This window comes from Argiope bruennichi, chromosome X2, assembly GCF_947563725.1.
Source record: "Argiope bruennichi chromosome X2, qqArgBrue1.1, whole genome shotgun sequence".
Taxonomy (NCBI): Eukaryota; Metazoa; Arthropoda; class Arachnida; order Araneae; family Araneidae; genus Argiope; species Argiope bruennichi.
The window spans coordinates 130,811,921-131,100,278 of NC_079163.1; the positions used below are offsets into that span (position 1 = coordinate 130,811,921).

Genomic DNA, 288,358 nt, shown 5'->3' on the forward strand with positions numbered 1-288,358 from the left:
CATTATCCTCATGTTATAGGTTTCTGCCGCCAATTCTTTAAGCTAGATGTCGATTGCATTCAAACAAAAGACTTAGTGTATTCCAAAAGGCATTAGGATCAATGCAAATCTTTATTGTGAGGTTCTAAGCTCATGAAGGTCAGCCATACAAGAAACGAGGAAAGTTTTCTAAAGGAATTATACTTCGACACGACAATGCCCGCCTTCGCACTGCTGCTACAAATCAAGAATTTTTGGATCCGTTCTCTTCTGCAGTCTGGCTCGCTTTCCCTTAAGCTGAGTTTCCGAACGGTGGAAGTGATGAAGACATGGAGAATGAATGCATTGGCTTAATGAAATGGCGATAGATTCGAAAGCTCTTGATTAGATGTTACAAATGTTGAAATATTATGTAGAGAAATGAAAGAAGTTTCAATGACGGAACAGAATTGTCTTTTCCATTAAATATGATGTGTGTGTTTTTTATTTTGTATAACTAAACGGTCTTTATTTTCTAGATGACCTTCATAACTTTACAATCTAACAAGAAATGGCAACTCTTTCTTTCGTCATATGAATATTGTACGGATAACGAATAGTGGAAGGTTTCATAAAGAATTCTTAAGGCCCGAAGCTTTCTATTTTTCTTAAAAATGACTTATAAGAGACGTGCTCTGTAGTTTCTGGATTTGTGGTCGGACACAGATGTGTTAACCTGTTTCATCCTTAACAATAAAGCAAAACCTCGAAAATGAGTTGAAACGATAAAGAAATTATTTGCATAATTAGAGAAACGGCAGGGAAATGAAAATCATATGGAGCTCATCAAAAAGAAGCCGATTTTGGTGCATGGGAAGGTTCATTTGAAAATATTTCAGTATGTCAATTAGTAAAATATTTATGTTACATTCATTTATGCGCACAAAATTTGACGCTTTTAGTTACAAAATTTGGGAAGGTATATTTATTTCTAAATTTAGAGGGGCTTATACCAAATTTAGATGGGAACTTTTATTTTAGAAATTCAAATTTGTCCACTGCAAGAAAACTGTATTTCTCCATTCGTACATCATTCAATCATCATAAGTTGAAAGAAGTTTTCTTTCTATTGTTCATTTTGATTGGTTGATAGTTAAAATTTCAACTTATTAAAGTGAAACGTAAGATACTGAACATTTAAGGTATCACAAAGAAACACAATTTCGAAAAAGGAAATGCAATGCTTTGACCTGGAATTGTGCACGTGATATCAAGCTTCCTTTTTTTAAAAATGACGCATTTCAGTCAAGAGAAACGTTGTGAAATTCGGTTGATTTATGCTGTAATGCTGCGGCACTGTATACAAGTAGAAAAAGGTCAATTTGAATAAGTGTCGAAGGCACTCATTTTGAACAAATTTTATTATCACTTAAATTCATATAATATGTGATCATTTTTTTAAATTAATAAATGCATCATTTTTTTTATTCCGCCTTTTTAATAATTTATTGTGATATGTGCATTGTCCCTGAAATGTGCAACTAAAGACTCATTCAAACATCAGAGTGAAGCATGAAAAAATGGTTTAAGTCTATAAATTTACCTTCTAATATATTATCAAATGTTGCAGATAGAGGCGTGAAACGTAGTAGGTGTATAGTTGAATCTTAGATAAATATTTTATTTATTGATGCGTTTACCCAATAGAGGTCGTATAAAAATTCATTTTTTTTAATTTTTTATCATCATTTTCTGCAAAAACCATATTTATAGAAATGCCTATATTATTTTTAAGACAATTGTAATTAAAACTATACATCAAGGTAAAGATATCAAATCTTGTTCCACTTTTGGGAGCCTCTGGAATATGAATAATAAACGTATTTATATATTTCTCATTATAAACTATCTTATGTGACCCTCATTAATAATTCACTTTTGAAATTTCAGATGGATAAGCATTCTTGGTGATTATGCGTTTTGAAATGTTTTCATAACTTAATTATAAGTGAATCAATTGATTTGATTAAATTTTCACTTAAAATTAGTGGCGCACTTGGTTGTGAATTTTAAGAAAATTAATTTCAAGATTCAATGATATTCATAATAGTGGATTATAAAATAAATATTAAAAAGCAAAGAATTGTTAAAATGAACAAAAATATCTGCTGTTTCAGCTCAATAATAATAGTGTATTTTTAAAAATTATTTTATTGAAATTAGGCTGCTATTACCTATCAATAATAAGAGTGTATTTTTAAAAATTGTTTTATTCAATTTATTTTGCTATTACCTATTTCGCAACTTTTTTTGTCATATATTTGATTTATTTAATTTTTTATTATTTTTATGTTATTTTAAATTTTTTTCAAAACGAATAATTTTACCTTTTTTTAATTTTAACTGATTTATTACGTTATGAATTAATTATTTTGTTTATAATTAGAATTATCAGCAAGCAAAAAACAAAAAAAAAAACGATTATCAGCAAGCTCTTTTTTGGAATTTCTCCTAGCTGCCGTCTCCGGATAAAAGAGATTTGGTTCTGTCTCTGGAAAAGAATGAGTTCTTCGCCAAGCATCCCCATGTAAACTATCTGGTGTATGATATATATGTTAGGACCAAGCGAATTTCTGTTGTGACGGTTCCAACAACAATTAATTAATCCATTTCAGAATCTGAATATAAATTATTTTATTTCTGACTTGAATTTTGTTCATTAAAAATGATTAGAAAGTAATTTTTGTCTTTTAGCTTCTAGCCGCCTTCAATTGATAACAGAGATTCATTTATGGTTGTTCAGAGACATAAGTTACAATACAGATATCATGCAACAGCAAATAAACTGCCTAGTATTCTATGTATACGTTAGGACCAAGCGCATTTCTATTGGCATCGTTCCAAAAATAATTAGTTTATCTATTCTTGAATGTTAATATAAATTATTTTATTTTTGACTTGAATTTTGTGTATTAAAAAGGATTAGAACAGAAACAGAACTTCTATCCTGCAGCTTTTAACTGATTGCCACTCATAATAGAGACTCTGTTTTGACTCCGGAAGGTTAAAGATTCCACTAAGTATCCACAAGAAACAACCTACTGCGTATTATATCTGTTTGGATCGAATGTTTTCCTGTCAGTACGGTATAAAAGTTTAATGGGTACACTCGGGTTTGCTTTCGTTCCCCTAACTGCTTGGGAAGAACTGCCTGCATTTCATCTCTAAAATAGGTGTACTGTTTTGAAGCCTCGAATTTAGAGAAAAATAATTTGTCACTAAGAATATTAGTTTTCATGTCTTAATCAGCCGGAATAATCTCCGAAAAGTTCTCTCTAATAAAAGTGTTGTATCCTTTTCCCCCAGAAATTTGTGAACATTGGATGAAGGCGAAAATGCCTTGTATGACATTAGCGAACAATGGTTATGAAATATAGATATCTGGCATTTACACTGAATATCATGAATCTGGCATTTACACTGAATATCTTACGCTGTCTTTGGCGATATTTTTAGCTATTAATCCTGAAATGCGGTCAATACACAAGTACCCGAAAATCGAATGTTGGCGCCTTTTTTTTCTGACAGAATGAAATCAAAATTTGACATAGAACTGTAATTGTAATCACAAGAACGCATTCCAAATTTTATATATTTAAGTCATTGCCTTTTAGAGAAGCGTTGACATGCGTGAGAAACAGTTCTACAGGCGGTCAACCCTTTGACAGAACTTTGAAAAATCTACATAGCAAATGGTAAACCTGTGTATCAAATTTTATTTGTCTAGCTATTTATATTTTATAGTTGCCGAGTGTACTTGCAATCAAACAGCCGGAAAAACAGGTGTCCTTTGAATAGATTCCGTTCAAAAATTTGATGTAAAAACCCTACACCAAATTTTATCCATTTAGCTCAAATAATTTATAAGTTATCGTGTTCACAGAGAGACGGACAGACAGGCATAATAACAAAAATGTGTTTTTTAGGATTCAAGAAGTTTTGAAACGTGAAATCTTGAGTTCAAAATTTTTGACAATTACAGTGCTTCCTTTTTGTATACTTCGCATATAAGAAAGTAAAAATAGACCTATTCTCTATTTTTTCTGGCAAAAATGCTTGAGCAAAATTAGATTTACTTTTTGTTTTTGCTTAATTATTTGTCCTTTTTATATAGTCTGCCTAAACATTCCTGAATTAGGATTATTAAGCATATATTTAGATACACATTTATTTTTAATTAAGTCAATTGATCACATAGAAAATGGGCCTTTCCATGATGTATTTAGAAAGCCTTAGAATTAGAAAATTTGACATTTAGTGAATCATAATGACGCTCAATCTCGGCTTTAATGTTCTCTTTCGTTGTGTCACCACTTAATGTCTGTTTGAAATTCTATTCAAATATGCTCAGATCACTATGGTGTAAACGTAAGGTGTAAGAAAAATTCATCGTTGTTAACAAATGTTCAGTGTATGACTTTATTTTATTATTTCAACTCATAAAATTAGTGTTTAAAATTTAAACTTTACTTAGTGTTTAAATTCAGATCTAAGACCAGCATGCACATAAATAGAATATAAATGAAACTCGAAATTTTGAGTTTTTGTTGCTTGTTTGCTAGTAAAATAAAATACTTGAAATAATTCATGTGATTTCACATTTTTTAAAAAAATGAAAAGAAGCCCATAATGAAAAATATTGGTTTAATAAAAATGGATGGTGTGATGTATTTTAACACAATTTAACGAAGTAGGAGATTCCAGTATATATCTATAAGAAGTTTCTTTAATTGATCTACGAAGGTTTCCTTTAAGTCTGTAGTTTGTGGAAACTGGACTCCCGTATGATACAAAAAAAATGAAAAAAAAAGCGTGTTGAATTGTATAAATAATATAAAAAAAAATCCTTTTAACAATTGACAGTTTTGCTTATTACATTTATTATTATCTTATGTGCATCATTTTTAAATCCTTCCATTACAAACTCAGTTTTGCATTCCCTGTTTAAATCTTTTAAGTGATATATATTTGGCTAAAAATATATTTTATAATAATGAAGTAGTAATTTGCATTTCTACGGTAAAGACTGCTTAAAAATTATATCATAGTGCAAATGATATAAAAAGAATAGTAGCGCAAAATATATCCTCAAGGCTTGACGGTACTTCAGTGATATGAAGACAAGAAGATACAGATGTTCTGGGAATCATCCAATCATGATGGGAGAGCCATAAAGTCGAGACTCATTCATTACTTTCTCATATATTATGTATACAAAAAGAAAGTATTTTAATCAACAAAGAGTTGACAATTTTGACTGACCTCCACGTTTCAGACCCCCCCCCCCCGAGTCATAAAAACGCATTTGTGATATTATGGCTGCTTATAAACAGTATAACAAAAAAAAACCGTCTTGGAAACCGACAAATGAAATTTGGTATATGGACTTTAAAGCAAACTTGTTGATTCCTATCAAATTTTGATCGAAATCCACTCAGAGGAGACTGTCTATCAGGTTGTTGAAGTACTAATGGGAAAGGTAACTGTCAAACATGATAAATAAAATTTTGTGCACCTTCTCCGAATCAGATTTTAAAGCAAATCTGCAGAAGTAATTTTCAGTCAAATTTTTGGTTTCAATTGGTAGGGAAAAAAATGCACATTCAATGTTCTGATCCCAGCATTAATCGCACGGTAATTCATATAATTAATAATGCCCGAGTATATTTATTATACGAGAAATTTTCGGGGAGACAACTCTCACTGATTTATTTCACCGAAAAGTTGGAAGATTACGGTGTCTGTGGTTCCACTTTCTATTCCTTCACGATTCAAAAGAATTAATTAATTTTTAATAAAAAAATATATGATATTGATAAAAAAAAGTTCAGGTATTTTATATAAAAATTGAAATGAATCATTTATAATTGATCCTATATACAATACCATGATGTTAAACTTGCCTTTAATTTTAATACTCAAAGGACAATGATTTATAAGTGTATCCCAGAATCAGATATTAAGAACAAAATTAAAAAATAATACGATCTCAGCGATCGTTATTTCGGAAAGACAATGATGGAATTGCAAATCATTTGTCTTTGCAATGACGTCTAGTATGGTCTAAAAAATATCAGTCAATTGAAGCATTATTATTAGCTGATTGCTTTGATTAACGTCGCACTTTAAATATGTGTGAGAACTGCTTGGGATGGATCACCAAATTTGATCAGATGACGAATTATTATCATTGGTTAGAAATTTAAGAAATGTTGAGGATTGGAATTTTTAAAAAATATTTATACAGCAGAGAAATTTTAATTTCTCATTTAAAGAAACTTTTTCATTACAGATCGTTCAAGCGATTTAATAACCATGGAACAATAAATTAGGCATTAAAAGCTTCATTCCGGGAAATGGAATTTTGCGAAATTTCATTTCAAATATATATTTTATTTTTCAAAAATATCTTATTTATAATTTTTGAGTACCAAAATTTAAGTATTCAAAGTTATATAATCGCCGAAAATAATATTAGAAAAATTTCTAACACGGATCTGATTGGGAGATTCAGAGTTAATATCTAAGCCCTGGACCATAACCTATCAAAAAAAAAAAAAAAAAATTCGGTCGTAGAAATAAGTTTTCACGAGCTCATCATCGGAAAATAAATAAAACAAATGGAAAATTTAATAATAAATTTAAAAAATGAATGTCTTAAAAAAATTTTAATTCAATGTATTTGAGAGAATCTGCGGTATTTTTAAATCTGAAATATTACAGAAAAGAAAGAAGGGTTACACCGAGTTGATGCTGCTTGCTCCCCTAGCAGGACTTCCACAGCTACAGCCATCTTCCCTCTATGACTTGGAGCAACAATTTTCTTAAAATTTCATCCCTTCTATGATTTTTTTCATAAAATTGTCTGCCTACCGTTTCTTTTTCGCCACAGATTTAAATAAAAATTATAGATTCTTGAAGAAAACATTAATAAACTACATTGATGAAAAATACTGAACGCAACAAAGGAAATGCATAAATTCAATAAATAAATTGTACATTTCTGAAGGATTTATGATTTTTAATCAGCCACAGGATACCACAGATTTTTTTTAATTACAGAGCATATCTTGTCATTTTTATTCTTACGCTTTTTAATGTTCATTTTTCAGCCGCTGCTGTCGTTTGCACAGTTAGAAGGGGACAATTATGCTCCCCTCCCGTTGGTATAACTCTGTATAAGACATAAAAGTGCTATGACTTTTTTTTTTTTTTTAGATTTCTAAAACATGTTTCCAAATGTCTAGTCCTCGATACGGCAAGCAAATCCAACATTTCGTGGCGGCATCTGGTGAGCATCCATAAAAGATAAATAGAGGCCGCAATAAATCTTAATTAACTTTGGCTAAATTTAAAATAGAATTTGCGAAGTTTTTTATTCGTATAAATTTTTTATATGGACTATCGAGTATTTTCTTTTATTCCTATCACTTTTTTGCAATCAAATATTCGATTTTCATAACAGGATAGCAAGTAAAATCTTGTCATCAGTCTCAGGTATCTTTGCAAGACCAATCAACATTCTTTTGCTTATGACACTCAGCTATATGAGATGATAGAAAATTACCTTTTTACTTATAGGCAGGCAATGTTTCTGAACTGATAACTACGATGTTTTCATTCATTCTACAAAAGGGAATTCTTTCAGTCACTCTTTAATTTCTTGTAACATTTTAGTTTAATCAATATATATATATATATATATATATATATATATATATATATATATTATCAGTGTATAATCAAAGAAAATCCATTTAATTAATTTAAAATTTTGACCTTACTTCCCCACACGATTGGAATGCATACATATGCATACAAAGTTGAATTTAAAAATTACCAGAATTAGGAAATGTTTTGTTTCGAAAGCTATAGCAACTGATTTATTACTACTGTTATGGAAAACAAAATTTTACATATTCTTCAAACTGACATATAAAGAAAGCCAGTCTACATACATCAGTTAGACAAACTTTCAAAGGCACTTTAAAGTAGAAAATTATCTAACTTGCTGTTTATTTGGTCCTCCTTAATGAACAGTGATTCATATGACTGGTTATTAGAAATTCAGTTAAATAGCAACAAAATTAAATCGTTAGTTCATGTTTTTTGATATTTTGTTGTTACCAAAGAGGAGGAAAAGCGTCATAGTATTCATTATCAGTCTTGATAGAAAAATATTATAACACGTCCATCTTGAACATCTTTTTGTGCAACTGAAAGTGTATAGACAAAAGAAATTCAAACAGCAAATAAATAAAGCCTTAATTGTTTATTAATCATATAAAACTTATTGCTGACTGTGCATTCGCAACTTCTTAACACTGCCATTTTTTCAGATCGAATGTAATCTGCATTTTAAGGAAAAATGCCTGGTGTTTCATTAAGCTCCATAAACCTTATCTGCACGTTTGATACAGTAACAATACTTCCATTTTATTTAGCACCGAGTAACGTGACCTCCGAGAGACAAGGCCTACTGGCTCTACCAGTCGCTGCTGCATTAGTCATCGCTGCTAGTCAATCGAGAAACCGTTTAACAATCGTCACTCTGCACGTTTTCAGGGCGAAGTAAACAACGGCTGGCGTTTATAAGCCTTCATTTTTTTTTCTATTTTTATATTTATTTCGTGATCCAAGATGGTGTTATATTGAAATGGATGAGACACAAAAGCAAGTTTACGATACAAACTATTGAAGGTAAGTGTATTTCTTTTATAATCCTCAATATAAACTTTAAGTGTTATTGAATCTGTTACTGTTAAGCCTATTTGTTCATCACGTTCTGTTTTAACAGCAGATTATAATTACGATTTAGTTTTTCAATATTATTTGTTCTCTCAATGATGTAGCGTTGATTAAGAATGGATGAAATAAGAATAAATACCTGTAATCTATTTATACAAACTATCTATTTCTTTATGTCAAAAATCGAATCAATTTTTAGACTATCATTTGTTTATCTATGATAGTCCTGTCAGGGTTCTTACTTATTCTATTCTTATTCATAATTTTGGTATAAAAATTCTGTTTAAATAAGCTCTTTATTAAATTTTTTCATCGATTAATCTCAAGCTTACCTTTTATTTACGATTTAGTTACTTACAATTTATAAAGTTGCATCCATTATCTCTTAAGTATTTTTAATCATGACAGTGAATTTTATTTTTAAAGTTAAAATGTATATTAATATCATAACATATATTAATATCATAATGTACATAATATCATATCTATAACAAAGAAATTTATATTACTTTATTTGAACTTTTATTTTAATTAAATCATTTATTTTTTTGATAAATAAGCTTTACTTTTCCTTTAAAAAAAAGAGAGAGAGAATTGCTATATGAAATTCCAAAAAATTTTACCATTACAAAAAATTCTAAGGTTAGCAAAAATTAGCATTGATAATTAATACGTTTTAATATTTTGAAATAGTTGCAATTATTTTTAGGTGTAAAATATTATAATTTGTGTTAGTTACAGTCTTAATTTTTGTAAAAAAAATTAATGTCATTCTGATTTAATTAAAATTTATTTAAGATGCATTAATTTTAGTTCAATCCTTTTGTTAATGTAAAATATAGGCCACTCAGATTTATTTTTTTAAAAAATAAATCATGAAAATAACTGATTTTTAAGCAGTAGTTTAAAACATTTATAGAACTTAAAAAAAAATTCTATTGATTTGTAGGTTTATAAATATAAAAAGTTATTCTACATGATAGCGATTTTTTTTTTCTTTTTCTTTCAGGTATGTGAAAGACATTTTAAAGATGGTGAAGTGCTTTACAGAACTACTTTCTACAATGAAAGTACTGGGAAAACATTATCTACTCCTCTGAAGAAGCCCAGGCTGAAAGAAAATGATGTGCCAAGTATTTTTCCTGACTGCGCAACATATTTGTCATCATCAACATCTCAATTCGAGAGAGTCCTTCAAAAAAGAGGCAACGATTAGAATAGGTAAAAATTGAATGTTCCATTATTGAAAACTTAAATTCCAAACAGAACTATGACAGCAAGACTGCATTTACTAATTTTAATGAATTAAAAAATGTATTAAAGACCATACCTTTTCTTCCTTTTGGACTATTATTGAAAAGAATGAAAATATGTTATTCATCCACCTATCTGTTAATGATGGCATTCCTACCATAACTATGCTGTAAGTATTAACAATGATCTATTTTTCATGCATTATGCATCATTTATGGGAGAAAGGATTTTGAAACATGAGCAATTCCCATTACCAATTAAAGTTCATAATATAAATCAAATATTTGATATTCTTGATTATTATGAAAAGGATCCCTGTGATAGATTATCAAGTTCATTGAATGTCAAAATTAATATTATTGAATCTATTATCAAAAATTCAGAAGATGTATTTACTGAATAATGTAAATTTTTCTTTGAATTTTTTTCTTGAGTAATTCATCTGCTGAAGTGTAAACCTGAACTCCTTTTTTATATAGTGTCTTTAATGAACCTTTTTTATATAGTACCTATTTCATATAGTAATGAACCTTTTTTATATAGTAACTATTTCATATAGTAATGAACCTTTTTTATATAGTACCTATTTCATATAGTAATGAACTTTTTTTTATATAGTACTTATTTCATATAGTAATGAACCTTTTTTATATAGTACATAAAAATAATTGTTTATTAATCACATTTTAATAGTATTTCTATTTTGCATATGTATGAGTTCTGAATAATTGTATTTTTTTCTTGTTATTATGTTGAAATAAATAAATGTTTACTGATATATTTCTATTTTGTATGTATGTATTTTAAATAATTGTATTTTTTTATATAGTTCATAAAAATAATGGTTTATTAATCACATTTTAATAGTATTTCTATTTTGTATATATACGAGTTCTGAATAATTGTATTTTTTTCCTAGCTATTATGTTGAAATAAATATTTACAAATATGTGTCTTCATCTGGTTCCTATTTTATAATTTCCTAATTCATTCATATTTATTAACTAAAATATGTTATTTCTTTATGCAAGTACAGATCATAGATTTGCTATATTTTTTTAAACAAACGTTTCTAGTAAAAAATTTAAAATCCAATATTTATATAAAGCATTAAAAAATGAATGAATAATCTCATTATGTTACTAATCAAATTTTTTGTTTACAGAAATTTTATTTCCTACATATAAATCTTTTACTAGTTAATTAGCTTCCTTTTTTAAAAAATAAAATTCCTGAGATCTAAAGAGTTTCCATTTCAAAGAAAATTTAATGTAAACATCTATTTTACACAAACACATGATAAATAATTCGCAAATAAGCAATTATTATACACCTATTTAATAATTCGGTGAATGTGTTTTTAATAACGAAAGTTGTCAAGAAAATGTGATATTCAATATCGGAAATTCTCAAACCGCGATTGTAATTATTTAAATGTCAATTTTTTTTAATACAAAGTAATATTTTTTCATTAGTATCTATGCAATTATTTGATAATTTAGAGATTTGACGAAAACTGTCGAGGAAGCATAACGCTATACATCGCAAGTTACGCGTTATGTTAATCTCCGTCCTTCTCGGAGGATCCGCCTAGCCGTGATGACTCGTTATAACAGCCAGCAAGCCTTGTCTCTCGGAGGTCACGTGAGTAGTCGGCAATTTTCAATACAAACCGTTTGGGTTGGGCTCTAAAGAGCCATCAATACGACAGGTATGGTTAGCTGAACAAAATTAAGCCCCATTTAGCAGGAGGATGGAACGAGCTTCTTATGTCTGAATTTTGATCAAATAACGAGGATGATATATAAGCCTGTACCTCCAAATTTCGAACTTCCGGGTCTTTACCAATGTGGAGATATTGGAGCTAACAGGTAGATTTAATGGGAATCAAATCATTCCGTAATGATATATCTACACGAGATTCGCGATATTCCTACTCGATATATCTACACTTCTGTGTCAGCTCTAATACCGAGCCTGGACTTTATTTGTACGGCTTATTAAGCAGTCATCAATAAATTTGACACGTAAATAATGGGATATTTATAAACGAATTTATGATTGGGATTATTCTTAAACAGTCAAACCTCGCGTAAGAGAGCATCGTATAACGAACAAAACAAAATTCAAAAAGTGACTCCCTTAATGAGCGATATTTCACAGAACCAATGATGAGGAGACACTCACATACTGTGCCAGTTTATATTAAAAACTTATTCGAAGAGAACACGGAAGAAGATTTGACCAGATAGGGTTGTCGAACATGATTCTGAGGTTTTGAGCCAGTGTCTGGGAAGCTTTAATCGACGAGATAGCCATGATTATGAAGCTAGAGGTGGATGGTAAAGACGTCGATAAATTGGAGAAAGAACTACCGAAAAAAAAACAAAAAATTGCAGATGAGATTTTTTTAGTACAGAAGGAAATAATAGACTCAACAGAGCATCAACTTTCTAGTGAAATAAGGGAAACATAGGAAATTTTGCCATCTAAGTTGAGAAGCATCGCTCTAATAAAGCGTATGGGAGTTAAAATTCATTTAATGAATTTATAATAATACTGCTGTGCCTCATTTTAGGAAAATTTTGAACTGCAGTCAAAGGCATATGTCTTAATATTTTTTGTAAAAAAGCATATATGATAAATAATAAATTAAATCATTATCAATTTGCTCTTTTTTTTCCGGAATGGGTCCACGTAGGAAAAATTGTTTCACATTATGAGTAAGACTGGGGAACGAAATATGCTCGTTAAGTGATTGTTCATTGTATTTTATTTCAAGTCGGTATCTCCTTCAGATGCTTCTTTCCGAGGCAGAAAGGAGTCACTGTGGCTTGATAATCTATTCTCTAGATAGTCTAGACTTTGAGCAAGGAGCATCCCAGACGAAGACTTGCTAATATACATAAGGCTGGTATATGCTTAATCGGACGTTATGAAACAAATGTCCTCATGGAGAAAAAGGACGATCTCGTCATCGTGCAGCGATTCAAAACTACGCGATCTTCATAAATTGCTCTCATATAGTTTCAAAAAGAAATGCCAATTAATGTCACACTTTTCACTTGTAAGGAATTTTAACCACAGATTTCGAAGAAATTTCAGCTCATATTAAGCTGCCAGTAAAACTTCTATTAAGATTTCTTCTTATTCAAACAAAACAACGCAAAGTTAGACAACGTCATTAAATTCAGGTGATCACGGCATGGAGATAAGTGTCAAAACTTCATTCATTCTTGTTATCTGAATGGTTTGCGACTGGAATAGGCTTGTTACAGCTTCACGCCGATAGATGGCGTATCTGTCGAGTACAAAGTTCCTGTTAATTCTTTTTTGTATCAGAACGTAGAGTGTGTAAGAACGATGCTAGCACCTGGACGGGGCACCGATTGTGAAAGGTGTCCTAATCTGTAATAGTCTATATGAAGTGGCACAAAAATGTGTCCGAAAATAAAATGGTGTTCACCAGAAAGAAATGAGTAATTATTTGTAGAGAATTACATGAAGTGGTCCGTCGACTACGCAGTATTGAACCATCGAGAGTTTTGAGAAGTCGGCAAGTGTTTCTGTTTTGCCGCGTGTGTTTATTTGATATTGTTCTCAATGATTTCTGAATCCTTAGAGTGATATCCAATGGATATAAAATGTAAATTCCTATGATTGGACTATCCGATGATTGGATTATTATGTCCGTTTTGGTTTCAGGGTAACTGTGAGTACACTTTTGTTTTCCAAATTTGTGTATTAGTTTCGTTTTTATGAGTTGCATATATTCAGAGTTCTCTTTTCAAAATGATTTCAAAACTTAAAAAGAGTGAATTAATTGAAGTTGCCGAGGAACTAGAAATTGATATTCCTTCGGGTGCCAAAGTAATTACTATTAAAGATTTAATTGAAAAGAGCGAGATTTATAAAGATAATTATGAATTCGTAAAAACTGTAGTTGAGTCAATAATTGATAGGAAAAAAGATTACGAGAAAAATGAAGCACAGAAAGTACAATTGGAAAAACTTAAACTCGCGCAATTAGAAAAACAACTTGAGCTTGCGAATTTACAAAAAGATGTAACACAAAAGGTTAATGTAACAAATAGCGATTCTGATTCTAATTTTAGCTTAGAAAGTTTGATAAAAAGTGTCAAAACTTTAACTATTCCTGTTCCTACACGAGCAGAGTCGTATAATTTATTTTTCCAATCGCTTGAAAGAGCTTTCAAAACCAAAAATGTCCCAGAACAATTCAAATCAGAGATCCTATTAAATATTTTAGGCGAAAAAGTTACCAATTTAATGATATATTTAAATGAAGATGAATTGTGTATGTATGACAAATTAAAAGAATTAGTGTTAAAAGAATTTCAATCCACCCCACAAGAAGTGTTAAATAATTTCCGTAAAGCGAAAAAACGTCCAAACGAAAGCTATATCCAGTTTGCATCGCGACTTAGTGCAGCCTTTGATTATTATTGTCAGTTAAGAAAGGTAAATGATTTTAAGGGAGTTTGTGAACTCATGGTTTCCGAAAAAATATTTGATTCATTAGATCGTGAACTACAAATTCATATTGGCGTGAAACAAGGAGAATCTTGGTATGTGACATCAGATTTGGCCAGGCATTGCGATATTTATGTATCGTCAAAATTCAAAAATGATAGTAATGTGTTTTCACGACCGCAAATTGTAAACCATTCTCAAAAATATCGTAAAGAATACAGTCCACAAAAAGCATTTGTATCGGAAGTTAAAACTCCGAAATGTGTAATTTGTAAATCTAATGAAAATCATTCCCTGAATGTATGTCCTGTGTTCAAAAATATGCTTGTTAATGAGAGAATAGAAGTCTATAAAATAAGCAATTATGTTTTAATTGTTTAAATCACCATAAAATTGCTAACTGTTATTCAAAATCCAATTGTTCCATTTGCAAAAAACGACATAACACTCTTTTGCACTTGGGAAATATTCAAAGTGAAACTCGCTCGCAAAATGCTAACGCGGGATTAAATCCAAGGTCAAATGTATTCGTTCCGAGAATTGAAAATCCTAGTCATAATTCTTCACAGCTGACGAATGAGTCACCTGCGAACAGTACGTATTCATTCACTGCTACCAACATAAATCTAAACAAAATGGTTTTATTAAGTACTGCAAATGTGATGATTCAAAATAATGTAGGAATGTTTATGAGTGCACGTGCGTTACTAGATGTTGGTAGTATGAGTCATTTCATCTCAAAATGGTTAGCCGATAAACTGAATTTGAAAAAAGAAAGACGAAACATTTTGGTTTCTGGACTAAATCAATCTTCTTCTGTTATTAACTGGATCGTTAAAACAAAAATTTAGAACGTTAGTGGAAGCTTTGAGAAGGGAATTGAGTTATTGGTAGTGCCGCATATAACAGATTGTATCCCCTCCAAACAATTTGACATTGATACGCTAGAATTAGATAGTTTCAATTTAGCGGATGTGAGTTTCAATGAACCTGGAGATGTGGATATTTTATTAGGTGCCCAAATATTCTATGAACTTTTAAGATCAGGTCAAATTAGGTTTCCGGGAACAGACATTGTTTTTCAAAATACTGTGTTTGGGTTTGTTGCTACCGGAAGTGTTCCAATAGAAAACGAAACTACTGTTCATTGTGGGTTGGTAATAGAAGATTTGGATGCAAATTTAAGGAAATTTTGGGAAATTGAAGATGTTGCGGGGGATAAATTACAAAATGATGAGAGTTTAATATGTGAAGTCATTTCATGAAAACACATTTCAGAAATGACGATGGAAGCTATGTTGTTAAAATGCCGTTTAAAATAGACCCCCCATGTTTAGGCGAATCAAAACACATTGCTACTAAAAGATTTAATTCACTTTGGCAACGTTTGAAGAGAGAACCAGAGTATAGGCAACTATACAGCGAATTTTTAACCGAGTATGAGAATTTGGGGCATATGCAGGCAACTTGCGAAACTCCAAGGAACATTATGCCTCATCATGGCGTTTTTAGGCCAGAAAGTAGTACTACAAAATTACGCGTTGTTTTTAACGCATCAGAGGCAACGTCATCTGGACAATCACTTAATGATAATTTGTATTCAGGATCCGTTGTCCAAGATGATTTGTTCGCTATTTTGTTGAGATTTCGAAAACATTCTATAGTTTTCACCGCCGATATAAAAAAGATGTATCGTCAAATTTGGATACATCCAGATCAGTGTAATTTACAATGTATTTTATGGAAGGATTTAGAGGAAGATAATTTACGTGTATTTAAGTTGCTCACTGTTACCTACGGAACCAAATGCGCTCCTTATTTGGCGACCAGAGTACTAAAACAAATATGCTGTGATGAGCGGAACAACTATCCTTTAGCCGCTGCTGCTGGCAAAGATTTTTACGTCGATGATATACTCAGTGGTACCGAGGATTTATCTTCTGCCATTGAACTACAAGACCAGTTAATACATTTGTTAAAATCAGCTGGTATGGAGCTTCACAAATGGAGCTCAAATAATCCTGTTTTGTTACAAAATGTACCAACGTCGGACCGAGAATACAATTTCGATAACCCCAACTCAGCAACTTTAAAAACTTTGGGATTACTATTCAATCCTGAAAAGGATACATTTAGTTTTAGTGTTCAAAAAATTGTGAGACCTGCAACAAAAAGAATAATGCTATCGGACATATCCAGATTGTTTGATCCTTTAGGCCTCTTAGGACCTTTGATAATCACGGCGAAGATGTTCTTGCAGAAGTTGTGGATTTTGAGAATTGATTGGGACGATGAAGTTCCCTTACACTTAAATAGAGAGTGGGAAAAATTTAGTTCTGAACTGAGTCAATTGAAAAATTTAAACATAGATCGTCATGTGTTATGTTCTGAAGTTCTGAAAGTAGACCTGATAGGCTTCGGAGATGCTTCGAAAAATGCATACGGTTGTGCCATCTACACCCGGTCTTTGTCAAGGTCTGGTGAGAGAAAGGTGTCACTCTTATGCAGCAAATCTCGAGTGGCTCCCATCAAAGAAATTAGTATCCCACGTTTGGAGCTGTGTGCAGCGGATCTGCTTTCCAAGCTTACCGTTAAGGTTCTGTCATCCTTGCAACTAGACATTGATGGAGTACATTTGTACTCAAACTCCACTGTGGTGCTTGCTTGGATCAAAACTCCACCTACATCGTTAAAAACTTTTGTGGCTAATCGAGTCGCTAGGATTCAAGAGTATACTAAGAACTTCCAATGGCATTATGTAAATACTGCTGAGAATCCTGCGGACTTGATATCACGAGGAGTTTTCCCTTCAAAGATCCAACAGTTGGACATTTGGTGGAATGGACCGTCTTTTCTTTCATCTAGTAGCTGTCCAAACTTCAATGACGATCCTGGTGTCTCAGATGATGAATATCTTCTTGAGGTGAAAAGAACTGCAAAGAACTCTGAACTGAATAATGATCCTATGATTAATCTTTCCATTTGTAATAGTCCTAGTTTTTACAGTGCATATTAGATATAAGTAATAATTATAGTAAAATTGTTCGTATTTTAAGTTATGTTTTCAGGTTTGCCAAGAACCTAAAAGAAGCAGTGAAGACAACAGGTCCACTGAATGCTGAGGAATTGAACTATGCAGAGACATTTTTAATTAAAAATGTCCAAATTCAAGAGTTTGCCAAAGACTTCAGTAGTCTTCAAAAACACCACTGTGTGCCTCCTGGTAGTAAATTAAAAACTTTGAATCCTTTCTTGGATTCTAAAGGATTGTTAAGAGTCGGAGGACGGTTGGGTAATAGTAATTTTAATTTTAATAAAAAGCATCAAATAATTTTGCCAAAAAGCCATAGATTAACTTTAATTATAATAGAACATTTTCATAATAAATATTTACATGTTGGTGCTTCTTCCTTGCTATATCTTGTTAGAGAAAAATTTTGGCCTCTAAATGGACGTAATAGCTGCAGAAAAATCGTTTATCAATGTATCATTTGTTTCAAAGCCCAACCAATTGCACCTTCTCAAATCATGGGCAATTTGCCCAAGGAAAGAGTGTCTCCAGATTTTGCTTTTAATTGTGCTGGTGCCGATTTCTGTGGGCCGTTTTATATTAAGAATAAGGCTCAGCGTAAAAGTGCTTTACAAAAAATTTATATTTGTATTTTTGTATGTTTTTGTTTTAAAGCTGTTTATATAGTAACGGTTTCTGATTTGTCAAATTTAAAAGAAAGTCATCTCAAGAAATGGAAAAAGGTAAATAGACTTGTACAATATATGTGGAAATTTTGGCATCGTAATTATTTAAGTCAGTTACAACAGAGATCTAAATGGATGTTTGACAAAAATGATGTAAAATTAGGAGATTTAGTGTTAGTAATTGAAGATAATTTGCCTTGTTATAAATGGGCTATGGGTAGGATAATTAAAATTTATTATGGTGATGATAAGAAAATTCGTGTTGTTAAGATTAAAACGCAGTCTAGTACTTGTAAAAGAGCCATTTCTAAAATCTGTGTATTGCCTATGGAACATAATTAATTTGTAATATTTAATGTTGAAATTTGTAAGTTTTGATTGTTATTTCTTAAAGATGTTGATTATTATGTATATTGTGTGTTTTTTACTAGCTTTGTGTAAAAGTTGTAATATTGTTTATGTTATTGAACATTGTAATGTCTTGAAACCCTGGGGTTTCAAGGTGGGGAGTATGTTACAGCTTCACGCCGATAGATGGCGTATCTGTCGAGTACAAAGTTCCTGTTAATTCTTTTTTGTATCAGAACGTAGAGTGTGTAAGAACGATGCTAGCACCTGGACGAGGCACCGATTGTGAAAGGTGTCCTAATCTGTAATAGTCTATATGAAGTGGCACAAAAATGTGTCCGAAAATAAAATGGTGTTCACCAGAAAGAAATGAGTAATTATTTGTAGAGAATTACAAGGCTATTCCCAGAATGTATGTATGGGAAACTTCTCCCAGAAGGATTTCCAAAAAAATATCATGGCACATTCGTGAAAAAGCAGAACATATATAAAAACTTTTTCCCATCAACTCCACAAATACTTTCAGGATAACAAATTACCACTTAAAATTCAAATTATAAATTGCAAGAAATCTTCCGAAATATTTTTTTTCTATTTTGGATTAAGTGAAGGATTTGCACCAATTTAATTAAAATGATGAACCGTTAATTGTCCATGAATTGCAACAGGACAGTAATCAAGAAAATCTTTATATAACTCGCTAATGGCCTGTGCAGTTTTATTTAGTTTTTCTTTTGACATGAATGTTGATGAATACATTTTTCCCCAATTGAAAAAGTTCTAGCTAAGACTAATACATCCGATCAATTAAAAGACTTAAAAGAAGGCGATCCAAACATTCATAGAAGATTTCAAATACGAAGTTTTTCTGCGACTTATATTTAAAAATTATAAGAAGCGTAGTGTCATTTTATCCAGCAAGTTTTAGTTTTCTTAAGCCATTCGCTCCACCTTCCTTCTCTATATAGTAGTAAAAATTCATCCGAAATAATGAATGCTTAGAGCTACTATAATTCAAATAATAATTTTTTTGAATGGTTGCAAAAAACCATTAAAATGAACCACTTTAATGAAAGTGGTTGGTGGTAAAATGAATGATCGATTGATCAGAACACATGCGAAATTTATCTTTTTTAGATGAAAGACAACTATTTAGAGAATCGTGTTGCAAAGTAGTAGTAAACAAATATGCTAGACAACGATCCCTTTCTCCCTGAAAAAAATCAGTAAGAATAGTTGGATGAAAATTTCTTTCGGAACCTACCCGAGGATTACTTCGTATGAACCCGGAATGTTGACTTCTCTCAGAAGGTCTGAGGCAGTATCCTATACACTAAATTCAGGCCAGAGTGAAGATGCGACGAGATGTCAGATTTATTGCGCCTGGTGATTCGAAGTGAGCAGTGGACTGTACTTTTGCTTGACTTCTTTATTTACACTATATACACTCCTTTTACGGTGAGTAGATCATATAATACATGGCTGATTGCGGTATTGCATTGCGGTTGGCTTTGTTAAGCCTTACAAACTGAAGTTGTTTACAGCTTCTGCGGGGGCTGGGGAGCCGATGCGGGTCAACGTTCTAATGAACTCCTGAAAGACTCGACCGGAAGGGCGGGTAAAGGGGTTGCCATAATCTTAACATTGCCAAGTTTGGCGTTAAGCGACATTCGCGTGAACATACCGCCCGACCGTGCAATGTCTCCCAAAAGTACAAAGACGTTGCACACAATACATATAGAAATACAGTAAATTTTAAATTGAAAGTTAAATTAACAAATGCAAAATTCAGTATGAAAGAATATATACATAAAGTTCAAATACACAGTAAAATACAATGAAGACACTAAATACTACAGAATAACTAAATTCAAACTACTAGATATATAAGTATGCAAAGACAATACAATAAACAAAAAATAAATGAACATTTAGGTTTCAATTGGCAATATGGCTAATTTCGTAATTGGGCGTTTATAAGTCCCTTTGGCTGTTTTAACAAGGCACACTCGAATAATATTATCTTTACCATAAAAAACCTTAACAACACGTCCTAACAACCAAGAATTAAGAGGGACATTGTCGTCTTTGACTACTACCATGGTACCGACACTAATGTTGTCCTTTTGAAAGTACCATTTTGACTTTTGCTGTAAATGATTAAGGTAATCTCTATGCCATCTAAACCAAATATATTGGGTTATTTTAGTTACCCTTTGCCAACGTTTCAAGGCATTATCAGAAAAATCTGTTAAATTTGGTTCAACAATTGCGGAAATAGGTCTACCAACTAAAAAATGTGCGGGGGTTAAAGCTTGCAAGTCATTTGGATCTGAGGAAAGCGGTGTTAATGGTCGAGAATTTAGAATTCCTTCTATTTGATTTGCTACAGTTAGGAATTCTTCATAAGTCAATTTTAGGTTGCCTACTGCTCTTAAGAAATGAAATTTAAAGGACTTAACTCCTCCCTCCCAAATTCCACCGAAGTGCGCCGATAAGGGGGGAATGAAATTCCAATTAATTTTTTCTGAGCTTAGATAATCTGCTAACACATTATCTGGATTACTAACTATCTTGTATAGTCTTTTCAACTCATTATTGGCACCTACGAAATTACGACCATTGTCTGTAAAAATAGTAGAAATTCTGCCTCTTCGTGACATAAATCTTTTTAGGGCAGCTATGAAAGAATCTGATGTTAAGTCTGAAACAATTTCAAAATGTACTGCTCTCGTTACAAAACATACAAAAATTGAGACATAAATTTTTTGAAGAGGTCCTTTTCTTTGAAACTTATTTTTAATAAAAAACGGACCACAGAAATCTACTCCAGTAATATTGAATGGTAACGAAGGATTACAACGTTCTGCGGGTAAATCACCCATTTTTTGAATAGACAGGTGAGGATTATATCGGGAACAAGTAATACAGTTATGAACAATGCTGCGAGCTATATCTCTGCCCCCAATGGGCCAATACATCTGTCTAGTTAAATGAAGTAAAGTTTGGGCTCCAATATGACAATTTTTAAGATGAATACTTTGCATAATTAATTTGGTAAGGATATGAGTTTTAGGTAAAATAATAGGAAATTTTACCTGAAATGGTATGTCGGCATTTCTAAGTCTGCCTCCTACTCTAATTACATTAGAACCTTTTTCTAAAAAAGGGGATAAACTTTTTAATTTGCTAGAAGGGTTTACCTGTTTACCACTTGCTAAGTTTTTGAAGTCATCAGCAAGAACATTTTGTTGTACAAGGGAAATTAATTTAAATTCTGCTTCCTCGATTTCCTTTGAGGAGAGTGAACCCTTCATCTTCTTGTTTCTGCAGTTTCCTAGAAATCTGAGGAGAAAATTGAAAACACGTATTAATTTGTTATACTTATTACTAATTTTCAAAAAGTTAGTAAGGAAATCTGAATTTAAAGTCACTAAGGTGTGAGTGGTATTGTCCTTGAGTTCCAATAAAAATTGAGAATCCTGAGATGCATCAATCATTTGTTGGTCAGCACAGTTCACAGAAACAGGTAGTTCTTGAAGGAAAGTTGGTCCATTCCACCATAAATAGTTGTCAATCAGTTGTTCTGGAACTAGTCCTCTTGATATCACATCTGCGGGGTTTAAAGTGGAGGAAACATGCTGCCATTTGTTGTTCTGCGTCAGTTGTTGTATTTTTCCCACTCTATTTGCAACAAATGTCTTGAGACGATGTGGTGGTGTTTGAATCCAGGCTAGGGAAATAGTAGAATCTGTGTACATCACTGCGCTATCAATTTGTAGATGTAAAGCTTTTTCAACCTTGGCCTTTAGTTGAGAGGCGAGAAGACATCCACAAAGTTCCAATCTCGGAATGGAGACAGTCTTTAATGGGGAGACTCGAGATTTGCTGCATACAAGTCTAGATGTGACTATATCATTGGCACTGATGCACTGTAGATAAATAACTGCTCCATATGCGGCTTTACTGGCGTCTGAGAAACAATGAAGAATTAATTTTACAGGATTTTCATTTAAAATCCATCTTGGGATTTTTACCAGCTCAAGAGCCCTAAGGGATTGAACTAAATGACTCCACTCTTTACCAATGGCTGGTGGAAGGGGGTCGTCAAATGTAAGTTTTTGCAACCACAATTTTTGGAGAAAAATCTTCATTTTAGATATAACTGGTCCCAGCAGACCCAAGGGGTCGTAGAGTCTGGCAATGACTGACAGAACTGTTCGTTTCGTGAGTATAGATTCATTCTCATACTTGACTGTGAATATGAATAAATCCTCGAAAGGCTTCCAATGCATGCCAAGAGCCTTTGAGACCTGCTCATCTATGGGAAAAGTGTTTTCAGGATTAGAAGTTGGAAAACTATTTAAAAGTTCCTGTGAGTTTGAAGTCCATTTATGTAAATACATTCCTGCTCTTGCGAACATTTTTATCAGCTGTTGTTGTAGAATTTGAGCAGTTTGGATATCCGGGGCACCTGTAATCCCATCATCCATGTAAAGGTCGCGTAAAACCATTTCCGATGCTAACGGAAAGTCCGACGCTTCATCTAAAGCTAATTGTTTAATGGTGCGTATGGCAAGATGAGGTGCACATGAAGTGCCATATGTCACAGTTTTTAATCTAAATGTTACTTCTTGATGAGAGTTTTCATCAAACCATAAAATTCGTAAATAGTCTCTTTGATGTGGCACAACTAAAATCTGACGAAACATCTTTTGAATGTCAAATGTAAAGGCAAACTTGTGTGTCCTGAACCTTAATATTAATTCAAAAATGTCCTCAACAACATCACCTTTACACAATAAATCATTTAATGAAACTCCATTGGATTTAGGGGAGCTAGCATTGAAGACTACTCTTAGAGGGGTGCTTGTAGATCCTTCCCGGTAGACTCCGTGATGAGGTAAAAAATAATTAGTTTCTGGTAATTCATCTTCCATTACTCTTTCCATGTGACCAAGAGCGGCATATTCCTCAATGAATTCAGAATAGAGCTTTTTCATTTGCGGGTTTTTGTTTAGCCTTTTAATTAAACTGTCTAGACGATTTCGCGCTATTTGTTTTGATTCACCTAACACAGGGGGATTCTCCTTTATTGGCATTTCCACAATATATCTACCTTCCTCATTGCGTTTGTATGTTTGCTTGAAATGTTTCTCACAATAAATTGAATCTTCACTTAAAGAAAATTGATTTTTCATGTAATGTTTCGACTTGCCAAAATCGTTCCATTATTTTTTCTAAATTATCATTCTGTGTAACAAGACCACAGAATTTATGATTAAATTCTGACTCTCCTTCTTTTGCAGAGCTAGCAATAAATCCGAAACGCGAATTCAGTAAAATCAGATTATCTGAAATATATTTCCCTGGCATTAATATATCAAAAAAGAAAGAAGCTGAAAGTAATATATCAATTGCCCTTTGACCTTGCATAGGATCAGCCAAATTGAATCCATCCGGTAAACTTTGTTTTTCTAATTTTTTATTTATTGAAGGAATGCATTCAGTAATTTTTGGAATGACGAGCAACTGAGCTATTGTAACGTATGATTCATCGCTATTTGAAATCTCTGCTAACACTTTTGAATGTAACTGACTTGTTTTTCCATTGATACCGGAAATCGTTACATTATTTTTATATTTTTTAAGAGCTAATTTATTCGCGACTTCCGTGGTGATAAAGGAATTCTGAGACCCAGTGTCACAGATACCTCGCAAAGGTATTTTCTGACCAGCAGCGTTTTTAATATAAACAATAATAGTTGGCAAAATAGATGAATTTGCATTTTTTGTTTTTCGTTGATCTTGCGAACAGAGAGAAGGAGATATTTCTGTTTGAACTAAAGCTTTTGAGTTAGAGTCTGAAGTATTTTGATGATCACTAGATTTATTGATTGAGGTTTGTTGCTGTTGTTTTTTATTTCTTATATAAGAATCAATGTGAAGAAGGCTATTATGAAAGCCAGAACAGATCTTACAACGGTTATTGCTGCGGCAATGATTCGTTTTATGAGAATCCGATAAACAATTAGTACAATGCATATTTTTGATCATATTCAATCTAGACACAGGATTTAATTTTAAAAATGCTTCACATTTAAATAAAGGGTGTAAAGGCTTATTACATGTGATACACACTTTCTTTGAATCATTTCCTACAAAAAATGAATGTGATTTTTTATATGATTCTTGTTGCGGTTTTGATTTTGCGGTAATACTTCCTTGAATGTTTTCAAGGACAAGACACCTTTTCTCTAAAAATTCATTGAATTCGCACCATGTAGGTAAATTAGATGATACCACAGAAAGTTCAAATTGTCTTCTTGATTCTCTATCTAGTTTTTTCATCAAAATATTAATCAATAATGCTTCAGAAAAAGAGTTTAGTTCTAAACCCATAATTTTAAGAGCTCGAACATGTTTAATACAATTGTCCAAAAAAGCTCGTAAACCCTTTGCCGAATCGGATGCATGGATTTCTAAAGCTAAAATGTCATTGAAATGACTTTGAACGCATAAGCGTTTATTATCAAAACGTTCTTTCAGAGCATTTTTCAAACTGGCATAGGTCTCTTCTATTGTCACTATTTCTGCGGCTGCACCGCTAAGAGTTGATTTTAAATAATATAATTTTTGATTTTCAGTTAATTTATCATTATTGTCAATGATATTTTCAAATTGAATTTTAAAATTCTGCCAGTCTTGGTAATGACCAGAAAACTTAGGCAGCGGAATTTCAGGCAGTCTGAAACTAATGCTTTCTGTTTTGCTTGATGCTTCATTAGAACGAGAATTACAGTTCGAAGCAGATAAAACTTCATTATTAGAGGCTAATATTTTCTTAAGGCTTACCTCTAGTCTTTCGCACTGTTCTTCTAATTCTTCTACCGAATCTTCCAATTCTTGTAATTCGGAATCCTCGGCTGTGACGAAGTACTCTTCTTTAATCTGTTCTAGGTTTTGTTTAATCTTGAGAAGATTATCCAGTTTGGTTTGATACACTATTGAGTCCTTTGAATCATCCGTTTCGATAAAAGAGTTCAGCTTTGTTAAAGAGGATTTTATACTACCTCTTTTTCTGTTAAGAGATATGATTTTTGCTCGTTGATCATCAGCCATGATTACTTTTACTAGTAATTACTCCGGTTGCACGGACCATAAATATGGTGATTCGAAGTGAGCAGTGGACTGTACTTTTGCTTGACTTCTTTATTTACACTATATACACTCCTTTTACGGTGAGTAGATCATATAATACATGGCTGATTGCGGTATTGCATTGCGGTTGGCTTTGTTAAGCCTTACAAACTGAAGTTGTTTACAGCTTCTGCGGGGGCTGGGGAGCCGATGCGGGTCAACGTTCTAATGAACTCCTGAAAGACTCGACCGGAAGGGCGGGTAAAGGGGTTGCCATAATCTTAACATTGCCAAGTTTGGCGTTAAGCGACATTCGCGTGAACAGCGCCTTTAATAGATTTTAGTATCTCTAGTTTGCGAATTCCTTATTCCTTGATGTTATGACAGATAAAACTATAACATAAGTAAAATAATTGATTCTTAGCACAAGAATTTTAAAAATTAAATTTCTCAAATGATTGCGAATATGTTGTTTGATTGTAGTGCTAAGAGCATATTTTAGAGTCCATACTGATGATAAGTAATTTTAGTAAATATTATCAATTTCTTTAAAAAGACCGTATTATTTAAAAATGTAAGTGACGGAATACGTAAATAAATCAACACTTGACTAGTATGAGGCAAGATTTCTGGTACAAAGGGTACAACTGCACATGAATTTTATTATGTCACCAAAATGCTAACAAAAAATAGTATCAACTTAGATTTTCTTACACGCAGAGAAAAGATAGGATGAAAATCTTACATTAATGAGAATATTAAAATGAAGTTAACAGAAGGAGGTCAGAATCAAAGAGCTCCAGATCAGAGATTCCTGTTAAGGATAGTTAGAATTAGAATCTCAGTTCATTCAACGGTCTGTTGGGAAAAAACAGTGATCATACCATCGCTAAATCTCAATGTATATCGAGCATTGTCGATAGCATTTCAAAACATAAAAAAAAAACAATTAAAAAAATATCGTACAGTTATATTTATTTTTCACTTTAAGGCTCTTAGTTAATGCATATAAAAGTTGATTTTATCTGCCTTCATTTAATTGGCATTTGGAAATTATTGCCCCATAGGAGCATCCCCTTTTAGATCATGCTATAAATTTGAAATTGATCATAAATAAGCATCAAAACTATAAATGAATTATTTTAGGAACATGATTGATCATTTTTCGAAATTTTTGATGACATTCGTTTTCCCGTGATGTGAAAGGCTCTTCTAACCTCTAGTTTATCTCCTCAGTGACATTGTTTTCTCTACAAACAAGAATGATGTCATTTTAAATTCCTTGTACATTAAAATGAAAGGTAGAAGTAAGCAATCTCATAACTGGATAAGATCCTACCACAAAACGCCGAAACGTTTTATACATATTTCGAAAGAGAAGATTTTAATTAAAATCAATTTTGAGAAGTGACGCATTTATTGAGTGCCGACTACGAAAAACCTTTTTAAAAAATCTAAGAAAGTTATTTTCGACAAAAATAATAAGAGCTGTTTTAACTGTATATCTTAAATGAGGGGAACAGAAATCACTGGTGCGTGCTATTTTTATTTCTATTTTTTTTTAAAGTACCGGTACCAAAGAAAGTTCTTGTCATCTTTAAAATTGTGAATACACAACTCTTCGAGACCAAAAATGTTTTAATTATATATATCAAACAGATGGGCAATCAATCAGAAAAGGAAGGGGGGAAATGGTCGGTTTATGAGTACACAAAAAAAGCACGTCGTTAGTTATTCTTTCTTAAAGGTAATAGGAAAAAATATACATTGATATTATTCAAGGAAGGAAGAATCCATAGATTTTTCTGAGACTTGGACCCGAATAAATATTTTCAGAGGATAGTTTAAGAGATATATATGTTTATCGAATGCAGTTTGAATAATATAATTAAGCCAAGATGGAATTTGGACACGAACACAAAATTATATCATGTCAGAAAGCCCGATATTTTCAGCCAAAAATATTGGTCATTTATTATATATATGTTATTTAAATAATGATTGCATCTGAAGCTAAACCATTAGCTCGCATAATTTAATACAATAAGTATGCTTTGTATAATTATTAAAATTTGGTTGAATTAGTTGGCAATTCAATTATTCTGATTCAAATGAATAAAGGGATATTTATGCTGTATTTTTATTGACGGTCATATAAACAACTGCAGCCTCTACGCAATGTAATAAATAATACTTCTTGTAAGCAAGTTCCAAAAAATTAGAAAACCAAAAAATAAAAATGTATATTTTATTGCGAATGAGGTTTTTATGCATTATTATAGAAGAGAGTAAACACCACTGGAAAATATTACAAGTTGATAGGCACCACGTTTCTAATAAATACATTTCAATTGTGTTTAAATATCAAGAAGCGTTTTTAATTTCAGTAAAAATTACCAATAGAATTTCATCCCATCGATTAATTGAAAAGGAACCGTTTATTATTCGGGAGTAATACAATTTTAAAAAATTTTCCGTTTTTAAAAAATTTGTCCGTCACTTTTGTTCAAATTCAATTTGCTTTATTCAAACTATTATCCGAGACTTTTCAAAGTTTTGTTCTATTTTAAGCATATGAGATAGGTACTTATAAAGGATAATTCAAGCATATGAGAGAGGTACTTCTAAAGGCTAATTCATAAAAGTGATCTGGCTCCACCATCTTTGTTGTATTAGAATATCATTTTTAAAAAATAATAATAGAAATGATTCGATTTTGGTTTCACTAGTCGCTTTGAAAGTACTCTGAGAAACGGCTTTTAGAAATACTTTCTTCTCATGTATGTATTGATAACAATAAAGACGTTTGAAAAGTTTCAAAAAAAACGGAGAGGCAAAATAGTGGATAACAGTCCCTAGTATTTCCAGACAATATTAAAGAGGAAAAATTTAAAAATATATAGATTATTTTGGTATGGATAATTTATAAGTTCCACATTTATTAATTTTATAACTAACACTCTATTATCTTTCAATGCTTGAAGTTAATTCTCTTTTTGATATTTATGAATCATTGAATGTAGTACAAAAAATATGTTTTTTTTTAAATAATATTGCATGACAAAATATATAAATTTATTTATATGTTATGTTTTTAGAAGGCCTTCAATAATTTCAGATCCAGCGCCTCTAACAAGCTTATTTCGACCTGGTTTAAAAGGATCTGAATTTTAAAATAAGATACTAACCTCCTTCTGACACCAACTGATTAACCAAGGACATTTCTTATCTTTAATTCAAATAAATCTCTTACGCATTATTTGATGTTCCTGACGCCACCAGAAAATATTAAACTGTGTTATTTCAATAATTTTACATCTGTTGTGTTTACTGTGCATATCAGCCATCCTAATTAATCCCATGACATCACAATGTCATTAAAAACTTAAATTTCTGGATAATCGATTTCAAATTTCACATAATCTTTTCTAGAAGTGTCATTTCACTTTCTGGTTTAAACAGCCCTGATAATTAGCAGAAACTTCTTCTTGGACTTCAACAAATGAAGAAAATCACGCAATTCAATATTTAATTAAACTATGAAAAATGTTTGAATTTCATTCCAACAACCAAATCTATTTTTAAAAATTATGCAATATTAATTAAACTATGAAAAATGTTTGAATTTCATTCCAACAACCAAATCTATTTTTAAAAATTATGCAAAAAATATTTTAATAAATTGTCTAAATTCCGTAAAAGAATTGCATGACAGTTAAATTGGTATCTTTAAAATGAAAATTTTTCAACTTTCAAAATTACTTTCATTCAATACTATTTTCGGAATCATTGGCATCATTGGATGAAAATTGCCCAAATTCTCGCTCCATTTTTAATAATTTCATTTTTTTTTAAATGCAGCCTTGCTAAATTTGTAGCTCTACTTGAGTTGGTTTTTCTTATCGAGTTTCACAAATGCACATCCTTCTTTATTATTTGTAGAAGCAGTAGGAAGAGAAAAATGCATTTGATACAATTACGGTCTACAAAAGAACAATTCAATTGGTATCTTTAAAATGAAATTTTTTCAACTTTTAGAATGATGTAAAAATTATTTTTGTACAATAATATTTTCGGGATTTTTTGATCAAAAACGTCAAAATCTTTCATTCATTAACATTTTTTTAAACTCCCTGCTATGTGTACATTCCTTACCTTTAAGTATATATGTGCTGAATTTAGTAGCTTTAGATTGATTGGTTTGTCATAGCACATTATTTATTATATGTTCAATTTATATAAATACACATTATTAATACAAATGAACATTATTTCTTATTTATTAGAGTGCATTTACTATTTGTAGAGATATAGTAGAAAGAAATAGTACATATTTTATACGAATATAAAAATAATGAATGATCTAAAAAGCATGAATTTCAAAAAGAAAAACAATTTTCTCTCTATGAAGTACAAGTATATAAAGAAAAGAAATACATTCTAAAAGCACAATGAGTTGGAAAAAATCGAAATCATTAATATTTATGAAACAAAATTGGTTTTTTATGAAATTCTTTTGCTTCTTCTACAGTTGAGAAATTTCAAAATGTAGATAAATTACTTTGATAATTAAATACTGTTTCTTTGAAAAGCAATTAGCAATTACTCTGTAACAGTTCCCCCCTCCCCGTCATTTTGTTATATTTCAGCTAGCTATATTATTTCGAGATTTTGAGTTACTCAATTTTTAAATGCAGGATAATTTTTTTGTAAATCAAGAGCATTTCTGGTTCTTCTAACAATTTTCTTAATCAAAAAGTGTGAAAAGAGAACACACCTAGTTGTTTCTAAAATTGAACTTGCTTTAAAAGTTGCTTTATCAGAAAGAGATCTAATTTACTCTCAATTTTAACTATAGAGAAACGAGATTTACTTATTCAACTGCTCTTGAAAAAACCAAGTTTTTTCTCATCAGTTTTTATATTAATTTCTTTTGTCCTCAATGAAATTCCAAAGGGAATTTTTTTTAAAAAAACTTGCAATTAATTGAACAATATAAATGTTAGCGTTAATTTTGATAGATCTATAAATGAGATGTTGCCCTTATCAATACAATTGTTTTTTATTGTTTTTAAAATGGTAAGGTATAAAAAAATTGAACTTCTGAATTTTTAATTTCACTGAGTACTGAAAGCTTACTTATTTTCAGAATCCATTTTAATGTCAGTCATATAACAGGGAAAATTACTTTTTTATAGTCCTCCATAAAGGTCAATCAAGTAACAAACAGGAAATGAAAACAAAAACATAACTGAAAATTTCGAAAAGGATGCATTTTTTTATTTCTTTTTCGCAGCGTTGCTGTATGAAAAAGCGAAGTTAAAAAAGGAAATTTATGATCCATTGTATTTTTTTAAGTAATGAGAAAGAAGATATTTAAAGCACTTTATAGAAAAAAGGCACTGCTTAGATGTAAAGTAATGATCCTCTGTAGCAATTTCATTCAGACTTTTTATGATGTTAAAAGGAAAAAAAAGAAGAAGAAATAAATGAATCCTTTTTTAAATGCATCAGGAAAAAGAAATTAAGCTGAAATCGATTAAAAAAATCCCTTGTACTATTTATATGAATATAACTTTATTATTTTAAAAATAACAAATCCACTTGAGGATAAATATACTGATAATGATGCACTAAAATTTCGAAATGCAGTTGTGGCTCTATTCATGCAAATTATCTGTTACAAAAAACGTAAATAAACGACAAGCAAAAATAATCCCAAAGACCATTTCTTATCTAAAATCACTGTTATAAAAAACTATAATCCTCATTCTTTTAAATTATTATTTTGCTCTTTATATCAGAATATTAATATTTTGTTAGCGTTTAACAGAAAAATTTATCAAAGCTATAAATCTGCCATAGCCTGGTGGTTTCCGTGTTTCAACGATTGATAATTCGCAGGCTCCAAATTGCTTCCACCTGAGATCCATAGTTAATGAAAACCTCGTGCATCTTAACCTTGATTGTGTTCTGACTGGAGAGTACATTTTTAGAGAGGGATCGTCCTCTACATCTGATCGCGTTTCAAAATTACGAGATTTATATCATCAAGTAGCTTTTAAAAGGGAGATTAATCAAACAAATCATCATTACAGCTACATCATCACAAGGGCCGAACAAATCGTGTTGTGCACGCGTGCATTTATTATAAAATAAATATACTTTACGGGATAATGCATAACTTTTATAAAATTAATTCTGTGGAAATAATTCTGTAACTCAATCAAGCAAATATAATAAAAGAACCAGGTTTAAGATTAATGTTCATTCGCCAAAGTTAAATTTGTTGGGACGTTTTTTCGCCAGATGTTCGAACATTTTTTATTGCAACACTAAAGTGCATTGTAACCATATTTTGTAGCCATTAAAATGCCGGACATTTGGCGAGTTTGGGAAAAACTGGTACGATTTTGGCGATAAGACCGGACACTAATTCTATCTTACCTAATCAATGAGACCTGAATATTCATTAAAACCCATATTCCGCATCTCTTTAAATATGAATAGTTTATAAGATAACTTCAATGAAAGGTTCATCAAACAGCAAATTTACAGTATTAGGCTACCTGATCTCTAGAAGCCCAGATTTTTTTTAACTCTCGATAAATGAATAAAAATACTTTTAAGAAAATTTCTCAAAGTTTATTTCTTTAAAAATTTTACGAATGAAGTAGCTTAGTTGGTATAATAAAACCGCAGTTTGAAATCTGTTTTTTTTTCAAGCATGCTATGAAGATAAATTTTTTTCAAATATGTGTCGATAAGAGCTGTTTACTTCAAAGAGGGAGAGAGTTAGTGATAGTCAATATTTTATTTGGACTTTATTTCCATTGCGCTAAATAACTACAAAACAAATAGATTCAGTTTTACTGCAAAATCTTTCCTTTATCAGCAGCAGTAAATTTTACTACTTACCTTGAGTAGTTATTTATCTGTGATCTTTATGTCATATACGAAAACTGTATGTACAAGGTTATTCAAAACAATTGAACCGCTTACAATTGGCTTTCATTTTATTGTAAGCGGCGTTAGAAGGAAAAATTCAAGCATAATACTGGAAGAAGTTTCTGTTTGCGTTCGTAATCATTGTTCTGCATGTCTTCCCTTGGACATCCATGCAATAGCATGTTCGTAATGGATAGCCACATATATATTCTGTATATAGCTCTCAGAATCTTCTGAAATTACTTTTTGTTTCTTTATTTCATTGGGATTGCCTTACTCTGTATCTTAATGTCTTTTTGGCGTGCAACAATAAACCAACTGAAAGTATGCATAGAAAATGCCGCACACGGTAGTAAAAGAGACTGTCACATAAATGTTGCCCATGAGACCTGGAGAAGTGATATAGGGAAATGATTAGGTATGTAGGCATTTCAATTTTCTTTTCGTTATTCTTATTGGCGTAATTGTTTTAAATAATTTTCGTAATAAAATATTCGAACAGTTCCATAATAATGAGTTGTAATGAACTCGTGAATGCGTATGGTATCTTTGCTAATGATACTTATATGATTGAAAAAAGAATAATATTACTATTTTTTTTCCTTTCAATATATTTACGCATTTCGTTCAAGTATAAAGACGCACTGACTTTTATTATTTGTCAATGCACATAAGACACCTCGCGTTCTTAATGCAAATTCTCTGATTGAAAAAACCACCTGTGTCAGTTTCTTTCAAAGTTGTATTCAGGTTGTCTTAACGATCTTAAGAAGCCCCAGAATTAATTTCATATAAAATATATTCTCGACTCGAATAAACTCTCATTATAGTTGTATAAAATATATCAAACAAAAAAATGAATGATTTATTAATCATTTCTTTTAAAGCTCTTAACCTGTTGATATTATTGAATTGCATTCAGTAATAACTTTTAATATTTTTTTTAAGATTTGGAATCAGACCAGTGATATTCGATACGTTTCGTCTCTTTAAAAAGTATTCCTTTTAGAAATAGCTCTTCAAGAGGCAATTCATTTTTTAATTACTGACTACCTTATTTTATTCATTCTGTTAGAAGAGTAAGCTGATGAAGCTGAAATTGAAACAACGGCAGCCTTAACGACATTTTGTGACCTGAACATCTGCGAAAGACCTGTATCAATGCACTAGATTCTTTATGGTGGTGTGAAATCCCTGCATAATCTCCAACTGTGCCTCGTTCTACTTCTCAGGTAAAACGATCCCTTACAACAATTCCTCCTTTGTTTATGACCCACCTGTCCCAAGATTATATTTGGTTCAACCGGGTCAGCGCCATTTTCAAACACCTTCTAGTACATGCGGTAACTAGCATCTGTTGAGCTTAAAATTTCTGTAGGGTTTCAAACAATTAAATGGATTGTATGCGTCATTGCAGGTGTCATTGCGGTGTTTTCAAAAAGTTCGAAACATGTAGAGGCGGTTTGTTTTTTAAAGAAAAAAGTGAGGTGAAAGTTGTAAATCTCCACGGTTGTGGATTGATTTGTCTAAAGAGAAAATAAAGCAGTGAAGGTTAAAGATAAATTCCAATGAGACAAATCAAAGAATATATGATCCACCAAAGAGGAAACATTTGAATTGGGTTTCGCTTTCTTTTCACTGCTATAAATATAAAACTGCTTCAAACCCTATCTGCTATTCTTTATCTTTTTATTATACTCTTTACAACAGACAGAGTTGAAAGAAAGAAATGTTTGCCCAAATCATACTTGATGGAATTAAAAATCAATACCGAATAAAAAATATCATTGAGTCGTATTATGATTTATTGAATCAATGAATATTTGTTATGATAATATTAAAGAACAGTATGGTTTATTGCAGTTAAAACTAATGAATGAAATAAAACCAAATTCATATACGGACTGTCGAAGACATAGTGAGACGAATTTGAAAAAAGATTTTAAAGTAAACCCGCAAAACAAAATTGGCAACAAAAAATAGTAACAAAAAGTACCGATAAGTGAGATTTTGACGCAATCAGAATGAAAACATCGAAATCAATATTTACAAAGAACGCGTGGATCATTAATTATGCAATCGTTGATGTTCGGGGATTCAAAACGCATACACAACAATAAATGAAAGAAAAGATTAATTTATTAATCAACTTTGGGTTATATTGAAATAGCAAAAGTTATTTTTTGAACGCCATGCATTAGATTGGGATATGAAAATAAAAAGTATTTCTCAGTACATGTGAGCTAATAATGAGCCCCAATTACGTTCAGCAATATTTATTTATCAAGAAATGATTGTACAAAACGGTCATGCTTCCTCAAATATTTCCGCGTTTTTAATATTAGATCCAGGCTAAATATTAAAAGGCTTGAAAGAAAGTTCCACTTTTTCCTATCTCGAAGCGAGAGTAAGTGTCAAAAAATTCTGTCCTGTGATATTAATCTCCTTGTTTTATACCATTTGAATTTACAAAAAATTTTTTTTTTGAAATTAAGTCTATCTATCTGTTAACACAATAGCTTCATACAACCAAAAGTTCTTTGAATGAAATTTGGTATTTACTTGACACGGAGATTTTTGCAGAATTTTTTTATTTAATATTTTTTTTTTTTTCAAATTTGGACTCTGGAAAGTATGTGTGTGTGTGTGTGTGTGTGTGTGTGTGTGTGTGTGTGTGTGTGTGTGTGTGTGTGTGTGTGTGTGTGTGTGTGTGTGTGTGTGTGTGTGTGTGTGTGTGTGTTACGTAATCTTTATTCAAATCATTTTTTGGCTTTGCATTGACACTACTTTCAAACAATTTCTATCGTGTTTTCCTTTTATTGGCAAAATCCCACGCATTCGACTTGCCATATTTTAAAAGTTTATTAAATTCCATTCATATTGATATCATTTTGGACCTTAAATCAGGGTTTCAAACTAACTAATTTTTTGACTAACCTTACTTAATCACTTTTAAAATTTCTTTTAAACCTGAATTATCTTTGTTCTGGAAGAACATAAAAGAGCCTCCACGAGTTATTAATTTTTTTTTCCATTTTATTCGGAAAGAAACAATTAACAATGCAAAACTCACAGATACTTAGATTAAAAACTAAGGTAAGAATGGGAAATTAATCACAGCAAAACATTTCATGTGCATCCATCTTTATAGCAACTGCCACCTCCATCAATGACAACAACAATAAAAAAAAACGTCAGCCATGCTTATTGTTTTGTTTCTTCGCTTCACTCGATCATAGCTGTCTAGAAAAACTAAACAGCTATGATCGCAGATAGCACAATTGTCACAAACCTTTCAAACTGCCTATGTTTCTAAGAATATTGACTTTATTTGATTTCAAAGAAATGAAACTTTTATAATGAGATTATCAGAGTATATCCCAAATATTATCTGTAGGGCCGCAAAAGAACTCAAATTTATTTCAAATCATTGCAAGATTGAATGCAGTGATTCACAGTTAAAATGTAATAGAGCATATAAATCAAAATGTATAACTGTTAACTGAAGGCTTTTGTGTGCATCGCTATTTGAAAGATATCCTTAGATAATAACTTTCATGGCTTTCCTCTAACATACCAGTGTTTAAGAAAATGAAACCACAGAAGATATGAAAAAAAATCTCATTAATGAAATAATTTGTCTTTCCGTCTTTAATAGTTGAATTCTAAAGAAGTAACTGCAATTAATCAGACTATTTTTTTTGTTCGATGCTACATGTGAAAATTTTATTCCACCTCGTTTTTATTCACAATACATTTTTAAATTATTTCGAAGAAAATTAATTTTTAAAAATTAGGCACTTAATTATTAAGCATAAATTTTATCTAAACAGATATCAAAATTTGAGTTGATACTGGCCAATCTCAAATAATATTCGCGAACTTTATTGAAAATTAAATAATTATATTATTAGAAATGATGTGTCAGTCAAGTATGACGTTTTTAGTTGAGTCAGCCTAACATACAACAAAAAAGAAATTTATTTTTTTAAATAAAGTAGATAGAAAATAATCATATGGTAAACATATAGTAATCAGTTCTCCTAAATATAAACACAAGCTAGCCGGACTGAATGAAATCCTGCAAGGGCATATTTCAGAACCCTTTCTCTTCCTACCATCCAAAATCAAATATTTGTTGTTGATTTCAATTTAATATCAGTAGAAACTGTTTTTGAATAACAAGTCTTAATACAAACGGAGATAACAAAATATTTTATTACAGATCATCTTTAATAGAGTTCTCATAACAAAATTTTAAATTCAAATTTAAAAATAAACCTTTAACCCCTCTCTCCTCCTCTTAAGCAGTTGCTTCATTTGCATAGTTGATAATCCGATGTGAGAATCTGATGTCTTCCAGAACCAGACACTACTTTTTTTAACATTCAAGATCATTTTCTATAGTAGGTTTAACTACATATTATCTGTTTTGTTTTTCCAATACTGTATAGTCTTTACCAGTTACAATTTTTCAAAAATAAATGAAGCTTTAATTTAAAGTGAAAAAATTTCAAAAATTAACTTTAATTAACTGTATACCTACAAATCCTTTTTCCATATTCTAAAATAAGCAATATGCACTGAAGCAGAATATCCCTTCAGTAGATATTGCTTCAGTAGAAGCAAAGTATTCCTTTACTCATACCACTGACCCAAACTTATAATAAATTCACTATCCTACTAAACTGGTAAATCACTTCGAACTCAATTGAATCATTCTGGATATTATAATTTGTCTGCTTCTAAGAATAAATCTTACTTTAAATAGTTAAATCTGAGGATTAGAAGCGACGTGATTCATTGCGAACGAAAACTAAGACACCATTCCATCGACGCCAACTGGAATTGCACGCGGATTAGAGAGACTAAGACAAAGACCTTATTAGAGTGGAAGTGGGGCGTTTATAGAAGCATCAATTTAGTAAGATCTTTCCGTTCAGTATCAGAAACACGGAACCAAACTCCAATCGTAAGGACTTTTTTTTTAATTATTGAACGAGGTTAATTAATTTCTTTTGCATGACACTTTTTCTTATTTGCTTTCTTTCGAAACACGGAATAAGTTCCGTTACTTTTTTTTTCTTTTCGATTCTTTCCTTTCTATTTGAATGAAACAATCCCATTTCTTTCTTTCTTTCTTTCTTTCTTTATTTATTTATTTATTTTTGACTAACAAAAGCAATGCCGTAATAAGGGAAGAAACAGGATCTAAATGCCACAAGTATCGATTAGAAGAAGTACAACGATAAAAAAAATAGCATTTATTCTTTTTGTTTCACTTAATAAAAACACATGAAACGAAGGGGAAAGAAAGCTATTCCCCGGACGCCACTTAAGTTTGCTAAACTGCTGATCAAAAATAATTCGTTTGCTTTTTTCCTTTCGATTTGAAAGAAGTTGTCCCATTTCTTCCGTATTTTAAGACTGACAAAAGCAATACCATAACAACGAGGAATGACTGCAGGTCATATACTACAAATACAAATATGAACAAGAACCACAATTACAGAATGGTAGATATTTATTTTACTTAATAACGACAAATACAGAGTGGGCGTCAGAAATCTGTTTCACTTTTCCTTGTTGCGTCATTGAACAAAAATGGTTTGGTTACAATTTTTTTCTTTGTGTCCTTTCCTTTTGATTTGAAGGGAAAAGTCCCATTTCTTTCCTTTTTTTAAACTAACAAAAGCAGTGGTGTAGCGATTAGTAAAGTAAGGGGGAGTATGGATGTCCAAGCACAATTTGAAGAAGTACCACGATAACAGAATAGAAGTGCATTTAGTTTGCTTAATAACTTCTCATAGGATGATGGGGTACTTTTTCTTTTGTATTTGAATGAAACAACGCTTTTTTTTCAATTAGAAAAAGCATTGGCGTAGTGATTGAAGAACCAAGGAAGAGACTAGGTGCAAAAGCACTAGACTGAAAAGTTAATTACCGTTTACATAGTAATGACAATATGAGGAGATCAGAAAGTGCCAGAAAACTATTTTTCAAACGTCACTTATCCTTGCTACGCCACTGAACAAAAATAATTACTAAATTTTATTTTACTTATTGTAATCCATTTTCAAAGAAGTTATCGACTGAAGCTTTCAATAAAACCATGAAAAAATTATAATTATTAGTAAAATTAAGTTTGTAATAGATTCGGATCCATTATTATGATTGAAATTTTTCATTTTAAAAGTTCGTTTAATTACTTAAAAGTTTGTATTTTCATGTCGTCTTTAAATAATTGCTTAGAAATTGTAGACTAACTTCTATTTCATATGGCTGAACAACTAGGCCTATTGATGAAAACAGCATAAAAAAAACTTACTTGTAAAAATTATAAATTAGGAAATTTTCTAGTATTTTTTTAGGGTAAAAAAAAATCTTACGTTCATTCTTAGGAAGAAAATGAATCTAAAAATTTTTAATTCATTTTCTTATTCAAACTTTTAATAGAAAGCTTGTTCAAATATCGAATATAAACGAATAAAATCATCGCCAGAAAATGGGAAAAATCGAAAACTCTTTTGAAACAATCTCAAAACAATTTTTCTTTAAATTCTTAAAATTAATAAGTAATGATGCAGAAAAAAATGACTCTTACTTCAAAATGCTGTATTTTTCATATAGATCAAAATAACTTTCTACGAAGCAATTGCTCCATTTCGAACGACTGTACAAAGAGAGATAACCAAAGACTTTTATGTTGTTGTTGTTTTATTTTTTTGATAAATCATGTTAGCATGTTGCATAATATTATAAATTCGTAAGACTATTATCTTGTTTACTTTCATTGATTTAGTTTAAATATGCGTAATCCGATTTTTAAAATAACGCATTGAACATACTGAATTTAAATAGCTGAATCCTAAGTAAAATCCTTTTTTAAGTGGAACATTCAATTACTTTTTTTATTTAAACTTTTTTAAATTCCCAATAATGTTACTTGTTAAATCTTAATTTTGAAGACTTATTAATACTTATAATTTTTCAAAACACGAAAAACGAATCATTTTTTCATTTGTTTTACGTTCTCCTAAAAGTAATTTAAACTAAAATGATACAGTTTTTAATATATCATCCATTTGAATTTTTTGAATCATTTAATAAAAAGGATTTTTTAATCTTAATAATGCTATTCTTCGTATATAATGTAATTATACCTATTTATCGTCATTAATTTCGAAGATATATGATTATTTTTAACGATACTGGATCTTAAGAAAAAATGATCAATCTCATAATAAAATTAGATAATGTTTCAATATGGTTTACAATATTAAGAGTGTTGTTATCAATTTTTTTTGAAATTTCCGTTTTTCAGTTATGTGAATATTCTAGAATTCTTTTCAAATGAATTTCGATTGAGCAGATATGTATTCCATTAACTGAAATCAGTGTAGGAATTTTATGTCAGTAACTTCTTGATAAAGATTAATAACATTATTCAAACATTATTATGTGTTTTTAATTCAGTAATGATGCCATTTGAGATACATAGTAACTAAGTTCCTGAGTTAACTCAGGAGGGCGTCAACAGTTGCATAGGACTGGCATTGCAACAATAATGATCTGCCATTTTAATAAGACATTTTAACAAGTGACATTTCTGTGTTAATATCGGAATTAGCAATAGATTTGTGTGTAGTTGTCAGCTGTTTCCAAATCACACTTTTCTTATGAATTTGGAGATAGACAGAAAACACCGATGGGAGCAGAGAACTATCACCTGGCATACTGCCTTATTGAGATTACAGATCACTATCTCTACCAGATTAGTGAGATTACAGATCACTATCGCTACCAGATTAGTGAGATTACAGATCACTATCGCTACCAGATTAGTGAGATTACAAATCACTATCGCTTCTATATTACCGAGATAACAAATCATTACTGTTACCAGATTTCTGAGATTACAAATCATTGTCACGAATCTTTGAAGCTCAACGGAGTTAATCATGGACATTTTTTATATACATAATTTCAGAATCAATCATTAGCCATTTTAATAATTTAATTGCACTATCTTTGATTTTGTAAAATGCATTTATTGCTGCTTTATTCTGCAGATTTTAATAGATTAAAAAAAAACGTATCTGTTCCTTTTTTTAATTAGAATTCTGAGTTATTTCTTTTCTCGAAGCTCAATTAACTCTCGGTTATCCGTACCTGAGATTCAAGGTGGAATTTTCCCATATTCGCCTTGCAGTCAATTCTGGAGCATATTAACCCCTTAACGGCTTTATTTTCTTCCTTATTTGACTAACTCATACCTTATTTTGAGGACAGGTGCTTTCTTATTGATTCAATAAAATTTCTATACAATATATGAGATGTTTATGGATTATATGAACTCTTTGTATAAAAATATAGAGTTTCGAAATTATTCAAAGTTACTTACTTGTTAATGAATTTTAAAAACCACATGGACGCAGCGATTAAGCGTTAAGTTTGATGTTCCCGGTAATGAGGTGTGGATGTAGGCAGAAATTGTGCTTGTTCTAGATTGTTCTAGGTTTATTTCAAAATAGTTTTGGTGGGATTTCTTAATAGAAACAAATGAGAAATTTTCGTCAGCTTGCATATTCAAAATCTCAAAACAAACAGTGCGATACTACATCCATCAAAATAAAAAAAAAACAGCTGCAGCTAAATCAAAAAAGATAAATTTAATAAAAGTAGTTTTTAACACAGACTTTTATTGATGTATTGCCAAGCAGATATTATTTTAAATATTCCTTTAGATATTTAATTTTTAATTCATTATTATAAATGTCGTTTCTCAAATTCTCTATTAAATGGCACTCGTCGTGCTGAATGAAAATTTAATTAAATTAATTGAATAACCAATAATCAAATTCTGAAAAGAATTAAAATAGTGCATTGTCGGTAAAAACACTTAAGGTTTCAAGACTCTAACGCATCAGGAATTGAGTAAAAACTCGTTCACAAATTCCATCTTTACAATATGAAACTAATTAAACCTGCAAAAAACTCTACAAAAATCCATTTTTGTCATACTGTAGGAAATGCTTATCGGAGCAAGATTCAGATCTGTGATCCCCTTATCAACATTTGGAATCTTAATTCTTAATGAGCCCTTTAGTAATAACATTCCAAAATATTTCCTTCAATTATCGCTCCTACATTGGCAACACTTTTTTTCCAGCTAGATCCGTTTCGGAAAAACTTAAAAGGAAAGGGAAAATATATTTTTTAAAGAAACATAGCTACCGTCAAATATATAATTTGAGATTTTTTTTAACAGGACGCAACAGTGATAAGTACAGAATTCTCATTTGTTAACGAAACTACACAAAATAAAAGAGGTCAAACGGAAAACAGAAAGTCTTCATGCTTTAGGGGAAAAAAGCTCATTTAAAAATACCAAATTGCATGAAAACGGTAATAAAATCGTCCCCTACTATAAAAACTAGATAAAAGACTGTTTGATTTCTTTTTTTATTGCAAAATTCATTTAGAAAATGTGGGACACAGTCTGAAAATGAATGCTGTTTCACAAATCATGTCCTTGAAACTCTTACCTATTACTCCTGCCAAGTGGATTACTTTCGGACGGAACTTCACTTATTCTTCTTTTCCTGTGACCCACATAGTTTGTAAAGAATGAATCTCATACCATTCCTCCCCCATCCTTAAAAAACATAAGTCTTCTGTATAAATTTATGTCCCAAACCGAAATGGAATGTGCACTAAGAAAAAAGTGAAGTCAGCCTATAACTGGCAACTATTTGTCAGTAACATATATCCTGTCTGTTGACGTGTTGCTAAAGATTTGGAGTATGCCAGGCACGCAGGTTATCAAAGGATCACCTGTTCTTCTACCTCCCTTTCCCCTTTTCGATCATTATTCATGACGAAAATGTGAAGTGGTAATGCAGGACTTGATCTTTGACCAGTATCACACTCTTGAAGCATAAAGCAATACTTCTTGGAGATTAGCGACTGTTGCAATCGGAGATTTCCTCATTTAGATAACGCGGATGTTGGTAGTCATTTGACATCAGTCTCTGCAATGTAGTTCTCCGCCCAACGAAAAGGAATTCCAAAAAAATTCAAAACAAATTTGAAATGTATGGAAGGTCTCGATCCTTGCTCTTCAAGAATCGTGCGGTTATGCATGAAAAATTGAAAAAAAAAAAATGCTGTATGAAAAAATATCTCATTTTTATTTAGTTTCTAAAGGAGCAAAATGATGCGAGTGATATTTCTATTTATACTTGAATTCTTTATTTGATTTGGTTAACTGAGACTGGTATTTCCATTTCAGTTACATATTTTACTGATTTTTTTAAAGAAATTTCTTATTTCTATTCTTCTATTTAAAAAACACTACATGAAACACTCTGGTTGCAGAGTGCAGAAACAAGTGAGCATCAAACATACAAAGAACAAAAAGCGTAATCCTTCAAACTTTAAGGTATTAAAAAATCAAAAACTGTATATACTCGACATAAAAACATCAAAAAAGTAGTACGAATATGAAAGATGGGATCACTAAATTATAAATTGCATATATGTGAATAAATTATTATAAAACATTGCGCACACGCACGCTTATAATTACAGGAACACCAAAACACACACCTTGAATTTAAAAATTGTGCAGTTGCTTCAATTAAAAAAAATTAAAAGATTTAAGAAATAAAGAATCTGCAATTAAAAAAACATTAAGGACTTAAAAAACTAAATACATTAGATCACAAAATTGCTAAAAATAGATTAAAAATTTAAAAATTGTAGTAATTTAATATTAAAAACTGTAAATGATAAATATGTTTTTATTTTGTTAATAAAGGAGTCCTTTTTACCTATAAAAATTTTTAAGATTATTTAAATTTATATTTGTATTTTAAGAAAGAAAAGTTCCATTCGTAATTAAAGTTGATGAATTAAGATTGACACCAGATATTTTCCATGGTACCAATGTGCCGTACTATTTCTTATAAAAATATTATATCATATTTTATGATATTATCATTGAAATTATATTGTTACAAAATTTTTCTTCTGCTACAAATACAGTCAATTAGTCTTAATGACGCAGCTCATTTAATTGCTGTAGTTCAGCAGCTTTCTTGCTGTCTAATCCTCCAGTTTCTCTACGTGTCGGCGACTCCGACTCCTCTCACACCACTTGTGACGATACACACAACGACTCGGACGATCCACACAACAACAACAACTTCGTAGCTTCTGAGTGCCCGTCTTTTATAGTTCCGGGAGGCGGGGCTAGAATCTTCTGACCAATCAGGGCGTACCTGGCTGCATCTCGGTTGTTAGTGGATGGATCTTGAAAGTTCTCGAACTTTCCGGTACTATCCATTTAGTCGCCAAACTCGCCAAATTTATCGCCAAGCCGCCAAATGCTCGCCAAGCTCTAAGTTCATTGATCTAAGCACGTACAGGACCGATCGTACAACGGTCTTTCTTACGATGACTCTATTCGTGCCGGGTAGCAATATTATAGGTTCGTAACAATATTATCATTTCAATGATAATATCATTTGATAAAAAATGAAAATGATATTATCATTTTCATTTTCATTTTTTTTTTTCTGTTCTATTCTGTTTCGCTTTTCGAAAATAAAATGAAATTTCAACGTATTAAAGAAATGTATTTAATAGGCATTCCCTTTTTGATTTGATCCACTTTCCCATTGAATACCTTACAGATTCTCCCAAAGAATCCATAACTTTGAATGTTAATTTCCATATTTGAGAGTTCACTTTCCAGCCAAACCATGTATAGAGCTGCAGGATTCCATGCACATTCCGTTTACCATTGTTATTTTGAAATTAAAAATTGTAAATTTGCTTGGGATTTCGATGGGCATAATTGTAAAGATGTGTGATTTTATTAATTTTACTATCTTAAGATCATTTGTGGTAAAGTTTAAAAATCTCTTTTTGAAAGAGTTACCTATTTTTATTTTATCCCATAAAAAACAAAATCTTATACATGGAAATCCTTTGGGTTATTTAAATTTATACTTATTATGTAAGCTGGCATTTACTAATTGATTTCATAAACTAAGATTAATGAAAGAAAATATTCATACTTTTTCAATTTTGAATGAAAACTCGCTCTTAAATTTGTTTTTTTATTATTATTTAAAAGTTTATTAATAATTTTAAAAAAATTCTCAGAAGTTGTATTCAGATAAAAATACAGTTGCATAATTTTTGAAGAACTTAAAAAAAAATACCTCTGAAATTAAAAACTAAACATTTTACTGAAAATAAATTACATCAGTAATTTAAAAGTATTTTACTCAGGTAATGTGTTTTCAAGAATGAAATACATAAATATTTTTAATAATATTACTCGTAAATAAATAAAATTGAAGGGTGAAACACTCTTTAGGTACAATAGAACTGTTAATCATTTTAGCATAAGCTTTCAGATTTCAAAAAAAAAAAAATTCAAACTTTTTTACCACTCCATGCGGAATCATGGAAATGTTATTTTGAACTGAAGAAAAATTTAAAAATTAACAATAAATCTTTTTAAAATGGAAAAATTTTAAATTAACATTAAAGTGGTTTTCGGGCATAAAATGCAAATGAAATTAAGAAAAAAAATTATTCTGAAATACTTTGAAGTGTCCCAAATCTATCAAGAAAATTTGAATATTTACAACGGGAGTTTCAAACTCCCCTTGATTTTTTTGTTCGTTTATGATAAGAAAGTAGTATTAATTCAGATTTCAAATCCTAAAAAGGTCAGTTTTTATTATGAAATTTTATTTAATAAAAAACTTTTTGTCTATAATTCCTCTAAAAACGTTTATTAGAATTTAAAAGGCTAACGCCTAGAATGAGACCTGGGATTGAAGTACCAACCGGCGAACTCATTATTAATAATTGCTTAACTGAATACCTAGAAGGAAGCCACACCTATAAGTGCATAGATTTCATTCATGTGACGTCGCATGAAAAACGCAACAACATGTCAATTATATGCCATACCAAGAACCATTGTATAACAATAGTCATCCGCTTCCACTGAGCTTGGAATATTGTTATACTTTGCTTAACGTTAATGTTTGTTACTTGGCTTGATTATTGATAAATTGTATTTCTAAAGCAAGTAAAAAATAAATATTTAGATAATGTAATCACGATAAGTTAATTAAAATCTTAATACCTAAATATCCGTCTTATTTGATGAATCTTTCCGCAATAGCATAAATTATTTAAGAATTTCTAAAAAGTTTGAAACATACAGTTCACGAGTTTCGAGAAAGCGAATCAACAAAAAGTAATCCCTTTAGGTATCTCACTTAAATAAAAACAATATTCATATTCAACTTTTTAAAAAATCTCGGGTTAGCCAGACTGATTAAATGTTATGTGAATTATTTATCGATATTCTACAATATCAGCCAAGGCTTTAGCCATCCAAATATTTCCTCAGAGACAATGATTTTGAACACTTGTGAGGGAATTTCGCTTTGTAATGAAAGCGCAGAAAGATATCAAAGCAAGTAAATCAAGAAAAAATATCAAGCCGAGGACTGTTATAAAAATATACTTGAAACTTTTCTTAATCCAATATTTTTAGACGATTGACATATATAAAGCCATTAGATGATTACATAAAACGTAATTGAATATCTTTTATATAAATTTATTCGGAATTGTTTCTTATTATAGTCTTTAATTAAATTCATTCTATGACATATAAGTTAATATGCTCTTTTAATAGGAAAACCAGATTTCCTTTTCGTCTCCATTATACAGCTTGAAACCTAGTTTTTGAAGTGACCTTTTCTGAACCATAAACCACAACTTCAGCAGTTTCTTATGAAATTGCTCTTTTCTCTGAAACAGTTTTAACAAATAGTTAAAAAAAATGTTTCCTCCAAAATGGATAGATCTACTCGAAAAAAATCTATAGAGATCATCGAAATCCATAAAGATCGTTTGAAAAGAAATGCCATTTTGGAGAAATGGAAAGGAAAATAATAGACTTACGTAATATGTTCAAGGGATTGGGCAGCTTGATATATCTAAGGATTTTTATTGTTAGAAATTTTATTTTTTAAAGAGCAACTTAAAAATAACTATTTTTTTCAGAAGCATAGTTTACGCATGGCTTGATTAAAAGAAAAAGTATAGAATTGCTTCTTTTGATATGAATGCCTTAGTGGTGTGCATTCGGTTCGAACTTTCTTAAGATTAAGGTTCTTTATCTTCTTGTGAATCATCATTCAAAAATTATTTATTTCTCCTAATCATATTTAAGTTAACTTTCTAATGAGAAAATACTCGTTTCTAATTCGTTTTCCAAATCCTTTCAGGCAAAGTTACTGTTATTTTAAATTAACTAATGGGAATTTTAATTCTAGTCGATGTATACCCACATTCTTCTTGGCAATTTAAAAAAAAAAAAAAAAAAAAAAAAAACGCTTATTATCTTAAAAAACTTTCATTGTAACTATAACCGTTCTCATGGTGCTTCACAAACCTATGTCAGTTTCCAAAAATGAATTTCCGTATATTAACCCCTTAACCTATTTGGCCGTTTGCCCTGCATGCATCGATTTTATATTTTTAAGCAACAGCCAAGCCATTCATAAATATTATAATTCGACACAAAAATTACGTGAAATTTACAAATGTCTCAAGTATTCGAATTTCATTTGAATCAAACGACCAAAAATTCCGAGAAGAGAAAATGTCATCTAATTAGATAGCATAGAAAATAAACGTTAAGGCGTTAAATTAAATTAGAGAATAAACTAAAAATAATCTCATTTCATGGATTATTTTAGCTAATTTTGAATTAAAATTGCAATGTAAACGGTCTCTTTTATTTGTTACAAAAAATTCAAAGTAGTATAATGAGTTTTAAACAAACTAAATCCTTCTTACAGAATTCTTTATACATGCAAAATGTATTGATTATTTTCATTTATCTATTAGTAGTTTCGGACATATTTTTATTTGCGAATTTTATATTGATTGTTTTTATCGATGCATAAAATATTCCTCCATTCAAGTAAAATAAATGCATCAAATAACATTATTTTATTGATTTTCCTGTAAAGAACATTATATAAACCTTCTATTCTTTTAATTGCATCAATTCTTTCTGCACATACTAATATAATTGTCAATTATCATAACTTGTAAGTAATTGCTATTCATTGTCCGATTTTAATTCCGAACTCAATAATGGATTTCTGAGAATTAACGCGAGAGCATACAGATGGGAACTAGAATAAAATTTTAGATAGATAAGATATACCGGGTGCGGCATAAATTCGTGCAAACTTCAAAAAATCATAATAAAAAAAGTAATGCTCGAAAAAAATTGCGGTTTGCGAGAATATGTTCAGAGAGTTTGTGGATTTTGTTATTTCCATTAAAAAAAGTGCATTCAGAAAATGACCGATAGATGGCGCTCACACGTCATACCGAGATGGTTTATGCAAATCAGCATAGCTGATCAGCATATAAAACACAAGGATGGAAATGTATCTGTCATTCGACGCCAGTAGCATGCTATCGCTACCGGATCGAGCATTAGTGGTTAAACTGTTCTATAAGAACGGTGAATCCGCGACTAAAGCATTGCGGTTGTAACGGACGGTGAAAGGAATTAAGGCGAAGAAAAACCCAATTTCATTGAATGGGATATTGAATTCAGTTCGTCGTTTTGAGAAAACGGGATCGTCCACGAAGTGGCAGACCATCCGTCAGCGCTGAGCGCGTCCCTGTTATCCAAAGGGTCATGAGAAATGTGGCAGCCGAGACTTCAGCGGGGAGTTGCAGTGCACGTGAAGCAGGTAAAGTAACAGGAATTCCAGAAAGGTCGATCCGACGCATTCTGTACGAAATTTTGAAACAGCATCCGTACAAGATAGAGGCATTTCACCAGTTGTTGCCAGCAGATTGCGAGAAAAGACAAGCCTTTGCAACATGGGTGCTCGCACAAATGGAACGTGACCTAGAATGTTTACTGAACATCATGTGAAAAGATGAATGTCCATGATAATACATAACGCTCGTCCATGATAATACAAAAGCGTCACATAGCTAAATGAAATTTGGTTCACAGTTTGGGAGTCGAAATCTATTAAACGCTTGACCGTCTGCCTGTTTGTTTATACTTTCTCATACATGGAAACGCTATCATTCAAAAACGAACTGGCTTAAATAAATGAAATTTGGCATGTCATCTTGTGACTACATTTGTTATATCAACATTTGTTTTCAACTGGACAGAAAAAGGGCACTCAAAATGCATATTCGTCTTTCTAGTATCTACGAATGAACAGCATTTCAGAGATGAGTCGCCAAAGATCACGCGATACATTCAGTGAAAATGCTAGATTCGCCCCCAAAGATCTATATTTCTTAAACATGGCTCGGCAAAGACATGCAGTGAATACACAAGTACCTGTTTTTTCTACTCTAAGCACACAACTCTCAAGAGTGAAGCTAAAATTTTGAGCCCCCATGACATTGACAGACTTGCCCCATTTTAATGCTGGAGAAGAGAGGATATCTCCTTTATTTAAAATGAGTGATCCCCTTTATTTAAATGAAGTTTCAGGAAGGCCTCTTGCTCTGGTTTGAATTCCCTAAACATAAGAATGGACTCAATCCTTTGACGTTTAATAGTTATGACACTTTCAATATTAAAACTATATACTAAATTTCATCCCTCCAACTCGTATTATTTTTCCCATTAACTCGGAAGACCAGGCTCAGTTTGGCTAGAAATATATCATTCTTTTTGTAATGACCCCTTTTTTTAGCTTTCTGAGATATCATATTCAGTTTGAAAGCGTCACAATTTGAAACAAATCTATTTCTTTTCGGGCTCCAGGTGGAGATGGATCAAAATCGAATGTTTTTGACGACTACAATCATTTCCTTTTGTATTCAAAAAGGGACAAATAAAAAATTGCAATATCTTCAACGTGGATCTCAGTGTTTATCAAGCAGATACTTGGATTTTTTATCTACATTTGCTCTAACTTTTTAAAGTGGAGTATATAATAAAAAGTAGTAATAATAATAGAACATCAAAAAAACCTAAAATGAAAATGGTTACATTCGGTTCCCACCTTTAACTTAACATTTTATATTCCGTTATATTTTTGAAACAGCAAAATGGGAGGGAAAAGATTGTATTGCCTTTTTAAGAGTTTCTGATAAATGAAAACAAGGGTATAGGTGTCGGAAACAAGGACTTAACTGGAACCAGTTTTGACTGAAAAGAACTTTCCCTCCCCGCCACCAAGGGTTTGTTTACTTCCTTTCGTTTTGGCGGCAAACCAACGAACGCGTTTCTGTATTCTCTTCTAATTTGTAAATATATTCATAATGTAACACGTCATCAAGTAGCTATTAAATAACCTTCTTCTTAAAGATAAGTTCCCCGCATGAATGAAATCATAATCACTGAATCTGCCACTCGTTAGAAATTTGAGATTTTCAGCTGCAACCAGATGGAGATAGCAACATCAATATGTAAACAAAGAGATTCCAACAAAACAATAAAGATAAGCGATTTTACTTGCCTATAATTTAGAGATTGTTCGTGTTGGAATAATAGGTTTAGTTTAATTATATATTAATACCCCGTTTAAAAGGAACACTAAAACCATTTTGGAGCGGCCCTCGTCATTTCAAACTCAAGTCAAATAAAGAGGACAATACCTGAAGTGGTACCCTCTCTCCATACTTTAATCCACGCCAACGAGAGAAATTTGGTTCATAACGTGAGATTTAACGTGCGCCCGGCTCACATGCACTTTTATGATCATTCTTCCGTTATGTTTCAATCAATTTCATTTCTAAATAAAATCCCAACTAAAATTTTTATTGCTCATTGACAGGGGTCGGCAACGTATTCAAACGTAAGAGCCAAAAGCAACAATTTACAAAATTTCCCAGTTTTTAAAGAGCCACTAAAAATTTTCGATTTAATATTATAGTATTTGCTTATACATATTTGATTTAAAATAAGCGGATTTAAATACTGAATAATCTCTATTCATATAAAAACACAAATATACATCAATGGAAGCATTGGCTTTGCGTGCCTTTTGAAAGTTGGATTATAGCTTGTTGTTTTAAGTTTCAAACATGACTCTAGATTTTCATTTGTTAGACTTCTAAATTTACTTTTTATTATATTCATGCAAGAGAGCGCTTGCTCACACGACCCGAAGATCGTCAGCACTCCAGATGCCAACTACATCACCTCACTGTAGCATTCTGGAAGTCTATTCCGTGCGTCGAATATGAGAGCCTCAACTCGCTGAATTTCTTTTTAGAGCTGTCCACTTGTGCTGCGCGATGTGCATGAATTTCTGGACCTCCAACTTGCTCTTGAGTTCTGCGAACTTGCCAGTCCACAAGTCTTTGGTTGTCAAATCTAGCAATGGCATTTGAAGCGATCCAGCATTAATTTCAAATGGCTCAATGCTGATCTCATTTGTATTTGTATTGAGAGGATTTACTATGAACGTGAGAATACATGTTTTTTTTAATTGTTCGTATCTCTCAGCGAATCGATCCTTCAGGTTTTTTTAAAGTTATGCTGAAGTAATTCGTGTCAGTAGTTGCATTGGTCTCATCCCGATATTGCTTCAGACTTTGAAAATGAACTAATTTACCGCTCTCCATGTCTTTAACAAAAAGAAGTAATTTTTTTAAACAAACTACTTTTTCAAGCAAGGCATAGGTTGGGTTACCCTTTCCTTGCAGTTTTAGATTTAGTTCATTTAGTTTCATTGTGGTATCTACCATGAAGTTGAATTTTTGCAGCCATTTGTCTTCTTCCAATTCGTGATGTTCAATGTTTTTTTTTCATTGAAGAATGTTTTTATTTCACTCAAACACAAATCAAAACGTTGCAATACATTAACTCTGGAAAGCCATCGCACTTTATTATGCAGAAGTAGGCCAGAAAATTGGCTATCTATTTCTTCAAGGAAATCTTTAAACTAGCGACGGTAGAGCGCTTTTGCCAAGATGCTGTTAATAATCTTAATTACAAAGTTCGTGACCTCAACTATTTCAGCCAGAAATGTTTGTTCACAAAGCGCTTCTTAATGAATTATGCAGTGAAACGTTTGAATTTCATGGTTTATTTTTTTCTGAAGAATTGATATTACCCCTCTATGTATTCCTGTCATACTTCCGACTCCATCAGTTTCTGTAGAAAAGATTTTATTTATATTGATTCCATTGTCTTCTAGGCATTTTTGCACAGTATTTGCTACATCATCTCCACGAGTTTGCCCTGAGAGCGGTAGCAATCCTTGCAATTCTTCTTTTGGACCTTGAGACGACCTGACGAAAAGGGTAATTTCTGCCGTGTCTTTTATGTCGCAAGACTCATTTATAGCAAGTGATCAGGCAGAAGCCAGTTGAAAGTCTCCCACTTGCATATGTGTTACATTTGAAGACATTTTAGTAGTTCTATCTAGTACTATTTTAGCAAATAATGGCAAATCTTTGACTTCATTCATAATTTCTGCTTTGTTTTTTAAATCACGAAACAATTCTTCAGATGCACATATAAAACAATCTTTGACGTGCTCACCGCCTATGAATGGTTTTCCTTTTTTTGCAATTTCTAATGATACTGCAAAACTTGCAAGATTTACGTTATTGGATAATTGCGCCCAGTTACTTAGTATGGAACTTGACAGTTTTTAGTTTTTCAACAGCTTTTTCTTTCGTGTGTCACTGGTTGGATATTTACCAGAAAACTGAGTAAGCTTTGTAGTGAAGTGTCTCTCCAAATTAGACTTTGAATTGTGTGCGAGTTTTTCATGGCAAATGAGACAAGTCAGAAGGCCATCTGTGTTGTATATGAATACAAACGACTCCGTCCAATCCTCATTGAATTCTCGGTTTTCTTCTTCAGTTCTTCTCTTTTTTTGTACCAGATACCATGCTGGGGAGGAGCTGAAAAAAATATTTTTTTAAATTTTACTTAGCTATCTAAAACGGCAAACAATTTATTTACCATTATTACTTCGTTGACACGATCCTCGGATAATATGTAATCCAATTCTGTTACTGATTTTATTATATTATACACATACATACCTTTGAGAAGATAATTCGCTTCTAAATCGTATTCTTCTTGAATCAACAAGCGAATAGACATGCAAAAGTCGCAAGCGATTAAATTAAAACACATGCAATGTAAGGTCGACTGCATTATCCGAGGATAGCTGACTGACAACACTTCTAGAGTCTATACATGCTTTCTAGACTCTAGACGGTGACTGTTTGAGTGAGACAGAAATGAAATGCAATTGGCTGAAAAATGAACAGGGTCACGGAGTCTCATCTCTAAGAACAAAACAATACTTCAAATTTATGTCATTAACATGTTAAACATAGTCATCATGTTAAACATAGCGATTTGTAATTAACGATTATGTTAATAGAAGCTGTTGAAAGATTAGGTACTTAAAATATATTTTCTAAGGGTTTTGATAATAAATTATTAATTTTTCGTATTTAACTAGAGAGCCGCAACTTTACATCAAAAGAGCCGCATGAGGCTCTCGAGCCACAGGTTGCCGACCCCTGGTCATTGATAAACTAAAATTCGCTTCTATTTCATTTTTATATTAATCATAAATGCATTTTATTTGTATATCTTTCTTAAGAATCTCACAAGTTTGTTTATGTTGAAAAGATAAAAGCCTACTTGCTAAAAATTTTTTTGGTTTGAAAATTCCTGCTTAAAATGATTTATATCTTAAAGTGTGTGCCATTTACAGGTATATTATATATTCTTCATTACTGTGGAATCTTCTATTTTGAGTCGTAAAAGAATAATCTTTGAAAAGTATAGAAGCGATATTTTTATATCTTTCGAAGAATGCTAAGAATAATCGAAATATGGTATTTAAAAATTCATCAGCTATTTTTGATCGTCGAATTCAATTCAATGGAAAGTTTGCGTTTGCTCCTGGCTCAATAATCTTCTTTTTTATCTCACTCTTACAAGATTATAACATATAAGGGCATCAGAGAAATGAGGAAGTGAAATTTTTTAGTTCTATCAAAAGTTACAGAAACAAGATACTTTTACACAATTTTATTTAACTTGACTTGTTTCATGTTTGGAAAGATGGAATTTTCTAATCGATTTTTCATTCACTTCCTGGGTGCCAAACTTTATTTTATACGCTTTCATGTTCTCGATTCCAATATATTACTTTAATACTTTCAGAACTGAATTTCAATTAACAGTCTAACATCATTCATTTGGATTCCATAAATGCGAGATTGGCTTAATCTGAGGAAAAAAAGGATTTAAAAGTATGTCTAATGATGAGTTATAAAATAAAGGCTAAAAAAAGTATTTACCATAAGAAACAAAATCTATTTTTATTTTATATATGCATATCATTGGTACACAGGAAAAAGTGAACAAATCAAAAAGAAAAGAAAAATTAATTATTGAATTCTTGCTGTTTCAAAATGTCATTTCTTTATCAGAAATATATATATCAGTATATCATCATATCTTTAGATGCGCATCAAATATGGATGTACACAATTTTTTGTTTTACAGTGATAACATTTTCAAACAAAAACGTATGAACTTTTTTTTTTTTTTTTTTTTTTTTTTTTTGACTAAATAGCTTTTACCCAAAAATCTAGAAAAAAACTTAATTTTTTTCTCTTTATTGTAATTTGGAAAGCTGTGTACTTTCACTGCACGCGCTTTTTATTGCACACTATATGGTTATACAATTTTTACAGGTGAATTATGCTAAGAGCTGCACTTTAGAAATAAAGTATTTTAAGCTTTGTATAGTACGGCAATTAATTATTTTTAGATGAACTGGGCAAACTATATAAATAAACAAATTAATATATAAATAAGGTAAATAAAAAAATTGAAGCCCGTTTTTTTATCGTACTAAATTGTAAAACATATATATATATATATATATATTCAAAATTCTAGAAATTAAAACAAAAAAATGATAAAAGCATGAGATGCTCATATAAATACTTTCAGCCAATTGCAGTTTTAAAGCATTCAAAACACATTTTAATTTTTAAAGTTAAAAAACAACTTAACCTTTTAAAATCAATAAAGGTTTTTTTTAATGGAATCAATTTTTTCCTGCTTATAGGAGTTTTGTTTAGCCTCTTTATTTTTGATTTCAAAAAAATTATTTTCTGCTTTTTTAAACATCATGAAAGCGTGCCAGCTTTTGTTATTTTATTATATTTTCTACCTTTAAATCGTTAACACATTTCATAATTCATTGTTATAATCATTATGGAATCCTTTGCTGTTTATCTCAAATTCATTATCAGATGCTGCATTCAGCATTGAATTAAAATTAAATTAAATTAAACGATTAATTTTAATAAAACTGTGAAAATATAGAAATATTGTTTTATCATTTGAAATGCGCATCTCCAGAAGTGAGAGAAAAATTATTACAAAATTCAGTCTTCATAATTTATGAAATATATCAAGCTAAGTAAAAACGTGTAAAATGTAGCAATTGTTGCGTGAGAATAAGCATATAATAAAATTTATGTCATTTCAATTTGCGAAAAAATTTAGGGTTTCAAAAAGCTGCATAGGAAATATTATTATATGAAATAACATTTGTAAAAACCCTTTCTTTGGCGAGGGGTTTCTTTTGTATGAGCGGTAGAGACAGTGATCACACCTTTTTAGTCCCAAAATTTTTATTCACAGGTTCATAAGGGACACAGCACAGATTACGACACAAAATTATGAAAATATTACAAGAAACAACATCACGATCTAGCAGAGCGACCTTCCTCTGCTGCCTCTCAGCCAGTTCTCCCTCTCTCTCTCTCTTTCTCCTCCCCCACTTCCGTTAGGGAAGCGGGGTTACTCTCAGGGGTGAGAAGGGTTGCCCCACCTAAGCATAAAATTAGCCCACAGTGGCTGATTTTATTACATTCATGAATAATATATAAATATACAAAAACACTATAACCTACTTACAAAATCAAAAACAAATAAATTCAAAATGATAAAAACTAATATAACATGTATACTGGTTTCATACATATGCAAATATCAAAAATACAGACATAACTCTTTTTTTTTTTTTTTTTTTTTTTTTTTTGTACAAGTGATGAATTATTTCAGTCGTGATAGAGCGTCCGCACCTCGATGCTGTACACCAGGTCTATGTGTGATGGAATGATTCCACCTTTGTAGAGCTAGAGCCCAACGGGTTAGCTTTGGACTTTTAGGAGTGGTTTGGTTCAGATATTTAAGAGGATTGTGATCAGATATGATCTCCACCTTAGCACCATAAATCCACTTATCGAATTTATTCAGACCATATAGCACTGCCCAAGCCTCTTTCTCAATGCTTGCCCAGTTCTTTTGTGCAGCGTTGAATTTTTGGCTGGCAAAAGCTATTGGTTTGTAAGACCCGTCAGCATCTTGCTGAGTTAAACAGCATCCTACACCATGATCAGATGCATCACAGTGTATCTGGAATGGCAAGTTGGCATCAGGGGTAGCAAGACTAGTAACCTCACAGAGTAATTCTTTCAGTTTCTCAAACGAGTTTTGTTCTTGTTCCCCCCAACTTACCTTGTTTGGCTTATTCTTCTTGGTTAATTCCGTGAGTGGAGTGGATATTTCCGCAAATTTTGGTATATATGTGCGGTAAAATCCCATTAATCCTAATACGGACCTGACCTCTTTTTTAGTGGTAGGTCTAGCTAATTTCTGTATTGCTAGAATTTTGTCTTTATCTGGACCATGTCTACCTCCACCTATAATATGGCCTAAATATTTTATTTGTTTGGTGGCGAAAGTACATTTATCCAGCCGTACAGAAAATCCTAATTCATCTAATTCTGTCAGTATAAGTTTTAAATGAAACAGATGCTCTTTAAAAGATCTAGAATAAATGACTACATCATCCATGTACGCCTGCGCATACTCTGAATGAGATTTCAAGGCACGGTTCATTTCACGTTGAAAAGTACCAGATGCTCCCGCCAGACCGAAAGGCATGGTCTTCCACTGGTACACAGCATTATGCGTAGCAAACGCCGTCAACCGTTTACTTTCCTCGTCCATTTTTATTTGCCAATATCCCTTTAAAAGATCTAAGCTACTTAACCAATGGCCTGACCCTGCAGTGAATATCAGTTCTTGCAAATCTTTCATGGGAAAGACTGGAACTTTGGTGACTGCATTTAATGCTCTAAAATCAATGCACATTCTCATTGAAGAATCCTTTTTAGCAACGCAAACAATCGGATGAGCAATTTCGGATACCAAAGGTTCTATCAAGTCTAATTCTAAAAGTTCTTGAACTTGACGTTCAACTTCCTTTCTGTATGCAATAGGAACACTATAACAATGAGGCTTTTTCTGTACCGTATTGGGCAATAGTTCAATTTTATGAGTGCCAACCGCAGCTGGTTGCACGGGTTTAGTAAAGACGCGTTTAAATTTCACGATTAAATTTTTAAGAGTTTCTGATTGAGAATTGTCTAAATGTTTAATTTCAAGATTATCAAGAATTTCGAAAAATTTAGATTCTTTGGTAGCGGTTGGTAAAGTTTCAACATGCCCGAATTCTTTTTCTTCCTCAAAAATGACATTTATAGAGTTAGCACTAGCTATGTAATGTTTTAACTTATTTTGATGAATGTGCTTGGTAGAACCATCCGACATTTTAACTGAAAAAGAATGGGGATTACGTTTCTCAACGATAGTTGCAGGACCTTGCCATCTGGCAAATAATTTATTAGTCGAATCAGGTATTAATACTATCACCTGATCTCCGACTTTGTACACTCGGTTAGACGATCTTAAATTGTGATAATACGCCGCATTTTCCTGTTGTACTGCTGAAACAAGCTTAGCCTGCTCTGCAGCCTTCTCTAGTTTTGATTTTAAATTTTCCAGGTATTTGGAAACGGAAGTACTATTTAATTGTATATTATTAAATTTTCCTGTCCAAGTAGATTTTAGGATAGACAAAGGACCTTGTGGTGGTCTACCATAGAGTAACTGAAATGGCGACACACCTGTAGTTGAATGAGGTATTTCTCTGTACGCCCACAGCACATAAGGAATTTGTAAATGCCATCCCCTACCTTCTTCCCTGACTACATTATGCAACATGTTTTTTAAAGTTCTATTAAACCTCTCCACCAACCCATTTGATTGTGGATATCCAGGGGTAGAGAATCTTGGACTGCTCCCTATGCGTTTTTCAAACTCTTTAGTCAGTTCTGCCTTGAAATTGGTCCCGTTATCAGACGCGATAACATTAGGAATACCTGTCCTTGAAAATATACTTAACAAAGCTTCACATGTTGCCTTAGCATTCAGACTAGTCAACGGTATGGCTTCGCCCCACCTAGTATGTTGATCAACCAGACAAAATATGTATTTATGTCTGTTGACGCCAGTAAGTCAGCAGAACGCTCCGCCTACTAATTTTGTAGCGCCACCAAGTGGTGAGATCATATAACCGGAGAGTGTGTGTGTAAACCCCCGAGAGAGAGGGTGTGTCAGGAGTGTTGAGAATAAACAAAGAGAGATACAGTCCACGAGTTTGTGTTTCATTTATATGTGATTGAGTTTTCTAAAAACTGAGCTATCGACGGCCAAAACATGGTCCAGTTAGCCGGAGACGTCTATGCATCTATTGTATAGTGATTCATCATTTGAAATGTGTGATTTATTAGTGGAGATATCGTCGATGATGACGGAATTGGTGCGAAAATACCAAGAATGAGAATTCTATTGTGGATAACTGGTCTCGAGTGACAGCAGTCCCAGCAAAGAGGTATGGGCAGTATTATCCTTTGAGTTATTAACTAATTAATTTCCCGAGTTGAAGTTAATTTTATTTTTAATGAGTCATAATTAATTTCCCGAGATGATGTTAATTTTGTTTTTGATGAGTTATAATTAATTTCCCGAGTTGAAGTTAATTTTATTTTTAATGAGTCATAATTAATTTCCCGAGATGAAGTTAATTTTGTTTTTGATGAGTTACAATTAATTTTCCGAGACGAAGTTAATTTTGTTTTAATGAGTTTAGAATAAAATTGTGATAATATTATTCTCGTGAATTGTTTTGAAATATATATTTAAAATGGCGGGTTCAGCAAAATTAAAGAAAGATGAATTAAAACTCGTTGCCGAGGAGATAGGTTTGGTTGTTGCGGAAGGCATGAAAAAGAGTGAAATAATACGTTTAATTGAGGAGAGTGATGTGTACAAAAATGACAACGAAGTTGTTAAAGATGCTGTAGATCAAATAATAGGGAATAAAAACCAAAAATCCGATCAGGATAGTGAAATAGAACTGGAGCGTCTTAGATTAGAGAGAGCTAAAATAGAATTACAATTAGCGCAATTAAGGGCTACTGAAAATAGTACTCAGACTTCCGTTAATGTAGAGAGTAAAACCGAACCAGAAGAGTCTCTGGATAGCTTATTAAAGTCTGTGAGAATATTGTGTATTAAACCACCTAGCAAAGCTCAGGATTGGGGTTTCTTTTTTACTTCGTTAGAGAGAGCACTTAATACTAAAAAGGTTCCTGAGAAATATAAAGCGGAGATTTTATTAAATTTATTGGGAGAAAGAGCTTCGAATATCCTAACTTATATTGCTGAGAAAGACTTAAATATTTATGAAGAAATTAAATCAATTGTACTAAGAGAATTCGAGCCAACAGCGCAAGCAGTTTTAGAGAATTTTAGATACGCTACTAGAGATAATGAAACTCATGTGCAATTCGCGTCACGCTTAATGACGAGTTTTGAATATTATTTAAAATTAAGGGATGTTAAAGATTTGGAGACCCTAAAACAATTGATAGTTTCGGATAAATTATTCCAAACGCTGGATAAAGAAACAGCAACTCATATTAATATTAGGCAAAATCAAAAGTGGTTTACACCTCTCGAGTTAGGAAAAGAATGTGATCTTTATTTTGCTTCCAAAGGCAAAACCATTAATGAGATGAGAAGAGGGCAAAATTATAGCAATAAATTTAAACCAGCATCAAAAGTATTTTTCAATGAGATGAAAAATAAAAATTGCGATTTATGTCTAAAAAGCGAGAATCATCCTTTGTATGCTTGTCCTCAATTTAAAAGACTTTCGGTTCTTGAACGCGTAGAGGTAGTAAAAAATAAAAACGTCTGCTTCAAATGTTTATCGCCTAATTGCAGCTTTAAAAAGTGTTCGTTTAGAAATTGTTTCTGTGGCAAAGCTCACAACAAGTTAATACACTTTTCGAAAGAAACAAAAAATGTTTCGTCTACGAATGTAAAAACCGCCGAAGTCATAAATAAGTCGCAATCGGAGGGGAGAAATTCGGAACAGGGTCCGGTTTCCCCCAGTGAGTGGGGTCCGACCTTTGTCGCAACAAATCTAACCGTAAACAAGAATGTTGTTTTGTCGACTGTAAGATGTTTGATAAAAGACAGATGTTCGCAATGGCAGGAAGTAAGGTGTCTTTTGGATAACGGCTCACAGTGCTGCCTCATGAGTCAGAATTGCATGCAGAGGCTAGGACTCCAAAGTGAAAAAATAAATCAATCTATTTCTTGTATTAATAATGCCTCGCTTGTAGTTAATCGCAGAGTAACAGCAATTGTGGCTAGTAAAAATAAAAGTTTCGAAAGAAATATTTCAATGTTAGTGGTATCAAAAATAACGGATTTAATACCGAATAAGATGATAGATATGCGTGTAAATATACCAGAATCAATTGACCTTGCGGACCCTAATTTTAATATTCCGGGCAAAATAGATATTTTAATTGGCGCTGAATACTTTTATGAAATAATAAAGCCGGGAAAATTAAATGCTAAAAATGAGAATTTGACGTTACATGACTCTGTATTTGGGCATATTGTAGGAGGTAGCGTTTCGAGTTCAGTTAAATTAAATTCTAACTATTGCGGTTTAATATGTGGAGCAGAAGAATTAAATTCAAACTTGAGAAAATTTTGGGAGATTGAGGAAATGGGTAATGAATTACCTAAAAGTAAAGAGAATGCTATTTGTGAGGAGCATTATGCGCGAACACATAGAAGAGATGAGACAGGAAAATATACTGTGGCGATGCCATTTAAAGAGCATTGGTCATGTCTAGGGAATTCAAGGGATATTGCTCTAAAACGACTCGAATCGCTGTGGACTCGCCTGTCTAGAGACCAAAAATATCTGAAACTGTATTCTGATTTTCTGAAGGAGTATGAGGAGTTAGGCCACATGAGCGAGATACAAGATAAAAGTGTTGAACCTGAAGTGACATATTATATGCCTCATCATGGCATCTATAGGCCTCAAAAAACGACGACTAAACTACGTACTGTGTTTAATGCGTCCACCTTGACTAGTAGTGGAAAATCGCTCAACTCAATTCAGTATAACGGCGGAGTGATTCAAGACGATCTATTTACATTGCTAATTAGATTCAGAAAACATATATTTGCATTTACTGCAGATATTCGTCAGATGTATCGTATGATCAATATAGATGAGAGTCAAAGGAATCTACAAAGAATTTTATGGAAAGAGGGAGCTAATGAGTCCGTTAAAACGTATCAGCTAAATACGGTTACCTACGGAACGGTTAGTGCTCCATATCTAGCCATGAGAACACTTAAGCAAATTTCCATTGACGAGGGAAAAAACTTTCTAAGTGCTGCATCAGTCTTGTGTCATGATTTTTATATGGACGATGTTTTAAGTGGAGCGAGTACATTGGAAGAGACAAAAACTTTGCAACATGAACTTGTTGGCATTCTAAAAACTGGCCAGATGTCATTACACAAGTGGTGTGGAAATACTTCCGAGCTTATTCCTGCTACTGAGAAAGAGTATGAGTTCTCATCTACAGATGAAATTAAGACTTTAGGGATTGCCTGGAAGGCTAAAACTGACTGCTTTACCTTTAAAGTAGATTTACAGCATAATGCCCATCCTACCAAAAGGTCGGTCTTATCCATTATCGCCCGACTTTTTGATCCACTTATGTTACTTGGGCCAGTGATCACGAAGGCAAAAATATTCATGCAACAATTGTGGTTGCTCAAGATCGATTGGGGTGAAATGCTTCCCGAGAAAGAAGCTAGTGAATGGCAAGAGTTTGTAACATCTTTAAGAAACTTAAATGACATTAACATAGAAAGATGTATTGTCATTCCAAACGCGGAAGTGAATGAGCTTCATGGATTCTGTGACGCGTCTGAAAAGGCATATGGCGCTGCAATCTACGCCAGAACTGTCGATTCAGCGGGTGAAGTGAAAGTGAAGCTAATCGCGAGTAAATCTCGTGTGTCACCAATCAAGCAGGTAACTATACCTCGTTTAGAATTATGCAGTGCCGTTCTGCTCACCAAATTGATGCAGAAGGTAAAAAATGCCTTAAAAATGGATATTACGTCAGTATCGTATTATTCGGACTCTACAATCGTGCTTTCGTGGATGAGAAAAGAGTCACGAGACTTAAAAACATTTGTTGCGAACAGAGTGGCTACTATTCAAGAATCCACAGAAATGAATCAGTGGCATCACGTTCCTTCCGAACAAAATCCCGCTGACGTCATTTCAAGAGGACTTGATCCAACTAGAATGCAACAAAGTGACTTATGGTGGTTTGGTCCAACCTTTCTCCAAGAACTAGTTGTGAACTTTCCTGGTGATTGCGACGACATCCACGATTCATTGGACAGTTCTGTGCAGAACAGGGACGTTTCTTCTGAGAAACTTTATTTAGCAGAACTCAAAAATCCGACTAATTTCTGTTTAATTTCAGCTGTGGACTCATCATTTTTAGATAATATCCTTAGTGTATCAAATAAGTTTTATAAAATAATTAAAATTTTAGCCTTTCTTTTCAGATTTATTAATAATTTGAGAAACTCGAGCAAAATGTCAGGTCCTTTAACCACCAAGGAACTGCAGTTGGCCAAGTTAACTTTAGTCAAACTTGTTCAGGTAGCTGCCTTTAATTGTGAAATAAAAGCCCTCAAAAAAGGTGAAAATGTTAATAAGAGTGAGGTAAGTTGCTTGAACCCATTTCTAGACCCAAACGGTGTGTTACGTGTTGGAGGAAGACTAAGGAATTCTGATTTATCATATGATAAAAAGTTTCCCATATTACTTCCAAAGAACCACAAATTCACGTTGTTAATTATGCAATATTTTCATCTTAAATATTTGCATGTTGGTGCACAAACATTGTTGTATTTGGTAAGACAGGAATATTGGCCATTATCTGGCAGAAATACAGCCAGAAAAATTATTCATGATTGTGTTATTTGTGCTAAAACTAAACCAAGAACGGTAACCAAAATTATGGGAAATCTCCCAACCAATAGAGTTAAACCTAGTTATCCTTTTACTCATGTTGGGATAGACTTTTGTGGACCTTTCTATATTAAATACAAGGGTCAGAGGAAAGGCAATTATCAAAAATGTTATGTGGCTGTTTTCATTTGCTTTGCTACTAAGGCAATCCACTTGGAAATAGTCACTGACTTAACTGCAGAGGCAATGATTGCCACTTTAAAGCGCTTTTTTAGCAGAAGAGGTGTTAGTTCCTCTATCTGTTCTGATAATGCAACTAATTTCAAAGGGGCCAATTCAGATTTGAAACGTTTGCAAAATATGATTGGTAGACCCCCAGAGCCATTAGCTAATTACTTAACAACTGAACAAGTGACATGGAAATTTATTCCACCAAGGTCACCTAACTTCGGTGGCTTATGGGAGGCGGGTGTTAAATCTTTCAAACACCATTTAAAGAGAGTTGTTGGTAATGCGCGTTTAACAATGGAACAGTTTTTGACTATTGTTATTCAAATTGAAGGTATTCTAAACAGTCGCCCACTGACACCTTTGTCATCAGATCCAAACAATTTTGAAATTTTGACCCCAGGCCATTTTTTAATCGGCCGTCCCATAAATAGTATTCCTGATCCAGATTATTCAGAGAGAAAAGATAATCTTTTATCTCAATGGCAAAGATTGAGCAAAATGGTCCAAACAATTTGGAAAAAATGGAAATTAGATTACTTAAATAATTTGCAAGCCAGACACAAATGGCAGTTTGAGAAACAAAACATTTCAAAGGATTCTATGGTTCTTTTAAAAGATGATAATCTTCCCCCTTGCCAGTGGACAATGGGAAGAATACAAGATTTAATTTATGGATCAGACGGCAAAGTCAGAGTAGTACTTATAAAAACTCCACAAGGAGTCACGAAAAGAGCAATTTCAAAAATTTGTTTGTTACCATGTGAATAAAATCAATGTATATCTAGTGTAATTATTATATTTAGTATTTAAAATGATATAATGTATATTTAAGTTGTTCCTTGTACATATTGAAATATCGCATATATTTTCTTTTCAAAAATGTTTTGTATATAATATTCAATTTTTTTTTTTAAAGTGTAATTTTTTTGTATCTTGTGCAAGATAATTGCTGAAATTTGCATTGTCTAATTAAGTAATGTGTTAAATTTTTATTTCTGTATTGTTGAGATTTTGAAATGATATTTCAAGGGGGGCGGAATGTTGACGCCAGTAAGTCAGCAGAACGCTCCGCCTACTAATTTTGTAGCGCCACCAAGTGGTGAGATCATATAACCGGAGAGTGTGTGTGTAAACCCCCGAGAGAGAGGGTGTGTCAGGAGTGTTGAGAATAAACAAAGAGAGATACAGTCCACGAGTTTGTGTTTCATTTATATGTGATTGAGTTTTCTAAAAACTGAGCTATCGACGGCCAAAACAATGTCCTTTCGCACTAGGAGGATCAATTGGACCTATCAGGTCTACATTCACTACCTGAAATGGTAATTCAGGCCTCACAATAGGCGTAATTGGCGTTCTGTCACTAGTTTTAACAATCTGAGTGAGTTGACACTCTTTACATGAGTCACAAAATTTTTTGACATCCGTCCGCATACCTTCCCAGAAGAAAGAGTACTTGATTCGTTCTAGAATCTTTTTAGAACCCATATGACAACTAAACACTGAGGTTTGAGCAAGTCTGAGTACCTCACCGCGTCTACACTTTGGAATTACCAGTTGCCCAATACTCTCCCCGAGTATTTTGTCTCTGTGAAACAGATAACCGTCTACCTCATAGTAGTTACTTTTGCCTTCTTTAGCATGCTTCCAAGCCGTTGCTAATTCGACACACTGTTCCTGCTCAGAGCGAAAAGTATCAGCGACCATGCTTCCCTTAACCGTCTCAGTGGTTACTTTCTCATCCTTATTATTAACCGTTCCCACTTCATTCCCACATGAAGTAATTTCACTTTGAGTTTTCTCAAAGATAATGCTATCCTGTGCTTTCTCCTGCAGATCACCGCTCAATTCCTGAGAGTTCTGAGCCAGTGAATTTCCTTCACTCCGGGCCCCTCCCAACATGTTTAGAATATCCGGTGGAAGCAACACATCCTCCACCAAAACATCTGCTAAAGCACATAAAACTTGCTGATGCACCACATTAACTTGGCCACCAGTAGCAAGACTTAACGGAACGTACACTAAAGGACATTTAACCGCCGGACCAAAAATACCCTTCAAATATATTGTAGAAGCACCTTCGACTGAAACTTCAGGAACTAAGTCCCTTTTGACAACTGTAATTTCCGTGCCAGAATCCACTACTGCTTCGGCTAGTTTCCCAGCTACACTGACAGATACCTTTGTCAATTTACAAAGTTTGTTTTCAATAGCATGCCTAGGAATTACTTTACCGAGTAAATCCACCCTAGCAGCTACTGTTTCCCCTTTTGATTCTGCTTCTGCACCCTCAGCGGAAACCTTGTTTACCTTAATCTTTTTATAGTCTGCTCCCTTAATTTTCGGACAATCTCGTCTAAAATGTTTATCGGAGCCACAAGTGTAACAAGTTAGCTTTCTAACTTCTGTGATTTTTGATTTTTCAAAATTTTTCTTAGGGCAAAAATTACTATTATCGGTCTTCTTCTCATTGAACTGTTGTTTTCCCCAATTACCCTGAAAACCTCTTTCATCATAATCATTTCTTTTGGCTCTCACTGACCCCTCATAGGATTTACCCTTGGATACATAGAATACATCACAACGTTTACCCATTTCCTTTGGCTTAAACCAACTTTCCCCCTGTAGCACCCCTATATGGGTTGCCGTTTCGGAATCCAATGTTTGGAACATTTTATCTGCTACAATGAGTTGATTTATAGTCTCAAAATCACTAGCACCCCTTGATTTGCAATAATACACCCACATGGATGTTAACCGAGATGCAAATTGAGAAAATGTTTCATCGTTGTTACGTTTAGCTTTGCGAAAATTTTCTAAACACAATTTCGGTGAAGGTTCGTATTCCTGTAATACTATTTTCTTCAAAGATTCATAATTTTTTAATTCGCTTTCTTCTATATTAACTAACAAATTAGACACTTTGTCTCCTAATAAACAAAGCAACACTTTTGGTTTAAATTCATCACTAACATTTTCATTTACAAATGCCTTTTCTAAGCTTGAAAAGAAATAGTCCCATCCGTCTGACTTACTAGGAACTTTAACTGTTAAGAGCCTAACCATCCTAACTATTTCATCTAATGATTTTGCACGCACGACTTGATCACTATTTTGAACCAAATTTTGATTGATCCTGGATAATTCCACTTCTAGACGAAGTTTTTCGAGTGCGAACTTTTCCTTTTCCCTCTCTTGTTTTAGTTTATTTTCATTTTCAAGTTTTTGTTCCTGTTCTAACCTTCCAGCTACGATAACTTCTAAATATTCTTTTGCCTCTTCCTCGTTATAATGTTTACTAGCTAAAATTAATTCTTTCAGAATTACTTTAGACATGGTTTCGTCTGGCGACTCACCTAAATCTTCTGCTAGACAGATTAGGTCTGTCTTTTTACTTTTATTTAAGAAAGACATTTTTCAAGCTAAACCTAATGCCAAATTGCCTTACAATAATTCAAATCGAAATTAGATACTAACTAAAAAAAATGAACTAAAATAAAAAAAAATCTTACAGTGAAATTTCTGGAAGATATGTTCTATAGATACTGTTATTAAGAGTTTAGATTTTAAATACTTGAAGAAATTATATGTTTGCAAATAGAAATAACAATATACATAATTTACATACATAAATATATATATCAAAACTAAAAAAAAATACCCCTAAACTATGTATAAACAGGCTTAACAAAATTTCATTTACTTTATTTTTAACAAAATACAAAGGTTTGCATCACACAATTTATCTTTAATACCCACTTAAGTATTTTTATACCTAAAGAGAGCAATTTATTACTTCTAACCGGAAATAATAGATCCTTAATATAAAATATCATACTCTTAATCTCATAGAGAACAAGTACAAAGATTAAACGTATCACCGGAAACAAAATAGCACTATACTGATGTTTTCAAAATCACCTCGTACAAACATCTGCAAAGCAATAAACATATCAACGGAAACAGAGTGCATCCGTTTCTCCCCTACACGAAATGAAATTTAAAAAAAATGCATCCGCGCCAGCTCAGGGCAGACAGAAACCAGATGTTGTTTGGGCGGGGTGGTCTTCTGACCCCCACAACAAAATGTCGCACTGGCCGTCAGCTCAAGACAGGAAGAATCCAAATTTGTCAGGCTTTGCTTTAGTTTTCATTAAAATACATGCATATTACAAATACACAAAATATTTCCAAACCATCAGTATACTATGAAAATTTATATTTCAATACAACGTTTAATTATTTTTTTAGCATTAAAAAAAACATGCATATTACAAATACACAAAATATTTCCAAACTATCAGTGTACTATGAAAATTTATATTTCAATACAACGTTTAATTATTTTTTAGCATTAAAAAATCGAAGCAATAGGGTCTTCTTCAGCACTTGAGATATAATTGCACAAAGGTTTACAGTACTCACGGTTTGTTGTCATTAGAGGTAATAAAATTACTTTCCACACGGATGAACCCAAATAGAACCATTCAGTAGGCCTGATCTTTTTCTGGAGCCAGGTTCTGAACTCTTGAGCACTGAATTCCTGAGCACCAAAACTTGAAAACTCAACAACTCCGCACTGGTGACGATGACCAAGATGAGAAAGAACTCCATTGCAGATCAAGAATTCCACTGGTTACGACGACCAGGAATTCCATTGATTACGATGGGTATTGAGGGTCACTGTACCGGTCACCTATTCTGTGATTTGTCTCTGCTCACATCCCATGTAGCTGCCACCAATGTAAAAACCCTTTCTTTGGCGAGGGGTTTCTTTTGTATGAGCGGTAGAGACAGTGATCACACCTTTTTAGTCCCAAAATTTTTATTCACAGGTTCATAAGGGACACAGCACAGATTACGACACAAAATTATGAAAATATTACAAGAAACAACATCACGATCTAGCAGAGCGACCTTCCTCTGCTGCCTCTCAGCCAGTTCTCCCTCTCTCTCTCTTTCTCCTCCCCCACTTCCGTTAGGCAAGCGGGGTTACTCTCAGGGGTGAGAAGGGTTGCCAAAATTGGCATGTCTTACAACATTAATCTTCTTTGCAACCAAATTTGATGAGATATGTGCACATTTCCAGGGCGCTACATTTCATGAATAGGCTGATGCTGTTACATTGGTTTGAACACTAAAAATATCAGTTTAGATTCAGCAAGAAAATATTTTTCCTTTAAAATAATATCTATCAGCGCTGAAATCAATTTTGAGCAGACTTTCAGTTTTGGACTTCTAGTTAGTTTCTGCCATTTCATGGAACCCTTTTTTATAAATGAGTTGAAACAGTTAACTAGGCAGCTCATAAGTTGGCACACTGAAAGAAAAAGTATCAGTTTAGTGTGACTTCGAAAATAGATTTTCTTGTGGAATAATTTCCTACTTGCATTCGGATAAGTTTTGTGCATCTAATGACGAAAACCATTCATTTTTTTGTTTCATTTCATTTCATTTTTTTGTTAAGGAAGTGATAAAAAACTGCATATTTTAATACTCTGTATGAAGAAAGTGTGTCATCTCGACTTTTGTTTTCAAAACTGCGAAAGTTACTTCATCCGAAATTGCATAAACTTGAAATTTGGGTAAACTGCATTGTAAAGAGTCACAGGAATTTTCAGCGATGTTTCTGAGAAATCATTTTGGTTCAGATACTTCTAACAACAAGTAGACTTCTACTGTAGCTTTCATTTCCATTCACAAAAAGTGAAGCATTTTTCTTAAATTTACTTTAGAATTAAAAAAGAATAAAAATCCCGTGGTTAAATGCATCTCCAACCAAAGATTTAAAGGATAGGATTTGGGTCGTATTAGAGATATTTTTTTTTTTTTTCCTTCTAATATGCAGTTTTAAAACGTTTTTGTTTCTAGTATTATATAAATGTTTTATTTATTACATTTACATTATTTCAAGTGAAATATCTGATTTTAAATATTGTTTATTTCAAAATTCATAGAATTAACGAGCTTCAAATTTCAAGGGCAACCCTTTATCCAAATTAACACATTAACTGTTAAGTAAAAGGGCTGTTAAATTTCTTCAAATAGGTTTGATGATTAAACGTGTTAATCAACTAAAAAGAGAGTCTTCTGTTTCGCCCTAAAAGCTCCAATTATTCTGCGTATTTACCTGAATGTTTCCTAAGGTATTTTGATGATACAGCAAAGTACGCCATGCGTTTAATCTCCAATATAAAAAAAACTACAGCACTTTATTTTGCATTCATTGCCGTTACTGCAATAACTGTCAGATGAATTCACAGAAACAAATCACTTTTTATAGATTTACATTTTCACAGAATATCTTTCCAAAAGGTTTCTGAAATATATTTTAGAGATGAATGGAATAAAGTTGTCCAACCAAGAAAACGCCCTGACTCATAACTGGCAACTGTTGTCATTTGAATCTAAATATGCAACTGACAATAATATGATTTTTTATTTATTTTGGATTTTTCGACAATTTTGGCAGCAGCTGTCTATTAAATTTACACAAACAAATCATTTTTTATTGCTTTATCTTTTTACAGAATATCTTCAATCTTTGAATTTATATTTAAGATATTATTTTACAGATACGTAAAAAATACGTATTAGAAATTTATTCTACGAAAAAACCAACCAGACTGACATTGCAAGCAATTGCTGTCATTTGAAATTGAAATTGAATTTCATAAAACGGTACCTTTCAAATAGCTTTTTTTTTCTAAATACCTATCAATTTGTTCAGCCAGTATTTAAAATAATATTTTAATAACTCGTGAAATGTATAATGGCAATTTTTAAACAAAACAGAAAAAGTAGGACTTATTATCCGGCATTAATTGATATTACTGGAAATAGCTTCCTTTTGAATTCACGAAAATATACAATTTGCAGTAAAATTTTAAATAAAATAACATTCTTAAATTTTCAGTAAATATCTAAAAGGTCGTGATCACAGCAATATGAAACCGTGATTTACCGTGCAACCAAAACACTTTCTACTCAGTTATTTGTATTATATATTTATGTTCCCAACACCAGGTATCATTCGCCTAAGTCATACCTTGCAATAAAATTTCAAAACTCTTAATTCCTACTTTGTTACTGGTATTCACACTGAAATATCAATATTTCAAAATATATTTTATAGCCCATGTGGCAATAGACTTTTTTTAAAAAAGAAAATTATATGGCTGTTATCTTGTATTCATTCATATATATAACGGCAGATCCTATTCAAAATCACAGAAAGTAGTCATTTAAAATGAAATTTTAAGAGGTTTCTCTTTTAAATTTGTCACAGCCTATTCTTCAAAAATTCTTCTTTCTAATATTTTTGCAGTACTTATCTAAAATCTCAATTTTAAGATCACTATTTAAAATAATATGTGTGAAAGACGCATCAAAGCATGAGAAAATCCTTTTTTTTTTCAAACATAGAAATTTTTCTAATTTATATCTATTCATTCTTATTCACAAGAGTTTATTTTACTCAAATTTCTATGAAGTCGTCCTTCAAAGTAAAATTTCGAGCAGTTTCTTCTTTGAACTCCTCATCTAACTTATTCCTACAAATCCTTATATTATAGCAGTAGAACAATTTAGAAATCAGTATTTAACATATATCCTAAAGACTCATCAAAACATATGAAAACATTTTTCCTACTAAGAAAAATTCTGAGGTTCGTTTTCATTCAACCGATGCCACCCAACTTCTTGACTTTCACGCGCAACTACTCCATTCTTCGCTTTTGTACGGAAAACAGATTTTATTGATTTATTTGATTATTATATGTAAATGATGTGGAGTGCGTTCACAAAAGGCCTAGTTTATTTCACTTCATCCGAAGTACCCTCAATTGGTGTACTTTTCCTGCGGCGTGTTTTCGTTACTTTATTTTTCCTTGCCCAAAAAAAACCTCCAAGTCTTGTGAGTGGGTTACTTTCGAGTGTGATGCCGGTAATCAGGTCTTGAAGAAACTGGACATGCGCACTGGGGCATGGATCTGGAGCGGGGCGTGAGTATCGGTCGTCAGATGAAGTGAAGAAATTGCGCGCATTTCGGTTTGTTCCTGGAGGAAAACAAGTTGTGGGTGTTGTTGAATCACCATTTCGTAACCGGACCTCTCTCCTTAAAATCCCCAAGGATTTGGCATTTCACTTTTCCTCCAGTGAGTCGGATTTCATTTTTTTTTTTTTTTTTTTTTTTTTTTGAAATTTTGGAGATATTTTTTGAAAGATGCCGGACAGTGAAATTGCGAAATGGAAGTGTGAGGCAGAAATTTCTAGAGAAATCCCTTTTATATTTTCATAATAATTTCCCTCATAACTCATCCATTTCATAAATGCATTAAGCTGAAATATCAAAAAGAAATTCTAGAATCTTTTTTTATTTTAGAGAGACCTCATCCATATAATGTCTATAGTAACCTAAAATTGTATTAAAAAGTTCTTCGAGCCTCTTTTATTGTTAAAAGATCTCGTCCATTTAGTGTCTGAAGAAAAATTTAGATGACATGAAGAATTTGGATCTTCCGGGTTAAGGAATTTCGGTTGAATTTCATTAGGATTTCATTCATAAAAGCCTGGAAAAACTATATAAAAAAATGGCTCTTTCCTGAGCGTTTCTAGATTTTAAAATATCTGTGATAATATCCCAAATGATATTGTAATAATCATCTTATCAGCTTTTCATGTTTACAGAAAATATTTCCAAAATTCAGACAATAGGTGGTTTTTATTAATATAATTAATATCAACTAGTCAACTTAAAATTATTATTTTCTGAAACTTTGTGTCTTCCATTTTCGAGCCAAACTTTTTTGAAATCTCCTATCATTCGTGATAATTTATCTTCAAATCAAAATTCATCTGTAGAGAAGTAGTTTAAATAATCTTCAGTGCTTTGAGAAAACTGTTGGATGAGTGCACTACAACTAGTTAAGTCTCATATGAATGATGCTTCATTTTGTTGCTGTGGAAACAAGATGAAATAATAGACAGAAATCCTTGGAACCAGTACAAATATCAAGAATAAACTGATTTCTGATTCCTTCAGAAACTCAATACTTCCATTGTAAAGTAATTGAAGCTACATATATAATTTAAAATTATCATATGTCCGTTGAGATTTTATGCAAATTGTTAAACTTTGTACTGATCATCTGAAAAAAGTAAGATTGAAGAGAAAACCAGTTTCTAGGAACTTTTTAATTCAAAACATTTCGATATTATGTTATAAGCAGTTTGCATGCATTCAAAAAATTATACAAAGAAGCCGAAGAAAATCTCGATACTCTAAACATTTTTTTTTCCAAATAAGAAAAGCAAATATCCGAAGATAAAAAAAAATTTATCCAAAGAAAAATAGAAATTTATATCAAAAGTTAAAAAAATTATTGAAGTTTTTTTCAACAGTCATGTTATAGACCGTTGGATCCTTAATTAGGTAACATTCAATTCCCTTATCAATGATGATAAAATGGGTTGAAATGATCTTTCATCAAGTCATATCTTCTGAATTTCGAAGGTGATATTAACTGAATAAAAACTAGTTACTCTATTGAAATTACTTCCATTTTTACCCTTTATAATGATGGGGTGAAGAAAACGAAACTTCAGTTCAGAGGAATCAATGCGATGCTTGGATTTACGGGATGATCCAGAGGCTATGGAGAATAAAAGATACACGCCCTCTGAATCTTGGAGTTTTTTGCTGCCTTATATGTCTCAGTTCTGGTAAGTGTATTTCTATAATATTTTTAATAATATTTTCACAAAAAAATTATTTATTTACAGATTTTATGTGAAAATATATCATTAGTTTTTTGTAAGAGTCATTTAATGCAATTTTCTCTGCTGATTCATTAGACAGAAGCTGTTTTTGGGATGTGTTGTCATTTTGATTCAATTGAAAGTACATTGAAAATAGGAGATAGTCAGGTATTCCTCTGAAAGTTCAGTTTTCTCTATTGCCTAATTAGACAGCTCGAGCTATTTCGAAAATGTTTTTATCTTGATTCAACTGTCAGTATCCCTTATAAGCTCAGTTTTCGCCACTCCTGAATAAGACAGCACATGCTATTTTGATAATGTGCTGTTGTTTTGAACAACCAAGAATACGTACAATATTAGAGATGGTTGTGGATTTCCCTGGAAGTTCAGTTTTCAGTCTGATGTCCAATTATACAAATGGGTACTCGGGCAATTCTGAGCAATGGGTAACGTGTGATTGCTCTTCATTTTGATTTCCATAATCCTCACTCGTTTCTTTGTTGTTGTTGGCACTTTACAAGCCCGCTGACAGTTATCTCTCGGCGATTTAAGCCGAGTGTGCGTCTTTTCAGTAGCGCCAACAAAGGGCCAAGAGTACGACTTAGTTACTTCATGCGTCACATTCACTTGCATAACCCCTTTCTACACAAGGGGCACATTCACACAACTCACAGATAGAACACAGAAGAACAACCATACCCGAACCGGGACGCCCAGATCACGGGAAGACGCGCTACCCCTATGCCAGGACGCCGGCTTTCGTTTCGGTTATAGATGGAACTGGTATTCTGTTAAAGCAATAATATGTTGAACCAAACTTCTAAACTGAGCTTTACCCAAATGCAAAGCACTGCCAATTATAGAGGAATTTCTATTCCATCTTGTGGGAAAACTAACATTTAGTAACATTAGCATATCCCCGTTATAAACTTAAGCCTTCAAAATATTATTTTATTTATTTCTATTTTTTTCCTTATTCTACTCGCTCGAATGAGCCGTCTTTTACTAATCTAAAAATATATATTAATCCCATAACCTGCACAAAATGTGGTCAATTTTACATTCCATCTTGAAGAATTTACTAATATTAGCATAATATAATAATCCAAATCAATACTACTTCTTTTAAGAACTCGGGACTTGATAACAGGGAAATTAAAGCACAAGTCACTTTGTGTTTTTCAAACTTATCAAAGCAAGGGATTGTAAACAAATCTCAACGGCATAATCAGGAATATTGTTTCATCCTGAACTCTTTTTAAGTTATTTTAGAATCAAAATAAAATAAAATTTTCTCAAATTAAATAACCGTTTAATGATCATCTGTTCATAATATAACTACTAAAATATTTTCCAGTCACAAGAGGAAAGCCTTTTAGATCTAATTTATTTAACAGCACGTCTTTTAATAGCTTTTTAACACAAAAATTATGTTAAATATGCACATTATTGTCAAAACTTCAGCACGAATTTATTCTTTCTATTGTGATTAAAAAATAATTCCATGCTCTTGGTTTATATGTGTGAAAAATGAATTTCCAAAAAATGTATACCTTCAAATCATTGGTGAAGTTATTTTCAGTTGCGATTTTTGATTCCTCAAGTTCATTTCTCAGCACCGATTTGTATCAGTTGCGTCCATGAACTGAAATTTCAGATTTGCATTAATTATTTAAAATAGTTTGAAACTAATGTTTTGTATCAGGGGAAAATAATTTTATAAATGGCTGAGATTTTTTCAAATGCCAGAAAACAGAAACCCCTTTTCGATTTACTTTTCTTTTTACAAAATAGAGTCATTTATTTTTTTTATCAAAAATTAATTTTAATTCCACCCATTCTGTGTGGAATTGAGGAAGTTGTGGAAATGATTTTTTATATTGTTCAATCATTAAAAAATATTGTATTTTTTTAAATGCGGTATAAATTTTATAATGCAAGGGGAAACAAAATAAAGCAGTTATTAACTATGTGATCATTGTTATAAAAAGGATTTTTATAAATATATTCTTTATAAAAGGATATTAAAGAACGTGAGTAAGATTTAACTCTTCAACCGAAAAATATCTTCAATAATTGTATATATGAAAAGCTTTCAAGAAAGTCCAAATACTTTTGCAATTTGCCATTTCTATGCAATTCCTTGACAGTACAGTATAATTCATCACTAAAGTAGCATACTAAAATTTATTTAAATCATTTCATGTTATGGCTGCCCACGATAATGCATGGAATAAACGAGACGCGCGCCTTGCCCGAGAGAAGAGGGTTAAATATTTATGTATGAGATAAATTGAATAAGCTACTTAAACTCTAATTATATTATGCAGCATATCTGCATCATCACCTTTTAAGCATTTAGAGACATCCATCAACTTTTTAACTGTAAACAATAGAATATTGTCTTTTTTCGTTGTTTTTCATTTTTTTAAAAATATTAATGCTGAATATTTTATATTTTTTCTGCTGTCATTAAAATACTTCCTGTCTATCTGGAAGAATGTAGATATGAAGAGCTGTCGGAGAAAAAATGAGACAAATGCATCAGTGTTTCCCATCTTACGATAAGAAGGAGGATTATCATTTGAAGAATGATGCACCAAAACTGAAACTTTCGAACTGGTTTTTCAAAACCGCATGCAACACAAATAAAGATGATTCATTCTATTCAGTGGTGACGGGTTTATTAGAACTCTAAAGAAATAAGGTTTGGAATATTCTGAATAACTTTTTATCTATTTCAAAAAATAAAGTTAGGATTAGACAAACAAGCTGGATTTCTTAGGTTTTCCACATTAGGAGAAATAATTGATAATTATCGAGGTACGCAAATTTTCTTCATCTTTATATCTCCGAAACGAAGTATAGACATTCTGTTCTTCAAGTGTTTCGATAAATGTTAGACTGACATTGTATCTTTTAAAAACTTTATACATCACTTAATCGAATCTCTAGTTGATGATTTGAACTGCTTCAAATCATTTTTTTTTTCAGTTTGTAAATTTATTCTATGGAAAGAGTTCATTTAATCACTCGTTTTGAATTTCAGTATTATAGGTTTCTGAGAAAAAGGATCAATGATACATGTTTAAACTAATAATGAATTTCTAAAATTTCGTTCTGCTAATTATTTATATGATCTTTTTTTAATAAATAATTCATCTTCAGTTTAGATTTGCTCAGTAGAGAAGTAATTCTAATCTTGCTACCCATCATGATTTCCTCTTTGAACCTTTTATTTCAAAAATACTTCATTACATTATCCCTTCTATACATTGTAAAATACTTCTGAAATCTATTCACTTTGCCTCATGATTATTACTACATGCCTTATGATACTATACATTCTCTTTCTCGTCATGTTTGCTTCCTAAAAGATGCTTATATTTGACGTCATTCCAATCGTCACTAATCATTTGCCATTATGCAAATCTTTCATTCAAGTAGAAATCGTATTTTAATGTGAGGCGGATTGAAGCTCCGTTGTTAATATCGATTGCTTTTTAGTACCAAAAAACAGAGTAATTGTACTTGCCTTATTTTAAACAAGAATCATTGAAGAATATCCATTGGGACGCATGAATCGATTCCAATCCACTAATCATTTACTATTATGCAAATATTTAATTGAAGTAGAACTCTCATTTCAATATGTAGCTTAATGAAGTCCCGTTGTTGTTGTTGTTAATATAGGTTACATTTTGGTACATTGTGAAGAAATTAGCAACAGTATTTTTGTGAACAGTGCCTTCGCTTCATCCTTCGGACAAGAATTGTTCAATAACAAGGATTGATTTGATTTGTTGGATAAATGTTCTGCTTTGAAACAAGATGAGAGATGATAGGAAATGGATCTGATAATTTTAAGCTGTAACCTTAAGATGAATAGGACATCTTAGTTAGCAACCCCTCCAAAATTTTATATTACTAAAATAATAGACGTTTCATCCCAATGGTTTTTATCGAGCAGTGGTCCAACATATACTGTAGATTTCCAACCTAAAACTATGCCCCTGACAACCTCGGCTATGTTATTCACTTATAGACAGTATATTTTTGAAACCATTTATCAAATATCTTCCATTAATTGTTTGGAAAAAAAAGAAAAATCTGTGATTACTATATAAGAAAGGATACCACATAACAACAAATAATCCTCCTGAGAAATTTCATTTTAAAACTAAGATTATGGTCATTTGTGCATCAAAAAAACTTTTTACAGAAAAAACACAAATTAACATTTTCTGAAAATTTCTCCGAGAACTTTCCAAGTTAGATTTGAATATCTCTGAGTATCTGGTTGCATAATGAAATCGAATCTGTATCTTTATTAAAATCTTCTGGTGACATTTTTAAACATTTGAAAGCTCACAGAACGAGGAATTTAATTTGAGGTTAAAAAAAGTGACATACAAAAAGATCGGAACCTTATATTATTTTAAAATATCAAATATCTAAAAAAAACTCTGAAAAGAAATTTGAAATTAAGGTATAAAAATTGGTTTTATTCCATTGAAGCTATCATCCTAGGTTTTATAATTGTGAGTTAAAATTAAATGATGAATATACCAACCAGCAAGACGACATTTGATGACCTTTAGATTAAGCATTCCGAGGACCAGACTCGTGATACATTTTGCGTAGAAAGGAACTGAAATTCATGACACTTCAATTCATCACTTCTTTCATACAGATTTTATGCATCACGAATGTTTGAATGCTGCTAATGTCTCTTGAAAATAAATAATTGCATCATGTATTATTTATTCAACAAAAATAGGTCTAAAAAACATCTGAAACATGATGAATGTCTGAAATAAACGGAAAAAGGCTTCCTTTTACATTAGTAAATACATGTTTGTTTGTTTTTCAAAAGTGGCAATCTGTTAATCAAACATGTTCATGTTATTCTCTTCTATGCATAATAGCGGAAATAGTGCCTCAAAATGTGACTAACAATAGGTTTTTGAGAATGCGAAAAAAATGTAAAAAAATACTTTTAAGTATTGAAGTACTTTTTAAATTTTTAAATAGTGAAGATGTTTATAATATTTTTAGAAGTTAAAAAGAACTTTTGAAAGTTCTTCTTCCTTTTATCGGAAAAATCTATGCCTGACTTTGTAAGAGATTTTTTCCAAAAATAAAAATAAATTCGTTATTATATCCCGGCTCCTTACAGTGTATTTAAGTATATATGCTTATGACTAATGTTTACTCATACGAGACCGAAATACGCTCTAAGATAAATGAATGATAAAATGAAAGAACATTTTCCCATTAAGGAAACTAGCTCACACTCGATTTATACGAAGCGAAATGAAAACAAAAATTCTATACCCAATAGATACCGATCAATTCAACCAAAACCCTAATTATGAATATTATCACTTCCAGTCTTGCTTTTCTTCACTAAATATATTTGAGTTCTTGTTTTCTAGCCAGTGACTTGATTTTAGTTCAAATTTGGGTAAGGGAAAAAAATTGCATGTATAATTTTGATAATTTTTCTCTGTACATAATAATTGAGTCAAAAAAATATTTTATTGTATCTCATCAACAGAAGAGATCAACAGATACACAAGTGAAATTGTAGAATATCGACCTCCATTGAGTGCTCTATCAAAAGTGACACTGATGAAAATATAATGCATTGATCATTCTAATGAATTTTTTAAAAATGAATGACATATTTTAAAATGCTAAATCTAGCTATTACAGAATGCTAAAGTATTCTGTAATAGCTTAAAACTTTATCATTAAAAAAAGGCTGCATTTTTTCTCTCGGTGAATCTGCTTTTAATTTCAAATTTTTTCGTGGGATTTGCACTAAGAAATTTTTGACATCACACATCAGCAATGACTTTGTATTCTGAAATAAATATCTTCACATAATCTTAGAAAAGTTGGCTTTCAATTTCTACTTTTCTCTTTGAAAATTACATCGGCTCGTATATAAAACAAAATTACATTAAATATAAGATGTTGCCGAATAATATACAGTTAGATTTGCATCATGTTTCAACGCTAAATGAATATAATTTCCTACTTTTGAACCGAAATTAAATGAACCAGCATTTTCCTCTCCAAACTTCGCCAACTCGTTAACAAGAAGACCCGAACGGATTTCATAAGCAGCCAACTTTTGGTGGAATGGGATTCCAAATGGGAGTTTGAACGCCAAGATTCAGACATATGGTCACTGCATTCGAATGTAATCATCAGAATGAATCATATATAGATTTTTGATCAAGATCTAATTTTGGATATTACACTTCAAATAAACTAAGAAAAAAAATTTCATAAAATTCCGAGAAAAGATTCATGAAATAACTAATCATGCTTTATCATTTATTTCATCAAATAATTATTCGTAATTTATCAGTTATTTCATACCTTCATGATTTAGCAATTATTTGATGAAATAAATTATCATGATTTGTTTCATAGAATGTGACATGTTTCCATGAAGCTACAGATTCCATACTTTAACCCTAACAATTATACTTTAAGAAAGTCAGAGCAGTTATAAGGACTTGATTCCGATTTTATCAAATTCCCGTTGTGTACGCATGCTATCAATGTCGAATATCCTGCATGGAAATTTAAAGAAGTGATATTAGTCTTCTTCATCATTTGAGAACTCTTAAAATTACTAAGTTCATTCCAAAATAGCCCTCTCTCGAATGCTATATATATCATATGACCTCACCGATCAACAATCCTAACACCATAATAGACATCTGTATTTCGAGTTAACTTCAAAATTATGATAAAATAAAGTTATGAATGTTTCTTATGCTTGCTAAGCTTGTATTGAACACAAATAAAACATTGACAAGAATTTAGAAGACGTTCTCGGAATTGTATTTAACTATTAATTTTATAATTAGAACTGCTTATATTAAATCTGTATTATCGTCGGTGATAATGTGCAGTTTAAATAATTATCGATTAATTCCCTTTTATCGTAACATCCACTTATAATTATCACTGAATGATATGTACGGTTTAGGATATGTCATATGCATTCGACTTATGCAAGCTATCAATAATAAATGTAACTTTAATTTTTGTGGTCAGGTAACACAAATTATATTTACCTTTCATTATTTTGTACTCGTGACGAATACGTTTCAGATATGACTATTTAATCTGAAACTGGTAATTAGCCATAAATAAAAATGATGGTTGACTTCATTGATAAATAAGTTAATAAAAACTTTATTTCGCTGTCAAAAGTGAATGTTTATAAACATTAAAATAGAAAAGCAACAATTTTTAGGAAGTATTATTTCACTTTTGAAGAATACCTTTTACCATAGGTTACCTTTTTCCTTCCATTTTATTTCATTTGTCTATTCGACATTATAAGCCTTTTATTTGATATAATAAAGATAAGCTGTACAAAAACAGATTCTGCCAATTCGATCAATTTTTTTTTTCTTGTAACCACGACTTGGGTTTCACAGCAATGGGGCATAATTTTACCTTTGGAGAATATTTTTTGAAAGTAGCATACATTTATAAAACATATATGGCCGGAAAGATAATCACAGTAGAAGATTCATCACCATATTAAAACAACAAAATGAAGTAAAAGGAAAAATCTTCATAAAATGCATTTTAATTGTTTGACTTTCCGGTTTTCATTAGTAACTAGCCGGTACCCGGTACGTTGCTGCCACAGAAGAAATAATTTTGGAAATATCATTTGAAATTTAAAATAGTCGTCTTGTTTAATTAGGAATGGTAGAAAGAATGATATTTACGTTCTTATTGGCAACGAATACAATCATTGAAATTTAATAATATATAAAGGAGAAGTACAAATAATATTTATTCTATTTTTTGTCTTTATTGTTCAAATGCTTTAGGGTAGACAATATTTTTTTGTTTTTCCGTATTCAGCAAAAACAAATAAATTTCTTGGCTGTTCGACTCGTAAGCATCCAGCATACAACTGGCCATGTGAAAAACATGAATTTTCAAGGTTCACTTGAAGTGAATGACCTTGCACCTTGTTGATGGTCATCGAGAATGCAAATCGAATGGGGAACTGCAGTCGTTTGAAATCAAAAGGCATGCCGGTGGGAATAATGGGAATGCGTGGAATGAGCATATCTTCTCCAATCGACTTTTCGTTCCGTTAAGAATAGTTGCCTTGCTTCTTGCCACATATTGGTCTTTTGATTCTGATACGCATGATCAGGTCGCCTATAAACATTGCCTTTCGATTTTTGCTGCATGTTGATCTTGAGATTCTGAAGCACGTGAATTTGATCTGCTTTATTGCTCGCTTGTCGTTCCCTGTTTGTTTGAGAAGCTCGAATTGGCTTATTTCTACGTGCTGCGCTGGCAGATCTGTTAAGTGACGAAAGCTTAGGGACATATTTTTTGTCCAAGCATTCAATGCAATCAAGTCGTAGCAATCAACCACGATATATGCTTGTATAACCGAAGTATCGTTTGTCGATTCACTGAATAAATAGAAAAATTATTGTTTGCAATGGAAAATTTCCATTATACATAACTTAATTAAATCGGCATCGATAATAATAATTCTATTCTGTATGCGTGAGATAAACTCTGAATAATAGACAAAATATTGTGCACGCTGAATGACAACATCCTGTGTAGATGACTATTCATTAATGAGAAGGAAAATATTAGCTCTTGCACTAATTCTTTTCAATTTCATTTCGCTTACATGGATTAATAATTTTGTTTGATATATGTGCGATTTAAAACATAACCTTCGCGCAATAAGTTGACAAAATTTCAGCGCATAAGATATGAGCAAACAAAAATTCATTTTTATATATTAGATATGATAAATGTAACCTTCGCGCAGGTGCAAGCAATAATTTGACTAAGTTTCATCGCAAACAGTTGAACAGTAAGGCAGCGCATAAATTACGATCAAACAAAAATTCATTTAATTCTCTCAATTCATGCAATTATGTCCCTTTCGAGCAACCCTCTGATAACTCATCATCAAGATGAAATCATAGCTGTGTGAACCTTATAATTATAAAGGCAGGATCATTTGTCACCATTTCTGTCGCATTTTTTTCCCCTTCTTCTCAAATATTGCATTTTCTAGCAAAAAGTTTCTTCACTAAAAATTCTAAATAGAAACTTATTGATTAATTCTATTTTGCATACGAAAATACTCTTAAAAATTTTAAACGGCATGTGGTGCTGTTAGAATGGATTAGAGACAGTTATTCAAAATTAACCGCAGAAGCCTATTTTGTTAATTTTTTCCTCATTTCTCTTTGCTTTCTATGTAATTGCATACATATGGTAGTACAGCAAAAAATGCTTCAAGCAAAAGTAGGATTCGATAGGATATTTTCAATTGAAAGGGATCACGAAAGGAAAAAGTTTAACTCTTTAACTAGAATATCGGTCATTATGACCACTAAGGTTCAAATTTACATTAACAGAGAAGGAGTGTCAATTTATTTCGCTCTTAAGCACATCTTCATAAAATTTCGCTTTGAAGCATATTGAGATAAACAATTTTTAGTGCTGTGAATTATTCCATTAATTCGAACTGAATAATTCGATCCTTCTCCAAATGTAAAACATCGTGTTTTTCTGAGTACCGCTAATTGCTAAGGATGTTCCAAGTACTCTGTCTAATGTTGTTCTAGGTAGAGGGTTAACAATCCCATTTTTAATGTATGGTGTTTTCTTTTGAATGTATTTGGTGGCATGGTGACTAAGAAGGTATAGATGTTCTGAAACCAGTCTTAGAAGCAGCCTTGAAGACAGAATATTTGTGCTTATATATATATATATATATATAAAGATAATCTCATATTTATAACATAGTAATCACATAGGAAATCTAATTGTAAAGGAGGTTCAAAGCAATTGTATCTAATGATGCTCCAGACAGAGGGTCAACAATCCCATCTTTAATGTATGGGTTTTCACTTGAATGTATTTAGTGGTATAGTGACTATGGAGGTATGGATGTTCTGATAACCACTCTTGGAAGTAGCTGTGAAAACAGAATATTTTTGTGTTTATTTTACGTATTCAAAGAATTTCATGTTTATCACATTGTAATCACACAGAATAGCGAAAAAAAGTAAAACAATTATTACGCCACTGAATGTGAATGATTTTTATGTCTTTTGCTTCGATACTTCTAAAACCAAAAATTTCTCTATTTTACTTTTTCAATGCTAGTGTTATTTTTTTAACCTTAGCAATAGCAAAAGAAGGTAATAATTTTTGGGTGTCCTGTTTCCATCAAATTTCGGTCATATAATTTTCAGCAACGATAGTTATGAGAAAATATACTTGACTTGTAAATAATTAGAAAATTTTTTTCTCCGTTACCTCAAAACCCTTTTTTTAAAACAAGATCAATTCAATTGGTGCAAAGCCTTTTATTCTAGGTGCTAGTGTTACGAGCAGGTTAGTCACTCTTTAATCTGATAAGATTTTACTGTTTTCAATTGTATTTAAATAACTTTCCCTTCAGGTTATTCATGCATGAATAACCTGAAGAACAAAACCAATGAAAGATTCACTTCAAACGTTACATTTGAACAAAAAAAAGAAAATGCGTTACATCCTATAATTATATGTTCTTAACCTTAATAACCATGATGTCTCATTAATGGTCAAAGCAAAAGACCGTGAGTTTCTACTTTAAAGAGTCAGAGAAAAGAGTAGAAAAAATAATAATAATAAATCTCTAAAAAGAGTGAGATTTGTGGTATTTAAAGGAAAGTCGGCTCATTTCTCAATAATTACTCTGTTTATTTCCATTCTTTTTGTTCTTTTTTACCACCACCATGCTTTAAAGTCTTCCTTCACTAGATCCGGTCTGTTTCCCGTGTCATCATTCCTTCTCACTTTTGAAATGCATCGCGCTGAAAAAAAAATAACGATTAACCATCTGACGTCTTTCAGAATGTTTTGTTTCTTCAGTGATCAAGTGATATGATGTTGCTAAAGTAGACCTTGAATGAATTTTGTTTACTGAAACTTGGTTTATATATATAGATCAAACTTTTTCCATCCCTTGCAAAAGCAATGTTTATTAATGCCTTTACTTAAGAATTTATTTAACCCTCTGTTGGATTACGCATCCTATTTGGGATATTTTTTGTTATTTTAATGCATGTTAGTCGATACCTGATATTCCTCAGCTTTCAGAACAATGAACGCACCAGATGAATCTATTTTGATAATATATGGAACATCAGCATAATCATATTTCAAGCCTGTTCTTTTCCCTTCCTTGTAATACGTTTTGTATTCGAAACCCATAAGAATTTCAACATCCTATAAATTAATATCTACTTTGATTTAATCCGAACTTTAAGCATCAAAGATACGCGAGTTAATCTCATCAAAGTGTGCTAAGTGGTAAAAATTTTTTATATGTTTTCAATTTGGATTTTTTTATTCGTCATATTTTTCAATATATTTGAAATCGGAATTAAAATGACGAGTAACCATTCCAGTTGCTAAATTATATCGAGCGGTTATCCCCATTCTCGAGCAATAATAAAGTAAACTGGGAGATGAAATTTGAAATTCATTTTATACAGATACAGAACATTTTTTTAATTATAGTTTTGTTTAATTCTCTGTTAAAAGTTATGGCAAATTCTGAAATTTTTACTTATCTTAATCTATTTTGATGATACATCTGAATGCCACTCAAGGAAAGTCCATAAATACTTTTTCTTGAAATTAAGTTTTATTATATGAAGACGTTTATCAACCATATTAAATCAATTTTAAAATGAATCTTTTCAAGTTAAGTTTTTGTACAATCAAATGAATGTAAGAATTCTTACAATTCTGCATTACGTTTTTACCACCTACATGAAATTACTCCCATGAATTCAATATATTTAATAATAAAACAAGGATGTGCAGCATAACTCAATGTCAAAAATTCGGATAACTCAATGTCAAAAATTAGCAGCAACTGCATGCTTCATCGATTAGTTTAATTAAGATTTCAAAGTAGTCAATTCATGCTCACATCATATACATGTAATGCATCCTTTCAATATAATTTGTAATTAATTACACATCTTGCCGAAGGAAAAAGGACGTGATCCCACAGCATGGCGTAAGACAATGTGCAGATAGATGGTATGCTCAGTTATATTTTCCATGTACCTAATATAGCTTCAATTGACTACGTTTCATATTGAGCAAGATATCTGAAAAGGATCGTTATACAAAATACTAGCCGACCAATAATCTAATAGGTCAAGAAGAGACATGGCTGAAGATCATTAATCAGAGAAAGAAAGTAATGTGCTCGCAACCACATTATTCAAAATATGATAGACCGATATGTGCTTTAGCAACGAATTCGTGGCTTTCCCCAAATGAAAGGCAAATGTAGACCAATTTCTACTGAAATCCTCCAAGAATGCTAAACGACCAGACTTCCCTTCCGAAGCTCCTTCTCTATGGCAATCACTGATAAATTATACATTCCCGGTCAGAGAAACTGCAACTCATATTCACTTTGAAACCTTATAGAAATCTACCTCTAGATAGATTACCAAAAGTTAGGGTTCTCAGGAACAAAATATACTAAAAGATTTTTGATTAAAAAAAAACATCCAAGAAATCTTTCCCAGAGGTGGAAAAAACAATTCTTACGTGTAATGGACAGTAACCAGAATGAGGGCAATAAAAGGATACCACTATACTGCTCTAAAAAGAATAAGAATATACAAACACAGAATATTAATAAGAAAAGACAGGGAAATAATGCTTTGATAACTATGATGTAAAATGCCTTTTTTCATACTTTTCCCCATATTTAGACAAATAAGATCAGTAGAAAACTAAATAGGCTAACAAGCACTGTGACACACCATTATTATAGTCGAGTCATTTTTTATCTGCTATTATCCTTTTATGACAAAAGGCAATTACAGTAATGTAATTATAAATGAAAATTGAAATTAAAAAACTTAATCAAATTCTACTTAAAAAATTTAAGTGAAAAGGATTTTTATATCTCTAACCACTCAAATTTAGCTAGAATCAGGAAATAAATGACCTCGAATCCAAGTGTTCTCAAAAGGCTCCCTCCCTTAAATTAGCTTTGCCCCCCACCCCTAAGTCCTTAGATGGTTTTAAAAGTCAATAAATTTTGTCGTATTTAGCTACATTTTCTTATTCTTTCAAATTCAAAAACTAGAAATTTCGTAGATTCCCTACCAACAAAGAGCAAAACTAAAAATGAATATTTAAAAATGAGTGACCGATTAATATGATTGAAAAACAAACATATCAGACACATTTTAAAACAAGAAATGCATTCTCAGTGAAGACTATACGCAACTTAATTATGTATATGTTTGGGCAAATCTTTCCTGTAGACTATTCTTTCATTACAGAATGGAATATTCAGCTCGTAATGGGAATTGTTGATGGAAATGAATGCTTGTCAAAATATCTCCATTATAATCTTTGAGCCAAAACTTTTAGCCGTTCATTTTCTGAATGAAGTTTCATCAATTTGATTCATTGTGTATGGTAAATCTAACAACTTTTTAGCTCCTAAATATGGGGTGGAAGGCGGTAAAGAAAATTATAACAAATATTATTTATTTTTAAAATAACCTAGGGGCTTCTGAATCACTGATCACTACGCAAATAATAGCGCAAAAACAGAAAAAAAAATAAACAAAGAAGTTCGTTATATCGAAGTAAATTGATCATATACCATACAGAGAGTGCTGAGAAACACGGTTTTTAAAAAGTAATCTTTCTTTGGAAACGGGTAACAGTAATAAAGAAAAATATTATTGACCTTTAAAATCATTTAAATTCTTAAGAGCCATCTTACTTAGATAATAAAATTTCTCCTTAAATAGATTTATGGCAAAATGAAACTAAGATTTTGATTTAAAAATGAGCCTCAAACTGATAGTAAATTGAGTTTGTAAAATAGTAAAAAAAATTAAAAATTAAGCTCTAATGAAAAGATATTGCGTACAACTTTTGAAATATTTTTGATAATATCGTTTTGTAATGAGCTTTTCTTTAATGAAATATGGCATTTATTCATAATTAAAAGAATGGCATTATGGCATTATTAAAAGAAATGCATAGTTTAAAGTACCTTCTTTTCCTTTGATGATCATTTTTAAAGTTGCAGCTTAAAAGATTGATATTTATATATTATTTTATATGCAACTTAATACCTTTTTGGTTTCCACTGTCTGCATTCAGATACGTAAACATTCCGCGCGTTTAATCATGCTTCACCAAAACGGGAGTGATATGAAGGCTAGTGGAGCAGATGTTTATTTTTTTATTTGACAAACTTCGAATCAATACATACAGATATCAAATCAAAGTATATTTGAAAGTTATATCTAGAATAAAAATTAATTTTGCAAAATCTGAGTTGTGTGAAAAATATGGCTACAAGAAGAGGTTAAAGAAAACGAAGAGAAAAGGTCTTTGGAAAAACATTATTTGTCTTTAGTTTATCAAGCCATCTTCTTTATAATTTCCTTTAAGTTCAAGTCAATCACATATTTCCTTTACAATAAAGAGTCATGTCGGAGAATGGATAGGGAATAAATATTTATTTTGTAAAAGGAAAAAAAATCGTCAATGGATTATTTATTATGTTTGATAGAAATTTATTTAATTAAAAAGATCAAATATTAATCCCCAAACTGTAGAATTTTTGAAACCACTGTTTAGAAGCAACGTTTGCAAATAAGTCTTTTTGAATGGTTATTTCTAAATATAACTGTATGCAATGACTCTGTGATAGTAGACTGAAATTGATTTGAATGAGTCAATAACAATATAGCATGCGAAATGCCAGTGATAAATGAAGATAGGATTTCAGATTCAAAAGAATTAAACCATTTCTATACTTTTAGACAAACACGCAATGATTGATAATTTAAATTATCATTAACAAGATTATCATTGCGTGATAATAACAATACATTTTTATCAATGCCGAAAACAAATCAATTCATTTCCTTGTATTTGATAAATATCTCAGAAAAATGTCATCCTTAATCAAATCAATTCATGTTGTAAATGAATTGATTTCACTGCTAATATTGAAAGATATATCATTTTTATTTCAAAAATAACCTGTAAAAAATGTTCTTTTAACAATCAAAATAAAGGATTCTTTATTCAGACTATCTTTCTTTATTTTTCCTTGTATTCCACATCCCTTCGGGCATGTGAAAGCTTCAACTCGTCTTTAAAAAACGTTTTCTCTTTCCAAATTTTTTTAGGGAAAATACCATCCCTTTTTCTTTATATTTCCTTTTCATTCTTTCACTTTATTGGAAAACACCTTTGTGTTCATTTTCCCGAGTCTTTTCTTCGCAAAAATAAAGAAACGGTGAAACATACTTAAAACTATATCTGATTCAAAGTTTTTTTAAAAAGGGATGAAATTTATTCATTTTTTAGCAATTCAGAACGTTATAAGTATCATTCTAGATGTTTGGAAAACATTTAGAATTTATAAATATAAACTGAAAATTAGTTTATACATACTCAGAAAATATTTAGCAGAATAATATCTGTTCGTTTTTATCGCTCTAATTTTCTGGGTTTTTTAATTTTAATATTTAAAATCTAAATTTATAATTTCAAAACAATTTCTAATTTGCAAAGAAAGTGTTTATTCATTTCCAAAACTGTAATAATTTTAAATAAAATAATTTATTTTCCGTTAAAATTTTTCCCAAATCTTGCATTTAAATTTTTTTCGAAATGATTATTTTTTTTAATTTTTATCTTATCATCTTTAAAGGATTCATTTTTACATAATTTTTTCAAATAATTAAGTATATAAGGTATGTAAGCTTTAAAAATGCATTTTGGTTTTAAAATACAAATTTAATACAAGAGTTTTTTGTATAGTATAATATTATATATTTTAGAAATATTGTATGAATGCACATTATAAAAATGGATTCAAATATATTATATCTATTCACACTGCGAATCAATAAGAATGCAATATTTTTTCAAATTTTTAATACACAATTTATAATGTAAATGAGTCTCTATAAATTGCAAATAATTCTCAGACAAAATAAATGTTTTTTCAGATAATTCCTTTATAAAACATTCTATTTAAAAGTAAAGTATTCTGCTCAATGTACTGCGTATTAAATACAAGAAGAAAAGTAAAAATTCGTTTTTCTTCTTTTTCTTTGTAGGTTTCATTTTACCAACATGTTTGGGTTTTTTTTTTTTCATTAAAATAAAAAATACACACTCTCCTTTTACAGATTATGATTTCGAAATAATAATCCTTGAATAATACTGAATTCATGAATGGCATAATACCTTCACTGTAGCATTAACACTTAAAAAATATTACGCCGAAACGAATAATTGATGATTTCACAATAAGCAATGAAAATTTATTGCTTTATTAATTATCAACAGTATTTCTTTGTAACCCCCACCATCCAGATTATTATTTGTTTGTTAAAAAAAATACTGGAAAAATTAATTCATATTTAGACTTATTCATTTACTCTAGATAAAGTAATAAATTAATCTCATCTTTTAAAATAAATAAATTAATTAATTTCATTTTAATTAATTGATTAAAATTATCTATTCATTATTCGTTTGTATCAGGATCAGGTTGCCAATTAAAAACATGTAATCTAAGTACAATTGACGATATTTGTTATTTAAGGTAGATTACTCCGATAATGCCAGATGTCATCACCATATTAGAAAGGGTTAAATACAAGCATACTTTTTAACTTTTTCTTTGCAAGCTGATGTAGATTTCAAACCACTAAGCTATCAGGATTTCTTCATTTCTGATCATCTGAGAGGGATTCTAATCACTCTACTGATAATCTTACTTCCTCTAATTTAGCATAATAACATGTGTGATGATTAGATCTATTGCTAATTAAGGAAAAAAAGAATAGGTAACTCTAATAAGGAAAGTCGAAAACGATTAGTCATTTTTCCTTCATTAATTAAAAATGAGTGTAAATCAGTTTCTTGTTTTCATCACAAGAAGTCACATTTAACAATTTAAACGATTTTTTTGATCTACAAAATCGTTTAAATTGTTAAACGTTTTTTTTTTAATTTGATAAGTTTTTTTAATTCAAAAAATATTTATATTTTAATGAATGCATGATGATATGCAATAAAATATTTTCTTATAAAAACTGACACATTGAAAAGGCGCTCTAGAAAAATAAAATCACTTACACTTGAATAACAATCAACAAACTTATATTCGCGAACCACATGCATATTTTGAAGTACATGCAAGTAACTAAAATAAAACTGAAGAAAACAAAAGGATTATTGTTCCATTTCTAAAATTTTAAAGAATATTGATCGAATAATGTGGTTTCATTCATATTAAACCTTATGAACGGCAAATTGTTCTTTGGCCCATTCTTCAGAAGATGCCTTAAATATACATCATTTTACAAGTGAGAGATATCCAGCAATTGAAACAGTCCCTGATTAAATACACTCTCTTGGCAAAACATACATGCTCCATTTGTTTTCTTCCGATCAACAAACTTCAACTAATATATCAAACTTTACCTAATATATATTTATTAGATTATTTTGTTATATTATTTATTTTTGTATTAATAATTTATTTTTTATATTTTAGATTCCTAAAATGTAACGGAAAAAAGTCCTATCACGGATATGAACAAAGAATTGCCCCATAAATCGGTATGGGTCGAGTGCAAAACGAAATGTTATTTCCCGGGAATGCAGTTTGATTGCTCACACCAATAAAACCCAGTCAGAAGGATTTTTGGAACCCTTTTTTTAAAATTTTATTATTTGAAGTATTTCCAAATCTTTCCAGTTAAGATCGATGCTTGAAATTTAAATTCTGAGCAAGATCGATGCTTCAAATTGAAATTCTGAGAGGGATATTGTTGACACTTTTGTCACAAATGTTTACTAATTCATAGGCCAAAGTAAAAACACAAATCACAATTACTAACATGTAATGTTATCGTAAAAGAAAAATTGTAAATCAGTCATTTAGAAATAGTCCTAGGAAATGCATCCTGATTGCTTTGACTGAATAAAACCGATGAAATCGATTTTTTGTAAATTAATTCATATCTTTGTTATCACTTCCCATACATTAATAGCTCTCGCCTGATTTTTAAATTGCTAAGAGTAATATACTTGACAATTTTATCAAAAATGCTTGTTGATAGAAAATATTTCATAAATTTAATTTAAATCTACAGATCTATAATAAAGGGTTTCCCTATGATTCAAACAGAATTAAACAAATGAGACTGATTTTCTATAGGCTTTTTAATTTTAATACATATATAATTAATACTAATAACACATAAATTTAATTTTTTTTATAACTACGCATTTACGAGACTCCAATTATTTTTAAATTGCAATGATACATTGGTTCAAATTTTTGTTGACTCTTCTAAGTTAAGAAACTATTTCAGAGAATATGCTCAGCTTTTTTATGCGGTTTTTCTAATATTCATGAATTGAGAGTTCAAATGTTTTTATATGGCTTTAAATTTTCCTGAATGGTAATTAAATTTCCTTTACATTTGTGACTTTCGAATGTTTCAGATCGTATAAAGAATAGATTTTATTCTTCCATCTCAAAATTTAGTTGATCTGCAATCTAGAAGAGAGCATTTCAGAAAATCTTGGTTAAATCTTCAGATATTGAACAAACGAGAACCTTGCACAGATCTCACAACCCATACTCACAGCAAATGAAATGCGAAATCCCTCTACAAAGTGCACAGAATCTATAAAATTTTGTATTAAAGTCAGTTGATTCTTTACTTTTGTTTGAAGACAGACACAAAAATACAGTCAGCAGTCCTATTCAGCTCACATAAACCACTCAATCATAGCAACTACGAAATTCGGAATGGCGTGTGTTGAATTTGAAATTTGAAAATACAAATATTTCTTCAATACGCTGATTATTTCTTAACATCCACCATCGTTAACCATTTTATGACATTCGTTTCTGCTAAAACCTTCAATTTACCAAACTGCCCTAACGAGTTTTGAAATGATTAATAGCTTTACAGCAAGTTCGATGTATTTTTATGTGAGTGTTTTTAAAATCCTTTACAACACGGGGATGGGATCATTACCTTTTATAAAATCTTCATAATCAATAGATAATTATACAATAGAAGACATTAAAAAGGTATTGTCATTACTAAAGCAACGTAAACAGTATGAAATATTTTAAGTAACCAAAATATCTAAAAACTTTTTTGTGATCAAACATATTAAATAAAACCTTTTTTCGGTAATATAATTAACTATAGAACATAAATTTTTCTCTTTTGGCGAACGTTTTTAGAAAAATATATGGCATATTTGAAAGATCCGTTACATTCTCATGCACTAGGGAATTTTTTATATGTATTAATTGTTATTCAGCAGCCCATATTCAAGTTTCTTGCCATTTATCCCTCTGATCGGAATATAGATAGATAGGATTGCTAAAATACTCATTAAGTGTATTTATACTTAAAGGAGGCTCCTGTTAGATGATTAAACATGCAAAGGCTGCTACAGAAGAGATGAACTATTGTTGAGGATGGCTTTGCATTCTTGGTGAACTTTTTGGTTGTCTGGCTTTCCTTTTCTTTCTTTCTTTCTTTCTTTCTTTTTTTCTTTTTTTTTTTTTTTTGGTTGAATTTTTATAATAACCATAATTAGTAATAATAATTTATAATAAGTAGCAAATTAGGTTAAATTTAGATACTTGACAATAGCATTCACAGAATGATTCTAGTCAATTTGAGAAACATTTCATTTCATTTGAATTATTAGGATAACTTTTGCGTTGAAAATTACTTCTAGGAACGAACTGCAAAATTTTTCGAAATGGTCTGATGCTGAGAAATTTTCCAGAATTCCACTCTGCACCATCCGAATAATTTAAGATAATCAACTGATTTAGCATGGACTAAGCAAATATAAATAATGGGACTTCTTTAAAATCGAAAAGCAACCTGCTGATCTTCCGCTCCCAAATCCGGTACATCTTTACTAAGACTGTCTAAGCCGAGAATGAGCTGGCCAGAATTGGCCACTTACAAAGATTTGCTATCTATCTTCAAACGACAGTTTTAATTCATTGGGCTTAAACACGCCTAGAATAGAATGAAACATATCACTGGATTCAATCTGTACTCATGTAATATACGTGAAATTCTAAGTGTTAACTTAATTTTACAATCAATTGCACATGCTACAGGAGGAAAAGGCACAGGATGCTACAGTAAAACTTAGGATGACTTACATTTAAGCTTTAGATGCCACGCCAGTATAGGTTTGTCATTGACTGATGTTTCATGAAATCCCTTTCTCGAAATAAAATTATAGTAAAATATTTTTAACTGTCTAAATTGAAAAACTTAGAAATATATCTTGAGATGTTCATGTCAGCTTTTACGTCCAATTCATCTTATTTTCATATCTTATGCAGCTTTCACAAACGAAATAAAGTGAAAAATGGCATGGATCAAAACTATGCTGGTATCATTAAGTTGAAAACATTTCAAGTTCGGAGAGGATTTCAAAAATCAGTCCCATATAGAACTTATGATCGTAAAAATAGATGATAAAAACTTCACAATCAGAGAGCTAATTATTTTTTAAAAAAATTATCAAAAAGTATTTCCAAACAGAATTTGTCAACCAGGAAACTAAAATGCAAAAAATTCTGCATAAATAAAAATAAAACCGTCTTTACTTGAAATAACGCTCTAATAGTTTTCGATTGCTCATGAACTACTTGTTTATCACAGCCATAACTGTTCCTGACAGAAAGGTAGTTTCTTCTTGGTTGTTTGTCACAGGGTTCCTGATGAGATTTATTTTCACGCAGTGTGATTGGCCACTTGTCCGTGAATCTTCACTGAAGCATTCTTTTTTTGCTCCAGATTACGGCGAGCAAGCCTCTTTAACTGCTCTTTAGTAAATAAATCACAGGTAGAGTTGCAGAAGTTAACTGGCTTCAGATTGCAGATGACAATTATTTCCAATTCACTTTTAAGTGGCACCCACTAAAATTAGGTGATGCAGAATTTGCTCTTCCTATTTCAATAGTATTTTCTGTAACCATTTTAATGACAAATTATTGCTTTTTTCTCATGAAAGAAGATAAATGTTTGGGATATCAGATTAAAAGAAAGGATGGAAATTGCTCTTTCATTTTTAGACTGCAATTTAATTTTTTTGATATCTATGTATTCAAGAAGACAATATTTTTTTTCTTTTCTTTTCCAATAAATAAAGTATGAAATTTACTTTAATTGCAAGACAAAATCGGCATGTATTACTAGATAGCATCTAATCGAAATAAAAATCAGGCTTATTTTTCGGATGTCTAAGTTATTCCTTCCTTTTCTTTTTCTTCATATTCAGAACTTAATTTCATACATTTATTAAATGACAAAACAATAATAATTAGCTAAGGATTGATTAATAATTCATTAAACATTATTTATTTTGTATATAATATATATATTAAAAATACTGCCTTAATGTAAATTTCTTATATTAAAAAGGATTGAGACGAATTTCCTGTTTATTTCTTTATGATGCTCTTTATGAATAGATTCTTAATTTTTAAGAAATAAATATATATACGAACTAACCACAAAACTCACATAGAATGCTTCTGCAAAACACTCATTTAAAAAAGGAGAATTCTAAATGTTATTTTCTCAATTTTTACATTTTATTTTGACTTTATTAAATTTACGAAGAGGAAAGCCATTTTCCCATACAAAAAAATGTGCTCTTTTAAGGTGAGAAGATGAATCCCTCAGTTGGTTATCCAGAAGTTTGGTATAAAATTATTCTTTCATGCGCTTAAGAATAATCAGTTCTGGATAGCTTCTAAAGACGTATAACCAATCTTATCGTCAACTGTCAACTACGCTTTTTTTTCTTTTTAGCAATTTTATTGCAAAATTTTAAATTTTCCATTCAAATGTAATCTTTATAACTAAATGCTTTTAGAGGGAGAGGGGATTTGTTGTCTGACATTTAAGTAGTTTTCCAAATGAGAAGAAAATAGAAATAAATTCATAACTTAAAATTCACTCTTTTTTTTTTTTTTTCTACTTATGGCACCAATAGATTATTTAAGTCCTCGAAGAAAACTAATAATTCTTTTGTACTAATTGATCTCTACACAAATACTATTACAAGCATTTGCTTTATGTCGCAGAAATAAACAAAAAAAGTAGTGAAAATTACTGAATGACTGCATCTGATTTTTTTTTTTTTTAGTTGTTTCCTCTCAAGAGAATTCGGTTCTGATTGATGATTTGCATAATATATATTTGCGTGGCATCGTGTCAGCCGAGGATAAAACTAAAGTCGACAAATATAAATTCATGCCCTTCCTGTATCGTGACCGATACAATTCTTTTTCTTCCCCTGATATTTAAAAAAACTGAATTAACATTAAAATATTAAAATTATATTTAAAAAATTAGCTTTTTGAGAAAAAAACCATCGCTTTGATAAATATTGCATATAAAGTAAGTAATTGTTAAATATATAAATCAATCGTTTGCACTTTTTGAATATATTCTTTTCTATTCGTTTTAAAAATCAGGTTTTTCAAGCGATTTACGTTTAAGTATGCGTTTATCATTTAATAACTGACAATTACCGATAAATTTTTACGTCATGCACCACTTTTCTTCAAAGTAAGTCAAATCTTCTGGTCGTGATATCTTTGCGTGAGTAATCATTGGCATTTTAGTCGTAATAATAGAAATCGTGAAATCATGAAAGGAAATTCCAGTCTAACAATAGTTGCTTCACGCCTTCAAGATTGCGTGATATATTCTAATTTTTAAAAAGTCGGCTTATTTTTATTCGATTCTTTTAATAATTCGTTTCTTTTTACTTCTTAAAGTATGTTCCTTTACTTTTTAAAGCGACTCTTGGAATTACGTTTATTGCAAATTAATAATATTGTTGATAAAAAACCTGGATATATACAAAGAAAGAAATTCAAAGCTTTTTTAAAGGATTTATTCTGATATTTTTGACAGGCAAATTTATAAAATACTAGTTGATATATCGGCTAGGCTTGGTATTAAAACCCTTTCATGTATGATATTTTTAACTCAAAAATTACTTTTGTAATATATTTTATAAAACACAAAGTCCTTTTATAATCTGCATCTAACTGAAATTAGAATTTGAATTAAACCAGATGAATTTTAAAAAACCACCAATAGCTCATTTTCCCCGAAAGTTATTAATATTTATAGTTTTAGTATAGCAAAATTTGTACTAAATGCTGAAGTAAAAGAACGTTTGTCTTCCTTTGGGTGATTGACTGAAGCTAAATTTTAAGCACAGCTAAAGTACTACTTAAAAAAAATAAAAACACAGGGTCAAAAAATGTATTAATATAAAAGAGAAATTTTAAATATAATAATAAAATAGTTCCAAATGTAGAAAAGACAAAATTTTTGTTTTTCCAATTTTATTAATATTGATCTAATTTTTGTATTTTATAAAGTTTGACCGTATTCTTTGTATATATAAATGTGAAAAATTTGGTTGAATGTTGTTGAGGAGGAAATGTTTCAACAATGACTTTTGTTTATAATAAGATTAAACATTCTGTACATGGTAAATACAATCGATGTTATTGAGCCAAATACTTTTAAGGATCCCTTCTATTTCTGATAATTTGAGTTGAATAATTATTGCATGTGTCATAATAGGTGGATTCACTCATAAAAGGCTTATCAATATGTTCCTATCGAGGGGCATCTCAGATACAAGGATGCTTTGGGGACGTATGAATTGAGTGATCATCATTCCGATGTTGGGTTGTACATATGGGTGCAATTACCTTTTTAATTTTCGGGGCAATTTTTCTACAAAATACAATTAAAACGTATGTTGCTCATAGCAAAAATCCTCAATATCTATAGATTACTGCAATAAAACATCTATCAAAGACGTGTTCTTCTACTACGCTTACATGCCGCATTTCATTTTGAATAGGTTGTTTAATGCGATTTTACCAGCAATTTGTGAATTCATTCTTTGTACATATGTGTATTTGCAATGTGAATTGGCTTCTTCACATAATTCAATTTCTGTTCCTTCTCATTTTTCTTGCATTAAATCCATTCTCTGCGTAGGAGCATCTCATATATGGGGGTTGATATGCTTCCGATAAAGTGGTTGATTCTTGCTTTTTGGCTGAGCATCGGCTGTGGGATCAAGTTACCCCACTTCCATAAAGAAAAGTACTTCCTATGGGAAGAGTTGTACTGCGGCCTATAAGAGCCGTTAGGAGTCAACTTTAGTACTCCATTGCGTCGCGACGATGATCATTTAGTTCACCTTTGACAGCAGAGCAGAGGTAACTCCCACGTGATTACATGAAATGCAACTTACATTTTTATTTTTATATTTTTAGAAAAGTTGATGAATTGAATTCATGCTTATTATAAATGAACCGTGCTCATTTCATTTTGAAGCCCAGTGTGCATATTGTAGGAGTAAGAAGAATATTAGACTGCAAGCACAATTACGTTTCGCTTATGAGCGCCACATGACTAGAACTCATGTTATTAATTCTTATTGGATCTTTTTGAAGCGCCTTATGCTATATCGCTTTTCAAACTCAGATTTAAAAGCATAAAATTAGAAATACGGAATATATCTGTTTGAAAATTGTTTTCGGGAAATTCTTGATTTTCGTAATAAAATATATTGCGGTTACTCGTGAAATAAATATTAGTATTTTTTTTATGTACCACGTGATTGTAAAAAATTATTAAAAATAGGTGTATGAAAAAGATAATAATTTCTTATTGTGTAAAAGGGCAGAATATTTTTATAAAATCATTTTTCTAATTATAATTGTGAAAAAATAAAAGAAACCATGAAATAAAGAAGTTTTTCTGAAGGGATTAAACTGATAATTTGATGGCATGAGTCAAATAAAATAATAAAAATGGACTAAAAATATTTTCAAAATCTGACGATGCCTAAATATAGAATCATTTGATTAATTAATTATTTTCTTAGATCTTAGAAGTAAGCACGCTTATTTAACCTCAGTTATTTCGGAAGAAGATAAATTCGTTGATAACCAGCAATTTCACGATAGAAATATTCAATTTAAAAACAAAAATTCCGAACTGCACATCATTCAGTGTTTAGTTTAATATTCTAAAAGAAATAGAGAAAATTACAATATGATTTCTTTGTTAAATTATTTCTCTGCCACCCACCAAGTTGAAATGACATAGGGAAAAGAGGGGTAAGGACGTTTTGTAAGTAATATTTAATAAAGAACGGCAGTTATAATGACATGAAATTTCATTTATTTCCCATGTGATTTTGAATTACCTTGTTCAATATTTCCTTTTGTTCATGATTTCCTTTTAGTTCAAAAGTACAAAGGAATTTTGGTATAAAAAGCAGAGTCATTCATTTTTGAGAAGCGATTACTCACGTATACAGACAGAAAGTCCATTGAAGGATTTGCTCCAATAAAAAAATTACAATTCTGGCAAAAAAAAAAAAAAACCGTTGTATTTTTGTGATTGCATGCACACAGACGAATTTCATATAAAATTCGATATAAATGTGTATTATTTTGCAAAGACTGCCGGTTAAAATTCACTTTTCTAGCTTGTTCAATTTTTGAGTCTTTTCACTTACATACATATTCCCCTAAAGATTTGAAGAAAGTCTAGAAAAATGTATCAAAATCTTGAGGTTAGTAATTTTTGAAGATTTTTCTTTTGGTAGTTCAGATATCTGTCTTTGTGTTTTCCGATAAATGTTGTTGCAAACTTCTTTTCGCTTGTTTGTCTCGGCTTTGGTTGAAAAGGAGTAGATTTACTTCGTTAAACTGTTTATATTTTTGGAAAAAAAATTAATCAAAATGTTGGACTTCTCCTTCATATAGTTTTTCTCTCATGTAAATCCTATAATTACCTTTCCTACTTGAAAATGAAACACTGGCTAAATTTTCCTTTTTTATTTACAGGTCTTATCCTTACTCCTCTAAGAAATGGAACAATCACAACAAAAAATTATGAAACGTCAGATATTCGACGCAACATAATATTGGCGACCAAAGACAGAGAAACTGAATTCCATTCCAAGCCACAAACAAAGAAGTTTCGTATTCGACGTAACGTAATGCAGATGGCGAGGATGTTGAAATGCATGTCAGGATGTAATCCTTTAAGCTACAGAGGCTATGGATGCTATTGTGGATATATGGGATCGGGTCAACCTGTGGACGATATTGACAGGTAAATATACGCTAATTATTGCATAGAGTCGATTTTAGATTGGTGGTAGGAACTTACAATTCTTAAGATATTGTAAATTAAAGATTCTGTTTGAATACTGAAGAGCCCGAAGCGCTTGTTAAGTAAAGAATGCAAAGTAAAGAACGAATCTTCCTTTCTTTCAGTTGCGAGTTTGCTTGTATCTCTCAAAGGAAGTAGTAATAGATATTTACATTTTTTATTTTTTATACATATATTACATACTTTTGATGAAATCATACTTTTGAAACAGATATGTACATATTTTTGTGTATCAACTATTAAAATACGAACTTTATTGCGATTTTTAAAGTGGGAGCAGGAAGCGGGAGATCGGGAATATATTATTTTTGAAATAGAAATTGTGCGTTTCAGTATTCAGTATTCCTGCTCTAAGAATCTCAGGAATCAGAAGTGAAGTTTTTCATACGGCCCAACAAACATAACAGTTCTTAAGAAAATTCTTTATAAAAATTTCGCAGTTTAATTTTCTTAACTAAGCATGATTATTAATCTCGAAAATTGGCTCATGAAATTATTTCCATGTTTAAATGAAGGAATTACATTGTTTACAAGACAGCCTTTGAAGAAAAAAGATGGAAACTTAGAAGAGGTACCAAATATCAGAAAAAACAGCAATAACTTTATTGTTGTTCCCATTCTTTTTTATACTGCATTTTGGAAATACAATAAAAATGCATTTCTGTAAAAAATAAAGTTTTTTTTTTTCGACTTACATAAACTTAGATGTAGTTTTTATTGGCCCATGCCAGTATTTGTGTTCGGCGCCTTTGCTTTAAAAAATCCTTTTCGCCTAATAACTATATACCAAATGATTTCTTAAGTTAATTTAAGAAAACTAGTTGAAGGTATGCTTCTCATGTACCATTATATGCCATTGGACAATAAGAAATAAACTTCTCATTATTAATAGGTATTACAATGTATTTCGAGTGATAAGGTATTGTCTAATGTAGCCAAATTTATATACTCCTCTGAGATCATATTCTTTTGCTTTCTGAATTACGTCTATTTTTTTTAAATTTGGCAGTACTCAAAGAGATTGTGGAAGTAAAAATATTAAAATTCTCAGATATATTTCAAAATTTTACTTCTCGCAAATCTTCCTCATCTTCTACAATTATACTTAATCAATGAGACACAAGTGAACTTTATAAAATGCAGCAGAGCAAAAATTTCTGAGCCAACTGGCGTGAGTTTTTCTACGCCAGTTGGGGTAACGCTATGCAGATTAGAAATTTTTAATTTCCTTTATTCTGTTTTATTTTAATTCAAAAGTTCTTCAGAATGAATCTGAAAGATCGATTAATTAACAATGTTTAATTTTAAATGCATCAAACATTACGAAAATAAACAGAATCGTTTGAAATAATCAGCCGAAAAATCTTAAGCCTAGCCTCATTGCTGTTGGGGGAAAAAACTGAACTCTTACTCATTTGGAGGTGGGGAAAATGAATATTTTTTTGTCGGGAAAGGTAGCTTTTAATTAATAATTAAAATTCTAATTAAAAATTCAAAAAAGGGACCACAGGTGCACATTCCCGACCTCTCAGGTATACATGTACCAAATTTGGTAGCTGTAGGTCAAATGGTCTTTTCTGTAGAGCGCCAACACACACACACACATTGAGCTTTATATATAAGTATAGATGTTTTTTTAAAGCAAGCGAAGAAGGGAAAAAAATTATTCTAAAAAATTGGGTAAAGCAGGTGTTCTGTCTTAGAGACGACTTTTCCCTTTCTAGCTCTGTTCCCATGGAGACAGGCGCATGCGCAGTTTGTCTAGAATTTTGATACGTTTCTTTTTTATGTTTAGTTGTTTTTTTTAAAGCAAGCGAAAAAAGGAAAAAATTATTCTAAAAAATTGAGTAAAGCAGGTGTTCTTATTAAATATGTTATTTTTTTTAAAAAAATGAAACGAAAAAAGGGAAAAGTTATTCTATAAAATTGGATAAAGCAGATGTTTTGTCTTAGAAACTTCTTTTCCCTTTCCAGCAGTGTTGCCATAGAAACCGGCGCACAGCTGTTTACACGTTTATGTTTAGCCATTCAGATTTTATAATGTATAATCAGAGTAACGGTGAATATCAGTGTGTTCGTGTTCGTCAATAAATGTTAATTTTTTTAATAACATGATTAATGAAAACAGAGCCACTGAGCATTTAAACCTTATGGGTACTAAAAAATATCTTTCTTAATTTATGTAATATCTCAAGAATTTGTCGACCAACCGGTTCGCCAATCTTAATGTTCGTTAAAATTTTTATAATTAAATATTGTATGCAATTCCTACTTTAATAGCTTCTTCATCAAAATATTTTAAAACTTCAAATTTTGATTGGCATATAATTTATTCATAATATTATAAAGGCCTTCAGTCATAACGTAATATGTATCTCTCTAATTTTCTGTTAGCACCCGCAGAATTTATGGTTTAAATTAAAGTGGAAAGAATTAATCTGCAATTAATATAATAATATTTTTTACTGAAACAAAGCATTTTTTTATAATCTGATTACTGAAAATAGAGTCACTCAGCGTTTAAATTTTATGGGCACTAAAGAATATCTTTTTTAATTTATGTAATATCTCAAGAATTTGTCAACAAAATTTTCTTAGATTCATCATGAGCAGATCGATTAATTAACAATGTTTAATTTTAAATGCATCAAACACTAAGAAAATAAAACGAATCGTTTAAAATAAATGGTTGAAAACAGGCTTAAAAAAAACTACTTAAAAAACGATGTACTTAAAATTATAAGCATATACAAAAAATATATAACTAACATTAATACATTTTAATTACAAAAGCATACAACGAACCTAAAAATAATTTAAATCCAGTCCGCATCCGTTGATAATAATTGTCAACACAATGCGGAATTCAGAACACAATGCACATGCGTGAATTTTCAACGCCAGTTACGTAACGCAAATACGTGATTTTTTCTACGCCAGTTGGGGTAACGCTATGCGGATTAGACATTTTTAATTTCCTTTATTCTGTGTTATTTTAATTCAAAAGTACTTCAGAATGAATCTGAAAGATCGATTAATTAACAATGTTTAATTTTAAATGCATCAAACATTAAGAAAATAAACAGAATCGTTTGAAATAATCAGCCGAAAAATCTTAAGCCTAGCCTCATTGCTGTTGGGGGAAAAAACTGAACTCTTACTCATTTGGAGGTGGGGAAAATGAATATTTTTTTGTCGGGAAAGGTAGCTTTAAATTAATAATTAAAATTCTAATTAAAAATTCAAAAAAGGGACCACAGGTGCACATTCCCGACCTCTCAGGTATACATGTACCAAATTTGGTAGCTGTAGGTCAAACGGTCTGGCCTGTACAGCGCCAACACACACACACACACACACACACACATTGAGCTTTATTATAAGTATATAGATTGGAATCAGTCCATTAACCCCTCAGCTCGTTCTCGATCAGCAAATTCAGAAAATTTAGTCGTATTACTTTCAAAATAGTAATTCAATTATAATTTTTAAAAGTTACACTAAATATTAAAAACCAATATTTGACATTTATAGTTTGTCTACAGAATACATTAGTGTTTCATGTTACTAAGAATAATCAATGGACGGATTGTAAAATATATATATAAGGTATGTAATTCTAAATTACATTCATAATACGCCCTCCATACAATTTATTTTCATAAGTAGCAGCTGTTTCATAAGTAGCATAAGTAGCAGCTTATAGGTTCAGCATGAGAAACTTTTTAAATGCAATATTTTGATTCAAACCAAATTATTGTAATTTTTTTTTTTTTTTTTGCTTTGTATTTATTAAATTGGAGTTCATCACGTTTATTTATTTATCAATATTTAAAAAATTATAAATAAGTAGGTGTGATGCGTTGATAAACAACAATGGGATTCTGAATTTCCATTTCTCCAATAGATTGTTTTTGCATCAGGCAATTTATAACGCAAATAGATTTCAACCAATCGATATTTTCTGTTATTGAAATGTAAATCAATAAAACATAAGTTGACTATAACAACAGCAGGTCATAAAAAGAATATTTATACCAATTCGCTATCACTAATGAAGGTCACTGTAAACTAGATTTTGACCAGTATAAACTAGATTTTTCCCGAGTCCTGCTGTCGCATCAACTTAACAATAAACGTGCGTTTCCTACGATTACCCCCGCAATGCATTGGAAAATTGCTGCTATCTAAACCATGAGGCATTGAAAGAAATACGCGTTTACATCAGCATGACGAATAACTGCTGCTGCTTAAGTCATATATAAATGAGCGCATTGAAAAAGCTGGTTGAAGAAAGAAAGTGTGTCAATGGCCTTGGCCTTCACCAAAGGTGTGTCGTGTGAAGGCCGCCATTCTGCCGCCAAGTCCGAGAAACGTCCTTGCCCTTTCCAGCGAAAAGAGAACAAGAGAAAAGAGCTGAGAGAAAGGGCGGTACGAATTTCTCATTTTGACAACTCACGACCTAACTTCGCCACTCTTTTAAGATTTTGGGAACACCAAACCCCTTCTTGGGAATGTAGCAAGGCTATGAAAGCGGAACTTGGGTGACCCTCCCACAAGGAAATAGCCCTCAAAAAAATCTTTCTTTGCTACACATTTCTACTTCAAAACACATTTCTTTTCAAACTCGTCTTTCAACACTGATGATGACTCACGCTTGTCCGATGAAACTGGTCGGAAAGGTAACCCCAGTGTAACATCGTTGGTAGATTCCTCAAAAACGGCGCTTTGTTCAAATCCAAAGTAAACGAAACAATTTTTTTTAAAAAGGGGGTCAAGCTCTAAAAATTGGAAATATATATTATTATATTTTTAATGATTAGAATAAATATATTTACTATAAATGTTTATCATGAAAATAACAAATTCAAGCACATTAAATAATGTTTGTTTCAACAGATCTAATATATATTGTAGAATACTAAATCGACTGTATGCATCACTTTTGCTATAAACTTTCGACGAGCGCCGGTTCGTTTTCTGAATGATCAAGCTAATTTCTATTCAACAATATTTAATTAACAATTCCATACTCTTCATTGCAGAACGCTCACCATAGAACGCCACCCACGAAACGAGACACGAACAAGAAATAATAAAGCACAAAAATTAGAATTTATAGAAGAACGATTGCCACAATTGGCGAACTATCATCTGACATGGCGATAATAACAATATATATATATTTTTTTTTATTTAACATAGTATATAACAACAGACAGTTTTTTTTTATTTTGCATATATTTGAATTTTGGCAAGATGCGGCATCTTGCTGAATGTTATTTAAAATTACTTGCTTTTACTGTAGGAATCATAGATTTCGTTATTTGCTTTAAAGATCTGTGAGGTTCTCTCTTGAAATTTGTGCTTGTTTCAGTGAGAAGATCATTATTTCTGTTCATTACTTATCATATATGTGAGGTTTTTTTTTTTTTTCTTACTTTAAAAGTCTTATTATGTTTTGTATTTTTCAATAATTCCCAAATTTTGAATAAGATATCTTTTTCTCTCGAAATGTTTCATTACATCAAATATTATTCTGCAAAATGAAATGTTATCAGGGTTTAAAATAGTGAAATTTAGAGCAGTGGTTCTCAGTCGTTTAGCACCTGAAATTCAGCTTTCCTCGTCTCTAATCGAGTTTTCTACCAATAATTTTTGAAGGATTTTTGTTTCCTATCCATTCGATCTTGGGATTTTAAATAACATCATAATGCTATTTGTTGGTTATTCACTTATATTTATTTATTCTAAGAATGAAATTTTATTTTTGCTTTAACAACAATGAGTCTTTAATTATCTTGATTTCAATAATTATTTTATCAGATTTTCCTCACGTCTTCACATGTTCAGCTCTCTTTTTTTTATATCCAGAGTGCGTTAAGTCTACCGGCGTTGGTCAATTATCCTCTTGTTGGTGTTAAAGTTTAGACAATGGTATACAGGTATTGGTAGAATGTATCATTCTTGTCGTCCGACTGCTGTTCCGAATGGCAAAGTCCGTTCCAAAACAGCAGTCTTTTAGCTTCAAAACAAAATATTGATTTATCAACTCAATGAATGTTTTAATGAAGTTTCTTTCGTTTTCATTGATTTCTGTCATTTTCTCTCTTTCGGTTCAAAAAAAAATTAGAAAACCCAAATAAATCTTGGATTGAAAGCCTGAAGCATTATCTTTCAAACGTTTACAAACCATTTTCTTCCGTGTGAAATGAAACTTAATTCTTACTCAAAGGGATTTGTTAGACCATACACGTTTCAGCCAGTTCCTTCTATATGGAAAAAGTCTAAATCTATGTAGGAATGTATTATGAAAGAAACTCAGTTAATATTAAATAATATTTAAAAATGCAAACTCGCGAAGGTAAGTCATGTCCCGCTGAAATTGATTTTGCCTGCACTCACTATTGTTTGATTTGATTATGTATCATTACATTTCGTTTCTGTTCTGATTTTTTGTTCAGTATTGTTAGACAGATGCAGAATCAAGTCGCTTTATTATGACCACAAGTTAGCATCCAGAGCTAACACAGTGTGTCGGTTTAACAGCAGTTAGAGGAACTAAAAGTGACTCAACAAGGTACTGAAAATATTCACAGACTGCAGCTGGAAGGTAGTAAAGAGTTTACGGTGGATAAGTCTAGAGGCCGAGGTGATTTCACAAATTTTAGAATATGTATAAATTTGAGGAATTTGGGAATTGATCCTTGTACATTTCAGCCTCTGACATAGAATTTTACTTGCGTGTTAAGTGGCATTGCCGTCCGTCTCAAAGAAAATCATCTGCATGTAGAGGTGAACATATTCTGAGAATCCGTAACATACTCAAATTGTTCTGTAGTGCCTTCACAGTGTTCAGTGGACGCAATAATTAAATAAAAGTCCCAAACATAAAGCTGCTACTGCCAGCTTGGAATCATTCATAAATGATTGCGAGATATTTATTTTTTGAAGTGTATACCATCATTTATCCAAAAATCAAAACGAAAATGGTAATATTTTGTCAGCCACTAGATATCCACACTGATACTACTATTCAAATATCAGCCTTTTTCGTCGATGAACAGTCATTAACATAGATTTTGGGATCATTCGAATGTTTTAGAGCTTTAAATGCTGCAAGTTTCTAAGTACTAACATTTTCAACACACATCTGTCTTTAGTTCATTTGAATTGTCAATTTCTCAACTATAGGCCCGAACGCATCACCTCAACTACTTCTCACCGCTCTTATTTATGGCTAGTGGTGTTTATCAATTTCTTCGCAGTTTATATGTAATGATGTCAGTCTCGATACATTGCAACAATGTAGTACAAAAAATTACAAAAACTGTTTCAAAAATTCTACCAGTTATGGACAGAAGATAATAATCCTCTCTTTTTCAATTCCAACAAACTATTATTCTTATTCATTACAGCGACCCGCACAATGTTCCCAAATGCCCAGAAATATACTTAATGCACCCACCAAACTTCTGATTATGTATAACTTCGGACATTGGATTTATCGAGCTAATATCAAAACTACCATTTACTCGTACATGTTGTTCCTGTACGGAAAAAAATAATTCCAGCTTAGCTCTCACCATCTTATCTGACCAAGGTTCAGAGTTATGAAGTCCATTCCCAAATAATCTTCGTCTAGTTTCAAAAGCGGGACGTTCATCTACTATATCAACCAACATTTTTCAAATCTTTCCACTTCGCATACGGCTTTGAAACTCAAATGCATTTTTACTTTACATTGAACTATCTGCGGAGGCAATAAATCACAAGTGTATGTGCCAAAACAATCCCCTATAACTCGCAGCGGGGCCACACAAAGTATCCGATACCTTATAGAAATTGGGAAAAGATTTATATCTTCTAAATGAATTAATTTTCGACTGTCTTCCTGTAAAATGGGTACCGACAAACAATCTCAAACGACGGATTGTGAGCATCATTTATACTTATCCTTGACTTATCCACATCCTTGGTGGTGGCTTCAAGTGGTCAAATAGGTATATATGAAACTCATTGTGCACGCATGCATTTGTATTTTCATTTCAGCATCTCTTCCGAACAGCTCGGATGATTAGGGTGAAACTTGCGGCATTAATAGATAACAATTTAAAGATACGAAAAGGCGAATGGGCCAAAAAAAATCAACCACCACCCATACACTTGTATGTAGCATAGGATCGAGTTTTTTAAATACCGTAACAAACAAAACGATCCACATTAAATTTCATTCCCATGCTTCAATCTGTTAAACTAAAAATATATTGAAATTGAATCCTTTTTAATGAATCTCTTCTGATAATTACTACGCCAAAGACATAAAGAGATATTTGCTAAGATCTGTTCGAAAACTTTGAATAAAATTCATGTTTCAATCAACCTAATCTAATGGGAAATGAATCCTCACTCTTTGCAATAGACGTTGAGAGTCATTTGAGATGAAATTTTCCTAAAAAGGAAAAATGGGATTGACGACAGAATAAAAATATGAAATGGAAAAAGATTTTTATGTTTTTAATTTGTAAACTATTTTATTAGAATTTCAACAAGACTCCATCAATAAAATAATAGTAATAAATATTATTTAGCATTGTTCTGTTTCCTATCTTCCTTGAGGTTTTGATGAGAAAAAAAAAATCGTACAAAGAGTGGGAGATTCAGCTAATAATTAAAATAAAATTTAAATACAGAAAGGGAATAAAACATATTTTTTCTCGTTATCTTCAATCTGCGTTGTTGACGGTAAATAAATAAAGTTAATCTAATAAATATATTATATAAAGTAGATTTTGTAACTCATCCATGGGCAAAACACTACATTTCCAGAGATAAACATCTTCGAACTTTTTTAATGAAATATAAAATCTCACAATAATTACAACTCGTTTGCCATAACATGTAGCAAAATTAAAATTCAATTGTACTATTAAAATTTACCGGGTTTAATTTTGAATTAAAACACAGAAATTAGCTTTTGAGAACTGATTTTACTATCGACACAGACAGTGAAAAACCAAGATCACAATATTTTTTTTCCAAACATTGAAACGCTTTGATAATTCTTACTGTTCAAGAGCTGTTTGTAGAAATATCTGTATTAAGAAGTAATAACAGATTGCATGTGATTTTTTTTCATTACAAGAGGTTCAATAAAGACAACACGAATACATTTCATTCAGTTTAAGTATTTATATGAGGATTTACTTTATATTTGTGTACATCACACGGATATGTGATTGTTATTATCTACATCGGACCACACAAACACAAAATAAATAATTATGGCACATTATTTGATGCAATACTCATGACAAATTTTTGTATTCTTTACAAATACAACGAAGCAATTTCTTGACAATTTTATCTAATATCACTAATAAACACATTTATGTATACAAAACGCTAATGTATGTGGCACAGAAATTGTCGTTATTATTGTGGAGTGGCAACTGTGGAATGTAAACAAACGTCGTGCGCGAACGTTTCAGACTAATTTATTGAACGTTTTTACAGCTTAGCTAATAATGGGGATACAAAATATTATAAGAAAAGATCTCGACTCAATGAGAGAAAAGATGTAAAGGATGACGAAAACAGATCGAGCATGAAACTGCTCAACTGTGGTTCACATCTGCTGTGTAATTGTACCAAACCATCTATCTATTTAAATAGCCTTTTTTTAATCATCTAATTAGATAGATGGCCCGAATATCAGGTATAGGTCGTGGCAGCGAATTCCTTTCCTTGGACGTTTATTCGACAATAGATTTTCATTCCCGCTTTTATTTTGCATTATATGCATTTTTTAATTTACTTTTTAATTTGTCAATAGATTGATTCAATTAAATTCATGCTTTCATCCTCATCAAACAACAACATTAAGTTTCCTTTTAAAAAATGCAAAATAATAGTTTAAAATCGCAAAAAGTCAATGGACCGAGTGAATAAGCTGGTAGCCAAATACGGCTAGTTTATATTAAAACTGTAGAAAAACTAATTAAAACATTTCACTTTAGTTAAGGAACCTTGAAATCTTGACACGATCATTAAGCTAGTTTAGTTACATTAGGGTTCCATTTAGAAGCAACACAGGAACTCACTTAGGACGGCCCCTTTTATATCTAACTGATTATGAGGATGGTATCTGAGGTGACATCTTCTTCTCCAAATCATATCAGCAGGGCAACAGATTTAACATGAACCAGACACATATATATGCCAGATTCTTTATGGAATCAAATCTCCAGTAACGAAGTCGAGATTGCCACCACCACTCTTGATAATTATGAAATAATTTATTACTAAATGATAGTCCATATTAGTAATTTCGATTGCGTTACTATTCAAAATTTGGGGATTATTCAAACAATACAGAGCATGATAAGACTTTAAAGCAAAAAAATATATCTTTTGAGATAAGAAATGAACAGAAATACTTAAAGAAACACAAATTTTAAGAGAGAACCTGACAGATCTTTAAAGATATCATTTCTACAGTAAATGCAATAATTTGAAATCTGATTTTTTTTCAAAATAAAAACACTGTCGTCTATTATGTGTTAAATCCGGGCGAGGATCAAATATTGCGATATTGGTGTGATCTGGAAGTTTGGCGGATGAAACTTTTGTTAATGGAAAATTATCTAATGAACACCCATCAACTCTGATGGATCTAAAAGAGACCGATCTTAATCTAACAAGACAAATAAAATTATTGGCAAACAGTGCCGACCCCAAACAAGAATCGCACGAATTTGCTTTGTGGAGCATTCAAACAAATTTTATACAACAAAATAATAATGTATTGCATTTTACTGCTTATTACATTGCATAGCTTGATATAACAAGGACTTAAGGGATACACAAAAATGATGAATAATTAATTCGTATTTATAAAGTTAACACTTCAGTTGCAGAAAAATAATCGGAAATAAATAAAAAAAAAATTGATTCCTCATAAACTCACTCTGATTTGAGAATATGTGATGTGTGTTCCATTTTCTTACATATTTTATGACAAATGTGTTGATAATATCATCCGGAGGAGTATGTATAATTCGAAGAGAATATCTGTAAAGGTAAATCGTACCAAACTAACGCTGGATTTCAAGTATTTTTTTTATTATTATTTTAATCTTGTAATGAAATTCAAAGCAGATTTGCCTTGAATTTATTGAAAAATGTTTCAAAATCGCGTGTATATTTGGATTAAATAACCCTAATCTAGCTACTTCCAACTCGCCCTTAGCATAAGGAAAAAACTGAATGCGCCACAACAGCACTAGCGGAAACTATGATTGAGTCCTAAGGGCCACGGTACAGCCCCTCCTACAGCAGGCACCTGGGGGTAGCTAACCCCAAACCGTTATTATACTCATCAAGATATCGTAATCGAAATATTATCATCCCTATTTCTCAGGTGGGATATTCACTTTTTTAAAAATGAAGACATTTTCCGTTTGAAGAAAAATCAGTCTGGCTTTCAAACATGCGCGCTCGTACCTTTCGCAATTCTCTAGGACCGTCCCTGTTACTTCCAAGACAGACAATTACGAACGAACAATGTACAACGAACAAATATACTCTTCCCTTAAAAGTTGAAAAAAAATCTTATTCGGCATGAAATTTTAGTTTATATTAAAATCAAACTGATTTAACTGTTTATTTTATCTAGATTTTAATAAAAATTACTGAATATTTTGCTATGGTTTATTTTTTGGGGGGGATAGTATTTAAAATGATCAAGAAAATAAAATTTTTTCAAGACAAAATTTTAAAAATATTAGATGGATTAATTTCTTCACGATTTCTTATTTTATCAAAGGATTAAGTTTCTTAAAATAATTTCTTCAGAGTAAAGTTATTGATTTCTCAATTTTATATGTTTTTTTTTCTTGTTTCTTTGTTTGTTCTTTACTTAAGTGTAAATATTTTATAGGCTTTATTACTATAAAAAAGAAACAACACTCATAAAAAACATAACTAAAACCTTCTAATTATTCATTTCTTGAATAATGCAAATACGTTTATATCATTTTTCTGCCATTGTTTATATACATGCAAAAATAAAATATCTTCATTATCCGTACACTTTATTTTTTCATTTCTGTGCATTAATTCCTCTTCTTTAAATCCTTGTAGATGCTGCTTACAACATGACTGGTGTTACGCTTTCATATCATGCCCACAAACATTAATATATTTCGTGCCTTACACATGGCAATGCATGAATCCAGGAGCAGCTCATTGTGGTATGTGTAATTTTCATTGTATCTTTACAATATGAATATAAAAGATATTTTTTAATTCAATATTAACATTATATTTCCTAAGTGAATCACTTAATAGTTATTGATAATTTGAATAATTTTCTTAATTTTTATTCAGAAGGACACTTACTGAAAAAACAAAAGAATATTTTTATAATTTGGGAAATATATTATTACACTTAATGCTAAGTGCTTCATCTTTTGAATAATATCAGCTTCTAAAATGGGATTATTAAGCATTTTTTATTATCTGTTAAATTATGGAAGTAAAGAATCATCTGTATGAAATGACAAATACGCAAGGATTCGAGTCAATTCGTAACTGAAGAATTATCTATATAAAATAGTAAATGCATACTGATACTACTCAAATTTCTTTATAAATATACCGTAAGGAATTATCTATATAAAGTAGTAAATGCACACTAATGCTAGTTAAATTTGTACAAATATCCAGTTTTGTATCTATGGTCATATGCAGCAAGCATTTGGCAAAGACTTTATATTTAAATTTTGTAATGTTTCTATGACTTACCTTGGAGCTGCAATTTTACAGTTTCTTTCAGTGAACATTTTGTCACTATCCATAGTTATCATTTGAAACATTGCATGATTTATTATATAAATTCAAAATACGAAAAGACTTACCAATTTCTTTTCAATAAAACAAAAAATAATTTCAATTCAACGGTCGAAAATTTATTGTCATCCATAGCCATTATTTTCCGATATTTTAGTGCGTAAAATATTAATGCAATACCCGAAAAGTCATAGGTTTCATTTTTAAAGAACCGAAAATGAGTTTCATTGATTAAAACCATTCATGATTTGGAATACAGATGAGAAATTTCAATTTTTCTTTAGTAATTAATTTTCCATCCTTGGGCGGATAATTTCCAGTTATTACTAAAAAGGGTTCTTATTTACATCTTATATTCTAAATGAATGTATAAATTTTGCTCCTTTCTATTCATTATTTCTGTTTTAAGACCTGAAATTCTGTTAAAACAACTGAAAACAAATTTTCAGGATTGCAATTAGTTTCTCTGAAACGAAGCCTATTCTTCACCACAAAAGTAAAATATTCAACCAGCAAAGGGTTTCGCATTATCAGCCAAGCAATGCTAACTCGCTTGCCGACAGCACACACGCTGTTTGAAAGGGCGTGAATTTCTTTTAAGATTACATGGCGTGGCTGAGGTTATTATGTGTAATTTCCTTACTTCTCTGTGATAACTAAACCTTCTGTGACATCCAAAGGACTCACTATACAATGACTTACTAGACCTTGACAATTTCAAAGCCCAACAACAGAAATAAGCGCTATTCGTTTTGCGCATAATCAAAATCAAAGATAACGATTACTATTTATTGCGATGTGTTCACTCCAAGTTCCCTTTGGCTCCCTTCTGAAGTTAGAAATAAACCACACTTCCTTATGTTTCCTAGACTTCAAATCGGGCCAAGAATGGCAGTGACTTACCAGATTTTGACAACTTCAAAAATCTCAGACAGATAGACTATTCTTATGCATATTTAAAATCAAGACAGAGACTAAATTGGGTTTCATGGCATCTGAAGTATGGATTCTTTTGGGCATTCTACCGAAATTGCAATTTACAAGAGGTGTTTAGTAAAAAAATTATAATTTTTTTAAACTGATTCAAAAAAAATTAATTTAATATTACGGTAGCTGTATAAGTAGGGATTACAATATCGGACCAAAATTTCAATACCGCTATTCGGTATTTTTTAGGTCTTAATACCGGGATACCGATTTTAATACCGGTATTAGAAATTTTAGAAAAAGAAAGAAAACACAGGTGTTTCTTTGTTTTATTTGCCAGTTTTATTAGTGAGTGTAAATATCACAAAAAATAATTTGTAGCTTATAAATTATAAGATTATATAAGGAATCACAAAAAAAGTAAAGGAACTTATTTATTTATTCACAAAAAAGTGTAAATATCACTATTCAGTCTGTGGTACTATTACAAATATTTGAAATGTGATCTTAAAAAAACATAAAGCATCAATTGTACTGTCATTACGCCTGAAAAGTAATTTTGTGTTAAAATTACCAGCTGTCGAAAACGCTCTTTCGGCATCTACGCTAATTGATGGTACTGTTAGCAATGCGCGATATACTTTTTCCAAGTATTTACCTCTAAATCCCTCATCTTCAAATAAATCGATTTCTCGTCGGATGGTTTTGGATAAAGCTGATTTCTGTATTGTATTTTGGTTCGTTGATTTTTTTTTTTTTTTTTTTTCATTTATCGCTAATTCCAATTTTTGTTCAGGAGACAATTCTTTTTCACTATCGACATTAGTGTCATCATAATCTTTGATAACTGAACCGAATTCTTCTGAATGTGGATAGATTTGTGGGTAAAAAATTTTAAGAAAATTTACTCTAAACTTAATCAGATTTGAATTGGTTATTTTCTTTTCTTCTTTTTCATTTTCAGTTTTAAAATCATTATAATTATGTAAATACCATAAGACATTTTCTATTTCGGTATGCCTATCTTCTGTGCGATTTTTCAATGTAATATAAAATCCTTCAGATAGTGATGTGTGCTGTTCTTTCAGTGACTGCAACATGAAATTTATTGTTGCCTTAGTTGTTAATAAATTAGAATCACTCCGACATAATGCCTCAATAGTCAGTTTTATTGGAAGTAGAGTTGATACAGTTCTGGATATTAAATCGAGTTCACTATCTGAAAAATTAATTTACAGATTTAAGTCGATTATTGATTTTTGGATTGGATTTCTTAGTTTCAAAAATCGTTCCATCATTAGGAGTAAACTGTTTAAACGTGTTTTAGAATCTAATATTAACATATATTCTGTTTTATTTTCAGTTAGTATATATTTTAGTAATATGTCATTTTTCATAGGGAATCGTTTAAATATCTTAGAAATTTTTCGAACTTTATAAATTATATGAAGCAATTCTTGATGGGTTAATATTTCATCCTCATTAGCAATATCTTCTTCAAAAATTACATTGTCTTTATCTTCATTGTCAATATCACTCTCACTCTTACTCTCTTCAAAGTTGGAATCCGAAGTTTCTATATCCACAGTATTTGGATTCTTCTGTTCTTTTTTTTTTTTTTTTTGGTATAATACTCCTATAATCTCCAATAATCTATTACTCCTAACTGAATTCCATGAGCATAGCACAATTGCTGATTTGCACCAATCAACTTTCCAAATTTTTTCATAACTGTTGCTCCATCGTTATGGATACAATATCTTCTTTCAGGGATAATCCATGTTTCGCTCATTTAGATTTAAGCAATTAATTAGGCCATTAATTAGCTAATTAATTTCGCCCGTTAGGGAGACGTAAAAACTAAAACGTATACTATTTTGTTATGTTGGCGATCCCTGAACATATAGTGGAGACAATTTTAAAAATTTCTAGTAAATACCGAAAAAACGGTATTTAAACTTGTGAATACCGGTATTACAAAATTGTACATATGGCTAAAAATGCTGGTATTCGATATCCCGGTTACCGGTATTGCAATCCCTAGGTATAAGTGAAGAACAGGTGACGCATGTTTCACTATTATAACGCCCCTACTGTGATCATGGCAATCAGCCAAATACGCATTGTTTCACATTCACTTCAACAAAAACAGATATGACACATTGAAACTTTATTTTTGCAATAAAAAAAGTCATCTGAAGCCTACTTAATGCTACTGGAAGTTTATGGGGAGCCTATCCTTTCCTATAGTTCAACTAGAAAAGTTTATCCTATAGTACAGCTAGAAGAAGTTTATCCTATAGTACAGCTAGAAGAAATTTTTTCCTATAGTACAGCTAGAAGAAATTTTCCTATAGTACAGCTAGAAGAAATTGATCCTATAGTACAGCTAGAAGAAGTTTAAAGAAGAAAGACAAAGGAAAGTGGACATCAGCACTGATAGTGATAGATGATGCTCAAATTGCATTAAAAGGCCTATCAAAAAGGGATGAAAGCGGTAACTACGGAGGCGATTTTGAAAGATCTGTCAAAAAATGGCTCCCAATTTGTATTTGAAGAAAGGTGGGATAAAAACATTACATATAATCGAAAGTACTTTGAGAAGGCCATAAATATTTGAAGGATAAGTACCGGTATTTATTTTTTCTTAATTTATGATCATTCTTTATTGAACAGCCTACGTAATATAAAATATACCTTGTTTGACACTTTATTCACCCACATTGACGTCACAAAAAAATGTTTTATAGCTTTGCTCCTGACTGCAGTAGAACACTGGTTGAACTCATATAAGCATCTGCAATACTGATATATATTTTAAAATTGTGCATTTTACTTGCTTATAAAAAATATTATTCAAGAATTCACGAGTGCTGTTCAGGGACTAAATTATAAAATTTGTAAGAAATGGATTAGTGCTAATGCTCAGTTAATACTTTAATGGTTGAGTACTCGCTGATTTGGGCTACTCACACACAGTCATAAATTCGGATTTTTCTAAAAACGAAGACCAGTCTTTTGTTTCAAATAAATAATGCTTGGAAAAACAGTTATAAATAACATACTACGTTAACAAATTGAAAATTTCTGCGTTCTTTTTTTCAGCGTTCGGTCTTCTTTTTTCTCTTCAGTAATTTATGGAAATGAGCAATTATGCTCATTTTTACAAAAGATTCGCTCTATTTTACATTTTTAATGAATACTCTTCTTTTTGGTTTCTTCTAAGTGAAGTGAATAAAAAAAATTACATCCAGTTGAAACCATTTATAAAAAGCTCCCGATTAACGAAAATACCTGATGTCAACAAGGTCAAAAGATAAGATTTTCTTTTCGAAACGAAAAGCTGCTGGTAGCTAGTTTTAGCCATATCTTTAAAAAAAATGCTTACTTCTTCTGAGAAACTTTTTTTTTAGATACTTGTATGTTCTGTCATACTTTATTATTTCCTGCGCTCATTTTATTCGCAATGAGTTTAATCTTTATCTTTCTTGATGCAAGAGATTTCATCATATATAGAGAGCTCAATGAATGCATTTTTATGATTCGTTTAACTATATTGATTGTCATCTCTTTTACGTTTATTGACTCGCTTGAATATTTAATTTCTATTTACTATAAAAAATAATAATGATTGATATTCATTATGATCTTTACAAAATGGAACGCGAAATAAGTCTTACGTTCATTGACATTTTTTTTTTTACAACAAAAGATTGGAGGACATCGGACATAATCTTTTGATCTCATCTTTACCAACAATTTTTTTTTTCAAGACTGTAACGAAGATTGGAATATCGAAAGGTTATATACTAATTTTATGGTTTTAACTCGGAAGGTGATTATATTTTTTGCCCATGAAGTACTTCCTCGCATTTTCACTTTCACGTGCAAAATATTACAGTGTATCTCAAAATTGTATGGGTAGGTGATATTTTGAAATCACAATTAAAGAAAAAAAGCGCAATAATCTTGGAAAAATAATTCACAGATAGAATTATAACATAAATTTATAACATTGCAGAAATATCATGACTTTATTGCAGATTTTTTGTAAAATAAATAAAATAAAAAATAAATAACATTTAAACAAAGCTGACTCAAAAAATATGGGCAATGAAAAAATTCGCTTTTATAATCCTCTTATCAAAAAAGTTTGCATATTCTGCGTTCTGTAGATGTGGCGTAACCACTTCTAAATATAAAGTTAATGCTCGTTCTTCTATTTGCTAATAGCTGGAAAAAGTCTCCGAACATTCGATTCTCTGCAACTGATATAGCTAAAGTTTGGCACTTGAAGGCTCAAAGCGTTCTTCTGACATTGCTAAACAAATGAAGCGTATCAGATCTGGTATTTATGACATTCTATGGAAAGGTGCCACTTTTTTGGGACCTCTCTATATGTTGGGCATTTGATATTATTTCTATTCATATAAGAGACTAAATGACTCCTGAAATATATTCAGGCTTATCCACATGCTTGTTGACTTTTAAATTAATTGCAACTTTTTCCTTAAATGCGGTTTTAAATATCACATTCTGTAATTCTATGCACCAGTCAGTGTAGGAAGACACATTATAAATTAGAAAATAATTATCAAGAAAAGTTTTAATTAATCTTGTTTCATTTTTAAATAAGCATTTTATATACTGGTTATAAGTCATATATTCTCAATTGTACAAATTATGTCATAAATTTTAATTAGCATCTCATTGAAGTCATACTTTGATTAACCGATTGTAGTGAGTCAACTGAAACTCACATTACAAACAGAAAATGCTAAGCGGCAATCTAATATTACATTCCATACTTGATTTTTCATTTGCTGCATGTAGTATTAAATCACATAAGATAACATGCATATAACATTTGCATTAAATATTATATAAGATGTGCTGTTTCATTTGTTATGAAATTGTGATAAAACAATTTATTCAGATTAAATTAAAGCTATTAAAGCTACATAAAGAATTACCGACTCCATATAGCATTATAGCTGATATAGACATCAAAGAGTAATAATATACACAATCTGTAATACTTAATAATTCTGAGGGCGATAGCTATAATTTTAGCTCTGAAGGAAAATTTGAAAACAAATTGATTAATTGTTGCTATTCATGATTTTAATGAATTGATAGGAAAAATTGTGGTGATTTGTTTCTTGAATTTGAATGAACACAAAACTATTTTCCGATAAAGAAACTAATGAAAATTTCATCTGAAATATATTTATTAATTTTTATGCCAAAGAGATCACACATTGTCGTCCATATTAAATTCAGATGCACTAAAGAACAAGAGGAAAGCAAATCACTTAATTCTCGCTCTTTCTTTTTTTTTTCTTTTTTTTATAAGTTAAAACATACAATATAAAAAAATATATTATTGAAATATATATATTATTGAAATAAGTATAATAAGCAAAAAAAATGCCTGTGGTCTTTGTAGTGTTCAAGGATTCGTTCAACAATGAAGTATCCAAATAATAAGATGTATTTTTTTTTATTTTGGATTTCTTCCCTTTTGCAGTTATATCAGCATTTGAACTCTTATATAAAGCTATCTTCTTCATATAGGATACAATAAGCACAGGAAGGATAAATGGCGCCAGAAGTATAATATAATTTTTCCGCTCCCTCGCCGTCGTCATTAGCGACTAAAAAAAGTGCAAATGGTGCAAAAGTTCATTAGCACGAGATATTATACGATATCTCCACGATGTTCTGAAAGTCGGACAACATCATGAAAATATCGCAACAATTTTAGTGAGCGTTCTCTGATTATAGAGTGAGATTTTTTTTTTTTTTTCCTGCCTTCATTATATTTGACATCAAAATGTGGCATACATGCATTAATGTTTCGTCGCCATGGCCCTTCTAATACTGACATCAGGGGCATCTTTACCTTCCCTGTCACCAAGCCACTAGTTGTTTCTCACCAAGAATAGAATAAAAGGCAGCTATCACCCCCCTGTCAACAGCGTCTTGCCTACCCGTCGGCTAGAGATTCAGAGTTTCGTCGGTAAAAGTGTTTACCACTTCAGGATGGTTGTAGAGAGCTGCGCATCTATCGAATATGATTATTTAAAAACAGTCGATATATCCAAGTAAAGATTAAAGTGTTTCTACTGTATTTGGCGAAATAATCGATAGAGTGGTAGGTCAATAATATGACGTATTTTGCGGACAATTTTTGATAGATCAACTAAGAACTGGATGCAGTAGATGTCGAAGATGTTTAATTTGTACTACTTTTGACTTATAACTGACAAGTTAACAAGTGAATAAGATATCGACAAGGAGATAGGCTCATTTTGTTGGCAATTTTTGATCGGCCGACTATGAACTTAATGCGGTGAGTGTCGAAGACGTTAAGTCAGCAGATTTTCAGACATTTGATTGAAATGTCGTTCATTTAACTTATAATTTGCATTAGTTTTGGCAATATATCCGATTGAATAAGATATCATATTCTGCCGACAATTTTAAGGCGGCCGACTGTTAACTAAATGTGATGAATGTCGAGACTATACCTGTGGATTTTCAGACATTTGATTCAAATGTCGTTCAGCAAGCTTTTAATTTTAGCTATTTTAGGCAATATATAACCGACAAGGTGACATGTGAATAAGACATAAAATATGTCGCATTCAAGATCTAATTGTTTCTTAGTAAAATTCCATGGTTTTTTAAGCTTAAATATATATTGAAAAATGAATACATAGGGAATCTAATGTTTAAGCAGTCCATTTTTCATAAGAATATTTTTCATATCTTACATAAAATAGAAAGTTTGTACATATATTTACAAAATATTTTCTCCAGTATTCTTAAGAAACAATATCATTGTATCTTTTGCGCATTCTATATTGATCGTCTCCGAACTATAGTACATTTTTTGTTGTATAATTTGTTATATTTTTGTTGCGCACTTATTATCCTCGGATTCAAAACACATCTGAATTCCTGCTCGTTGCTGCAATCCTGATTTAACAAATCTTTTAGGTAGGGGGAATTACGCTAAAAAATTGATTTTTGGTGAAAACATCGAATATTTTTTATTCATTACTTTAGATTTCTGAAAAATTTTCTTTTATAAAACTTTTTCTTTGAACATTTTTTAAAAATAGCTTCTGATATAAAATAAGAGCATGCATTTGTTCATTTAGCACGACACGTCATTCTGGCGCAATCTGTGTTTCTATCTATATTCAGCAATCTAGAAAGGAATACAACATATTTTTTTCTAATTTTAGACCTCAGAGAAATTAGATCTCAACAATCTTATAAAGAAATAGAATCAAATATTGATAATTTTTTGATGGCCATTAAAAGAAACTGAGAACTTTTTTTTTTTTTTTTTTTTTTTTTTTTTTACAAATTCCTTTGTAAAGTTTTAACACTGAAAGAAAAGATCAGCATCTGAATAAAAAAAAGCTAAATAATATTTGATTTTCTTTAATTAAATGTAAAATTAATTATTATGAGTTATTTGAAGGCAAATGAGAGATATTGTGCTTGCCCCCTTGTCGGCTTTCTCTTGCCTCCACGTCGGCAAATCTCTGCCGCCGCCTCTGGCTATCGCACAGAACACGCTAAAATTTCACTCAACTCCACGTCCTAAACCTATGCACCCTCCCATATCGCTCGCGATTTCGCTACCCTCAAGTCTGCCATCTATCGGGATCAAGAGATATGTCGCCATGCACTGTGCTTCAACTGCAGATCTAGATTTCCGAAATACTACCGCCCTAGCCATAAAATTTGTTCTGATTAACATAAATCTGAAGAATGTTCAGATCACTTCATATTTCAAAACAGAACAATAAGAAACGATGTATATTAGGACATAATAAAGACTGGATATCACTAAATAGGCACTCAAAACAATCATTCCTCTCAACGGAGAAAATTGATAAAACTGAAATATATTTGGCATAAATTTCCAGAGTCTATAATTGTGAATAAACTATAGCAAGAAAAAAAAAGAAGAGGCTTCAAACAAGATTTTTAAAAAAAATATTAATTCCAAAAAAATCCACTTTATTAACCTAAATAAGCAATACAATTAATTCAGTTGCACAAGATTTACTGTTCAATTTCAAATTCAGTACGTTATTATACCAATATTTCTATGTATAACTACATCACAATGCACAAAATAATGTTCATCTTTCAAAATTCTAAATGTTAGTAAGTTTATTCTACTCATATGGGCTGGATATCAGTCTGAGCATTTTGATTCCAAGGCATTATCTTACTTATGATACTCCTAAGGAGTAAACGCCCATCATTGTAGTTGCAAACTGTCAAACACATTTTGGGAAATAAGAAAAGGAATTATGATCAGTATATCAGAGCCTAAAGCCAAGATTTCAAATTTCTTTAAGCTCTCCATCATGTCATCCGTTTTCCTTTCAATTATATACCAAGTCTGTTAGGACTTGTTGAATTTCTGGCTATCATTAGCAAAGGATCTTAAAAATCCTTGTATCTTCTGAAATAAATATGCCTTACCGGGATGCATCTGTAGAGTATTATAAATGGCACACTCATAACTGGATAATGTACGACGGGATATCTCATTAGAACCTTTTTTAGAGTATTAGAGACTGTCTGGTTCCGAACAAGTTTTCTGATATTTTCTTTTTCATCAGCTTCATAAAAGGCAACGCAATTTCTACGTAATGTGATATGTAATATAGATAATAATTACACAGTCCAAGCACATTTTTCAGCTATTTCTTAATTGTGAGTGTTAGCATTTCGGTTCGTTTCAATTTTATCTGGATCAATTTGATGTTTACCGGATCCATCAATGCGACTTAAATACTTGATATCATGTCTGACAGATGAGCATTTCTGTAGATTAACAGTAAACTGCAACTCTTCTAATATGGAGAGAATTTATCTAAATCAAATAAATGATCACTCATATTATTTGAAAATATAGAAATAATATGTTCAACCAAATTATTAGATTTTATTCATTTCTCCTTAAAATGTGGCTTCTGCATTTTGCAAACCAAATAGCATCGATGTCACGTTCATGCTCTACTTGATTATTATCCTTGTTTTTTTTAATATTTTGTAAGTTCCGAATGGCAACTGTAATAAAAATGGAATAATGTTATGGTATTTTGAGAATGGCTTTTGAGTAGAGTTTCTTACTTTGATGAAATTAATAAGCATGATTTACGCCATAAATATATATTTCTGAGTGAAAATTTGGGAAGTTAAACAAAGAGAGTATATATTTGAACTATAAAAAACGTTTGTGTTAATGTGGAAGAAGAGAAGTTTCATCCATTTTATGAGTACACAAAACATCGAGTTTTAATATACTTCTGGTTCGTAAAGTACAAAGTACGAAAACGGAACATCTGGCGTCCGCGACAGGACTCATCTGCTCATTACTGAGTAAGTTTTATTTCGTTTATTTGTTTATATTATTTTGAGCTGAGCATTTACGGTCTTTGCATTTGAATATTTATGAGCTGAAATAGAAACCGCAAAAAAAAAAAAAAAAAAAAAAAAAAAAATAGAACTCAGCAGAGGAGATTGTTTACTAAAGCATGTAATGAGTTCGATGCTGAAGAAACAAATTTAGAAACTTCTGATAAAATAATCAAATTAAAAATTATCGAGGAGAAAGCTATGTTAATGATAAATTCTGAAGACAATGTTAAAGAGTTTCTTTTTTCTGAAAACGTTGAAGATGATGTTATAAATAAAGAGATAGATGAATCTGAAAGCTATATAGACCGTTGGCGGTTGTTACAGTTGAAACTGCAACAACTTTCAGTTGCAGGAATGGAAGAAGTTTCGCCGAATTGTGGTGTTCCTCAGCAGAATACATTATTACGTTACCCTAAAATTCAGTTACCTACGTTTAATGGAGATATAAGAAGCTGGGTAAGTTTTTGGGGTCAATTTGAGAAAGTCGATAAAGACCAAAATTTAGATTTACATGATAAATTTGCATACCTATCCCAATGTATGGAAAAAGGAAGTGTCGCTGAAGAATTAATTAAAAGTTTTCCACCAGGAGGAAACAGTTATGAGAAAGCTATAGAACAATTGAAATTACATTACGGCCGAGAAGAATTACTTATACAAGTGTATGTTAGAGATCTTTTATCATTGGTTCTTCAAAAGCAGAATATGCCGAAAAAATCTCTGAGAAATCTTTATGATTTATTGGAAACAAAGCTCCATGCGCTTGAGATATTAGGAGTAACAAGGGATAAATATGCGGCGATGCTTTTCCCACTTGTTGAGTCTGCTTTACCTGAGGAAACACTTCTAGCCTGGGAACGGTATAGATCTACAAATCGTAAATCACATGATGAGGAAAATCAAAATAGTAAAACTACTACAAAAACTGATCTAGATTCAATTCTTGAGTTTCTTCAAGATGAAGTACAAGCAGAGGAACGTATAATCTTAGCCTCACAAAACTTTGGATTTGATACCAAGCCTAATTTTAAATCATTCAAGGAGAAAAAGGCTGCAAATAATAAACACAAATATGGGGATACTCGTCAAATAGCTAGTGCAGCTGATCTTTTAACTTCGTCGAAAGAACAAAGACAGTGTATATTTTGCCACAATTTACATAATTCCACTGACTGTTTGAAGGTACGGAAAATGCCGATGAAGGACAGAGAGAATCTTGTTGAGAAATCAGGTTGTTGTTTCCTGTGCTTAAAACCGGGTCACCAAGTTCGTAAATGTTATTCAAAAGTAACTTGTTTAGGCTGTGGAAAAAGACGTCACATTATACTCTGTCACAACGTAAACCAACGAACATCTTTCTCTACTGGAAAAGAAACTGCAGAAGTAGATAGTCTTCCGAATGGTGATCAAGCGCTTGCAAATGTATCCAAAAGTCCTAGTGTTATGCTACTAACCTTAACAGTTTTCATCAGAGGTGATGGGAGAAAACGGAAGGCAAGAGCCATCATAGACACTGCTTCGCAGCGCTCTTACGTTTTAAAAAATACTGCTAGAGAGATGAAATATAAAAGGGAAAGCTGGGAATATCTTCAACATTCTCTGTTTGGTGGAGAAAATACAGGAGTGTGCAAGCAAGATGTGTTTACATTGTATTTGACAGGTTGTGATGAATCTTATAACTGTCATTTCAAAGTACTGAGTCAACCTGTTATCTGTGAAAGTGTCCCACCGACAATTCCTGCAATTCATTTAAATGAACTTAATGACTGTGGTATTCATGTGAACGATAATTATGACGGTCCTATCGAAATATTAATAGGAGCTGATGTAGCTGGAAAACTCATTACCGGTGGTTGCAAATCTTTATCTTGTGGCTTTACAGCAATGGAAACACGTTTAGGATGGACCCTTATGGGACGAATACCCCAGATTTCTTCAAAAGAAAATGGAATCTCAGTTGCTAATTCTATGCTTTCTACTACTAGAACAATAACAGAATTGTGGACTCTTGACTCCCTTGGAATTACTGGCCCATCGGATAGGAAAACTAAAGAAGACTTGCATGAATCCGCCAGAGAGCATTTTCTTAAAACAGTTCAGGTTGACAAAGACAATCATTTTGTGGTACATTTACCATGGCTAGAAGATCATCCTCCACTGCCTGACAATTTTAATTTGGCTTTAAAGAGACTGGGCAATACTGTACGAAAGTTAGAAGAAGAAAATCTGTATGACGATTATAATCAAATATTTGAAGAATGGGCAAGAGAGGGTATAATTGAGGAAGTTCCTAAGCACGAGATTCATTTGCTGGCTCATTATTTACCCCATAGACATGTCGTGAAAGAAAATAGCACGATGAGAATCAGACCTGTGTTCGATGCTTCGGCGAAAGTAAAAGCCTTCCCCAGCTTCAATGATTGTCTTGAGAAAGGAATAAATCTTGTAGAATTGATTCCTACTCTATTAACGCGGTTTCGGATGAACAAGTTTTTAGTCACAGCAGACATCCGTAAAGCTTTTTTACAAATTCGCCTTAAAGAAAATGGTAAAGATTTTTTAAGATTTCTTTGGTATAACGAAAAAAAATGAGCTGAAATACTTTAGACACTGCCGTGTCGTCTTCGGAATTTGTAGTAGTCCGTTCTTGCTTAATTCCGTAATCCAGCACTATCTAGAAATAATTTTGGAGGAAGCATAAATGGGTAACTCAAAATATCCTGCTGGTGTTGTAGAGAAGCTGAAAAATAGTTTCTATGTGGACAACTGTCTAACTAGTTTACAAACTGAGACTGAGTTACATGAGTTCATTCAAGTGGCTAAAGATGTTATGCAAGAAAGGAAGTTCGACCTAAGAGGGTGGGGGCATAATTATTTCCACTCCTCAACAGAAGAGGCTTTCTGTGTGACAAATAAAATTGTCCCAGTATTAGGCCTGCAATGGTCTTTAAACACGGATACACTTTCTGTAAATTTAAAAGAAGATTGTGAAGATAATGGACCTGTTACTAAAAGGAAAATACTATCAGAAGTCCATAAAATTTTCGACCCTATTGGGTATACTTGTCCAGTTACCTTATACCCGAAATTGTTGTTACAAAAACTATGGCAAATGAAAACAAAATGGGATTCCGAATTGCCAACAGAAATCTCTAAGAAGTTCAAAAGGTGGAGAAATCAGTTGAGTCTACTTAGGAAAATTGCTATCCCTAGATGTTTAATAAAAGATCCTGATAATGCTGGCAGTTTAAGTATACACGTCTTTTGTGACGCAAGCAAAACAGCTTATGCTACCTGCATATATTTAAGAAGTGAAAGTAAGAACTTGACTTCATGTCAATTGGTTCAAGCACGGAGTAAGGTAGCTCCGCTGAAAGCTATTACAATTCCTAGGCTAGAGCTGTTAGCTTGCTCTATTGGTACCAGACTGGTGCAAAGAGTTATTGAAGATTTAAAATTAGGAAGTATTCAAATTTTCTTTTGGACTGACTCCAGTACCGCCTTGTGTTGGATTAAAGGTAGCGAAAACTGAACACCATTTGTATATAACAGGATACGAGAAATTAGATTGGTGAATAAACCCGAAAATTGGCATTATATACCTGGATCGATCAATCCGGCGGATCTACCATCCAGAGGTTGTTCCGTTCGACAGCTCTCGAAGACAGAGTGGTGGCATGGTCCTCCTTGGCTCTATTACCCATCTAATAAATGGCCTAGATCTGAATTCTCCGTAAATGAAGAAGAAGTGTTGAAGGAAAAGAGAAGGGAAATAGTATCATTTATGGTGAGCCTTCAAAAAAACTGACAATTCCTTTGTTTACAAGTTTTCGAACTATCACAAGACTGTAAGAATCGTTGCCTAGATACTTCGATTTATTAATAACAGTCGTATTTCTAGGGATGATCGAAAATATGGAATCCTTGATTCTGAGGAAATTTCTGTAGCTGAATATGCAGTTATCAGAATAATACAGAAGGAAAGCTTCGTTAATGAAGAAGATGAAAAGTTGAAAACTCTGAGAGCTTTCAAAGATGGAAACGACATCATACGGTTGAAAACAAAGATTTTATATCGACCAGATAGCGAGGACTTTAAGACGCCTGCAATTTTACCATCAAAAAATGAGCTTGTAAAGCGTATAGTGATATACTATCACGTAAAAAACGCTCATGCCGGTACTCAAATGTTGCTTAACATTTTGAGAGAGCGATTTTGGATTCTACATGGTAGAAAGACAGTGAGATCCATCTTATCAAAATGTGTTGTCTGTAAGAGACACTCTGCGAAGAAGCTTGATATTCTTACTGCATCTCTTCCGGAGGACCGAATCCGAGGAGCTGCTGTGTTTGAGATCTGTGGCATTGACCTGGCTGGGCCACTATCTCTCAGAGATAATAAGAAGTCTTGGGCATGTCTCTTCACCTGCGCTGTCTATAGGGCTGTACACATCGAATTAGTGACTTCCTTTACCTACGCAATCATTTTTACTGGCTTTGCGCAGATTCATAGCCCGTAGGGGACGATGCAGCATTATCTATTGTGACAATGGCTCTAATTTTGAAGGTGCTTCTAATCAGCTGAGTAAGCTGGATTGGGGCCTTATTGTAAGTGACACTGCTCTTCATCTTATTAAGTGGTAGTTTAACCCACCGACTGCCTCTTGGTGGGGTGGATGGTGGGAGCGACTGATCGGTATTCTTAAAAGATTATTAAGAAGAGTCTTAGGTCGATCTTCTTTAACATATGAACAGATGACGACGGTGTTATGTGACAGCGAAGCCGTAATCAATTCACGACCGATGACGTATGTCACGGATAATGATGCAGAGTTGGTTCCATTGACTCCGTCAATGTTCCTGCAGGATATCAAAGTGAGTGGTGTTCCTGATTGTGATAAAGCTGATCACCAGAGTCTTAATCAACGTGTCAAGTATCGACAAAATTTACAGAAAGCCTTAAGAAACAGATTTCGGTCAGAATATTTGGGAGCTCTGCTTCAAAGACCAGAACGTAAAACAGCTTCTGCCGTAGCAATGGGTGATGTTGTATTAATTGGAAATGACAATACGAAACGCATCAGTTGGCCACTTGGCAAAATAATAGAGGTAATGCCAGGGAAAGATGGTATTACAAGACTTGTAAAACTGAAAACTTCAAGAGGGGAATTGCTTCGACCGGTAAAACGCCTATACCCTTTGGAAGTGTCAGCAACAGAGTCAGTTCTAATTCGAGAGAAATTGCCAAGTGCAAAATTAAGTGAGCAACCAATAGTTAGTCATTCAGTGGACTGCAATATTGAACCTTCGGAGGAGGAAAGGAAAACGAGAAGTGGTCGTATCATTAAAATACATCATAAACTGGACTTGTGAACTCTTTATATAATTTTGTTATTGTAATAGTTACTATAATTTGTCGTAAGTTAAATTTTAAGATAAAAATTAACTTAGGTGGGAGGATGTCACGTTCATGCTCTACTTGATTATTATCCTTTTTTTTTTAATATTTTGTAAGATCCGAATGGCAACTGTAATAAAAATGGAATAATGTTATGGTATTTTGAGAATGGCTTTTGAGTAGAGTTTCTTACTTTGATGAAATTAATAAGCATGATTTACGCCATAAATATATATTTCTGAGTGAAAATTTGGGAAGTTAAACAAAGAGAGTATATATTTGAACTATAAAAAACGTTTGTGTTAATGTGGAAGAAGAGAAGTTTCATCCATTTTATGAGTACACAAAACATCGAGTTTTAATATACTTCTGGTTCGTAAAGTACAAAGTACGAAAACGGAACATCATCTATATTATGCTCGATGAATGGTGAGTTGGTTTTTTCCCTCTCATTTGCCTGCCTTGATTTTCTTAATGTGTTATGCATGAAAATTGTATGAACAGCTTTGTTAATCATCATTTTATTAACCCTTTCGCTACGGACGTGTCATATATGCATCCCCAACGAACATCTCTCACAGCCGGACATACCACGCATGCATTTCTGGAAATCGAACTTATGGGACGGTGATGCATATGTGCATTTTAAACTGGAACAATTTTTAAACGCCATTAGATGGCTTCCTGTGCCCATTACTTTTGAAATAAATATAGTTTTAGTATCCTGACCTACACTTTGCTCATATTAAGCCTTTGGTATTTTACTCATCAGCCATTGCGGGTGAAGGAGGGAAGAGTAATGTAAATGAACAGAGCTGGGCTGTGTAACTTTCCACTTGATAGAATCATTCGTGTTTCTGATATCTCTCCAAATTCTTTTCTTCTTTTTTATTACTGTATAACCGTAACTAGTCTTTTTGGGTTTTACCGTCAGTTCTGTTGAATTTGGCGTAGCTTTCGAATACATTTTGCGCACTTCTCTTTTTATTACGGAAAACCTTGGTTTCGATTTATTATGACAAAAAAAAAAAAAAAAAAAAAAAAAAACGTGATTTTTTAGAGGAAGAATGTACGCGTATTATGAATGAACTAATAATCTAAAAAGGTGGAAAAAACGACGACATTAGGACTTAAACTTTATTTTCGTGATTTTTTTTTTTTTTTCAAATTTCGGTTTAGCGACTCAAAACTCCAGTCTTGTGGGATGATTCCTCTTCGTACGCTCCATATAGGAGGAGGATGGAGGCCCTCCGTCCCGAAAGGGTTAAGACACGTATACCTCAGGTCTTTTAAAATCTTAGGAGTATTTGGAATTATATAGTTTTTGTCTTGGAAAAAAATTACATTCCCTGGCTACAAAGTTATAACACCGAATGTAAAATCTGTAAAAATTTAAATGTTAATTTATTTAATCAGTCTAGTGCGTACTTGAATAAAATCTTCTAGTGTAGTTAAAAGTTTACCGTATTACATTTATTTTCTGTCGTCAGACTGAGGTTCGATAGTATTTCGTTAGTGAAATAATTGTAGCTTAATTAATTAGAATTCATAAAATAGATAGATATTTTGCAGTTAAATAAACCTGGTTTACAATTACGCAGTTTACTTACGCCTAAGATTTATAATACACTATCCGTTGTAGCCACAGCTTTATTTGTTCTATATGTATGTAAAGAAAGGCGAAACATATTATATTTAGTATATTTCTAAGTCGTAGAGTTTTTATATTCAATCCATAAGAATTTTTAATCTCAACCTTCATTAATTATTACTCACAAAAATCCGGATAAAAACAATTTTATTGTCAGCGTTATGCGTATATATGTAAAAATTTCTTTGAATCCTCCACTTCTAGAGTTACATATAAGTGAAACGTAGAGTTTCTAGGCCTATAGCAGTGTTTTTAAGAGATTAAATTTTAACTCAAAAGATTCATAATAACAGTGGAAGGCAACTCAAAGAATCTTTGGTTCAAATACTTAACAGTTTCTTTTTTTAAAAAAAATTATTGATTGGGATCTTTAGCAAAAATTCCATGTCCTAATGCCAAGAAATCAAAATTAATGTCAATTAATAATGTCATTAATATATGTCATGTAATCAATGATCGAAGAAGAATTTGCAGATGGAGCTTATTAAAACTGTTTTTTGGAGAAAGATTTTGACAAACAATATAAATTTTTTTAGCTATCTATGAATAACTCTCGGCAATTTCAAAGATAAACTTCTTAAGGCTTGAAGGACAGAGAAACTGCCTATCAGCAACATTATTATTATTATTATGGAACTGACAGGTCATCAATGGCTTGACGGATCGCTAAAGATTCGGATAAAGATGTATTAATGGATTAATTCCATAAGAAAAGGATTGTAAAAATAAAATATTTAATTGTAGTAATTAATATCAACTGTTTCTAAAACAGAATTTCAGCAATTATAAAATTTTAATAACCCACAAGTAAATAAATGTCACTGATTAAAATGAAATGCTAGCGTTGGAAATGTCAACGCCCATATAATCATATATTTTGAAAATATTTTAATTTTTAATTTATAAATAGAATTCTATTCAATTATCTTAAATTGAAACCCATTAAAAAAAGACGCATGGGTACCTAACTGGGCACATTAAAATGCTAAAAAAAGAGATTTTTATAAAATATTCCTAAATTAATTTTAAAAATCGATTAAAGTTAGAGAAATAGCGGGATCTTTTGCCTCTCAGCCATATAGTCTGAAAGGGGGTGCGCCTGCTATGCAGTTAGTGACTTCTCGATGTACAAATAATAAGTACAAAATGTACTTGTCCCATTTCCTCGACTCAGCACGAGCCCACGGTGGCCTGGTGGTAAGGTCTCGGAACCGGAGGGTTTCAGGTTCGAGACCCGATTCCACCGAAGAACCGCCTGGTACACGCTAAATCTGTCGGTGCCAAAAGCCCTCCCAATGGCGGGGTGCGGAGGCTTGAAGAGAGGGGGTATCAGCTTGGGTACCGTTCTTGTCATCTAACCGTGGTTCAAAATTAAGAGGTCCATCTCAAAATAACCTTAGTGTTGCTTCAAAACTGGACGTTAGTATAATGAACTCAACTGATTCTTCTACACACATTTCTGCGGCAACGACATACAGGTCGGTTTTTTTTTTCCCCGGTTTTTGTAGAAAGGCTATGATAAAACTTTGTTCCCATGGCCCGTGGTGTGTTTTGCCCAAAGTTATTCTTGGAAAGTTGTGGTCAATCGGAAACCGATCCTTTGTACATTTCCCATGATATGTACACTTTCGGAGCCTCGAGTGAGCAGTTTCTCACCAACACCCAGAGATATGACATATAGTACAATAAAAATGCCGACTTAAAAACAAATATCTTCATAGTATCATTTTCGATTGTCTTTATTTTCAGTTGAAAGTGCCTCATGTATGATTAAAAGCTTAAAAAGTATTGTGGAGCAGAGAGACGAAAAGCTTGAAAAGTATTCAAAATAATATTAATGTAAAATTTTAAAAAGCATAAATTATTTCTGTAAACAATAATATGTATGGAATTTAAAATAAAATTTCGCTTATAGCTTAATTTCATAGGTCTTCTATATATTTACAACATCGCAAACGTCCAATCTGTCATTATGACTTTCATAAAAACAACAACATTCTTTGATTCAGGCATTGACTACATATATTCGCTTGAATGTGGTTGCAAACCAATTACAAGCTAGACAGAGGCTTCAACAGAGCTAGATGGATCAAATTTGGTTTTCCTGACAATACAATACACAAAATGAAAAAAAAAGCATCGATTTTAGTAACATTAAAAAAAAACATAACATATTATTGTAAATCAAAGATCAATTCGAAAATGTCTTATTGTGTCAAATGCAAAATTTTGTATCAGCAAGAATCAATTTAATGATACAAATATTTAATAGAAAAGCATCTTTTAAGTAAACTTAGACACACCTTACCTTCACTTTTGAACATTCACAAAAAGTCAACTTTAGGAGTAAATTTGCATTTCAAACCGAAACTTTCCAAATCAAATTCATCCTATTTCCGTTTAACGCTGCTGAAGTTAATTCATTGTATAATATTTTCGCTAACACTGCATAATAGTATAACAGTATATTATTAATATGGCGTCTATGCAAAAGTTAAACAAGAACGTCTCGAAAACTATATGTAAATGTTATTAGTTATTTAAGCAATAATTATTTAATAAGTTTTTGTAACTAAATTAATAAATGCAACTGTAAAATCTTGTCATCTACAGAAAGATTCCTGATTATAATTATATATTGACTGTCAAGCTTATTTTGAAAACTACAAGCACAAGTTATCTCGTAGTTGGCGATAAATGAAAAATGTCTTAATCTTTACAATTACATATTTGTTTCATTAAAACTATACTTTGTCATAAAATATAATTGTCATAAAACCAACTCACAATAATTAAGCTATTCAAAAATTGAGAATCCCAGCAGGGGGGGGGGGATTTGTATGCGAATTGATTAAATGAATACTTCTTTGAGAATACCGTGATTAGTAACATTTTCCTGAACTTACGTTAGGAAAGCGTTAAGCAGTGCATTCAAGAGACTTTTGAGAAAAATTGGTCCAACAGCATGAAGTACTTCCATATTACTTTAACGGACAAATAAACTGATTGTTGGTAATCATGATTTTAATGATCGAGAGAGGAAATTTGTAATTACAGGAATATATAAAAAAATACTTTAGGATATAAATAAGGATGATGGAAATCGGATATAAAATACTTTATGTAAAAAAATGAAAGAAAATTTCTTCTAAAATGTATTTTTATATCAAAAAGATCCCGCGTTTCTGATTACAAAAATCTGGTGAAAACATATGTAGGACGATGTAATACAAAACCCAACCACAATCATCAGGTCTCCACTGGAGATTACAGCTTAAAATCAGCTAAAAAAATTTAAAAAAACTAAGAGTATCTGATAAATATGTTCAGCGCTGTTTACCATTCTATCGGCGGTCTCCCTACCCATCAAGCAAAGCCTTCGACAATAACGGACAACAATTCTACATTTGTATAAATTAATCTTTTTGCGAGTTTGATATATGTTATTAATTATTTATGTAAGAGCCATGTATATATTTTCAGAGTATCTTGTAGAACTGCAAATATCAAAAAAAGATTTGGTGATCATTGGTCACAATCACAGGATACATTTTTAGCTGAAATATAGTACAAAAAAGTACATAACTGTTCAATGACTGATTCATATATTGCTATGGAAAACCGCCAGTTCAGAGTACGACGCATCAGTTAAGAGTAAGAAGTCCTACACATTGGATAATAGAAAACAACGCTTTGTTCCACAAGAAAGCTTGAATAAGTAGCAAAAACATAGTCAAGGCATACACAAAGAACAGCATTTCGAAAAACTCATACTACAAGCAAACAAAAAACAGTAATATCGCTCAGAGTGCAATTAAGAGAGTTCGCTTCTTCCCAAGAATTAGTCCTCGTATGAGCGCGTCACATTTCATAGCCTCTCAACAGAACATGAAATTTTCTAAAATAATCTCCAGCTTTTGACTCTTAGTAGAGATAGCGACATAATCTTCGCATTTTCCAGAACCTTCATTTTTGCCATCAAATTCGAGGGTCATTGACCTGGCATTTACTTAAAATCATTGTAAATCTCTCTTTTCATCTATGATACTAACATTGCAGTAAAGCAATGTTACAGACTCGCAACACTAACTAGATGCTTCAATAACTAAATCTTGTTCGGAAAATGCATATTAAATAATGAACAAAACAATATTATATACAATCTTTTTTTTTTTTTTTTTTTTCTTTTTCGAATTGTTAAACATTCAGGTAATTTCGACAATTAACAAAGATGTAAAATTAAAGAACAATTTCTGGGTGTTCAAAAAAAGCATAGATTTTGAAAACCAATAAAAAAAATTATATAAAAAAGACGAAATGGGGTAGATTTATATCGTTTGCGGCCTTACGCTTGCAAAATCGGGGAATTTTATCCCAGCAAGTTGTAAATTTAGTTAACATTTCAACCGGTAAGTGGCGTTGCAGGTAATCTGAAACAGATGTACTTAAAACGTAATACATAAGAACTGGAAATTGTTGCCTTTGACTGCGCCATGTTGTTGCTGCATATAGGGGTTACTGTGGAAACATCGTTGTTTAATTTTTCGCAACAGTCCTTGAAGCATTTTCATACCGGTTTTTATTTTCCCTGTTTTGCAGTGCCAACTGTCAGTGGCAATTTTAAATAAATTTGCAATTTGGTAGGATAAAATTCCCTGATTTTCCAAGCGTAAAGCTACAAAAAATACATTTTTATCGCCTTCTGTTTTTTTTTTTTTTTTTTTTTTTATTGATTTACAAAATTCATCAGTCATTTTTGGAACACCCGGTAAATGGCAAGCTTCTTTACAAAAACTAGAAAACTGAAGAAGCGAAATGAAAGAACCGAAAAAAATAAATTCAAAGTACATATATTTTATTATTATTATCACACCGAAAATCCGTACTTTAGCAACCATCAACTTTGAATCCATTAATTTCTATAAGATCAATATACAATTTTTATAATTGTTTTATCAAAAGAAATATCTAAATAAATTACTGATTGAACGAGCAAACAAATCTTAAAAACCAAATTTCTTAGACAGATAACATATTTTTTGTCAATAGTGGCCACTTTTTGCATATTCACAGACGTGAATGCTATAGGATTCATTCCCATTGTGATGTAAAATTATAAGAATGCTATAATTTTCAAATTCATAAGCCACATTATAAAGTATTCATTTCTTGTTTAAATTTCTATACAGTCTAAATTTTTGGAAATTATTATGCCCTTTAAATTAATAGTTAACTGTTTCATTGAGTATTTTCATCTTTGTCTAGTCTTCCCCCCCCACACACACACACTGTCCGGGAAACCTTTTAAAGATAAATTCTGAACAATCAATATTACCCATCTTAAAATTCTATTACTCTATTTTTATCTCATTTGGATTAGAATTATAGAAAGTGTCCTATAATTATCACATAAATTGAGCATAGTACGATTCCTCATACTCAGAGGATGAAAAGTATCCATAAAACTATACCCCTACAAACACTTATTTTTGAAAAAAAATCTCATTTAAAAAAACATATTCAGTCTGATTCAATTAAAAGCAGCCTTTTTTAAAACGTAAATATTAAAACTCATCCTCATAGCTAAAATTTCCATAAAAGAACATTTCGTTATGGAGCCATTTACAAAATTTGATGCATTGCAGCCTTATCAGAACAAAAACAGAGTTGGTTGCTCGTCTTCAAGCTGTTTGCGCCTATGTTAAAACCATATTGCCAGACCAGATTCAGTCCATCATTTTAAGTAATAAATTTTTATAAGCAAGGTTGTCATTTTGAACTGTTGTACTTGTAAGTGCAAATCTCATGAATGTTCCACATATCACATTTTAAAGTTTCTTCAGAACTAGATGTGATGCCATCGCTTTTTGAGTGCGATTTTTGTAAAAATTAGGGATTGTAGAGATATGTGCCTTTGAGTACTTTTCATTCTCTGACACATAATAATACTGCATTTACTCAATAAATCCTGTAATCACTCTTTTAGTATGATTAATTGCTTCCGAAAACAAAAGAATTTTAAATAGTAACAAACAAGCAGGTGTTTCATTATATAATTTTATCTGTTTCTAATAATTTTTGGTATCTTCCTTTTTTTTTAACAAACATTATTTATATTTTTCTTAGGTGTTGCATCTATGCCAGGAGTCTCACAAAAATGTGCAACACAGCTTTGTGAATGCGACAGGGAATTTGCTCGCTGCGTCAGCAATTACCCATGTCCGAGAAAAAAGCCAGGATGCAAAGCAAGCAACTATATTATGCTACAAACAATAAGTAACAATGACATTTAGTAGCATTTATCTTTAAAAAACTGGAGTATAATGTAGTAAAATGAACTGAATACGCATGTGTGAAAATATTTATATCATTAACAGGTCATTTTGAAGTGATCAATTATGAATGCATTGTATAATTGTCAAAGTGAATAAGTCCCTGTCATTTGTCTTAATCAAAATAAAATTTTAATTCCACTTCATTTTTGTAAATGTACATGACAATGTGAATTTTTCTCATCTGCCATAAAATAAATAAATAAAATTTCATGGTGAAAGCTGATGTTTCCTTTTTGAAAATTTATAATTGAAAGATTAAATATATTTTTACTCAGTTTCAAAAATTACATGGTTTCATTAAAACACTGTTTTTAAAAATCGTATTTCTACTATACTAATCACACTTCTTTTGTACTATAAAATTTTCATAAATATCAATTACTTTGCAGGCTTACATCAGAAAAAAACATTCTCTGAATAAACTGTGTCGAATTTAACTTATCAAATTGCATATTAAATGAGAATTACAAAAGCTTTTAGACATACAAGGATTATATTGTTTATTTACAACAAAATTAATTGCCAGAATATTTAAGTAACATTATATAACAATAAATATAGTTAAGATTTCTTATACATTATAAATGATACAACTTAAGTTTTTCTTCTTCTGGGACTATGATATCCTCACTCAAAATAACATTGGTTTGCACATACAAAAGAATTAAAGTAATGGACTAGTAGTGTACGGAAAGAAATGTATAACAAAACTGGAAAAAAAAAGAAAGTTGTATATGTCTTATAAACCCACAGAAAAGTTTTAATGTATATAAAAACTGCATCTAGGTAACATGGGAAGAAATAAACATATTTCATAAGGGCAGAATGAACAATGAGAGCATCTATATGAAATCAAATATATGTGACTATGCATGATTATTAAATTCAGTTGAAAACGGAATCATTCCCTTTAGCACCCGAGTTCTTATCATAATATTTAGTGTAGAAGGTGTGAAAATATTCGTGTATTATTCCCATTTAAACCTAGAAATAAAAATTGTAATAAAAATTGCACAATCGTTTAACTAAGCATATTAGACAGCTCTTGTTCGTGAAATCACTAGCATTTCGTGTGTTGAAATATCAACAAATTCCACTTTATGAAATGCTACCATTAAGAAATTTCAAAATCCGTACCCATATAACTTTTCACTTAAAAGGCCAAAATAGACTCAAATTAGATTTTTTCCAGTTTGAGAAGTGTGTAAGTTTGAGCGTGCAAAACTTCACAAATCTGTTTGCTAGGTAGAAATATTTGCAAACAAACTCACACACAAGTCAATTTTTATTAAAACATTCATTACAAAAGAAAAATGGAAGCACCAATAAAACTCCCATTGAAAATATGCATTTCAAAATCGAAATTTATGCAGCAACTTCATTCTTATACTGTGCTCCAATACATGGACAATGCATTTCTTAAAGATTTTTCCACAAGTCCTACTTTTGACAGTTCTAGTCGCTTCTACAACGTTCTATAAACGAGGTAAGAAAATCACTGGTTACCCCAAATGATATCATTCATATATGAGATCGCATAAAAGATCCCAAAGGAAAAATCAGGCCGCAGTTTTCTTTTGTGTACAGAAAATATTTTTAGAAACAAGATTAATTGCATTGCAGCCATTTGAAATGTCAATCATGATGCTAGTCTTCATATTTGCATTCAACTCTTATGGAATAAAATGATTTTCTATTTATTATCTACATTTATAAGAGGGAAAGTAATCTCTACGTCTTTCAAAATTTTGAACTGAAATCTAAAAGCAGGGGATTTTTCTTAGAAAGCGTATCAGCAAATGTATTTTATACATATATGAGCAAAACTGAAAACGTTCTAAAACTGCTTTAAAGACAATTTTATTTGTCTGAATAAATACATTTGTAAAATCCACCCATATTTTAGGATACACATATAACTCTGTAAGTCTAAATGTAGACATCAACAACATACATACATACATACATAGTAACCACAAACCTTGTTACACAAAAAATGAGTATTAAGACCAAAATCAAAACATATTCTTTTCATAAGAACAGCGAAAATATGGACTTTTCCAAACATTAAATGGTTACATTAATTTTTTTCGTATAAAACAAATCTCATGCTCATACAATTTGTATATAAAAATTTTAAAATCCGTTTATAACACTGATATAAAAAATTGCGCTCAAAAGAATAATTCCGATTCGTTTAAATTTTTAAATAAAATTAGGGAGAAATGTCCTCAACGAACTTATTTCAATGTTCACACATACTAAAATAATAGCAAACATTAATTAAATCTTTTAATTAATTACTGCATTTCAAAATACAATCAGGCAAAGATTTAACAAAACCCTATTTACTAAATTGCATGATTTAATGAATTTTTCTTTTTCCCTGATTGAAATAGAGGCAAAAACCCCTATTTAACGAAAATTAAATCCTGAATTAACGAATTACTTCTATAGCCTAAAAAAACTTTGTTCTTGTTTGGGTTAGAAAAATACTGGATTATTTTTCAACTGACTACAGTTTTCATCTTGTCCGTAACAAATGAGTATTGAACGAATCCTTACTTTAAGTCAGCGATTCTCAACCTGTGGGGCGCGCCGCCCTAGGGGGGCGCGAGCACACTAGAAGGGGGGCGCGAGAATATCCAAGAGAAAATATTATTTAAAAAAATTGATTAACTGACTGAAAGGAAAGCACACATACACATAGAAAACAAAATACATTTCGACATATAACTTATTAAAGTAAAACAACTTACTAAATCAAAACATACTAAATTAAGACAAATTTAATAATTATTAGTGACTTCCTGGGGCTTGTCTTGCAGAGCAAAGTTTTTTAAAGGAAGGCTTAATATTAGAAATAGCCACTCTCATTTCTGCAGAGATCTATATTTTGTCTTCAAAGTAGCCACAGCAGAAAATCCAGTTTCACAAAGGTAGGATGTTGAAAATGGTAATAAAATGCGAAATGCCCTTGTTTTTAGCGCAATTAAAATCATTCTCTACTCCTGCCCAAAATTCAAATAGTGATTTATTACTAAATTGTCTTCTAGTTTCGCCACTTGTCGTGAAGTCGATGAATTTTTCTTCATCAATTGAGAGTCCTTCAAGAGTCTTACAAGATGGATCCCTAACTCACTCGTAACCTGCTATCAGTTTGTCGTCAGCAAAAAAATACTTTTTAAAATTCTTTGCCAGCATGGCTAAATGATTTTCAGTGGTTACAAAAACAACTTTTACATGTTCTTCTTCAGCCTTGTAAGTTTTAGTACAATCATCCACATTTGCAAACATTGTTAGATTTCTTTGCTTTAAATTTCTGCTCCACAATTCCAATTTTCCCCAAAAAGCATTAACTTTATCACTCATATCCAACATATGTGTATTTGTTCCTTGGAGTTGAAGATTCAAGTTATTTAATTTCTAGAATATGTCGACTCAATTTCATCACAAATAAACCATCGCGAAAATTCTCGGCCTCCGGTCTGTTTTCTTCTTCTGGGAAAATAGCGATTTTTTCTCTTAATTCATAAACACGTTGCAAAAATTTCCCACGTGATAAGCATCTTGCTTCGCAATAAAATAGTAAAGCTGAATGTACTGAACCCATGTCTTTACAAAGTGCGGAAAAGATACTCAATAAAAATAGCAAATAGCACTCATTTAAAATAGCAAATAATGCGAGAGCCGTTGTTTTGAGTTCTATTGGTTTGCAGAAAAGAAGTTCTTCTATTACTGACATATTATCTCAAAGTCGAACAATTAAATGAGCAACTTTATTACTGTCTGTTGCTTTATCAAGCTGTACTGAAAACAATATGTCACGCAACTTTGAGAAAAGCTGACACCGTACATCTTCAGCTATATCACCAATTCGACGAGCAACAGTATTATTTGAAACGGGTACGGACTGCAATTGTTTTGAAAAATTATCTCCAAACATAGTTTCTACAATCTCAATTGTTGCTGGCAAAATAAGCTCTTCACTAATGGCGTGAGGTTTTTTTTACATCTGGCTATTTTATATGAAACTTTGTAAGATGCAATTAAAGCTTTTTTTTATTCATACACAAAATTTCTTTAAAAAATGATTTTTGCTTTTTTATATGATTTTAATTTTAATTCGAAGAATTCTCTGGGTTTGTTGACGTACTCACTATGAAGCGTTTCCAAATGTCGTTTAAGTTTATTAAATTTCATATACTGCCTGCGGCTAACATTTTTGAGCAAATGATACACAGGGCCTTTCTTTTTCACTTACTTCAGTACTGGTATACCCAAAATTTAAGCATTCTTGAGAATATTTTCTTGATTTTATTTTCGGAACCACGCTCGTCTGTGTACTTTTTGATGCTTGACTGTCGTCTAATGCTCGCTTACTTCCGCTTAAAAATTTATCCATGAGTCTGCATAAATCTGCTGCCGTGAATATTTAATATGGTGAATTGCAATTAACACGAAAACATATATAACATACACATTCACGATAGATTCGATAGCGACAGAAGGACCGACTCGAATGAGACTGGCTGGAATTGAAACTTGCGTTATCAAACATTTTCCTTCTTCCTATGAGAAAACATCTGCGCATGCTCGAGACGACATCATTCGTGTGGATTCTCTTCCACAAACATTGCTTATTTTTTTCTCTTTTGTTTAATCGTGCTTCTGTTTTATTTCTTTTATTATTAGAAAAAATATATTCCCAGTTTCTAATTTTAGCTCACCCCGTCTAGGTTAACTGTCATTAACGAATTTTTCTACTTTCGTATTCTTTTAACGTTATCTCCCTGTTTGGCTTTTATTTCAAATATAATATTTAAATTTTCCCCGCTTTCATTCGCTTCATCTGTTCATTGCCCGCTTTGCAAAATGCCAATGTTGGCTCGCTTTTATTCTTTTTTTTTTTTGGCAGTTAAAAATAATTTAAAAAGAGAATACAAAATACTCAATATACAATATTGTTGTATACTTTTTATTGTAAGCGTGGGGGGGGGGCGAGATGAAAATTATGATTGAAAACTGGGCCGCGAATACTGAAAGGTTGAGAAACGCTGCTTTAAGTAATGAGTTTAACCTGTCAGGTGAGTTTCATGTGGATAGAATAGGAAATTCCTTTCTTATATCTTCCCATTCCACAATGCAAAGAAGTTAGGTGTATTGAATGCTTGGTATTGCAGAATTAAAACATTGAGAAGCATGGCAGATTGTCTGAAACGAAAACGTTTTTCGTTGCAAGGAAAGTTTAAAATGTCGCGCAAATTTGACAAGAACATGGACCAAAAAAATACGCTAGAAAGCCTTAAAATCTCCAGGTCGACACCAACAACAATTGCCAAACAACGAGCAGAAATTGGAAAAGCAACAGAAAGTGACGAAAAATCACCCAAAGTCAGTCATTGAAAGCCACTCCTCCTTCTGCTCTTGAATTTGACCAAGTGTAATGCTTCAACATCGTTCGTGCCAAGAAAATAGCCATTAGCCAGCGGGTCTCTATTCAAAGAAAAGTCGCAGCAATTTTCCTGGAAGAATAATGTGAAAGACTTTTCTGCATAAAATGGTAATTTGATGAAAAATAATACATAATCTAAAAGAAAATATGCGGAAAAAAGGCAGGTGTAAATGAAAATGAAATGAAATATTGGGATGAGAAGTTGCTCAATTTGACTGACAGGTATTCACCATCTATAATTTACAATGCAGATGAAACAGGATTGTTTTATGACTTTCAACCCGACCGAAAGCCTTGTTATAGAAATAAAAAATGCTTTGACAGGGAAAAAATGTAGAACAGGGATTATGATTTTGTTTGTCATTAATGCTAATGGAACTGACAACTTGCAGCCATTTGTGATAGGAAAGCCAGTAAAGTCGATGTTTTAAAAACAAAGAGCTTTCCGAACAAAATACGAAACAAACAGAAACGCTCGAATGACTTCTTGCCTATTTATAGAATGTTTGATGCTTTTAGATAAATCTGTGACAATACAAATGTGAAAAATTCTTTTGCTTATTGATCAATCTCCCACATATCCTCCAATTTGCAATTTAAAAACGTCAAAGTCGTATTTTTTCCCTGCAGATTGTACAAGTGTGCTTCCGTCACTAAACCTAAGTATCATCCGTTCTATAAAAGTTAATAACAGAAAGTTGCTTGAGAGAAAAATTATAGCACTGTTGGACGAAAATGCGGAAAAAAGATACAAAGCCAATATTTTAGATGCTGTATATTTTGTGAGACAATCTTGGAACCACATTTCTAAAAATACAAATGAAAAATGCTTTCAAAAAGCAAGGTTTCCACACCCATATAAGGAAAGTGATGAAAATGTCATTTTTCCCATTTGACCCTTCAGAAGAAGTTATATGGAAAGAAGTAACTCATGAGATAGACCTTAACTATTTTGTCACATGTAATGATAGATTGTCTATTTGTGCAGGTGAAGTTAATGAAATTGTTGATTTATCGGAACCAATGAGTAGAGAGTCTGATGCAGACATCGGTATTGAAATTCACATTAAAACTGTTATTTTTTTTTAATGCTTTGCGTAGTTTGGAAATTGTGAAAGCATACATAATACAGCATTATGAAAATGACGCATTATTTTCTTCTCTCCATTAAGTCGAAAAAGAACTTCTTCACGTCAAGAATTAAGCGAATAGTCAAACATTACTAAGCACACGATTTAAATGAACAAGTGCATAATTATTTACCGTATTTTTTGCTGCTGAATAAAAAGCGTACAATATCTAATTATGCATATTTTTGTGTAGTTGCTTATTAGGGCTGTTCCATCAGGTAAGTGCTTTTTTTTTTTTTAATTTTGGATCTCGATATTAAGAATAACCCCGATTTAAAGAATACAATTTTCTGTCCTCATGAATTCATTAAATCGGAGTTTAATCGTAAATTAAAAACTTATTTTGAAGAGGGAATGTATCAAAATCATTATTTAACATTTACAATTCACATATCATTGTAAGAAAAACAATCTTTAAAATTCTCAATTCTCATCACTTGACCAGTTGTCAGAAACCTCAGAATTTGAAACACCGCCTCCATGGCATGGGGAATGTGGATATTCTTCTTCCAACTCCCTCTCAACATCAGGTGTCCACAATAATATATTCATATCATTTCCACTGCTATATAGTTCCTGTGTTCTGGATCTATAAACACAACTTGTGACTACACCAAGATGACCCGACAATATTTTTAACTTACAACCGGTAAACAGATCATGCACAATAATACAATTTTTGCTAGGAACAAAAAGAACTGGGAGGCTAGAATCACAGCACATATCAATGGATACTTGAAAATGTGCATTTGCAGATGGTATTACGCCGAAATTGACTAAAGTATTTTTGCATAAAGCAACATCCCACAGTCTTATGCGATTGTCTGCTCCATGTGATACCAGAAAAAGTCCATCATCAGTAAACCTTAAAGAGTTAACATGTCCGTCATGGGCAGTAATGAAATCTTTCTTATTTCCAATTGCTTCACCATTATGTTGGTCAAGAATTCGTAAATAACCTTTGGCAGATCGAATGTCCCAGAAAAAAATTTTGTTATCAACACCACCACTTGCAAGCAGATTTTCCGATATGGGCGACCATCTCACAGAAGCAACTCCAGTTTGGTGACCTCGTAACTCATGGGAATGTGAACCAGTTTTGGGATCTATCAGTTTTATATGAGGATACTTCATGGCAACTGTAAAGAAACAAAAGGTTTGAAAACTTAAAGGGTTACTTATCATTGCTAATGAAATAATACTTACTGAAACCTGCAAACATATAAAATAAAATTTTATAAGTTTACAAAAAGCATAACATACTTTAAATTGACTTTCTTCAAAAATATCAAAAAGAACGCCACATTTAAATATACTAGTAAGATGATTCCTTTTTAAAAGAAGGAGGTGTATACAGAGTGTTCTAAAAAGGTTGAAACGCACGTTAATATTCTCTCTGTTGGAGCCAAGACGGTAAAGTTGTTCAAAATAAGATAAGAAATAGGTTTATGTTAGCCGTGCTATTAGTATACAAAAAATTGTATTCTTTTGATTTTTATACCATTTCCCCTTGACAAAAACAATCAATTATAAAAGCTTTCCTTTTCTAGCAACAGGAGTACTATATAAAAATTACAAACCAGTATCTTTGAAATTGACTGAATCATAAAGAAGTTACTTATACCATTTTCATTTACCATTTATAAAAGTGAAAATAATCTGTTGTGATGCCAACGCCATCTTGTGAGTCTTTGTAGCTATCGGCAGAGAGAGAGTAATTTAATAAAGATAAAGTGTGTGTTGTGATAGTTGTGCAGTGAGAAAACATGGCCACTCCGAGCCGGAGCGAAAAAAGCGTTTGTGTACTATGTGCGTAAGAACGATGGTTCTTTCCAAATGTAAAAAGTGCGAGTGTAATCTAAACCGGAGGTTTATTTGGTGAAGAATTGTGTTTTTGAGTGATTACGAGTACTAATCAAGAGTGCAGTGTCCAATTCCAGGTGAGAGCAGTTCCCTTGGTTCGTAGTTTCGTTTTCAAACTAATATACTAGTAAAATGGCTTTGCTTAAAAATCTTTAAAAAGGCGAGCTTGTGCTTGTCGCTGAAGAGTTAGAATTAGAGGTACCAGTGAATCAAAAATTTTAGATTTAAGAACGATAATTGAGAGTAGTGACGTTTTCAAAACAGATAAAGAATTTATTTAATTAATTTTGTTTTAGAAGAAAAGAAATCTAAAAAAGATGATGAAAAATCTCAAATTGAACAAGAAAAACTTAAATTAGAATTAGAAAAAGTTAAACTAGAGCAGCTTAATAAAGAGCTTAAGCTAACATATGCTTAGAGTAAAATGGCTCCAGAACAAGTAAAAAAGATAGATATCGTGTCTTTTAGTATAGAAAACGTAATTAAAAGTGTAAAAACTTTAACGATTCCTGCCCCTTCTAAAACAGAAGCATTCAATTTGTTCTTTCAGTCAATAGAAAAGGCTTTCAAAACTAAAAATGTCGCAGAATTTAAAGCCGAAATTTTATTAAATATTTTGGGAGAAAGGGTAGGAAATTTAATGGTTTATGTCAAGGAGGAGGAACTGGAAAATTATGAAAAGATTAAAGAGTTAGTATTAAAACAATTTCAGCCTACCCCTAAAGAGTGTCTATATCAATTTCGAAAAGCTTAAAAATTAGCGACAGAAAACCATGTTCAATTTGCATCTAGAGTTGCCTCTATGTTCGAATACTATTGTCAATTGAGAAACGTAAGTGAATTTAATGATTTGTGCCAATTAATAGTATCAGATCAAATATTTAATTCCTTTGATCAGGAATTAATGAGGTATATCAGCATTAAACAAGGGGAAGATTGGTACAAACCACAAAATTTAGGTCGTGAGTTGGATTTGTTTGTATCCTCAAAAGGTTCGAATAAAAATGAGTCGAATTCAGCTTTTAAACAAAAACAAAACAAATTCATTAAAAACAGATTCGAAAAAAAGAGTCATAAAAATGTTACCAAGGGTTTTTTTTTTTTTTTTTTTGTCCGATGTTAATGAGTCAAAGTGTTCATTCTGTTTTGAAAGTCACACAATGCCTTTTTGCACAAAATTTAAACAACTTTTTGTCGAAGAGAGAGTTGAGATAGTTAAAAAACAGCGCCTTTGCTTTCTTTGTTTAAAAGAAAAATTCTCAGCTATAAGATGTAAGGCAAAAACTTGTAAAGTATGCAACCGGAAGCATCATACTCTTCTCCATTTCCCGAGACATAAAATAAATCATCAAAATGAAAGTGATTCTATTACTGCGCCTCAAATAGAGACAGCCAATAGTTCAGGGTCGTCGCTTAATGAAAATGCGAAAGTATTTCACCCCTCTTGCCCCCCTGTCTCCTCAACTTTATAGACGCCAGGCAGTTCGGGATATGCTCATAAATCGATATTCGCCATAAACAAAAATGAAAAAAGTAAAACAGTCTTTTTGAGCACTGTTAAATGTTTCATTCGAGATGCGTTTGGTTTTTGGCAGGATGTCAGACGTTATTAGATGTCGGGTCGATGACTCATCTTATGAGCAGGCAATGTGCAGACAAATTGGGATTGAAAAAGGAAATATTCTAGTAACGTGTTTAAATTATTCTTCCATGTGTGTTAAAAATTGCGTAAAAGCGGTCATTTCAAATTCCGATAACAGTTTCAAAAGAGAAATAAATATGTTAGTAGAGAAAATTACCGATTTAACTCCAGTTAAATTTTCAAATGTGGAAGGACAAATTTCTGAGAACACTAATTTAGCAGATGATACTTTTAATGTTCCGGGTCCCATTGATTGTTTATTGGGTGCGGAAATTTTCTATGAATTATTACGAAGCGGGCAAATTTATTTTCAAAATTCTAATCTTATTTTCCAAAATACAGTGTTTAGGCTCGTGGCATCAGGTAGTAGTAGTTGTGTAAATAGTGATTTAAAAGTACATTGTGGATTAATTAAGGAAGGGGATTTAAATGATACCTTAAGAAAATTTTGGGAATTAGAAAATGTTGATTTAGAGCGAACCAAAAATAAAGAGGCAGTTTTGTGTGAGAAACATTTCGTGAAAACGCATTCAAGGGATGTTGAGGGCCGGTATATAGTTAAAATGCCCCTTAAAGATGATCCGAAATGTTTAGGTAAATCAAGGGATATAGCTCTCAAACGATTGGATACACTGTGGATTAGGTTAGAGAGAGATCCTCAATACCTAAAGTTATATAAAGATTTCATACACGAATATGAACATTTAGGACACATGAAAGAGATAATCACTGAGGAGGACAATTCAGAGATAAGTTATTATATGCCACGCCACGGCGTATATCGGCCACAAAAAAAGTACCACTAAATTGAGGTGGTCTTTAATGCGCCGAATCCGACAAGTAATGGATTGTCCCTCAATTCGTTGCAATATAACGGAGGACTTGCGCAAGATGACTTATTTGCAATCATGATAAAATTCAGAGAACATCCCTATGCCTTTACGGCCGATGTGAAAATGATGTATCGTATGATACTCATGCACGAGAGCCAGCAACCATTGCTCAGAATTTTATGGGAAGAAAATCTTGATGATCGAGTAAAAACTTTTGAGCTTAAAATAGTGACTAATGGGACAGTGAGTGCTCCCTTTTTAGCAACAAGAGTACTTTTGCAACTGTCTAAAGATTAAGAGAAGAGCTTTCCCTTAGCTGCACCAATTCTTAGACAGAACTTTTACATGGATGACGTTCTTTACGGCGCATCTTCTTTAGAGGAAACTAAGGAACTGAAAAGTATTGTTCTGGTATACTGGCGAAAGGAGGAATGCAGCTTCATAAGTGGTCTAGCAGCCACTTAGAATTGGCTTCAAATATTGATGGAAGATATGACTTTGAAAATCTCATCGAGACAAAGACGTCAGGAATGTCCTGGAAGTCACTACAGGATTGTTTTGTTTTCCGAGTTGCAGTTGATTTAAAGAATTCTTACAACAAGAGATGTGTTCTTTCAACTATTGCTAGACTTTTCGACCCACTGGGACTACTTGGTCCAGTAGTATCTTCATGCAGAGCCTTTGGAGTCTTAAAATTGACTGGATGGATGAGTTGCCATCTGAAAGAATGGCATCAGTTCCTTGAGGATTTCAAGAGTATAAACAGTATCTGTATTGAAAGGTGTATTGTGTATCCGCATGCGACAAGGATTGAATTACACGGTTTTGCCGACGCTTCAGAAAAGTGTTGCGGGGTAGTGATATACTGTCGTTCTTATTCGTCAAACGGCATACAAACAGTGAAACTTGTGACGAGCAAAAGCAGTATTGTTACACTTTCCACCGTGAAAAGTGTAACAATACCGCGGCTTGAGCTGTGTGCCGCCGTCCTCTTGTCAAAGCTGATGAACCGAGTTGTGATTGCTTTACAAGTGTTTTCACCTGCAACGTACCTGCGGAGTGATTCAACAATCGTTTTAGCATGGATGCAAAAAGATCCTAACATGCTAAAGACCTTAGTGGGAAATCGAGTTTCCACCATTCAACAGCTGACATCTGCAGAACAGTGGCATCATGTTCCTTCGTCTCAGAACCTGGCTGACCTCATTTCCAGAGGTCTCGACCCATCAAGCCAGCACCACAGTTCATTATGGTGGACTGGACCTCCATTCTTGTCCACTGAGAACATGTCTTGCAGTGAGCCACAACCAGCGACTTCCATGGAATATTTCCAATCCGAGTTTAAGACCAACCAGAGAGTGATACAACATGAACTAGAACGTTTTAAATTTAGTGACTCTAATAACTTTGTTTATCTTAATGCTAAAGTGAACAATTTTGTGCATGATATAATTGGTTTAAGTAATAATTATTTTCGTTTAATTAGGATATTAAGTTATATTTACAGGTTCTTGAACAATTGTAGGGCTAATTTTCCTAAGAATTTAGGAATCTTAAAAGCTATTGAATTAAAGGAATCTGAAGTGAAGCTCCTTAAAATTGTTCAAGAGGAAGACTTTCACAAAGAAATTAAGTGTCGCAAGGTATCAGATTTTGTCAATACTGATAGTCAGGTAAAAAAATTATTTCCCTTTTTGGATGAAAATCGCATTTTGAGAATTGGTAGAAGACTTACCCACAGTGATTTAGATTTTGATAGTAAATTTCCAATTCTTTAATCTAAAAATCATAGACTGCCTTATTTAATTGTAGAACATTTTCATCTAAAAAATTTGCATGCTTCACCACAATTATTGTTATATCTCATACGTCAAAAATATTGGATTATAAGTGGTCGCGATTTGTGTAAAAAAATAGTTCATTCATGTATTGTGTGTTTTAAGGCTAAACCTGATACATTAGACCAGATAATGGGAGATTTGCCGAGAGATCGAGTAACACCTAACTATCCATTCAATGCGAGTGGTGTTGATTTTTGTGGACCATTCTTCATAAAATATCGCAATCAGAATAAAGGTATTTTAAACAAAGTCTATGTGTGTATTTTTATATGCATTGTAACCAAAACAATTCATCTAGAGATTGTGAGTGACTTAACGAGTGAAGCTTTTATTGCTACACTAAAAAGATTTTTTGCAAGGAGTGGCAAATCATCCAAAATTTATTCGGATAATGCTCAAACTTTTATTGGAGCGAATAGGGAAATTAAGAGATTACTTGAGATTGTAATGGATCAAGATAAAATTTTTGCTGAGTATTTATTCTCAGAGGGAGTTGAATAGAAATTTATTCCACCCCATTCACCCAATTTTGGAAGCCTTTGGGTGGCCGGAGTGAAGTCCTTTAAGTACCATCTGAAACGTGTAGTAGGTAACGCTAGATTAACTTATGAGGAATTTTTGACAGTTACAAATCAAATAGAAGGAATTCTAAATTCCAGACCATTATCACCATTGTCCTCAGATATAGATGATTTAAAGGTCTTGACCCCGGCACATTTTTTAATAGGAAGGCCTATCAATGCAATAATTGAACCAGATATTACGAGTATAGACACTAATAGGTTAAAATTGTGGCAAAAACTAACGAAAACTGTCCAACTTATTTGGAAACGTTGGCATATTACCTATTTAGACCACTTACAAAATCGCACGAAATGGCAAATAATTAAAACCAATGATAGGTGATTTGGTACTGTTGAAAGAGGAAAATTTACCAAGTACCAAATGGACTATTGGTCGTATTTTGAATATTTACCACGGTAAGGATGGTAACGTAAGAGTTTGCGATGTGAAAACACAGAATGGAGTTTACAAAAGAGCCATTTCGAAATTGTGTAAATTACCTATGGATAATAGAATTTAATCAATGTAATATTGTATAGTGATTCAGTGTAATTTGTATTATATTATAATTATTTTTTTGGTGTGATATATTTTGTATTGGCGTTCAATGTTATTATTTTGAAATGTAATATTTCAAGGCGGGCGGTATGTTGCGACGCCAACGCCATCTTGTGAGTCTTTGTAGCTATCGGCAGAGAGAGAGAGAGAGAGAGAGAGAGAGTAATTTAATAAAGTGTGTGTGTGAGCGGTGTGTAATGAGAAAACATAATCTAAGTGGGTCTTTATGAATGAGTGGACGAAGAAATTTTTCATTTCAAGCTTCATACAATAAGAAACATTTCCTTATGTTTTTTTCTCAATGATAAAAAAACATTTTTGACATCCCACTGAAGAGCATTCAGAGTTCTGATTGCTCTATTCTACATAAATAGGAATCCATAAGCCCAAAAAACGTTTAAAATAAAATTTGAATATTTGCCAAACCCTATACTGTGTTACATGACTTATTTCTTATTTGTTCATGGATCCATGATATAATACACACACATACTGACAGTTTCTCTGAATGATAAATTTTTCCCCCATATTAGAAAAGTATATTTCGATAGAATTTACAGATATGAATAAGGAATATAAAAAGTAAAATATTGGCAATTTATTACTTTTTTTATAAAATAATAATTTGCTATAAATTACTAAAATAAATTTAAATAGAATTATCTATTGTGACTTCACAGTCACATGGCAAAGTAGTAGCGCATGTTCTTAACAAATATATCTATGTCACTTAGTCTGAACACACCTGTTCTAAACATCTTACATTTCGTTAACATTTTCAAACAATCTTCTTTAGTAGAAAAACTGTCTCATCTTTTCGGATTTTAACTTCAATACTGAGAAAGAGAAAAATTGCCACCCAGAAAACTGCAATCCTGAGTTAACATGGACGGTGAAGATTTGGAAAAAGAAATTTATACCTAAATTAAACGGTGAAATGTTTTAGAACTTATTCTAATAACGCTGAATAACACACTGGTAATCATAATTATTCGTTAACCAGCAAAAATAAGAATAAGTATTTTCAAAATTTAATCATAAATAATAAATTTATCAAATATATTAATAATTATTACAACGTCAATAAATTTAAACTATGCACACAGTAATAACGCGAACGAAACGAATAGTTTCTAAATAAACAGAAAACTATATAAAAAATTAGACAAAATTTGAAAATCAATATACAATCAAAAGCTAAAAATTACCCAAGATAACAAAAAGCAACTAACACTTTCATCTAGGAAAATCGTCTTATTATCAATACAAGAATTTTGCACGATGTCCAGTAGATTCAAACTTGTAATCGCCGGTTATTTTACATTTATCATGCGGGTATGAATCGACTCCATTACATTTACTCCATTACAAAGAAGAAATCCTCTTTGAGCAAATTCACAAAAATTTTCGTTTAAATGCAAACACTTCTCTCTCCCCCCCCCCGCCCCTCTTCCTTTCAATAAAAAATAACACATCTCAGTGTGACAGTACAGAGAATTCGTAAATGCATTGCCAGTCTAGACAGAATTTCCAAGACTTTTTCTTATCTCACTGACCTTGTTCCTTTCTTTTTGAAGCACCATTTTTTATTCAATACTAGCCGCCTTTGGCGACCAGCCGGTATCGCCAATCTTAATGCTCGTTAAAATTTTAATAATTAAATATTTTATGTAATTCCTATTTTAATAGCTTCTTCATCAAAATATTTTAAAACTTCACATTTTGATAGTCATATAATTCACTCATAATATTATAAAGGCCTTCAGCTATAACGTATAATATCTCTAATTTCTTGTTAGCTCCTGTAGAATTTATGCTTTAAATTAAAGTGGAAATGATTAAACTGCAATTCATATAATAATATTTTTTACTGAAACCTAGCAGTTTTTTTAATAATATGATTACTGAAAACAGAGTCACTGCGCATTTAAACTTTATGGGCACTAAAGAATATCTTTCTTTAATTTATGTAATATATCAAGAATTTATCAACAAATTTTTCTCAGATTCATCAGCAGCAGATCGATTAATTAACAATGCTTAATTTTAAATGCATCAAACACTAAGAAAATAAATAGAATCGTTTAAAATAATCGGTCAAAAAGAGGTTAAAAAAACTACTTAAAAAAAGCGATGTACTTAAAACTATAAGCATATACAAAAAAATATATAATTAACATAAATACAATTTAATTACAAAAGCACACAACTAATCTAAAAATAATTTAAATCAAGTCCGAATCCGTTGAAAATAATTATCAACAATCAGAACACAATGCGCATGAGTGAATTTTCTACGCCAGTTGGGGTAACGCTATGCAGATTAGAAATTTTTAACTTCCTTTATTCTGTTTTATTTTAATTCAATCTTTAATTTTAAATGCACCAAACACAAATAAAACAAACAGAATAGTTTGAAACAATCGGCCGAAAATATGTTAAGCCTATCCTCATTAGCGTGGGGAAAAAAACTGAAGCCTTACTCATTTGGCGGTGAGGAAGTAAAAATATTGTTGGCGGGAAAGTTAGTTTTTAATTAATAATTAAAATTCTAATTCAAAATTCAAAAAACGGGAACCCAGGTGCACATTCCCGACCTCCAAGGTATGCATGTGCCAAATTTGGTAGCTGTAAGTCAAACGATCTGGCCTGTAGAGCGCCAACACACACACACACACATATATTGAGCTTTATATAAGTATAGATGTTCCTATAATTTTCAATTAAGCATAACAAAGTATGATGATAAATAGACAGATATGCAGTAATTAATGATATATGTATGTAATTTTTAGAATGATGTAGTTGGAGGGGGGGGGGAATCCTAATGGATCATTTTTGTCAAGGAGGAAATGCAAAAAAAAAAAAATTTTAATAACCTTTATACATTTAATAGCGAGACTATTTCATTAAAATAAACAAATTTTTTAATTCATTCTGAAAACTTTTATAATTTACGAAACCTGCTGATCTCCAATTGGTAAAAGTGCATTTCCACCTCTTTCAAACACCCCATATATGTTATAAATTATTCTGTTCTCTAATAAAAATAGAATGAGAAAGAAAATCGTTATTCTCCAATTATGAAACGAAAATGATATTAAGAAAGGATGGAGATATATTCTATTTTTATATTCCAAATGAATTAGTTTATTACAGTTTTTCAATTTAAATTTGGCTATCTACATGGTTAATAAATTCAAGTTTTGATATAAAAACAATGACAGAAGATCATGATAGTTAAATTATCATTTTTTTTTCAATACTAAAACAACAAATGTATAAGAATCCTTAAAGTATTAAGAGTAACTCTTCTCCCTTTTTTCTTATATTAGTAAAGAATGCTGACAGTTGAAAGCATATGGTTTTTAAGAAACGTTTTGTAATTGAATGCATAAGAACTTAAATTCTTATAACTTAAATAGTTCTTAAATTCTTATAAAAGTTTTTCATGGTGATATCGAATCACAGTTACTGACTGTCTGGAATCTAATAGCAGTTGAATAATTGAATTTTCACTAAATAACAAAAAATAAGAAACATTAGTTATGCGTTTATCTAAAATTAGCCGTCAACAACAAATATATCTCAGCATTCCTACAAACATCAGACAATAGAACTTTCGCATTAACGAATACGCCGGATCAGTTTATTTTAAACGCATTTTAACAGTAAAGAATCCTTATTGTTCTTAAAATATTACAAAATAAAATTAAAAAATTATACTGTATGTAATAAATATCACAAAATCTGATCAGCAGTTTAATGTTTACAAAATGGCAAGGCCACTGTCATCGACATGCAATGACTGACGTTTTCAATGCTCCCTACTCGCCCATCAGAAACATTGAGGTTACAGACACCACTGTACACCGAATTTTATTTCTGAGGATTAAAGAGAAAGTTTTAATTAATCGCAAAGTTTTAATATATTATTACATATACAGAGACAATAAAAATGTAGAAACAATATTTTAAAGTTCAATATTGTTTCTACATTTTTGAAAATTAATTCGAAATGAAAAAAAAATTATAACATCAATTTAGAAGTTTCTGGATATCTTTTTAAATTTGAAACCTCATATTTCTTGCTGGAAGAACAATGACATAAAACTATCGAAATAGTAACTCTAGAGTTATATTATTGTTCATATTTCAATTCCAGCTCAAAAACTCTAGAGAGCAAAAATTCCTCTCAAATTCTGCAGATTTTAAAAACTTTTCAGAAAAAAAGTTAATAACTTGGTGAGAATATATTACATTCCGGCAGAATCTATTAAACAAAGTAAATGTAAAATATCTGTAGATGTAAGATCACAAACAAGATGAAATTGCATACATTGGACATCTGCAGTTGTTGAAGTACAGTATATGAAATTACATAACAGTTATGTAATAAATTAAAAAATAAAAATTATTGATGGTAAAAAAAAGACCTGGAATACATTTAACCAATAATAAATCTAAACAAAATTTTACAGAATTATTCAAAACTACTTACACGTGTACAAAATATTTGTAACAAAGGGATATTACTTATCCGATTTCGCAGTCAAAACAGATGTTTTCTTTTAATATAATAGGTAATGCGTATCGTTCAGTTATTATATAACAATGCATTAAAAGTACTTTAAAAAGTTATTTTAAAATATGGTGTTTTAAGGCATCACCATTTTGGAACTTTTCATGAGACCTAGAAAAAGGCTCTAACAATTTTAGTCGTCTTCATAGGTTAGATTTACAATTATGGCATGGATCATAAGGCTCGTGAAACGTTAGCCAACATTCAAAGATTTACCCAAATGGCCTATGTCATGAAAAATAACAGGTCTGGGATTGATACATAATAATATTTTCATTGCTTTAAGTTATTATATTAGCCATTCAAAACAAACCAATATATTTGCACCCGCATATTTGATTGGATATGTCGGCTTTTAACGTTTTACTAAATTAATCTGAGAGGGAAATTCTTAAATATGAAGTTATAGGCATAACAAATATTCATAAAATGTGTTGTTAAGAATTAAAAACGATTAATTAGATCAGAAATAAATTAGAAAAAAATGTAAATTCTCAAATATATATATTTTTTAAATTGCGAACTATTTTTGCAATTTCTCTCAAGTACATTTGTTAAAAACTTCAGATGGATAAATGCATCATTTATTTGTAAAATTCAACGCGAGCGAAAAAAATTGTCGAGAAAAAAAAAATCAAGGTCGTTGAAAAACGCTAAGAACTTTTCTATCAATCCGAATTAACGAAGCGAATAAAAATCCTATTTTAAACTTGCTGCTCTGCAATTGCAAAGGTTTTTATATAACCGTTATTTAGAAAATAGTGGATGAAAATAAAATTTGAAATAACTCTTTTGTCTCAAAATAGTATACCTGAAGTATCAGGCAAATATATCAACTGAATTTCTACAAGAAATATTTATAAATGAAAACTTATTTTATAGAAACTAATTAAGATTTGTAAACAAAAAAGTTATTTAAAATAAATTTACATCTTAAAGGATTTAAATTTATTTTATTTATTTATTTTAAATGCATTTCTATGCACAGAAACTACTCTATGATTAAATCATGCATGTATTCATAAAAGATATTTAGACAAATAAGAAATGTGTTATTTTATGCTACACATTCATTAAAATTTTTCTTTTGTTTTGGTAAGATTACCTTCAACTAATTCAATCAAGAGCAACCATTATACAATTACTTATTAAAAATATCCAAACGATAGCAATAATGTCTGCGTATTCTTTTCGACTAGATATTTTACAATATTTTCGATCTGATACTGATATTACTATTCTCTTAACTTACTAATTTTATATTTAACAAACTAGTGTGCACAACTAACTACATCATTACAAAATCTTCATCAAAACACAACAAAGAGTAAAATAACCTTCTTTTCAACCGAAAATAGTAAAAGAGTAAACACGTGATAAGCAAGAACTCTTAATAAGGAGAAAAAGAACTAGTAAAAATTATTTGTAACTAATGTTATTGATAAAGCATAAATAAGAATTGTCCAAAATTAATTAAACATTAAAAAATAATCCAAACTTTATACTTAATTAAAAGCGAGGTTTAATTACCTGCAATAAGGGAATGTTTGCTAGACACAGAGGACATATGATGTCCAGAAATATTGTGCTCAACAGAAATAGTATCTGCAGGTTTTAAAATATTTGTGTCCCATATCTTTAATTTTTGGTCCATAGCACTAGTAATAAATAAGCCAGTGTCAAATGGATACCACTGAGCTGTTTTAATGCAAAATTTATGAGCATATAAAGAGTCCCTGAAAATAAAAAACATGAAAAGATTAAATGAAAATATTAGAAGAAAATGCAGTATTCGCATTTGAAACAAAAGACTGCCCCTTTTCAATGGAAGAAAAAATATTTACCAACATGTATTAATTTTGATTTAGTACCTTTAATATAATAAAATAAATTAATCATTAGATCTACTATACAGCGAACATTTTGAATGTCCAAGGCAAGCAAGTCAAGAAGTAAAACATTGTTACAAAGTACATAGCAAAATTTCATTGCATTTTTGTCATTATGAATTTTGAAGACTAATACCTTCTAATCCTGCAAACAACTTCAGCAGCATATGATGGATGCCCAGATGTATTCAACAAATCATGAATAGCAATGTCGCCATTTTTGGCTCCAGAGAGTAAACTGAAAATATTTCACCGATATTAAAAAATTATTTTTTTTAAATAATAAAAAGATTTTTTAAAATACAGTTAAATACAGCAAAAAGAGTGTTACAAGATAATCAAACAAATAAACACACGATTACAAAATGAATGATTTATAAGCATAGAGTACTTAAAAATTAATTAATGATCCGAAGTTGAACAAGTTAAGAGACTTATTTTAATAGCTGATTTCAAAGCTGTTAGGATAGGTATATACTTGTAAGTCAAGCTCAACGATGACCAAACTTCATCATCACGACATGTCGTCATACACACATCGATATTTTTCGATATATCGTGATATCACTATTTATTTAAAGCTATTTTAAATAATAAATATATTCTAATCATAACGACTAATCAAAACGATTCTAAATAAAGGAAGTTTCATTTTATGTCATAAAAATGTTCGTGTTCTTTTCAATAAAAACAGTTTGAAAATAATTGCGTTAAAAGTGTGTCAGTGCCAAAGCAATGTCTGCATGTTACAATTTATTTTATTGCATTTTTTCACTAATATAATATTTTTTAAAAATTTACCTTTTTTACAGCTGATTTAAAAAAAAAAAAAAGAAAAAAAAGAAGAGAAACTTCAGTTTCTTTTATTCTTCCTTTAAAAAATAAGAAGAAAATGACAATGCCTTTAACAAGTAAAATTAAGTACTTTCAACAAAACCCGAATTCGAAACTTGATGTCTTGAAAAATTAATTTTGTATATAAAATGCATAAATCTTTATTCGTATTTTAACAGTATTATTGACATATTTAATTTAAATATGCACTAGAATTTTATCACTAGGTATATTAGATAATTAAAATTAATAATTCAATTTAATACTTCAAAATTCAAAAAGACAAAAAATAGTAATCCCGAAATCAGTAAAACATTAATAACATATTATGGAGGGTAAATTTATTTACGGACGAATGATGTAATGCATTAAAAATTATAGAAAAGTCTTAATCATGATCAAATAAAAGAAAAATATACCATTATATATCATCAATATAAACTCCATGAAAAAAATAAACAAAACTCAAGTACAACAGTATGATTCTGAATATTAAAATTCTAACTAATTATTTAAAATTATTCTATCAAGATTTTGGCATATTTTGAAATTCGAATAATAGTCTATCTTAGAAATTCTATTATATTTTAGCGAAAAATTACCACAAAAAATATCTTTACATTAAAAACAGAGAAATAATAATTTCACACACTAAAAAAAAAAAAAAATTCTTAAGTCAGCTGAATGCAGGAATTTCCAAATGAATTCAAAATACTGAATATTTGGGGGGGGGGGGGGAGAACATGAATGAAAAAGGGAAAGAAAAGAAAACTCTTTTAAACTGCTTCAAAATTTGAAAAAAAGGGCAACATATAATCCAATCACATAAAGTGAAATAAATCGGAGAAATAAAATTTATTCATTAAAAATAAACTTTTAAATTTTAAAAAAATAAAACATTGTAATAAAAAATATATTATGAAATCGGAAAAGAGCATTTCTTAAAGATATAAAATTAGGAAAATAATTTGTTTTTGAAAATATAAAAGCACATACTACAGAAAAATATGGGACTGAAATTTTTTTTAAAACACTATCATACTTTCTAGTAATATTAAATATAGTGCTTTGAACTCCAATAATAAAATACTATCACGACTGATTCTCAATATCTATGCAAATTCGACCAATACTGAAAACTCGAAATTATCAAAAATGCGGTTGTATCGGCTGTTCGATGTGCATCGAAAATTCGATAATTATTTCAAGTTCGATCAGTTTCTAATTCTAAGAGTCCTAATGAGCATCGTTCTAAGAGGTGTTGATTTATTTTCCATTGTCCATTCTTGTGCCCTTTAAGTGGAGGGAAAGGGATTACCATTCATAATAGGACATTTATACAAAGTTTCATTTCACATGCGTTGTTACTATTTATGCAAAGATCCCATGTTAGGACAAGTGCATACCATATGTGTGTAGAAAGCATTCTATGGCAGATAATTAAGCTTTCGCGTTGTAATTTAGTTTTGTATTAAAAACGCTGATACCAATCCCACTTATATGTACTGCTGTAGGGAAATCTGAAAGTCTTCAAAGGCTGATGCATATTTTACACCAAATTGAGATCACATAAAGCTTCATACTTATACTAAAGTACTTCAATGCGCAACTGAAAATTTTAATTTCGCGGAGCTGCTTTTATATTGGTTTTTATCTGGAACATTTGGACATTTATCTGGAATTTGAAAATTATCTGTTATACTAATTTTGAGCAAAGCTTTTTTTTTTCTCCTGGAACAAACACTTTATATATCTTGGTTATATTCAGTTGTTAAGAGTGTATTATCTTGTAATAACATATAATATTTGTATGTTTTACTAAAAACGAGTTTCACTTTAAATTCAAGTTTATTTAATAAGAATATCTATATAAAAAAGTTGCAACCTCCATGTCCTTGGCTGCCTCGAACAGCAATACAAAGAGCAAAAAAATGACAATTTTGTCAGTAGAAGTGTATTCAAAAAAATTATTAAATTAAAATCAGATTTCAAAAAATCATTAGAGCAAAAACTTTCAAAAACAGGACTTTCATATAAATCGAATTCATAAAAAATTTAGTATTTTGCTTTACAAATTATATACATACGTACATTTTTGAAATGCACAACAAAATTCAGACTTATAAAAACTTGTATTAAAAGAATTAAACAAAAAAAAAGTCCTTAGGAAATCATGGCAACATTCAAATTGCACATGTTTACTTTGAATTTCAATGTATTTTTAAATGAAATAATATCTTATTTAATTTTAATTGGACCATAATTTCTTAACTGGATAAATGTTATAAGTTATTTTAATGAAATAATTTTTAGCATCTCTTGCTGAACAGATACATTTAGAGTTCAATTATTTGTATGATTTTTAAATTTAATTCATAAATGTATTAAGAATTATTACAGAACCGTTTTACAATTATTTCTGGAAGATATTGTGCATGATCAGAATGAATAAAGCATAAAAAGTTACTTGAATTATAAATATAAATAAAAATAAAAGATACATAATTCTTTTAAAATATTTAAATATAAATTTGTTGATGATATCATTCAGTTAGTGAACAGAAAACAGTTTATTCCAAAATGGCATGCTTAAAACAAGTATTTTCAGAAATTAAAATATGACAGTATTATATTAATGGAAATTAAGTAAGAAGGTGGAAAACAATGAAGAGCAACAAAAATAAACAATAACCAGAAACCAAAACGAAAACGCAAATAGTGAATATCGATTTATTGTATAGCGATTCATCATAAATCATGATACTGACAAATCGATATTTTTCAAAAACTGATATCAAAAAATCGATTTTTTTTCGATAAATCGAAAATTGGCACAATTGGTAAGTTTACCAGTTGGAAAATGCTTTAAATGACGTAAAGAATTATATTTTATATTATTTGAGTCAATCAACATATTTTTGAAAAAATTATAAAATCTTAATTTTTAAACAGACTCTGTCCTATTAGTTATATTTGATAAAAAAATTCTTGATATTCTAACAAACATTAAAGAAAGGTTTTACTATTTTATGATTAAAACTATCTGCATAATAATCATTTAAAGTAGCATCATTAATGCTACTTTAAATGATTCTTACGTAGTAAAGTAGCAATAGAAAAAGTAAAATGTTTAGAATGAATTTAAAATGTGCTGCAGAAATTATTTTTATAGGTTTAAATATTCAATAGAAAAGAGTAGGCATTCATCTTATAGGCAAAAATAGAAAAATAGCACAACTCAAAGTAAAAAAAAATATGATTAAAAGAATTAAATCAAATGAATTATTTAAAATATGGTTAGAATAACCAAGTTTATAAATTTGAAATAAAATTATTTTACAGCAGAATTTCCTCAAAATAACTTTCTTCAACAGAAACATAGAAATGCATCCACAAAACAAATTTTTCATCGAAATTATGCAACTGTGTTGATACAATTCATTTGGCTTACATGTCATAATAATATGCTCATCAAATCTCCTTTCAAATACTTTATTTTCAAATAACTTCAAGATATATAATTAAATGAACTTAATTCAGATGATGGGAAATACTTACATGAAAACCAGAATCCAAAGACATTATTTTAGAATGTATTAGTTAAGAAAGTACATAGCTAAAATGATATGTGATTTAATCTGACACCCTCATCACAATAGATATATTCATGACCAATCCCATACAATAACAGACCCCTCCAAATGATCAGAAATCTCATAGCTAATTCCTTAAGTTTTAAGAATGCACTTTGAATTAATCAAGACTGACAATACTCTGGAATCAAAAATTTTATTTTTCACTTCTATAATTAATTTAAATTTGGATTTTTGCTTCAGATTAAATTTGGATTTAACACTTTTTAATATTCCTGCGAAATTCAAACTGTTCACAAACATTTTAAACAAACTATGCAAACTATGCCTTCTAGAGGGATAACAAATTGAAGTTACTTTTCAGCTACTCATTTGCAAAATTATATTACATACACACACAAGGGAAAAATTATTCCACAAGATATCTTTAAAAAGTAGGCAGCAGATTAATCGAAAGTTTACATTAGAGCCTTTTTGATCAAATATGAAGAAAAAAAAAATTCAGTAAAGTTGGCACAGAAGGATAAAACATTTATCAACCAAATATATTGACACAAAGTATAAAATTAATACACAAGAGTTAAAAATCATGTCAGAAAAATGCAACTAATTAAAAATAACTGCATTACACTTAAAATTTATGGAACAGATATAAATTTAATTTTTGTGATCATTCTTTAAAAGTTTTAAACTCTTTCACAAGGATGCAAGAATAGTGATTTAATTCGTAAATGGATTATTTGACAAATAACTATCATTCAATTAAGGCCAAATAAAAATTAATCATGAAGATTTTAAAGTTACTTCTAACCTTTTTTTTCTCTCCAATCTTTTGAGAACTACTATATTATAATCTTCTTTTCTAGCTTTAAAAATTGCATGCTTGAAGTTCTATTCTCTGACAAAATATTTTACATTTAAACAACTTTTCCTGCCCTTAATTCTCTCACAAGGAGGTGGAATGATGTATGTCCCATCCTCCCCTTGAATTACTCTACAAGACCTGATACAACTCAAGCTGTTTGTTATTTATCATTTAGATGGAGAACATAAAATTAGTTATTTAGCACAGTTTCAACAAAGGTTTTGAGAATATATGTATCTGTGGTTGTCACAGAAATATTTTCTTGTTATCAGCATTCTATAAGTAAACAAGTAAAAATTCTAACTCACCATGCAAGCGGAAACTCTATGCTAAATTTAAAAGCAGCAAGTTTTAATAAAATATTAAGACACAAGAAATATATATATATATATATATTATTTTACTTTGATTTGACACTTTTTTTTGTCAACATGGAATTTTTTTTTAAATGTATATTTACATCAAAACATGGGAAATAATATTTGATGCAAGAAAGTACTGATGAATATGCATTTAAATGCCAAATAAGAAAAATTGTAGACATTTTGAAATTGGTCAAAGCAAAGTTATAGAGGAAATACACAAAATATAATGAGAAAACTACTTATCGGAATGAGCTGAAATTTTGCATGGCCACATAAAATGACCTTATTCATTGGTTTATGCCAAGATTTATGTGAGTTGCCACTTCACTAACACTGACTACAATAAATCACATAGCATGTTAAAAATTACTTTTAAAGGATAAATATGGGTGCAAAATACTTTACTATCTCCATAAAAAATTTCGTGTCAATAATCATAATTTTGAAACGAATTAACCGAGAGTAGATAAATTTGATTTTGAGGATAAGTTTTGATACAATTTTAAATTTTATGCAGAAAACAGGTATCATTTTGAACTTACAGGTCTGAAACTTTCAGATCTAATATCTTTAGAAGTATATTAATTCCTCTCAAATGATTACTTTTATTTGATTTTTTTTTTTTTTTAGCTGGAACAATAGGGAATTTTTTTCAGTGTCTACACATAATCTAAAACTTCTCCATAAATAGAAAACTGGATAAAAATTCAAGACATTTTTGCAAGTAGAAATATTTTCTACAGAGTGCACTAATTATAAAAAAAATAATAATAATTGCCAAAATACTAAAAACAAATAGATGGACAATAATTTAAAAATTTGCATAAATAAAACACAAAAAAATTGATAGAATATACATATGTATGGTAGGTTGAGATGTAGTTTTTGACACAAGAACCATACTTCACCATGCTGTCCCAAACATATAATATATAGTTGTTTCATATTTTAAGTTGTCAGTCATCAGTTCTTTAAAACTTAACAAATTTCAAGAGATTTTCAATAAAAATTAAGGGGTTGAAAGTGTACTCCAATACCTACATTTTTTCAAAGAAATGGAAAAATTGTTGAATGAAATTTTTTCCCCTATCAATTTTATTATGACAATCAAACTAAATTCCTTAAGTAGATAGAGGTTATAATTTGAACATTCAATCAAAATGTTTCAGAAATGTTTGCATGCAAGTCTAGTACAACCATTTCTGAGGCAAGATATACATATATGAAACTGCAAATTAATATGTTGATGCCTAGTATAAACTTGTTTTTTTTTTTGCAAAATCATTCAATTGAAATTCTATAAACTGCAAAGGATGAATTTAACTAAAAAAAAGTAATGAAAAAATTGTTAAAAATGTTTGAAAAATAAATTTACTCACTATCGTTCTTCTGCTCTATCAATATCTAATGTAGTGATACCAGCATTATGACATGATCTAATAATTGATCGCTCGCTGAGATCCATATCAAATAAACGATTTGTAATTACAGCTGATTGAAAAGATTTTGGTGCTAATAGTCCAGCTTGTAGCATCTCAAGTGATCTCAGCATATTGTCTAAATAAAAATTAAATTAAAAATTTTATCTCACAGGAAATATAATTATAAAAAAAGACAACATATTTTTGAACAATAAGATTAGAAATACATAAAGATCAAGCATAACTGCTTCAGGATTTTAATAATTTAATTCAGAATAATAAACATTTAGCGACTGACATAACGGATGAATAAAATATATTTTTATAATCATAAAAGCTGAATAATTTCTTTGACTGCTTTAAAAAAATACTTTTAGAATGGAAAATTTCTCAAATGAAAGAAGCCCCGAGTGCTACAACATTTAAAAACAGCAGTTCCAATAAATGTCCTCATAATATTACAATTTTTGTGATAAAAGTAAAATGCATTATTTCTTTGGCTAAAAGGAAACCAGGATATTTTGCATCATTTAGATCTCTTCTTTAGCACTTTACAAAGAAAGTTATAAAGTGTTTAATTTACATCAATGGATATCATATCCTCTTCTGATAAACTATTTATTCCAGAATCTCAAGGCAATTATTAAATTTATAAACATTTTACATTTTAAAAAACTTAAATAATTTAAACATAAGAAAAGTATAAATTATTCAAAAAGAAAATGACACGGAAGGCAGTAATTAAATAAAGAATTGCAACATTTTGCAATTATACATAAAATATTTTAAGATTATTATCAAATAATATACCTTTTTTGTAAATAACTAACAATGATATTTGAAAATTTATATGAATTATTCCTTGAAGCTGCTCCTCTTGCTTTTCCTATTCAGTCTGCTTGAACTAGATCAGGGCATTCATTTTCTTTCTTTCTTTCTCTCTCTCTCTCTATCTCTCTCACTTTCTTTCTTAAGCAAACATTCATCTATTTCTACATGGAAAAAAAGTCATTCATTGTAATTATAAAAGTTAAAGATATAAATTCTACAGTATAATAGCAATAAAATCCATGACAATATTTTGAATAGCATTACATGCCAAATGGTAATTAATTAAAATATAAAAAACAGAAATAGTAAAATATGAAGCCCAAATTTAAAATAAAACTAAAATATACTATCCAAATAAGATTAATGTGAAGAACAAAAAATAAATACATATAAACTTACTAATTTATAGCATTACTTGAATTATATTTAAAATTTTGAAAATAACTAATTTAATTATACTTAAAAAGAAAAACTTTTAATAAAAAAATTTGGCAAAACTGTAACATAATGAATCTGGAAAACGCTTTTGTAGACCTTGTAACCTAAGTGACAGAGCGATGTGCTTCAGTATATGTATTTCTTTTCTATAAATCTTTAATTGAAACTAAGAGGATTAAAGCCACTTTTTTAAAGTAAAAGCAGTCTTCAAACAAAATAAGATCAACAAGAAAGCTCAAGATCAAAATTTAAACTTTCATAAGTTTAACAGAAAATAACCTCTCAGAAATACAAATTTCAGAAAATTAAGCGATTCCCTTTTGCCTTTCTTTTTTTTATTTTATCCAAACTTTTTAAAAACTATGTTTCAACAATAAGCACTATTATCAAAATTCCTACATAATTAATAAATTTAACGTTTAGAACTTCTATATTTTTAAGTTTTAAAATATATGCATTTATTAGATTTTTAAGTAAAAGAGAATTTGAGTAGGTATTTCATTTTTAAATCTTACCTTTTAATGCAACAATGATAATTATACATTTGAAATTTTAGATAGAGAATCAAAATGTCCAAATCGTCCATAATAAAATTAAGGACATAAAACTCATTTCTTTAAAAATTAACATTTTGAATCATTTAATAATATTAATAAACATTTTTTTTTATCAATCTAATGCCAAAGTTAAGAAAAGTCTCATTAACTAATTAGTCTCAAGTGTTTCAGCTTGAAACCTGATATTAGGAACCAATTTTCAAGTTCACCTAGAATTATTTAGAGCATATCTAATAGTCAGAGTACTTCAAACTAATGCACAGCCAGAGTAATAACTGTTCATATTTTAGTATGATACTAATTCACATACATCTTAACAATTACAGATTTGGGATGCTCAAATAGAAAGTACATAGTGGAGGTCGAGACTTGCACACAAATCTACCAAAATACTGCTGCGCTTAAAAAAAAGAAAAAAGGAAAAGAAATAGACTGAAAAGCATAGACCTTAACAAAGTTTGTTTCATCTATCATGCTTAGCTTTCAAACAAATGATGCTGACATTTCAGGCAGAATATTTTATATTATATGATTATACATTTATACCATACATAACAAAAAAAAAAAAAAAAAAAAAAAAGGCAAATGCTCATTTATCTAATAACTCACACAGCTGGCCTTTAGCCAACAAGACAAATTGTTTCCAAATGACACCAATACTTAACAAGCCTTGCACTAGAGTGGTTTGACACTCAGTTCCATTCAGTGGTATTATTAGAATTGAATTAGATAAGACAAATGTCTTGCATGCATTTTCAGAAGGTGCAAAATTGAATTAAAGAATTTAAGAGTCACTTTTTTTTTCCTTACTTTGTATTATACAAAATATTCAAAAGAAAACATTGCAATGCTCAATAAATTTAATCTAAAGAATTTGACAAATCTCTATAACATCAACTATTTTTAGTCAAAAAAATAAATATCCAACTCAAACACAGCAGATGAAATTTTGTTTGTAATCATAGCACTCAAACTGTAGATGTCAATCAAATTTTAAGTGATTTTAAATGACAGGAAACCTGCTTGTCCATTTGTTTCTATATGGGCATAATAGAAACAGAAAGAGCTAGAAAGATTAACTAAAACATATTGTTTTTATCATCACAATAGCTGTATCGCATTTCAAACCACATCCAAGAAAAGGTTGATTATCTATCAGTCTGCTTATTCATGGATATGCAAAAACTGTAACTGATAAACGTAATATCATAAATAAATTTATTGTTTAGTTTAATAACCAAAATTTTATTTCGTATAAATTTTTATTTCTTAATATGGTTGTCTTTACTACAGTCCAATACATATAACACATCATATTGTGAATTCTTCATATATTCCTGCCAACAAATACAGTAGGTAATATAATTAAAGCTATTATCCCATGCAATGTGAATGACATTCATCATTTTAAACAATTAAACCAAAACAGCACTTTCTAGATCAAAATTTTTTTTAGAAATCTAAAAGGCGACAAATTTTTTCAAATAAATAAGATTAATTTTTGCAGCACTCTAAATCACAGACTTATTTCTCAATGATTTTGTTTCCCAGAAACTTATGCATGAAAATGAACATAAAATTGAGATTTTCCCTTCAAATGAGATGATCCAAACTTTAAGAAACATACATCGCATTATGAAAATGAATTGTGTTCATGTTAAAAATGAAAAATAGATATGCTATTTGAAAATATTCAATATTTCATTCACAATGCTATTCCATCTGTTTGCTCCAGTTTCACAATGCTCCAGTTTCAAACTCGGAATCAACTCTAAATTTAAGGATTACTTCAATTTTAAGCAAAGAGAAAATTTGCATTAAGTTATAACTAGCTTAAATAAGATATGGACATTCAAGCATTACATTCAAGATAATGCTTTCATTATCCTCATATTAAAGATTAGTACACATACATAAATATAAAAAGTAAATGAATTCTACTTTTAAGGCTATTGTCACTTTATATCATTTATTGTCTATATACTATCTGATTCACTTTACAAAGAGAAGGGGGAGGGGAAATCATTTTCAGCTTAAATCAGAACTTAATTTTTTTTTTCTCTCAAATGTAATTTCTTTTAGGTTAAAAAAAATTTACCTCTTATCTATTTCTAAGCAGACCTAATTGCACATATATTTAAAAGAATTAATAAATGGAACATTCATTAAAGGTAAATAAAGAATAAATGGGATGATTTTATTTGGCTAATTTCAGTGAATTTCTGCAACTTGGTGACTTTAATGATTACTGAGGAAAAATTTTGAAGATTTATAAAATGCCAAAACTCTATATAGCTCTAGAATTCTGCAAAATATCACTTCGGGCCATGGTCCAAAGTTAAAAAAACATTGATTTAAAGAAATAAGAAGAGAAAAAACAAGTGACAATTTATTTAGCACATTAATTGCTGTTGGTCACAATACAGCTGAATTTAAAAATATACATCACAGCTAACATGCTGTAGGGTTCATAAGAAACAATTTTTATTATTTTTATAATTTAAACATGCACCTGTATATTATATTTATTTTTCTGATTATTTGTTCTTTTAAAAATTACTTCTCAAGTGAATTTTCTTCAAGTATTAACTTGTTAATGCTTAACTTAATTTAAAAGTAATTCCTGTTTTGTTTTCTTTCAGTTTATTTAAAATGCCAAGATTAAGTTAATTAAAAAGTAAAATCAAAAGTTTAAAAAAGTAAAAGTAAAGAAAAAAACAACTAAAAAATTGGTCGAAAATCATTTAAAAAACATTTTATAGCCATATATTAAGATTTTTAAAATATAACAATTTCACAAAAGAAAATTACTTTTGAATTCTTTGTATTCCTTGAACAGCAATCAAAGGAGAATAATAATTCCAAATAAGACATTTCAAAATCTGGTTAATAAGAAATATATAATTGAAAATTGTTTACGAGTTTGCAAATAAACATTGAAATAGAACAATTTCAGTTCACTTAGTTTCAAAAGCAAAAATGTAATAAGTTTAACAACAAGACAGTAGGTATTAACAGGATAAATAATGCCCAAATTTCTTAACAAATAAAATAAATTTAACAACTCACTCACCAAAACATTTTGTTAGTGTCTTAACTACATTTAGAGCTAAATGAATAATTTTGAACGGCAATACATACAGACTTATTTATATAAGATCAAACTTAAGATTCTTAATTCCCTCAAATAACAATGTGATTTTAAAATTAAATTCTATGCAAAAAGAACAAGAGTTACATAATGCAAATTCACTTAAAAGTTTTCAAATGAAATTAAAAAAAAAAAAAGAAAGAAAGAAAGAAATAAAAGACGAAGACAGCCATCATACAGAAAACAAGACTGAAGATGGAAAATTCTATAAATATCAAAATAAAAGGTAGTAATAACAATAAAATAAATAAACACAATAAAAGATAAAATTGGAAAATGTATGTTCTTTAATTTTAAATTGCGAACAAAAACTTAATTATTTAAAACACATCAAAACAATCAACATCTCCCTTTTATTTCATACTTAAATTACAAGCAGCTGTATTCAAACTAAGCATCACTCAAATTTAAACGTCTTTAATAGGTCATATGATAAAATATATGTTACTTCCATTACTATAACACCAATAGAGACACACAAAATTTACACCAAATACTGCAAGTTAGTCTAAATAGCAAATTAATAAACCAATAAGTAATCTAAGAAAATTTCAAATTAATATTACTCCAATATTTTCAAATAACCCACTAAAATAGCAAGTACAGATTGAATCAACATTATATATATTGCTAGCTCAATAAACAACATTGCAACTCAAAACTGATTGCCTCCATTGTTTAGATTCTTCACTTAAAAAAAAGTTCAGGATTTCAGTCATTTTGAATATTATCAAATACTTAAGACGATTCTTAATTCCAAAATACATTTGATCTGTAGTAAAACAATATATTAATATTTTGTTAAACAAGCTCAAAATGGATATAAATAATTAATGTTTCGATTAAATAAAAAAAATTTAAAAAATTTAATAATTTCATTTCATGCATCATCCCACTTCATAAAAGTTCAACTAAATTCAATACACAAAATTTAGTTGAATAGAGATATATGTTCTGTCAATACACATGGCAACTTTATTACTGTTTACATTTTATTGTTTTACCACATTTTAAGTAATTAAATGTGAAAATTAAAAAAATGAACAACATGTATTGCCAAAGACTGATGGCTTCATTAACAGTCCAATGAGCACCATCGGTAACCTATTTTCTGACATAGAATACAAAATCATATAAAAGCTTTAAAAAAAGGGATATCTAACATTATTTCTAAATAGAGCGGTAAGAATTAAATACAATCATAAGAGCAATATTATTAAGCTACTAACAAATTTTAAAACACATCTTAATGTTCTCTCTTTAAAGAATTATACGTTTGGTAGTGTGAGTCCTTTATTCTGAAATCTTGACTTTTTTTTAAAAAAATTCCAATAGCTGGATGAAATAAAAAATTTCATTTCATAAATTTCCAGATAAAAAGTCAATTTTAAAGACTCGGAATTAATGCCAGAGAAATATGACTAACCCGTTTTATTACAGCAACGATAAAGCCAACAGCAAACTTCTAAAAATGAGAATGAGAAAAAATATTTTAGCGCGATGTTTATATTGATACCGAAGCTTTCAGTGGGCGTGGATTAGCGTCATTTCCGTACATACGTCATAAAGAAGAAAAAAAGTTATATTTCACTTGCCTCCACAGAAGATAATTGATTATTTCTAGCACGATATTTAAATAAATTAATCGATAGAATTTTCTATTCAACACTTACCTGAAATATTCATTCTGAAACACTAATAAACGTATTCTTTCCAGACCGTGGTCTGTTGTACTGTTTTTGCAAATAACATCGATCGATTCAATCGAAAAGAAGTGTAAACATGCTTCCTGATAGAGATGCATAATCCACGATTTTTTGAATAACAAATAATATTGCTATTGTTATTTTTAAATATGCGTTCCAAATATCTGTTATTTCAATCATATTATTAAATAAAAATTATTACTTAATATTAAATATATAATTTATTAATTGTAATTAATACTTAATTTACTAATCTAATTAACGTGTGATTGAATTAATTTATCTGTTTCAGCTTACTTCTTAAATTTTATTTTTTTCTCAAAACTATTTATTTATTAGAGTGAACCATTTTCTGGAAAAGGTGAATTAAAAATATATGTCATTTCTTTAAAATATTTACTTTAGTCCTATATTCTACCAATAGATGGCGCCAGCAGTAAACATAATACATGTAATCAAAGTGAATCATGTCACGAGCAATTTAAAATGATCTACATGGAATAGTGCATCATCAAATACGAATATCGGTCACTCCCGTAAAGTGGAGCGGTGACTTCGCACTTTCCAGTGAAGCCTCGCACTTTCCGGTGAAATCACCGCTCCGATAAATTTCAGTGATATGCAATTCAATGATACGATACGATAATTCCACGAATAACCGGTCCGTCCACTATTCAATCTAATCACAGATTTCTTTCGTGAGCTTCCATTGGACAGATCGCATTGATTGTTACTTACCAGTGAAGTCACCGCTCCGGCAAATTTCAGTGATATCGTATCAATTGTTACTTTCTATCGTGATCCAAAACCTGTAATCGAAATATCATCAGTAAGATCGTATCAAGGATTTGAATCACATCCCTCTTTGAAAAGTATTGATCACTTATATTTGTGACTTTTTGATACTGGTTACGTAATAACCGCTCTTAAAATATTCGTCATCCCTACTTCCTGATGCTTAATTTAGGATTTTTTTTTAGTGATTATGAGACTGAAGCTCTGCCTACTGAGACTCCTAAGGTATTTTGAACTTATATCTCCAAATTTGACTTCGGTGAAATGCTTATTCATTTACGATTTCCACATTTCCAGCTTATGGTTGTGTTTAAGAAGAGAAATATTTAATTAATAAAGTTTGAGGATGATTTAAAAATAGCTAATTATGTAGTTTTATTTCGATTGCTTGGCATGTTTGAATAAAATACGAGGCTCTTTTAACAATTAGCTGCCAAGGCTAGGTGTATGCCTAATCGCTTTTCTTTCTGAATCAGGTATCACTCTTTTTTCCTCCCTCCCCCCTTTCTTTTACAAATCACTTAAAAAGATGAATCGAAAAAAATAATTATTAATTAAAAGCACAAAGAACTGTCTTTGAGTTCAAGTAACAAAATTAATTTGCCTGAGGGTACAGAAATAGCAGGCACTTGAATCTGGACATAACGTGACCAGTAGAACTTGTGGCAATCGAAAACCGATGAGCAATGAAAATAGAAATAAATTGAATAAAATTGATTTCATCATTTACATTGACATTTTGTCATACTGTGTTTATATTATTAGTGTCTGGAAAAATAAATGGTGATAAATAGTAAATAGGGTGTTTTTTTTTAGTTTTTTTGAATTAGTGTGTACATTGAAACATACACTTGATCATATTTTTTCAAATAATTATCACATATATTTTATCTCTCGCTCTCTCTATATATATATTTGTAATGTGTAAATAAAAATTATGAAAGCGTGATTTTGTTTCTTTTCCTTTAATGATTTCTACAAATTAAAATGAAATTATTTATTCATAAGGTGCATAGATTTAAAAAATGGTATCCATACCTTTTAAATTTCATAATTTGAAATTGCAAACATAATTTATTCAATATATATACTAATTTGAGTTTCATGTTCTTTCCTCTGAGCAAACTGAAAACATCAAAGTCTCAATATTTATATAAGTAATTACATAAGAAAAAAAGTATAATACTTTTATTAGTAAGCTTTAAAATATTAACTTATCTAAGAGTAATAATTATTTTTAAATTATTTTAATTAACACGGTCACGTGTCAGGTACCAAAAAAAACCGTTCTGCGCATGTTGTGATGTCTGCAGATAACGTTGACGTAACCATTGTTTAGTAAATATTACGCTAGCCGATCAATTATTAAAAACTTCTGATTTTTTTTTAAAGATATTATTTTGAATTATTTCCTTCAAATTTTCTTAGTTTTATAATTTTATTTCTTATATTAAAATTTTAATTAGTATTTCCAATGGATTTATTGTTTTTGCATAATTAATTAACTTCGCTTTTTATTTCGTTTGGTGCCGCTTTAATCCTCCCTTTCCTCCCCCCTTTTTTTTATCCAAAGGATACATTTTGACAAATGACTATGATTAACTATGATGACTATTATTGAATGTTGAATCTTATGAATATAGTTCTCCCAGTTAGTTCTTTTTAAAAATAATTATTACTCTTAGATAAGCTAATGTTTTAAAGCTTACTAATAAAATTATTATATTTTTTTCTTATGTAATTATTTTTTAAATATTGAGACTGATGTTTTCAGTTTTCTCAGAGGAAAGAACATGAAACTCAAATTAGTATATATTGAATAAATTATATTTACAAATTCAAATTATAAAATATAAAAGGAAAAGAAACAAAATCACGCTTTCATAATTTTTATTTACACATTACAATTATATATATATATATAGAGAGAGAGAGAGATAAAATATATGAGATAATTATTTGAAAAAATATGATCAAATGTATGTTTCAATGTACTCACTAATTCAAAAAAACTAAAAAAAAAAACTATTTACTATTCATCAACATTTATTTTTCTAGACACTTAGAAATAATATAAACACAGTATGACAAGAAAGTCAATGTAAATAATGAAATCAATTTTATTCAACAGAAACATCCTAGGTACTAAAGAGCAGTTTTTTTTATCACTAATAAAAACATAATGTTGAACAATATACTTTTAAAGCAGAACATTTATGAATTTTTTTTAATGCTAAAGTTGCATTGATAAAAATTACATTGAATGAATATCATAAAATAAAAACATACAATATAGTAAATTTAATAAACAAGAATAAGGTCATGATATATATATATATATATATATATAAAGAGAGAGAGAGAGAGAGAGAGAGAAGTTAAATAGGATATAAAGAGGAGTTGAAAGAAACACTTTTATGCTTTCACAGAATTTTATAATTCAAAATTTATATGTTAAAGAAGAAAAAAAAAAAAAAAAAGTGAAGCATGCATGTAGTATTGAATTTGGGGAAAAAAATTATATAATAAATGCTGATATGGAAATTGATTTTCAATGAAAAGACCTTTATTTATTAAAACAGAAATCACTGAGTTGCACAGTGTTATAACAGGATATTATGATAACAGTCAACTTCAGTTTAAATACAATAAACTTTTGACATTTCATTTTTAACAATAGAAAATTTGTTTGATATAAATTCACTTTGAATCCATCACAAATCTGCAAATGTTATTAGAAAACTATTAATATTCATTTCCACCTAAGTTTAGCATTAAAGCAGTTGTTATTTTTGCAACAGGAGTTTGTTTATTTACATTAATTAAATTTAGATAAGATTTTGTAAAAAAAAAAAAAAAAAAAAAAAAAAAAAAAAAATGTAATATTCATGTAAACATTTTAAAACTTTCTAAGCATATTCAAAATTATCAGAAATTTCATCAAATGTGAATAAAGTAAATTAGAAATGAACTCACGATTTTGTTTGGTTGTTTTTGACGGTAAATCGCTTACCGATTTCTTTTTCTTCGAAGAGTTTTACTAACAAATTACTGGAACAGCTATATTTAATAAAAGGACACACACTGAATGAATTCTTCAAAATGATCGGAGCATATCACCGACTTCGAAGGCTTGAAAAAATCAATACCAAAGCTATCAACCCAAGTCAGGTTGTTGAAAGGAAAATAAGAAAACATTTTATCGTGACAGTCACTCTTGTATTTCGCATTAAAGCATGCATCCATCAGCACACCTGTATTTCCTCTGTTAACACATAATAAGAGGAAAGAAAATGACTCATAAATTATAACCTTAAATGTAAACAAAAAAATCCGCTTCATACTCGGCGGAGAACGTTAATGGCAGACTGATCGCCGAAAGCGGTGCGGATGAAACTTAAATGCCATGCGCAAGACGTACATGACATGTGACTTTTACGTCACATGAATTGACCCCATTTCAAACGGGTGGAAGAAGTGATTAACGACCGGAGGGGGGGGGGATTGTCCCTTTGAACCTACACTATCACCAACTCTGTTATAAAAAGTTCCATATTGAAAAACGTGACATTGTATTACTGGCTCAGTACTTTTTTTCATTCACATGTAGATCTATGGTATATTATAAAAAGAGAATGTTGCGTGTCATCTCAGAAGAATTCTTTTTATTGGAAGGTTGTCCATAGTTTTGACCACAAGTGTAGAAGCTGAAAAGCCATATTCATACACTGAATAAAAACACTAATTTTGTTGTTCTTTCTATATACAAGGTATGAATCGGAAACACTGTTGATGTCGTATCGTGCCATCGAGGAAGATTCCCTCGGACAGTGCCGAATTTTTTACTGTTGAAATAAGATTAAGCCTTAAAAATATGTTGACCAAAAGCCACATACTCTTTTGTATGTCTATGGACAAGTGAACAAGAGTAGAGATGCATAATCTACGATTTTTTGAATAACAAATAATATTGCTATTGTTATTTTTGAATAAGCGTTCCAAATATCTGTTATTTCAATCATATTATTAATTAAAAATTATTACTTAATATTAAATATAAAATTTATTAATTGTAATTAATACTTAATTTACTAATCTAATTAACGTGTGATTGAATTAATTTATCTGTTTCAGCTTACTTCATAAATTTTATTTTTTTCTCAAAACTATTTATTTATTAGAGTGAACCCTTTTCTGGAAAAGGTGAGTTAAAAATATATGTCATTTCTTTAAAATGTTTACTTTAGTCCTATATTCTACCAATAGATGGCGCCAGCAGTAAACATAATACATGTAATCATAGTCAATCATGTCACGAGCAATTAAAAATGATCTGTATGGAATAGTGCATCATCAAATATGAATATCGGTCACTCCCGTAAAGTGGAGCGGTGACTTCGCACTTTCCAGTGAAGCCTCGCACTTTCCGGTAAAATCACCGCTCCGATAAATTTCAGTGATATGCAATTCAATGATACGATACGATAATTCCACGAATAACCGGTCCGTCCACTATTCAATCCAATCACAGATTTCTTTCGTGAGCTTCCATTGGACAGATCGTATCGATTGTTACTTTCCAGTGAAGTCACCGCTCCGGTAAATTTCAGTGATATCGTATCGATTGTTACTTTCTATCGTGATCCAAAACCTGTAATCGAAATATCATCAGTAAGATCGTATCAAGGATTTGAATCACACCCCTCTTTGAAAAGTATTGATCACTTGTATTTGTGACTTTTTGATATTGGTTACGTAATAACCGCTCTTAAAATATTCGTCTTCCCTAAACAAGAGTTGTTTTTCATTACTTCATGTCTGTTACAAAGATTATAATAAAGGAGCACAACCATTTTGCCAAAAAACCCAATGTTGTCCAGCGTCCTCATTTAGTTTAGTTTCACCTTCTTGTTAATCAAAGCTGTTCTCGAAATAATCACCAGGCTACATACACCGAAAAAAAAAGTTAATCATTCAAAGTATAAAGTTGTATAGTCTTTCCTTTATAATTGATTCTTTTCGGTGATTACCCTACACTTCTTTTCTAACTCAAAATTATGAGGTATTAATTAAATAAAATTTGAAGCTAATAAACCTTTCAGAGTAAAGCAATTTTGATTAGAAACATTTACTCATAGGAAATATCAGTGTCCTTTTTACTTAAAACCTGTAAAGAATATATTTTAAATTCAAAATTATTTTAGTTTCTTCATATTTTCTTTAATTAATTCTTGTTAATATTTTTAGAATTTTATTAAATAAATCAATGGATTCCTCTTCCTCTTCTATTTTGAAACCATCATGTGATTTTCATATTTTACATTGATAAAATTCATTGTTGTAAGGAGAAACATAAAAGTCAAGAAACTAGTTATGGGGCCCCTTTTTGGAATTTTTAAGGAAAAGAGATTAGACGCAAGAAGCCGTGTCTAACCGTTTGGCCACATCATCTCGTCTGCTAGCGACTTGTTGGACAGGTTCAGAGACGTAGCGGCTTGTGATCATATAACTCGTGTGTTACTGTGTTTAAGTTATAAATACTATTTAAGCAACTATTTTTATTTATATGATATTTGTTGTGTTTTTGATGTTGAATAATGATTTATTTAAATTGAAATAATTGTTAATGTCTGTAGAGTATATTTCTTGTTAATTGATTTAAATTTGGTGTATCGACCATATTGGCCAACGTGTTCGAAATTTGTTCGAGTTTTGTTACATTTGAAATTTAATTTTATCAATCATGACAACTCAGCAGCCACCTGTAATAGTTACTGGGTATGGTATTGTTAAACAGGTGAGTTAAAAAACTTAGATCTATATAAACAGTGGTCACTGACCTCATAAAATGTATACTAGGTTACTCCAAACATGCGATTTGACAATATCGGCACTCTTAGATACGTAATAGCTAAAAAGGAAAAAAAACAAAACTCATTGTTCTTAACGAATTTTTTTAATTATATTTTTTGTGCTTATCAAGTGAAATGAAATGATTAATTCTTTTTTTTTATTATTAAATGTTTTTAATTGTTTTTAATTGGGCACGTCGGTGAACACACGTGGCTTTCCAAGATAATTTAATAGCAGGCCTAGCATTTTTTAGCGATTTCTTTTTTTTTTTTTTTTTTGCGAATTATTTAAATCAGCTTGTTTATCTAAAAATTTATAAAAAATAAATTTTTCAAGTAACAATTTTTCTTTTTAATTTAGTGTAGTTTTGTATTGTTTTATTTTGATTTGTAATACTGCCGAAAATATTTATTCGGAAAATGCGTTTAATATAGATTCGCTGATTTCTTTTAAATATATTGATTTATTTCGATTTCATCTGTGCTGCATATTCGAACATGTTCTTCTGGTATAAAAGTCTTTTAATCAAGAACATAATTTTAAAATGGAATTAGCTTACATTTCATGAATGGATCTTTGAAATAATTCATTTTATTCTATTTGGGATAAAGTCATATTTTTTTGCTAATATTTTATCTATTAATGAAAGTTTTTTTTTTTTTTTTTTTTGCAGATTTTATCTTTGTTTGCAAAATTTAATAATTGCTTTTGAATATTTAAATAGTTTAATTACTGTAACTAATAATAGTAACCAGCAGTACATTATAAATTTGATTTTGCTGTTTAATGTGCTATAACATTCTGTAAAAGATGTTAGCTCAAAACATATTATTTCGTATAGCAGTATGGTGCGATCAGTGCTATTAGTAAATTTAACCTTTTTCTGGGATATTCCGCAACACCTTAGGCTTTTAAATTTTTTTAAATTATATTACATCATATAGCCAATTAAATAGCTGATTCTTAATATTTAATCAATGATTGGTTCCTTGTTCTTAAATTGTTCTATTTTCTTCTGAATGTTTCAAATTGTTCCACTAACAGTTTAACAAAGTTATGAAATGTAACTCATTTATGCTGATTAGTTATTTATATTGCATATAAGCTATCGTCCAGTTTTCTAAGATTTGTTATCCAGATATGGAGTTTAAAAAAATGTAATATTTTTGCATATGAGTAATATGTTTTGCAACTTTCTTAGAGATACATTGCAATTAACTAACTTCTAGTTATCTAAAAAAACTTGAGATGTTTAATTAACTGGAAACTGAAGTTTGATTAAATCTATTCAGTTTTCTATTCTCATGTTAAATCTAATCTATCCCTTCTTTTCATTCAGAACATTTTCTAAGTAAAGATTTTTTTAACTACTGATTAATTTTATGAAATAACGATTTATAAAACTTTTTTATACTTTTCTTTGAGACTCGCGCATCTTAACTATTAACCTTCTAAAATATATGAAGCATAATCTTTTTTATTATTTACTTTATTTAAATTTTATGTATTAATAATAATAAGCATTAAAAAAACAACCTGTAATCCTTGTTGCAAGGAAATTAGTCTTTTGAAATTTTACTTGGGGAAAAAGCATATAAAAAATATAAATTTAAATAATCTTGATGAGTAGAGAAAATAAGTTCTTACGAAACAATGAGCATTTTGCATTAGTTGAAATTGTGGTCTTAGGATTAAAGAGAAAACATGATGAAGTCAGATGTTCTGTTGATACAAATTCTTCTTGAGGGGTGGGGACAAAAAAGGAAAAAAACAAAAACAAAAAAACTTTGAAATTTTTTTTATTAATTTTGAGACATTGATGGACTATTTTGAATAAAGGAATCCTTAAATTTAAAATGAAAACAATTTGGTTACATACTGCATTAGATAGTGGTTTCAATAAAGTGCATTGGTTAATTGCTTAATATCTGTTTTGATCAAGTTCATCATAATGTATAAGCTTGATCAATAAAGTGCAGACTTATCCTTTTGATTAAGATCTTGACGTTTAGTACATTGTTATCCATTTTAGCCCAAAATTATAAAAAAAATAAAATGTAAATTTAACAGAAAAAAAAAATATTTGGTATGTTTTATTATCAAGATTAATTTTCGAAATATTCTTATTGACTAATACTGAAAAATCTGAAAGACATTGTGAAAGTATTTTCACAAATTATGAGGCCACTATTAGCTATTCCAAAAGCTTTATACTAATTAAACAAGCATGCAGTGGTTTTCTTATTACTTTAAAATAATTTTTTCTAAGAAACTGTAGAATTTTTTTTCAGGCCTTTTTTGTACGTTTGTTCTTGATTTTTGATTAATTTAAAAGTGCTTGTGGAAAATACTCCGTCATTGTTGTATAGAAATGACTGTTTAGAAGCTGCAAATATGATGACTTCTTTCTTGTTAGTGTATCTTGTTAATTATGAACTTTAGAAATTGTATGGTAAACTTTTCAATTATAATTTAAATATAAATAGTTATGCGAAAGGTAATTTTTTTTGTATAATCATTAAGAAATTGAAGGACAAAGTGGAATTGAAATTCAAGAGATAACAAGATGGATAGAAAATATTAGGTGTATTTAACAAAATTTCTTTTGTGGAAGCCTGTAGAATCAGTAGTAGTATTGTACAAGATATAAGCTAACCTCAGAGAATTATAATAAATAATTTCCAATAGAAATTTATAAATGTGCAATATATAATATTTATAATTTTGTATGTGGTGGGATGAATTTTGCCTTGAAATGGTATTTGAACTCTTGATGGGGGGAGGGGGTCCTATAGAATTTTACTTCTGTTGAAAATTGATTGTTCCTGTAATTTTTTTCTGTAGTTGAGAATTTCTACTATAAAATTTTATTGTTCTGTTACGAGCATTTTAATATGAGAAAAATTATTGTATTTAAAAATATACTACAGTCTGGTAGATCTATATATAAATTTAATGTCATCCCATTACATTTGTTTCTTAGTGTCAGTGTTTTGGTCTGAATTGCCCAATATGTTTCCACTTATTAAATTTTTTGTAACCTTATTCTGCTTTGACTTATTTATTTTTGTAAAAGAAAAATATTTTTTTTTTTAATCTTTTAGTTCTTTTGTACTATTATTACATTGCCTTGTTTATGCCCATGCTTTGGATGCTCTTTGTTTATTTTTTCTAAAATCTTAATTTTCTTTTCTTTTTTATTCTATAGTGGTAGAATTTTTTCCATGGGTCTGGTTATTTTAGTAAATATTTTATCTTTATATAGTTTCTATATACTAATTTAGAGAAATGAATGGGCTTTTCATATGTATATAATATAGAAGAAAAGAAATCGGATATATCTGATATCTTCTCTTTTTCTTATTTTTAATATTCACTGTATATAATTTTGATAAAATAAAAATTTGTTTCATTTTGGCATTTTAATGAATTTTACAACTACGATGTAATTTACTTGTAATTTTGCAAATTTAATATCTTTATTTTTGTCATATAAGATAATCAGAATGAACATTAATAAATTTTCCTGAGATTTAATTCATTCAAGAATATATTTATTGTGATCATTTAAATATATTAAAATAATTAATGTAGCTTTAGTTTTAAATTTTAAAAAAGCAATTTGTATGAATGGTCACTTATTTTGGCTGTGAATTTTATAACAATAATATTAATAAAGTTTGCTAAAATCTCTGAATTTAAATTTTCCATCTTGATGATATAAGAAAATGCTGTAGATCTCAGTTTAAAGTAATATTTCAATTCAACTAGTTTACTTATTTCCCTTCCTCTATAATTTAATAGGTTTTTACTTTTGAAATTTAAAAAGTGTGTAATAATTGAACATTAAGATTATATATAAATGGACATTTATAAATATTTTATCAAAAATGAATTATTTTGATAGCTTTTACTTATTTACTGTGAGCAAAATGTTTTGATATTTAAATCTAGGTAAAACCAGTTTGTAAATTTATCAGCATACGATTCATATTCTGCTTAGATTAGATAGGAACATTAAATTAGATGAAAGACATGCACGGCAGTATTATGTAATAATTTTGGAGTACAATGATAAAAATCTCCTGTGTAAAATGAAAACATTCATTTTTTGGGGGAAGGGGTTTGATGGAAGTTTCAAAGGTTTTATGTAATTAAAAATAGATTAGTGGTTATGGATACTTTGTAGCTAAAGATATTTTGTTTGTTTAAAATATGTCTACAATAGAAAACATCAGTTGTAATTCCCTTAGAAAAATATTAATTTTCCTTTTCTTAAATATTTATATTTTTAGCACTTCATATTTTTTCCTAAAATTCTTACTGTGCAGATAGATATCTTATGACAACTAGAAGTTGGTATTTTTAGATTTTATTTCATTTTCTTGTATATGTCTTGCACCTTAAAGTATCAGTACATAAAATTAAATATTTAATGATTTTTTTTATTTTCTTTTTGTTACTTTATTTGTAACTATTTGTGGTTGCAAATAATTACCTTAATCTTAGTCATTCTTAATCTTTTCATATTTGCATTAAAAAGTTTACTTGTGAAATTTATGTTGCAGTGTTATACATGTAAAATAAGAATTTAGATAATTGTTTTCCATTGAATTACTTTTAATTGTAATGATATTTCATTTGGAAAACCAGTATGTTTTTTTATCTTTATATATATATTCCATTGAGTTATGAGAATTTGATTTCTCTAATTTTACTATTGTAATGAAAAGTATGAGTAAAATTTCTCGATTTTTAAAAGCAGTTCCTTAAGTTGGTAAAATTAAGAAGACAGTATTAATTTTTATTTTCTGCCAAATCATGCCAAATGGTTGAAAATTCTATGAATAACTAAAGAATACAGTTAGATAACTAATCATATTTTAAAGTTTATCACCTTTAAAAAAATTGCAATTTGTTAACTATACCATATTATTTTGTTAGACGATCGTTTTTAAAATATAGTAATGCACGCATTTTGAATCCATTTTCACTGGTTTTAATTTGTTAATAAAATAATTGCGAGTTGTTCTTATATTGTCATATTTCATTTGCTTTGACAACATATATATTGTTTGTTGTAAATCCATATACTACTGTAAGTTGAATCCTGTGTATAATTTATAATCAGCATTATCATAATCTCTTGTAGTTTTTTAATCTTCTAATTTGTTCACAAAAAGCATTGATTAGCTGTTTTATTCTAAAATTGGGAAAAACTTTTTGTGCTCGCATTTGTTACTTGTATTTATGATGCTCTTTTACGAGATATGAAATAGTGGCAATAAAATAAGGTTTTGGTGTTCAGTTCAAAGAAAACAGCTCAGGCAAGTGCAATAAAATTTTATATACATATTATTCTCATCATAGGATTTATGAAAAAAAAAGTAAAGTACCATCTTCAATTATATGGTACTGTAGTCTGTGCATGCAGTTGTAAGTGGCTATCTTGTGTATCTTTGGCTTCTGTTTTAGGTGAATTCTGGCGATACAATTGTAATTAGAGGTCAGCCTAAAGGTGGTCCACCAGATGAAATAACTATAATCTTAACTGGAATCACTGCACCGAAACTAGCTCGCCGTCCAAATAATAATGGTGAAGGGGCTACTAAAGATGAGGTAAATAATTTTTAGAATAAGCATGTATTAATTTATTTATCATATGTATTTTAATGCATTTATTTCAAGATAACTTTCTTTTCCTCTTATTTTAAAATTAAAAGGATATATATTTAATGAAAATGCTTTTTATGTTAAATAAAGATTGATTATTATAGATTTTGTTTTGAAAAACATTGTAATTTGAAGCAATTTTTTTTTCGATAATATTAGGCTACATGGAAATATTTTTTATTACTTTTAGATTGCCTTATTTGAAATGGTTTATTTCTTTATTTTGTAGCCATTTGCATTTGAAGCTAGAGAATTTCTGCGAAAAAAATTGATTGGCAAAAGAGTTTGTTTTACTTATGAAAAACAAAACAAGGGGCAAACAACAACTACGGAAAAGAAGGCTACACGTGAATACGGCATTGTTTATAATGGGACAGGTATACATTGTTTTTCCCAGTAAGAGTTAATTTTATTCATTAAATATATTTTTCATAATGTTTTGTGTATAAATGTTATCCCCCCCCCCTTAAACCAGTATTCTTTAAAATATTTTTATTATGTATGTTTTTTTTTTCTTTGACAGATACATCTGCTGAGAATGTTGCAGAGTCATTGGTTTCAGAAGGATTTGTTTCTCCCCGACATGGTGTTAGAAATAATGAGTATGCATTTTGAATCTATTATAAATAATTTGGCCTGATCTACATGTTTTAGAAAAGTTTTAATTTATTGTTGCAAATGTGAACTTATGATATACCAAGAAAATCATCATACTTGTAACAAATCAAAATGAAAAACAATAAAAGTGTAGTTTAGTGTGCCTTTTGCTGTGTAAAGGATGGCTGACAAGATAAACACTTCTGTGAAACAGTTATGGTTACCTCTTTCTGCATTAAAATTATGATCTTTGCTGATAAGTATTGTAATTTTTATTTTAATCTGAGATTTATTCAATCAGTATCCAAAATTTTTATTAAAATTTTTCAAACCAGCTGTGCTGATCTGTTGTTTAAAGAGCAAAATTTAGAACATGCGATGCTTTTTGGCGTCTGAAGAAGGGACCAGGTAGAATTTTTTAACTTAAAAAAAACAAAAACATCCTATGACTTTGGTAGCAGCGGGAGTGAGAACCTAGTAGCTTCGCTAGCACATTGAACATAAGGAGTGTGTGGATAACAGGGACAGTAGATACAAACAAAATCCTTTCCTAACTTAATAAGCTTGTAAATAAATATAATATAATCCACTCACCAGACATCCGTTCTTGCACAGTTACCGATACAACAAATTATCAAAGGAATCATCGGAGCACAAAAAGAATTACGAGAACTGCATTGCAGAAGATTTTTAAAGTAAGAATTCAGATGATTTTTTAAAGTGCATACTGGCAGTTAAAAATTGCAAAAGAATAAATATTGAGTAAATATTTTCTGTTTGTATTCTCATTAAAAATAAAATTGCAGTGTCTTAGTAGTAGTAGTAAAAAAAAAAAAAAAAAAAAAAAAAAACCTTTTAATTATAATACAAAATTAAATTAAAATTTTTAATAGATATTTTTTTATTATTTTTAATTTAACATTTTTCATACAATAGTTGTAGTTCATGTACTACTCAACAATTGCAAAAAATAGTAAACAAAACAGCATTAGGATTGTTACAAGATCGTTTTGTTGTTATCATATTGGCGACAAACTTGGGGGTGTTGTGCACTAAACTACACTTTGACCTGAAAAATTTATGAAGTACACATTATTTGTTATAACGATATATTATGATGAAACTTTTATTACAATTGTTGATTCTTTTTTAAATCTTAATTAGACAAATATCTTATGTCTATTCAAAGTGCTTTGTTTGCTATTCTCTTAAGCCATTTCATTAAAATGTTTAATGCTTATCAATATTAACTGTAAAGCAAATTGCATTAGCTGAAAGTTTAGTGACTTTTTAAAAAAGTGATTAAAAAAATGAAATATTTCTGTAAATGTCATGAATTTTTCATAATTTGAAATGAAAGAAAAAAATTAATTTCAAATTTAGATTTGAACTTATTTTCTTTTAATTTATTTCTTCAGGTATATCCAAAAGTTAATTGAGTTGGAAGATGTAGCAAAAGCAGCGGGTAAAGGTAAACATGGACCTAATGCTCAAGATCACGTTAGAGATATTAGATGGAACATAGAAAATCCTCAGCATTTCAAGGACTCTCTGCATTTAAAGCCTGTAAAAGCTATTGTAGAACATGTTGTAGATGGTAGCACCCTGCGTGTGCTTTTGTATTCTGATGATTTTCCAGAATATTATTATATTAAACTTATGCTTTCTGGAATCAGGGTAAGTAATTTGTACCTTCTACTTCAGTTTGTCTTGAAATTTTTGTGCTTTAATGGACTGAATTTTTTCATCTAATTCTATACAATTTTTTTATGAAGTTATTCTGCTTTTCTACGTTTTCTTTTGGTTGGGATTCAGAAATTGAAATCTGAGTTTTCATTCAATTTGTTTTTTCAAATGATCAATTAAGCTGGCAGACCTCTAGCTTAATTGTCAATGAAATTGATTCACTGTTGATGTAGATATACAGCTCTATATAACAACACAAATTTTTAAATGATTGCAAGTTTAAAATAGGCTGGATTTTTTTAGATCAAATTCATTTCATGCATAAATTAATAAAGAGGTAGTCGACTGAATATTCTTTTGAAATAATATGAAAGAATTTGGAAGACTATTAAATATTTTGTACAATAAAAGTTTTTAATAGAATGTTTGCTATGTAGAATATATTTGCGGACAAGGCCAAATGAAAATATTTTATTCAAAACTAGCCGCCTTTGACGACCAGCCGGTTCGCCAATCTTAATGCACGTTTAAAATTTTAATAATTAAATATTTTATGGAACTCCCATTTTGATTGCTTCTTCATTAAAATATTTTAAAACTTCAAACTTTAATTGTCATATAATTCACTCATAATATTATAAATGCCTTCAGCCATAACATAATATGTATGTCTCTAATTTTCTGTTAGCTCCCATAGAATTTATGCTTTAAATTAAAGTGGAAATGATTAAACTGCAATTAATATAATATTTTTTTTTACTGAAACGAAGCATTTTTTTAAAAATATGAGATACTGAAAACAGAGTCGCTCAGTATTAAATCCTTATGGGCACTAAAGAATATTTTTCTTAATTTATATAATATCTCAAGAAGTTTTCAACAAAATTTTCTCAGATTCATGATGAACAGATCGATTAATTAACAATATTTAGTTTTAAATGCATCAAACAGTAAAAAAATAAACCGAATCATTTGAAATAATCTGTCGAAAACATATTAAGCTTTCAAAACCAAGTTCGTATCCGTTGTCAATAATGCGCATGCGTGAAATTTTAACGCCAATCATGGTAACGCAAATGCGTGGATTTTCTACGCCAGTTGGGGTAATGCTATGCAGATTAGAAATTTTTAATTTCCTTTATTCTGTTTTATTTTAATTCAAAAGTATTTCAGAATGAATCTGAAAGATCAATTAATTAACAATGTTTAAGTTTAAATGCATCAAACCTTAAGAAGATATACAGAATCCTTTGAAATAATCTGCCGAAAATTTCTTAAGTCTATCCTCTTTAGCGTGGGGGAAAAAAAAACTGAAGCCTTACTCATTTGGCGATGGGGAAATGAAGATTTTTTTGGCGGTAAAGTTAGTTTTTAATTAAAATTCAAAGAAAGGGACCACAGGTGCACATTCCCGACCTCCAAGGTATGAATGTGCCAAATTTGATAGCTCTAGGTCGAACGGTCTGGCCTGTAGAGTGCCAACTCACACACACATTAAGCTTTATATAAGTATAGATGTAGAGATGGAAAAAATAAAAAGCAGTTTCATGCTGCAGGAATGAAGTTCCTTTTAAAGAGCATTTTTGATATTGTTTAAGATGCTCTATTCTTATGGATAGAAGATCTATTAAAAACAAAAATAACTTCAACACTTGCCATGAAATTTTATTATAGAATTTATATTTATCATCTGTTATTTCTTATTGTCATGTATACAGGATGCCTGTTGTTATTGCGGTCCATTGGCTGATTTCAAAACCATTATAGATAAGCATATATTTCTAGTTTGCTAATTGCTCTAAATAAAAGGAAGAATTGCAGTTTGTTGTTTGTATCCTTAAATAATATTTCTGAAGCCCTGCCCTTCTGGTCCTATTAGCCATGAATTGTAAAAATTTTACACTTTGACTTATGTAATAAAAAAAAAGTTTTATGTCTAAAATTGATGAAGTTACAGCTGATAAACTGAAATGGGAATTACATACAAATTTATTTTCAGGGACCATTTTAAAATAAATATTTAGATGTAATTAAAGTGACATTAGTTTATATATTCAATAATAGAGTATAAAATAGATATTCAGATTATACATAAATAGAAATATATGGATTGTTTGATAAAAACGTGACAAAAAGCTGGATTATTTTTATTACATGCTGAAGTAATATTTTAAATGAGATTATAAAAAAACAATGCTAAGAACGAAGTAAATCAGTTAACCTTTAAAAGTTGCTTGCATTCAACACATCTAAGTTTTTTTTATCTTTGACCAGGTTTACCAACACACAAAGTATAAATAACAGTAATAAGTGTTAATTTACAAATGTCTTTTTAATTTTTTTTAAAGCAATCACTTGAGTGAAAAATTTGTCATATAAATGAAAATACTTAGAAAAAAATTAATACAATTGTTTCAAACAACTGAAATTTTGCATCGTTGCAGAACGATTTAAATTTTCATTTGCCCATTGACAACTGGTATGTGATTAACTGGACATTGTTTTTAAAAACAAATATTTTCATTTTTTTTTTCTCGCTATATGAATAGTTGAATTCTAATTTCCTTACTGATTTAAATGCTTTATAATCTCAAACACAAAGTGTAAATTATTTGCTAGATTAGGCTAAAAAATTATTCATAGCCTTATGAAAAGAAAATTGGGTTATTCATTAAAAATGATTCAAAAATATTACTCAGAAAATAAAATAGAAGAAAAGATTGAATACAAAATAACTACGTATTAAAATATATTCAAAGTAGTAGTAATTTTTCATCCTATAAAGAATTAAATTTTTAAAAAATCTAAATTTAAGAATATTTTTCTAACAGTTGCAAATTTATGGATAAAATTAGTCTTGATACAAGTATTTTCATTATTCTGTCATCTTTAGTTGCAGAATAATAGATTTTTATAAAATTTAAAATGTAGTATCAAGAATATTTTACTAAATATGATTGATTAGATCTGCGGAATGTTTAAAAAGTTAGAATTTTTAACTTTAGAAAAATATATATTTTGACTAAAAAAAAAAAAAAATGTAATTCTTCCTGTTATTAAAATTTCATTGAATTTCAGTTTTAAGTAAATCTAAGAATTTTGTGATGGTAAAAGCTGCAATTTTTTTTAGTGTACCTGATTACAAACCGATTTAAATGACTTAAAATGTATTTCTGAAGTTTGAAGGGTTTTTTTTTTCCCCCATTACACTTTGGTTTTTGTTTCACTGTAGTAAGAATAAATTCCATTAATTTTTTTCCGTAGAAATTTGAATTACTTATTTGGAATAAATTTTTTGTACCAATGTTTATTTTATGTTAGTCAGCAGCATATGCAAATTTATGCCAAATTTAGTTAATGCCTTTGAGAAGGATATTGTCTGCTACTAGTTAATGCCTCCCCCCCCCCTCTTTTCTACATTTGGTTAATACTAATTGGATTTTTCTGTCAATGCTTTGTACTTTGATAAATGAAATTCAATTGTTTTGGTTTATTAGTGCAATGGATTTACTGGTGAGGACCAAACTCCTGAGCCTTTTGCAGAAGAGGCAAAATTCTTTACTGAGTGTCGTTTGCTACAAAGGGATGTTGAAGTTTTACTGGAAAGTGTGTCCAACAAAAATTTCCTTGGAACAGTACTTCATCCTGTAAGTATATCATCAATTCATATTCATTTTTTTATAGCTGAAAATTTCTTGTTTTGTCTTTTTTTGACTGACTTGACATATTTTTTAAAGGTATTGTTAGTTCATATGATGCTGTTTATTGCTAATGAATTGTTTTTGGTTTATGTTATGAATATATTATGCCCATGAAATTATAATTTGGATATTTTTTCATTGTTTTAAAAACCCACTAGATAATTTCTTACATGCAATTTTTATGTTTTTTCCCCCTTTTTATGAATTTTCTTTAATTACATTATAGTACAGATTTTTTCTTATATGATATAGTAAAAATGTTTTGTTTCAAGTAAATTTCTTGTATATTAATCATAAATATTCAAGATTATAAGAACAGAATAACATGATTAAAATGTGTCTATTTATTGCTCTTATAAATTAAACTTTTATTTTCCATCTTTAACCTTATTTATACTTTAATTATATTTTTAATCAAAATAATTATCTTTTATTCATGCATATTATGTAACTTTTTCGCAGGGGCCTTGGTAAGAAATTGATTTTTATCTTAATGATTCCCTTTATTTTACACATAGCATTATATTTGTATCAAGTGCGTATATTTGGAAATTGGGCATATCGTCTATTTCAATGTTTGACTTTTTGGTGTCAAATCTAAACTATGCATGTGCATAATTTTGATATCCATCCCATATAAATAACATTATTGAAAAAGATGGAGATGGGTTATTGATACTTTTGTGTAATTTGTAATACTTAATAAATATTACTAAATTATTAATAAATATTACTAATGTAAGCAGTGATGGTTGCAGTGGTGAATATGAAAAAAAAAAAAAAAAAAATGTACTGAAATAGAAGAAGTGTCTTAATCATTAAAATAATAAAACCATTCTTGTGATTTTCTGCATGTTATAAGTTTTTTTCCACATTGGCACCTTTCTTTTTCAAGAAGTTTTCTCTATTTCTATCCTTTTTTGTAACAATTATTAAATGGTGTTAGAAATGCTTTTTCTTTTGTCATTGTAAGAAATATGCTACTTAATGTCTCCTTCTCCCCCTTTGAAATTGAAGATGTAAAGCATAAATTTTCAAAATTCTGTTGAGCTATCAGGTGGTTATTTGTCACGATTTTCTATTATTAATTTAGTTATTGACCTAAAAAATTTATTTTTAACTTTGTTTTAAATGCTTAATTTTGATATTTATACCATGAAATGATTATTTTCCAGTACTGTGTCTGCAAATAAAACATTTGCAATTACCAAATAAAATTCTCCTTTTTTAGTAATTTCAAACTGTTCTTTTCCTTCTTGAAACTGTGAAATTAGCTGTTATTTTATATTTTTTGTTTTTTGTTATCATAGAAATTGGTTACTTTTGATTTTTCATTAAATTTTTGTCAATGTTTTCCTATTTATTTGCTGAAAACAGTGAATTTCCTAAATTGTTCTACAATGAAATTGCACCTCTTTGCAAGTTAATGATAAAAATCAAATTTCCAGTATTAATGAATTCCACATCTATTAATGTCTTATCACACAAATCTGTGAATAACCCCATTAACACGACACAAATTTTTAGTGAAAATATCATGAGGCAAGTAATAATCAACCCTTTGCTGTTGGAAATATAATTTGATGTATAATTACTTACTTAATACATGGACCTGTTTATTACACCAAGAAATAAATACATGCAACTGCTTTAAGTTGAGTTTCCCTGAAAAATGAATCTACATCATTTTAAATTCTGTAGGTATTTTTAATAATTAAAATTAAATAAAATGTCGAAATGATGCACCGTCTTGACTGCAAAGGGTTAAACATTTAGACTAACCAGAAATCTTCACTCAGTATTTACTTTTCTCAGAAGTAATCAGATTGACCGTGGCAAAAAAGCACTTGTATGCCGATTCACTTAATACAGACTGTATTCTATCCAAATATAGAGCTCTTCCTCCTTTTCTATTGTGTGATTGGCTTACATTTAAATTCTTGTACATCGATTTTAATTTATGCCTGAGAAATAAAATATTTTATTTTATTCTTTTTTCCAAACCTTATTATCAGACATTTATTTTAACTTCTATCGCCTATTACTTGTAAATGTTCTGAAATATTAAGTACAAATATTTGTTTTTAGTCTTTAAGCTGCTCTGTGTTTAATTTTTCCCTTATCACTCTGATGTGCATATAAATTTGTTAGTACAATACTTAAATTCATTATTATGTATATATTTTTTTTATATTACATATAAAATTAGTTTTTCTGAATCTTACGAATTTGAATTTATTACTGCAAAATTTTTATACTTAAATATTTCTGTGTGTTGTAGAATGGTAACATAACAGAATTGCTGTTATCTGAGGGATTGGCAAAATGTGTTGATTGGAGCCTTCAGTGTGTGACCACAGGTCTTGAAAAACTTAGAGCTGCTGAAAGGTAAATATGCTCTATATAATTTTTTCTTATCATTTGCCTTTCAATATACTTCATTCCATTTTGTACATATGGTATTGAAATTTTGTTTAATGTGTTTAGATCTGCCAAAGAAAAGCGTGTTCGTATATGGAAAGATTATACACCTAGTGGACCTGTTATTGAAGCTAAGGAAAAGGAATTTCAAGGAAAAGTTGTCGAAGTTATTAATGCAGATGCAATGGTTGTTAAGCTTGCTGATGGATCAACCAAAAAAATATTTCTCGCGAGCATTAGGCCTCCAAGGTAATATTTCAGACATAAGAATTACTTTCGGAGAATGTTTTGAGTAGTTTCTGTATTCTGTAATGCCGTTTTATAACCAAGAAAAGTGATGAATGATGAGTAAGGAAGAATTTTTAAACAAATTCTGTGTTATTTATGGAGATATTACTGATCATAATAATATAAAGATATTTAACTGATTTGCTGTTGATCTTAAATATGAAGTGCTTGAAAAGTGTTTTGCAGTTTGATGTTAATTTTTAAAATCAGCTGTAAATGTGAATGACATACTGAAGGATTTTCATGCTCAGACTTTTGCAATTCATAAGTATTGGATTTTTATGCAAAGATACAGAAATGTAATGACTTTCTTAATTTTTGGATACCTTTAACTTTTTTTTTTTTTTTTTGAAAAACTTATCACTGTCCTTAACTGTAAGTTTGGATTAGTGTGTGCCAAGAGGATGAACTTCATTTAAATGAAACTTAATCTGAAATATGATCATTTACCAAAATCTAGGCATTTGTTATGTAGATCTTATTTTGATTCCGTTTTTAGAATTTTCTTCTGAAAGACTTGTAGTCGTTTGTGAGTATTTGTAAATTTTCTTTTTTAAATCATAAAAGATATGTTAATTGGTGATTTTATACTTTACATAATTATCCAATACCTCATCTGATAATTGCTGCAAATTAAGTGTGAAGAAATAAGTTCAAGTCAGATTTAAAGTGATAAATTTTTATTCTGTTATGGATTTTGAGCTGTTTCATTCATGAATTTTCATCTGTCTCTACGATTACTAATTGTTTTTTCTATTGCCTCTACGGTCCCTATTAAGTAAAATTTTAAAGGAGCTAACCTTTTAATAGACTTATTTTAAACTATGCTTTTTGCTATTTTCTGTTGAATGTAGGATTCATGACATTAAAATATTTTTTCAGGATGCCTGAAAATGCTCCAGATTCTGGAAAGCCTCGAACTCGTGTACTGTATGAAATACCATACATGTTTGAAGCTAGAGAATTTCTCAGGAAGAAATTGATTGGAAAGAAGGTTAATGTTACAGTAGACTATAAGCAGCCAGCAAATTTAACATTCCCTGAAAAGATTTGTTGCACTGTTACAATTGGTGGAATGTAAGTAATAATTTTCTTCTTTCACTTAAAAAAAAAAAAAAAAAAACCTAACTTGAAGCAATTTTTCTGATCCATATTTAAATTTTGTTGTGTAATACTATCATTTTATTTTAAATTTCTAAGACTTATATACTGTTATAAGCTTAGTTTAATACTGGATTTTTAAAAAAGTTGAATTAATTTTTGTTTATTTTTTAGTAATGTTGCAGAAGCTTTGGTTAGTAAAGGATTAGCTACTGTAGTTAGATATCGAGCAGATGATGATCAGAGATCAGCACATTATGATGAGCTTTTGTCTGCTGAAACAAAAGCAATAAAATCGGGAAAAGGCATGCATAGTAAAAAGGAAGCTCCACCTCTTCGAATCGTTGATTTATCTGGGGTAAGTGAAGAAAGATTATGTATCTGCTGTTGTATTTAAAATTGCTGTATTGTTGCAAAAAGTTTAAAATGTAACTTTTTAAAATCTGGTAACGCTGTTACCATTCCATGATTATTTTCGTATGTCAGTGCATGAAATAATTTTTCTCTAGCTATTGAAATGTATAAAAATGTAAATAGATATATATAATTTTAATTAGCTCATCTTTGTAACTGCATGGACACCGCACTGATAGAATCAGGAAAATAGTAGTAATTCTCTTAAAATTGAAAATATAACGGCAGACATAATACACTTCCCCAGAACTGCAGATTCCGGCGTTTTTGGATTGAATTTTAACATCTTTATGATCAATTTTCTTTTATGTAATAATTAATAATATTTTTAATGTCTCAAGCACTTCTGTAAATTTTATTCATTTTATTGTTAAATTAATCATATTTATCTTACTTTTTGGTTTTTGTATTTGATACAATTCATTAAACTTTATTTTTTGTTCTAAGCCATTATCATGTCTGTTTTAGTGATTTCATCAAATGCTGAAGCTAATTTTGATTAGCATATAGAAAAATCGTGTGTAGCCTTAAAAGTGCTTTTGATTTAAACAGATAATCCAGGAATATGTTTCTCAATTGTCGAATCACATTTATCAAGAACAGATTATCTAGAACTGGAGGAAATAATCTTTGATGGAAAAGCAGTAAAAAAACTAATGAATGTAATGAAAGTACAATTTTTATTATGTAGTCATTTTATTAATAACATTTTCAAACCATTTCTGTTTAAATTATTGAAAGCATAACCACTTAACTTTAAAGCTGTTTAAATGTTTTTAGTTGATGAGGTTCGAAAAATGTCACCTTTTTAATGTAGTTTTTGCAGTTTATCTTCAGAAAATGGCATCTTTGATTTACTAGTCAAGGACCTGGAAATTTAAGCATTCAACGCAAATTTTATTTTGTGAAGCATGTTAAAAAAATTACTGAAGAATAACATCTTGGTTGTAGCCATGTGCTGTGCAAGAAAATAAACCTTCTGAATAAACTCAATTTTTAATATTTCACTTTCAATTTTTAATATTTTACTAAGTTATTTGAATAGATATGGCATAGTGTAGAATTTGACCCTACCCTATGCCATATGTCTATTTTATGACAATGAATAATTTTTCCTCTAAAGGAACTGCTTCATATCTGTGGACATCCTCAAGGACTTTTGGCATTCCTTTGAACAATAGGTTCAAAGGAATTGATTATAAGAAATATTACCTCCTTATCAGTCTATGTATGAACCCTTAAATATGTTAAACATGGTTAAAGATAATTTGGCAAATGTCACAACTTAATAAATTAGGAAGAAAATGACAAATTTAAGGGTATTGTCTAGGTTATTAATATACAAGAAAACACAATATGCCTTTTTAACACCCTTTATTAGTGGCAAAGTAAAGAAAAATTAAGAGCGAAACAAAAAAAAAAAAAAAAACTTGTGTCCAAACACTGTGAAGGAAGAAACTTTCATATTGATAAAATACAATTTGAAAAGATAAGCTCGTGTTTATGACTCACTTTGTTACTTTAATAATCTAATTATTATTTCTAATATTTTATAGTATTTAAAGTGAAAGATTAATGACTCTTTACAGGATTTAAAACTCTCAAAGCAGTATTTTCCAATTATACAAAGAGGTGGAAAGATGGAAGCAGTGGTAGAATTTGTTGCTAGTGGATCTCGCTTACGTGTATTTCTTCCAAGGCAAAATTATCTCTTGACATTTCTTCTTGGAGGTATAATATTTATAGAAATGCATTAATTATTTATTTGGAATTATTTTGAATATCATCCAGGTGTTTAAACCAACGTTTTTTCATCAGGTATAACATGCGCAAGAGCTGCCCGTGACACACCAAATGGAACAATACCAGGAGAACCACATGGAGATGAAGCATTGGCCTACACAAAGGATTTGTGTTTGCAAAGAGAAGTATGTTAAACTTATTTAATGTATTTTATTAATTTTATCTTCCAGCCATTGAGCCTGACTGCTCCTAAGATAGATTTTTTAAAATTCTGTTAGGAAAAAATGTAACTTAAATATTGTTTAAATCGCAAGTAATAGTATCGGATATGCAGATTTTAAAATTTATAATGATTTCGTAGATCTGTGAATGTGGTTTAGTTGTAAAGAAAACTTTTCCCTCACATTTCTAAGACCCTAGCTCTGAATCTGGTCAAGATATGTACTAGTTTCATTTCAAGATTTATGAAACTACCAAAATTTTTCCTATCAGGAACTACAGATACATTGGAATGCAATTAAAAATGTGATATTAAACCATGCTGCACTCGTACTGTGTGCGAAATCTGTTTTCTGTATTTTAGTGACATTGTAAAGTATTTTGTAAAACGATTTTAGTATTTTGTAAAATGATTCTTTTATACAATTATTGACATAAAAATGGTATCTGTCAAAGTTTTGTTTTTGATTTTAAAAAATGTAACTAGGAAAAAAAATTCCTTAAAGTGGTCATTGTCCTTAAAAGGACAGTGGACTTTATTAGGCACTATTGCGAATAATTCACTTAGGATTATGACATTTTTTATGCATATGTATTGAAGTATAAATAATGTCAAATGTCTTTAAAGCGAAATTATATTTTCAAATAATTAAAAGGTATAATTTTTAAAGATTTCAAAATTTTCTATGTGACTTGATTTTTAATTTTTTTTTTCTTATTCTTCTATATATATTTATTTGCAGAAATATTGGGTATAATTTTGCAACTCCAATTGAAATTTTTTAGAAATATTTTTATGCACTCGCCCTGAATTTTTCTAAGTATTTTGTTTTTCTGAACTAAAATTCACTTTTAATTATCTAAAAGAACTCAACATAAAATGCATACCCATTTTTCTTTTAATCTACATTATCAATATTATTTGACTTCTTCAAAAATTCAGCCAGCTGTAACATTTCAAAGGTTTTTAAATCTGAGAAGAATATTGTTTTGAGAAAGAATCAATAAAATGTATTTTTTTTTTCTAGGCTCTTCTAATATTCTTTTTATTGAACAAAACATTTTATAATGCTTTTTTAGTTGAATATGAACATTCATTTTGATAAAAGATTCAAAAGGAAATTTCATATTTTTGTTCGTCCATTTTTGTTTATTTCAGAGTCCTGTTCTCTTCACTGCATTTGTGTCAAATTTATTATTTTTATATAAAACATATTTTTTTTTTTTTTAGAGTATTGAAAAACTAATGCAAATCACCAGTTTTATTGAAATGCACAGTTCTTAATGTCTGATATTTTTAATGTTTGTTTAGGTTCAAATAGAAGTAGAAAATATGGACAAAGCAGGAAATTTTATTGGATGGTTATGGGTTGATAACATAAATTTGTCTGAAGCTTTAATTCGTGAAGGATATGCTGAAATTCATTCGACTGCTGCAAGAAGTCAATATTATAGAGCACTACAAGCAGCTCAAGATGAAGCGCAAAAGAAAAAACTGAGGGTATTTATTAACTTTTATTTTCTTTATTACAAATAAATTGCAACATGTAACATCAATTAAGACTTGTAGTTTCCCTTACTTGATTAAAACCAGTCGTGAAATTTTAGTAGCAATAAACCTATAAGTTAATTCTTGCTTTATTTTAGTTTTTCGGTAATAATTAGATTGTGGTGAATCGCATATAAGCCAGTAACAACTCTTCTACCCGAACGATCGTTTTGGTATAATTGTTAAGTTACTGGACTGCTAACCTAAAGGTCCCAGGTTCTATCCTCACGCGTCTCAAACCTGCACATTGGTGACCTCGGACGCTGAACCTTCAACCTTCATACAGCTGTTGTGGCGCCTTCTACCCGCAACCAAAGTCGCCAGACTCACTTGGCGCAGCAAAGTCGTCAGACTCACGTGACGCAGCAACCCTAAATCGCCAGACACACTTGGCGCATCGGCACCCACAAACTCTCGCCATAACGCTTGGTGCTACTCAAATAATTAGGGTACGGCCCATTAAGACAACAGCTACTACATAATACATCACCACTCAATGCCATATCGTTCGTCTCACCTTCGACTTCACTGGAGGGAGAGTACTGTGGTGAATCGCATATAAGCCAGTAACAACTCTTCTACCCGAACGATCGTTTTGGTATAATTGTTAAGTTACTGGACTGCTAACCTAAAGGTCCCAGGTTCTATCCTCACGCGTTCCATACCGCTTCAAGATCATTAGGAAAAGCGGCCTTAAATATTCAGTGTTCTATTATCCAAGATAATTAAAAATTTATGATTTTAAAGTATTTTGTTGACATAATTGAGCTTTTGCAAAATAATAGTTATAATGCAGACTAGAAGGAAAAATTCTTATTATATTCTGATTTCCTTGCCAAATTGAAGCAGAAAATATTATTTTTATGTTTACATATATTATACAAGATTGAAATTTGTCTACTTTTCTTTCTTCCTTTTGTTTACTATGGCTGAAAATGTAATATTCTATTCCAGTTTGAGAGGATTCCAGCAATCACACTTATTTTTATTCTTTGTCACCCAACACATTATGTATTATATACATTTACATTAGCGTTAATTTTAGTTTCAGAGCAATTGTGTACACGTTACATCAAGCATCATTAGCTCATAACAAGTGCAGCAATTAAATATAGAATATCACTTAACAGTTGCTGATATGTGTTCAAAATTTGCAGCATGTTGCTAGTATTCTCAGAAACATTTTGGAAACATTGTTTTTGTGATGAATTTCTATCACTGCAAAGATATTTTTCAATATTTTCGTTATTGAAATAAAGTAAGTCAGCGTTTTTATTTAAAGAAGAATTTCTGTAGAAACAAGATATATATTTCATAATTCGCGAGTAATTGACGTCTCTTTTATATTGTTCTTTTATACATCATTTGCTTAACACTTTGTAGAGTCTATTAATTATTGTATATTTAGAGATTTTTTTCACTTACTATTTAGGTGTGTGCAAGTATTTCAACAAAATTAGATATGTATGCACGTGCAACTGTGTACGGTGTTTAAAACAAATTGAGCTTCAAATAAATTGGATTATGATTTTGATAGCAAAAAGCGTATTTCTAAAGTTAAGTTTTACAAAATTGGTTGATATGTTAATCTTTACTTGCTGCTAAGTTTTTCTCTTTTAAAGTTTTCTTTGATTTTCACATCGCTCATTTTAAGGATAGCTATTTAGTTAGAAATGAGAGTGGAAATTAGTAAAATAAGATTTTTAGAACATAAAATCATTTTTTATATTCATTTTTTAAAAATTTTGATAGATGTGGGAAAATTATGAACCTGTTGAAGTGGAGCCCAAGGAGGAAACTAAGGATCGTGTTGTCAATTATAAGAAAGTTACCATTACTGAAAACAAAGAAGATCCCACTGATTTAATATTTTATGCCCAGCATTATGATGAGGGTAAGTTCTTTTTTTCATTTTCAATTCTTTATCAATATATACTGTAATTCATCATGCTAATGGAGCTGTAAAATAAACTGTTTTGCTTAGGTTTAGTTCCTTTATCCTTTTCCTACCTAGTTGTTGCTATTTAAATTGCATGTTCTAAAATATTGTAAAGGCATGTTGGGTATTGAAAAATTGAATCAAGAACTTTAAACAGGTTTGAAATGCCTCTCTTTCCTTGATATTGTTTGAAAATTTTGAACTTTACAACCCCTACCCCTCATGAAGCTGTAGTGCAAAATATCCTAGAAATGACTTTTTGTAGTCAGTCTCCAAATGATATTTAAGTAAACTTGTTGCTATCTATTTTCAAATGCGGAAACTCTTCATTCATACATGTATCATGAAGGGATTGATTTTATCAAATTAAGGGTGCAATGAAAGATAGTTGGTAATCTTTTATTATTTATTCTCAAATAACAAGTTAGATGTAAACAATGCACAATCTCTTCACAAACATTTCAGACTGCTTTAGTGAACGATTTTACAGCTATCATAATTCAGTGCTTTGTTAATTAATGGAGCTGCAAAATAATATAAGAAATGCTTTGGTAAGGACACACTGTGCCACTAAAGTCCATTCAATCTGAGGAAAGAAGATGTAAAAGAAGTCGAAGTAAGCATCAAACATAATTTAACCCTTTCGCGACGGGCATATCATATATGCATCACCTATGAACGTCCTTCACAGCCTTTATTTTTCGTCAGTTCTGTTGCATTTAGTGTAGCATTCAAATACGTTACGCGTACTTCCTTAAAAAAACAATAATCGAAATGCCTTGAATTTGATTTGTTATGGTAAGAAAACGTTTTTAGAGGAAGAAAGTCTCGCATTATGATCAATTAGTGGCACAAATTCATCGTCTAAAGAATTAGAAATCAAGATTTTGAGTGATTCTGAAATGGATATTTTATAAGAAATGAGTTCAATGCGTGCCTGTCTTCTACTTATTTTGTGTTGCTTTTTTTGAATTTTTTAACATTCATTTTAAAGCTTAATATCATATTTTGTCGATAAAAACTTCAAAATAATTTGAATAGGACTTTTGAAAATTATTTCGCAGCATGAATCTGTTTTTTAAAATATATTTTAATGTAAATTAAAAGAAAAAGATTACTAAATGCTATTTTTAACTTATATGACAGCTGAACTAATAATCTAAATAGATGCCAAAAATTACGATGTTAGGACTTAAACTTTATTTTTGTAATTTTTTTCAAAGTTAGGCTTAGCGATGCAAAATGATGATTCCTTTCGCATGTGCTCCGTTCCGAGCGAACGTCTAGAATACAGACATCACGTCCCGAAAGGGTCAACCAAGCTAATATCACAAATTATCTTTTTGCTTTATCTTAAACACCAAACAAAAAACAACAACAAACAAAAAACCCTACTGTAATAGTATCATTTCTGTACAATTTTTCCTTTATATTTAATATTTTTTTTAATTTAATGTGCAAATTGTAATAACGATTTTAATGTTTTAATGCGATTCAAATTCGTCCATCAAAACATTCAATCGTATGCTTTTGCTGATGTTGTAATGAAGATTTTAAAAAAAAAAAGTTTTCTTTGGATGCTTCTCCAAAATGGGATTTTCTCTTCCACTGTTATTTCGGCGTATATACACTTTGAAATTTGCACGTACAATGATTTGTAGCAGATTGATTTAATGAAATTTATTTTTCAGTTGTATTAAATAACAAGTTGAAAATTTAAAAAATGAGTGAGCGAACTAGCCGGCCGCCAAAGGTGGCTAGTATGAATAAAAAACTGTACTGTTATTATTTTGAAATATGAAAGCTATTTGTAATTTAATAAATACAATTTTTCAAAGATTGCTGAAACTATGAATTTAGTTCTTTAAGCTTGAGCATTGCAATTTGAACTTAATTTTATTTTTTTACTTCTAGCTAACCAGTTTTTGATAAACAAGGTAGCAATTTATCTATAATATTTGTTTCTAGTTATTTGTATTGCCTTTTATAAAATGTTCATTTCTCTCTGTGCATCACACAAGTTACATTCTTCATCTATTCCTTAAATGAAAGCATAATTGAATGTTAATATATTGCATGCAGAAATCGAATGTACTTTTGTACTTCATGTAGTTCGATCTGATTGCAGTATAAATAACTGTTAGTGTTTCCCATTATTTCCCATTATATTGTTAATGCTAAGAATGCATTCTAAAAAATTTGTCGAATTTTAATTATTCATTGTATGCGTTGCATTTTTATGAAATATGTGTAGTTTTAGATATAAGCATTAATTGAATCGGAATAAAGAAAACTTCTATGAAAAAAATTTAGTAAAATTTAAATAATTATCAGATTTAATAAGCCTAATTCAACCGAAGTAAAACTGGGCATTTTTGACTTAGAGTCTGAATGCATTTGTTAAGAATCATTTATTTGTTAATTCATGCTTGTAAGTTAGTATAATCGGTAATTTGTTAATATTATGGTTGCGTTAATAGTATATTAAAAAGTAATAAGCTTTATTTCAAAAATGACTATCATTTATCTAAAAATGTCATGATACAAATTTTCTCTGTTCAATGTATGAAATCCTCAATATATGTGAGCATTTGCCATTTTAGATCGGTATTCTTACAGAAATACTTATCATATTGAGGAGGGAGGAGAAAAGCGGTTTCTTTTTGATTGAATGCAACTCACCATGCTTGCTCATTCCATACATCTTAAGAATGAATCTCTTGAAAGGAAGTAGCACAATATTGACTTGTGAAACTCAATAGCGCCAACACTGATTATAACAACTGCTGGCCGATTCTGTTACTCAACACATTAAGTGAAGGGTTTTATAGCGCAGCTAAAGTGTAGTTGGAAAGTCTTGCATAGGGAATGAAATCCCAACTTGTTATTAGTATAGCAGTTATACTAGCATGTAAGCAATGAGTGGGGGGAAGGTTATCTATTGTAATTATTTCAGTTTGTGATTTTACTTTTTGTTTTTATTTTTAAATATATTTATCGAAAAATTATTTGTAGGCCCTAAATTAGAAGAATTAATGACAGATCTGCGCCAGGAGTTAAGTTCTAACCCTCCATTGGTTGGATCTTACACACCAAAAAAGGGAGATCTTTGCGCTGCCAAATATTCTGCTGATGATGAATGGTATAGGGCAAAGATCATTAAAATGCAAGGCAATCAAATACAAATATTGTTCATTGACTACGGAAATGTAAGTAAACGTATTTAAATGTAACTTTTACTTATGGAATAAATCAACAGGTTGACATTTGAGGCTAACAGCTTGGAATTTTTTCTAGTTTTTTTTTTTTTTTTTTTTAAGAGGGAAATTTTATCTGTTTTGATATTACGTAAATTGTGTTTTAAGAAAGTTTTTATGAACTTTAATGTGTCGTAATTAGGGTTGCATGTATTTTTTGCGACACCAATTATCGCAACGTTTTAGAAAATTAATTTTATTGATAATTTAACTACAGAAATTAAACATTTGATTTTTACTACGAGCTTAACCGAGGCAGTGCGTGCGAGAGCATTCCGAAGAGAAAGGAGAGAGAAAGCTGTTTAGCAATACCCGGATGATGAGCAGCGCGGCAATTACGCCACACACAGCCTCGACAGAGCCCGTAGTTAACAGATATCTGATATCATTTGATAGATATATAAGATTTATGATAGGCTTTCACTACAAAGTATCCCCCCAGTGACGAAGGGAACGAAAATTTCTTGGAAGTGAATGCTATCATAAAAATTATTACAATATCATAGAAAAATGAATAACAGTATATAGATCAATTACGAAATATAAAAATGTTTTAAATTTCCTTGTTCAGTTGCTTAGGAAAATGAGCAACTCTGCCATATCTGGTAGCCTGTAGTTTACAGATATTTGATATGATTTATGAAAAGTATATATGATTTATGATAGGCATTCACTACAAATCGAAGCAAACTTTATCATAAATCTGTTCTTAACTTTATCTATCTATATATATTGTTTTGAGTTGAGAAGCATTGTCTTTGAAGAAACTTAAATTTTAGTTCTCAGTATAAATTGTGAAAAATATTAAATTGCTGTTGGAACTTCTGTAATTTTTTCAGTTATTGGTAATATAATTTGATAAATGCTAAAATTACTTTACTTTATTGTTGTATTAAATGTATTTATTCTGCTATTTTTTTATGGATTCTCTCATCTTTTGTATGAGTTTATTTTCATTTATAGCTCATTATTTTCTGTTTATAGCAACATTAGTATTTTTACAATTCCATTAAGTACTTATTTTCAATATTTTTAAGAGGAGCATTTTAATTTTGTATTTTCAAAACAAAATTTAAGGATTTATCAACTGAATGCTATGAAATTTACTGTGGTCATCATATTTAATTCAGTATAATTTCCTTACTGCAAATAAGTTGCATCTGGATTTTAAGTAAAATATTACAAGCCTTATTATTTTTTTTAAAGGTTGGAGTTTCTGCATATTTCATTTCTTTAAAATGTATTTTAGCTTAAATTTTTTAGTGTTATTTCCTTTATAATGCATATTTTAATTTTTGACGAGTCTTTGCTATTTAACTTTTAATTAAATTTATATGAATGTGAAGACTTAATTTCTTTTATTCTGTTCTTTTTGTGTGAACACAAAGACCAGAAACTGAATTTAACAAACTCAACATCATAAAATATGAAACCATAAATTTATTTTTTGAAATCCAGTAAATAGCAGCATTCTTAAGATGGACAGTTATCTTCCATTTTTCAATGTGTACATGTGACCCTTCTCAAACTTCTGTGTCTTTTCAAACCTTGTTTTTGCATATCTAAGAACTAATAATATTTGATGTGATTTATAATGCCCATAAGCAGCACATAAAGTAATTAAAAAAACCTACATTGCATTCATTTATAAGTAATCAAAAATGTGCATGTGATTACATCCTCACATGTTTCTGTAAAGAAATTTTATGGTTATAAAATCATAGTTCCCACGTCTTAAGTAGCATAAGAGTTCTGAAGGATAGCCTGACAATGTTTCTGAATATTAATCGAAATTGGCTATTTAAAAATAAATTGCACATGGAATTTTTAAAAATTATTTATATGCTGATAATTTTCCATCTTTTAACATCTGAAGCAAAATACTTTTTCTAAACTCACAATAATTCACAGAGCGTTTCTATACATAGCATGTCCATAAATAGTATATATCAAATAAAGATATAATAAAGGGAGAAAAATAAATATAAGCAAAATACTGAACTCTTGAGATTATATTCTCAGGTGTTCAGCGTTTTATACATGCTGTTTATACTGACAGCACTTGTTAGCTTTTTGTGATGAAACATTTGTATTCTAAAATGAACTATATTTTTGCAAGAAGTTCTCCAAAGATGGTATTTAAATGCTTTGTATATGATTTACTTTAGTCATATTTTAGCTATTGTGTTAAATATTGTCTTGCTTTTAATAAAATAATTTAAAGAAAATTTATATAACTAATATTTTCTGTATATATACCTGCATTGAATAATGATATGGTTGCTATATTAGAAAAGAATTGTTTTTTACTGAATTTTTTCTAATAGCTTAAAAAAAAAATTTCAGAGAGAATTTACAACTTCAACACAGCTTGCAAGTCTGCCTGCCAAATATCATACACTTCAACCCTGTGCTCATGAATATGCTTTAGCATTTATAAAACTTCCTAAGGATGTAAGTCGATCAATTATTAATCATTAAACAGTGCATTGCTGTATTGATTTTTAATAAATGCTCCAAGTTGGTTCACTGTGTAGTGTAAGCTCATATTTGTCATGATATCTCTTAATTGAATTAATATCCTAGTTTTTATCTCTATTTAGCCCATATTAACTTCATTCTAAAATGTTCTCTTATTTCCTAATCAAATACTCTCTTTTTATGTAATCATTTTTAACATGCATACTTGGGTATTATATTGATGACTTGGGTATTTTCTCACACTCCGAGCGAAGGGTAAAAATCTCAAATGTTTACAATTTTCTTTTATCTAGCCTTAGTGTAAACGAGACGTTAATATAACTGAACTATAATAAATTAATGTAACTGTTGCTAGAAAGTCTTAACATATGACTAAATAAATGTCAAATACATTGTACAAAAGTAGAGTGAGAAAGTAGATCAATTCTTTTTACTCCTTCTGATGACGTGAAGCAAAATTTGATTTTGATACATTTCTGGGAGAAAAAAAAAAAAAAAAAAAATTGGTTTGTGATTTCAAAATGTAAGGTTTGAAGATTATCTCTCTGGGTGCTAATAATAATTATACCAGTTTATTCAGAACACGGTGATTTGATTTCGGATGTTCTTTTTTACTCATTTTTTTAAATCATTTTTATACCTGAAAATTTCCTGAATACCACTACTTTTGAATTATGTATTGAATGTATTCATCCCTAGTATTAAGAATATAAAATAAACCCTGTATATTCCGAGTAAAAAGGAAAAAGAGAGAGGAAGAATTTGAAAGAAATCAAAGTATCCCAGAACAAAATTAAAATAAGGGTATGAATGAATTTTTTTTAAAAAAAGCCAAATATTAAAAAGGGAAATTGAAACTCTAAATGTAGGCATTTATTTCATTTTAGATCCAGCTGCTTTTTTTTTTTTTAATTTTTTTTTTTTTGTGCCAGATTTTTTTTCTTCCATTTTGAAGAAATGAGCAATTTGATCGACTGTGTAATTCATTTGTCATACAAAGTTAAAATTTTAAATATTCCATTCCTCCTTCTTTAAAAGTTTTTGTAAACCTTCTCATGGTTTATTACCACAAATAATATTTTAATGAATATTTGAATATATCTATTTCTTTTATAAACTTGCAATACAATTAGAATTAAGTGCAATTTTGCAAAATAAGTTTCCAAATCATACCTTTTCTCAAATATGTTATTCTTTTTAAGGAAGAAAGGATATTTCAGAACAACAGTGGAAATAAATTCAAAACAATGTCTCTAAGTTTCATTTTTTTTTTTTTTTTTTTTTTTTTTTTTTTACAAAATTTTTTAGCTTGATAATTGAACAGGATTTTTTCCATTTCTGCTTTTTTGCAGAATTTTCAGACCAATAATAATAATAATTTTTAAAAAAAATCGACATTTTTGTTGCATATGGCGAACTCCGGGCGAAAGTAGAATATGGCGAACTCCGGATATAAAGCATTAATTGGGGCAATAAAAATCATGGATTGTTCCGTAAGAAATATTTCAGACGGCTTGCAATTATGCTGTATAATATAAATGTAAAATATTTAATATTCATACTATATTAGCTTTTAAAAAATTATTGACAACTGTTTTTTGTATATTTGAAAAAAAATGCTTACATAATTTTTTATTGTACTGTATTACTATAGTTATTTTATTGATTTGCTGAATGAATAATTTAAGTTTTATGTCACATTTGGTATTTATTATAATTTAATCCAATTTAGTAATATCTTTGTTATAATTCCGTATTAATATTTTAATTATGTATTGAAATATTCCATGCATCCTTTATCTCAATATAACTGATCTAGTCAATTCATTTGTTGCACAAAATTTACTTTTATATACAAATTTAAATATTATGCCGTGTTTTTGTCTAAATCGGTATCTCTTAAGTTTTCATTTTTTTTTAAATTGAAATGAAGTGCAAAAATGTTAAAGCACCTGACAGTTTAATTCTTTTTTTCTGCCTGGTGCTATAACAAGATGAAAATGCTTTATGAAAGTGAAGAGTCAGATAATTCAATTGGTGTAACTACAATTAAAAAAATAAATCTGTCGCCGATTGTTGGTGAAGTCTAACATTGAGAAACCCTAATATGCATAAATATGCACTGTGTCATTCTGACATGAAGCTGCTCTACTTGTTCAGCATTTTTCACATTGTCAAGTTGACTTGCCTTAACTAGAATTAATGGGATCAAGAAACTGTATAAATGTATATTTCGTAGTTTTTTCAGCATTGCCTTTAATGATTTATCTAACAAAATATTATTTCGTTTGAAACATTCAATTGGAATTGTACGTTGATCTTTAACGGTTTAAAAATAAACCATTGGCCCATGATTAGAAACAGACATCTTGTATTATTATTTATAATAAATAAAGCTTTTAAAATTAATCTTCATACTTTGGAACTTTTGTTATATGCTTGCTATGATAGTTGGAGTGAGGACCATGAGTTTGATATACTTGATTTGCATAATGCTTCTTAAAAAAAATCTTATCTTAAAAAATCTTTAAAAAAATTTAATAGTATGATGAAACAGGTAATTTAAAGTTACAATTCTGTCCTAAAGCATTATTTCGCTCATATGAAGGAAAATTTTCTGGAAGATGTTATTGTTTTTATAAAATTTTCTTTCCTTTTAAAGCGTGTAAAGTAAAAAGGTGACAGAAAAAAATTAAGAGAACATTAAAGCTGTATTCATTTAATAATTTCAGGGAGATAGTGCTGCTGATGCTCGTGTAGCATTTTATGAAGAAACTTGCAATAATGCCGGCTTATTACTAAATGTGGAGTACAAAAGTGGCTCGTTACCTTATGTGACACTTGTAACGCCTGAAGAAAAAGAGGACATAGGAAAGAAACTTGTAGAGAAAGGTTTTGTTCTTGCTGAAAAGAGATTAGAAAAGAAATATCAGAAACTAATCAGTGATTATCTTGCTGCTCAGGAAGTAGCGAAGAAGAATCGGGTATGTTTTCTTTATTCTTTAATTAAAATATGTGCTAATTCTAATGAAATGGCATGTGGCGATGTTTTAAAAATCGAACATTTAGTAAAAGTTATTATTTAAAGATGTATGAAATGTGGCAATATATTTTTTAAATGAATTACTCCTCTTTATTATGTGGTTATTATTTTATCTCTTATTATTTAAAAAAAAAGTGAATTGCCTACAGATATTGTAAAATTCGATGATGCTTCTGTAAAACTTTTTTTTAGATTGTCTTCTAGATTTTCTATTGCTTGCAGAACTTTTTATTTTTGAGGTGATGAGATTTTTTTTTTGGGGGGGGGGGATATATTTGCTGAAACTTTCAGTAATAAAATTACACCTCAGATTTCTAATCAAATCAAATTTTTAATCCATTTGAGCTCCATAACCCAAGATTTTTTTTATGTATCATGTAGGGAGTTAAGACAGTTATTTGTAATTGTTGGAGATCCAAGATAAAGAGTTTAAATGTAAACTGTTTAATCAATTAAATTCTGTTGAAAAATTTTAATGAACCAGAGAGCTTTAAAAACAGAAACAACTAGATCTCCTTTATATTAAATACTTTATCTTGGACTGCATTTGTGGGGTCTTTTTCCCTCCTTTCTGTTAGTTGACTAATCTGCTCGAAAATTTAATTTTTGGATATTTTTTTAACATGTATTTATAATATTCAATATTTTCCTTTTCTGATACTGAGTTAAATTTACTTCTAATTTAGTTTTCTCTACATATTTAAAATTATAAATATTGATTTAAAAGATGTTTTGATTATTATGAAAGAATTTGTCATTCTTAAAATATGTGGTTTTATGGTGCTTGAATTTCCTTAAAAAGCTCTCGACTTTGTTTCTTCAATAACAATGGGGTCCTATTCATATTTCTTATAATGAAGGGATGAGATTAAAAGAAATGTCATCTACTAATTTAATTTGCTAATGATAGCCAATTGTTATGAGTTTCTTTGTTTCTAATTTTATAGCTTTTCTTTCTCATTCCTGAGTCATTATATTCTACTTAAAGTGATGTTGATGTTACTTTATTTAAATATGTATATTAATTTTTTTTTTATTATGTAACCTAATATTATTAAATATATATAAAAAAATCAGTTATGTCAAACTATTTGGAAATTGAATATATCAAGCTTTGATTCTGTTTTAGACCATATTATCTGTATCCTGTATTCCTGATAAAAATGCTTGTTTTTATGTAATTAAGTTTAATGAATAAGTATAGGTGCATATGAAGTTCAATTTTCCATCTAGAATTTCATAAATGATTTCATTATTGTACAGTTTGTGTTCTGACAAAAAATTATATTTCAGGCTAATCTTTGGGTGTATGGCGATATTACAGAAGACGATGCCAAAGAATTTGGATAAACATTTTATCTTCATTACGACTGTCCAAGAAAAGAAAAGAAAATTAAAAATGTGGTCCAGAACATATTTACTGTGATGGCTGTGCCTAAAAATATTTCAGAATTATTTAATTACAAAGATAACGAATTTTTACCATGAAATCTTGAATCAAATCTTATAATTCCAACTGTACAAAATGAAGGATCTAATTTCAGTGTGAATTACTTCCATCTGAGTGTTAATTTTCTTTTAATTAGTAATTTTATATTAATATTGTAAGATTTAAGTTTTATAATAAAATGTTGAAAATATAAATTTTTTTATTCTAGTTTGTTTGTTTGGATATGTTCGGTTAAATATGGATTGTTAATTTGTAATAGAATGTATTTAGAGTAAGTGGTTCCTACTTACTGTAATGTTTAAGTAATGCACATGCAGTAATTAATATTGTAAGTGCAGTGCAAATTTTTATAGCTTATTTTAGATATCGTGTACATTTGAAATGAATTATCAAGCCAGTTTGTCTTCAAAATGTTGTTCTTATGTTTTGCTATGAGTAAAGGTTACCATATTTTTATAGTTCTTTTTATTTAATTTTATTCAAAATCAACTTGCATATAAAACACTGCAAATAGTTGCGATGAGTGATTCAGATGTTTATATATTATCAACAAGACATTCCATTTGAGCTGCGAGTCTTCTATTTACAAATTTTCTTTTACCTGTAAGTCAAAAAGGTTAAATAAGGTAAAAATAAAAGAAATTTTTATACTTATTAGTGTCAAATATCATAAAAAATTTATTTAAAAACATTACACTAAAGTGCATTACACTGAAGATATTGAATAGTATGAATTTTTAATTCAAATGTGTATTTTTCTATTTTAATCTGTATTTGGTAAAAATATTAAAAAAAAAAAAAAAAAAAAAAGGCGAATTGTTTTGAAGTTGAGTTATTTGTGTTTGCTTCAGGATGAATTTATTTATCTTGGAGTTTAAAATTTAATATGCTACTTGGGTATATAACAATCGATATAAATTTTAGATATTTTAGAAACTCGGAAAAAAAAAAAACTCATGTTTTAGTGCTATTGTTCATATTTGTTGCATATTCATATAAATAATTCTTTTAACAGGGAAATCGCAAATTCGAAATCATTTATGTTTGATTATTATTTCTTGAGTCTTCAATCAGATAATGTTCATATTTCAGTTACAGTAGTTTAATAAAACAATCAAAATCTATCGAGTTAGAGAGTAAAATTACACGTTTTTGTCATGCTAAAATCAAAAGGGAGATGTTTGCTGTCCTTGGGTAGTAAAGCTTAGCTGGAACGCATTACAATCATTGCTATTGAATTATTGCAAAGGAACTCTTGATGATTTCTTAGCTTGTTGGTTATTCAAAGCAGCTTTGGGAAAAAGATACTGGGAAGCAAGCTGGACCGAAAATGAAATAGTGATTAACCATATCCGCTTGCTGTTAGAAATGAATATACATATTTACTTCAATATTTTAAGCAAATCTTTTAACATTTCAGAATAAAATATTGCAACCATATCTCAAAATATACATTCCTCTCCTATTTTTATAATTCCTGTCTTTTTTTGGGAAAAGAATAGTCTTCAGATTTTTATCCGATTCTTCAGATGTTTTAACAGGATCTAATTTCATTTCATAGTTTTGCTTTAAAAAAAGTGGTTGTATTAATGCATTTTCTTTTACATTGCTATAAATTAATCTGTCTTTCAACTGATCTTGATCCCCAGGTTTGTTTTCATATTTAAAGTTTCGATTTTCAGTAGTTTAACATTTTACGAATATATGAAATGAAACGAAAACACTTCACTGCAAATAATTTTTGTTATTTACCATATTTTCATCTTTCCCTTTTTACAACAGTGCCTTTTTTCGTTTAAAATGGTAATAGACATGAGTTCTCTGCTACTTTTTAATGTATGATAAAGAATGTAAAGAAAATGTTTTTTTAGTATCTCGTATATAAAAGAATGTGAGCTAACAACTATTTTAAAACATTAGTAGAATTTTTGACATTTTAAATTTAGCATTTTTTTATTAATATCTTGTTTTAAAAAGTGTGAGCTGATCATAGGAAAGTGCAGAATGTTTTCAAAAACTACTTGCCTTTAATCATGAACAAAGTAAGAAAAATAGTGACATTCGACAAGGTGTTGCACAGCAAATTTTCGATATGTCTTCCAGTCGAACTTTCAAGGGATCTAAAATATTAATGAGAATCAAAATTATGTCCTGGAAAATGAATTAATAAGATTTGGTTTGAAAAGTGTGAATATATTCACTGATTTATATTGATAATATCAGTAAAGAAAATGGTTTTGCAGATTTGACTTTAAAAGGTTTCTTACTCTTAAAAATATTTCATATGAATTTATAGACAAATTATATGCATAGTCCAATGATTCTAGTTGATGAATGTTGGATATTTGTCTTATTCATTGAAATGTTTAGGATAAAATCCCTTAACTAAACTTAGAAATGCATCTTTGATTTATGATGAAGAATACAAGCTGTGAAAAAGAAAAAAGAATAATATAATTCTCGTAAAACTTGTTTTCTATTCCCAGACGAACAAGACTTAAGTATGACTTAAATTTTTTTGAGTAAGATTTCTGTTAACTCAAAATTAACATTATGCATATAAGATGAATAATAGCGTATTCAATGCATTTAACATGCATGTATTTTTTTTTTTTTTTTTTACTTAGTATTCGCAAATAAATATATGTATTGAAGATATTCAGTTATACGTTGTTTGCTGAATATGTTCTGTATAATATATCATGATGTACAAATTGAGTATAATATTCTGCACATTTAGAACACAAACTAGCATATATATGAACATAGAGGAGAATTTTATTTCTTATGAAGACTTTGAAATTTTTAAGATTTAAAAAAGAAACCGTTTATCTCTTTTGGATCAATAAAATATATAAATAGGAATAAACAGGAAGGAGCATTGTGTGTAAAATTCATTTAAAAAAAATTGTGGCTATTCTTGTCCAAAAAGAAAAATTGGCGGTCACTAATGATTAATAGGTGAAATGTCATTTTAATGCTATTTCTCTTAATGGTTAGAACATGTATGCGGTTCACTATATCGCACACCTAGATCTAAACAGGTATTAACTCAAAAAAGCACTTTTTTCAGAAAAGACAAACTGATTACTGTGTCCCTGTGCACTGCAGGAGTTTTCTGTATTGATTTATGCTTTATATATGCAGCTAGAAGAAAGATATTGTAGGAATCTTGTGTTTTAATCGTGTTTTGGGGCTGAAAATTATTTTTTTTATAGTTATTTCTCTATTGCTTTATAATGTATGTATATTTGTTTCATTATTTTTAGTTGAGCCCTTGTTGGTGAATTTAGTTTTTAGTTGGCTTTCTTTTGAAAAGGCAACATAAATTTAAAATGTAATAGCATTTTGTATTATTTATAATTAGTCCAATTCATAGAGCAGTCTGTGGACCAGCAGTAGGGGTATATTGGAAGATAAATTAGCAAGAAAATACTGAAATCAATCAATATTTGTTATTAATAATTCTATAAGAATTAGTTAATGACAGTCTCGTATGTCCCATTTAATTATAAAAGTAATACTAAGAAATAAAAGTTTCTTATAAATTTTAACTCAACATAAAAAATATAGGAACCTGACGTTCTATAAAAAAACAATTTTAAATGCACATAAAAAATCACATTTGATTTATATTTAAGTATGACCTTTCTCTGTTAATTCTTAGTATTAGATTTTAATAATGTCATTATTACAGAATGATACTCAGGACTCTGTTAAAACTCAAAAACACTCAGAATTCTGAGTTCAACCAACCATAGCTATAAAACTGTTTTTGTACTTATTTGAATAAAGTTTTGAGTATCGTTGTGTACTATGGGCATGACAATCTATTAAGATAATCTTGATTTGTAACTTTAAGTAGATATTTTTTTATAATATCGGCCAATTATTTGTCACTTGAAATAAATTCTCTTGTTGTTTGAGCTCTCAAGTAGCGAGATTCAATCCTTGGAATAGAATTTATAAAATCTATAACGCTCTGTTTAATTTGTGAGTCAATAATTGGACGTGTTTGCCTCTCAAATCGGCTTGAATAACTCCTGATTCCGTTTTCTTGGAAAGTACTGTTTTTATAGCTCAAGTCAAGAGTGGATTTGAAAAAGGGCTTGCATACTCTAATTTTGGATCCATTAACTTCAAAATAAAAGGCGGTGTTAAGTGCTCTAAAATCTTGTGTGCTTGAGTATCGATATTTAGGTTTTATTTGTTGCTAGTCTCGTACTACAAATTATCTCTGTCTTTCAAGATTGCCGAGTCCCCAAAATGCATCAAATAGCTGTTGTCCCATTTCATCGATCTTATCTTTGCATTTTAGTCGACATTTTTCTCCACAGGGCGGTCCAACTTTTCTCTGTGGCACTTGTTTCTTCGATTTCGAGAAAGACTAGTAGGCTTTGCGAGAATCTCTTAGCACTTTTGCAACTTTCGATTTCCACTTCGCTGGTTTACGTATTCTCTTTCTACTTCTTTCTTCTCTCTCCTCGGGCTTTTGGGAATTGGTTCCAGCAACCGTAACATTTTGAGGGTCTACTTGCTCACTATCATCTTCAGTGTCCAACGAACTATTAGATTTCGATGAATTCGAGCTGCTACTGCTAGTGCTGGACGACGTCAACGATGCAATAGAAGGTACGATATTGGATGGGGTCTTACTTTTGTGAACCAATCGGAAATTAGGATCTTCATCGGAGTCTTCAATATCACTTTCATCGCTTCGGATTGGTGAAATAAAGTAGTTTGATTCACCACTCTTTTGTTGTTTAAACGTGCTCGGAATAGAGTTATCAACCACGGATAAATCAGCATGAGTTTCTATAGATGAGACTTCATCACTACTTGATGACATCTTCAAGTCATCTTCCAGAGTTGCATGTTGAGTAAATATGATAGGAGTGATATTGCCTTTTTTCCCTTTCTAATACTATATTTATTAAAAACCATCCACGTTTCAGTGTTTGTCTGAAATAGAAAATGTTTATTTCATTAAATTGTAGAATCCTGTGCGTCAAATAAATTTAAAAAGCCATCAATATAACGTTTTCGATCTCATTAGCGATGTTGTAAAATTAGACTTGGTGGAGCTCATCTAAAGAGATCTAACTCAAAAATTAATCAGTAAAAAAGGAACAAACTATGTAATTGCTAGAATGAAAATAAAATTATATTCAGATGAAAAGACTCCAATCGCCAATAGCCAAAAAGGTAAATTTAACTTGTTTTTTAAAGAAATATAAGAGTTTCAAAAATGACTCAACTATAAATTCAAAAATGTTTCAACAATATGGCAAGAATTCTAAATAAAAATAAAAACTTTACTCACCCTGCCAGCAATACTGGTTCAACTTAGAATGCTGCATTAATTTACTCAGCACAAACCATCAAAATGGCGAGAACTCAAAAAAATACTGCTTCAAATTTCGACAACACGGGTACAACTCAAAATAACTACAATTTGTTTATGACAGGCAAGTGCGCTCCGCTTGTAATACTGATTGCAACTAGAGATGTCCTGTTGCGGTGGAGAGAGAGCGAGGCTGGCTAGTTCAACAAAAGGGGCATTTGTCGCTATCTAGCGTCGAATAGTGAAGATTATTTTTAAATCTCTTTTATTAGTCGGTAGGTATTGAAATAAGAAATTTGATGGTGTGCATAACTCAAAAATTAAGATTTTTGAGTTAGCTCCCTTTAGATCTAGGTGTGCGATATCATGATTCAAAATGGCAAGATCTGTTACACAAGTAGTAACTCTCTTATAGCTTCTAAGAACGAGAAACTGAGGAGATTTTTATTCAGTCAAAATAATAATATATTTGTACTAGAATAAGTAATTCACTTAAATTAAATTTTCAAGTAGTCAGAAATTTAATTGGTTCTCATATTTATCAATGTCTACTTTTGAAAACAAAACAAACAAGAAGCATTCAGATTATATATTCTAACACTTGTAGTAAATTATAAGTATAAATAGCTTGTCACACATTTGAATATAGAAATTAAAAAAATTTTATAGACAAGCTGTATAGAAAACTTTTTTTTTTCTCTTGGGAAAAAAAAAGTTTGATCCTTTTATTGTCTATTTATACAGTAATAAATTTAAGAAATTAATAATTTAGAAGTTCAATTATTAAATATTTTGGCATTTATGACTCTATAGACATTGTAATTTGCTAATGGCATTCGAAGATTTTATGTTTGCATATGACAACACCACAAGAAAATTTATGTATCGTAAAACAGAGTGGATTCAATATAGAATTTATGATTTTTTTATATCACCAGTACGCTTTGAATGATTAGTTTAATCTTTTTATCAAAATTATTGCTTAGCCTTTCATTATTTGAATTATGTGAATTACAAAAAGAGGTGTTAGTGTGTATGAGACGACCGTGATAGCGATATTTGGCGTTTTATTGCCAAATTTAGTAACACAAGTTAAACCTAGAAATTTGAATTGTATTTAGAAAAATGTCTAAAATATAATTTTTATTTTCTATTTATTATTATTTTTTATGATAGGGTGTTTTAGCTCAGTTTGAAGTTGGAAATTTGCTGAAAAGATAAAATGCAGATTAGATTATTGGAAGATCGATGGGATCGGATTACATTCTTCCTAACTTTCAAAATCATATATTTTTTGTTTTTATTTGATCATTATACAAACAAATAACAAGACATTTAATTGCGACCCATTTTCAAATTGATTCAGTAACTCGCTTATAAGAAATTTTTAATTTAAAAGTAATTTCGAACAAAATAGTACTTCCTCCGTCTGAAAATATGGCGTACGTTTTAAAATTATTTTTGTCCGACTCTATGGTATATATGTTTATAAGAAATTGCAATTTCCGTTTATTGGTTAATTTTAATGGTAGTACTTAAAAAAATCTTTAATTTATTGGTAGTATAAATTCTTAAAATTCGAGATTATTTTAATTGATCTAGCCTTCTCCATATCGTCTTGGGAAAGTATTATAATTACTGATAATTGTCTTTCGCAACGGAATTTTGGTTTATTAATATGATAGATTTAATAAGAATTCCTTCCTTGAGTCAACATAATTGATTGAATACATAATTGCAATATTACAAATATTATCCAGAGTATCTTGGACTAATTCATTATACAGGGTGGTTAGAATTAAAACGCCCCTACTCTGAACTCTTATACAGCAGACTACTCAATGTAAATGCACTAAAATTGTTGAACATACTATTCAAGACATGGGTAAACTGATTACGAGAAAAAAATGTCTCATTAACACCGATAGATGGCGCTGTACAACGGAAAATATGCTGAGAAGACACAAATAATCACAAAAAACAAAGACATGCTGTATGGAATTTTTCCTTTTTAATATTGTTACGAAATTTCCGGGTTCGTTTGGATAGTGGAAGTTATATGGTGTGGAGAACGCTCAATCAGCAGGCGACAGTAGAAAAAGAAACAACGACGTTTATTTACACGAAGACACACAGGACAGCACAAAGATGACAACTATATACTGCACACAATTATCTTCAGACAAGACGTGCAAACAGCAGCACACAACAGACTCTACTGCAGACAGTAGCGCACAGCTTAGTTCAGCACTAGCTTGACTCCGTCGCTGCTCTGCTAATCCCTGGAAGACCAGTTCTTCACCGTCGATTCCGATTACTCTCTCTGTCGATCCCGACTACTCTTCTCTGTCGATCCCGACTACTCTTCTCTGTCGACTACGACTACGACTCCTCTGACAGCTGCGGCTGCCCCTTTTATAGGTCTCAGGAGGCAGGGCTAGAAGCCTCTCAACCAATCAGGAACGTTCGAGGCGTAACTCAGTTCCTACTGGACGGAGCGGTAATATTCTCGATGTTTCGGGTATAATATATTTTGGCACCAAAGTCGCCGAATTCGTCGCCAAATGGTTGCCAAGCTCTGGGACCTTCTATGGGATCCACTATGCTGGGAATCCGCATCACAGATTCGTAACATTGTCCCCCTCCTAAGCACTGCACGTCCCGGTCAGTCCCGCTTCAATCCAACAGCTGGTGTAGGCTTCCGAATGATATGATGTTGATGCGTTTGGCGACTTCCGCACTTTCGAAGATGACATCATTCACTAATTTGGCGGCGACTAACGATCCATCCGAGCCTTCTCAATGTTTTTGACACGGACCTCTTCGTTGTTTCGGATGGTACATCCAGACTTGATTTCTCTTCTTAAAATGCTATGTGTCCAATTTAGCGAAACGTTAGATCGTAGTAGAGGCCTCCGGAATGAATTCTTGCCAGGCTGGTCGGTTCGTCACTTTAAACTTCTTCCATCGAACCAATCGTATATCAGGATGATCCAACGGTGCCTTCTGAAGTCCACTCGAAAGCCAGGTATTCGCCTTCATCGCCAAAGCGTTCACAGGAACACATCCACCTCTTCCCGGTCTATTCTCGACACTCGAGAATTGTCCGACGCCCTCCACACAGGATCTTCTGAAGAGCGCATCCGTTTTTGCTGGAAGGGTCCTTCTGCGACGACGTAACATGTCCGGATGCACAGGAGATTCCTCGGCTCCTACTTGCATGACACTCCTTGGAGAATCCACAGCAAAGCCGAATTCTTGGAGGAAATCGAGGCCGTGACAACAAGGATCAGCGATTCCAGCCACGTAGTCTTCTTCCGTGTCACTATGCCAGGAGATACCAAGAGGCTTGCAGAGAGGTAGTCCCTTCAGTCTTTGGGACGAATCCAATCCAAACAGGGTCGCATCAACTCTTGCATCCATAGGCATCGAGCACGGGTCGCCACCAACAGACCCGTCCGAAGAAAGTCCATCTTCTCCATCCCCAAGAGCCTGCTCCTTCGATTCCACTTCAGGGGACTCACTCGGAGAAGACTGTTTCAGTTCTGCAATTATTTGACAACCTGTTCGTTCCTCTCCTTATTAAACTTTGGTTCATCCTCCGGATGGCTAAGCTCCTTTTCGGTGACACCGGTCTTTTCTTCCACTTGGCTCTCGTTGTTTCCTTCAATTTCTTCTGTGATAACTTGGATGTCTTCAGTTTATCTTCTAAAATTTCTTTCCACGACGAAAGGCCTTTCTTCAATTCACTCTTCATGTCTTCATATAGGGTTTTCATTTCTTCCGTGAAGGCTTCCATTTCTTGCAAAAGTTTCTCTTGTCCGGCTTTCATTTCTTGCAAAAGATTTTCTTGTCCTTGCTTCATCTCATCCATTCTTTCTTGACCGGAATGCATCTCTTTCTCCAATCTTTCTTGTCCAGCTTCCATAGATTTCTTCATCTCAGCCAACAGAGCCAGAAACTCACCATTACCGCTATCAGCCATCGTAGCCTGAGATCTCGTTTTCACCATACACAGTTGACCACTATCCCACTTCGGACATCAAATGTTACGAAATTTCCGGGTTCGTTTGGATAGTGGAAGTTATATGGTGTGGAGAACGCTCAATCAGCAGGCGACAGTAGAAAAAGAAACAACGACGTTTATTTACACGAAGACACACAGGACAGCTCAAAGACGACAACTATATACAACACAGAAGACGATTATCTTCAGCCGAGACGTGCAGCGTACAACAGTATACACAGCAGCATACAACAAGACTCTACTGCAGACAGTAGCTCACAGCTTAGTTCAGCACTAGCTTGACTCCGTCGCTGCTCTGGTAATTCCTGGAAGACCAGTTCTTCACCGTCGATTCCGACTACTCTCTCTGTCGATCCCGACTACTCTTCTCTGTCGATTCCGACTACGACTCCTCTGGCAGCTGCGGCTGCCTATTTTATAGGTCTCAGGAGGCGGGGCTAGAAGCCTCTCAACCAATCAGGAACGTTCGAGGCGTAACTCAGTTCCTACTGGACGGAGCGGTAATATTCTCGATGTTTCGGGTATAATCTATTTTGGCGCCAAAGTCGCCAAATTCGTCGCCAATTCGCCAAATGGTCGCCAAGTTTGTCGCCAAGCCCTGGGACCTCCTATGGAACCCACTATGCTGGGAAGCCGCATCACAGATTCGTAACAATATCTATTTCTGATATGAAAAAAAGAAGATAAAAAAAGTGAAAAAATTTAAATTGTCGTTGTAACTGCAATTTCGCTCTGTAAGCACAAAAATTTGCATAAACCTTTGTCTGCCTTTTCTGTTCTCGGGATAAAAGGGGATAAAACTAGGAAAATGTTATTCTTATCAGTTATGGCTGTCATGCTTCCAGAACGCGTTTGCTTGTGAAAACAAAGGAAATGTTGTAGCTTCACTTCGATTTTTTCGTCAACTTAAGAATTTACTCAAAGGACCATTATTTCCATAAGCTCTCTGGAGAATGATCGCTCGATTCGAGAAAACTGAAGATATTAGAGTTCAGCCGCGTCGAAAATGCGAATCGAATCGTTCTGATGTCGTTGAAGATATTACCACTGCTTTTGTTGAACAATCGATGAATAACATTGTAGAATGTAGTAGTGCACGTGCGGTGTTCCGACATTTGGGTATTGTTTACAGTACAGTGCGGAACGGACTGAAAAAAAAAATGGTGCTTTTTTACCCATACAAAATTTTTTACAATCAGCAGCTGTTACTCACCGACAGGGAGAAGCGACTGACTTTTGCATTGACATTTCTGGGTAGAGTTGAAGTGGATGCATCGTCGGCATGGCAGATTCTATGGAGGGATGAAGCACATTTCCATTTAAGTGGAACAGTCAACACCCATAACTGTCGCATATGGGACAAGAAAAACCCTCGTACCTTCCAAGAGATTCCACTTCACTCAACGAAAGTTGCAATCCGGTGTGGATTCACAGCCACGTTTATTCTTGGACCTTTCTTTTTTAGAGAGGTTACGGTGAATGGACCTGTGACATACACCGTGACGGCCAGAAGATATTAAAAGATGCTTGAAAATATTGTTGTACCCTAAATACAACAATTGTCTTGATTCAATTACCTTTACTCAAGATTGAGCGCCACCACACATTGGACTCTGTGTACAGTAGTTCCTTCGGCATTTAAATCAGGACTATTTGGTGGCAATTTAAACTGAATAGATCAGCTATCTTTGGAACTTTTAGTAATAAGATCTGCATCATTATCACAAGAATGATGTTTTGCATTATCCAATTGCGCATATATAGCCTCCCCTACCCCCGCATAACTAGCTAGGAATTTAGACTTAACTACTGGAATTATATTCTCAAGGATAACCTTCTGTCATTCCATTGTGTTAACGGACTCCTCTTTTTTGGTTACTAATGTTCTTTATTATTATTTTTTTAAATTTCTTTTTGTCGGTTCTTGATAAACAAAAGACTATATTCCAGTTTTTCCATAAAAAAACTGTCCAATGTGCATCATAGCATGGTCGTGTCACAGTAGCCGTAAACATTGCTTTAGTAATGAATTTGCTTTTGGAAGTTCTGTTTTTTTTTCCCCATCTAGTATTATGTAGTAAGAACATTTGGTTTGAGTTAAATAAAACCATTTTTCGCCAATACGACCTTACTAATAAAAGTCTTTAAAACGTCCATTTTGGTTTGTTTTGCGATAAGCAAAACTGTAATCTTTTAAACTTTTTTTTTATTAGAATAGCTTTAATTGTGGGAGATATGAGCTAAAATCTCTTTCGCTGCTTGAAAATATGCACATAAAAAATATAGATTTAGGAACTCCAATATCATGCAATTGATTTTCAACGGTTCAACGAAATATCTTTAAGTTTAGTCAAATTTTATGAGTATTTCGTACATTTCCACCAACATTTATATATTTTTTTACTGAAGAAACATCAACACAGATTTTTCCTTCTTTGTATTGTTTTTTAGTCACTCTCCAAATTCTAGAAACAGGCAAAATTCAGCTGAAACCTTATTAATATCACCATGCTTCAGCTTTACTTCTTTCTCCAGTTGTTATAACTTTTGCAATATTTTGCACTCATTATCAATTATTTGTTTTGATTCGGTATTTCATCTTTGCAACGCAATATTTGATTTCATTACCCTCCTCTTCCCCCATTTTATAAAAATAGCGGGTGTTGCTTTATTTTGCACAAAGTTTGATATTATATATACTACAATAAAAGCTTTTCCTTAGTCAAAAAAGAATACCAATACCAATTCAAACCTGTTATTTCTTCAAAAATTGTAACAAATTGTTACCAAGTATTTTTCCCACTTCAATAATTTTTAATATGTTTTACAATGCATACCAACCATATTTTCGGTTAGAAGGAGTAAAGAATTTATTCGACTCCTTTTAAACAATTATGAATTTTACAATAGATAATTTCTCACAGCTATAGCTGTTGACGTATGTATCCCTCAATCAGTCAACTTCTAGGGGGGGGGGATCTGGAGTACTTTGATTTGTGAGCGAATTTGACAACTTAGATATTAATTTGAATAAGTTCGAGCGCCTGATCTTTATAAACTAACCGGGGTTCGTAGACAATTGCCAGCCCTGGTAATCATCTTTAATTTTGCTATTTATTTGAGAATCTATTGACTTTGTGGCATATTATTCGTCTTATTAGTATGTATGAAATATGCATTAGTACAATCTTTTGGTCTACAATTTTCTTATATTTGTAAACAAATGTTTGTTTACTCCGCTTCTCGTTTCGCCAAACACATTAGTAATTTTCTGACTCATGAGATTGTTTTCAGAATAAAAATTGGACTATAAGCTAATGATTTTAAGAAATGTAAAGTGACAGTTTTAAGCGTGTAGTATGAATAAAAAAAAAAAAAAAAGAAGAAAAAGAAGTGCTGTATTGATCATAAGTACTCCACTTTTTAAAAAGTTTCCGATATTAGTGTGTGATTTTTCTTTCTTTTACAAAGTAATGGAACATTTGAATGATAGAAAAATATTGATAGAAACATAAAAATAAATCAAGTTAGTGGTAATTTAGGATGTTACAGCGGATTGTTTTAATAAGGTGTTATTTTAAATCTTCAAAAATTGTCTAAAAAGCAATTCTTAATATTTATATAATTTTTAAGCATAATTCTTCTTAGTTATATAACCAATAAATGTGATATATTAAAATCTATACAAAATTCGAGATTTAGAAAATATTTTAATTATTTAAGATTCATTACCCGTAAACATATATTCTTAGAAAATGATAAATTTACTATATATTTCATTTTCTTCAGAAATAAGAAAGGTAACTGCGGTGACTTTTAATCCAGAAAGCTTCATTCTCGTTATTCGAAATGATACAACATGTAAGCCATAAAATAAAACAAAATTATCTAAAATAAACCAAACAAGTAAATGAATTTGGCCATAAAGACCCGTATCTAGTGTTGGTACGCCATTTTCTAGCCGCCATACATTTGTTAAAAATTATTTATAATCTGACTCTGACAAGTTAGAAGTGCGATATAAGAGCTGTGTGATATCAGACAATTCTATTTTGATAAGTTAAGAGAAAGATGTGAGTCAATGTTGGCCAGATGATTTTGGCTTATTCATAATAGCAAATTCGCTTACACACAATATAAATAATGGAAAGTCATATCATTGACTCCCCGCCTCGGCCGAAGGCACACGAATAAAAATTACTGAATGACCGGACCGTCGTAACGGCAACACTGTCGGGAACTGTGCTTGAGTCCTAAGGGCAATCACCGGCCACGGTACAACCCTTCCCTAAGGAAGTACGTCCCGTCATCGATGGGAGGAGCCAGACACAATGGAAAATAGAAACACAATCTTATTTACTGCAACTTTATAATTTATCAATGACATGTTTTTCCTTTCATAATTTTCTTATTCACAGCTAATGCAACTGTCTGTTTGAGGTTGAAGAACAGTCACCATTTCGTCAGAACCTATAAGCTGCTCAGATATAAAGAAAATCAAATATAAAATCAGGAAATCTAGAGAAACTTTGGCAGCATGCCTTACAAAAAAATTTTTCATTAGGAATATTCCTTTTTTCCTTTTAAAGTGCATTTATTAATTTTTTTCCTCACATGTATGAGAAACAAAGTTATGGCGACGCAAAATTGTTATTCCATAAATTCATAAGTTTTAAGATCAGGATCCCCTGTAATCATTGGCGACAGGAGCTAAAAAATAGCATTTTTTCTCGAATGTCATTTACCATTGCTCAATCACTGGCATGGCTTTCTCTTGAACAAAAAATGATAAAAGATTTCTTGTTCCTGTTCAAAATTTCGGAGGTTAGAATTGTTAATATTGTACAACAATTGCATCAATTAATAACATTAATTAATTTCCAAAAAGAGTTAACTGTTTATGCTGAGAATTTTGAAACCATAGAGTTGAAATAGTGATAGAGGGACTGCAAAACTATTTTGATATAGGACAAGATAAAATCACGCGACTTGGGGAGAGAATTTGTATTCGCTGTAACCGCATTTTCCATTCTCCATTATATTTCAATGGCAGATTATTTCTCGCTTTTAACTGTTAAATTTTAAAGCTTATTTAAGCCATGATTAACTCTTGATGTGCAACTAGATGCAAAATAAATAAATAAAATCTTCTGAGGATAGTCCTGTATCATTTCACACCTATGCACAATAAACATATTTTATTTATATTCATTTTAAGTCAGTTTAACATTTTGTAACTTGGATCACTCAGTGATTTTGATGTTATAACTGAATAATATTTCATAGTTTGGTTTAGTTATTGCTTTTAATTTCGTTAACTTGTTATTAAACTTCATTTAAACTGATATAACTGCATTATATTTTGCTACTTGCTTGATTTTAATCTCGAATGTGTTGCACGCGCGTGACTGCAAACTTGGCTTGATTTTTTTTTTTTCACCAGTACAAGTGTATAAACATTATTGGCCGATTAATAATTGTGTATTTATTTTATGCAAATAAATTTCCCTATTATTTCCAATATATCGTTACTTTTTTACCATAAATATTCGAATCGTATTATACGATATTAAATCATCATTGTGAATGAAATAGTGAAACTAAAACTATGTTTTATTCAAAATGTTAAATATTAAAATTTCATAAATGTGCTAGTAATAATTGCATGTTTTTATAAATTTTTAAGATCTAAAAAGAAACGTGGATATTCTAAAGATAATAAACTATTAAAGAAATAAATGCTGTATTTACAGATAAAATTTTGTCTGAATGTCAACATTTATTAATAACTTGCGGTATATACATACCCTAAAATTACCGTTTTCGTAAAAATTTCGAATTTTTTTATTATTTTCTATTAAAGTCAACACATTTAAGATTCCAAAAAGGATTTACTTTTGTTTCTGTGGTAGTTAGAAGCAAAGTTACCGGCCAATTATAAACCAGAAGTGAAATATTTAAAACTGATAGTAACAAGGGGAAGGCATGAGGTTTAAAATTGAGTTCGGAATGCGATTTTGTATAATGGTAGTATACATTTAGAATGTTCATTCGTGAAAATATTAAGGCTCAATAACCAACCTTGAAACTTCCAAGATATCTTATATACCAATAATGGGTTACCGTGAGCGCGAGCGAAAAGTCGTTAAGACTTTGGCGTAGCATTCACGAGACGCCGGTAGTATTTTTTTTGTTTTCTTTCTAAAATATTTCAAAATAATTTAGCAGTTTTAATTAATATCTTTTTCATTTTTTATGCAAAAATAAATATTTATTCACTTAATTCTTGGATTATAATTTAATTTTTAAAAAGAAAATTAATTATAAATACGAATGCATTTTTAAAAAAAATATTCAGAATATTCAGGGGAAAAAAGACTTACGTCACTTTTATAATCTGTTTTTATAAAAGTTTTTTTCTTTGTTTGAGATAATGATAGAAGTATTTGAACATGTAATGTAAAATTAAAAGATGCTTTTAGGTAAATAAAAGAAATAAAATGTTTACTTAAAGAAGAAAAATAATCACTTTTTATTATTGCAAAAAAAAAAAAAAAAATGTAAAAAATTAAACATGATATAAATCAACAAACTCAGAAAAGAAAAATTATTTTCGAAACCAGTTTGCTTAGTTTTTGCTTAGTAGAATGATAATCTCAAAACAGGAAAAGTAAAGTAAATAAATAAATAAATTTTGCAGGAAATGAAAATCGACCGGACTCAATGCCGGGAAGCAAAAGATTGTGCGACAGATTTTGAGTATGTCAAAATTTGTGACATGTCTCCAAAAAAGGTATTCTTACTCTCAGATTCTCCCTAAGTTACGTGACTCATGTTGGGTACACTTGTTTCGATAAGAAACATACGACTAGCTCCCTCCATTTATATATCAGCTCAATGTTTGAAACTGGGTGAATACAATGCCACGAATAAGGTGTAGCTGGCGTGAAGGTATAGATTTTAGAATTACTGTAGAGGCCTTAAATATCCCTAATGAATTATCAAATATGATAAGAATATCGAAGGTATAATTTCGCATATTGCCTTTAAAAGTTATTTTAAAATTTGGCTGTAATCATAGGAGAGTTATCAACGACCTGCCGGACCTTTTTCCTTGATCCCCTACTTGAATGACCTTCGTCGGGACAGCACAAAAGGCGGGACAACTGAGATTGAATCTTCATACCCTTACTGTCCGGCCCGTTGAAGATACATTCCCCCATGAAAGTAATTCGATCCCTCAGCATTAATGTACTCTTCCGTGAAGGATCATCTTGCGAAGGTACTTGCGCTCAATAAATTTCCCCCTACCTCATTAAAAGGTGTCTTTTCCGCTCAAGGTTTAAAAAAGGCTACCACATTATAAACCTTATCTTTGCAAGTAAGATTTGGCGATTTTACAATGTACACCAAATGGTAATCAAATCACTATGAGAGTTAGAATGATACTCCTTGTCTCTGATAAGAAAATGCTGAAGACCCTTACCACGTTTCAGACGAATGTTAAAAATAATAAATATAAAGTGTGAGAAATTTGCTTTAAAAATGTATTTATTAAAAAGGAACACGTTTATAATTTTCCCATACAGAAAACATTTATAAAAATTATAATTCTGATTAGCATAATACAAATTTAATCTAATAAAATGAATTATAATTTTTAGTTTTATGAGAAATTAATTTGATTATATCTCTTACGGTTTAACTTTATTTAACAAAATGAAAAAAAAAATACATAGAAAGGGCTTTAAATTTAAATTTAAATGGATGTCAATAATGTTTAGTTCTTTCTATATGTATGTATGCTTTTATGTATATACATTCCACAAGCTGATACTTGAAATCAGCTAATGTATTTTTTAAGTTAAAGCTATTCAAATAAGATTTTTTTTTCCAAAATAATAAGCGCTTTGGCTAAAATAAATGATAGAAATCATATTAATAATTTTAAAAACAGCTGCTGGTTAATTCTCACGAGAAAAAAAACACACATATTTTCAATAAGAAAATGTTGATAATTACTGAAATTCCTTCAAATTTGAAATATATTACTTCATTTTCTAGCTTATTTACTGTCAGATTTAACTATACATAATCCAATGTACCGCAAACGACATTTAAATGCAACCTCTAAACGTGCTACATAAAAAAAATAATATGAAAATAATAAAAAGACGTTAGAAATTTTAAAAAATGAGTATAATTTCTAAATAATTCCTTTTCAATATTTCACAATATGCATAATATGGTCACTTGCATTTAACAAAATAATAATAATAATAATTAACTAACTGCAAACATTTCTCTGACATTCAGCATAGTCAAGACTGTTCCGCATTTATGAAAGCTTATCAGCAATTTTTCTTCATTTGTATGTAACTAAAATTTTAAAATTTTTTTGAGAGATTCAATTAAATAACTTATTAGAATGTTGCTTTTTTCAAAAATAAAAATTATGATTACACCTATATAACCATGAATTGAAGAAAAATAGTTGTAAAATATATTGTTACAGAAATGCTAATACACATTAAAAAGCCTTTTTTTTAAAGTTTTTTATGAAAGCAGTGACCAACTTAATTTTATAATTCAGATTTATGGTTGCTAAAATTTACGTAGCTTGTTCTTGATCGCTTACTCACAAGAGCATATTGAACTTCAAATTCTATTGGACATGTAACATTTACTACTGTCCTAAGAACCTTATATTATTCCGCTTTTTGTGCAATGCATCTCTTTTAATTTTCAGTAATCTCAACAAAAATAGGAACTTGAAAAACGAAAGTGTTTAAATTTCAACTAATACAAAAACTTCCTCATTCAGCATTGTTTGTGTGCATTACAGATAACATTCTTATCTAACATTAATTAATTTCACTAACATTGATCCTTATTCATACAATAATTTATTACATTAAGGAGTAACAGGATTTAAAAATGAATACATTTTCTAAAAATTACAACGCTATAATTTCCAAAAGAATTACAGCACAAATTGATTTTTGCATTAAGATAAAATTCAAAAAATTTTCTTTTTAAGGAATTATCAATGCTTTAATCTACAAATTACGTTTCGATGTTTAACGAGTTTTTAAAGAAATATTTAAATTATACTTTTCTACAATGTGTTTCGCACAAAATAAAAATAAAATTTAATCTATACGAGCACGTCAATGGGAAAAAATTAGCTTTTATCAACCTGTTGACATCACATTGACAGAAGTTCAAGTTAAAAAAATAAATCAACTATTATTGTAATTTAAATATATAAAAATGTAAATCTCAGCGTCTGTAGGAAGCGAAAAAATTTGAAATATATTTTCTAAAAATTAAATGGAGGAAAAGATTTCTATGGCCTTTTACAATATGTATATTATTAATTAAACCAAACAATTAAATTTAAGGAAAACATGGTTTAATATATATATAGGATAATCACTGTAATCAGCGTTCATCAGTTAGTTTTAATCAGCGGCAAGCATCTACTAACAAAATGGTCTAAAGGAACTAAACAATTATATTTTTCCGATGAATTAAGAATTTTAAATTTTTACATAGGTCCTTTACATTACCCTTTGTAATCCTTTTACATATTTACCCTTTTATATTAACCTTTGAATCATATTTAACAATTTTTTTTAGACATCAATATTTTAACGCTTAGCACTCCGATCTCTCCTCTCAGGAATTATTCAAGGTAGTGCATCATTTTGGCGTTTTATTTAATTATTTCATTAAATTTTGACTGGTAAAAATATGTAGATTATTTTTCTGGGAAAATTCAACTTAAAAAAATTATATATATTAATTTTTTGGAGCAATAAACAAGTTCTCTTATTCGGCAAATTTTTATGCATCTTACTGTTACAAATATGAAATGTTGCTTCCCCGCAATACTGATCGTATGGTTGCGAAGAGACGTCCACATTCTATCTGGACGCCAAAGGGAAAAGCAGGAATTCGACCCCCGGCCTTGGTGACAAATTTGGCGACTTTGGCGACAAAAATTGGCATCACGAATCTTCAAGTGAAAATTAGTTTCGTCGAGAAGTTTCCAGAATAGGACCGGAACATTGGAGAACTCTCTATGTGACGTCACATCCGGTCTTCAAGATATAAATAGACAGAGCCGCTGATCGTCAGAGAGTTAGTCCATTAAGGATGATAGTCAGGGCCAGATGGTTCATCAGAAATGCGGAAATCATTAAAGCTCTGAACATCCCCCCAATCAAACAATTCATCCTCAAACAAGCCCAAAACTTCTATGGAAACATCATAAATATAGACAACCCCACCCTAAGTAATCTACCGACATATGATATAAACGACACCTGCAACAAACGCAGACCTCGCTGTGCCCTTGCAATTTAAATTGCAGACAAATAATACATAACCCTTTTTTTTCCCACACACAAGAAAACAATACTTCCAAACTAAAATAAACCATGTATGATGCACTGTAATTACTAAGGTCAGTTTCATATCACTCCAAAGTTAACCATTTTTAGATTTACGGATGGTGGGGCCTGCGGCCCCAATGAGCTGTAATCCCTCTCAACAAAGAAAGAGAGTTAGACTTTCGGAGTGAAAGCGATTATCTTGATAGCTTTGCAAACTGAGTGATTTTGTTCGGACTACTTCTGTTTAAAATTGTGGATTACTGTTTATTTTGTGCTGCAAATTTGTGCAAGTACGATTTTTGTTGTCATCTGTGCTTCCGGTTTTATTACTTTTAAAGAATAAATTACTTTTTTCCTAGTATCCTGCTTGTCGGACTGTTCACCTACACACACCGGACAGTTTTCGTAACATTTGGTGTCAGAAGTGGGATTATGTATGGTGAAAACGAGATCTCAGGCTCCGATGGCTGATAGCGGTAATGGTGAGTTACTGGCTCTGTTGGCTGAGATGAAGAAATCTATGGAATCTGGACAGGAAGAAATGAAGAAGGAGATTAGAGAACACGTCGAGGTGCAAGTCGAAGGGATGAAGGAACATGTTAACGAATGTATTGGAAAAATTGAAGGAGATGTCGAAAGTGTGAAAAAGGAAATTGGAGATGTAAAAGAAGAGGTAGACAATGTTCAAGGAGAGATTAGCGTCCTGGAGAAGAGACTTTGTGATCTTGAGGAAAGACCAATAAATTCTCTGCCAAGTTCAGAAGTCATGTATTCTAGACCGACAGTCAAACTCTTGACATTTGACGGGCAGACGTCCTGGTCTGTTTTTAAGACTGAATTTGACGTTGTAAGCTCTTCAAACGGATGGACCGATCGTGTGAAAGCTAGTCAACTTGTGGCATCTCTCCGAGGGTCTGCGGCAGAGGTTCTTCAAGGAATTCCAGCAGGAAATTTGACGGACCTAAGGACTGTAGAAAGAGCCTTAGAATCCCAATTTGGAGGCAGTCACATTACACAATTTTATAGAACTGAAGACAAGACGGCAGAAGCTGGGTGAAAGCCTGCAAGTATTAGCCGCCGATGTGGAGCCTAGCCTATGCCGGGTGCCCTCTGGACATTCGTGAAAGTTTAGCAGCTCAGTACTTCGTTGACGCCATCAGAGACGAAGACATGCAACATTCTACGAGGTTGATGGATGCCAAAGACTTGAAATCCGCTCTGGTATATAGTATGAAATATGAAGCGACAAGAACTGTTTCCAAGACCTCCAAGCATGTCAGACCTATAGAGGTAGAAAAAGATTCAGAAAAGAAAGAGGATAAATTTGAATCTCTATTCAACAGGTTGGAAAAATTATTGAATAACTGTATTACTGAAAAGAAGAATGTCACTCGACGGAACCCAAATATGACTTGCTGGCAGTGCAATAGAAAAGGGCACTTACAGAGGGATTGCCAAGCGATTAAGCCAAACCAGGAAAACTAAGCCAAGAACGTCTTGTGGAGCGAAGGCTGCATTTCTGAATAACGCCCCTGTAGAAGGACTGAAAATTTCCGCACTGAGCGGAAAGAAAAATGGACTCTACTTGGAAGGATAGATTTGCGGTATTCCATGTTTTATTTTAGTGGATACAAGTGCGAATGTAACTCTTTTAAGAACCAACTTAGCACATAAATTGAAACAACAATTTATCTATACGGCTCCTAACATCTCTTTAACGACAGCCACTGGTGAGAAAGCTAACATACATGGAAAGTTGGATGCATCGATTGAATGTGGTTCCAGACGATTTCAACACAAAATTTACGTGGCTGACATTACCGATCCATGCATACTTGGTCTGGATTTTCTTCGAGAATTCAACTTTACGGTAGAGCTGGAAAGGAATGAGATACTGACAGGAGGGGAGGAAATTCCTTTGTTTTCGGCCAATGTTGAATTTCTAAAGTTGTGCTCCGCATTTTCAAAAGAAAAGACTGTAATACCAGCAGGATCTGAATGCCTCGTTCGGGGAGTTACTAAATTTTCCGAACAATTCAGGTATGCCGTAACGAATTCTCCTAACCAAATCTCTGAAAAAGATGTCCTTGTTGCGGCCACACTTGTCGATTTAAAAAAGGAAACCATTCCAGTCCGAGTTCTGAATGTAGACAATAAACCAAGACCATGGACAAAGGAGCTGTCATTGCGTCATATGAACCAGTGGTTGATATTGTTGCTCGTCCTCAAGAATTTTCTGGAAAACAACCTATCCAGTCGATCTTGGAGAATATTGAAGGACTTAACGAAGATCAGCGAATAGCTTTACAAAAATTGTTTCAAGAATTTCAGCACTTGTTTTCCACATGTGACGCTGATGTCGGCCGTTGTAATGTGACCCAGCATAAAATAAATACGGGAGATCATCCTCCAATAAAACAATATCCAAGACGTTTACCTCTTGCAAGGAAGGAAGAAGCTGAGCGGCTAGTTAAAGAAATGGTTGACAGCGGAATTATCGAGGAATCGTCTGGACCCTGGGCTTCACCTATTGTCCTTGTTAAGAAGAAAGACGGATTAACACGGTTTTGTGTAAATTATAGAAAACTGAACGAGATTACGAAAAAGGACAGCTATCATTTGCCTCGAATAGACGACACCCTAGATTCTTTGAATAGAAGCCAAGGGTTTTCGACATTAGATTTGAAAAGTGGATATTGGCAGGTGGGAATCCAACCTGAAGACAAAGAAAAGACAGCCTTCACCACCGGACAAGGACATTGGCAATTTAAGGTAATGCCCTTTGGACTTTGTAATGCACCTGCGACATTTGAAAGATTGATGGAAACCGTGTTACGTGGACTTCCATCTGAAGCCTGCTTAATGTATTTAGATGACATTATAATAGTAGGAAAAACATTCGAAGAACATTTGAGTAATATTCGTAAAGTATTTCAGAGACTGCAGAAAGCCAACCTTAAACTAAGCCCTAAGAAATGCAAATTCTTTTGAAAGGAAGTTTCTTACCTTGGACACGTTATTTCCTCCGAAGGAGTGAAAACCGACCCAGAGAAAATTAAAGCAGTGGCTGATTGGCCTCGTCCAGAGACAGTACACGAGCTTCGAAGTTTTCTTGGACTGTGCAACTATTATCGTCGATTTGTAAGAAATTTCACCACAATAGCTAGACCTCTTCATAAATTAACTGAAGCAAAATCTAACTTTAATTGGACAGAAGATTGCCAGAAATCTTTCAATAGTTTAAAGCAGGCACTGACAACTTCACCTGTTCTGACCTACCCGCGGACTGATGAAAATTTTATTCTGGATACGGATGCCAGTAATAAAGGAATAGGAGCTGTGCTATTCCAGAAAATTGGGAACGAAGAGTTTGTCATCGCTTACTTTAGTAAGAGCTTGGGTAAGCCGGAAAGGAATTACTGTGTCACCCGTAAAGAATTGTTAGCCATTGTTAAATCTATAGAGCATTTTCACCATTACCTCTATGGACGGAAATTTCTTTTGAGGACTGAACACGCTTCCTTGCGATGGATTTTAAATTTTAGGGAGCCTGAAGGCCAGGTAGCTCGTTGGATTCAATGGCTTCCAGAATATGACTTCGAAATCCAACATCGCAAAGGAACTTCTCACGGTAATGCAGATGTCCTCTCCCGTAGACCCTGTAAAGTGAGCTGCAAACATTGTGTGAATGCCGAGAAAAAATTTCGATTGGAAACGGATATTTCCGTGAGAGTTCTAACAACTACAGCTTCTGATTCTTGGTCTTCAAGTGATATCCAAAAGGCTCAACTGGAGGATCCAGACATTAAGTTAATTCTGGAGAAGAAATTAAATTCGGCCGATTAACCATCTTGGCAGGAAATCGCTCCGGAGAGTCTTGCAGCAAAACGGTATTGGGCTCTTTGGAACTTCTTATATCTTAAGGACGGCGTTCTATACCCTAAGTGGGAGAGTGAGGATGGAAGCTCTTGGCGATGGCAGCTTATTCTCCCGAAAAGTCTTGTTCCAGAAGTTCTGCGAGAGATTCATGACAGCGCAAGTGGAGGTCATTTTGGTGTCATGAAAACGTTAAGTAAAACTAGAGAGCGATTTTATTGGGATTGACTTCGAGCTGACGTTGAGAAATGGTGCAGAGAATGCCACGCTTGCGGAGCCAGAAAAGGACCCTAAACAAGAACTAAAGGTCGCTTGCAACGTTACAATGTAGGTGCTCCGTTCGAAAGAATGGCTTTGGACATATTAGGGCCTTTTCCTGTGACGGCAAATGGAATCGATACGTCCTAGTATTAATGGACTATTTCACGAAGTGGCCAGTGGCGATCCCCATTCCAGATCAAGGAGCCTCGACCGTAGCTGAGGAACTAATTCGTAGCTGGATTTCGCATTATGGCGTGCCTATGATATTACATTCAGATCGAGGTACAAATTTTAACTCTGCGCTTTTTACCGAGCTGTGCAAACGCTTGAGAATTCTGAAAACTCGTACTACAGCTCTACATCCAGAGTCCGATGGCATGGTCGACAGGTTTAATCGAACGATTTTAAACCATTTGTCTTTATTCGTTTCGAGGAATCAAATTGAATGGGACATGCATTTGCCACTTTTTCTCCTCGCCTATAGAAGTGCTGTTCACGAAGCGACTGGATGGATTCCGTCAGAGATGCTGTTTGGCAGAACGCTTCGACTGCCCTGTGATATCCTCTTTGGACGCCCGACAGATACGCCTTCCTCGCCGAATAAATACCTGAATGACTTAGAGGCACGTTTGGAAAGCGTACACACATTTGACAGAGAGCGAATAAAACTAGCCAGTGAAAAAATGAAGACTCGTTACGACTCCGGGGCGACAGAGCACCGATTTAAGGAGGGTGATTCTGTATGGATGTATAACCCAAAGCGACGGAGAGGACTCAGCCCGAAACTGCAACAGAACTGGGAAGGCCCATACACTGTCGTCAAGAAGCTAAATGACGTTGTCTACAGAATTCAGAAGTCGCCGAGTGCTAAACCGAAGATCATTCACATTAATCGGCTAGCTCCATATCAGGCGACTAACCATAGTTGTTAGCAATAAGACTGCTGGGACGTCAGTCTTTAAAGAGGGGAGCAGTGTTACAAATATGAAATGTTGCTTCCCAGCAATACTGATCGTATGGTTGCGAAGAGAGGTTCACATTCTATCTGGACGACAAAGGGAAAAGCAGGAATTGGATTCCCAGCCTTGGCGACAAACTTGGCGACTTTGGCGATAAAAATTGGCATCACGAATCTTCAAGTAAAAACTAGTTTTGTCGAGAAGTTTCCAGAATAGGACCGGAACACTGGAGAACACTCTATGTGACGTCACATCCGGCCTTCAAGATATAAATAGACAGAGCCGCTGATCGTCGGAGAGTACACTCATGAAAATGAGGAATTAAATAAACTAACACCATACACTCCTGATCTTAAATACAAAAGACCCCGAAATGTTCTGTTAATCTAAATCCAAAACTACGGATATATTTACCCCCCCTCCCCGACCTATCTCTGTGTTTCTTGTATACCTGTTATCACACTATCCATTAAATCACATTAAAAGTTTGATCAAACTAAATCCTAATCCTGGTAAAAAATTCATTCACGCAAGCAGCCAATGGGAAAGCTGAGCAGTTAACCATCTTACACCCCTACTCCTCTCTACATCCTGAGGAGAAAGTTGAACCTGAAAAGAGATTCTCGATCTAGAACATCTGAAAGGAGAGCTTCGGATTCGCCGGAATACTGCACCCTCTCCCACTCTCCGCTTACCAGACGTCTCTGATTGGTCACTGATAAATCTCATATATACCTCTGAGAAAGCCCAGTCCATGTCATTCCAGCTGAAGCTAGGCTCCAGTCCACATTGCAAGGTTGGAGGTAGCCCATATCGGGCGGGAACTCCATTAATCATTGCTATCTAGCCACATCGTCGGAGAGTTACAAAAGCGCCGATGGCTCAGTCGGCTGAACGACTCATCTCATAGCAGAGCGGAAGGTTGAGGGTTCGAAGACAAGCGAGCCGAACTGTCAAAAATTGGTTACGCCAGTTCTACTTCAACCACCTACCACGAAGGATCGTAGAAAGTCCCTGGCATTCATGTAACGCCAAGCTATTTTACTACGACTTCTCGCCACTACAGGAGATAGCTTCTGAGTGCAGCGGGCTCTTCTTTAACCACCACCATTTGATCGTTGGAGAGTTAGTCTTTCGGAGTGAAAGCGATTATCTTGATAGCTTTGCAAACTAAGTGATTTTGTTCGGACTACGTCTGTTTAAAATTGTGGATTACTGTTTATTTTGTGCTGCAAATTTGTGCAAGTACGATTTTTGTTGTCATCTGTGCTTCCGGTTTTATTACTTTTAAAGAATAAATTACTATTTTTCTAGTATCCTGCTTGTCGGACTGTTCACCTACACACACCGGACAATTTTCGTAACATTACTTTTCGGAGCGCTAAGGGTTAAATAAAAATCTTTGATCTTCAATCAACGAAATCATTCATTAAAACAAAATAATTTATGAAATTTGAATATCCCTCTTCTATAAAAATTGGCGATTTTAGAACACTTCATTGTCAGTTTCAAAGAAGATGCGCCAATCTTTTACCAGGATTTCTCAACAGTGATTAGCCTATGATTATGAAAATATTGATTGTTCTAATATTGATATGTAAAAACTCACAGATCGCAGAAGATAGAAAGTTTATTTATTGAACTTGAGTTAAGAGTTGAAGTGTCAAGAGTATTTCGCAAAATAAGTTGGTCACTGCTTTCATAAAAAACTTTAAAAAAAGGCTTTTTAATGTGTATTAGCATTTCTGTAACAATATATTTTACAACTATTTTTCTTCAATTCATGATTATATAGGTGTAATCTTAATTTTTATTTTTGAAAAAAGCAACATTCCTATTAACTTATTTAATTGAATCTCTCAAAACTTTTTTTTTAAATTTTATTTACATACAAATGAACAAAAATTGCTGATAAGCTTTCATAAATGCGGAACAGTCTTGACTATGCTGAATGTCAGAGAAATGTTTGCAGTTAGTTTATTATTATTATTTTTTTGTTAAATGTAAGTGACCATATTATGCATATTGTGAAATATTGAAAAAGAATTATTTAGAAATTATATTCATTTTTTTAAAATTTCTAACACCTTTTTATTGTTTTCATATTATTTTTTTATGTAGCACGTTTAGATGTTGCATTTAAATGTCGTTTGCGGTACATTGAATTATGTATAGTTAAATCTGACAGTAAATAAGCTAGAAAATGAAGTAATACATTTCAGATTTGAAGGAATTTCAGTAATTATCAACATTTTCTTATTGAAAATATGTTTTTTTTTCTCCTGAGAATTAACCAGCAGCTGTTTTTAAAATTATTAATATGATTTCTATCATTTATTTTAGCCAAAGCGCTTATTATTTTGCAAAAGAAAAAAAACAAACAAACACACCCTTATTTAAATAGTTTTAACGAAAAAAATACATAGCTCATTTCAAATATCAGCTTGGGGAATGTATATACATAAAAGCATACATAGATATAGAAAGACCTAAACATTATTGATATCCATTTGAATTTAAAGCTATGAATTTTTGTCATTTTATTAAATAGTTAAACCGTAAGAGACATAAAAATTAAATCCTCATAAAACTAAAAATTATAATTCATTTTATTAGATTAAATTTGTATTATGCTAATCAGAATTATAATTTTTATAAATGTCGTCCGTGTGGGAAAATTATAAACGTGTTCCTTTTTTAATAAATACATTTTTAAAGCGCATTTCTCGTACTTTATATTTATTATTTTCAACACTCGTCTGAAATTTGATAAGGGTTATCAGCATTTTTTTCACAGAAATTTCCTTTCGTTTCGTTATCAGAGACAAGGAGTATCATTCTCACTCTCATTGATTTGATTACTTTTTGGCGTACATTGTAAAATCGCGAAATCTTACATGCCAAAATAAAGTTTATAATGTGGTAGCCTTTTTTAAACCTTGAGCGGAAAAGACACCTTTTAATGAGGTAGGGGAAAATTTATTGTGCGCAAGTACCACACAACGATCTGAGATGACCCAGATGTGAGGGTAAAAAATAAGGAGAAGTCAATTATTTAGCATCGAGTCAAACTGTGTATGTTTTGGATGTTGTCGAAAGAGAATAATGTGCTTCAGTATTCAATGCCTATAGAAGAAAAGCAGATATATGAAGATTATATTGTGGTAAAAAGAAAAGAATTTTGATATATAACTGCTAAGCGTACTTGTGTATTAACCGCAAATTAATGGCGAATATTAACTGCGAAAAATCCTATTAGTGTGAGGCTGGTAATTTTTTTTCAAATTCATTTCTAATATGCGGTTCATTTAAAAATACTAAGCTAAGGAAGCAAAATCTAGCGCAAAATGTTTAAATGTGATTTTTGACAGTTTGTATTAGAAAATTAAAAGATGCAGAGAGTTATGTCAAAATACAAGAATATTCGGAACACAGAGAATAAATTGTTTGGGGAGATAGAAAACACTAAAACAATTTGGAATTACATACTGGACATAGAAACTGTATGACTGTGAAAACAAATCGAATGAGCTTGAAAACCTTTTTTTTTTCTGGCGTTGTGGTTGGAGTAGTGACGTTCAGATTATCAAGGTTAGAACCTCCTCCCCCCTTTCTATGCTGCATTCTCGAAGCCACAGTTTACAAGGCTATCGATAACTGACCTGATTGCAAGAATCTCCCACAATAAATGTTCCTAAATTTTTCTAAAGGGATTGCCAGAGCTGCTTTGAAGAGTGTATAGTTACGAAAATGACGAACTTCCAGCTATTGTGAAAGTGGAAAGTGTACATACACATGCTGTGCAAGTGTAAAGTGTCGCCAACTAAGGAGTTTTGACTCGTTATTCGTTTGCCATTTCTGCATTTTCTCAGATCATCATGGTTACGTTTATGGTCACATATTTTTGTATGATTCTGGTTCATTTTTGTGCTTTGTATATTTCATAGCTTAGTTTTGAATCCCTCGAATGGTTATCGAACTCCTTCGATTTCTAATTTGATCTTCAAAGTGAGTTTTCTCACTATAGCGAAGCAACTCTTTTTCAATCTCATACTTCATGTCATCCATCGAAGTGGTTCATGCGAATGGACAGTTGGTTCTAAAATTTGATATAGATGCCCCCAGTTTTATGTTTTGTAGTTAGAATGCTTACTTTGAGACAGAGAAATGACATAAGAAGGAATTTCTTTCTTCTAGCTCAAATCATATTTCAGTTACCCTTTAACAGAAAAAGTGAATTCTAATAATATGTGTTTAGGACTGAAATTTAAAGATTCATTAAAAAATCTCGATTTTTGACGATTGCTATAGTTTTACTTTATATACTTCATATATAAGAAAATAAAAGAAGTGTTGCTGTATCATTTAAAAGATATTCTATCCTACAATTAAAAGTGTAAAATTATAACAGTTTTATCATTTTTTTCTTCTTTTTTTTACGCGTGATATTCAGAAACCAATTCTCTTGAAAGTGTCCCACATTTTAATGATTTGTTATTTCAGCTTGCGAAATTGCTACATAAAATTACTTGTATATAAACTAAATTAAAATCAATAAAATAATATCTTGTTTTGGAAAGTGGGGAGAGACTTTCACTACCCAAGGGCTCATATATTTCTGACCTTTATGGTAAAACAATCATTTTGTGGCTTCATTGGCGAAGAAGGGACGTATTTCACACGTGGGGATTTGACTTAATAACATCTATTTTATCAACACTCCTAAATTCAGAAATCCATGGGGTTAATTTTTGACGTCACAATAAGTTGAATTTTCTGGTGGTGTCTCGGTTGCCTCGAGGAAACGGATCCACTGCAAATCCATCACATGGTAAGAAAACCCAACTATTTGTGACGTTAGACTGAGTCTTCTACATTGCAGAAATTTTAATTTCGCCCTACAACAGATTTTTTTTTTCCGTGAAAAAAAATAAATATTTGGAGCATCGTAAGTAAATAAAGACATTCCCCCTACAATTTAATACGAAGACGTGCAAAAACTTTTTTTTTCACTTTGGATAGATAATTGTTTGTCAAAATTATTTTCAAAATCTGGATGTTTTCAAGTAAGCATATTTGAGCTACCCTACCCCCACGAAGGTATAAGGTAAAACTGAATGAACGGAAGGCTACAATAGCATAGGCGGCAACTATGGTTGAGTCCTAATGGTAATCAATGGCCACAGTACAGCCTCTCTTGTAGGAAGTAGGTCCCGTCATCGGCAGGAGGTGAGTCGACCTCACAGCGTTTTTATATTCATCAGGATAACATAAACTTACCACCATACTGGAAGCTTCTCATCTCTATTTTTGAGGTGCCTCTCCCCGATGGGATATGTTTTTAAACACGTAAAATGTTCTTATACAAAAGGAACTCTCCGATAAGGAACTTAGTCTAAATTTAAGAACTGATATAAGTCATAATTGCAGAATATGCTTAAAAAACATCATTATTCCTAAAGGCTGTCTATAACGCGACGTAATTTATCAGTTAGCACCGATGCAATTTTTAATTCAATCAAATTTTGAGAAGGTAACTGATATTTTCATAATTATCCTATTCTTCACATATGTTTTTGATGATTTAAACGCTTTATCATAGTTGATAGTTTAAGGAGAAATTATAACCTCATATCCTTTCTCGTTAAATACTTTTCACCATAAAGAAAGGAATCTGTATTTCCTGTTAAAGAATATACTTTTTGAATGAATTTTGTAGCTATGGTTTTCTATGCATTTATTTCTATTAAATGAGTATAAAATCTTTTTAATTTGCATACAAACAAAAGATTCCAAGACATTTTTATAGCGGTGCATAAAAACTAGCTGCGTAAATAATGATAAATGACAATTTGTATATAACATAAATGAACAATTAAGATCATATTAATTATGAAAACTATCTTTTCCATGGCTAGCATTAATATGGAATCAGTTATATAACTTCTTATAAACATCCTCAGAGTTCCTATTCTTCATGAACGTAATAGTTTCATGAAGTACACAAGTGATTTGATTTTTTTCTTCTCCTTTGAAGCATTTTCGATTTGTGGTAAATACAGGGGAACCTTGCTTAACTCGGAATGTGAAACACTTGTTAAGCAAAACCATTGTTTTTTCATAGAAAAATAGGACAATCCGTCCCATTCAGAATATATATATATATATATATATATATATATATATATATATATATATATATATATATATATATATATATATATATATATATATATTGTTGCTCTGTTACGTCTATAATTTCGTCCTCTGCTGACCAAGCTTACTATTGTGACACAAAATGCAGCTCCCTAAGCTCTTTGGTAGCTTTGTCCATTTTACTCCTCAGGGTCATCGATGTTGTTGCTGTGCTCCTCTAGCCCCAAATGTTCTCGATTAAGGCTCTACAAGCATTTGCTCAAATCCTTCGCAGTTGCGTTCGACAACGCTATCTGGCCAAAACTTCTTCCATGTAGATATAAAGGTTCTTTTCAAACAAGCAATCACTGGAGACTGATATAGTCCAATCCACCATGTGACGCCACGGTGACTCCTTATTACTTATTCTCGTTAAGCGAGTCACTTTTTTCCATTTCATTTTGCTCGTTAAGCGAAGTTTGACATAACGAAGCGGGAGATGCTGGAAGTGTTTGAAAGCGATGCTTAATACAAAATTCCATTCAATTGGAATCTAAGCCTGCTTCTGAAATTAATGCAAGATTAATTTGATAATTTGGGTTATCCAATTCTTTACCGATTATCATGAAACCCAGTTTATAAATATCATCGGTGAAGAGGTCAAAGCAGAAAGAGCCAGTTGATATCGCAGCCTTGGTCCCTCAAAAAGGAAATTTCCAGAAAAGGACGTAATTTAGCACTTTCTTAAAGTTTGAGATATTCATGGAATATGTTAGATCAATGGCAGGCGAGTAGAATTGCGGCACTTAAATTTCGAGAAGCGTAGGAAAAATCAGACGTCCATACTTATCGAAATTTAAAGTTTTTATATCTTTAAATTTAAGTGGGGGAAAAAGAATTAAATTTGAAAGTGCACATAAATCGGATTTTATGACATGTCTAACTTATTCTTCCATTTCTGTACCTCCTGAATTCTTTTTCTATCCCTCTTAGCCGATTACAATATGTATTGGTATTTCGTTACTTTTTCAAAATAAGTCAACAACTTTATTTATTTCCAATGTTTAGAAAAGTTGTCGCATTTGAATGGATTTTTTTTTTAATTCAATGCAATTTGTTTTGTTGATTGCAGTTAAAAGTATTTTGTTCAGGCGCCACTTTCGAATTTGGAGCATAGAATGTATTTTTGTTCTTAAAAACTTAGCATTGCTGTGAAAATATGAAATTCTAATGAAAAGGAGGAATAATCCCTTCGTGATCATTTTAATTGCGCATCTAGATTAATTATTTTCTGCAACATATAGGTCATTCTATGAATAGAATTTTTTCATCTTCCATTTCGTTATAATTATTTTGTCGAACATTTCTGTACATCGATTTAAATAGACGAAGAATGGTTTAAGAAGTATTTCTGTGAGAGATGAATCATAATGAATGAGTCCGCAAAATATGGTATTCTTTAAGAGCACATTTTCTTTTAATTAAATGTGAAATAAATTTCTTTGCGCAGCTTGTGCGTTATTGTTGGATTATGGAGAGAGTGGAATTTAAAAAATTAATTTCATAATTTACATATTAAAATGACTAAGACTATTGTTATGGCTGATCCCCTAATCATAAAACATTCAACAATCGAAGTATGTTATGCGATCGCATTTTTTATTTTATTTTATGGGAGCTCGGCGTTTCTAGCTTTAGCAAACTATTCAACCCTTGATTCTTCTATAGGAATAATCATATGTTTACTACTCATTGTCTTCTAGAGAATGAGCTTCTATGACTGCTTGCAGAGAAGAAAAGCAAATAAAGGAATTGTTATTGATGTTAATAAGGGCTAGAGGAGACATGTCTTTGTATTTCGATTAAATATTGCATTGGAATTAATCTGGTCTAACAATGCATGATGCATTCAGGCTGCATTTTCTGCATTACCTATGCAGAATTCATGTAGCATAGATGAGTGTTTACTTACTGTCAAAAGAAAGAGAGAAAATTGCTTTGAAAACAAAATGATAAAATAAAAGTGGTAAATATTTATTTACCACTAAATTAGGTGATATATTCAATACGCATATTTCTTTTAACACGCGAGTAAGGCGCAAAATATATTAGAAAAGGTGTCTCATAAATAGACGTGTAATCTTTAAAGTTTGTTCAAGCATACAGAAACGTGCCATTGTTGCTATAAAACATGGTGTTGCAATTGCGGAAGGTGGCCACTTCAAAGTGCTTTTGCTCAGAAAAATTAGTTAAAAAAAAACTTAGCTGTAATGGCTTTCTCAAAATTTTTTCATCAAGGCCGTGAACACTACGAGTGTTCAGAATTTTATTTTCAGAACCTCACACATGAGGTAAAGAAAACCAATACTTGTGTATTAATTGCTTGGCATTAGTCAGTAATTATTACGAAAGATCAATTTTTGGTGTGAATCTAGTATTTTTACTAAATGCATTGGCGGTTAATAGAGAGCCGGATATCTATTTTGGACGCTTTTTTCCTTCGACAAACGAAGCCAAAATTTGGCATAGAACTACAATTGCAATCACGAAATCACATCCAAGTTTCATTTATTTAAGTCATTGCGTTTTTGAGTTATTACGTTTACATGCATGCGAAAGTACAGACTGCCACCCCTTTGACAGTTTTGATTCAAAATTTAATATGGATCTACATTTTAGATCCTAAACTGCGTGCTAAATTTTATCTCTCTAGTTTATTACGCGTTCACTTGCTCTCGAACAGACCAATTCCTTCTGAATGGATTTCATTCAAAATTCAGAAATCTACCTATTTGGTGCTTATACCAAATATCATCCGTCTATCTCAAAGTTTTCTTTTTCTGAGACACGCAGACAGACATAATTCCCAATGATTGTTTCTCGGATTCCGGGAGGTCTAAAAAGTGCCATTCCCTCGAATTCAAATTTTTTAACGACTCCAGTACTTTTTATTTGAATGCTTCGTACCAAAAGAAACAGTGCACTTACTTTGATGTCATTGTGCAGTGTTTGCTTGAGAATATTGCCCTTTGCTTTCAGTGCCGAATTTGTGTCTAAGCTGCACAAGTTATATCTTTAGATTCCCACTTTCTTACGTCATTAGAAATATGTTAAAATATTTATTTGTAAATATTTAAAATGATGCTTCATTGTCAAATAGTTTTTAGAATTGAATTTTGAATAAAATGGATCAAATAAATTAGAGCCCGTGAAACTTATTTGAGAACATTTTTGTTTCAATACCTGTTGTTCACAAATTTAATTCTAAAAGATAAAATTATAGCATGCTGTCAAAATATGCAATGTGACAATTTCTATTCAATTTATAATATTTATGAATTTGTCTTTAACAACGGTGCCAGATGCATTTCGATAATTTTATCAGCAAAGTTTTTGTAAAATAGATTATTTTTTAAAGATATTTTTGATTAAGCTCTAACTATTAAAGAATTTGAAGTTTTAATTCACATTTCTTTCTGATATGGAAAATAAAAAAATATATAACTTACGAGTTGGTTCAATGACAGATAAATTTCGTTTCCTTCGATAGATCGAACAAGCGCGTTTTATAGTGTCCAGCAAATCGTGACCAGTACAAATACTGACCAGTTCTTTGAGTCGTTCACGTTCACTTTGTACGAGTCCGCATGCAATAAGTAGAACTGTTATGGCTAGGCATGATGGATACTGTAATATAAATTAAAAATTAGACATTCAAATTCTTAATAGAGATATCATAAACTAATTTTAAAAGCTTAGCATAAAAGATAATCATTTTTTTACGATCCAGAATGGCATTTTCTTTCAAACAAAAATACAAAATATTCCCTTATGATCTCTAAACACTGGGAGACGTAGGACAATTTCTTGTCCTTCAGGATGAGCGATAAAGAAGTTCCTTCTCATTTAGCTCTCCTACACTTTTCTTTTGATGTTTATTACTTTTTGATGATTTGATTCCGCTGTATTTACAGGCAGTAAGAAAATGTTTTCTCCGAAGTTTCTTAGTTTTACTTTTGGCTATTCTTTTATGACGACTTTCATTTTGTTTCTGAATTGTAGCATTTTGTTTTAATTCGAAGTTGTGTTATGTTTCTATATATTGCTTTGTAAAGCAAGCCTCTCCAACATTTGTCATCTCGCCCTTTTTTGATAAAATCAAAATAGACTGAAACAGAGGCTAAAACGCGGCGAGAAACAAACAATTGTCTGTGACAATTCGCGATAGTAAAACGTAAATTGATTCATTATCATGTTCAAACAAAGTTTCATTTTGAATTTATTGATATCTATTTTTGAACGAATGTAGTGATTTTAATTTGTGGTCAAATTACGAAGTCACATCTCTCTCTGATGTGAGGATTTGCGATGGTAGATTTAATGGCATAAGATAGGCTATTGATATTTTAGTGTAATAGATCGAAGGTTCGTTATTCTATTCTATATATTTATTTGGACTGGAATCTACAGTCCTCCGATCTCATACCGGAGGTATTACAGCAAAGCCACTGTTACTGTATCAGTAGGTCGATAGTTATGCGCAATTACATTACCTGAAGATGGAAATGGCTCCTTCATGTTTTAGAGACAGAAACAGTCTAGGAAACTAAACCATGTAAGTTCCAAACACATTGTATAATTATACAGAGCATCGATCTTTACAACTCAAGTCTGTTCAGATGTAAAATTTATTTTTGAATACAATACGATTCTTTTCAAGATTACTTAACGGGCAATGATATGCGACGTATAGTTTTCCTCTTATTTTCTTACCATGTTGTCACTTATTTGAAGAGCAGAAGTTTTCTAATTTTACTTTGGAGAGACTGATATAGATCTTATGTCATCAGGACAAAATTAATTAATTTATTGTTCTTTCCTCAAATTATTCAAATGAGTATAAAAATTGTCCATAAAATAGTTTTTTCTGTTTGGAGGGATCTGTAACTAAAACTATAAAACTGAAAAATAATTTCTTAAGTAGAGTTTAGAAAGCATAAAAAACAAAACAAAAAAACTTATTTTGTTCAAAAAAAAATATTTTGTTCATATTGAAGGCCAACACATTGAAAATGTTGAATAATTAATTTTCTGTTAGCTCACTGCAATTATTGAATAGTTTTCATCTCGACAGTGCCAGAGACTTTTGCTATTATTTTTTCCGCATTCATTTCCCTTCGCATTTTATTCGACAGTCTGCATATGAAATCTAATTTTATTCTGTTTATTAGTTTATCTGTGGATGCCCCCAAACGGGAAAAGTTAATATATGGCTTCTCTGTATTTTTTTGTCTTATCTGTTCACCAACGAATGTTTAATTATTTCTTCTACAGGAAAAAAAATGTGTACTTTAATAGATGCCATTTAAAAATATTTCTTTTATGTTGCTGAGTGAAGACACAAAAGATATAGAGTCAGAAATTTGAAAATATACGCAAAATTGTCTTGATCATGGTGTAAAATTCATTATATTTCTTTAGACCTTTGCTTTTTCAAGAATTGTGTTTCTATGAAAATAAAGCGAAACTTTCAAAGCGAGGTGGAATTAAAAAAATTTGTTTCGAAGTATACGAAGATTATTATTTCAAAAATTGTGATATATATATATATATATATATATATATATATATATATATATATATATATATATATATAATGTAAGCATTATTTTATGTGAAGCAGGATGCAGTTTTGAAGACAGTGAAAAGCCTTTCGATTTCGTGACATCGTTTTATTTCATTTTGGAGAAGCAGGCATATATATGTACAAGCGATGAGCACACACACGACGCAGAACGACACAGAGATGAATGAGGAAAAAGCTCTTGAACATTTTATCCCTGGTCTTATATAACCAGAGAAATTTATAGGAAAAACATTTCTTCATAGTGCTAATATATAATGAGATTTCGATAGGGATAGGGACACGCGCGGACAAGGCAGGGGAAACACAGGGAGGTTTTTAAAAAAGAATTTGGCTCGTCAGCGGTATTTGTCTCTTCACGCGGAGTGTGGGAAAGTTAGGCTTTTAGCCGACTCAGCAGTTTTACTCTTACAAGCTACTCTTGAATTAATTAAGTAGTGAAAGTGGAATTGGATCACGAAATAAGAGAATATTTTTAGAATGAAGTTACTGTGGGCTAAACTGAATTAGAATTAAATTAAAAATTGAAATTAGAATTAAAATATCATCACAATTTTCCCCCACCGCAAGACGTAGAAGTATGTCGGGGACCTTGACTCACAACCATACCTTACAGTGGTGGTGAAGTAAGATACTAAAATTTAAAGGCATTTTAAAAGTGATACCCGAGTTTCCTTTACCTTTACATTAATATAAAAATCATTTTGAACAAGTTTATGTTAAGCACAAAAAAGTGATATCTGTGAAAATATTAAATAAACTTAAATATTCAACAACACCAAAAATAATAATATTAAAATGTGCAATATACAAATGATTTCCAGCAGAAACTCAGTCTATTGTCTTTCAGTCTGTAAGACTGTCTCTATTTGGTGAGGAATGTCTCTAAATAATGCTTACACAGTGTCCTTTAAATAACAGAAGGCTCACCAAAATTATCAAATTGAATGTAAAATAATGGAATAACAAATTGAACTTATATAATAATAATATATCAACACAGTTCTGATTTTTATATGTAACACTTGAATCTGAAAATAATAATATGAGATTCAAAATACTCTTATTATAACATAAATATTCAAAACAAATGACATAAAAATGTGTAATTGCAAAAGATAAACTTTAACCCACTAGTTAGCCAATTAGTGATGAATATTTCAACCTTGTCGACCAATTTCTAGTAGTGGGTGAAACTTAATGACCCAAAATTAGGACATCAAGAAGGAGGACGTAATTCTTATTTTCTCTTTACTCTCATCCAGGAATATTTATTTCCAAAGTGGGGAACAACATATCCAGGATAAAAATAGAAAGAGATAGAAATTAATTGTGAGGTTGACCCTATACTCACATCTCAATAAGACTTAAGACTGAGGTATTTGAATTTATGTTGTGATGGCGCCTATCACATCATCATCATGAAAAAAAAAAAAAAAAAAAAAAAAAAATTAACTCTTACGAGTGGAGACAACAGGCCAACCTAAATCAGGGTTTAAGTGGAAGAAACATGAGAAATAAAAGGATTTTTTTTAATTTAAATTATTATTCATGACTTAATTTTAATTTTTCTGGTGGATAATATGTTCTTAATTTTGATACATGGGCAATATCAGTAGCTTTGTTTGTTAATGCGTTTGGTTTAGTTATTTCATAATTTACATCTGAAATTTCAGTTACTATTTCATATGGATTCAGTTACTATTCATATTTGTCTCGTCAGCGGTATTTGTTCCTTCACGCGGAGCGTGGGGGAAAGTTAGGCTTTTAGCCGATTCAGCAATTTTACCCTTACAAGCTACTCTTGAATTAATTAAGTAGTGAAAGTGGAATTGGATCACGAAATAAGAGAATATTTTTAGAATGAAATTACTATGGGTTAAATTAAGATAAAACCTCGGAAATTAATTAAATTAAAATTAGAATTAAAATATTATTACACACACACACACACACACACACACACACACACACACACACACACACACACACACATATATATAAGCATATTTTTTCAAAGTTCTCTGCTATATTGATAGAGTTTTGCATAAATACTATTTATTCTTGCATTTGTGGCAACGCAAGAATTCTTATATATTACGGAACATTCGATATTACTTAAGCTTGAATTGAATTTCGTTTATAATAAGGGAAACATATTATTATTATTAAAAAAAACTTTTGAAAAGAACTTGCATCATTCTCTCTTTACAGATTGAATGAAATGTATTATTATTATAATTAAAAAAGTTTTTGAAAATATCTTCTCTTTTTACAGATTGAATTTTGAAACAAATGTAACTTTTTCTTAATAGAGGAAGGAAATGATATATTTTCAGAGTTGAAAATTTTATTTTCTATTTTCTTATTGAGATGGACACCACATTCCTATATTAATAAGTCTAAACTTTTAAAAATGATATAGTAAAACACGGAATATGGAGTAAAGTCTATTATTTATTAAATATTTTCTCTGAAGAGTTATAAAATCAATATTCTTTAAATGTATTGAGAAAATATCAAATGCTGTATTAATCACATGTGTTTACAGTATTGTGCAAGGAATAATTCTATCGTTTTATAAGGGAAATAACAGTCTAGAAAACGAGAAATACATAGTTATTACGACGCGAGGTCTTTATTCGCCTACTACTGAAAATTTCCCATCATTTTCGAGCAGAAAAAGAACTAGAAAGGATACAATTTTTGAAAAAGAATTTTCAACCAATTGATCGGTAAATGTTACGCCAATGATGAAAACATGTAGTACATTTAAGGAAATAGATACTTGAAGATAAAGAAGAAAGATTATGCCAAATGGAATAATCATTTGCTCAATATTTTTAAAATTTAGACATGATGACAGTCCTGGACAGATTACTGTTTAAATTAAATATAATCTAGGTATTATTTGTTCAGCAGAAAACAGCCTCATTAATGCAAAACTACTTTTAAAGTTAACACACGTATGTATAGAAATATTTTTTTTTTTCTGTAGAGATCAGCTCGCTTCTTCATTAATTCCAAAAAAGACAATTCATTTTTAATGAAATTATGGTAAGAATTTTGGAATCTGTATGTTTTTCAGTTCAAATATTAGTTATACATAATTTAGAGAAACCACTAGAAAGATTTCTAACATTCTTAAAGACTGGTCAACGTGTCCATTCACAAATAATGGGGAGATAAAGTATTCTTGTAATCGCTATCAAAAGAAGCTTTCTTTATTGCGAATGGACGCTTATAATGTGTACTAATTCTGCTTTGAAATATCCTTACTAATAAAACTTCGTTACTTTACTAATGATGTTTTGAAATATCTTTGTTAATAAAACTTCGTTACTTTTATTGAATATAACTATTTTATTTGTTAATCATAATATTTTCATTGATAATAAAATGCAGCTCATGAAACATATATAGCAATTAAGTGCAATATTTTGAGTAAAAACTATTTTATTTATGGAATACATTCTTTTATTCAAAGTCACAAAAATTAGTCCTTAATTAATAATATGAGAACTTGATATGTGTTATTAATATCTTTTTAAGGAATAATTATAATTAATAGTATGGATTATCAACTAAATCATGAAGCTTAGTCCTAAATGATAAATCAATAATGCGAATCAATGCTAAAATAAGTATCAAGTTTCTCATGAAATGCTTTATCTCATACAACTAAGTATATATTGACTCGATGGATTAAATATTTCATTAAGTTTTTATTTTTTGAACTGTCATTTGTAAAGGACATGCAAAGAAAGATAAAGAATAAGCATAAATGAAAAAAAAATTACTTATTTGGAGTAAAGAGAATAAGTATATTAAATATAAAATTTTTTACATTTTTGTTATGTCATTAGTTAAGTTAAAAACACATTATCGTTGTTTCATGGAAGCAATAGGTTTTTCTTAATAAATGTCAATTTCAGCTTTCAAAAGGGAAACAGAAAATTTATAAAAAAACACTGGTACTTGCAAATTAGACTTCAAGCACAGTTTCATTGAATCGCAATCTTTGGACCAAGATTAAAATTCTGCTCATTGATGAATCAGGGAAAAAAGAAACGTTCAACGTTGTGATTCTTTGCTATTCCAAGATAATATTCTGTTAGAAATTAAGCATAGCAAAGGGGAAAAAAAGAGACAATGTTAAAATAAATCCATTTCTTAGTTTTTGTGTAGAAGAAAGAATTTTTCTAGCCGAAATTAAATGCAGCTGAAGCAGAAAATAATACAATTTTGAAATAAATACATTTCACAATTTTTATGTAGAAGAAATAATCTTTTTAGATGAAAAGTGCGAATATGACAAAAATATGAATTTTTCACTTAGAAAAACAATGTGTATAAAGCTTGCTAGATAGAAAATGTCTTATAATTTTTTACTTACCTTAAACCGATGAACCATTTTTGAGTCCTTGGCTCTGCTAAATAATCAGAAGTGCATCTGTCTGACAAATGCACAATTTTTTCCAATGCAGGTGGTTATATCCCGCACTTCGATGCAGAGGAGTGATTGGAAAAAGACGTAATAAAAAAAGATGCAGCAGGTGAATGAATTTTTCGCTCATATTATTTTCGGAAACTACGCAAGTACTTCTAATGTCTTTCCGAACTTCATTTATGAATATTAATATATACGGCCTTTGAACGCGGTTTTTCATCTTCGAATGAATTCCTAATATGTCTAGTCTAGAGGGAATTTTGAGGTTTATTGAAATACATTTCATTTGATTGATCGTAAATGGAAACAATTGTGGTTGAACGATTTCTCAAGAGCTTTTGCCATTTTGTTAATATTATGCAACTGAGGCATATTTGATAGATATATTGTGTATTAATCTTTTATGTGTCTTCCCATTTCAATAAACAACTAAAGAATGTACATAGATATTAGTTTTTGAAGTAAATGCTGTAACCTGTGAAAATTCTTCAGGAAAGGTTTGAAAGAGTAATAAACCAGTCAACAAATATACTTGTTAAATGCTTATACTACTTTAACTGACATTACTTTGATAATCATATTTGATTTAAATGAATTTTATGCAAGAAAAATTATAATTAAATAATGCACTATAACGATGTTTGTAATCAATGTAAATTAAATTCAGTTAAGTGCAGTTAATTAAATTCAGTTCAGTTAAGTTATTTAATTTAATTGTTTTTATTTGTTTTAACAGCTCCTACATAAAATTTTAAAAAAATTATGTTTCTTTAATTAAATATGTGATATTTTATGATCATTCTTAAAAAAATAATTCAATAAAAAATCAGATTTTTTTTTTTACTTTAGTTGTTTTTTCTTTAATCTTTTTTCTTTGAAGAACAATTCTCCCCAGCTCAAAATTACATTTTATTCTTTGAGGATTTTCAGAAATGCGCATACTAATAGCCATTTGTTTCCTTAAATTTCAATAAAAAATTAATATGCAATAACCAGCGAATATAAAAATATGAAGACTTTGTTTTTATCGTGATGTTTTGATTTTTTTCATTAATACAAATTATATTAAAGCATCAATCCCTCAGTTGTGACTCTTTTATTGGAACTGTAATATTTCATACGATTATTTCAATGTTATAGTTTTCTTTTTCCCCCCTTAATAATTTTCTCATTTAACCCTTAACTTGGAAAGTGCGGTCTGTGATGTGCGGTCTAAAGATGCCCTTTCAGTCACCCCTATTCTATTTTTAGCTCAATTGAATGGATTGACCTGTAGCTTCCTGTTTCGTGACCTTCACTACACATGCACTTTTTCAGCCGGTTTCAGTGGATGCTTTTAAAAATATTTCAGCTATTGCTTAGCTCGACGTCTGTGAGACCACAGCTCCCTCTTAGTGTTCCAGTTTTATACAAGCAGATGGCTCTAAAACTTGGTTTTCGAAACACCATCCAACCTACTGATCCTTGTTATAAAGCAGAGATTCAGAGACTTTTAAATGAAGCAGAAAGTGATTTTAGTGATGAGGATAATTGTACAGAAAATTTTTTCGATGAAAGTTCTCATTCGGGTTGATTCTGATATGTATGTTCAAATATAATTAATTTTTTTAGTGATAATGTATTTTGAAAAATTTGTAAAATATATTAATATACTAAGAGAAATATCTACAGAATTTATGGGTTTATTTTTATACTTGCACTTAACCTGTATGTTTAAAATGCCCTCGAAAACCGATGATGCCAATAAAAAAAGGGTCAATTTTACACATTCTCAATTTTTATTTTTTATTTTTGCATACTGGAAAATACCTTTGCATACTTGAAAAATAATTATGATTTAAAAATAATAAGAAATATATTTTTTCCAGAATATTATTTGTTGTGATATGTAATTTGAGAAGAAAATGTATTATCCAATGCAATTACTTTTTTCAATGATAATATATTTTGAAAATTTCTAAAACATATTTGTATATCAAGAAAAATATCTGCAGAATATATTGACAAATTTTCATACTAATACTTTTATTAGAAAATTAAATTTGAGTGTAAAGAAAATGTGGCCTAGTAAACCACACCTCCCCAGTTAAGTCCTAACTTTTCACCTCCCCAGTTAAGGGTTAAAAGATAGCTGAACTTATGCAAATAAAAAATTATGTTTCATTAAATGTTTTTATATTGATAAATCTTTTTTATTACAGATTTCACAAACGTGCTTTGCCTAACGGACTTCCACCGTTTACAATTCAATGCGACAATATATTACTTTTCCATGATTCTGAGAGCTTTGAAAATATTACATATATATTAACTATTACCAAACAAGAAAAAAAATTCCTAAACAATGGCGATTTTACATGTTTAAGAGTATAAGTTAACATTGTGCCTTTTATAATTTTCAGATATAGATGGAAACGTGTCATATGAGAGAGGATATATAGATATGTGTCATATGAGAGAGGATATATAGATATGTGTCATATGAGAGAGGTTTTGTCAGATCATGCTTTCGAAAGCTTCGCCTCTTTACATCATTTTGAAAAACCAATTTGATGATTCACATTTCTCTTTTCTTTTCGTTAAGACGGCTTCTTGATTAGAATTTATCACATCACCTGAGTATTATTACTTAGAACTGCAAAGAGAAGAACGATATATATCGAAAATAGTCAAATTAATTGTTAGTTTTCGAAAATTTAATATTGCTACTTTATGAATCTTCCTTATATATCTTTATAATTCTGCCTTCAAAATCTTTCAACTAATCAAGGAAATTGCTCTCGACATGAAATGAATTTCGCTCTGTACAGTTTCTTCTATCTTTTATGATAGGAATTTATATTTTGTGTCAAATCTTTCTTTTGGATACATTTGAAGTCATTCAGTTTTTACCTAGAATTTAAAATTTTTTTGATCGATTGTTATTATTTACGCTTATAACTTTTTAATTACCCTGATTTCTTTCATATTGGTATGATGGAATTCTGTTCATAATGATGGAATGTTTGATTCTTTAATATTGTAATTAAATTTATCATCATATTTATATTTATATAATTGATTTTGAATAGTTGAATAGTGAATTTTGAATAGTTGTGTGTTCCAAATTATAGAGTACTATTCTAATATTTTTAGAATTTAATCAATAATTGATTGATCAATTTTAATTCAATATAAACGAGTCCTATTTGATAGAGAATTTAAGAAAAAAATTGGTTGCAAGATTCCATAAGGTTTATAACATTGATTGAATAAAATTATATAGGAGGTAAAAAAGTGTGAATTAATTATTAATAAAAATAGTTAAAAATTTGATTTTTTTAAAGCATTCAAAGGTAGAATATTTGAAATAAAAATTTGGTGGTCAAAGCTAAAATCGTAAAAACATCAGAGGTTAAAAATAATATGATAAGTCATCATGAATAATATTAGAAAAGAGTGACAAATTATTAAAAATTTAAATAGATATTATAAATTTTAATTTATTTGAAGTATTTCTATGAGTATCTCGCTATTTTAGAATTTTGTTATTGACTTTTTTTCAAGCGAAAAAAAACTCCATTTTCTGACACGTTAAAAAACACAGCTTTTTAAAAAAAATTTAATGTTTTAAATGTTTATAAAAAATAAATAGACACAGATCAGACTAAATAGAAATTAAAATCCAAACTAGAGTTTAATATTGCTTAATAAGAGTTTTTAAGACAGAGACAATAAATTTATTTTTTGGCATTAAATCGGTAGTTTTATCAGAAGACAGCCTAAATAAAAAAAGTTTTCATTTGATTAAAAAAAAACACCTCTAAATTTAGTAGTTTTACAACTGATATATGACACAATGAATGAGCACAAAAAATCATTGAGAGTTTGTTTATTTGATATATTTTTTATAATAATTTTTATAATGAATTTATTTTTTCTGCGACTTGTTTTGATGTCTCAACTAGGTCTTTTCTGATGTAGTGTATGGAACAGCCTCCTGAAACGTCTTTAAAATCTGTAATCTCCAAGTGCTCGATCTTCATCTTCTTGCAGTTGGGACAAGACTATAAAGACGGGCCTGTTACGCATGAATTGACCCAAGTTGGGGCGACCGGAATGGGGAAATAAGCCTGTGGCGGATGCAGGACGAGATAGAATGGCGTTAGATTCCGACGAGTCTTTAGCCGCGTCCTAAAATACAGAAATAAATAAATAATTTACGGTAAAGATTTTAATTACTTGATTCTAGGATAGTGGTGTCTTGGTGACAGAGTTTCAGGTTAAAGAAACAGTTTTTTGAAGATTCACGGGCTAGAGGCACGATAAGTTTGTCTGTCATATGTCCTCACGTCGATATGTGGAAATTTGAAGGGAAGGTTACATGCTCATTTATTTAATGATAGTTTGGTATCAAATCATCATCTAGTCGGGCCAATGACCTCGAAGAGAATGTCAATTTGATGAATCGGTCTATTAAGGATTTATAATGCTAAAGCTAGCAGTCGGCCACAACAAATCCTGTTGATACTGCTACGTTCAGTGGTGGTGGGATAGTCAGCTGTACACAAGAAGAAGTCATAATGTAGTCATAAATTCATTATCAGATTCAAGCCATCGTATAGCTTCAAAAAGGGATGCTGATATACATAAATTTTAGTTAATAGGTCTCCAATCAACAATTTGTTCATATGAACCGAGACAATAGATTAATATTAGAAACGTTTAGGATAGATATTCAAGAAGATTTAAGAATGATATAAAAATTATCAACAAGTCAAAATTAAATTTCCATTTTGAACAATTATTAAACATTTGTGATTGTAATCAAACGCAGATTATTCTTTCCATTGTTTTTTTTTTTGTTTCAAAAAGGATCTAAAAAAATTCTTAAAGAAATTTACACTCAAGACTCTTGTACATATACAAGAACTTCGCTGCTCCATATATATCTAAACATTTAAGGCACCCAATTCGTGCGTGTAATATTTATTCATGATAATTATTAATAATAATTTAATAGCAGTTTAAGGAAATGTTGTACAAATTTTACTTTCTCGTATGAGAGCAAGTACGGTAATCGTCAAAAAATTTGTCATCGTCGGAATTCGGGATTTTGACGAATCTCGAAGTTTGATATCTTCCGAAAAGCACATTTTTGGCATTATGCCTGTCTGTCTTTGAACATGATAACTCAAAAAAGCATTGAGATTAGCAGCTGAAATTCGTTATATAGAATTACGACCAAGTTCGTAGATTTCTATCAAAGTTTGAACGAAATCCATTCAGAGAAAGACTATCTGTCCAGCTGTTCGACTACAAGTGGGTGTCTCAAAAACCGTCACAGCGACTTTTATTCCTGAAATATTGATCGTAGACATATACTGTAGATACAAAGTTGCGTAAAAAAAGGTTAAAATTGCTATGAAATCAATTAAAGTTTTCAGGGGATTAAACTTTAAAAAATACAAAATTTAAATTTTTATACGGACGAGGTACAAAAAAATTCCCACTGAGTAAAATGTGCTGCATCCTCTAATAAGGTCATGCACGAAATTTCAGCATTTTATCACAAAAAGTCTCAAAGATATGAAATTGTGTAAATGCTGACTTAAACCACTTTTCGATGCCTGGATATGAGTTCGCAAAGAAAAAAAATCATGTCGGATGTTCGTGTTCTAGGGGTCGTACACAAATTAACAAAGAAAGTAATGATTGAATAAATAAATAATAATTTTACTATTTATTAGTTCAAAAGTATTAAATTTGTATGTGTAGAAATAATAACTTAAAGGAAAGATTACACAAGGAGAGATTACTTTAATGAAAGATTACATAAGATTTTTTATAAGTTCACTGACTGTACTATTTTTAAGTTATATTCTGTAATTCATAATATAAAATTTTAAAGTATTTTTCAGGAAACATAGATTTTAAAATTTGTATTTAAAACTGAAGATATGAATCATATTTCATTTTCTTATGATGCATTCTTGCGTCGCGTCATCTGCACTGAAGCTGTAAACATTTGCATTTTAATTTATGATTGATCCTTCTCCAACTTTGTTTTAACATATCATAGGAATTTTCATGATAAAATTCTGAAATTTTGTACATGACCTTATTAGAGGAGGGAGCTCATTTTACTCACTAGGAATTTTTTTGTACGGGGTCCATATAAAAATTCAAATTTTGTATTCTTTAAAGTTCCCTGAGAATTTCCCCTGAAAATTTTAATCGATTTCCTAACATTTTGCACTTTTTTTTACGCAACTTTGTAATTTACAATATATGTCTACGATCAATATTTAAGGAATAAAAGCCGCGGTCAAGGTTTTTGAGACACCCTGTATAACTACAAAGCGCAGACAACTAAGTAGATAAAATTTAGTTCGCAGATTAATTATGAAAAATGTAGATTTTTATCAAGTTTTGAACCAAATCTGTTACAGGATCGACTGTCTGTTGGGGACTTCCAGTTACGCAATAACCCATAAACGCAATGACTTCAATCAATGAAATAGCTGTGTTATCTTAAAGCTACAATTGTCAAATATTGTTGTCAATCAGCGTTCAAAATACATATTTTCGTGATCAATGCAATCAAAATGCTAGATTCAAGCCAAAGATCCATCAATGCAGCTCATCAATGCCATGCAAAGTATTTGTGGCTCACCCGAAGGACGTGCGATAAGACCTTTATTGTTAAGAAAGTTTGGGGAAGGCCACTCCCGCTGATTTGGAATAATTAAAATGGAAGAATCGGATTGATTTTTATAATATTGACGACTCTATCATTTCTAATTATTTCATGTCACAGTTGATTGTGGAAGAAATTATGACTTAGATTCGCAATATACTTAAAAAATTGATTAGATCATCTTATGAGATTTAACTATTAGAAGTAAATCAAACTTTAATGGTTCTTTTAAAATCATTTTTTAAAGCCTATAGACTTAGCATTGATTCTTATTTTTCTTTGACATGCGAGAATCTGTTTTAATGCTCTTATAAAACTTTCAAATTGCTTTACATTTTCAAGAAATAAAATGACTTAAAAAAGAACACTGACTATAATTACGTATCAGAAAATTTGTATTTGCATTTAATGGATAACAATCGAAATCTGAATGGAAATTCTGAAGAGAAATTTCACCTTTGATGACCTGATGACAGAGATATAGCTTTGAGATAGATATATATAAGATATTAAATAGATATATATTAGCATATTGAAATTGGAGAGATTAGTATATTAAGATTGGTTATTCGACATAGGGTTATCGAAGAATCCACTGTATATGTAACATCGTGCACGTTCAATCCACTTCTATGAATCACACTTCCTTAGGTTATTGTGATTGGAAAGCTTAGAGAATGAGGTGCCAGCTTAAGTGTAGGCTTCCTCATCTGACATAACTCGATCTGTCCCAAAATAACCTTTATATAGTTTAAAAAAATATTTTCAGTGAATATAATTGTATTTACAAGATTTTCAAAATGTGATTATTATATGCGGCATTATCATAACATCCATGGTTATACCTCCAAACCATATGCTTAGAATATGGAACTTGTTCAAAAATTGAGATGAGAAAAAAATATCATATATTCTTCAACTGGCTTCATTTCAGAGCAAGAAAGTTCATACATTGCCCGTTGATTGAGCCCGATGAGTACACAGCTCTTAGAAAAATGGATTTTTAGTGCTTACAATTTTCAGAATCTTCTTAAATATTAGTCATAGATAAAGCTACAGCCTAACGATATATTTCAAAAGTTACTATATGTGCTAATAGAGAAAGAATTATAAAAAGTTTATGGATGCTAAAAAAAAAGTATTTTGGTAGCGAGGCCAATTTATTAAATATTCACACATAAAAATATTGTTAAACGGAGAAGATAAATAATATGTAAAATATCACTAATTCTGATAAATTAATTTGCCTTCAGAAGTAGCAGAAGTCTTTTCCTTTACAGCTTTTATACAGGCTCTTTTCTTTTTTTACAAGCAAGTCATTGATTCATTTCATCCTAGTGAATGAATCATCACAAATTCTTTAATTTCTTTTTGTGATTTAAGCTTCTTTTTCTCTAAAGAAATAATTAGTTTTAACAACGAGCAAATCGAATGACAACAGCCTATATTTCAAGTGAAAAAATATATGTTAGAGATATGCCTCTGTTGAAGACAAGATCTTTTGAGCATTAAAATCATAACTTTTGATGTTTTGGATATTTTAGATAAATAGAAAATATATATTATCATTAGAATTTAATTTATATCATTAGAATTTAAATCTGAATTATTAGAAAGTTATTGAAGCTTTCAATTCCTAAAATACAAATCAAGGTAATAAAGAACCAAGAAGAGTTCCAGTTTTGAATTTTGTCCTTCTTTATATCAAGGTGGAAAAGCAGAGAATCCTACATGATGATTATACCCATTGAAATAAAGTTGCCTATTTTTCAAGATCTATAGAATATGCTTTTTGTGGTAAGGAATGAACTGCATACGCTACCATAAACAAGTAAGTCGGGAACCAAATTATATCTTGCTCTAAATCTCTTGCTATGAGAATAGAAATGATATATTCCATGTTTTAGAAAACAATACGATAGAATTTCATCTTTTCCAGATGTCCAGATACCAGACACGGTTGAATATCCTCTGACATAATACATAAATTTTAGAGAAAGAGTTTTTGAAAAGAAGTAAAAATTATTTTCTTACATGCTGAAGTTGGAATTCTACTATATCTTCAGCTGAAATTGCAGGTTCACTTCCTGGTGGAACCATTTCATCCAGATCAATATTTCCGACATGCTGGGAATTGGCACAATATGATACCAAAGTAGTAAGAGTGCATTGCTTCCTGCAACATTCGTCAACTACACCATTGCGGAGATTTGTAGTCATTTCAACTTCGGTGGTGGCAGCAGCTCCTTCATTGCCTGAGTTTCTGCGGGACAGCGGACGAAGTATCTCAACGACTGATCTTTTGTTGGTGCTTCGATCAAATACTGAAAGATAATGCAAAATTTCAATGAAAGGATTTTATTACTTTTACGAGCACTTTTATTCATTAATAATTAATGAGTAATCTTGTAATAATCGGCAAAATTGAAAATTGAATGGCATTTTCATTTATTGTGCAAAATTATAAAAGTTGAGATTGAATTTAACCCCTTACATAGATAACATACCATGTAGATAGTTTCTCTATTGCTATTCCATATTGAAAACATTCTAGCGGTAATGGTGCGTTAAATCACGCAAGATAATTTATTAACACTTGTGTATGTTAGCATTAAGCATCAAAGGCTTGCAAGGGGGTCAAGAGAAAAAAGAATTTCCCTAATTAGTACATTGCTTACTTGAATGATAATGTATGAAGTTACTGAAAAAGTCACCTTTTCGAAGAAATAAAGAATTGAAATTATTTTGGAAAAGAAAACGATATTTTCGGTAGTTAAAATGGTTTTCCCTTTTATCTGCACTCGGACGCGTCTTCTTATGCCTGTTGCGGTTATTTATAGTTTTTCGTTTAATACTATCATTTGTCAATGGTTTATTGAGAACGCAATCCTTGCATAATCGATGTTCTTATGGAACAAAAAATTCATTATTTGCGACAAAAATGATAATTGTCATTTGAAATGCCTATTTGAATGAAGTAAATAACGGATTTCATTTATTTTTGTGAACAATATTAAATTGGCCTCATTTTAATATAGAAACAAGTTTGCAATTTATAATATTTGAAACGAAATTCTGAGATTGTTCATACAATGAAATTGTGCAATTTTATTAAATTAACAAGCAATTAATTAATACCTAGTGAATGAAAGTTATTGGGATACTGGTAAAATAAATCCCATAACGTAATGTAACGAATACCCAATTACCATTTCGTCCGTTTGAGTTAGTCATTCTCTGTACTAAAATTAAAAATTTTCTCTTTTGGCATGAAATATTATAATAGCTGGCAGAATTCATTTATTGTCCTATCAATAATAAATCTATCTCATTTTAATTTAGAAGCAAATTTACTATTTATTAAATTTGAAACAGTTTTGCGATTGATAGTGTAATGCAGTAGTGCAATTTTCGGTAACTTTATAAAATTAGCAATTGATAAGTAAATGAAATTTATTTTGATACTGTTAAAATATTTAACTTAATACAGTGTTTCCAATAGTAAATTACCATTTTGCCCTTTTGAGTTCTCAGAAAAGAAATTAAAAATTCGTTTTTAGTAGTAAAATTATAAAAATTTCTTTTTTTGTTGTTAACTAATATTTCCAATAACAGTAATATTCCTTGATGCAAACGCAGTTTTAAGATTTCCATATAAGGTAAACTTATAAACATGTTTAAATTTAATTTGCTGAAACATATAACTCAAATATAAAATTATGCAAAATAGTGTGCTCCTAAACAAATAATAAGTATTATATGAATATCATTTTATTATTAAAAGATCTCATTTTAATCTAAATAAAACCACACGCTCAACTAAACAATTTACTTGAAACCATATTTCATAAACTTTGAAATGCATAAAAATGAAATTTTTTGCCTGGTTGCATTAAATTAACCACGGTTTCCATTTTATACTATTATAATTATATATTATGCTAGTGACTTGTAATAACTCTTGCAGAAATAATATCATTCTAATGCCATATCACTTTCTGTGATCACACTAATAATTCAAGAGTTGATAAATAAAGCCTACCTTCTCTCTTAGCTCTAGGTGCATGAAATCCGCCGTGCTTTTCGCAGATGAAATTGAGAAGATCTGCTAGGCGCCTTCCACACATCCTCACCCCTTCAGCATTTTCGCTGTACAGGACGGGCAATACCACGAAACCAAAAACAAAGAGGATAGAATGCCGGAGAAGCATTTTCAGATTGGGGCTTGCTGGTACCTTTGAAAGCAGGATGGGACTAGAGAGTGATTTGCTGTAGGACTATTAGCACCTTATATTTAGTTCTGGGGAAGACAGTGCGCCTGCTCCATTGAAAGGGTAAAGAAGGAAAAGAACCTTAATTGGAATTGTTTACCGTAGTCAAAATTCGAATTAGATTCGTGATTCGGATGCCGATGAGGTGTAGCTCTAATAGCAATTTTTCTAATCAGGAATTGTCCAGTGGCCTGGAAGAGAGAGAAGATAGTAGATGACGGCTCTCTAGGCTATTTTTGAAATCGCCAATACTGGACATGATTCAGATTATTGAAGCTTCAATTATTGAGCATCCAGGGGAAGAACTCTAAATGGAACAGTGGAACAAGAAAAGAGGTTTGTTCGAAAACTATTTAGATATTTTTTATTACTTCATTGCGTTTGATTACTTTGAGATTTTTCAAGGTCTAAAATTTCAAGAAAAGAGATTTCTACATGGTTGAAAAGTAATGCCAAATAAGTGAGCTAAAGGTGTTTCATTTAATATTTTGATGTTATATAAAGTTTCCATTTTCTGGATTCAAATTCTGTGAAATGTAATTTATTTTTAGGTTACTGAGTAGGTTTCGTAAAAATATTTTATATCTGTAAATTATTAGATTATTCCAATGACTTACTTTCTAAAATGTCATACAGCTCCATTAATATTAGGAATTGTATAAGTTGAAAGAAAGCGTAAAGAATTATTTTTTGATGAATTGCTTCGACGAATTTGGGTGTGATTTCATATCTCAGAAAATGTATTTGAAAATACAAAATTACTTATATCTGAGTGAAAAAAATGCTTTATTGAAGTAGCACGATGTTGGATAAAATTTAAAGTTTACTTAGATTGTAAATTTGCAACATTTTTTATTATTATAAGGATCAATTTTTTTAATCTGTTTCGAAGTTGAGAGCAAAATGCATTCATATATTGAAGTATAAATATACAAAAAATTATTTTCTATTAAGATAATATAGTAATAACAATATTCTTTTAATTAATTTTATTGAAATTACTAATAAGAAATTATTAATATTGAGAAATTTAATTAAAAATAGCAACTGATAAGAACAGCTATATTCAAACTGTTGCCAGAAGCAATTGTATATCAAAAATCTCTGAGATGGCAATCGAAGAGAACCATAATTTGAACTGAAAGATTATGGTAATATGTAAAGAATGATGATTTCTTTCTTCAGAAATCTTCGAAAAAATCGTGATAGGGGAACGCTTTTTTCCTTGACTGCAGTTATTATTTTTACTAAATTTGTTACTCTTTTTGAAATATAATATATGCGGGTTTTTTTTTGTTTAATCTATATATTCAAGAAAAGCTGTTGGAACTGATGCTGAGAGCCTTTATTACATCTATGCATGGTATCCACTCTAATCATGTCCCAATATTTAATTTCTAAGCCTTTAGAAGAAAACATATACATTCAGCTGAAAAGAAATACGTTAAATGACCTAAAGGATTATATTTTATGCTGTTTGGGTCAATAAATGCACTACTGAAAAAATTGAAGTCCAAATTTTTATACAGTCTCTTGGTTCTATTAATTCATTTTAATAAAACATTCTTGACACACTGATGTTTCACGCAAATGAAGTAACACACTTATATGATTAAATCCGACCGAGTTATGAAGCTTTGAATATCCCCGTTTTCATAAAATTTATATGGCTATCAAGAGGAAGACTTACCAATCACCGCACGCCGACTCTCGAAGCGGGCTCTAGTTGGCTTGAACTTAGGAAATTCAAAAAGTTTTAGCTCGGTTAGTGTTGTTCATAGAATAATGGAACATTATCTGTTTAACATATTAGTGAGGGAAAAATCTTTCATTAAATATAAATAATAGATTTGGGAGACTGTATTTATATTATATAATTTTTTCAAAATATATGTATTAATTGAAAAAAATACATAAAATATAAATCTTTATGTCAAGTAGAGTATTTTTTCCGAGCTAAAAGTGTACATCTGTTTCTGAAGGTTTAGAAATTATCTATAGGACCAGCTTTAAAATAGATACTCTGTGTTATCTTCCAATGCACTTTAACAGAGTAACATGTGATGGATATAACATAAAATTATCGTTTTAACAGTCAGTATTTCATAAAGTTTTCTAAATTTTACCTTTAATACAATGTCTTTCAGATTAGAACTTTATAATAAGGTATGAAAAAAGTTCGATTTTTAGTGGAAATAATGAATAATTTTTAATCAGCATTTTTCATTTCCGAACAGATATCTTTATAAAACCGTTCGGATTTTGTTTATATTTTCATTTTTTGGAAAATTTGTGATGTTTGGCCGCCATTGGTAACGTATACGGCAACGATTGGCGAGATTCGCAGCCGCCGTTGAGGGTTATTGTTTTATATATATACTAGCCGCCTTTGGCGACCAGCCGGTTCGCCAATCTTAATGTTCGTTAAAATTTTAATAATTAAATATTTTATGCAATTCCAACTTTAATAGATTCTTCAGCAAAATATTTTAAAACTTCAAATTTTGATAGTCATATAATTCACTCATAATATTATAAAGGCCTTCAGTCATAACGTGATATGTATCTCTCTAATTTTCTGTTACCCCTCGTAGAATTTATGCTTTAAATTAAAGTGTAAATGATTCATCTGCAATTAATATAATAATATTTTTTACTGAAACAAAGCATTTTTTTAATAATATGATTACTGATAATAGAGTCACTGAGCGTTTAAACTTTATGGGCACTAAAGAATATCTTTCTTAATTTATGTAATATCTCAAGAATTTGTCAACAAAATTTTCGCAGATTCATCATGAACAGATCGATTAATGAACAATGTTTACTTTTAAATGCATCAAACACTAAGAAAATAAAATGAATCGTTTAAAATAATCGGTCTAAAACAGGTTTAAAAAAACTACTTAAAAAACGATGTAATTCAAACTATAAGCATATACAAAAAAATATATAACTAACATAAATACAATTTAATTACAAAAGCATGCAACTAACCTAAAAATAATTTAAATCATTGAAAACAGGTTTAAAAAAAACTACTTAAAAACGATGTACTTAAAACTATAAGCATATACAAAAAATATATAACTAACATAAATACAATTTACTTACAAAAGCATGTAACTCACCTAAAAATAATTTAAATCGTCTGTTGCAAGTGGTTGTCATGACAACAATCAGAACAATGCGCATGCGTGAATTTTCTTCGGAAACTTCTTTTCCTTTTCCAGCTGTGTTGCCATAGAAACCGGCGCACAGCTGTTTACACGTTTATGTTTATCTATTCAGATTTTATAATATCTAATCAGAGTAACGGTGAATATCAGTGTTTTCGTGTTCGTCAATAAATGTTAATTTTTTTAATAACATGATTAACGAAAACAGAGTCACTGAGCATTTAAACCTTATGGGAACTAAAAAATATCTTTCTTAATTTATGTAATATCTCAAGAATTTGTCGACCAACCGGTTCGCCAATCTTAATGCCCGTTAAAATTTTATATTTAAATATTTTATGCAATTCCTACTTTAATAGCTTCTTCATCAAAATATTTTAAAACTTCAAATTTTGATAGTCATATAATTCACTCATAATATTATAAAGGCCTTTAGTCATAACGTAATATGTAACTCTCTAATTTTCTGTTAACACCCGTAGAATTTATGTTTTAAATTAAAGTGGAAAGAATTAATCTGCAATTAATATAATAATATTTTTTACTGAAACAAAGAATTTTTTTATAATCTGATTAATGAAAATAGAGTCACTCAGCGTTTAAACTTTATGGGCACTAAAGAATATCCTTTTCAATTTACGTATTATCTCAAGAATTTGTCAACAAAATTTTCTTAGATTCATCATGAGCAGATCGATTCATTAACAATGTTTACTTTTAAATGCATCAAACACTAAGAAAATGAAACGAATCGTTTAAAATAGACGGTTTAAAACAGGTTTTAAAAAAACTACTTAAAAAACGATGCACTTAAAACTATAAGCATATACAAAAAATATATAACTAACATAAATACATTTTAATTACAAAAACATGCAACGAATCTAAAAAAAATTTAAATCCAGTCCGCATCGGTTGATAATAATTCGTCAACACAATGCGAAATTCGGAACACAAAGCGCATGCGTGAATTTTCAACGCCAGTTACGTAACGCAAATACGTGATTTTTTTTCTACGCCAGTTGGGGTAACGCTATGCGGATTAGAAATTTTTAATTTCCTTTATTCTGTTTTATTTTTATTCAAAAGTTCTTCAGAATGAATCTGAAGGATCGATTAATTAACAATGTTTAATTTTAAATGCATCAAACATTAAGAAAATAAACAGAATCGTTTGAAATAATCCGCCGAAAAATACTAACCCTAGCCTCATTACTGTTGGGAGAAAAAAAACCCGGAAGCCTTACTCATTTGGCAATGGCGAAAATGGAAGATTTTTTTGGCGGAAAAGTTGGCGGTGGGGAAAATGAAAGATTTTTTTGGCGGGAAAGTTAGTTTTTAATTAATAATTAAAATTCTAATTAAAATTTCAAAAAAAGGGACCCCAGGTGCACATTCCCGACCTCTAAGGTATATATGTACCAAATTTGATAGCTGTATGTCAAACGGTCTGGCCTGTAGAGCGCCAACACACACACACACACACACACACACATTGAGCTTTATTATAAGTATATAGATATATATGATTAGAAGAGCTTGTGTGGCGGAGGTTGGTTGTGCTTTTAATTTGAATACATAATTTTAAGAAAAGTCTGAGTGCTGCGTTTTATTTGAGATATTATGTGTTTTCTTTAAGAATATGCTCGTGACATAACAACACGCTCTATTCCGAGAACCAGAGTTAGTGAAGTGCAGTTGCTACTAGTTTGAATTTTGATTTTAAAAATGTTTAAGAACGTTAGAAAAGAAGATTTAGTGCTTGTACTGAATGAAATTGTAGAAGTAGCGACGATTGACAGGAAGTTAGTTGAGCTAAAGAATAAACTAATTGAAAGCGAAGAATATAAGAAAGATGAAGAGTTTATTAGAAATTATTTGATTTCGACAGTTTAAAATAAAAGACAAGAACAGGAAAATAAAAGACGAGTAGAAGAAAATCGAAAACAGGCAGAGGAAAACCATAGGAGAGAAATGGAAGAATTACAATGCGAAGTGAAACTAGCCAGATTGAGGAATAATGAAAACGCAAGTTTGAGTGGTAGTGATCGCAAAGGAGGTGAAAACGGAATGTCTCTCTATAAACTTATTAAAGGAGTGGCAGTTTTGACAATCTCTGCACCACAAAACACAGAATCATGGAATATATTTTTCGATTCGATTGAACGAGCCTTTAGACATAAGAAAGTTCGAGAAGAACTTCAAGCGGAAATCCTGTTGAGATTACTTGGTGACAGGGCTTCGAATGTGCTGGTCTGTATTCATGAAGAAGATATGAAGGATTATAATAAAGTGAAAACTTTAATTTTAAAAGAATTCGAACCAACACCTCATGCTTGTCTGGAAAACTTCCGAAGGGCAAAGAGAAACTTGGGAGAAATTCATATGCAGTTTGTATCCAGATTGACGTCTATGTGGGAATATTATTATTAAATTGAGAGAAGTAAAAGATTTTCAGGCCCTGAAAGAACTTATAATTTCGGATAAATTGTTTGACTCGTTGGGCAATGAAACTGCATCTCATATTTCCATACGACAGTGAGAAAAATGGTTCAAACTACAGGATCTCGCTAAGGAATGTGACATTTACTTTGGAGCCAAACATAAATCGATGAGGTCCGAAGTGATTTTAGAAGACCGAACTTTTCATCTAGTAAATACAGTGAGCCACAAAATTGAGTATACACCTCTAAAATTTTTAGACTTTTTCCAATTACAAATTAAATATTGATTTAAAATAGATAATTTTTTTATCCTAGATACTTTAACCTCTGCTTTACCATCCTATAACAACACAATTCTATAGTTAACTTATTTATTACGAAAAAAGTTAAGCGATTCGAAGAAAAGATAGAAAACCATGCCACAAAATTGAGTATACACTTCTTATATTTGTAAATTTTGCCACCACTTTTTTTAGTTTCAAATTTTCTTTGAAGAATTTCAGGAGTAGCTGCTGCTTATAACACGTGCTATTGCACTTCAACGCTTTTAAATAGTATTTTTTCTCATTAAAAATCGTAAAATGAGCTCTCGTTGAGAAACTACTGAATCTGAACGTTTATTGGTTGTAAAATGGTCGAAAGAGGGCAAATCTCTTCGAGAAATTGCTTCGTTGTTTGGTGTAACTCATGGTTGTGTCCAAAAAATACTACAGAAGTATAAAAAAACTGGATCAGTGGCCAATATTCCTGGAAGAGGACGTAAAGAAATACTGAGTACTACAGCGAAGAGGAAGATCATTCACTCAGTAAAAAAAGATCCGAGGGTGATTGCCTCTAAACTAGTTTTATCGATGTCCTCTACAATCGGGAAAAAGATCTCAGTTGAAACAATTCGACGTACCCTTCACCAATATGGGTTTCATGGTCGTACACCAATACGAAAGCCACTCATAAAGTATGTGAATAGACAAAAGAGAGTGATTTTCGCCAAAGAACATCGTTTAAAGCCTATTTCTTTCTGGAACACTGTAATATTTTCTGATAAAAGTAAGTTTAATCTTTACGGAAGCGATGGACGATTTAAAATATGGAGAGAAGCTGGGAAAGCACTGGCACCTGAAAACACCATTAAGACAGTCAAGTTCGGAGGTGGATCTGTCCTCGTTTGGGGTTGTATGTCGGCTGGAGGAGTTGGAGAGCTTACTTTTATTGATAGTATTATGGACAAACATGTATATTTGGGGATTTTAAATGATAACTTGAAAAAAAGTGCCAGTAAGTTGGGGCTTGGGTCAAGCTTCATATTCCAGCAGGACAACGACCCCAAGCATACAGCAAAGATTGTGAAATTATACTTGCTGTAGCATTGCAGGAAGCAATTACACACTCCAGCCCAGTCTCCAGACCTAAACGTCATCTAAAATTTGTGGTCGCAATTAGAGAAAGCTGTACATGAGCCCGAAATCGCAAGCAAGGAAGTTCTCAAGAAGGTTCTGAGAGAAGAATGGGCTAAAATTTCTGTTGAAACCACTAAAACACTAGTAGAATCTATGCCCAGAAGTTTACAAGCTGTAATTCAAGCAAAAGGTTGTGCAACAAAATATTAATTTGTAAGTTAAAAGGAAATTAATAAAGGTGTATACTTATTTTTGTGGTGTTGTTTTTCCTCTCGTCTCAGATCTTTTATTTTTTTTCGTAAAAAATAAATAAACGTAACAATTTTATTAGTATATTACGGTAAAGCATAGACTAAAGTATATAAGGTAAAAATTTCAATCATCTTAAAGCAATATTTAATTTGTAATTGCAAAAAGTCTCTAAGTTTCTAAGATGTATACTCAATTTTGTGGCCCACTGTACTTCATCAAGACAATTTAAATATGTATTATGTCTAATGGACCAACATTCCAATTGGCCTGAAGCAGTACCACTGAGAAGTTTGAAAGCAAAATCTAAGTGTGATGCCTTATCAGAAAATTTTATGAGAATCGGCATTCTGAATATTATTGCTAGTGACCAGGGAACTAATTTTATATCAAAACTAACTCAAGAATTCCAGAAAAGATTAGGATGTCATCCCAAATTTTCGTGTCCTGGATATCCAGCTAACAATGGTTTGGTTGATAGATGCAACAAGATTTTGAAACAGATGTTACATCATGTGATAAGAACTGATCCATCAAATTGCGATAAGCACATTCCATTTTTTCTGTTCGCTTACTATGAGGTTCCAAACTGTACAACTGGACTTTCACCTTTCCAGCTAATCTATGGAAGACAGGCAAGAAGTCCTTTGGCAGTGCTAAAATCAACTTGGTCTGGAGAGATTTCTTTACCTACGAATATGAGCAAATCTGTAGTGGAATATCTACAGGAACTGAAAATGAAAATGGAGGAATCTGCTGAATTGGTGAAAGTATTTGCCAAGAAGAGACAACAATCCTACGCTGATTATTTTAATAGGGGAACTGCATCGAAAAGCTTTATGATTGGAGATCTTGTGTATATACTCATTCCGGACTCGAGCAACAAATTGTATGCTCGGTGGACTTTATCTGGTGAAATAGACAGAATTGTTCCGCCACATTCCTATGTAGTCAAATTACCTGATGGAAAAAGGAGAGTGAATGTGAGCAGAACCCGAAAATTCCAGACAAGAGTTAACACTGTGGGAGTTATTTTTGAGAACGAGAAAGAATTTGGAGAAATTAAAACAGTTCCCGAGAAAGATTACTCTGGGCCTTTGAAGAAAAATGAAATGAGTGAGATTGTATCGGATCATTTACATGAACAATAGAGAAAACAGATAAAAGCCCTGATTAAAAAATATCGAGGATAATTTACCGGAAAACTAAAAAAAGCAAAAGTTGAAGGACATAAAATTCGCTTGATACGAAATATGGAACGAAAGAAACCGTACATTTATAGAATACCGGAAGCTTTAAAGAAAAAAGTTGATGAACAAGTGGATGAATTATTGGAAGCAGGATTAATAAAAGAGAGTGATGCCAACATAGCTCATCCAGTGGTCTGCGTTAGTAAGAAAGATGGGAGTTGAGACTTTGTGTAGATTACTGAACTCTGAACGTTATTACAAAACCAGATGATTTTCCTATGGAAAATGCTGTCGATTTAATGTATAGTATAGGTAAAGCTAACATCATCACAACTTTGGACCTATTAAAGGGATACTGGGCTATTCCAATGGAAGAGAAGAGTAAAGACTATACATCTTTTAAAACTCATAGAGCTCAATATCGATTTAAAGTTTTACCTTTCGGACTTAAAAATTCTGCGTTCACATTTCATAGAGTCATAAATAATAATTTAAAAGTATGCAGTGAATTCGCAAGAGCTTACATCGAGGATTTGCAATATTTCCCCCTGACTTTGAAACTCATCTGCAGCACCTGGATTGCATATCTACAAAATTAGATGAGCTTGGTTTCACTGTAAACTCGAAGAAATGTTCATCTGCGAGAGCTCAAGTCAAATATCTTGGACACATAATAGGCTCTGGGAAGCATCAACCGGATCCAGAATAAACAAGAGCAATACAAGAGTTGGAAGTACCAAGAACGAAAAACCAGCTTAAAAGTTCACTTGGTTTGCTGAACTATTACAGAGATTACATTCCAAATTACGCAGAAACTGCTCATCCCCTCACAAAATTGATGAAGAGAACCGGATTGGATTGTTGATTTTATTGGTACAAGAACCAGAAACGGCTATACTGCGCCATGCATATAGTCAAAAAGAAACAAAAGTATAAAAATTCAAATAGCGTTTAGTACAAAAAGTACAAAAATTCTATGATAAAACTCTGGATCAATTCAATGATTCGTCAGGCAAATATGAAGATTCAGATAAAATGGTAAAAACCAATTGCTTTCAGGAATTTATAAATGTTTTCGTGAGGATTTTCTCCCAACAGCGTCCGTATGTTCAGTGACAAGGAGTTAAAAAAATGTAAACGGTGAAAATTAAAATCAGGACATTCTATTAAAATATGAATAACTGTTAAAATTACTTGGCATTTGGAGCAAAAAGGAGCTCGATCACCTAAAAAGAGATATTTGTGCGTTAAGCGAGTGTGACCAATGCGGAGTCTAGTCAGTTTGACATCGAGCTCACGCATTGGGAGACAAGGCCATGATTTAATAAAGGGTTTTATACAGTGTAATTTGTTATTTGTCTGTTGGCTCCATGATTTTTCCCATAGTGAATAAATATGTTTTGTGAAAACATTCTTCGCGTCGGGGAAAGGTATTTCACGTTGCACGAACAAGGTGGCTGTTTTTGCAGCATTGTCCGCCAGTTCATTTCCCGTTATACCAACATGACCTGAAATCCAGCAGAATAATATTTCATAACCTCTATTTTGAAGTGTCTTTAAAAGACATAAGATTTCCAAGGCAATTGGATGAATTCGAATGTGAAAAGGGGAAAGTGTTTCTAAGGAACTCATGCTGTCGGTATAAATACAAAAATTACGTTCGGAGCAGAGAGAAACTTTCTGTAAAGCATGAAAAATTGCCATCAACTCAGCAGATAGAACAGAAAAGGATGCATACAGAGTGTAACCAAGTGTTTCCGTGTGGAAAACAATACCACAACCAACATGGTGGTCCGTCTTGGAACCATCCGTGAAAATAGGCAAATACTTTGAATACTGACAGCGATGAGAACAAAAAAGTTTTTGAAAAATAACAGGGGCCGTTGTAGACTTTTCAAAACCATGAAAAGGGTTTATAAAGGAAAACTGAGGGATATCCCAAGGAGGAAATGAAAATAAACCAAGTGTCTGAATATTCATATCACGGAGTTCCGAATCATTTAGGAGTAATTTAACTCTCTCACAAAATGGAAGAATGTTAGAATGTCGAGCCGTGTATAATCTCCGAAGGCGAATACGAAGTATCAAGGAGTGCATAGGGTGTTTCGGGACAGACATCGCTCGGAGGTAATAGTGTACAGATATTTTTTGGCGCCGTAAATTTAATGGCATGTGGTGAGAGACAACATAAAGACTTTCCACTGGTGAGGTACGAAATGCACCTGGACAAATTCTTAAAGCAGAATGGTGTATGGTATCTAATCTACGTAAAACAGAAGATCTTGCAGAACCATATACCATACAACCATAATCCATGCGTGCTAGAATAACTGATTCATAGATTCGAAGCAAAGATGTTCTGTCTACTCCCCAAAATGTTCTTGAAAGTACTTTGAGAATGTTCAATGATCTGTAACACCTCTTCCGCAGATGTAAAACATGCGAAAGGAAAGTGAACTTGCGATCAAATATTACTCCCAAATATTTTATTTCATTAACCACAGGTATTCCAGTATTTTGGATATGGATTATAGGATCCAAATGGATGCCACGCTTCCTGCAAAAGTGCAAACATCGACTTTTCTCAGGTGAAATCACATGCCCGTTTTCATCGCACCAATCTACCAGTTTGTTTACTGCAACTTGGAGTTGGCGCTCTATTAAGCGCATATTGCTCCCCTGGCAAGATATCTCATCATCTACATATAAAGGTCATCTACATATAATGTACCTTGGATAGATGCAAGTAAAACGTTAAGAATCTGACTAAAATGGACAATAAAAAGTGTAACACTGAGGATGCTTCCCTGTGGAACACCCTCAGCTTGAATAAAAGGATTAGAATATAAATTACCAACCCGGACACGAAATATGCGCAATGATAAAAAGTGTTTTAAAAACATGGGCAAGTTTCCTTTAAAGCCAAATTTTACAAGTGTACAGAGAATACCAAACCTCCATGCACGATCATACGCCTTTTCTAAATCGAAGACCAGATGATTTCGGCAAACAAATGCATTGCGAATTTCAGTTTCGAGTAGGACAATATTATCAAGCGCCGCTCGTCCTCTGCGAAAACCACTTTGTAGCAGTGGTATGGATGCCTTTTTCTCCAATTCATGTATTAGACGGGCATTAACCATGCGTTCAAGCGTCTTACATAGACAACTTGTGAGTGCAATAGGTCTATAGTGCAGAGGGTTAGACGAGTCTTTGCCGGGTTTAAGGATTGGAATCACAATAGCTTCATGCCATTGTGATGGGAACTTCTGTTCAATCCAAATGCGATTAAATAGAATTAACAGATTGGAAAGAGAAGTGGTAGACAAATGGCGAAGCATGTTATAAGTGATTCCATCAGGACCAGGGCTGGTATTATGAGCCTTCGATAAAGCAGCCAGTAGTTCGTGCAACCTAAATTCTGTATTGTAAGGAAGCGATTTCCGAGTGAACAAACACAAAGACTTACGTTCTGCACGTTTCTTAATCGCTATAAATGAAGGCTTATACGAATTAGTCGCTGAAACTTTTGCAAATGAATGTCCAAGAGTATTCGCGATATCTAAAGGAGAAGATAAAAATCCGTTTTCAGTATTCAGAACAGGAATGGAAAATTCTTGGTAAATTCCATTAGCTGCCTTTACCTTCTTCCAGAGTAGTTTCGGAGAAGTAAAGGAGTTGATAGAAGAGATGAACTTAATCCAGGACTCTCTCTGACTTTGCCTACGGAAACGACGAGCATTGGCTCTTGCACGTTTGAAAGCAAGTAAATTCTCTGTTGTGGGATATCTGCGGAAAATATTCCACTGCATTTTTTGTTCTCGGTGACTGTCGCGGCAAGCCTCATTCTACCACGGTCTCGGGAATTTCCTCAAACGTGGGGAGCTCTTGGGGATGGTATTGTTCGCAGCGTCAATTAAACAGTCAACTACATTTTGTACTGCCTCTGTAATATTAGTTGTTCTGACCATATTCTCAGAAATTACTGCCTGTTACATGAAAGCATTCCAATCAGCTCGCTGGAATAGGAAATGCGGGGGACAAGAAGTCGTGCCGCCTCTATCAGCATAGGAAACCATTAAGGGGAAGTGATCACTATCACAGAGATCAGTTCCAACTGCAAAACTGAGAAACTGAAAGAGATCGGGAGAGCAAATAGCCAGATTCAGACTGTGAAATGTACGTGTGGGCTCATGGAAATAGGTTTCCTCGTCATGATTAAGCAGACAGAGACAGTTATCATATATAAACTGTTCAATCAGTCGCCCACGAGAATTTGTATTTTCCGAGCCCTACAAAGTACTATGAGCATTAAAATCACCAAATAGTACGAAAGGTTTGTGTAGTTGGTCCAATAAATTATTAAGTTCATGTTGGTTAATGATAGCATGTGGAGGCAAGTAAAAGCTGCAAACTGTGATAAGGGTCTGTATGTGGACTTGAATAGCCACAGCTTGTAAAGAAGTTTGTAAATTTAAATGAGAGCTCGGGTAAAGATTGGAGATTAAGATGCAAACACCACCGGAAGGATTATTTCCAGTATTAGCACCTTTACGTGCACAGTTATAGCCACGAATTTTCATGGGGATGTCATGTTTCAGGAAAGTTTCCTGAAAAGCAAAACAAGCGGGATGAAATTGGTTAATAATTTGCTTAATACCAACAAATTTGGACCGAAGGCCACGACAGTTCCAAGAAATGAAAGTTCCCATTAAGTAACAGAAGTATTGAGAATGTTGGTACGAGTCTTATCAAGAGTTGGCGAAACATCGCAACTCATTTGTAACTCATCCTCCTCGTCAGACGGATGAAGGAAAATGGAATCGGGACTTTTAGGTTTGCCAAAAATGGACTTTAAGTCCTTATGAACATTACCTTGTGTCGCAAGTCCCAAAGCGACAGAATTTTGTGATGTCGATTTTTTCAACTTTGATCTGATGTCTTTTGGTGAGATTCCTCGTTTCGAAAGCATAAGTTTAAGTGATTTCTAAGAGTTTGAATTAATTTTAGGTCTAGACGATTTGCTAGTTACAGGAGTCGTGTTTGATTCATTTTCAATTTCGGAAGCGGATGACTTTTCAGTATTTTTCGGTTGGGGAGCATATTTTGCACAATTTGTGCAGGAACAATTTACACAGAAGGTTGTTTTAACTATGGAAGCATAGCTCAATCCAGGTTTTGGTGTCTGATTTAGAACTTTTTTCCGAGCTTCAGGATAGCTGATGTCTTCTTTAAATTTAATAGAGGTAATTTGTTTTTCAACTTTCCATCGTTCACAGGACCGAGAGAAAGATGCATGATTCTTACAGCAATTTACACATTTTTCTTCAGCTTTACATTGCTGGCTGTCGTGGCCTTTTTCAGCACACCGGGCGCATGTTAATGTCCCGCGACAGTTAGCCCTGGAGTGGCCAAAACGCTGGCATTGAAAACATCTTAAAGGATTAGGGATGTACTGGCGGACAGGCAATTTTATTTATCCTGCATAAAGAAATTCAGGTATTTTTGGTCTATGAAAGGTCATTACGTAATGTTTGGTGGGTAGGAATTGTCCATCCCACCGAATGGTGATCTGGCGTACATGAGTTACTCCTTGGGGTTTCAGTTCCTCGGAGATCTCCTCTAGAGGAAGGTTAAATAATTCCCCACACGTTATTACTCCTTTGGAGAAATTTAGGGATGCGTGAGAGCTGACATTAACGGGAAAGTTGGCTAAGGCTTTAAGTTTCATAACTTGCTGTGCTTGCTTTTTGGAAGTTACCTGTACCAGAAAGTCACCAGGACGCATCTTCCGGATAGAAGATACCTCACCAATGGTTGCTGTAATGGCTTTCTGTACGAGGAATGGTGAGATAGAATTAAATGAATCATTCTTTTCAGAAACACGTTTGACAACGAAATAACGGTTAAAATGTGGAATATTAAATTAGAGATTGAGTTCTTTGTGATGCCCACTGAAGGGAGATTTTCGGGAGGAGCCCATGCGATATCGAATAAGATTCAGGTCCGACAGCACCGTCCACCACGGAGCCCAACAAGGGAAGGCAGCCACCGGGTCTGGCCATTCCCAGCCTCGGCACTTACCTTAGTGCTGGCCGGTACCTATACGCTGGGAGTTACCCCCGGGGACAGTGACCACCTTTAACGCCAAGCCCAAGGAGTAACCCCTTCGCTTGATTCTTAGCAGACTAGCCACTCAGGTGACTAAGTACCAGCCGATTGATACACCGGGGACCACAGTGCACCACCCGTCTAATGGGTCGCCACGCACGGCAAACACGTGGGGGTATTTTATGTCCATGAGAAGCAAGAAGCAAACAGAGCGGTGACAGCTTCTCATGGAGAGCTCCCTCGCCTACCCTTGAGGGAAAGAAGAATTACAGCCAAAAGCAGAAGACGGAGGGGAGAGTAAACATAAAAGGAGTAAAGATCCATGGGTACCTTGGGATTGGGCCACACGTACTCACCTATAGTAGGTGAGCCCCTGAGGGGGAAGAGCACCGGAATTACTTGAACTGGAAAGAACCGCATCAAGAATCCTTTCAAGAACTGAAAGATAATTTGTCCAAAACTACAGAGCTTCAAACGCCATTACTAGAGCAGCCTTTCTTTATCCATACAGATTAGGGATTGCAATACCGGGATACCGAATACCGGTATTTTGAGCCATTTGTACAATTTTGTAATACCGGTATTCACAAGTTTAAATACCGTTTTTTCGGTATTGACTGGAAATTTTTAAAATTGTCTCCACTATATGTTCAGGGATCGCCAACATAGCCAAATAATATACGTTTTTTTTATGTCTTCCTAACGGGCGAATTAATTAGACTGTGAATAAAAAGTTGCATTGTACAGTCAAGAGAAGTGATAAAATACTGTTTGACAATTCGACTTAATATCCAGAACTGTATCAGCTCTACTTCCAATAAAACTGGCTGTTGAGGCATTATGTCGGAGAGATTCTAATTTATTAACAGCTAATGCAACAATAAATGTTATGTTGCAGTCACTGAAAGAACAGCACACATCACTATCTGAAAAATTATATATTACATTGAAAAATCGCACAGAAGAAAGGCATACCGAAATAGAAAATGTCTGACGATATTTACATAATTATAATGATTTTAAAAATGAAAATGAAAATGAAGAAAAGAAAATAACCAATTCAAATCTTATTAAGTTTATAGTAAATTTTCTTAAATTTTTTTACTCACAAACCTATCCATATTCAGAAGAATTCGGTTCAGTTATCAAAGATTATGATGACACTAATGTTGATAGTGAAAAGGAATTGTATCTTGAACAAAAATTAGAATTAGCAATAAATAAAAATATATCTACAAACCAAAATCAATATAGAAAATTTACTATATCCAAAACCATCTGACGAGAAATCGATTTATTTGAAGATGAGGGATTTAGAGGTAAATACTTGGAAAAAGTATATCGCGCATTGTTAACAGTACCACCAACTAGCGTAGATACCGAAAGAGCGTTTTTGATAGCTGGTAATTTTTACACAAAATTACATTCCAGGCTTAATGACAGTACAATTGATGCATTATGTTTTTTAAGATCACATTTCAAAAATTTGTACTAGTACCACAGACTAAATAGTAATATTTACACTTTTTTGTGATTTGATGTTCTATATTTATAACAGTGATGCCGTTTCTGAAAAGTTAACATGTACCTTTGGAGTTCCAAAATGTTCGAAATCTTGGACCTTTTTTTATTTTTCAGTAGCCTTTGTTGAATTGTGAAATTATCTAAATATATTTTATTTGTTGACCATATGGAATTGTTTAGGCTGATACGATCTAATATACGTGTTGTTTTTAAAGAAATTGATCTTGATAGTTTGTTTCTGCTGTAGATGGACAACATTTGAATATCGAGAAATATAGCATCCTGTGTTATCTCTCAAAACTTAGAAAATATTTAAAATCATGCAAGCGAATTCGAAGTAGAAATTGAACGATTTAAATCTTGGCAAACAATTATTCATTGCATTTGAAGATATTTTTTTTATAATTACAAAGTAAATATTTTATTATAAACATAAAAATAAATAAGATTCATCATGAAGGCAGAATTCATGATATTTTATAAATATTTGATGCCAGGTTTGAAAGGCCGTTCAACAGGCCGTCTATGAAATTTCTAACATTTGTGGCAGGAATAAAATTAAATCTTTGGGAGACAAATTTACTCTGGTTTTCTATGTTGTCATTTAAATATAAAACAAGTACTTTGTTAAATACAAATTAAAACATTTTAAATTCAATATTATTTCGATTTGAAAATAGAATTCAACGAATATTACAAATATTTACTTGCCAGGTTGGAAAGCACACCAAACTGCAATTATGAAACAATTTTTACTTTGAAGGTAAAAATAAAATCAAATGATATCATTATTATGAAAAGAAATTTATCTCTTGTAGGGTTTAGAATTATAACATTGATTTTCAAATAGTTTTGAAAATAATAGCATAGAACAGGAATTTTCACCAAGTATGGAAGTTGGTAGTAATGGAAGATGCACGTAATACCAGAAAAAAATTGATACCATTGATATAGATTTTTTTTTACACATAAACTTATTTCGATACCATTTTTTTACCATAATGAATCTTTAGCTTTTATTGTGATTAGTTTTTGAGTTTCGCTTAAAGCTTGAATCACTTGCCGTTCTCTTTTAATTCGTTAGATTTTCAAAATTTCTAAAATGTTTTAAAAATTAATTTAGTTAGATAACGTTTTCAAATTTTAGAGCAATTTAATAAAAATGTTAAAAAAAGTTAAATTTTCTTCAAACTTCTGAAATATTCATATTCTGAATATGTTTTTATAGGAATTCACATCTTCTCAACATTTTCATTAGAGATCGTTAAACGGATGCTAAATTAAAATCCAAATGAAATATTCATATGCTCTACAATCCAAATAATGTGGTAAATGCTGAGAGAGAGATTAGCTATGCAAAACATTCAATACTTCAAAGGATATTGATTTATATAGATATTGTTTTGTAAAGAAACAATTTTAATGAGAAAAGATTGAAGAATTATTTATTGAAATAATGCATCATATTTTTTCCGCATGTTGTACAGATGGTGGTTATAGCTTTGAAGAAGTCACATAATTCATTATATGTTAATTACGAGAGGTAGTAAGGTAGATTGTTTTTTTTCAAGATAAGGATTGATATAAAAATCCCACAAGTGATCCATTAAGCTTCAAGCTTTTAGCCTAGGTCAATTTCCGGGAATGACTTGAAAATGGTCAAAGGAAAAAGCGAGGTGACTTGAACATTTTTTCCGATTGGTTCGTTTCAAATTTCCCGAAAAAAGTTTATGAAGATTTTATTCTCTTTTCTTATTTCTGTGCGAAAAAGTTATTATGGAGGGAAGGGAAGCACCTCATTGCTAGTCTTACGGTGCCCTCGTTCTATTCATTATTGGATATTGAAAAAGCTGATAAGCATTCATTTATCAAGTCAATGAAATGATCTATTATCATTCTTCAGATCATTTTCTTTTGTTTTACCACATGGGCGAAGAAAATTATTTACATTGAAGCAAGACGAAAATAGGTAATTCCATGAAAAATAGAAAAGACCTGGAAAGTGACACATCAACTCAAATGTCATACTCTATTTAAAATTTAGCTGTGGCTCCTCAGTTGTCTTAATGCAGAAAAACAACGCAATATTGAGCAAACATATCAAAGAAGGACGATTGTTCGATTTTTTAATTTTGAAAAAAAAAAATGAATAAAGGCAAGAAATTGTTAGGAATATTTTTTTTGAAAATGATTGACTAAAAAATTGAATTGCGATTAGTTTTGTTTGGAGAATAAGAAAATAATTCATTTGCTCTTTTTCGGTTTGCAGTCGTTCATTTTTAGAAGTTCAATTAATATGTTGTTAAATTTTAACTGTAAACAGTACAAAATAATAATACCTTTGCCATCATCCTTCCTTGTTCGATAACAGTTTATGAAAAACTGTAATGAGTAGACTTTATTTGTTCCTGTTTTTACAAAGGTTTGATTCTATAAAAAGCAGTTCACAATGACATCCGAGCAATCATTTTGGAAAACATATCTCCTCTACCTGCTTGTGTTTTATAAAATATAAAATCGGCCTTTATATCCGAAAGTAGCCAAGATTAAAAAATTTCATTTGCCAAAAAATGATGTATTTTGAAATTTTAAAATGAAGATGGCTTAATGAATAAAGCGAAAAAATCAATGAAAATTTGTTTATTTGACAATTTTATTTCTCACGGATTTGAAAATGAATTATTCTTGCTGCGGTATCTTTCGAGGTCTCAATTAGGTAATTTCTGATGTCTCTTGAATCTCCAAGCATTCTATCTTCATCTCGTTGCTGTTGGGACCAGACGCGTGGAATGTGGAAATGATGCAGAATGGCGTTGTCCTTTACTCTTGTCAAGAAATAAAATAAATGACACTTGAAATGGGAACTGGTGACAGAGTCTTTGGATAGAGAAAGATCCCCGAGATTTACGAGTGATGTATGTATCAGTCAAATTCCTAACATCGATTCAATGGAGAGGTTATAACTAATGATTTTTTCTTTCACTTATACTCCTCCTAAGAGGGGTCGCATTATTTAAATCCATCCTGTAATGTAGCATGTAAAAATGACAGGCAGTTATCGAAAAAAAAAACCCTTTAGGATAATCAGCAAAAAATCACAATTATAACATTACTATTTTGGAATCTGCAATGATTAAAAAAGTCAAATGTAGATTATGTCGTCCTTCATTTTCTATTTCAGATCTGGTCTACAAACTTCCTTTAACTTTTTATATTATTTTATAATGAGAAAAGATTCCAGCTCATTTACCTTAATAACACTAACCGCATACGCTTATTCCCAATTAGAGAAATAATCTTAGTTAACAACGTCTTTAATAGTTTTAAAGACGTAATGTCAATTACAAAATCTTTAATGTTATTTTTATTGTATGGTATTGGGGAATTTTGAAAAATTAAATTCATTAAATAGTGTCGTCATCATTGTTTCTGCTAAAGTACCTCGTTGGATGTTACAGTTCAAGAAATGGCTTGTTTGCAATGATGTAAAAAAATCTATTGTGACATGGAGTGGCTGGATTCCCAGTATTGTTTAAAAACTTCTGTTTATTAATTCCCCGCATGCTCTTTAGCCATTAAGAGTAAAACACGCTTGTTTGCAATTATGTAAAAAAAAACCCCTCTGTTTTTCACTTACATGGAAAAATTTAATCTAAGAAAAAGTCTTGTAAAATGTCCTATTGAACTACATTTTCAGAAAATAAAGCTCCCAAAGATTAATATAAAAATGAAGATGACTGTCATTTTTTTATGTAGAAAAATCGTTATTTGTATCAAACTGAGAAAATGACAACGACTGAATAAAATCTCTTGAAGAAGTTTAGATACGAAAAGTAATTAAAAATTCATTTAAATTGTCTAGAAAAAAATATTCCCATATTCTCAATTAGTTTGATTTCAGAGAAAAAAAATGAAAGTATATAACGTGAGATTATTTATCTCATAAAAAATTTCCTTGTCCATACCATTTATTTCGACAAACAACATCTCGAAAAATGTATTCTTACTCCCACAGTTTGAATGACCATTTCCTATTTGGTTTAGATAAAAGCATCGATTTAAAGATTCCTTCTTTAATGAAGTTATTTCCGAGTCTATATGTTATAATGCTTTGATGATATCCATGGTAACTGCATATTTGAGAAGTTCGTACAGAATGTGAAATATTTAGCAAAATATATTTATGAAAAAGAGAACAAATAACATGATAAGATTAAATAAAGATTATAAGATAAATAAGATAAGAGAAATATATATATATATATATATATATATATATAGAGAGAGAGAGAGAGAGAGAGAAAGAGAGCAAATTATATACAATTTTTATTTATCTTATAATCTTTGTTAATCTTTGTTTAATCTTAGCATGTTATTTGCTCTCTCTCTCTCTCTACATATATATATATATATATATATATATATATATATATATATATATATATATATATATATATATATTCGTTCTTCATAAGCTGCTCATTGATTCATTTTATTTATTTTTAGTGAAAGAATCATCGAAAATTCTTCCATATCTATCAGTGGCTTAAGCTTCTTTTAATTTTAAGAAATAATTGTCTGCAATAATAAGCAATTACAGCAATAAACAATAGTTATAGTAAATTATAATATACTAAAGGTATAATTGTAGACATGAAAAGATATTTTGAGCAATAAAGTTCAATGTTAAAAGTTTTTCATATTTTGAATAAACCATAAACTTTATTCTATATGAGCGGCAATAATTAATATACTTTCAAGTATGAGCTTATTAGCTAATATAATCGATTTCTCTTCACTTCAGAAATATAAATTTAGAAGCGACGCAATATGAGTCCTATATTTGCTTGTAGATTCGTATTTCTCTTTCCGTTTCATGGTGGAAAAACAAAATCGTATTTTATATAATTCAGTAAAATACAAATCATAAATTAACCGGTATTAATGGGATTAGTGCAGAAACTTCATTACATAGTTGTCAGATAGAATTCACTCCTCATTTCTCATCTAAATCATTTAATCTTAAAGCTCTTGTTGTAAATAAAGTGATTTCACCTCTCCCAAATTTCGATATTCAAATTCAAGATTGATCGCATTTAGATAATCTTATACTCGCAAATCCAAATTTTTATATTTCGTAATAAATTGACATTTTGCTCGGTGCAGATATTTATGCACTCCTCCTGGATGGAATTTACTTTTTTGGACCTTCAGGAACACCAACGGCAATTTCAACTGAACTGGGATACATTTTAACTGGAAAATCTATTCACATATGCCTGACTCGATGGTTCATTCAACTTTGTATGACCAGTTAAATAAATTCTGGTCAATTGAAAAGATCCCTCCGAATGTCCCAGTTGAAAAAAGATATGATCCTTGCAATCAATTCTATCAACAATCGGTTTGTCGAAATGATGAAGGCAGATTTATAGTCAGCCTTCCATTCAAAGAGGACAAAACTCTTGGGGAGAGCAAATAAAGAGCTATGCATCTCTTCCATACCTTAGAAAAGAGACTGAATCGAAAACCACCATTAAAAGAAAAATTTAATCAATTCATGAATGAATACTTGTCGCTTGGCCATGTGAAGGCAATTTCGATTAACAGGGAGAAAAAATCGCCTAATTGTTACATCCCATATCATATGATTCAAAATGACAACTCCAGTGCCGGATCGTCTTACTACTAAGTGCCGGATCGTCTTTAATGCGTCGGCTAAAACTAGTAATGGTAAATCATTAAATGATATCCTGCTGATAGGACCTAAACTACAAACTGATATTATCTCTCATTTGTCAAATTTAGATCCTACCGTGTAGCTTTCTCAGCCGACATCGAAAAGATATATCGTCAAATTCCAATTGCCGATGATAACCTTAAATATCAAAGAATCGTTTGCCGATCAACTCCATCAGATCCCTTAATCTCTTACGAACTTCAAAATGTAACTTACGGAACATCCCGTGCACCTTTTCTGGCGTTGCGAACATTGCAATAGTTGTACGTAGAGGAGGAACACATTTTTCAAATCGCCACAAGATATGCTAAAAATCATTTTTATGTAGACGATTTGTTGGCAGGAGTCGACACTGAAGACGAAGTTAAAGCCATAATTGCCGAAATTCAAAACTTAATGAAAACAGGGGATTTAGTCTTTGAAAATGGTCAAGTAGCCATAAAATTATTTTGAAAGATTTGGATAAATTCTTGTTAGCTACATAATCTATACATTCGTAGTGCAATGAAGAAGTAAAACAGCGGGTATTAGGTATTTTTTGGAATCTTTTAATAGATTCGATTCAAGTTAGAATTGCTGATGGAGAAATTGTAAATACAAAGAGGCAACTTCTATCAGTTATTGCTAAAAACATTCGACCCACTGGGATTGTTTTCATCTTCTGTAATCAATCATATTAAAAATTATGTTGCAAGAACTATGGAAATCGAAAGCCGCTTGGGATGATCCTGTTCCTCTTACCAGTCTAGAAACCCGGACTAAATTTATACAACAAAGCTATTATCTAAATTTGATTTCAGTTCCTCGATTCATGAGAGTCGACAATAATTCTGACATCTAATTACACGGTTTCCGCGATGCATCTACAAAATCATTCACTGCCGTTGTCTATTTGAAATTTAGACAGAATCAAGTATCTCTCGTAAGTGCTAAAACTCATGTTGCTCCTATAAAACAGCTTACCATCCCGGTTGGAACTTTGCGGAACACTTCTACTTGCTGAGCTAATAACTGCCATCGAAAAAGCACTGTCATTTCCCATAAAAGAGCGATATTTATGGACAGATTCAACAATCGTATTAAATTGGATAAATAAAACCCCAAGTAAAGGGGATATTTTCATTCAAAATCGTGTTAAAAATATCTTAAATTTAACTTCAGTGTCCGATTGGTATCACATTCTTGGTAAACTCAATCCAGCCGATTGTGCTACTCGAGGACTTTTTTCAGAGCAGCTCAAAGATGCATCTTATTGGTGGAATGGTCCTGATTGGATCAAACAAGATTTTCATCCTCTTGTACCGTCGTTAGAAGTGCTAACTACCAACTTAGACGAGCCAGACTCCATGCCGGAACCTACTTCCGTAAATGCGGACAGAAATCCATTAAATAACTTGCTACTCAAATTTTAATCTCACACCAAACTTATAAGAGTATTCGCATGAGTTAAACGTTTTATTCAAAATTTTAAAACTACCTGTTCAACCTCTAAATCAGTAGGGCTCCTTCAAGCAGCAGAAGTAGAGTCTTCACTTAAGAATCTAGTTAAACTCATTCAGCAAACTGAATTCTACCAGGAAATTAAATGTTTCAGGTTGAACAAATCCATACCCAAATCTAGTAAATTACTCCCTTTAAATATATTTTTGGATAAAGATGGGATTCTCAGAGTGGGAGGTCGGCTTTCTAAACATTCGACTCTTCTCTATGATCAAAAATTTCAAATGGTCATCCCCAAAAGGCATAATCTAACTCCCCTTATAATTTGACATTTTCACCAACTCCATCTGCATGCTGGACAGAATTGGTTTTATCTCTCATTCGACAAAAATTCAGGATTCCTGATGGTCGTTCTACGGTTCGTTGGGAAATCAAACGTTGTATCGTTTACTGTCGATTAAATTCTAAACCTTCGAATCCTAAGATGGGAGATTTGCCAAGTAGTGGAATAACAAAATCTCGTCCTTTTGAAAGAGTTGGGGTAGATTTCGCAGGACCTTAGTCACAAAATGTCAGTATCTCAGAAAAGCTACCCAATTCAAGTCTTACCTTTGTTTATTCATATTCACAGCGACTAGAGCAGCTCATCTTGAACTCGTGTCCAGTATGTCTACGGAAGCATTTTTAGCAGCATTTCGTCCATTTATAGCACGACGAGGTCATCTCACTGATATTCTGTCAGATAATGGATCGAAATTCATAGGTTCAGATAATTATTTAACTCAATTATTCAAGTTAGTCCAAGACCCGTCTGTACAAAATTTCCTGATTATGAGAAACTTTAGTTGGAAATTCATACAACCATATGCTCCCAATTTCGGTGGTATTTGGGAGTCATCCATCAATCTCGCCAAAATACATCTCTTTAAGACTTGTCAAGGACGTTTGCTTAATTTTGAAGAACTGTCTACCCTCAGATAGAGGCCTGTATTAATTCAAGACCTCTAGTACCACTTTCCAATGATCCATCTGATCTCAGGGCTCTCACCCCTGTGCATTTCCTAATCGGGGAACCTCTTCTTGAACTTTCTGAAGGAACTGGTCTCATTAATCAAAATCTTAGTCTTTTTTGCAGATGGAAAAGTCTCTTACATTTAAAACTTCAATTTTGGAGTAGATGGAATAGACACGTCCTTCACCATTTGCAAGCCAGACGGAAGTGGCATCAACATCGTCCTCCCTTGAGAGTCGGAGATCTCGTCCGTATTCAAGCTGACAACATGCCTCCATTATCCTAGCCACTGGCGCGTATCCTGGAGATCATCCCCGGAGCTGATGGTATCCCTACAGTTGTCCTGCTTCGTACTCCATCAGGACCTGCCAAAAGAGCCATTAGCAGACTCATTGCACTACCGGTGCCGACGTGCCGCGCCCCGGAGGATGGTGATTCACCTGAACGCCAACAGATGGCGCAATGAAAAATCCAGAGCGTTGAACTCTTGTTTTTGTTTAGAGACTGGTATTCTTAGGGAGTGCTTGGATGTAATGGGTGCTTTCTGTACACTCGCTCGAAAATGTGTAGTCTGAAAGCGGTATGCAAAAAATGGCATAGAGGGATTTTTTTGATTGTCCTATAACTTCCGTAATATAGATGGTAGAAAAATAAATCATATTAGCCGACCTTATTAAGACGAACAACTTTTGTATTTAAAGTTTTTCGGAAGTTGCAGTTATTTAGAAGTTAGGTTCTGAAAAGTGATTTTCAATACCTAATTTTGACTGTTTCTTACATCAATAGTTTATGCTGCCAGTTTCGAAAAAAAACAACAACAACATCTATCTTTATCTCATTTAAAAATGTTTAATGCATGTTTACTAAAGATTAAAAGCGTGAAAAGCAAAAAGAATTAAACAAAAATCTAGAGGGAAGTTGATTTAGTAGCAACATGAACAGCTTAAAAGTTTCTCGAATCTACTCATTTTTCTATCTTTTTGAATATAATCTTTTCCTTGAAGAGAGTTTATTTGTTTTTTTTCTCCGATCAAACAAGAGAATCCTATATCAGCTTTCTCAACAAGGCGCAAAAAAATTATAACCAAATTTATCAAAATCCATCGAACTAACTAATATAATAAGAAAGTAAGAAAAAAGATTAATACATTTGGCGTTTAAAGAAACTACGACTTGGTCGGCATGTACCCAGTTCTTCTCTGGGGCCATTTCTCCTTTTAAAATAAAACAAATTATTTTCTAAAATAGTATTTTTTCATGATAATATTCATAAAAGCTAAATATTACTGACGTACTCAAATATCTTATGAGAATTTCCAAACAAGAATTCTGGCCAAATCTATGAAAACGAACTAATATAATAAAGAAATAAAAAAATAAGACGATTAAGGAGTTTTGCGACTTAGCTTTAAAAAAATTACAATTCGGCACAGTACGCCAGCCACCAAATGTACAATGATCACTTCTCCTCTTAAAAGGAAACAAATTATTTTCTAAAGTTTTATTTTCTTGGTGAGAACATATACAAAAGCAACAAATCTCTCTTACGCCTACTGATTACGGAATCTTATTAAATATTAGGAATTCATTTGAAATTTTTCGCGTATTTGTTGGGTAGTAAACTTCTTCTCTAAATATGATTAAAAATGTCGGAAAGATTTAATTCATACTTTGCCATCCAAAGAAAGTACTTGGTTAAATTCTAATTTAGTGCGTCCCAATGTGTGTCGCCAATATGATAACCCAAATAAGCAAGCTGAATATTTCTCCTAGTAACTCTAATTTATTTGCAATTTTTTTCGCTTGCTGAGTTGTATATCTACTATAACAATTTTGTACGAAATGAAAATTAAAAATAATCGGCAAATAAACATCCAATAAAGAATTTAATTATATCCTTTTTATAATTTTAATTATTACTGCTAATAAAATATTCTACTTTTATTTTTGAAATGAACTAAGAGTAGAAAATATTTATATCTTTGTAATTCTTTATGAAATAATTTATTCTAATTAAATCATCTGTTTACGAATTTCCTTATAAATAATTTATAGGATATTAACCATTAAATTTTACAAACTGAAAGACCAAATTATTTCTCTTTACATGCGTAATGAACTACATATTTTGACAAAAGAAAAAGGTTATTTGTGTTTACTTGAATTTATTAAGGTTTGTTCCTCAAGATTTCTTAGAAAAGTTTCACATTTCAAAAAATTAATCTGACATAATTGTTGTTATTGTAATATTGTATATTATCATACGTAGTAAAAAATAAATACAGAAATTAAAGTATTATTAGTTAACCCATTTTTTTGGATCTTATAAGTTACAAATCTTGCCTTTATTCCCTACACCTGCAAAGCGAAGAATTTCCAGAAATTTTGATGATTCACGGAATATGGATTTATATATATTCGTTTACCACTATCTTTCTAAGTATAAAATTAAGCTTTTTTCTTTAATATTTAAATGAAAGGTAGAAGCAGATCATATAAAATTTTAAAGCAATACATTTCAATGAAATTAAATTCGAAATGAAAAAAATTCTTGGAAAATAAAGTTTTGTAAGAATATATTGGATACGCAATATTTCGAATGAAAACCTTTTTTCGGTTAATCATTTTTTAAATATTTAATATATTTAAGCATTTAAGAGATTGTAAGTGAATTTTTTATATAATAATTTCGGTAAGTAATTTTATTTGATCTCAACTGTACAAGCAATCACAATTTATCAAATCATTCTGTCTAAGTACGTTTAAACCTATATCTTTTTATCCTTTTGAAAAGACTTTTAAGCGCTTTTAAGAATGAATGCAAAATATTGCACGTATATTCAACTAAAATTTCACATTCTAGCATAAAGTTTCGATCATTAAACTGGATACTTCTTAAAGACACCCTATGAAATAATTGCTCTCATAATTATATAAATATAACAATTATTCCTTTAATCATAGCTTCTTTCAAATTTTTGATCACACCAGAAATAACAAATATATGATGAATCATTGTTTCAAAACGTGAAGTATGTATGGATAGAACAATTAAGGAAATTTAAGATATGTAGAATAAATATTTAGAATGATATTCTTCGATATGAATTCCACGTCTGTATCCTGAATACTTGCAATCATATAATGATTTCGCTTTTTTCTAAAAGCATTTGTTTAGCACGCTATGTTGCTGGTAAAGCACGGAAGAAAACTAATTTGCATTTGTCAGTGAATACAAAGATTCTGATATATTTACAATTCCGGAACACTTTTGACATCCTAACAAATTTAATCAAACGAAATATCTTCCCCTAAATAAAAAAAGTAAAGTTTGGGATGATTTTTAATATATCAATAACTAAACTTAAAGATGAATGAATTCCAAATGTCCCTTCGGCTAAACACCTGATGTCGTATTTATGCAATTAATAGAAGACGTTGAAAAAATTAACATATTTTGAGATACAAAATAGAAATGCTTGACGGATTCAAACGTTGCTTTAGTTTTCTAAGCACTTTTTTTTTTAATTTTTTTCTATACTAGTCTGAATAAATCTAAACTCCGTAATGCATGTCCTAAATTTGCATGTACATATTTTTTACGTAAGGCACTGAAACTATATTCGTGATACATATCAATATAAAATTGAATCTTGCTTTTTCAGTTATTGTTTTAATTATTTTATAAGGACTTCAA

At 31.0% G+C, this 288,358-nt stretch overlaps 7 protein-coding genes across 14 annotated transcripts; 4 read left to right on the top strand and 3 right to left on the bottom strand.

Moving 5' to 3' along the window:
• The first annotated feature begins 15,820 nt into the window (after nt 1–15,820).
• On the top strand, nt 15,821–17,530 carry LOC129959886 (uncharacterized). Its single transcript, XM_056072783.1, has one exon. The coding sequence runs from the start codon at nt 15,821–15,823 to the stop codon at nt 17,528–17,530; it is 1,710 nt and encodes a 569-aa protein (XP_055928758.1).
• Nucleotides 17,531–20,489: 2,959 nt separating this feature from the next.
• On the bottom strand, nt 20,490–25,680 carry LOC129959887 (uncharacterized). Its single transcript, XM_056072784.1, has 3 exons — nt 25,414–25,680; nt 21,762–23,702; nt 20,490–20,708 (listed from the first exon to the last, which is right to left on the bottom strand). Exons 1-3 carry the CDS (start codon nt 25,678–25,680, stop codon nt 20,490–20,492), a joined length of 2,427 nt encoding a protein of 808 aa, XP_055928759.1.
• Nucleotides 25,681–60,689: 35,009 nt separating this feature from the next.
• On the top strand, nt 60,690–64,325 carry LOC129959888 (uncharacterized). The gene is made up of 4 exons (XM_056072785.1): nt 60,690–62,522; nt 62,670–62,732; nt 63,186–63,485; nt 64,242–64,325. The coding sequence occupies exons 1-4, from the start codon at nt 60,690–60,692 to the stop codon at nt 64,323–64,325; spliced, it is 2,280 nt and encodes a 759-aa protein (XP_055928760.1).
• A 7,066-nt stretch (nt 64,326–71,391) lies between these two features.
• LOC129960889 (phospholipase A2-like) lies at nt 71,392–136,182 on the top strand. The gene is made up of 4 exons (XM_056074607.1): nt 71,392–72,932; nt 99,049–99,319; nt 111,524–111,633; nt 135,793–136,182. The coding sequence occupies exons 1-4, from the start codon at nt 72,851–72,853 to the stop codon at nt 135,957–135,959; spliced, it is 630 nt and encodes a 209-aa protein (XP_055930582.1). The 5' UTR covers nt 71,392–72,850; the 3' UTR covers nt 135,960–136,182.
• Nucleotides 136,183–142,889: 6,707 nt separating this feature from the next.
• Nucleotides 142,890–170,198, bottom strand: LOC129960888 (DNA excision repair protein ERCC-8-like). 8 transcript variants are annotated; one of them, XM_056074600.1, is made up of 7 exons: nt 170,087–170,105; nt 168,074–168,144; nt 164,247–164,428; nt 163,395–163,572; nt 156,495–156,596; nt 156,000–156,205; nt 142,890–143,725 (listed from the first exon to the last, which is right to left on the bottom strand). In XM_056074600.1, the coding sequence occupies exons 4-7, from the start codon at nt 163,565–163,567 to the stop codon at nt 143,010–143,012; spliced, it is 1,197 nt and encodes a 398-aa protein (XP_055930575.1). In that variant the 5' UTR covers nt 163,568–163,572; nt 164,247–164,428; nt 168,074–168,144; nt 170,087–170,105; the 3' UTR covers nt 142,890–143,009. The 8 variants fall into 8 exon arrangements, with proteins under 8 accessions (XP_055930575.1, XP_055930581.1, XP_055930572.1 ...); XM_056074606.1 differs by lacking the exon at nt 170,087–170,105 and adding an exon at nt 169,840–169,960 and having other exon boundaries at nt 164,267–164,428; XM_056074597.1 differs by lacking the exon at nt 170,087–170,105 and adding an exon at nt 169,840–169,960.
• Nucleotides 170,199–176,367: 6,169 nt separating this feature from the next.
• On the top strand, nt 176,368–208,787 carry LOC129960050 (staphylococcal nuclease domain-containing protein 1-like). The gene is made up of 18 exons (XM_056073093.1): nt 176,368–176,711; nt 182,243–182,386; nt 182,670–182,817; nt 182,964–183,042; nt 184,456–184,714; nt 188,221–188,370; nt 190,706–190,812; nt 190,912–191,094; nt 192,016–192,210; nt 192,409–192,592; nt 194,238–194,379; nt 194,467–194,576; nt 195,923–196,111; nt 197,912–198,053; nt 201,114–201,307; nt 203,702–203,809; nt 206,569–206,820; nt 208,173–208,787. Exons 1-18 carry the CDS (start codon nt 176,658–176,660, stop codon nt 208,227–208,229), a joined length of 2,697 nt encoding a protein of 898 aa, XP_055929068.1. The 5' UTR covers nt 176,368–176,657; the 3' UTR covers nt 208,230–208,787.
• A 44,543-nt stretch (nt 208,788–253,330) lies between these two features.
• Nucleotides 253,331–260,350, bottom strand: LOC129961038 (uncharacterized). Its single transcript, XM_056074834.1, has 3 exons — nt 260,147–260,350; nt 258,139–258,428; nt 253,331–253,598 (listed from the first exon to the last, which is right to left on the bottom strand). The coding sequence occupies exons 1-3, from the start codon at nt 260,313–260,315 to the stop codon at nt 253,416–253,418; spliced, it is 642 nt and encodes a 213-aa protein (XP_055930809.1). The 5' UTR covers nt 260,316–260,350; the 3' UTR covers nt 253,331–253,415.
• Between the last annotated feature and the right edge of the window lie 28,008 nt (nt 260,351–288,358).

Bases quoted from the DNA above. Each gene is read 5' to 3' on its own strand.
- LOC129959886 (XM_056072783.1), top strand. From the start codon at position 15,821: ATGCCGTTTAAAATAGACCCCCCATGTTTAGGCGAATCAAAACACATT.
- LOC129959887 (XM_056072784.1), bottom strand. From the start codon at position 25,680: ATGGCTGATGATCAACGAGCAAAAATCATATCTCTTAACAGAAAAAGA. The intron at 23,703-25,413 runs GTAAGCCTTAAG...AAACATTTCAAG, and splicing joins AACAGTGCGAAAGACTAGAG to CAAACATACAAACGCAATGA. The intron at 20,709-21,761 runs GTAAACCCTTCT...AATCATTTACAG, and splicing joins ACTTAGCAAGTGGTAAACAG to CAAAAGTCAAAATGGTACTT.
- LOC129959888 (XM_056072785.1), top strand. From the start codon at position 60,690: ATGGGTAATGAATTACCTAAAAGTAAAGAGAATGCTATTTGTGAGGAG. The intron at 62,523-62,669 runs GTATCAAATAAG...AAACTTGTTCAG, and splicing joins TTTTAGATAATATCCTTAGT to GTAGCTGCCTTTAATTGTGA. The intron at 63,486-64,241 runs GTTGGTAATGCG...TGATATTTCAAG, and splicing joins AACACCATTTAAAGAGAGTT to GGGGGCGGAATGTTGACGCC.
- LOC129960889 (XM_056074607.1), top strand. From the start codon at position 72,851: ATGATCCAGAGGCTATGGAGAATAAAAGATACACGCCCTCTGAATCTT. The intron at 72,933-99,048 runs GTAAGTGTATTT...TTTTATTTACAG, and splicing joins CCTTATATGTCTCAGTTCTG to GTCTTATCCTTACTCCTCTA. The intron at 99,320-111,523 runs GTAAATATACGC...AAATCCTTGTAG, and splicing joins CCTGTGGACGATATTGACAG to ATGCTGCTTACAACATGACT.
- LOC129960888 (XM_056074603.1), bottom strand. From the start codon at position 163,567: ATGCTGAGATCACTTGAGATGCTACAAGCTGGACTATTAGCACCAAAA. The intron at 156,597-163,394 runs GTGAGTAAATTT...AAATATTTTCAG, and splicing joins GATAGAGCAGAAGAACGATA to TTTACTCTCTGGAGCCAAAA. The intron at 156,206-156,494 runs GTATTAGTCTTC...TTTTATTTTCAG, and splicing joins GTTGTTTGCAGGATTAGAAG to GGACTCTTTATATGCTCATA.
- LOC129960050 (XM_056073093.1), top strand. From the start codon at position 176,658: ATGACAACTCAGCAGCCACCTGTAATAGTTACTGGGTATGGTATTGTT. The intron at 176,712-182,242 runs GTGAGTTAAAAA...CTTCTGTTTTAG, and splicing joins GGTATGGTATTGTTAAACAG to GTGAATTCTGGCGATACAAT. The intron at 182,818-182,963 runs GTATACATTGTT...TTTCTTTGACAG, and splicing joins CATTGTTTATAATGGGACAG to ATACATCTGCTGAGAATGTT.
- LOC129961038 (XM_056074834.1), bottom strand. From the start codon at position 260,315: ATGCTTCTCCGGCATTCTATCCTCTTTGTTTTTGGTTTCGTGGTATTG. The intron at 258,429-260,146 runs GTAGGCTTTATT...ATTATCTTTCAG, and splicing joins ACCTAGAGCTAAGAGAGAAG to TATTTGATCGAAGCACCAAC. The intron at 253,599-258,138 runs GTAAGAAAATAA...TCTGTATTTTAG, and splicing joins TAGAATTCCAACTTCAGCAT to GACGCGGCTAAAGACTCGTC.